At 43.1% G+C, this 288358-nt stretch overlaps 1 protein-coding gene across 5 annotated transcripts; it reads right to left on the bottom strand.

The window, feature by feature from the left end:
* Positions 1-11202: 11202 nt before the first annotated feature.
* On the bottom strand, positions 11203-241928 carry LOC126482285 (clavesin-1-like). Of its 5 annotated transcripts, none has more exons than XM_050106276.1 (7): positions 241848-241923; positions 35869-36023; positions 33134-33293; positions 27419-27668; positions 19324-19434; positions 15591-15696; positions 11203-11462 (listed from the first exon to the last, which is right to left on the bottom strand). In XM_050106276.1, exons 2-7 carry the CDS (start codon positions 36017-36019, stop codon positions 11338-11340), a joined length of 903 nt encoding a protein of 300 aa, XP_049962233.1. In that variant the 5' UTR covers positions 36020-36023; positions 241848-241923; the 3' UTR covers positions 11203-11337. The 5 variants fall into 5 exon arrangements, with proteins under 5 accessions (XP_049962233.1, XP_049962234.1, XP_049962237.1 ...); XM_050106277.1 differs by lacking the exon at positions 241848-241923 and adding an exon at positions 68291-68356; XM_050106275.1 differs by lacking the exons at positions 11203-11462; positions 15591-15696; positions 19324-19434; ... (1 more) ...; positions 33134-33293; positions 35869-36023 and adding exons at positions 197241-197461; positions 200940-201045; positions 204351-204461; ... (1 more) ...; positions 225743-225902; positions 226862-227016 and having other exon boundaries at positions 241848-241928.
* Between the last annotated feature and the right edge of the window lie 46430 nt (positions 241929-288358).

Below are 288358 nucleotides of genomic sequence, written 5' to 3' on the forward strand. Positions count from 1 at the left end.
GCATGTGGCAACAAACGGTGTATTTCTATCGCTGCTCGTTTAGTTTTTATTGCCGTTTCAAATACACCGGTCATTTTTGAAACACCCTGTACATATTATATAGAGAGATGTTAAGTGTATCATATCGAAATGAAAACATCGAAGTCCTTTGTTAACTGTTGCGTTTTTTTGCAGCTTTTCCACTGTGTGACACTGATATTTACCTACTTTTGACCACTATTTTTATACAATGTCTACGAATGTTCTTACATGAGGTTGGTGACGAATATCATTGCTTGAAGCTGAAGGACTTGCTCGAGATGCCTGTCGGCAACCTTTGGGTGGGAAATGTTGTTCTTTGTCGAATTTAGCAACAGGATGTTGCCATAGTTTGGTGTGACCCTCAGCATAATATAGAACTTTTAGTGCGGAGTTTCGTGAAGTATTGTCTTAGAAAGGTGTATTTTTCTTCTCAAGACATTGCTAAAGGTATTTACATTTTTGTAGCTCTTCGCGGGCCTAGTTTACAATAGGTAAGGTATTTGGATAGGTATATCTTAAAATATTTTCGCCCATCTTCTTTCTTCAACATCAGTCTTGTACAGAAACCAGATGGCAGATATAAGAGTCAAGGGGCATGAAGGGGAAGCAGTGGTTGGGAAGGGAGTCAGACAGGATTGTAGCCTATCCCTGATGTTATTCAGTATGTATATTGAGCAAGCAGTGAAGGGAACAAAAGAAAAATTCGGAGTAGGAATTAAAATCCATAGAGAAGTAATAAAAAGTCTGAGGTTCGCTGATGACATTGTAATTCTGTCAGAGACAGCAAAGGACTTGGAAAAGCTGTTGAACGGTATAGACAGTGCCTTGAAAGGTGGATATAAGATGAACACCAACAAAAGCAAAACGAGGATAATGGAATGTAATCGAATTAAATCAGATGATGATGAGGGAATTAGATTAGGAAATGAGGCACTTAAAAAAGTAGATGAGTTTTGATATTTGGGGAGCAAAATAACTGATGGTGGTCGAAGTAGAGGGGATATAAAATGTAGACTGGCAATGGCAAGGAAAACGTTTCTGAGGAAGAGAAATTTGTTAACATCGAGTATAGATTTAAGCTTCAGAAAGTCGTGTCTGAAAGTTTTTGTATGGAGTATAGCCACGTATACGTGAAACGTGGACGATAAACAGTTTAAACAAGAAAAGAATAGAAGCTTTCGAAATGTCATGCTACAGAAGAAAGCTGAAGACTTTAATTCGATTTTTAACACACGTGGCTACGATAAGTACCACGGTTTTGCGTTGGGTCTCTAGTGACGTTTTATCTGGGATCTTCCGCCATGTTACTGTAGAAAGGTTTCCCTAAAGGTCATCGTTAGAAGTAGGGTCAAGGGCTGCTTTTGCTGGTGGCCTACACAGTGGTGGCAGCATCTCGTTGTGTTCGCTAGGTACGCCGTGGCGAGAGTTTTTAGACGTGTGGGATTGCGTGCCGTCGTAAAATTCTCCTTTCACTCAGAACTGCATCTCATATCTCGGGTCGGGAAAAGAAGTAGCATGCAATTACTAGTGTGAATAATAGTGGTTTATATTCGCGAAGTGCTGGCATACATATTACATCTACACAATAATAAGATTCGTTGAGTTTCACACAACTATGTCGTGTGACATATCGAGTTAACTAGAGTTGTGTCAGGAATTCAGTGAAAGGTGTGTTATTTGTTTGAAATCTTACACTGCTTACCAAGAAGTTTCCTATCGCTCACAATAATCGGCAACTGCAGCACGAGAATGAAAATAGACTTCGGTCAGTATGCTTCTTACACTTCTGTCTACTTGTTACCTGAGTAAAATATGTTTGTGTCTTTCTTACTTGACAGTTCTCCCGTAACCATAAAGAGGTAAAATTTAACAGCCACGTTGTCTTTAAAATCATATACCACGAATTCACACACTGAAATCCTCTTACCAAAAACTGTTGTGATCACGGCTAGCAACAGTAGTTTTAACGGGGACAGCAGCTCTGATGGTTGCGCATGGAAACAGGAACTCGATGCAGAACGATTACAAAGAAAGCTAAGGTACTTTGTAACTGTTGTAATCAGTATTGCTACTAACAGGTCCCCATTACAGACATCATAATCTCTAGGCATAAGTCATCTCTCCATGATATAATTCGGCCAATCAGGTATATGGGAGACCACAAAACCTATTAGTACGACAGTTAACCGACGATGATGACAAAAGAGGAAGGCATAGAAGGCTTGAATTTACAAACACCTCAGACACGTTGTAAGTAAACTGAGAATCAAATATTCGAGAATGTCGCAGTGAAAAACTTCGTTATCCTTCTTTGATACATTCTCTTGCTTCACATAGTACGGTGAACAAATATCGCAAGAACGCATCAGTAGTATGAAATCTCTAACGAACACGATGCAAGGTTTGACAACCAATATACACATATCTCCAATGAGGAAACTACTGAGATGATCCAAAAATCTAGTGACATAATTAACGTAAAATCTGTGGACACCATAATAGAGGAAGTGAAGGACTTCAACCATACCTGAAGCACAATTACACTTGGCAGATAGAGCAAGGATTATATGAGAAACAGACTAAAAGAGGTGAAATCAATATTGTTAGTCAACAGAGATTATCAAACATAGGCCATGGTTTGAAAAAGTGGTTTCTGAGCATGTGTGGCTAGATCTAAGAATGATATGTAATTGGAAATCCCAAACAGAAGAAAATTTAAGCTATGACGTGTTTTACAGAAGAAATGCAATGATAAAACAAATGGAGAGTTTCTTGAAAGAACAAGCGATGAGAACAATACGTGAAAGACATTTGCCTGCAGAGGATGTAGTACTACAGGGAGGCAAGAGAGTAACACAGTTATTGGAAAAGAGACAGATTCAGATTATGCAGAAGTTGGATGCAAATGTTAATCTGAGATGAAGAGATCTATTGGGTACAGCGTAGAGCTGGTGCAAACCATATTCCAAAACAGACTGCACTTTGTGTGAGCTCGGAGCAGCCGGCAAATTTGTCCTTGATGCTAAAAAGTGATCCCCGAGACCTTAATATGTATAAATAGAATGTCGAACTGCTGCTGTCTGAGCGTGCCGGCCCAAGATACTTGTACTTCATTTCTTACATAACTTGAGCACTGCAGTCAATAACTGTGGTTAGGACCGAAAACAAAGTTATTACCCAATATTCAATCACGTGAGGAACGGAAACGTTTCAAGCCAGTATAAGAACCAGTGAAATTTCTCCTTTTCATTTCAGAACTCTATTCTGGACGCTGTAAGACAACATTATCTGCTGTGTCCTCCAGAGGATACGGGATGCAGCCTACATAGACGAGCACAGAGTAGTCGACAGCCGACTACTCAGGCGCTGCGTAGTTGGACTCCAGGGAGGGCACACACGACACTGATTACGTTACATATCCGTCATATCACACAAATGGTTCTCAAGTAGACATATATATGTTAAACGTAAATACAGACAAATAAGCCAAAATATTATGATCACAGCCCATGGCTACGCCTAGTGGCGTTGCAAGCAAGTTTGGCACTAACAAAAGTACGTAAGTGTAACAGACAGGGATGGGAATCACTCTAGCGAAGATATGGGCTGCAAATGGGGAAAAAAATTGAGGTAAGGACTTTGATAATGGACAGATCACTTTTTACGCAGATACTGTGAACGAGTACCTCTAAAATGGCGAAACTGATCGAATGTTCAAGTGCTACTGTCGTGAGCATCTACGGAAACAGGTAGAAGGACAATGAAACTACCACTAGGCGCGAAATGGTTGGACGTTCACGACTCTTCGGAGAACAAGAGATTCGGAGGCTTGTCCGCTCTGTAAAGTAGGATAGATGGTGATGTGTGGCGTCTCTACCGAAATAGCACAACGCTGGTGCACGCACAAGTGTTTCTGTGATCGTACATGGTTGAAAATGGAGCTCCTCAGCAGACCACCCCTATGTGTTCACTTGTTGACCCGACGACATCATCAGTTACGATTGCACTGGCCATGTGGATTCCGCCGTTGAACAGTGAGAAGCTGTCGGTTCTTCGGGTGAATCACATTTTTGCTACACTAGGTCTGTGGTCGTCTCCACAAACGACGCCATCGTGGTGAACAGCGGCTAGAAACGTGCAGCGCGCCACGGACGCAGGCTGGCGGGAGCAGTATCACGCTGTGAGGGTCATTCTGCTGCACTGGCATGTGACCAGCAGTAGTAGTCGAAGACACTCTAACAGCTGCGAAACACCTGCCTCCCTCCATACATAATATGTTCCCCGAAGGCGATGTCATCTTTCAGCAGTATAATTTTCCGTGTCTCGGAGCTAGAACTGTGCTACAATGATTTCAGGAGCATTATAGTGAACTCACGCTGATGTCTTGCGGACCAAATTTGCCTCATGTAAATCCCAGGGCATTCATCTGGGTCCTAACTGGTGCCACCACTGAGTATGTAAATCAGCGGCCCGCTATTTCCGCGAATTACATGACCTGTGCGTAGGTATCTAATGCCACATTCCTTCACAAATTTACCAACAGAATGTGGGATCCCTGATACACATCAGTGGCCTATTTCATTAAAAGGACGAAAAAAACATAATGTTATAGCTCATCATTGTAACCAGACACATGGTTCCATCTATCTGTTAGTGTACCTAGACCGTCGTCAAAAAGTATCAGAATAGTTCTCAGTGAGCGTCTCAGCACTCATCTACAGCCGCCACCAAAGAAGGCGAAGCTAGGGATAACACAAGTGATGTGATTCATCGTTCACTATACCAGTGGTTAATGACAAACCAATACAGTAAACATCACAGTCCTAAGACAGCAGTTAAGTATTACAAAACTTCTGTCAATAAATCATTGTAAGTTGTTGCAAATCTTTTGGTGCCAAATGATTTTGCCGTAGGTATTGGTGCTTTAACTATCAGCATAGTTGCTGCGTGCAACTAACAGTAATTATAGCAGCAGTGCGAGGAAGTTCCCTTAGTGCCATATTTATACGTGTTACGCCATGTGCATTTCGTGAATATACCACTATCAAAAAATTTAATTGTTTGATATTCCAGAGCCATAAATAATGCGGATTCGTCTTGAATTAAGTTGACGTTGTTTGAACGAGACGCCACAACTGATGACAAAAATCACGTTTGAACCAAGCAATTACTCTTTTTTTTATTTATGACTTTGGCCAGCTATTCATCCCTGTACTTTATTTTCTTTCCAACTGCTCGTCTCTGCTCAACTGCCCACACTCTCCTGGGTCGAGGTTTTGGCTCATCTTCTTCATAGTTTGCGTTTTCTGTTAGTAGCCTGAAGATATTCCTGTCACTCACTATTTCTTCTGTAGTACCTATTTTGTTGGCATCTTTCTTTACTGCTTCTATCGATCCTACAGTTTTCTTCAGTTTATTAACGTAATAAAAAATTTTCTTTGTAATCCATGTTTCTTCCATTCTTTCTTAGATGTCGATAAAGTTTTAGCCGTCTCTTCCTCATTGTATCTCTGACCTTTTCTGTATTTTTGTATAAATCTTCATTTCTCCTTTGATCCACCTACTTTTCACTGTTTTTCTCAGGACCTAGAGTTTTTCTTAGTACTTCTCTCTCTCTTTTTTCTAGTTCTCTTAATGCACCTTTCTTATTCAATGTTAGGCACTCTGATCCATATGTTGCTTGTGTCCTAATAACAGAATTACAATGTCTAATGTCCGGTTGTATGGATATTGATTTCTTATTGTAGTAGTTTTGTGTTAATTTATGTGCAAATTCTAACTTTTTTATTCTTTCTTTATTTGTTGTGTAATCCAGTCTATTGACTTGGATCCACTCCCCAAGGTATTTGAATTCATCAACTCCTTTAATTTTTCCATACTTTGTTTTCATAAAGTTTTCTGTATTATATTTGTGTTCTACATACTCGGTTTCCAGTTATCATTGCCATATCATCTGCAAAGGCTAAAAATTTCACTTCAAATATGTTCTTTCCTTGGCCCATGCTTACAGCCTTTGTGCCACTGTTTTCAATGTGCTTTCTCATGTTTTTACTACTTTATATAAAATCAAGTTTAAGAGAATTGGGGACAGTCCTTCTCCTAGTCGAACTCCTGTTTTGATTTTGAGTGGTTCAGAAATTTCGCCTTGAAACTTAGTACTTAATGTTGTATCTGCGAGCTTTTGTTGAACAAGTCTCCTGGTGTTTTCGTCTATCCCTGATTCATGAAGTATCTAAAGTAGTGTTTGCCTGTCAATTGAATCGTAGGCCTTCTTGAAATCTAGGAAAATAACAACTGTATTCTTATTTTGTCATTTTAAATTAAAAATCTGTTCTGCACATGACCTACCTTTTCTAAATAGTGCTTGATAATCTCCCATATTAGATCCTGCAATGTCCTCTATTCGATTTGAAAGAGCTTTAGATAGTATTTTGTATCTTACTGGCAACAAGGATATACCTCTGTAGTTGTTGGTGTCTGTTGCACCTCCTTTTTTATGGAGAGGATGGATAAATGCTTGTTTCCAGTCACTGGGTTCCATTCCTTTTGTCCAAATGTCTTTAATTACTTTGTGAATTTTCTGGCATGTGGATAAGCCCCCTAGGTACCACATTTCAGCTAATATCCCAACCTCGCCTTGTGCTTTGTTTTTCTTCAATGCTTTGATAATCTTCTTTGATTCTTCTACTGTAGGTGGTTCCTATAGTGGATTTTCATGTTGTGGTTTTGGAAATTGTAATCTGTCATTAGTCTCTTCAAAATGTAATAGATTTTCAAAGTATTCAGTTAAAATTAGGCAGTTCTCTTTATTGCTTAAAATCATTTTTCCTTTTTTATCTTTAAAATGTAAACTTGGTGACTGGAATCCTGTTAAAAAGTCTTTGAAATCTTATAGAAGTTTCTAGTATTGTTCGTTTTAATTTCTGAATACATTTCTTTTAATCTGTCATTGTCATATTTTCATTTCACTAATCTGATGATTTTTGAGGTCTTTTTCCTTTCTTCTTTAAACTCTTCCCAGTATTACTGTTTCTTACTACTGTTCCATTTTGTCCATGACTTTAGTCGATTGTCAATTCCTTCATCACACAGCTCGTTCCACCATCTGTGTCTTGGTTTTCTCCATGGCTGTCCCATTTCTTTAACTGACTCTAGCACTGTTTCTTTAATTTCTTACCAATCATCCATTTTTCTCGTGTTGCATATATCACAGAATTTGTCTTGATTTTGCGTGATAAATTTAGTGTTTACTCTTGGAAATATTTTTGGTTTTAGTTTAGGTTTGTTCCGTTGAAACTTGGTCTGTATTTCAGTCAGATAATGTTCTGAGTCTATTTTTAGAGCCTTCCTCACTTTGACATCCAAGATTTCCTTATAGTTACGACTCGTTATCGCCACATGGTCTAGGTGATATTCATCTTGATTTTGAATAGATGGTACCCCCTTTTTCTTTCTATCTTGCAAGTATCCTGAAAAGTGTCGACATTAGTTTTAGGTTAAGTTGTTTACAAAAGTCTATGAGTCTTCCCCATTTCTGTTGGTTCTTTCCTTTGCTGGATAATATCCAACTACTGATATAAATTTTATTTCTTGGCCAACTTTTGCATTAAAGTCATCCACTAAATTTTGAAACGTTCTCTTGGTAGGTTGGATGTTTCGTATTCTAGCATTTCCCAAAAATCTTCCACTTTTTCAACATATTTTATGTTGATTGATATATGGATGTGCATTTATAATAGTGTGTCGTTTGTCGCCTTACTTGAACGCCAGATATGAAATTCTTTCTGATGGGAAGCTAAAATTAGTTATTGATTCCATAAGTTGCTGCTTGGCCATAAATTCTGTCCCTAATATAGTCCCATTATGGGAGTTTTAATAGCTGGTTTTCCTGTATCCACCTGACTCAAATGCATTTTCATCCAGATACCTTGTTTCTTGAAGTGCTAATATAAGTACCTTGCGTTGATTGAGTGTGTCAGTTATGTGTTTTAGTTTTCCAACTTTCATAAGTGTGTTGATGTTCAGAGACCCCATTAGGTGTTTTCTCTTGGGTCTTATCTTTGAAGAGGTTCTAGGAAACTCCGACTATTCCTTGCATGATGTTCTAGGCTCTCCAGAATCCAAAGGCCCAGTTGCGCCGCCCTGAATAGTGATGGAAGATTGGTTACTTCCTGGAATAGCTTTCCTTTTGAAATTTGCCACCATGCCTTAGGTAAAAGTTTAGTTTGGAAAAAGGTAGGTGAACCTTTCCGTGATAAAAATGCAAGCGTTTACCTTAGAATAATGAGAGGCCGCTACTAACACGTGGGACAGACGCCTTTTATAGCCGCCCACAGTGTGAGTAGACGCTACCGTCTTGTGCTTTCATACAAAGGCCTGCCTCTTCCCCCAGTTCCGCCGCTCTGATAATCTTCATCGCCGGCTTCACTGCCGTTGAGGAATTACTCAGTGAAATTAAAAATATACTTAAATGTGCAACGCAGTCTACTTCTCAAGCAACAGTGAGATACATTTTTGATACTTGTAGCTAAAATGAAGCACTACCTACATGAACTAATGTTATCATTCAATGTCATGGAGACACCTGCTGCAAATGTGAAAATGTATTTCTCGCAACAGGACGTAAGCTGTCGAGTTTCCACACAGACTATTTCACACATTCTATTTTCACACAGATTATCTGCATACTAACGGTGCTCCGTTTTTAGAACAGAGGTACATGTTCAAGGTGACAGCATTGCATTTGGGGAATACCTATGCAACTGCTTCTTAATTTCCTGCAGGATATGTTCAATGAGGATACAGATAAAAGGAAATATTTCGTCAGCATTAAGTTCTCGCAAGAAATTATTCTAGCCATGAGGGTGCCTCCTAATTAAATATTGCAATATTGTGCTGCACCGATAGTCACCTTCTTTAACCACTATAGGGTTTACTGAAGCATGATCCGTTAATGTTGTTTGGACCCAATACATTCGTCACTGCTCATTCTCCAGCACGCTTCGAAGTACATGTCTGTAATAAGGTTGTTTATCGCCAGAAAATTAGTCTTGTTTTAGTGGACGTTCCTTGTGCACTATTTTTGCACCACATCTCAAATGCTTCAGTAATTTTCTGTTCCCATTTTTCCACAGTTCGTATTTTTCTACCCCACAATGCTCCCGACGTTCCTTTGCAGTTGGCCTACAAGTGCTGTATTGTCTCTGAAAACTGTTGCCGAATCAACAGTTGCATTTTAATACAAGATTGTCTGCCACGTCGGACTCCACATAGTTCATTATCCCGATCATTTAGTTTCACGATGCTTGCAGACCTTTCTTAATAAACATTCGGAATTTTGGTTGCGGTTCGGCAAGACTACTTCTCTAAATAATTAGATTTAATGAACATCCCTATACAGAGGGATCGTAAGTATTAATGTCTATGATCATTCTCTTAGATTTCAGGCTGATATTAAATCTCTCTTGCCCGATGGAGTTCTGTGTTCATCTGAGTGTGATTTGGCTGAAGGAGTGGGAGCAGAGTCCATGAAAGCAAGCTTGTTTTTTTACAGCTTCAGAGTTAAAGCGTTTTTATTTTTTTATAGCTTAAGATCCGCGAGTGTTACCTTGTAAACAACCAACGTACAGTACTACACTTGAAGTGCACAGATTTTCACAAGCGTTAAAATGCTGTTACTTTTTAATTATCAACTACTATTATACTGAATGACCTGATGACGTCGTAAAGGCAATCCGCATACTGTGTGCATGTTTTATTTGATTCTTCCACAATACTATGATATGCCGCATGTCTAATACATACATACATTAAGAGGATTTAATCTCATTTTGATGATCAAATGAATATCGTTATAACGACTGAGGCAGTGTCAACATTGCCTTTCAAAGAGCAGGGATCGATTAGCAGTTGTCAACAACTACAAGGTATCATGAATGTCTTTATGATGTCTCCTTGGAAGTTTGTGTGTGTGTGTGTGTGTGTGTGTGTGTGTGTGTGTGTGTGTGTGTGTGTGTGTGTTTGTGTGTTTAAGGCCAGTTCCACGTCTGTGTGTTTGGAAGTGCAACATAAAACTTCGAATATGGAGCAATGGAAGAAAGTCATTTGTTGGGATGGTTCTTATTTCACATGTTTCCAAATTCTCCCCAAGTTTACGCGCTAACAATGAAACATAGTGCAGGTTCGGTGATGACGTGGCCGGCCAAATAGCGGTATTCCATGAGCCACGTAGGTTACTCAACAAGAGCGCACAATTTCCAAGGATTATTTGGACAGTTTTGCTGATCACTCCCATCCAATGGCACAGTGTTGGCTCCTCAATGGCGATGCTGCATTCCAAGACGACAGTGCACCTGTGCACACAGCTTACAGTGTCCAGGACTGGGTTAGTGAATATAAGGATGAGTTATTGCTTCTCCCCGGGCTACACCGCCACACACCGCCAGGGGCTTGCAGAGCAGATGTAGATGTAGATGTACCACAGCCACCAGTTCTCACCATTATTATGCGTTGGTGTTCGGCTGTGAGAAGTGTGCGTGGTCAATCTCCGCCTCTCTCATAGTTACCCGAATTGGTCAACAATTTACAGGAAGAATGGTACAGGATTGTCTTGAAAACTATAGAGAAGCTGATTATATCCTTTCAAAGACGACTGGAAGCTGTTTTGAAGGCCATTGGGTTTCCCACACCGTACTGGCCGCGGTAAGGCGGTGCGTGTTCGGTGTTTCCAAAGTTTTGTGCACCCCTACAGCAGTTTATACAGAAAACTGTGATACTGGAAAAGAGAGAAGCAAGAAATTCTTGACAGCCTCAAAATAAAAGTGAAAATACTGTTGCTTCGTATCTGGTAAATCAGACACTATTTCACACTGTTTTATTGTACCGTTGTACATGAAAAAATAAGAATGATACAAGCATATGTATACACAAGTCTATACACACAGTCCTTGAGGTAATATCGAACATTAGCATTATGCCAAAACACAATGTGAAGCTCTACAGAAACTAAAACTGTATCCTTCGAACTGTCGGGAACTCTAGAAAGGCAGTTGTGCTCAACACCTGTAGAAGAGTTCGTCGTAGTCTCGAAGAAGATGATTAACTTAGTGATAAGCCGTTGTATTGATACAAACAATATGTTAAAAAAAGAGTAAACTAAAAAATAGTAAAATGAAACTAGTATTAAGAGATTTAGTAGAGAACGGTTTATTTCAGATTATTGGCTACAGGTAATCCCGTACGGTATATACACGTGTACATAAATGTAGTCTCTCTATCTTGAAAAGAAGAGTTGTGTTTCAGTCTAAGGACAATTTTTTAAACGAGCCTGCGATTCCGTAGGTGTCGCCATAGCGGTTCTCCGGGGGGGCGTTTGCTCTCGTCTGACATGTACTTGTCCTTTTCCAGAAGCCACTCACGGTTGACCATATCCAAAAGTTTGTCTGAAACAGAAAGAACAATTCAGCTTTCAAATTTACACAAGCACTCTGGCATTCATGGCAACGGCCTTGCCGCAGAGGATACACCGGTTCCCTTGAGGTCACCGAAGTTAAGCGCTGTCGGGCGTGGCCGGCACTTGGATGGGTGACCATCCAGCCGCCATGTGCTGTTGCCATTTTTCGGGGTGCACTCAGCCTCGTGATGCCAACTGAGGAGCTACTCTACCGAATAGTAGCGGCTCCGGTCAAAGAAAACCGTCATAACGACCGGGAGAGCGGTGTGCTGACCACACGCCCCTACTATCCGCATCCTCACCTGAGGATGACATGGCCGTCAGATGGTCCCGATGGGCCACTTGTGGCCTGAAGACGGAGTGCTGCTAACTCTGGTATTCAGTAGCTTTCCTGTATGTACGTACGAAGTAATTTGAGACATCGTTATTATCAAAGTCGTTACGTAGCACTGTTTGTATTTTCTTGAGGAGACAAGTGTTAATTTTCTTCCGTAACTGTTAGTAATGCTGGGTAAACCGTGCAAAGCAGTTTTTGCTCTGGATATCAGTTCGAAATGAGTTTTGTAAGTCTAACAAGCATCGTTATCTATTTCTTAGAAGTGTCTGACCTAACAATTCAGAACACACTGATTCACAAAATTGTTGTGCTGAAACGTGTCATAAGGGCTACATTTTCACGAGAGTTACCATGAAGATAACCTTTACAACTGTTTGAAGCAGTGCTTGTCAGTTCTCATTCAGTTATTATGTCTCTGTTGCCAGTAAAGTGGCTCAATAATTCTGGACCTTCTCTGTGATATCGGAAGAATGACAAATACCGAAGAATACAATTTTAGAAGAAAAGGCTCTCTAACAGTGAGTCACAGTAATTGTACTTAAGTAGTTAATTCATTTTGCATTTTGCAGTCTTCGAGTAAATTGTGAACTCAACTGCAACAGATATGTGTTACATCGTTTTGGAAGTGTTCCCACAGACCGTTTTAATGGTCTAGCTACGTAAGCTTTTATATTACCCATTAAAATATTAATTTCAAATTAAAAAACACTACTTCCAAATTAAAACTAGAATGATGAATATTAAAGAGTTGTGAGGGATGGGATTATGGAGACAAGTGGGAAAAATTCATTTTAATAATAATTTAAAAAAAATCATTTTGTGCCAGTGATATTATCGCATTGGAGAAGCACTTCGTGTATGCCCGCCGTTGTGAAAAAAAGTGAAGGAAAAATGGACATCCCACCGGTTAGTCCTTGAATTGTATTCATTCTGGATTGACTGATCCCTAATAGAGTCAGGGCGGTTGCAGTTATCATTAATAAGTTTTAAGGATAGTTAAACAACTATTTTTAAGAGATGCAGCGCCGGTAATATTATTTTAAGAAAATATTTGGCTTTTAATTCAGTGATGAAATACGCTTGAGAGTGTCAGTATTTAACTTTGGTATCTATGTGTAGGGTGTGGTTATTAATTCACCATGTGAAGTTGAGTCATAATGTTTTCTTTTTTTTTTTTTTTTTTTTTTTGTTTTTGTTAATGCACAGCTAAGATTATGATCCTCATTATGAGGGGATGCATTTAAAAGGAAAATCAAAGGACAAATTGAGAGTAACAAAGACCACTTCCCTAGGTTTACTAACTTGAGGATTGAAGAATGTATTACGGCCTTGTAATAATTACCAGTGCAGTTTCCAAAACGTTTTTGGACACTGCTAACCTCACATCTGTTTTCGAGACCGTTTGACATTTCAGTCGAAAGTGCCCCTGTGCATCTGCTGATGTAGATCATTAATATCCAAACCGATTCCCGATTTGAAGACAAATCGGTTTAAGTTAAAACTGCCCAGGGTGCCTACATTCTTTTCCTTAGGCATGGTTCCACGTTTCCACAATGAGTTTGCAAAAATGCTATAATACACAAATCAAGAAATGTTTTTCATCATCTCGGTTCCGAGAGTTCTGGAACCTGTACAGAAAACTGGAATAAAGATCAACATAAACATCATTTCCGCCCTTTTTACTGCTCACGGAAACCACACATTGCTTGTTGTACCATCATACAGCAAGACCTTCAGAGGTGGTGGTCCAGATTGCTATACACACCGGTACCTCTAATACCCAGTAGCACGTCATCTAGCATTGATGCATGCCTGTATTAGTCGTGGCATGCTGTCCTCAAGTTCATCAAGGCACTGTTGATTCACATTGTCCACTTCCTCAACGGCTATTCGCCATAGATCCCTCAGAGTGGTTGGTGGGTCACGTCGTCCATACTGACAGCCCTATTCAATCTATCCCAGGCATGATCGATAGGGTTCACGTTTGGAGAACATGCTGGTCACTCAAGTCGAGCGATGTCGTTATCCTGAAGGGAGTCATTCACAAGATGTGCACGATGGGAGTGCAAATTTTCGTCCATGAAGACGAATGCCTCGCCAATATGCTGCCGATATGGTTGCACTATCGGTCGGAGGATGGCATTCACCTATCTTACAGCCCTTACCGCGCCATCCATGACCACCAGCCGCATACGTCGGTCCCTCATAATGCCACCACAAAATAGCAGGAACCTCCACCCTGCTGCACCCGCCGGACAGTGTGTCAAGGCGTTCAGCCTGACCGGGTTGCCTCCAAACACGTCTCCGACGATTGTCTGGTTGAAGTCATATGCAACACTCATCGGTGAAGAGAACGTGATACCAATCCTGAGCTGTCCATTCGGCATGTTGTTGGGCCCACCTGTACCGCGATGCATGGTGAGGTGGTTGCAAAGATGGACCTCGCCATGGACGTCGGGAGTGAAGTAGCGCATCACGCAGCCTATTGCACACAGTTTGAGTCGTGACAAGAAGTTCTGTGGGTGCACGAAAAGCGTTATTCAACACGGTGACGTTGCTGTGGAGGTTGCTCCGAGCAATAATCTGTAGGTAGCGGACATCCACTGCAGTAGTAGCCCTTGGCGGCCTGAGCGAGGCACGTCATCGTCAGTTCCTGTATCTCTGAATCTCCTCAATGTCCAAACAACATCGCATTGGTTCACCACGAGACGCCTGGACACTTCCCTTGTTGAGAGCCCATTCTGGCTCAAAGTAACATGGGGACGCTATCGAACCGCGGTACTGACCGTCTAGGTATGGTTGAACTACAGATAACACAAGCCGTGTACTCCCTTTCTGGTGGAATGACTGGAACTGATCGGCCTTCGGACCCCCGCCTACTAATAGGAGCTGCTCATGCAAAGTTGTTTACATCTTTGGACTGGTTCAGTGGCATCTCTGAACAGTGAAAGGGACTGTATCTGTGATACAATATCCACAGTCAACGTATATCTTCAGGAGTTCTGGGAATCGGGGTGATGCAAAACTGTTTTTGATGTGTGTATTTCGATCAGCATATGTGTGTGTGGAACACATTTCTACGATTACGATGTTAAATAGTTCACGATTACGTGGAAACCTGAGTGCGAAAATCAGTAAAATTGTCCTCATCTGTTTGTATGCCTGCAGTTTGTATAAGAAAAATATTGTATCACATCTTCATTGCGTCGAAAGTAATTAAATAATACTGGATATCTGTTTCCTTTTTGATCTTTGTTGTTGAGAAGTATATAATTTGAATCCAAGCCATATGCAGTGCGACTGCATTGTTATCTAAATACGGAACGTTCTTTGTTTACCCCTCCTCCCCTTCGTCACACTCAGACATGGTGTCGTGGATCTGTGGAAAGTGTTGATTCACGCTGAGATCTATGGGTTGCGCGCCAAGGCGTGGCTTGCGAGGTGAATTCCTCGCTGCCCTGATGTAGACATTCCATGAGATGAACAACCGTGAAAACATGTTTATACAATGCGAGGAAATAAAAATGATGCCCTCTGTATATTTAAACACATTGTTTCGTGTATTGCAAAGTAATACTTTCTCCTAAAAATATGAAAGCAGTGGTGGCAATGATTTTGTTCCATAAGGAATTAGAAACCTGTGCGTAATCTGTTTGGCGATCTGAAACGACTTCAGGCCAACTGGAATAATTTGGGTAAGCAGCGGGATGGTCTATAAAATACAGGTGCTAGGCAGTCGATGATGAATTTGTTTGGTGAACTTTTAGAGGAGCTGCTTACAGGAAAAGTTATCAACAGGTCCGGCAGTGCCTCCCAGCTCGTCTGGCACGCAGTCAGGCTGCACGTAGTCGAACAGAGTCGTCGATCCTGGAAGGTGCGCGAACACCTGCAACAGATAGGCGGTATGACAACAAACAGTCCGAACACAGCAGAAAAGTGCCTGACATTAACCTCGAAACATCTGGAGAACCTGATGTTATATGTCGAGATCAGTTAACAAGTCCAGTTGTTCGTTAGAAAAACAGAGTTTCCCTATTCGCTGCACTCGTAACATGCCCAAATAATTCGACATGATTGTGCCCTGTTATTTGACACGATGTAATTAGCAGTCACGAATGCGCAAGTTTATTCAAGTGCATGTGTTATCGAAAACGCAATACGCTAAGAATCCGGAAAAAGTATTGGTCATCCCAGGAAACATCACACTAACACAGTCTACCACAACAAGTGGTCTCTGTCATGGTTCCAGTTCGATGAGTAACAGAGTCCACAAGTGTCTTCCTGTATGCTTACCCAGCTGCAACTGCTCATTGATGATCACATCCCACTGAGCAGCCAAATTGTGGGTATGATGTTTGCTTCATTTCATGCTCTCTTCCAAATAATCCTGAAACTGTTATGTGAATGAGGTCGGATGATACAGTTCCGCAGCCAGTGAGTGATACGGTGCTTGAGTGTTGGTCAAACCTACAACGTGTGCGTGCACTCTGCGAACAGGAAGATGGGGAAGTAAAGAGCAATAATTACAGTGACACGGAATAAAGGGTACTACTTGGTTAAGGACAAAGTTCAAGTGACCATCCTGGCCATATTCACGATAAACTGAATGAGTGGCCCCAAGCACTGACATCACCCTGAAAACATCAAAAAACACCTTCCACGCTGAAATACAGCCTCCACACACAGTGGGCTGAAAGTGCGCTCTACGCAGTGCATCAACTGAGAAGAGGAAACACATCAGCTCATTAGACTATAACATAGGCGTCTTGAAAACTACTGGCCAAAATGAAATTACCGCTCTGTAGCGGAGTGTGCGCTTGTATGAAACTTCCTGGCAGATTAGAACTGTGTGCTGTATGCAGGACCTTTGCATAGTTGTGAAACGTTATATGTAAACCGAAGCTGACTGCAGTCCCCTTCGATTTACAAATTTAACTGACAGACCTAACGCTTGTCTCTGGTCCCTATCGGTTAGAATCTTTTTACAGCCACTTACCCTGCGCTGTTATACGTTGCGGCGAGCGAACAACATTATTTGTGGACACACTGGCCTGCCTGGGCTACTAGACCAAAATTTACTTCTAGTGTGGTCACGTGGACGTCCAAGCTCGATTGCGTCAGTCCGTCACGCTGCCGATTTTGTACAACCGCTGGCACACAAAGCACTCAACTGCCATGTCATACAATGGCATTGGAGGTTTCGACGACCGCCACGTATCAGTTCTTCGGCATTAACAGTGATACGAAGCGATCAGAGTGCTAATGGAGAGACTAATATTTGCCCCAATGTTCTTACTTTCCCTGAAGTGTGTTGTATGCTTTCTCACTACCGCATCTACCACCATCCTAGAATGTCACAGCACTCTCCAACCGAGCTCGCTCTTCTACATACAAAATATGTATACTGTATATAGTTCGGGCAATCACAGCCACAACAAATCATTTTAAGAAATAAAACTTCTTCAGCAATAAAATCTTTTTATTTTTAGGCACTAAGAGTTTCACAGCACTCACGGCTGCATCTTCAGGTGAAAATTGGAGTTAAGTCACGATATAAGAACATAAAAACCACGGATGATAGTCACTACCATGGAATAGATTAGCCGCAAAAAATGGCGTATGTCCTAAATGTAATGAGATATGACTGAGAAGCGTTCCGTAAAACCGAACGCCATCTATGTAGAGTGAACGGTCACTTTCACAACCTACCTATGTGACAGCCCACAGGGCAAATGTTTTTGGGCAACGATATGTCGCCGGCCGGTGTGGCCGAGCGCTTCTAGGCGCTTCAGTCTGGAACTGCCCGACCGCTACGGTCGTAGGTTCGAATCCTGCCTCGGCATAGGTTAGATAGGTTTAAGTAGTTTTAAGTTCTAGGGGACTGATGACCTCAGATGTTGAGTCCCATAGTGCTCACAGCCGTTTTTCTCTTGAATAAATAATCCATTTTGTTAAAACTATAATCATGTGCTTCCCTGTATATGTACATCACAACTCCGATCCAAGATACACTATGTGATCAAAAGTATCCGGACACCTGAGTGAAAATGACTTACACGATCGTGGCCCCCACCATCGGTAATGCTGGAATTCAGTATGTGTTGGCCCACCCTTAGCCTTGATGACAGCTTCCACTCTCGCAGGCATACGTCCAATCAGGTGCTGGAAGGTTTCTTGGGAATCACAGACCATTCTTCACGGAGTGCTGCACTGGGGACATGTATCGATGTCGGTCGGTGAGGCCTGGCACGAAGTCGGCGTTCCAAAACACCCCGAAGTTGTTGTATAGGATTCAGGTCAGCCCTCTGTGCAGGCCAGTCCATTGGAGGGATATTATTGTCATGTAACCACTCCGCCACAGGCCTTGCGTTATGAACAGCTGCTCGATCGTGTTGAAAGATACAATCGCCATCCCCGAATTGCTCTTCAACAGCGCGAAGCAAGAAGGTCCTTAAAACATCAATGTAAGCCTGTGCTGTGACAGTACCACGTAAAACAACAAGGGGTGCAAGCCCCTTCATGAAAAACACGACCACGCCATCACACCTCTGCCTCCGAATTTTAATGTTTGCGCTACACACGCTGGCAGATGACGTTCACCGGGCATTCGTCACTCCACACCACGACTTTCCAGTGTTCAATGGACCAATGTTCACGCTCCTTACAACATGCGAGCCGTCATTTGAAATTTGCTGTGTGGCTTATGAGCAGCCGCTCGAACATGAAATCCAAGTTTTCTCACCTCCCACCAAACTGTCATAGTACTTGCAGTGGATCCTGATGCAGCTTGGAATTCCTATGTGATGGTCTCAATAGATGTCTTCCTGTTACATATTACGACCCTCTTCAACCGTTGGTGGTTTATGTCAGCCAACAGACGCGGTCGGCCTGTACGCTTTTCTGCTGCACTTGTCCCATGACGTTTCCACTTCACTATCACATCGGAAACAGTGGACCTAATAGATAAGAGCATCATAATGAAGGCAGGCACTTACAGGAGTCTACCCGACAATAATGATGTATGGAACAGTTCTCATGAACACTGGGGAAGCATGTCTGTTACGATCACAACACATACAAATAAGACAGTGTCCTGGCTGGTCAGGTGAAGACGCCCAGAGGGCCAAACGGCTCTAACACGATGTCAAAGTTGTTTGATGGCGACGTTTATGTCAGAAATGTTGTTGGATAAGAAAAACCTTTTAGAGTCCCACACCGTTTGCCAAACCGGTACTCTTAACCGACACTATTTGGAAAGTATACGTAAACACAAGTAAATCGTGACAGGCGGTAATACGAAGTAGCTTTTACGCGGTCATAAGTTGTAGCTATTTATGCTCTTTACGTGGAGTTTGTACCGTGCAGTGCAGCATATGAGTGAGGAGACTAAACATACCGAGAGGCTATACATTGTCCGATCGTAAAACGTATACTGCGTATGGGTTTACATCAAGCAGATTTCATTTGACAGATATGAAGGAGACGAAAACAGTGAAAGATATGCATAACTTACCCTCTTTTGCAACTTTTCAGATAGCGCCAGCTTCACTATTTTCATGGCTGAATTTATAATCTTCGATGCATTCACCAAGTGAAGTCCTTTCAACCTCCGGCGGTAAGCAGTCTATACATATAAAATTTATTAATTAGATGAGCGATAAGTTCTTTTGAAGGCTGAGCACTTAAGTGTAATACGATATGAAAGAATTTGCTTCAATTGTAAACAACTAAACTGGGTTTAAACGTTAGCGTAAGTGGAACAAAAATTGAAATTTCTCATTCGTTTAATGTCTTAATAAGCAAACTACTAACGAAAATCCAAATAACATGATGGAGACTTCTTCAGAATTCATGACAGTATTCAATGACAAACTGTATGCACTATACTGCATGAAACGAAGCTAGCACCAAATCGGTGTGGAAATGTAGTGATATCACACTCATTAAAGGTAATACGAGAACCAGGCAACGTATGTATGCATATATAATTTTAAGCTAGTTTTGAAAGAAATTATTACGGCTGCTGATAAGCAAAAGTAATGTCGGGGATTGCTATTAAATGAAAACAATGAATGGCTTACATAGATGATATTACCGACAGCTGCACACAAAGGCAATGTAGAAGAAATGGTGAGGGAGTTGACGCGGAATGCAATATTGGCTGGTCTGAATATTAGTATTAAATATTAGTATTATATTTTGAAGAAAGGCAGGTAATAGTCGAAGAATTGAGAATGTGTTGGTGAAACTGCACAAGACCCATAAATTCATTTATTTAAGCGCATTGCTTGAGAAGAAGAAAAAAAAGCTGAATTACGTAAAGGGATGGATCGAGGATGGATCACGATGCTACTACAGTTTCAAGGTACATTTACGTCAGGAAAAAGCTCTACTGATACAAAGTTAAGAGCTTGTAACACTATATAAATGGGTAACAGAGTTCATCTACTAGAGAGGTGGACAAGTGAGAATATGAAGGTAGGTGAAAAAGCTAGTGCCACACAACAAGATGGTTAGTGGCTTACAACAAGAATGAGGGAGAAGAGAGGACAGGAGTAATAATGGGAATCAATTGAGATTCTCAAAATTACGAAAATCTCCAAAACAAGAGAATCGATAAAGTAATGAAAGATTGGAGAGGAATGGGAACGGATAGCTCAACATGGATACCAGCAGTACAAGACAAGTATAGACTAAGCAATGATTTGCGCAGCTGTAGCGAGTTAGTAGTTCGAAGAAGATTAACTGTCACCTGCGCTAGGCATGTATATGATGAGGATTGGTAAAGGAAAGAACCTTGAAGAGGGAGCATACTTAAAACGAATATTTTTTTGAGAAATAAATTCGGAAACATGTAGTAAATAAACACAGTACTTTGAATTTAAGAAGTCACTAACTTCTTCTGCTGTGATATTAAATATAAACTCGCAATAAAAGAGAGACAAATGGACAGTTTACGTTATAGATTTTCCTTGAGGAACGAGCGGTAGCCACACTGTTGTGTTTGTCACCTAGAAAAAATAAAGTTATGTAATTTAATTTTTTGTTTATTGCAGGCACATGACGTGGTTCACAGTGAAAACCCACTCCACACCTCTGCAGCACACCCATGGAGCAGCCAACTTTGGCCATTCTCTTTGTCGCCTCTGTCGGAGTGCAGCGGTACTATGAACAGGGAATTGCACTGTTTACTCGAACGGCAGACATGTAACTGTATACAAACACAAAATCAGTTACGTAACTTTAATTTTACGAAGTGATAGTTAAAACTTTATGATTAACCCTCTTATGTACCCCACTTTATCTACGGCCCAAGCTGCTTCGTGGTCATAAGAGACCTCTTTAGGAGTGGTTCAAAGTGGTCTAAGGTTAGGGTGACTGTAAGTGTGGTGGCACTGTTGGGATCTTACACTGTGCTCGTTGCACAGGTGCCACTGTGATCTCATATCTTATCTCACCTTCCATTGCGGGTAGAAGTTACATTCGTCAAATATTTAATAAAATATAAAATAATAATTCGGCCATTAACCACGGCTTGATATGATGTTAGCCAGAGATAAGATAGTGTGCACGTCATGGCCTACCTTCTTATGTTCTCGTTTCTGATGAGTAAGACGAAAATTATGACTGATATGCCTGATAAGTCTTGAGTTATTTGTCTCGATTAACAGTGATCTATTGTGGCTAAAAAGAGTACCGATCCGGCATTAGCAAAAGCAGACACAAATAAACGGAAGATGCTACTGTAATAATTTATTTTGAAGAGCGTTTCCAATTACTGATTATATACCATGAGAAATGAGAAATTTTACATACCACTTACTCGATCATATTGTGCGAGCAAAGATGAACGAAAAACAACATGAAAAAGGTATCGCGGCTGAAGATGTAATTTTTTTTTTATCTGCTGCCGGGCAGAGATCTTGCGGTGACCTTCTTTGATATTCGGATGATCAATGTTTACGCTCCCTTTGGCTCTGGAAAGGGGCAGAACGGTTGGGGTTTTATTCGGAAGAAGTCGCGCCTTTGGTTGCGGACCGCTACGAAGATTTTAATCTTAATGGGTGCTTCAACTGTATGAAATCCCAAAAGAATCATTTCCCTCATCATACCACATGCCAGGAGCTACAACTGCTGATGCAGCAGTAGAATCTCGCTGAAACGTGGAAAGGTGTGCATGGTGATCTAAGTTGATTTTACGTACATTACTAGCCATTCGTCGTGTCGGCTTGATAGCGTCTACATCTCCTCCGGTCTCACAGCAGCGCCAATTGACAACTGTGGTCAACGGCTTTCTTTGACAATGCCACATTCAGAAGATCTGTCTCTCCGACGACAGAGATTGCGGCACAGTCGAGGCACACAGAAATTAAATGTCGATCATATCCAAGATCCGTAGGGCAGGAAGTTACAGATGTGACACGGGCCACCTCGACAATGTGTGGTGCTTTGAACATTGGCAGGCGTCTTTGGGAAGAGAGTGCGGCTCCACTGCAGTGGACGAACACTCGGAAACACTTGGGAATTAACTTCGCACATGACATACACAGAACTGCTGGAGCTGACTATAAACCCCTCCTTCAAATGATCCACACAAGTATTCGCAATAATCTGGTCGGCCGCGCTGAGTTGCCGTGAAGTTTGAGGTGGTACGTCACGGATTGCGCCGGAGGTTCGAGTCCTCCCTCGGGTATGGGTGTGTGTGTTGCCCTTAGCTTAAGTTTGTTTAAGTAGTGTGTAAGCCTAGTGGCCGATGACCTCAGCAGTTTGGTCCCTTAGGAATTCACACAGAAAAATAATCTGATGAGAGCTTTGGACGTGGTGCATCTCGCTTCTAGGATACAGCATTTGGCCCACAGCTTACCAGCGCCGAAGGCAATGCGAACACGTTGCAAGCATCGTTTGGCTATTTCGTGAACGTGGGCCTTATCTTCAAGGTTCGTTATAACACGCTTACTCCTCCCCTCTGGCAGGAGGTCCTGGTTTTGTTAGAAGGGCTGACCTTTATGTCAGCATGATGGTTAAGTTGCAGAATTGTTTGTCGGGCACTCCGAGACAAAAACTTGTTCCTCTTTCCCGAGTGTTGTCCACTGCAATAGCGCCTATTTCTCCTGGACTCTAGCGCCTCAAGAACTTCATGGAATAAAGTTATGTCCCTGTAGACTTGCCTTGCACCATGACATGTGACGTTTATTGCCACTTGATTAGGGGTCACTCCCGGAACTTCACGTAGAACCGCCATTCTGAAATCACACGGCCTGTGGAAAACAGTCTTCTGCATCATGTTCTCCTCGCCATGGAAGCTAGTGTGACCTGATTCCTGGTTGTCAATGAGAGACACATGATGCGGCTCCAATTTCATGCCATTAATATAGCAGATTTTCTTCTTTTCCCTCAGTGTCAAACTCTTGACATGGATGAACATCAACGGATGTGTGGACCTTCTGCAGAGGTGTGGCTGTTGATAAGGAAAATACTTGCTTCCCTTCTCGATGTTCCTCCACACGCTGTTACGCCACTGCCGATTCTGTTCCAGGACGAGACTTTTCTCGCATGCACGAACAGAAACGCACTGAATTGTATCTGTTAAGTTGCCAGCAAGAGGATCCTTGATTTTTTGGGCGTTTTTGAAGATCGTCATACCTCTTCAATTCACCATTCGAGGCATCGTCAATATTGTGCCAACTTTTTGGAAATACTTTTCATGGATCCTCCTTTTGGGTGTGAGAAGGAGAATATTTGTTTGGTGTTTGTTCCACAACTATTTGAGCCATGTGATAAGACTATGAAATGGTTTTAGAGAAGAAATGCCCGTGTCACCCCTGCTGGGAGATCAATGTGAATCTACTGTCTCCATCTGGTGTGTGGTCGCCGTTCTGTTTCGTTCCGCCAGGAAGCCGATCTATATTAATTTTTGTTGTCTGTTATTTTGATCATGTCCCCAGATCTTAAATTAATCTAGTGCATTTTCGTACGCTGATTAATGAAATCTGATTAAGGCAACTGCCCACGAAATCGGGTTTCGAGTCCCGTATAGTTTTTCGTACGCCGCCAATGAATTGCAGAATGGGCGTCACACGGAACAGCTTCTATCAGCTTAAACTGTTGCTGTAAGGTACAAGTATTTTACCAATAAAAGCCGTCATATACGGTTCTGACCATTAGTTCCCTATGTCAAAGTACTCAGTTCAGGTATCTTTATCACTATCACCTGCACGATTTTTACTTTATAATTTTTGAGAATGTAGTGAAAATAATGAGATTTATTATGAACCAATGAAATTAGTTTCTATTAGAAAATAAATAGATAGCACGTGGCAAACACGTAAACGCGTAATATTTTTTCCTTATTTTTGTGAAAGTGAAACTAGGAAACTAGTTTGGAACTAGCCTCAGTCGTTGGGCAGTTAAGCTGCTATGATACTCTCCACATCGGGAGTCGAACTGGGCCTTCTGTGGCCACCGTTAAATATCGTACAGAGAGGGCGTCACACGGCAGGCGGTCACCAGCATGGCATCACATGGGATCGCTCGTCACACAGATGGTGCACACAACAGGAAACACATTATGTTTCCACCACAAGGCATTAAAATAGTCCGACTCATCTACCAAAAGCTGTGCAGAATGCGGTGAAAGCAAGACATTCGTGCTGCTTTCGAATGATGTCATACAAATGGTTCTCTTATCCGCAGTTCTAAGTGGCCGCTCGGTTTCACTCGGGCAGTTATTTTTCCGGTTGCCAGCAATTCCAGTTCCAGTTATAATCAAGCCACCCCAAGTCGCCGCAGTCATCCCCGAGTGCCGCAAAATTTTTGCAGTAATTGGGTGTGCTGCCACCAGCAGTAATCTGGATTGAACTACAATTATACTGGCTAGTCATTGTTCACTGAGTTAGATACAGTCTAGATTTCAGAAATTTTAAGTCATCTCCATAACCTCTCGTTAAACTGCAGGTGAATATTTGTATGCATATTAACCATAGTGGTATTCCGCCGCCCACTGAAGATACACAATATCCTCATCCAGCCCTACACAACTCCTGCTTCCAACCTCTTGCCACATATCTCATATCTTTGTAACGGACTTGTCTCACACATCCTCCCCAACCAACTAATCCAGTCTGGTCACAAGCACCATTTATCCCACCAAAGGCAGGGGTACCTTTCAAACCAGTCATGTGATCTGGAAGCTAGGCTGCATCTACGGTGCTGCATTCTACGTGAGCATGATAACCAACGAACCGTCTGTCCACGTGATTCGCCTCTGGAGAACTGTGGTCAAGAAGCAGCTTGACGACCCCATTGCTGAGCACGCTGCCCAACGCGACGATCTTCATTTCAATAACTGCTTCACAGCCTGTGTGATCTGGATCATTTCCCCCCAACACCTGCTTTCCTGAATTGCACAGACAGCAACTCTCCATGCAATATCCTACGTTCCTCTATCCCTCCTGGCATCAATCTTCGTTGCTCATTGTTGTTTTCCATCTAGCTCTTTTCCTATCCCCATTCCTGCACTACATAGTCCTCTATTCCAACAATGCACTGTCTTTTTACCTCTCTCCTTTTCCACTAACCCCTACCCCTCCCACACACACCCTTCATCTAACCACTAAACTGCATCTAGCTTCCCTACCCTCTCTCTATCTCGTCCCTGTATGCTCAGACAAGCAGCACTTTACCGCCCCCCACCCCTGCACTATTATGCCCCCACCTCCCTGCCCCAGCCTTCTCCTTTCCCCCATCATCCAGCTGCCACTCTCATCATGGGCTGTTGCCCACAGTGTGGCTTCAGCTGCCAGAGACCGTGGTGATGTGTCCGAAAGTTGCGTTTTTGTGAGTGTGTGTCTGTATGTTGGCCGAAATATCACTTTTTGACAGTGTTTTTGTTGTTCCTATCTGCGACTTAGTATCTACCCTATATGACGAGTTGCAACTATGTTTTTCATAATACTGTTAATGATTGTACAGGATGGAGCACGAGCTGTATTAACAATTGTTTCTTTCACAATTTACGGCGCACATTAGATATCCCGCTGGGATCTCTACAGCAGTACCAGCAGAGCTTGGAAAAACAAGTGAGTTACGAAATGACGTGTAATTCACGATACTGCCGCTAGGAGACTAGTAAGCAGCAACGGCTGACAATGGAAGACTGACGACACAGCAACGATCGGCAATTGTGTTATTTTTTCACGAAACGAAAAGCCTTGTTGTGACTCAGAGGCGTTTTCGACAACAGTTTAACACACGATGGGTCCCTTGCAAGAAGACCAACCACAGGTTGTACGATAAATTTGTACAGGAAGGAACAGTATTGGAAGCGAAGCGACCTCCGCCTAAGCCTGTTTGTTCGCTGGAGAATACTGAAGCGGTACGGGTGCTGTACAGAGAAGTCCTGGGAAATCGTGTAGAAAGGCAGCAGTGCAACTAGGATTATCCAGATGCTCCGTTCAACGCACTCTTAAAGGTGACCTCCATATGTACCCATACAAGATGACCTGTGCACAGAATCTCACTGAAGAACACAAGCAGCAGAGACTACTGTTTGCTCAGTGGGCGGAAGAAAGGGAAGAAACTCTCAACAACGTTTGGTTTTCAGACGAAGGGCATTTTCATTTAGACGGTGTGGTTAACAAACAAAATTTATGCTTTTGGGCCACTGAAAACCCACAAGTGCTTCATGAATGACAACATTATGCTCCAAGGATTACTGCGTGGGCAGTAATTTCCAGTCACGGACTTATAGGTCCCCCTTTTTCTTTGAAGAAACTGTGGACAGCAAGCGTTATTTGAGCATGCTTCGCAATAGCTTCATTCCACAGCTTCTTGCTACTGCGTTGCCATTCAACACGCAGTGGTTCATGCAAGATGGAGCAAGGCCACATTCTGCAAACACTATGTAGGAGTTTTTACACGAGCATTTCGACTGCGGATCATTTCACTCAGGTTTCCAGGTCGCTTCAATGACAGACAAAATTGTCCCCCCCCCCCCCCCCCCCCAATAGTCCAGACCTCAATCCATGTGACGTTTTTCTTTGGGGGTACCTAAAGGGAAAGTTTTCCCGAAAAGTCCACGTGACAATGGAGCTCAGAAGACTTATTCTTCAAGCTTGCAGTGAAATTACGGAAGACATGTGCCGTAGGGTAATCACTAACTTCAGTGTTCGTTTGAAGGAAGTTAGGAAACGAAATGGTGGACATATTGAGCATGTGCTGAGTTACAACAAATCTCCATGGACGGCCCTTCATTGTAGTATATGTTCCTTTCAGATTCTATTGAAAATAAAGTTTATATTCGACAACAAAATGGTAACACATTTCGTGCGCCACCCTGTTATATGTTGTTCATCATGTCGCTCACATTTTTTTTTTTAATTTAGTAATATATTGCCTTGTGATCAAACAGTTACAGGCTCCAAGCACGCCAACCACCTCAATACAGCAACTAATATCTGTGGCAGGGGGTAGCTTCCTGTCACTTTTGGAGAAAACATCAGGCCACTTTCTACCCATGTTTGATTCCCACTCTGGTAAATAGTTTTCATGGCCATACATGTTATAATTTTAATCGATTGGACCAGAATGGAATATTTTTGCTAAATTACCTTGTAGCAGAGTTCAAGATTGCGGAAGAGGTTGATATCTGCACGCACGATGTGTCCGGCATTCACGTTGGCCAAGTCGAGGATGATGACATCTCCTAGAGAGTAGTCTTCGGCCAACATAACTTCCAGTGCACCGGTCATCATCTTACCATACAAGGGCCAAATTATATTGGTCGCGTCTTCGTCCACTGCAGTCCAGACGTGCACGCGATATGCATCCTTTGTGAGTCGTGGCATAATCATCAGTTTACTGTAGGAGACATTGCACTCTTGTTAATACATGCTTATGAGACAGAGGATAATATATGCAGTCGGTCAACATGAAGTTACAATTTACGAAATACAAGAAGAAACAATAATGTATGCATCCACAATGAATCCTTCAATCCAATGCGGTGTGTGCACTCTTTGGAAAAATCCTGGTAGGTTAAATCTTTGAGTCGGATCGTGATACAAACTCCGAAATTTGCTGGCGGCTCTCTCCTAAGGTATATAGGTACCAATCATTACCCGCCCTCACATCTTCTCCTTCCTCTGTACGCGAGTCTAGGAATTACTTCTGGAGTAGCAGACCCGAAAAGTATGCAGGAGAGCTTCTGTGAATCAACAACTGTTAAATACCAGTGATTTGAACTCATTGTTGTATCATGTAACAATTTAACCAGCCCTGGAACAGAGGTTAAATAAATTTTCTGATTCCACTTGAAAAGATGGCATACACTTTATGTGGGTTGCACTCGGCAGTGGTTTTCCAAATTGCAAATATTACTCCGCAGCAGTTGGGTTCATTCCAAATGTGAAAAACTGTTCCAGGGAATCAACTCTTCGAATTTGAGGGAACCTTGCCAATACTGTATTTACTAGTCCACGTGCTACAACATTACTCTACTACACGGCCATAATTAGTAACTTAAATCAAAGTAAGCAGAACTATTATCGAATACCAGTCGCAGTTTAAAAAATTTTCAAATAGACTCCGTTGGAATCTAATACAAATTTCCATTTTCTAGACATGGAATGTTCTTGGCACATTACAGGAACTCAGTTAATTTGCAAATATCACGTATTTCACTGTAAAATGACCTTTAGTCTCTACGTACAAGATGGTGCGCGTCTGATGACCTATGACTTAACAGCTCACACGTTATGTAATTATCATTAAAATTATTAAGGGTCTTACTCACTGCAAAAATCATTAACTGAGGAATTTACACTTCCTTCAAAATAACATTCACATATTACACAACGTGTACATATATAGAACTCTTAATATTTACAAAAGTTGGGCAAAACACAAACTAAAGTCTCAGAACAACACAAAACATTAGAAAATGACCAAAACTCCTTACGGCACGTTCTTTCACGTGATTCCAAAATCTGTCACTAAAATGAAGCACTGACCAAGAAACATCATGTGTTCCTCCTAGATACACTATCCTCCAGGTACAATACTTTACCTCATGCGTCCTTTCCAATGTAACGTGGAAAAACTACATGAATGTTGCTGCAGGAAAAGGGGGCACCAAGCAGATCTAATTGGAAGAACCATAAGTAACTGTAATTCCTCCACTAAAGATGCTTATCAGTCACTCCTCTGGCCAATTCCTGAGTACCATTCGTCGGTTTGGGACCGTCACCATTTCGAAAAAATAGAAGTGACTGAAAAGATCAAGCTCATAGCGGCACATTTTCTCACAGATTAAATAAGACAGTGCCAGAGTGTTACGGTGATGCTCGTCACAAACCATTGCCAGACGCTACAAGGGATGCGTTCTACTTCAAATGCGAGAGCGTACGTTCCACCAGGAGTCAAGTAACACACTACTTCCTCCCGAAAACGCCTCTTGAAGTGACACGACAAGAAAATCTGATGAATTAGAGGTCACATGGAGATTTCAGTTAAATTATATCGTGGTCAGGCAGAGATTCCGAAATCAGATACAGGGATGTAAGGTGTACCCTCACATCAAGGTTTAGTAGTGGTGAAGTGTGGTCTTAAGTTTAAAGAAAATTGAAATCGTTTTAGAAGACCGTCAGTTTGGTTTCAGGAAACGTAAAGACACCAGAGAGGCGGTTCTGACATTGTAGTTGATAACGGAAGGAATACCAAAGGAAGACACGTTCATCGGATTTGTCGGCCCAGAAAAAAGTTCGATAATGTAAAATGGAGCAAGATGTTTGAAATTCCGAGAAGAGTAGATGTAATCGATAGGGAGAAAGTGGTATTATACAGGATGTAAGAGAACCAAGGGGGAAAAATAAGACTGGATAAATAATGGTGTAAGACAGGGTCGTAGTCTTTCACCCCAACTGTTCAGTCCATACATGGAAGAAGCATTGGAAAAATAAGGGGTTCAAAAATGAGGTCAGAATTAAGGTTGAAAGGATATCAGTCATAAGATTCGCTGTTGACACTGCTTTCGTCAGTAAAAGAGAAGAAGAATTACAGGATCTGTTGAATGGAATGTACGCTCTAATGAGTACAGAATATGGACTGAGAGTAAATCCAAGAAAGATGAAAGTAATGAGAAGTACCAAAAATGATAACAGTGAGAGACTTAATATCAGAACTGGTGATCAACAAGTAGAGGAAGTTAAGGAAAGCTGCTATGTAGGCAGCAAAATAACACGTGGCGAACGAAGCAATGACGGCCTAACAAAGAGTCTAGCACTGGCAAAAATGGCGCTCCTGGCAAAGAATAGTCTACCAGTGTCAAAAACGGGCCTTAAGTTGAGGAAAAATTTCTAAGGATATACGTTTGGACCAAAAAATCGTGTGGTAGTGAAACATGGACTGTGGTAAAACCAGAACAGAAGAGAATCGAAGCATTTGAAGAGTGGTGCTACAGAAGAATGTTGAAAATTAGGTGGACTGATAAAGTAATGAATGTGGAGATTCTCTGCAAAATCAACGAGGAAATGAATATATGGGAAACACTGACAAGAAGAATGGACAGTATAGTAGCACATACTAGAGGGCGTTGTAAGGGAAAAACTGAGAAAGAAGACAGAAATTGGCATACATCCAGCAAATAATTGAGGATATTGGTAGCAAGTGCCATTCTCAGATGAGTTCCGCATAGGAGAGAAATTTGTGGTGGGACGCCTTTATGTGGTGGTAAATTTTGTATATGTTACATTGTTTCAAATGCACCTTAGCCTTCTTAATATCTTGCAACATCCCATAAGGCTTAACGTTAATCGTATAGAGGGCAATATGGGCTACTGCAGTGTTTCAAGTAAGTGAAGATCCATCATAAGAAATGCGAGGAAGCTGACGGTGTAGGATATCTTTGAATTCTCTGAAAAAGATGAGAATCTGCGGAGTCAAACAGGACAGTATTGCCACGAGTTTGTTTTGTAGGAGACATTTTGAAGATGATCGATGAATACTATGAGAAATGCGCCCCGCATCACTTTGATGTTTGATTTTAGAGTTCCAAGAACCTGACTTAGAATGCATTGGATTAGATTTTCTGCCACTCTTTCGTCTCACTAGATTAGCAGGTATTTTGCAGGGTATATTACATTCGATTTTTTGAGTCATAGGCTAGTACATGATTTATGGAAGAGAAACTGGAAACTTCGAAAGATAGATCGCATTGCGTTCTTGCAACCACGTGGCTTAAAGCGACAATAACGTTAACAACAGGAAAGTTTGTTTGTCTGCTTAAATGCTTAACCGGTACTTCCTTTCACGTAGGAAACAAAACAGGGGCGTAGAGAAAAAAAAAGGGTTGTCTAGCTCTCTCCAAGCAATGTATTATCTTGTGCTGTGCGAGTACGAACACAGTGTAAAAACTTGCATTTGGAGACAGCGGTATCCATATAGTACTGTTAGCGTCTCAATACACTTAACATGGAGTGAACAGTGCGGCGTTTTCCTGATACTGGTCTAACGCCAAAGTGTTTCTTCAGTACTCAAGCCTACGATAACAATTCGATGGTAACGCCGAGGATCATATACGAAAGCGCGGTGAGAAAATTAAGAGTGGTGAAACATCTTCCGGAAAAATAACGGACATTTGAGGTACCAAAAATTTAAAAACGTAACCTCTAATCTGAACACTATTATAAAAAAATATTTACACAGAACGACATTTTTAACGTAATACATTCTATAAATTGTGAGTATAATGCAACACATGCATCTGAGACTGAAACTGAGGGAGATATTTTAGTGTACATTAGAGTTGACTAATGAGTGATCCCTCCTTTTAAGTTTTATAGCAGAGAATGCACTATCTGTTTTTCACCACACGCAACACATTTGGTTTACAGAGAAAAATTGTATCTGAGGATGCAGTGGGCATATATATCTTTTGGGATTGCGAGTTGATGCTGACAGATCCACAGTTGTCAGACCGTTTTACACAACAATGACGAGGTAGACACTGAAATGAGCTAAAAACTGGGGGCTGTGTCACTTTGCGGGTTGTCACCAATGTTGAACAATAAATATACAAACAACGGAGATGCTGGACATGTTATTAAGATATTTTGTGCTGGCAGAACTGTTGAAAATCTAGAGCACAGGAATAAAGTTTTCTGCGTTGAAATAATGTCATGACTGCACGTTTATAAAGGTGCATTTCAGTCAACGAGTTTTTAAAGAGGCATACCATTTCAAGCAGCCTAACGAAACAGTCTAACGCTGTGATATCGAAACCCTCATTAAAACAACTGTCGAATTGTAAGGCAGACTGACAAAACACAAAAATGATTTTTCAAGGACATAATGAATCTGCTTAACCAGTTACGCTGCTATGAGTCGTATTTTTTTTATTTTATTTTAACTACATGCCTATTCCAGCCATACAGCCATCATCATATCTGAAACATTAAATTTTATAAATTTTGATAAATTTGTTGAATAACATGTGAGTGACGAATAATAAGATCTTACATGCGTTTTCAAGTCGTGACTTCCATGGAACGTCGTTTCTGTTGTTGTCTATTTGTTACTGATTATATTTTACGTTAGTGTATCAGTAGTAATCATTTTCGTAGTTTGGTCTGTCTCTGCATTTATTAGTGGCCAGAAGAAAATCTCAGTCTGTAGTTCACATTTTGTGACAGTTTTCAACAACAGACTGCAATTTATTTCTGAGCACTACTAAACGAAAAGTCAGAACAAACTGCAAAACTAATTATTGCTGCTACGTTAACCCAGAATATAATAAGTTTCTTATAGATAGCAACATTAACAACGATACTGCATGGAAGTCAGGACTTCAAACGTATGTGAAATCATGTTATTCATAATTCTCATGTAAAACAAGAAATGTACACAAATTTATAAAATGTTCAATTACAGCTAACGTGATGATCTCTGTGTAGCTGAAATAGGTCCATAGTTCAAATAAAAAGTAATACTCATAGCAGTGTAAATGGTTATACGTAGTCATTATGTCCTTGAAAGACATTCATTAGGCAACATTCTCAGAGGATTCTAAAATGATTTTTCATTTGATAGTAAATGCAAATACTTAAATACTGTTTTAGTAACACAAAAGACTCCGCTGTTTTCCCAAAAGAACTAATATTATCATTTCACTAAGAAGTGACAAGGTAACGTACGCCTATACTTGGAGTCCAAACATTGGAACCAGAGCACTGCAGAGTTATAGATACATTACAATAGAGCATGAAAAGCTATTCGAAAAATAACAACTCTTTATGAGTTTAAAAAGCTTAAGACAGGTCGGAACTCACAAATGCTCCATTGCAAACTGGAAGTCGCTTCCTTCTACATCTCTGTTCGTAAGTAACTCGGAAAATTTGTGTTTGAGGGAGAAGTATGCGTCTAATCCCAGTTTCACCTTCTCCGTGCTGCACTTGCAGTTGATGTACATTCGCTCAATGACTGAGTCGTCTGGAACACAAATTTCAAGTAGTGATTATGGAGGTAGATTTTTATAAGGATATTAAGGACACACAAAACAGAAAGGGTTCTCAAATGGATAGCAGTTTTGTTGTATAAAATATCGTATCATAGGATTGTTATAAGATAAACTTTATCAGTTTTTTAATATATATGTTCCTTTAAAAAAGTCGAATGATCCCACAATCATATTATACTGCACACACGCATCTGCGTTCACATTACTGCTAAATGTAGTATGCATAATATTAAAGAGTAGTAGCATATCGAGTCCGCCCCTCGTGGTCTCGCGGTAGCGTTCTCGCTTCCCGAGCACGGGGTCCCGGGTTCGATTCCCGGCGGGGTCAGGAATTTTTCCTGCCTCGAGATGACTGGGTGTTATTGTGTCGTCTTCATCATTATCATTCATCCCCATTACGGTCGGAGGAAGGCAAAGGCAAACCACCTCCACTAGGACCTTGCCTAGTAGGGCGGCGCGGTTCTCCCGCGTCGGACCCCTACGCTCTGTAAAGAAGTATGGGACTCATCATCATCAGTAGCATATCGAAGCATTCCCCATCACTGAACAGATAACCAAGATAACCAGCTGGAATAGGTACATAAAATTCAAACATAAGATGCCAAGTTGATCTAGTGATTAAGTGTTTTCCGTAAGCTAAGATGCAGGCAGTGAAGTTGTAATAAGGAGGTAGATTTAAAACGAAAATTGGTAATGATTACTTCCTCCTTAAGTTGCAATCACGATTTAGTAAACAAAACTATATGTTTCCCAGTGATCAACAAGAAAAAAACTGATCATCAGTAACGAGATATAGTTGAGTTATTTCTGACTTGTTATATGTGTACTACAAGGTGTTTCAAAAATGACCGGTATATTTGAAACGGCAATAAAAACTAAACGAGCAGCGATAGAAATACACCGTTTGTTGCAATATGCTTGGGACAACAGTACATTTTCAGGCGGACAGACTTTCGAAATTACAGTAGTTACAATTTTCAACAACAGATGGCGCTGCAAGTGATGTGAAAGATATAGAAGACAACGCAGTCTGTGGGTGCGCCGTTCTGTACGTCGTCTTTCTGCTGTAAGCGTGTGCTGTTCACTACGTGCAAGTGTGCTGTAGACAACATGGTTTATTCCTTAGAACAGAGGATTTTTCTGGTGTGGGAATTCCACCGCCTAGAACACAGTGTTGTTGCAACAAGACGAAGTTTTCAACGGAGTTTTAACGTAACCAAAGGACCGAAAAGCGATACAATAAAGGATCTGTTTGAAAAATTTCAATGACGGATGAACGTGCTGGAAAGGTAGGGCGACCGCGTACGGCAACCACAGAGGGCAAAGCGCAGCTAGTGCAGCAGGTGATCCAACAGCGGCCTCGGGTTTCCGTTCGCCGTGTTGCAGCTGTGGTCCAAATGACGCCAACGTCCACGTATCGTCTCATGCGCCAGAGTTTACACCTCTATCCATACAAAATTCAAACGCGGCAACCCCTCAGCGCCGCTACCATTGCTGCACGAGAGACATTCGCTAACGATATAGTGCACAGGATTGATGACGGCGATATGCATGTGGGCAGCATTTGGTTTACTGACGAAGCTTATTTTTACCTGGACAGCTTAGTCAATAAACAGAACTGGCGCATATGGGGAACCGAAAAGCCCCATGTTGCAGTCCCATCGTCCGTGCATCCTCAAAAAGTATTGGTCTGGGCCGCCATTTCTTCCAAAGGAATCATTGGCCCATTTTTCAGATCCGAAACGATTACTGCATCACGCTATCTGGACATTCTTCGTGAATTTGTGGCGGTACAAACTGCCTTAGACGACACTGCGAACACCTCGTGGTTTATGCAAGATGGTGCCCGGCCACATCGCACGGCCGACGTCTTTAATTTCCTGAATGAATATTTCGATGATCGTGTGATTGCTTTGGGCTATCCGAAACATACAGGAGGCGGCGTGGATTGGCCTCCCTATTCGCCAGACATGAACCCCTGTGACTTCTTTCTGTGGGGACACTTGAAAGACCAGGTGTACCGCCAGATCCAGAAACAATTGAACAGCTGAAGCAGTACATCTCATCTGCATGTGAAGCCATTCCGCCAGACACGTTGTCAAAGGTTTCGGGTAATTTCATTCAGAGACTACGCCATATTATTGCTACGCATGGTGGATATGTGGAAAATATCGTACTATAGAGTTTCCCAGACCGCAGCGCCATCTGTTGTTGAAAATTGTAACTACTGTAATTTCGAAAGTTTGTCTGCCTGAAAATGTACTGTTGTCCCAAGCATATTGCAACAAACGGTGTATTTCTATCGCTGCTCGTTTAGTTTTTATTGCCGTTTCAAATATACCGGTCATTTTTTAAACACCCTGTAAATTGGAGTGAGTTTCAGATACAACAATGGTAAGACAATGCTGCTCTAATTCTGCTTATGAAAGAGATAAATAATATTTAGATGTACAAGGCATTACCTCTAATTAGTTACACCGTTCATGAATAAAATGTGTGCATTTCCTTGGTGTAATATATGGCCTCTAGTGTGACAAATGTACAGACCTACGGCATCGGGTAAGTGTGGCTGCATCCTGAGCCATTCTCGGAGTGACGTCACAGACGTCTTGATATCCTCCTCGCTGGTGCCCAGCTGCTCTCTGACATACGCCACCTCCTCAGCAGTGACCACCAAGTATTTCCCGTTGTCTGTCATTGCTCTGAATCAGAAAGTAGACACAGTCGCTTATGGTAAAGCATGAAGGCGTTTTTGACATACAACCACTACTGCGTAAAAGAAATCGAAGAAGGAAGATTATATGTAAGCGTCGGCTTCCGCGGCCGTTGTCTTCTTCAATAAAATTCTTCAGAGTATCAGACCGCATCGTCATAATTTAAAATTACTGCTGTGTTACCATATGTACAAGGGGTCACCGAACGTATTGGTAAAATTCTACGAAAAGCCGACATCAAACCAATTTTCCGAAGCAGAAAAAAAATATCAGACATGCTCGGTTCTACCAAGGATGCAGTTGACAAACTACACACAGCTGGCGTGTATGAAATTGGTTGTGCGTGTGGATTAGTCTACATAGGTGAGACGGGACGTCCGATTAGCACAAGGCTCTCGGAACATGAAAGATATATCCGCCTGAAACAACACACTAAGTCAGCAGTGGCGGAACACCGAGACGAGTGCGGGAAACCAATATTTTTTCAAGAAGCCCGCGTCCTGGCGAAACAGCCTCTCACTTTCAAAAGAAAGATTAGAGAGGCGATAGAAATAGCCAAAAGACCCGCCAACATGAATAGAGAGGACGGGTACAAGCTTCCGAGGTCTTGGCTGCCTGCAATAGCAGGGCTACGGAGCGGCGGCAGAGCCGTGACGGCCCATGCAGACACGCGGAGAGCCGCAGTAGTGGTCGCGAGCACACAAAGCAATGGCACGCCGCAGCCGGCTTCTGGACAGCATGGAAACAGTGTGACGTCACAGCTATCACCTGTTCACTTTTCGTCCGTCTCCTCCAATGGGGTGAATTAATATAAAGACCAATAGAAAACAGCTATTTCAGCCAATGACAGATAATAAAGGAAACACCAATAAAGCATACCTTTCACCCCTCCTCCTCCTCCTTTTACAGCCAATCAAGTAACGACACGGTTTTCTCGTGCAGCTGTTTAAGGAATCAAGTGTGTTCATTTAGCAGTTAACGTAAGGCCCTGATGAAGGCTAGCTGCAACGCTGGCCGAAACCTTGGCGCATTTTAAATTATGACGATGCGGTCTGATACCCTGAAGAATTTTATTGAAGGAAGAGTATAGTTTGTAAAGTCGCGTCAACAAGGTTGGATTGTTTGAAGGATCTGAGAGTAAATCGGTCGATCCCTTTCAACGGCATTTGTCTGAAGTGGTTTAGGAAAATCACAGTAAACTTAAATATGAATGGCCGGACTGCTTTACGTACTTCTTGAATGGATCTACTTTACTGTATTATTATCTATATATCATATTGTTGAGTACGCGTCTTGAGATGCAGGCGCTGCATTCCTAATGAACTTTACAAATGAACATGGCTGTAGTTCCGGTAGACCTTTTCTTGGATAAAGATTGCATTCAGGAAACGTAACAGGTTGAAAATAACCAAGCACTCCTACTTCTCAGCCAGAGACGATATACAATGTTCTGGACGGGACGAGAGCAGCAATCAGTTTCTGCATATTGTCCTGAAGATGGAAATTAAAAGAAATCTAGCCTGAGAATATTAGGTAATATCCACAGCAGCAGAAAATAGTGTAACGGGAGTAACTTGGTTGGCTAATTTTGGGGGAAGAGACCAAACAGCGACGTCATCGGTCACATCGGATTAGAGAATGACGGGGAAGGAAGTCGGCAGTGCTCTTTTAAAGGAACCATCAAGGAATTTGTCCGAAGCGAATTAGGAAAATCACGGAAATCCTAAATCCGGATGGCCGAACGCGGGCTTCAACCTTCGTCCTACAGAATACGAGTTCATTGAGCTAACCACTCCCCTCCCTCGCCCGGTACGGGTGTAGGGTTCCTCATGAATAGGAAGGTAGGGCAGAGATGTTGCCCTGAATGGTTAGTGATAGGACTTCCCTGTCAGAACCCACATCAAACTAAAGCCAATAATGGATAGAAAAGTGAAGATAATTATCCAAAAGAATCAATGAGAAAAGAAGCAGGCTACTGAACTACTGAGAAATGACGAAATAATTTCTCTAAGTGTGTAATACAGCGATAATGAATACCACAGCAGGCTGTTTAGCTAAAGAGGAATTTACACATCTCAAAAATGCAGTCACAGTAACCGATCATCCAAATGTAAGTAAACGGAACTTAACTGTGCCTTGGGTAACAACAAATGTATTTTAGGTGAATGACCATGGGAGGAGGTACAAAAATCTCAGATTATGACAGAAATACAGCAATCAAAGTCGCTAAGGCGTAAGATAAGTAAAAAGTGCAGAAAAGTGAAAACGAAATGGTTACAGGAAAAATGCGAATAAATCAAGAGAGCAATGGTCATCATAAGGACAGATTAAGCGTACAGAAAAGGCAAACAACCTTCGGGGAAATTGAAAGCAAGTGCCCCAACATTGAGAATGCAACGGGAATCTCATTGTTAAGCACAGGGAAGAGAGCGGGTAGGCTGAATTAGTGCATTGAAGGCCTCTACGAGGGCGGAGCTGTATGGAGTCACGGTAGAAGAAGAAATGGGAAACATCATGGAAGACAGGGGAGTCAATATCAAAGTTAAACAGAACTTTCGATGAAGAGTCTGGAGACATACCATCAGATATTGAGAGTAAACAGAAAAAAGAATAGTTGAACAAATGAGATTAACGTTAAACTTAACACCAAAACTTACGGGACCAAGAAGCACACAAAGCCAACGGATTCTGCTGGCATAGAAGAAAAATAATACATGACGATGAAGACAGGAAGACCTAAAAAAGCACTGTAGCAGAGGGAAGGAGGACATCCCTGCTTGAAGAAGTCCACTTGTATCAAATGTCGGACTTAATTTAAGGAAGAAAATTTTGAGAACATAGATTTGCAGCATAGAACTGTACAGAAGTTGATCATAGATTGTTTCAAAGTCAGAAAAGAAGAGAATCGAAGTGTTTGAGTTGTGGTGCTACAGAATCATGTAGAAAATTAGGTGGACTGATAGTGAATGAGAAGTTTTCTCCCAGAACGGATAAGGAGAGATATATACGGAAAACATTAACAAGAAGAAGGGACTTCAAGAAATAACTCCCATAGTAGCTGCAGGAGATGTGGAGGGTATAAACAACAAGGGAATATATCGACAGTAATAATCTCTAACACAAAAGAAGAAATCGGAGATGTGATGTACATATACAGGGAAGCAAATGATTATAGTTTTTAAAAAATGTATTATTTATTTAAGAGAAAGAGCTTCACAAATTGGGTAAACCAAAGGCGATCCGGTCCACCTCTTTGCTTGCCTGTACATGTACATCACATCTACCGATTTCTGTCCCGCTCGGATGATTCCTTCGTCGTGCGAGGCATTTTTCTTTTTGTCTTAGAGTGTATTTCGAAGAAATATTTGCGGATGTCGATTCTGTTACTCTGTACTGAAGAGTTTGCCGCAGGAGAGGAATTCATGACGGGCTGCGTCAGACCATTCAGAGGACTGATGGCAGAGAAAAAAGCCTAAGGAAATTGAATTTGCCTCTACCTATATGTTTTGTATATATTTCTTCGACAACTTCAGAGAAGGTACGCCAATTCTACGGAAGGTGAACTGGGATAAATAACGTGTAATAAAAAAAGTACTGTAACTTTTTCGTAAACCGCCTCCCAATGGCGCAAAAATTAAAAGATTTCGTCTAACTAATTGAACAAAATGTGAAGAATAATCTATAATACACAGATAAGTTCTTCTTTTAAGAGGCATACTCTGTCATATAGTTTATGAAAAATCTTAAATTAGTACCATCAGGGGATCAGCATTCGTTTGCTGGGTACGGGCTTGGTGGCTCCGGAGTTCCTGAGCAGGTTGGCTGGTTTAAAAGAGGGGCGAGGGGAGGGGACAAACTGCGACATCATCAGTCCCTTGTTCCTGGTAAAATAATTACACAAGGGAAAGAAGAAAATGAAGGAGATGTACAGCACAATAACAGGAGAAAGGAAGAACCACAAGAACAGCAGGAGGACAACCAATATTACTAAGGACAAAACAGGAAAAGAAAACTACCGAGATAAGCAAGAAACATGTACAAACGGTAGAAATAAGGGATCAGATGACCGTGACTGACCGACCAAGAGAATAAAAAGGAAACGCTAGCCACTCTGGGACACATGAAAACATTCACCCTAAAAGCATTAGAGCGGAGAACACAAAGGGACAAAGGACATGGGCTAAAACTTATATAGAATGATAAAATACACCGTCAAGTATAAAACGTAAAACTAAATTAGCTGATGAGGCGTTGTCAGCTAAAATTAATTGCAACGAGTCCGGTAACCGAAGAGTCCGTCGCAGGGCAGCCAAAGAAGGACCGCTCATCAAGATATGGGCCACTGTCAGCCGGGCGCCGCACCGACACTGAGGTGGGTCATCACGGCGCAGGAGGTAGCCGTGTGTCACCCAAGGGTGGCCAAAGCGGAGCAGGCAGAAAACCACAGAGTCCCTGCGAGGGGCCGCATGGAGGACTGCCACACATTCGTAGTCTCCTTAATGGCACACAGTATGTCGTGGGTGCTGAGGTGATGCCATTTCGTCTGTAAGTAGGCTGTTTAGGTTTTTTTTATTGGTAACGCCACCTCTGTATGAAAATCACTGGCTGTGCTGTGTGCAGTCTGTGGCTGCTTTGCATTGTTGTAATACTCGCCATTGCAGTGTTAGGCAGCTGGCTGTGAACAGCACGTAGCGTTGCACAGTTGGAGGTGAGCCGCCAGCAGTGGTGGATGTGGGGAGAGAGATGGCGGAGTTTTGAAATTTGTCATGAACTGCTACATTTATATATGATGATATCAAGGTAAATACAGTGTTTGTTCTCTATTAATATCTTTCATTTGCTAACTATCCCTATCAGTAGTTAGTGCCTTCCATAGTTTGAATCTTTTATTTAGCTGGCAGTAGTGGCGCTCGCTGTATTGCAGTAGCTTGAGCAGCGAAGATTTTTGTGAGGTAAGTGATTTGTGAAAGGTATAGTTTAATGTTAGTCAGGGCCATTCTTTTGTAGGGAATTTTGAAAGTCAGATTCCGTTGTTCTAACAAAATATTGTGTGTCAGTTTAAGCACAGTCATGTAGAATTGTTCAAAGGGGACGTTTCATATGACGACCCTTAGCCGAGAATACCTCACTGGAATCTTCTGATTTTTTCTTGTAGTTTGTGTAATTAGTGTAGCTATTGTTTATTGCTAGCGCGTAATTGTAGAGAAAAATCTCCTTTGTAGTTGCAGTCTTTCATTGTTGTACAGTAAAACAGTTGTGGCATGCATGTAGATTTGCACCAAGTATTTCGCAGCTGCAATTAACTAGATATTATTTTCAGTGCTATGTTAATGTGTTCTCTTATTTTTGATCTTCAAATTGTGTTTTTCTGTGTTGTCGTGTGAAATACTGTGACAATAATGGCGTGTGAAAAACGTAACACTAGGCTCCAAAGTAAACTGAGAAATAATAGTGACGACGAGCGTGGCTTATCAGCACCACTGTGTAGTGAATTAACAGACGTTCCAAGTAGTAATTTGGTAACTGTGCATAGGGAAATGGAGCGGGCGGTAAATAATGGTGTAGACAGTGAAACAGGTAGTGAACAGGGAAGCATTATCGATCGATCGGTCGGCAACAGCTCGCCTCAGGAATCCGAAATGACAGGACACAATTTTACAAATACTGTAGATTCAGGTTTTGCGTCCTCACCGTTTTCTCAAATAAGTCAAGACACATTTTCTGCTTGTCAAAATGTGAATGTTGCCGGTGGAAATGCACTGCCGAAAAGTGTAGAGAAACAGATTCCAGACACTAATACATTATTATTGCAATTAATTCAACAACTGGAACAAAATCAGAGACAAATGGTACAAAATCTTAAAAAGTTAGACACAGTGGAACAAAATCTTAAAAAGTTAGACTCATTGGAACAAACACTTGAACAAACACGTGAAGATTTAACTACTGAGTTACATAACATTGAATCGAAATGTCAAAAAGTCTGTAATGACGTAAAAACACAAATTTGTGAACATTTTCAACCTATTTTTTCGCGGCATGAAAATGCATTACAGAATCACGAAGCAGCCATAAAAGAACTGCAAACCATTGTTCATGAAAATCATGAGACCTTGTGGGATAAAATTGACTCAGTTGCATCTACCGATTTGGTTATGCAACTTGCAAAAACTCAGGAAAACTTAAAGGACACAGTAGATTCGATTTCAACACAAATGGACACTCTGACACTTGGTTCAGAAAAACACACTGAGGAAATGTGTTCACTATCGGAGAAAGTAGCCGAACTTTCGGATCAGGTCACTAACTTATCTACAAAGGTAGATGATGATCTGAATGACACAAGACCTGTAGCCTTCACTGACACAGAAGAGTATGAACAAATTAGAAAATTCAAACAGAATCAAAATCAAATCAATACACAGTACAAAAGAGAAATCCGGGAAGTACAAGATCAGCTGACACAGGTAATACAAGAATTACGTATTTCAGAGGATACTCGCGCCCCAATACGGGAAGAGGGACACAGAAATACGGAACAGCCACAAAATAATAACACAGGGCATTTCGGAAGTTATGAAAGAAATTGGCAATGTGCACCGAATTTTGAGATGGAACGGCCGACATGACCTAACAATGACCGATATGCGACATGATGATTTTGACTATAAGCTGTTCATTACTACACGTAAATTCAAAACATTTAAGAATTCTGGCAACGACATTCATCCACAAGCATGGCTCCATCAATTCTCCCATTGTTTTCCTCCCACCTGGTCGTTAGAACACAGATTAGAATTTATGTGTGGCTACTTGGAGAATGAACCAGCTGTAAGAATGCGATCGGTAATTCACGATTGCCACAGTGAAGGAGAGTTTCACCATGCCTTCCTCTCAGCATATTGGTCTCAAGCCACACAAGACCGAGTAAAACATAGCATCATGATGATGAAACACTTTGAACAATCTGAATTTTCCAGTCTTGTCAAATATTTTGAACACATGTTGCACAAGAATCAGTACCTGACAAACCCATACAGCCCCTCAGAACCCATCCGCATTTGCTTAATCAAACTGCCTGAACATTTACGACATATTATTTTGGTAGGACGTTGCAAAGACGACATTGAAGCTTTTCAGGGACTGTTACAAGAATTAGAAACTGACACTGACAATCGCGGAAAGCGGAAACAGGAACATAACAATTGCAGGTCATATCCGTCGCAATTCCACGATGAAAGAAATAATAACTGGACGCGACAAGACTATTCTCACAACACAAATCGTGACGAAAACAGACACCACCCATATGACAACCACTGGCAGAGTAATAATAGTTACAGAGAAAGATCGCATTTCCGTAGTAATGACTATCACAGAGACAATCAGAGAAACAGACAATATGGGAACCAAAACAATTATTACCAGGGGAGACAGAATAACTTCAGACGCATCAGTTCAGCGCGGAGTTACAATTCAGGGAGAAATTTTCCACCACGTGACCGACAAGGAAGAAACTACGGAATCTACCGACATGACGACAGACGATATAATCATAACGACAGACGTCAATTTCATCAGAACTGGCGGGATTCTAACAGAGCTGGGCCCTCTCGGCAAGGCGAATTTGTAGAAGTTAGGTCTCCTAATCCCAATAACAACGCGCGCCAACAAAGAGACAGACAATGACTCGCACCGCAGGCACCAACGTTCGCCGGCTCGCTCAGAGAAAAATAACATAGACGCTAACATTAAGAAAAATTCCAGTATTCTTTAACAACGTATACTGCATGATAATTGCGTTGAAGTTGAAACGCTGCGCACTAGAAAGGGTAAAAGATTGCAATACATTTCACATATAAAACCATTTGTTGAAAGATAATCTGCTTTTTAACTTTGTTTTTCCCATAAAACGTTTCACTTCACATTTCTAGTATGCTTTGTCAGACTTAAGAAACTGTTAACATGCAACAATGTTTGAAGTTCACTATCCAGTCTAGAACCTAGGGACCATATTTAGACAGTAATTACCACTGCATTGTTATTGTGAACAGACGACACAGTGTTATTGTGTGTGTGCATTCTTGCTTGTTAGTTGCACGATTACGTAACGACTATCAGGCTTACATACACAGAACATGTACTGGTACTGCTAATGAGATTTTAATGCAACATTTTGGTTTACTTGAAATTTGGTGTATCATGAGGTAAGTACATTGACTTCTGCAGAACTTAGCTTTCGGAGGACAATAACTACGACACTTCCACAGAGATTATCTTACAGCAAGACGCACATTTAGCGCTACAGGACACGTTTTTGAGTGATTAATTTTGCACTTAAATCATTTATTTTTAAAGATATTTGAAGTTCAATGATACAAAGGTTTTCCGTGACACATTTCATTCCATTGCTGTGATCTGTAACACCTGAGGGTATAATTACATTAATCCTCAGGGGGGTACACGCTTACTTTGTGTACCATGTGTGTGGCAACCACAAGGAACCCTAGCTAATATGGTATTTGCTTATACAACTTTACACATCGGTACCATATTTCTCTAACACAAATTACACAGCTATCTGATCATTTAACTGAGAGAGACAAACTTTTTTATTACGTCAGTGGCAGATGTTTACGTAATTACACCATTGTATAACTTCACACTTACGAAATTGTATTTTGTCTGTACTTTGTGAACTGTTCATATTTTTTCGGACCCATTGTGATATTATGAGAGCTTTGAATGATGTATTTGGTATGAGATCATGATTTTTAAAGTACGTTTGAGGCAGATGACACTTTTGACATGAGCAGAGAATTTTTTTTAGGTTTTGAAATTATTGGAGGAAGCTACGACTATTTTGAGATTTGACTGAGGTGTAATGATGTTATTTTTACGACGACGATGTGTATTATGCTGTTGAGGTATGTTTATGATCAATAAGCTGATGTTATATGAGGAATCTGATTATGCTATGTAGTTATTATGTGTTGATGAATACGAATATGTATATGTGTAATAAGGTAAGGAATAATGAATAGTGGGTAGGGACTCTTGATTTGTGAAAAAGGATGTTGGAAACCAAGAATCGTACTTTAAGAGTTATGAAATGTGTGTAAATGCGTGAATGTATCACAATGCCGGCGAAAATTTTTTGGACACTGTTATATCAATAGCATTTTGTTTCTACACATTTGCAATGCAAATGCTTGACCTGTGAAATATTTTATATGAGACTGTCACTGTAGCGGAAACTGCTGTCGTAAATATTTCCGTAAGAAAGTTAAGTGACCACCTGCACGTGCGTCGTCGGCACACAGCAGTGTCAGACACCTGGAGAACAAGCCATTAGGGTGTGCCTTTCCGGAAGCACAGGTAGAAAAAAAAAGGGGAGGCCATTATCCTCGCTATTGACATTTCCTTGTCGAAAGCATACTGTGGAGCTCGTAATTTATGATATTTACTGAAATGCCTAATGAAATGACGAGAAATATTTTTACATCTGCACACCTGATTACGACAAGCGTCTTTCTACGAGAGTTGATGTGGTGTCACCGCCAGACACCACACTTGGTAGGTGGTAGATTAAATCGACCGCGGCCCATTTAGTACATGTCGGACCCGCGTGTCGCCACTGTGTGATCGCAGACCTAGCGCCACCACAAGGCAGGTCTCGTGATACGAACGAGCACTCGCCCCAGTTGTACGGACGACCTAGCTAGCGACTAGATGTACGAAGCCTTTCTCTCTCATTAGCCGAGAGACAGAATAGCCTTCAGCTAAGTTAATGGCTACGAACTAGCAAGGCGCCATTAGCCTTACAGTGATTGTAATTAAAGTCTCCTGTGTATCGTCAAGAGTGATGTACCACAATGATTGATTAAAGATAAGTATTAATCCAGCTACGTACTTTTCTTCATACCATTAATTACGTAGCCTGTTCCAGTACTTCACGCCCGTCTGCGTTAGTCTAGCGTGCATTTTCAGCCATCTCGATCTACAAGGTGTTGGCCCAGCTGCCGACACATCACATGGCGACGAGGCTTAAAGGCTCGTGTGCTTTCTCCTTGCTTTGCTCTGATTTATTTGTGTCATGGCTTCGCCACATTCTCCAGATGTACTGTCCGAATTTTATCGCTTGCAGAATCAGCAGACGCAGGCGTTATTGGATGCCCTTGGACAGCTCGTCCAGGGTCAACGTGCCATTCACACCGATGCGGCCGCCGCCGCTTCACCGGTACCGCAGCCACAACCTGCTGTTGCACCACCATTTCGAAGTTTTAATGAAACACACGAGACTTGGCGGGAATGGTCCCGCCAGTTTGCCTTCCACCTCGCCGCCTACAGAATTCAAGGTAATGAGCGGCAGCCGTTTTTGCTTTCTTGTGTCGGTGTGTCCACCTACCGTGTGATAGTGAAATTGTTTCCCCGACGCGACGTCGCAACTCTGTCCTACGAGGAAATTTTGTCTGCTTTAGATGCCTATTTCAAAGAAACAGTTAATGTGGTTGCAAAACGGTATCCGTTTTTTCGAACAAAACGTACGGCCGGTCAAACTAATAGGGAGTGGGTAGCAACATTGCAAGGACTTACTAGGGACTGTGCCTTTGACTGTGACTGTGGTCTTTCTTATTCAGATACAATGGTACGTGATGCTATTGCACAGAACGTTTCTGATGTTCGCATACGGGAGCAAATTTTGAAACTAGTTAATCCCTCCCTTCAACAAGTGATAGACATCTTGGATAGACAAGACACACTTGACTGTGCTCAGGAATCTTTTGACACTTCGCCAGCAGTGTGTAACATTAACCGGCCCGCCGGTCGAGCTGTGCGGCCCGGTCAACTGCCCTCGCGCAAACAAACGCAGCTGCCGCCGCGCTATAAACCAGGTGTGCCGCGCCAGCCCACAAATGCAGTGAAATCATGCCCGCGGTGTGTTACTAGACATTCGCGTGAACATTGCCCGTCACGCCAAGCTATTTGGTTTTTCTGTAATAGGAAAGGACATGTTCAAAGTGTTTGCCAGAAAAAGCTCCGATCAGACAATCACAATCATTCCAGGCCCTTTGCTTCGCGCCAGAATCGAACCAAGGACACTCAGGATCGTGGACCTTCGCCCATGGACATTCATGTAGTTAATTCCGATTCGTCCAGTACCACTTTCTCTAACAGTGACTGTGTTCGTCCCACAAAAACTGTGCGTCGACGTCGCCGAAAATCACGTCAATTAGCAAGTGATTCTGTACCAGTGTCTGTTCAAATTGCACAAAACAGTCGCTCTTGTCGTCAGCAGGACAATAAACTTTTTGTGGACTTAGACTTTGAAGGCCAAGTGATACCATTCCAGCTCGATACCGGAGCTGCAGTTTCATTGCTCAATCATGACACGTACAAACAACTGGGCGCACCTCCGTTGCGTGCCGCAAATGTTCAGTTAAAAAGTTGTTCCGGACAGACAATTCCTGTGTTAGGACAGTGCACTCTTTTTGCAACATATAAAGGACGAACAAAACTTGAGTCATTTTATGATCTTCGTTCTTCTTCTGCAGTGAACTTGTTTGGCTTAGATTTATTTCAGTTGTTTCACATGTCTATTGTAAATCAGGTGCTATCAGTGAATCAAACTGTGCCTACGGACAGTGTTTCTCGCTTATGTGACGAATTTGCAGACATTTTTGCCACGGGCTTAGGTTGCGCTAAAAACTGTGAAGCACAATTGGAACTGAAGGTCAACGCGCAACCGAAATTTTTCAGAGCGCGCAATGTTCCTCACGCATTGCGTCAGGAGGTCGCAAGAACATTGAACAATGTAGAATCACAAGGTGTGAGTGAATGTGCGCAATGCCTCTTCTCTTTCAGCTCTGCTTCATCGCGTACGCCGTACAGGTGTTCCGTTTCTCTGGACGACGGAATGCGAACGCGCTGTTCGCCAGTTGAAATCGGCGTTGCTTTCTCATACTTGCCTCACGCCTTTCGATCCCCAGAAGCCCCTTTTGTTGATAGTAGATGCATCGGATTTCGGGATCGGTGCTGTGCTTGCGCACAAGCTTGACTCGCATGATCGCCCTATTGCCTTTGCGTCCAAATTGCTCTCATCTGCGCAAAGAAATTATTCCCAGATAGAGAAAGAAGCTTTGGCTCTCGTGTTTGGTGTTACTAAGTTCCATGATTTCTTGTATGGTCGTCACTTCACCATCATCACAGACCACAAACCTTTGACATCGCTTTTTCATCCGACCAAGCCTGTACCTCCGCGTACAGCGCAGAAATTCATTCGCTGGTCTATTTTCCTCTCGCAGTACCGCTACGATATCTTGTATCGGTCCACTGCTAAGCACGGCAACGCTGATGCGTTGTCCCGTTTGCCTGTTGCTGAGGATAAAGCATTCGATTCTTCCGAACTTGCTTGCCTGTTCATTGATTCGGAAACCGATGACGTGGTCGAATCGTTTCCGATTGATTTTCGTCGTGTCGCTACCGCCACAGCTGCTGACCCTGTCCTTGCTACTGTTTTGCGTTTTGTTGCTACGCAATGGCCTTTGTCAAAGTCTCGGATCGAGGATCCGTTGGTTCGCCGATTTTTTGCTCACAAGGAGAGACTTTTTGTTCGACGTGGTGTTTTATTGTTGCGTTCTGATAATGATCAGTCCAGAGTCATGGTCCCACGTTCGTTACAGTCCTCTGTTTTACGGCTTCTTCACCAAGGACATTGGGGTGTAGTGAGAACGAAACAACTTGCTCGTCAGCACTGTACTTGGTTCGGAATCGATGCTGCGATTACGAATATGTGTTCTTCTTGCATGGCGTGTGCCGAACAACAATCCGCACCGCCGCGGAGAGTCTTTGCATGGCCGAAAGCCACTTCCCCTTGGCAACGCTTGCACGTTGATTTTGCTGGTCCATTCTGGAATGCTCGATGGTTGGTTCTGGTCGACGCCTTCAGTAATTTTCCTTTTGTTGTCCGGATGTCTTCCACGAGGTCCTCCGCCACCATCCAAGCGTTGTCTGCTATCTTTTGCATTGAAGGTCTTCCGCAGACTATTGTTTCCGACAATGGCCCACAATTCATGTCCGCAGAATTTCAGTCATTCTGCCAGGCCAATGGTATTCAACATCTGACATCCGCGCCGTTTTCGCCTCAGTCAAACGGTGCCGCTGAACGATTGGTCCGGACTTTCCAGATGTTGAAATTGAAAGAGTCGCATTCTCGGGAGGACGCATTGTTGCTCTTTTTGTCCTCGTATCGCTCTCAGCCCCGCGATGGTCGCTCGCCGGCTGAGTTGCTCCATGGTCGTCCTCATCGCACCTTGATGTCTTTGCTGCATCCGCCGCATCAGGTTCCTGTGCAGCGGCAGACTCCTGCTTTTGCTCCAGGCGACGTTGTATTCTATCGCAACTATCGAGGTTCACGGCGTTGGCTCGCAGGGCGCATTCTTCGCTGCCTCGGCCGCGCGATGTATTTGGTTTTGGGGGCCTCTGGTGAGGTGCGTCGGCATCTCAATCAGCTGCGCCTCTGTCGTCGCACGGGTTCTGCCGCTCCCCGTCTGCTTTCAGCGACGGTGCCGTCCGGTCAGCGCCCTGGGGACCCATCTACTGGCTCGCCTCATCCCCAGGTGTTACCGACGATGCCTTCCATTTTGCCCCATGGCGACACGCCGCCGCCGCCGCCGCCGCCGCAGCCGCCGGTCCTCCCGCCGGCGCCACCCGCATTCGACGCTTCGCTGCAGCCGCCAAGCGCCTCCCAGGGTCACGCGCCGCCGATCGCTTCCCGTGACCAGCTGTCCTCCGCCATGGAACTCCCGCCCGCTCCGGACCACATGATGTCATCGCGCGTCGGCTACCCCGACGCAATGGAGGTCGACCCTTCGGCCCCTCCTGTCTCTTTACGGGCGCATACACCGCTTGTTGACGTGCACCCTGGACTAGGTTTTCAGGCGTTTCCTAGCTCCCCTCGGACCGAATGGCCGGGTGCGGGGGGCACAGCCTCGCCTGTTGTTAGGCTCCCCACCTCATCGCATACGTCAACATGGGGTCCTCCCCACGGCGGGCGGAAGCCTTATCTCACAACCGTTCGCCGATTTGCGGGGGAGGAATGTGGTGTCACCGCCAGACACCACACTTGCTGGGTGGTAGATTAAATCGGCCGCGGTCCATTTAGTACATGTCGGACCCGCGTGTCGCCACTGTGTGATCGCAGACCTAGCGCCACCACAAGGCAGGTCTCGTGATACGAACGAGCACTCGCCCCAGTTGTACGGACGACCTAGCTAGCGACTAGATGTACGAAGCCTTTCGCTCTCGTTAGCCGAGAGACAATAGCCTTCAGCTAAGTTAATGGCTACGAACTAGCAAGGTGCCATTAGCCTTACAGTGATTGTAATTAAAGTCTCCTGTGTATCGTCAAGAGCGATGTACCACAATGATTGATTAAAGATAAGTATTAATCCAGCTACGTACTTTTCTTCATAGCATTAATTACGTAGCCTGTTCCAGTACTTCACGCCCGTCTGCGTTAGTCTAGCGTGCATTTTCAGCCATCTCGATCTACAAGGTGTTGGCCCAGCTGCCGACACATCAGTTGAGAGAATTTCTACTAATTTATGAAATGTCACATGACTATTGAATGATATTTTTATGCTTTGCTTTTCGTAGTTGCTTATTTCATTTGACATCTGTTTTCCAGCTGTGTTGCAGCATTGGTTTCATAAAATAAAATTAAATGCATTTGCTAATGTGAACACTTTCTGTCAACAGATCTATTAAATAATAATTTTGTGATCCACATTCTTAAAAAAAGGAGCACTTGGAAAGGAAAGAACAATAAGAAGGGACTAGTAACAGTAACTGCATACATAATATTCTTTTCAAGTACATGGTAATATTTCTTTTACAATAAGTTGTTGTGGTGCACCACTTTAACTACTTAGACATTAAGATATGATTATACATTTCCCTTATCTGCATTGTTGTCTTTAGTGTACTATTTTTTCTGCTTGAGCTATGTCATGTTTAGATATAAACTGCTGTTTGCCAGGCATAGTGTTACTGAATTTGACTTTGTGTTACTCTGCTAAGCCAGTTTTACCACTCATTTATTTTTCTTGTTGCTGCACATTGGCTCATATTAGTTGTAATGTTGCATTGCTTGGTAATTTAGATTTACTGTAGCTTGCTTTGCAATTTTCCATTTTTTTGGTCATTGCTGTTTGTGTTACTTATTTTGTGCTGCTGCATTGCCTCGTCCCTTAGTTTAGCATCTGAGCTCAGTAGATTTAAGTTAGCTTAAGAGGGGGTAGCCTCTAAGAGAATGAGTTGCGATGAATTGGAAGAAATGCATTGAGAAGTTATACGAAAAAAAGTACAGAAAACAGGTTTAGGTAGGATTTTCTTGGAAATAAATGTTGAGGTAAGAAATGTGTGAACATATAAATACAGAAAGCATGCTTAGATAGAATTTTTTTGGTGGAAACAAAGGATGAAATAGGAGGAAAGATATATGAAGTTTTGGGTTGGACTGCAGTACCACATGTTACACTGAAAACGAACCCTGTCCTTTCCTATTGGTGATATCCCACTATATGTTTGTGTACCCTTGTGTATTTGTTTTCTTCCTGTCTCTGTGTAGTTTCATAGAATTTTTTCTTCTTTTAATATTAAGCTACATTCACTATGATGAGGAATACTGTTATCCTCAAATATAATTGGCATTAATAATATGTTATTTACTTTATAAATATGCTTACACATTATTTATTCTGTTTTGTTTTAATGCTCATGTGTGAAGTTGATGTTTCGAAAGTGATTCTGATCTTTTATTCTTGTACTCATGTCATAATTCCTGTAACACTGATGTATATGTTTATTTCTGTTCTTTTGTAAAGCCTGTACTACAAATGTTATCTGTATTATTATGTTTTTAATGATGTATTTTGTACCTTTGTAATTGTATTCTTATGTTATAAAATTGTAATTGTCACCAGTTCATCATATTATTAACTTGTAAGTTACATTTCACTGCACACGTTTCTGTTGGTCATAGTATATGGACAATATGTGAGAAGTAGGGACTGTTAGTGTTTGCACATGTGTTAAAAATTCAGCAAGGGACTGGATAACAGCATTGCTGGTTCTAAGGACAATTCCAAAAACTTTGTGAGTGCACAAGTGGTGGTTTATGGACTTGCTACATTATCCGCAAGACTCTTCAGTGGTGATTGTGCACCTGCACAGTCACAACAGATGGCTGCTGGCCATCTCTACAAGGACTACAGTGGGTCTGCATCTATGATGACCCACCAACGCCATTATTTCTACAAGGACTGCAGTGGGTCTGCACCTCTGGTGGCCCACCAATACCACAATCTCTACCAGGACTACAGTGGGTCTGCTCTGTGATGACCTACCTACCAATATTCTTCAAAATTTCGACTGACTCTGCTGTGGGTTTGCTCTGTTGTGGCCCATTACCTGTATGCATGTCAAGAGTCAGCACTGTCTTTCCGTTGGAAGGACAACACTACTTCTTCAAGACTGCATGGAAAACCACTACTTCTGTGTGCATTTTCTTTTACTGCTCAGACTTTGAGAAAAACTCTGCATTTTTACTGTGATGAACAATCTGGACTGTCTTTATGGACTGTGAGATATTTTTAGCTTTTGACCAACATTGTATCAATAAATGTGTGCATTTGATTTCTTTGTTATTGTAACTATGAAAAATTTTTTCAAATCTGTATTGGCCACTGCCCAATCCAATTTGTAAAATTTTTTGTGGGGAGCATGGGGGCTATGTAAGTAGGCTGTTTAGGTTTTTTTATTGGTAACGCCACCTCTGTATGAAAATCACTGGCTGTGCTGTGTGCAGTCTGTGGCTGCTTTGCATTGTTGTAATACTCGCCATTGTAGTGTTAGGCAGCTGGCTGTGAACAGCACGTAGCGTTGCACAGTTGGAGGTGAGCCGCCAGCAGTGGTGGATGTGGGGAGAGAGATGGCGGAGTTTTGAAATTTGTCATGAACTGCTATATTTATATATGATGATATCAAGGTAAATACATTGTTTGTTCTCTATTAATATCTTTCATTTGCCAACTATCCCTATCAGTAGTTAGTGCCTTCCATAGTTTGAATCTTTTATTTAGCTGGCAGTAGTGGCGCTCGCTGTATTGCAGTAGCTTGAGCAGCGAAAATTTTTGTGAGGTAAGTGATTTGTGAAAGGTATAGTTTAATGTTAGTCAGGGCCATTCTTTTGTAGGGAATTTTGAAAGTCAGCTTCCGTTGCGCTAACAAAATATTGTGTGTCAGTTTAAGCACAGTCATGTAGAATTGTTCAAAGGGGACGTTTCACGTCTTCCAAAGCCGCAAAACCTTGCGGAGTAGTACTGAACGCAGATCAGTTGCAGAGAAGCAGATCTCCATAAGCGATTTCCGTATAGTCTGTTCGGCCAGCCTGTCGGCAAGTTCGTTGCCTGGGATTCCCACGTGACCGGGTGTCCAAACAAACACCACTGAACGACTGGACCGTTCAAGGGCATAGATGGACTCCTAGATGGTCGTTACGAAAGGATAACGAGTGTAGCACTGGTCGATAGCTTGTAGGCTGCTGAAGGAGTCAGTACACAGGAGAAACGATTCCCCACGGCATGAACGGATGTCCTCAAGATCAAGAGATATAGCGACCAGCTCGGCAGTAAAAACACTGCAGTCATCGGGCAAGGAATGCTGTATATGTCCTCCACGGACATATGTAAAGCCGACGTGAGCATCAGCCATCGAACCGTCGGTGTAAACCACTTCGTGGCCTTGGTACATGTCAAGAATCGAGAGGAAGTGGCTTAATTGAGCCATGTGACATGTCCACTCGAAGCCGCGGCCTAGGTGTACACCATGGAGACGTACGTGAATGGACCTCAAGTATAGGTGCTAAAGGGAAGGACTCCAGTCTGGAAAGAAGGGTTCGGACACGAACTGCAATTTGAAGCCCTTACCTGGGCCATCGATGGGGGGATGAACTGCCGTGGGTGGGAAAAGGAACGGTGATTCGGATGCGCAGGAGAACTATAAACGTGTGCAACGTAACTGGCCAGCAGTTATGCACGCCTAACCTGCAATGGTGGGATTCCGGCCACCAGACTCGTCCTGAATGCTCCTGTCGCTAGGCGAACGCCACAGTGGTGCACTGGGTCAAGTAAACGCAACGCTGAGGGTGCCGCCGAACCATAAATCAGACTCCTATTGTCAAGGAGGGATTGAACAAGGGATCTGTAGTGTTGCAGCAGCGTAGAGCGATCTACATCCCATTTTGTGTTGCTCTGCCATCGGAAGCCATTGATGTGCTGCCAGCACTTCCGCTTAAGCCGACGAAGGCGTGGAAGCCACGTCAATCAGGTGTCGAAAACCAGTCCTAAGAATCGATGTGTCTCCATTACAGTGAGTGCATCGTCATTAAAGTAGAGTTCTGGGTCTGTATGAATGGTACGACGCCGACAGAAGTGCATAACACACGACTTTGCGGCCGAAAGCTAGAAATTGTGTGGGCTAGAGCCCATTACTGTCCCTTGTGGATAGCTCCCTGTAGGCGCCGCTCAGCAAAACCTGTACTGGTGGAGCAGTACGAAACGCAGAAGTCATCTGCCTACAGAAAAGGTGAGACGGACAGCCCTGCAGCTGTTGCTAGACCATTAATGACCACTAAAAATAGAGAGACACTCAATACAGAGCCCTGCAGGACAGCAGTCTCCAGAATGTAGGGGGGGGGGGGGGGGTGGAACTATGGGAGGCACAAACTTGGACACGGAAAGTACGAAGTGACAGGGAATTTTGGAAAAAAATCGGGAGCGGGCCTCAGACACCCCACTCGTATAATGTGGCAAGGATATGATGTCGCCAGTTGGTGTCATACGCTTTTCGTAAATCAAAATAGACTGCAAACATGTGTTGGGGTCTGGAAAAGGCTGTTCGGATGGTAGTCTCGAGGCACACAAGATTGTCAGTGGTAGAGGGGCTCTGGTGGAAGCCGCCCTGGCACAGAGCCAGTACGCTAGGCCAAGTGACTCTAGGACCCAAGCCAACTGTCAACACACCATACATTCAAGCAACCCAGAAAGAACGGTGGTGAGGCTGATAGTTATCCACATCAAGAACTTTTTACAGGGTTTGAACTTCGGAATGATGGTGCTCTCCCACCATTGCGATGGAAAGACGCCCTCGCATCAGATCCGGTTGAAGATGACGAGGAGATGTCTCTTGTAGTCAGATGAGAGATGTTTAATCATCTGACTGGATCCGATCCGGCCCAGGAGCTGTGTCGGGGCAATGTGCAAGGGCACTGAATATCTCCCAGTCTGTGTAAATGGGGCGTTAAAGAATACATTGTAGCGTACAGGGAACGAGAGACTTTCCTTCCAGCCACCGTTTGAGAGTGTGAAAATCTGGGGGTAATTCTCTGGCACAAAGGCTCGAGCATAGTGCTCAGCAAAGTGCTCGACAATTGCGTTTGCGTCGGTAGATGACACGCCATTTATGTTAACACTGGGAACACCTGTTGGGGTCTGGTACCCGAAAACACGTTTGATCTTTGCGCAGACTTGGGAAGGTGACGTATTGCACCCAAAAGTCGAGACATATCTCTCCCAACACTACTTCTTCCATCGTTTGATAATTTGGTGAACAGGGGCACGGAGCCGTTTAAAGGCTATAAGGTTCTCCAAGAAAGGGCGCCGCTTATGCCATTGTAGAGTTCACCGACGCTCTTTAATTGTTTCAGCGACTTCTGGGAACCACTATGGGACTGCCTTTCGCTGGTGGCACCCTAAAGAGCGAGGGACTGTGTTTTCTGCCTCAGAAACGATTGTTGTAGTCACCTGCTCAACCATCACATCGATGTTGCCGTGTTGGGGAGATTCAATGGTGACAGCAGAGGTGAAAGTTTCCCAGTTCATCTTGTTTGGAGCCCATCTGGGCAAGAGACCATGGGCCTGACGCCAGCGCAGTGACAGGAAGATGGGGAAGTGGTCACTACCACACAGGTCGTCATGTGCTCTTTAGTGGATAGATGGGAGAAGTCCTGGGCTCCAAATTGATAAGTCAGTGGTCAAGTAACTACTATGAGCCACACTGAAATGTGAGGTGGCCCCAGTATTTAAGAAGCAAAGGTCGAACTCACACAGTAAAAGTTTCGACATCTCTACCTTGGCCAGTAAGCACGGTGCCACACCACAAGGGGTTATGGGCATTAAAATCTCCCAAAAGTAGGAAAGGTTTAGGGAGTTGATCAATCAGTGCAGTCAATACATTCAGGGATACTGCACCATCTGGAGGAAGATATACATTGCAGACAGTTATTTCCTGCGTCGTCCTTATTCTGACAGCTACAGCTTCAAGAGGAGTTTGAAGGGGCAAAGTTTCACTACAGACTGAGTTTAGAGCATAAAAGCAAACTCCACCTGACACTCGATTGTAGTCGCTACGGTCCCTGAGTATACCTTGCAGCCACAGGGTGCAGGGGTCCACATTGCTGGAACCAGCTTTCCTTGAGGGCAATGCAGAAAGCAGGTGTAAAGCTCAACAGCTGCTGTAGCTCAGCCAGGCAGTGGTAAAACCGCCACAATTCCACTGGAGGATGATGTCATCGTGAGACTGGGAAGGCATGGAACATTCAATGAGGCAGTTATACCTCAGGGTCACCTGCTGCCACTGACATTTTGCCTGAGAAGTCTACATCCATTGTGTCTGAGGATCCAACGAGACTTAGGTCTTCAGCAGATACCAGAATGTCCACCTCATCCGCAGATGCAGAGCTTGTAGGTGGCGGTGCTGTGGGTGCCACCGCAATTTTGTTGGTCTTGGGGATCTACTTTTGGATTTCTCTCGCTCCTCCTTGGGTTTCCCTGGCTGGGAGGATTTCACTGATTCAGTCTCTGAGACTGAGGCTTAGCGCGAAGCCCCATGACTAGCTGCTTTTGGTCTCTTCAGCCACTGGTTGGTGTCATCTTTCCCACTAGCAGAAACCTGGGAAGGGAGCGACCCAAGGAATCTCTTCCTAGCAAGAGGAGCGGAAGAAGACACACTACTCTGGCTCAGAAGTGAAGCCTGATATCTCCTATGGTTGGGGAGGGTATTGCTCCTGAAGTAGGTCGCATGGGAGCAACAGGAAAGGAAATGACCTCCACCATCAAGGGGGCAGGTGTAGTCTTTTGGTTCTGAGAGGTGACAGGAATGCGAGGAACTGATGGGGAAACAACTGTTCTCGTAGTGGCAGCGTAAGAGGACGTCATAGCCACAGGACGTAGGCGCTCAAATTTCTTCTTAGCCTCAGTGTAGGTTAGTTGGTCAGGGGTCTTATATTCAATGTTTTTCCTCTCTTTCTGTAAAATCCTGCAGTCTACTGAGCAAAGTGAATGATGCTCTCTGCAGTTGACACAGGTAGGAGGTGGTGCACATGGAGTATTGGGATGTGATGGATGTCCACAATTTCGGCATGTGATGCTGGAAGAACAGCGGGAAGCAATATGGCTTAACATCCATCACCTTGACTCTCTCGGGCAATGTGTCACCCTCAAAGGCCAAGATGAAGGCACCGGTGGTAACCTGATTATCCGTCCGACTCCACTAGATGCGCCAGACTAAACGAACACTTCGCAGCTCTAAACTGGCGCTCAGCCCGTTGTCAGACTGCAGAAGGACGTCCCTTTGCAATATAATACACTGTATCATATTTAAACTGGCTATGGGGCGTGATGGTAACAGAAACATCCCCCAACCAGTTACAAGCGAGTAATGCCTCTGACTGGGCAGAGAATGCTGTTTTTATCAAGACTGACCCAGAGCACATTTTGGACAAGCCCTCCACCTCCCCAAACTTGTCTTTCAAATGCTCCAAAAAAAAAACTGAGGTTTCTTCGATATGAAAGATTCCCCATCAACTCTTGTACATACAAGGTACCGGGGCGAATAGGCTTCACTGCCATCCTTAGCCTGGCGTTCGTCCCATGGTGTGGCCAGGGAGGAGAACGATTTGGGGCCACATTTTTAGCGTTGAAGTTAGACTTTGCCCGCTTAGAGACTGCTGGCAGCTGACCACCAGTAAGAGATGAAATACTATGCTTCACGACGTGTCATCCGCCCTGATGCTACCCACTTTGACCAGGGCCCTCCCCATGGGCGCCACACAGCCTCAGCAAGGGCCGCCTGGCAGGCATCAGCAGAGCGATCCCTGTGTTGTCAGGGGGCTACAACCAACAGGGTACATGGCAGCCGCACCACAATGTACTGGCTACCACGCTGTATATGAGGTGCTAATAAGTCTATAGTCATCGTCGGCGCAGAAAGCGACACTGCATAGTGCAAGGTGGAAAACGCACCCAGGAAGGTGTCCTCACCCAAGAGATGGAGAATGAGCGGGACTGAAATGCGACGATCAGAGAGTGGGCTAAAGATCTCAATGCACGACGGATGCGATGCACCATGTAAGGCGCCCTTCAACAAATGACTCGATCTTTGGGAAAATTGAGAAAGATGGAGATCAAACTAGACAAGGGTCCAAGACATAAAGGCTGGAACGTGTGGACTCCTTTTAGTCGCCTCTTACGACAGGCAGGAGTACGTCGCGCCTATCCTAACTCCCGAACCCACAGGGGGGGCCTGAGCAGGAAACTGACTAGTATCGCTAGACTTCTGTCACCATAAACTCTGGGAATGCTTCAATGACCACTGTATGACGCGACAATAGAACATCGTGTGCCATTGGGAGCTAGAATCTTTGCTTGACCACGCGGATCGCGAGGATGGTAAAAACATCTTTAAGAAACCCTCCAGTTTGCTGCACACTGATGAGATGCGTTGTTGTTGAGGTGGAACTGTCGCTAACTGGGAAACTGAGGAAACTGCCCACCTCAATTATATAGCTTACTCAGGCAAGCGGAGCTCTGAGTGTACCGCTGGTGGGTTTCAACAATCAATCTAATGAGTGGGCTAAGCCATGTCTCCGCTATATCCTTTCTTTCAGGAGTGCTAGTTCTGCAAGGTTCGCAGGAGAGCTTCTGTAAAGTTTGGAAGGTAGGAGACGAGATACTGGCAGAAGTAAAGCTGTGAGCACCGGGCGTGAGTCGTGCTTCGGTAGCTCAGTTGCTAGAGCACTTGCCCGCGAAAGGCAAAGGTCCCGAGTTCGAGTCTCGGTCGGGCACACAGTTTTAATCTGCCAGGAAGTTTCATACCAGCGCACACTCCGCTGCAGAGTGAAAATCTCATTCTGGAAACATCCCCCAGGCTGTGGCTAAGCCATGTCTCCGCTATATCCTTTCTTTCAGGAGTGCTAGTTCTGCAAGGTTCGCAGGAGAGCTTCTGTAAAGTTTGGAAGGTAGGAGACGAGATACTGGCAGAAGTAAAGCTGTGAGTACCGGGCGTGAGTCGTGCTTCGGTAGCTCAGTTGGTAGAGCACTTGCCCGCGAAAGGCAAAGGTCCCGAGTTCGAGTCTCGGTCGGGCACACAGTTTTAATCTGCCAGGAAGTTTCATGCCAGCGCACACTCCGCTGCAGAGTGAAAATCTCATTCTCTTCAGCTCTTAAAAAGCCTCTTCCGATAACTGACACTTCTATACAAACGGAGGTCTCTAGTTTCTGCACTAATAACTGCGTTTAAAAGTGAACTTGTTCAACTGCAGTTATTTCAGAGTCCATAGCCCACCTCCAGCGCCAAAGTCTGGTAAACAGTCTGCCACTGCCAACACCACTGCTAAACTTTCCCACACCAAATATTAGACAAGATGCTTCCACCACAGGTGAAAACAGATCGTTTTACCGACGTCCTATTTCGATGTCATTCGTGCTAACGGTTCTACTGCGTCTGCTAATGGTATGTGATGCTTGCCCTGGGCCACCATCTCACCCCAAGACTGAACCTACACCTGTTTCCGGCTCCCCACCACAGTGGAGAGACAGATTGTAAGTGCAACCCCATGATAGACAGCTCTCATGCTACACTGGGACATCGGTATGATCAGGATGCATTTCGAGCAATCAAAATTTCCAGCACAGGAACATCCCCTGAGCTTTTGTTTACAAGAAACGCGTTTTAAAGCATGTGAGTCCGTGTGTTCTAAGCCAAGCCCTGTTTTGCAAGTATGGAGCACTCACTGGAAAGACGCCAGTGAGATGGACCAAGTGCAGCCAGATGGCTACGTTTGAACACCGAGGTAGGTTCCAGAATGGATGAACCACATCGCACAACCGATCCACCATACCTCTGCTTTCCCCATACGAAGTCTTCAGGTCATCTTAGAAGGCTTGGTGAGCCGATGAGCGCCGCTCAGTAGTTCGAGTCAGACACACGTGTCTGTGGCGGTTTAACAGACACCCAACGACGGAAAACATCGCAGCTTTTTGACTGGCGAGAGCCGAAGCTCGACACATGACCGAGGAATGCAAGAAAACATTATGGCAAGCGTTCATGGACTCTTTGAATGGCTCCATATTTCTAACAGAGGTTTGGAGTGCCATCAGGATGATTTCTGGTAATTGCAGTCGGTTCTCTACACACAGTTGTCTGCAAACAACACCCAAAGACATCATCCAGACAATAGCAGAGCATTTTGCACTGATACTGCCACTGCCAGCCTGTATCCAGTGCTCTGTCACCATGTAGAGGGTTGAATTTCAGGACCAACAATTCTGTGTCCTATAACTGCCCGTTTTCCACATGAGAGATAGATTCAATACTGGCTGAGGCTGGAGAGCTCCCAATCACAATTCAAGACTTCAATATAGCTGACAGGACACTTTCCCATCTACTGAAGCGAGGAATTTTGACAGTTCTCTTGAAGCCAGCAAAGGACCGAAAATGTCACAATAGGAGGGAAGACCTTGGCACGAACAGTTAACCGATGTCTTCTCTGCATTATAGAGACCAGGCAGCTCCTCAGCTGCTTTCAGTCTCGGTTCAGGAGATGGCGATCCGTTGTCGATAACCCTATCCTACTTGAGACGATTATAAATAAGGCTTTCCTATGTAAACAACACTGTCTAGGTATGTCCTTTGACATCAAGAGGCGTAAGACAGTAGCAGGCAACATTGTATTCTAGGACCACCAATGGGGTTTCAGTGGCTACCTCCCATCATCATTCGGTGCTTGTAATCACATCACTTTTTTAGATACCAAGTTGGTGCTGTGCTGTCAGATAAATTTGAGCAGAGGAACGGTATCCCCGAGGGGAATATTTTAAGGATTTCCTTCTTTGCTAGAGCCTTCAACTGCATCATGTCTGCAGGGAGGCGTAATGTACAATGCTTATTTGTGGACGATTTTGCAATTTGTTTCCTCCTCCAACATTTGAACAGTGACTCGCCAGTTTTGACATACAGTGAAGAAGATAGAAGAGTAGGCAGCGGACAATTGTGTGTGTCTGTTCATTGTAATCGTTCATGTCGGCATATTAGTTTACCCGTCTTGCATAGGAAGAACACTATTCTACCTCGTACAGAGTGTGACATTTCTGGTACTTATTTTCGATTTGCTACTGTCGTGGTTACAACGCCCAAAGGGCCTAAATGCAACGGACCAAAATTCACTGAAAAACATAAAGCACCTTAGTAGGGACAGGGAGCGTCTGCTCCAGTTTTATAGAGATTTCATGAGATAGTTGTTGGGCTGTGGGTGTACGGTATAAGGCTCAGCAAGACCTTTTTACCCGAAAGTCCTTGATGTTATCCACCACGAGGCAATCAGACGGGCTCAAGTGCTTACATTAGAGGCCAAACATCCAGGTTGGTCCTCCGTACTGAGGCTGGAGAATCAACACTTTCCATGCAGCGGAAAATGCTAATGGTGCATCAATCATTGAAGTTCCTCGCTGCTCCGAACGCACCAGCGTGTAGTACTGTGGCTCGTCCAGTTATGAAACACATTTTCTCCAGTCTTCCACGAGCAACGAGGCCTCTTGAAACCAGCGAGAAGGTTTTAGTCCCTTTGTGTGGGGCACGTACAGGCTCAAATCCAGCGTTTTAACCGACAGACACCCCAGTGATTGCAGAGGCCCAAAGGGAATTTAGATTTAGTGAAGTACAGCGGTTTTAATATGATTTTCTCTGTCATCTTAAATAATCAATACAACTATGTAGCCACTTTCATGTATGGGTCAAAACAGGGGCATTTCGTTGGCTGGTCTGTTGTTCTCCCTGATCGTGTCCTCAAGATTTAGCTGCCACCATATCTCATTGTCTTCGATGCCGAATTATTCACGATCTGGAAGAGATGAGATGTGTTGTACCTGCTAAATTCCTCGTTTGTTCCAACTCCCTGAGTTCCCACCATTCGCTGCGACATTTTTATCCACCCATGGCAGTAGAACCTCCAGGACGCTCTTCCTTATTTGCAAAGGCTGGGGGAGGAGATCTCTTTCTGCTGGGTGATAAGGCACAGGGGTCAAAAGGGCAGATGTAACAGCCACGTATTATTATTATTATTATTATTATTACTTTTTATGCTAGTATTAAGTGTTCAGCTTGAAGAAAGACAACTTCTCAGCCAATACCTCGTTTTTAAATGTTGATTTATGGTGACCTGTTCCTGTGCAAAAAGTTACCGTCATCTGATCTTTGAATCGTGTACATAAAGTGTAAAATATATTACACTTTGATAACCAGCACACATGTCATAAATATAATACTAAGTTTCATTACTGGTACACATATCTGGGTAATGTTGTTTGTGCCCAATTTGAGCTATGCATGTACTCCAAATTTTTATTAGATGAACAATTGACACTGGCATGTCCAAGCTAAAATCAGTATTTAGGAAATGTTCCACCAGATGTATCCATCCCGTACTACAGATCTCAGGGTAAATCACTGATGCAAGAGCGCAGCTGAACTGACACGCAGTGGACGTTACTACACAGCATGTTGACATTTAGTGCTGCTAGAGATTTCTTGTGTATTCATATCATTGCCAACTTAGAATATAATTACGTAATTTAAAAAAAGTTGTAACCGTTATACAGTCATAAAACTAAAATGTTTTCTAAAGAACAATGAAGTCAACGGTGAGTCACAAAAGACAACATCTCGTTACGACTACAACCCAAGCCGTATTCCACTATTATATCTTTGTGCAATGTCGGATACAAGAAAAGTAATAACACAGCAACATTTGTTGACAATATGCTTGCACAGCGGAAAACTATCCGACGACGAGATTGCACAGTATAGAGCCCCATAACCTTATTCGGTAGGTGACGATGAGGCAACCCTTCATTAAACAGTGTTGTACCATAACCGTCCTCGAATCACACACGCAGTCAAATATCACAGGAGGTCATCTGGTAATTAGCCCGAGGTTTACGTAAGATTTTGGTCTCTGCAACATTTAGGGGTCAAATAGTTCAAATGGCTCTGAGCACTATGGGACTTAACATCTGCGGTCATCAGTCCCCTAGAACTGAGAACTACTTAAACCTAACTAACCTAAGGATATCACGCACGTCCATTCCCAGGGCAGGATTCGAACCCGCGACCGTAGCGGTAGCGCCGTTCCAGACTGAAGCGCCTAGAACCACTCGGAAACACTGGCCAGCAACATTTAGGGAAAACATTAAAATCTCGAAACTAAAATAGTAATATAACAACGCTGACAAGGAAAATTCATTAAGACGATAAGAAGTTTAGACGAAATAGGCGTATAGCCATATCTAAGAGGTGTAATTACGCGGTATATTGCCAATGGATACAAGCAAGGACAAATCTACGACGTAATTACATAGAGGTCACGGCCAAAAAATGACCCATGCATGATCGAGCTTAAGACATGTGAAACAAGATGACGTTCAGCCCTGTGGTAACGTGAAATGTCGAGTATAAATCTCGATCCATAACTCATGGTTAAGTGTGACATGTAAACCAGAAAAACCCGCAAGTGGACTACAACATTTAATGGTACATTTTAACAATATTATCTGTGAAGGCTAATAATAGAAGCTGAAGTAAAAAAGTGACACTACACTACATCATGAAATATTTGAAAGATACTGACAACTGTAAAATTTAACTGGTCGTCAAGGTTATTATTGCTATGTCGCTATTTATGACGACATAACTGTTAGTTCTCAAGACTATCTAGCTTTTTGCCTTTAGAGGCACTGTGAAGAATTTTCGTCTTGTGGTTGATGCTGGTAATGTTGAGCTTTGAGTGTCCTACGGGATCACCATATGGTGTGTTACACTTACCAGCCCGTACATTACGACCGCGTACCTAATAGATTTCGCAAGAATAACGGAGGCGACACGTCGTGGCTTGAAAGCAATGAGACCATGGAAGGTCGCTGGAGGGAGTTCGGACCGTACCTGCACACCCGAGGCGCTCGATTCCCGAAAATTCCGGGAAGGGTGGCGATGACCTCTGAATCTACGTTTTATCATATCCTTGACGCGTTCGATCGGGTTCAGATCTGGTGAGATGGGAGGTCAGGATATCAATTTGAACTCGCCACTGTGTTCCTCGAACCACTCCATCATACTCCAGGACTTCGTGGTATGGTGCTTTATCTTGTTAAAAATGCATTTGCCGTCTGGAAACATGATCATAATGATGGGGTGTACAGGATCTGCAACCAGTGTAGCACACACCTCGGCCGTCATGGTGTCTTACACGAGTTCGACTCGACCCATGGATGCCCAGGTGTATATTCCCCAAAGCAAAATGGAGCAGCCGCAAGCTTGCCTCAGCCTTGTAGTACAAGTGGCAAGGAGCTGTTCCCCTGGAAAACGGAGGATTCGCGACCTCCTACAAATTCAGCCTGGCTCAATTTCTGGTGCGATAGTAAGTTTTCTTTCATTATTTCTAGGCATTTCTTAACAAGGATGTTAGTATGTATGTTATTAATGCCGAATGATACGCAAGTGGCGTCATTAGAAACCACTGTGTTTTGTAAAATTAATGCAAGTTCCAAAGCGTTTTTTAAGTTGAGTGAATTTTCAAAGCCATGACTTTCTTTTAATTTCTTAATTAAAAATTTGTTCAGTTTGTAGGTCGGGGCGAATCTCCTATCTACATTCTGTCTAACACGTTTGGTATGTTTATTCACACTGACATAGGAGCGTCAGGCAGAAACAGCAATGCTTACCATCTTCAAATCACCTTTTCCCCAACGTCCAGTACAAAGTTGTGGTCATCTGTTTTCTTTGTAAGAACTGAATTGAATTTATTGATTGGATCCTTGGCAACGGTAGTAATATTATTTTCAGTAAAGATCAAAGTCAAGTACTGACAAGGGAACCTCCCCATCGCATCCCCCTCAGATTTAGTTATAAGTTGGCACAGTGGATAGGCCTTGAAAAACTGAACACAGATCAATCGAGAAAACAGGAAGAAGTTTTGTGGAACTATGAAAAAAATAAGAAAAATATACAAACTGAGTAGTCCATGCGCAAGATAGGCAACATCAAGGAGAATCTCAGCTCAGGAGCTTCGTGGTCGCGTGGTTAGCGTGAGCAACTGCGGAACGAGAGGACCTTGGTTCAAATCTTCCCTCGAGTGAAAGGTTTACTTTCTTTATTTTCGTAAAGTTATGATCTGTTCGTTCATTGACGTCTCTGTTCACTGTAATATGTTTAGTGTCTGTGTTTTGCGATCGCACCGCAAAACCGTGCGATTAGTACACGAAAGGACGTGCCTCTCCAATAGGAACCGAAACATTTGATGGCAAGGTCATAGGTCAACCGATTCCTCCACAGGAAAATACGTCTGATATATTCTATACGACACTGGTGACGGCATGTGCGTCACATGACAGGAATATGTTGTCGACCCACCTTACTTGTACACTTGACGAATGGGTAAAAAGATTCTTCTACCTTGCCCGATTTAGGTTTTCTTGTGGATGTGATAATCACTCCCAAAAAAGTGATGAAAACATAAGAGATTGTCACATAAACTGCAACAAATGAATGCAACAGTTTCACAGTCGCACAGTTTTCTCTGTGCCCTGTCAAAACATACGTTTTTAACGTTTTCAAATTTTTCCGTTTTGGTGTAGCGTCCCCATACTACGGCGCAGTTACCTCGCATCGGATGAAAGGACAGATAATAATTGTCTGAAAATAAAAAAATTAAACTTCTCACCCGAGGCGTGAACTGAACCAAGGACCTCTCGCTCCGCAGCCGCTCACGCTAACCACGAGACCACAGAGCGCCTGAGCGCAGAGTCTCGGTCATGTTGCCTATATTGCGCATGGACTACTCAGTTTGTATATTTTGCTTATTTTTTTCGTAGTTCCACACCACTTCTTCCTGTTTTCTCGATTGACCTGTGTTCAGTTTTTCAAGGCCTATGCAGTGTGACAACTTATAACTAAATGTGAGGGGGATGCAATTGGGAAGTTCCCTTGTGAGGAGAAAACATGTCAGTCTGGCATCTACTTTTCCTACTGTTCGTGTTTTGTGGTCATTCTACGTAAGTTCGCTCTGCATAGTTGTATTTCATTCTATTGCAACCGGGGACCTAGAAACGACGGAGAGGCTCCGTCCCCGCCGCAGCCGCAGTGCTCCACAACCCCACGACGACTACCATTGTCCCCTCTATCCCTCCGCCGCCCCACACCGAACCCAGGATTATTGTGCGGTTCGGCCCCCGGTGGACCCCCCAGGGAACGTCTCACACCAGACGAGTGTGACCCCTGTGTTCGCGTGGTAGAGTAATAGTGGTATACGCGTACGTGGAGAACTTGTTTGCGCAGCAGTCGGTGATACAGTGTAACTGAGGCGGAATAAGGGGAACCAGCCCGCATTCGCCGAGGCTGATGGTACACCGCTTAAAAACCATCCACAGACTGGCCGGTCCACCGGATCTCAGCACAAATCCACCGGGCGGATTCGTGCCGGGGACCAGGCGCTCCTTCACGCCGGAAAGCCGAGCGTTTGTCCGCATGGCCATCTGCATAGTTACTCTAAGATGTTTTATGGTAGATACTGTTTACAGCAACTTGTCATCGATTTGATGTACAGAAGTGGATTTCTTTTGTTATTAGCAATCTCTGACATTTATTGATGTGGGATCTGAAAATTGGGTTCCTGGCGTCGTTGACGGGGCCCTCCTGCACGGCCCTCTTGCCCACGGCGATGGACGTCAAACGACTGAGCGGACCGCGGCACAACACCGAAATGGCGGGTACCACGGAAGCAGACCGTAGAGTAAAACTAGTCTACACCAGCGCCATAGGTACAGAAATCGCCCTATGTTTTTTAGATCGTAAATAAACGATAATTTTACTGCGTTTTTTGATTTTGATAAGTACCTTCACATCCACAGATTTTAATTAAGTATTTTTGGAGATCAAAGTTAATCAAAAAAATCTACTGAATACAATATGTGCAAATGGAATGTAACACATGTACCAGACGCCACCTGTCGGTAATAGTGTTATAATAAATATAAATGACGTGCATTCTGCCTACAAATTTTATGTGACACAGCATGTGAAAGTTGCTGAATTTGGACGGGTTACTCCTGTAACCGAAATATCAGATACGTTCTGGTATATTTGATGTTGATTAGATAGGATGAAAAAGATTTGTAATCGTGATATAGTAAATTAGTACCATTACGTTACAGATCTGAAGATGGTTCTGGATGAACCGAAACCGGTCATATGAATAAAAATTTTTCAATCAAGACGGATTATAAGTAACATTAATGCATACCCAGCCACAATTTATTAATAACTACCTGCTTAAAAATGCATGAAGTACACTTTAGATTACGTAACGGCAAATCGCGTTGGTTCGTAACATCAGCAGGCAGTAATTTTAGAAGTTGTAACCAACTGCACGTTCGTGTTTCTCGGACATGAGGCGGTTATCTCTTGTGATCCCTTACATGTCCCAACATTTTATACGTTTCCTCAAACAGCAATACATCCGCAACAGGAATGCCTTTTACTACTGCAACTTATTTTTACCGTTAAATAAATTTGAGACTACTGAACCACAAATAACTGAGAGTGATCTGATATTTAGATAATCCTTATGACATCATATGATTGACTATCGCGTGGAGGGCTCGATTTACTTAGTGACTACTTTGAATACAGCCTCGCTAAACGTAGAATCACAGTCAATCAACGGACTGTAACTGTACGATTCAGTCGCGTCTAGCCTAAATATCATATAATACCAAGTTATGCGAGCTTATTATCACTGCATTTCTAACAGCGGTAGTAATAAGTCGAGGTTGAAAACAAAACACTGCTCAAGGCGTGAGACTCACCGCACAAATCGTATTCTGTAGCAGAGCCAGACCTTCTATCTCCAGGACCGTCGGAAAGAGACTGCCGGCTCAGTCCTTGCAAAAACTAGTACGCTACATGGCGCCAGAGGTCGTTGGTAACAGCACCGGTTGAACAAGTTTTACTGACGTAACACGCGGCTGTGGCCATTGCAGTGTGAGTGGCCATCAAGGCAGGCCGAAATTCGCAACACATGAGTTTACCGATTTTCTTACTATTAAAAATGCGGTAAGTGAAGCAAAATTCTATCAACTCGTGTATTTAGTTATGCAGTGGAGGTTCTCTTGCCCCTTAAAAGAAATTAGAAGGAAGCGCCTATCCGATCCGTGCGTTTCTTTTCGACGTAATACTTTTCGTTCGATTTCTAAGACACTAAATGGCACATGAAATTGATTTTTCTTCAATTTCATATGACTGCCTGATGTTGAAGTTAATACTGCAGGGGTTAAGAGGACGTGTTATTTCAGTGATTACCGAATGTAATTTACGATGAAGTTGGCAATATGACATTGCACCGGCTCTCGTCTGCGTGCATGCAATGATTGGGTTAGGTGTCACAAAGTGTTTGTAGCCTCTCCTGAGGCAAACTGGCAGACAAGTCTTGTGACGGCTGCCTGTATCCTGGATAATAGCGGAGTTGAGGTCCGAGGTACTGCACACATGTTCTGTTGCGGACAGGGAGGGAATCCTCCTGTCCCCAAGAGTACCTCAGCTCTTCATGGTCGTCCACAGAGACACAGGCTGTCTGTGGGCGAGCGTTGTGGAACTGGAAAACGGTACCACGCCACTGTTGCATGAGAGTTAACACAGAAGGGTGTAGAATGTCAGTGACATTGTGCTGTGACGTCACAGTTCCCTCCACCACTACCAGCCGTGAACTGAAGCCATACCAGATGGCTCCCCATACCATAACGCGAAGAGTAACATCGCTGTGCCTCTGCAAGTCTTTCAATGAATGAGACTTATCCCCAGGTCGCCTACACACTCGCCGACGGTGGTCACCCGGAGTAGAGGAATTCGCGACTCGTCGCTGAACACTTCGTGAAGCAATCCGCCAGGAGTCCGTCTCTCCCAGTCACGACACCGCTCCAAAAGGCACCATTTGTGCAGACTGTGTTGTTCAAGTCAGCCTACGCGTGGGTCGTTAATTCTCTAGTCCTGCTGCCGCCAGCCTCCACCCTGTACGACAGGACACAGAATTTTTCTGGAAGATAGTTACTCGTTCTCGGATTGCAGACGCAAATGTGAAGGAGTTACTGTGTGCTTGACGAGCAATACGGCGATCCTCACGTCATGGACAGGTGCGGTCTACCGAAACCATGACGAGTATTGTGCCTGCCCTGACGTTCGCACGCAGTCAACGCCAGCCCACTGTCCCAGCCAAATGACCCACAGATCTTAATGTCGCATGATTCAACCAGCCAACAAAATCGAGACCTACGAGAGGACCCTTTCAAACTCCGTCCGATTCTCATAATGCTGTCTCAGTCGATCACGTGACGCGTCCTTGACAGTGATCACTCATTATGTGGCGCTGTTCACGTCCATTATTACTAGTCTGGTAACTACATGAAATAAAAATAACGCTTAACTGCTCTGATGGTTATTCTGTTTGTCACAGAGAACTGCGAATATGACTGTTAGATGAACATTTGTCAAAGTGAGTGGCGGCGTTTTATTGTTGTCCCAATAAGAAGACATCCGACTCCTACAGTTACATAATGGAAAAGCAGAATGACGTTACATATTCAGGAAAAGGTGTGACGAAGGTTTCTTTGTCACTTACCAATCGTTATTTACTGAAATAAGGTAAACATCCCGTGTCTGATTCAGGTTAAATATCTCCAGTTTAACTATTTCGTAGATTTGGTAAAAAAGGATCTCAGGAATGGCTCGTTTAAGAGTCATATGTACCTAGCGACACCTGAAAAAATTAACCGTGATATTTAATGTGAGAAAACCCATAATTTTTTGATAATTGCAGCAGCTTTTTGACATTTTGTTTCCCAGTGTTACTTTAAAAACTTTTTCCAGAGAACTGAAAATTAATTTCTTATAATTTGTGTGTGATTAGTTACATACAGATGCATGGTATTGAGCATCATTCGTACGTGGTGACGATGAAGTTGTGACAGTATCAACAGTTGTGTATTCTGAACACGCTGGTTGGAAACCCTGAAGAAGTTCGTAGCGAGTTTCCAAACTGAAGAATAATTGCAATGACATTACTTCCGTTTCTTTGGTCACTTGGTCTTTTAATACGATGTATACAGCGTTATTCGTACTTGATCTCTAGACAGTTTCTCCAGTTTCATCCATGTTTTTATCTTCATATGGACGTCTGGCCACTTCCAAAATACGTAGAAACTTCAAGACCACTGGGTACTTCCAGATCTCGATGACCGGTGCCCAGTGGCCAGCGACTGGAACAGCCTATTTCCATTCACCCATTTCTTCACGGTACGTGAAAGTTGAGTCGAATCGCATTTGTTGCGTTTACGTGACTGTACTGGATCTGTATACAGTTGGTGCAACGTTTCCCTGTTGTGCAATGCCGAAAGAAGGCAGAAGACGAAACCTGGTGCTGGCATGTAGCCTACTGATATGGAATAGCGATAAGTGCCCGCGATATTAACGTCTCCATCCGAAGGACGGATCATTATAAACTGTGCCACATGCTGTCGTTTCACGACTGTGGAGAGGTTCGGAATAAATTCGTGGCACAGGCACAAAAACTTGCGATCAGGATCCTTGTGACAGTGCCTGTCCTCGCTTTGCCAGCCAGACAATGGCAGTGGAAATTTCATCCAGCACCAGGATTCTATGTGGTCCGCTTGAGAGCCACAGCTCTAGAGGGCGTTAACAGCTTCCGCTACAGAGGCGGGTATTGATCAAGAAGAAATGGTGACTGGGACAACACTTGATCATCCATCATGTTGTGGTTTACATTCGTGGCAGTCTGAATAAGTGGGCCAAAGTCGAAGCATACAAACCACTGCCGCGAAAAAACACCAACTTCCGGCCTGAGCATTATCCTCCACGCATCTGGGCCGCCAGTGCACTCAACGCCTTGCGTGATTTGAGAAGAGACAAAACAACTGACTGTCGGATCACGTCACATACCTCCACCCTGTTCAGTTTCTGTATATCTTGGTCTCCTGAAGCCACAGATTCATATTGCCTTGTGAGCAGTGGCTCTTTGCGAGGTACCTGACTGCAGATGTCAAGATCGCTACTTAATTCCTGTCTTGTTTTTAAGTGATTGTCATTAACGAAGAGTGACGGTAGTCGTTGCTACTTGTCGGTTAGGCAGCGAGTGTTCCAGCATTCCTTACATGCACGTTGGACAGTCTGCCTTTGTACGCGAACATATACAACAGGTTAGTTCACATTGTGGTTATGGGAAAACATTGCAGTTCTCTTCTTCGATTTTGCCACGTAGTGTCCAAACCAACTTACTGCACTGATTCAACATGGCACATACACACAGTTCACTGCCACGGATTCAGAGATTGAGGATCACAAAAATGCCTGACACCAGTTCTGCATAATCCACAGCTCTCTTTTAGGTGAAAGACTAATGTTGTGTCCTGCGAGGTAAAAACAACGAACAAATAGATCTGAGGAGAACTACCTGATCATATTGTATTATGGGTACAGGTATTACAACGTTAAGCAGTGAACAGGGTCTTTTTAATTGGTAATTTTTTGTCACAGTGCTAATACCGGATATGATGACGCTACATTTAGGACAAAGGAACCTACAGACAATGAGTAAACTGTGAATCCGTTAGGCCTTAGGTGTTGGTTTTGGGTGGTATGTTTCTCCTGTCACAGCCGACTTCATCCACCTTCTTGATTCAACATAGCTGGTGATATCTCTGCAGTGACCTGGATACTGATTACGCGTTATGCTCTAACTACCAGATTCTCACAACTTTAAGGTGACAGTGCGTCAGTGTCTACTGTTGTCTGCAGTTGGACATGTCTCACTGTATAAATTTGAAGCCATGGTTGCTTATTGTTTTACGATTCACATGAGAAAAAGCCGGTCTCATGTCACTAGCTCTCCGTATAACATAATGCTACAAAGCATACCTCATGCCCCTCTCCCCCACGTGCCCCTTCTCGGCTGCAAAGCCAGTATCTAAACGGTCGAAAATTATGTCAACCGTGCTTACGTTACTAGCTTCCACAAGTTCGTTTAAGGACTGGCTCACCAGCCACAGTAGTAAACTTCAAGTGAGGATTTAAAAATCATTTGCCATGGAACAGTGATCCAAATAGATAGCATACTTCTTTGTAGATAATTAAAAACCAACATTTGCTCATAAAACTTAAATAAAGAACTAGGAATTCATATCTATTGGAAATGGTTTTTATCTTAAATACTGCTCCACAAAATCTGAGGATGCGAAATAAAATCAAGACCTGTTTCACATCCTAGTTGCTCCTGTAACTAGCAGATGCCTGCACTGTAGAAAACGGGTGCTCGTGTGACCACTAAATTCATGCATTGTAAGAAATGAGCACAGTTCGATCTTTGTACCACGATTTGTGTGTGGCTATTATTACCGCCAACGGATGGTTGCTCTGTAAAAACTTCGGCAGCTCGTACTTTGACCTATGAGTAGTTCTCCCTGTTGTCAACAGATGGTTATAATGTTAGAAAAAGCAGTATTGTAGTAAATCTCTTGTTTTCAACACATAACTTGTTGGAAAATTGTAAAATGTACGCAAGGTACAGAGGAAGCAAAAAAAAAATTCGTTAATTACACTAATTATCCACAGCGTAGTTCAGGTTGAGAGCGTGAAAGAACAGTGTAAGAACCTCAAGTAATGTAATGTCTCAAAATTTCAGAAATGCAACCCTAATGTAAAAGAAAGTGAAAGTTAATTCGCACTTAAACACATACTCACCAGATGGGCCCAGAAGTCTAAAGTATATACTCCAGTGCCACATTTCCATGCCTAAGTATAGCTGACACTTCAGATGGAATGCTTAAGGATTCTACGTCTGAAAGTAATAAGAGCCGAGTGGCATGAAAGGGAAGCACTGGATTAGAAGAGCATTTTGCTGTAGGCATCTTATTGTTGACGCTTGCAGATAATGCAACAGGTATAATCTTGTGAAGATAGGCACTTACTCCCCGGAATCGGTAAGGAAGTTAAATTTCTTTCATACATCTGGTTGCTTACTATTTCGTCATAGAAAGGAGCGAGCCGAGGTTGTAACGTATTTCCGATATTATTCGGTCTGTATATTGAGCGACCAGAAGAGGAAACAAAAGAAAAATTTGGAGCAGGAATTAAAGTTCAGGCAGAAGAAATAAAAACTTTGGCCGGCCCACGGTGGTCTAGTGGTTCTAGGCAATCAGTCCGGAACCACGGGACCGCTACGGTCGCAGGTTCGAATCCTGCCTCGGGCATGGATGTGTGTGATGTCCTTAGGTTAGTTAGGTTTAAATAGTTCTAAGTTCTAGGGGACTGATGACCTCAGATGTTAAGTCCCATAGTGCTCAGAGCCATTTGAACCATTTGAGCCAAATAAAAACTTTGAGTTTTGCTGAGGACATTGTAATTCGGTCAGAGACAGCAAAGGACTTGTAAGACCAGTTGAACGGAATGGTCAGTGTCTTGAAAGTAGAATATAAAATGAATATGAACAAAAACAAAGCGAAAAAAATAGACTCTAGTAGAACTAAATCAGTCGATACTGAGGGAATTAGGTTAGGAAATAATACACTTTAAGTATCAGTTGAGTTTTGTTATTTGGCGAGAAAATAAGTGATTACTACCAAAGTAGAGAGGATGTGAAATATAGACTGGCAATGGCAAGGAAAATGTTTCTGAAGAAATTTCAACATCGAATATGAACTTAAGCGGCACGAAGTCTTTTCTGAAAGTGTGTGTATGGAGTGTAGCGACGTATGGAAGTCAATCATGGACAATAAACAATTAAAACAAGAAGAGAATGGAAACGTGAAATATGGTGCTGTAGATAAATGCTGAAGATAAAGTGGGTAGAACACCTAACAAATGAGAAGGTACTGACCAGAATTGGGGAGAAAAAATGATGGGATCGGTTTATAGGATACATTCTGAGCCATCAAAGGATCACCAATTTATTGTTGGAGGGAAGTAGAGGGAAGAGGGAAGGCCACAAATTGTAGAGAGAGACCAATAGAAGATTATACTAACCAGATTCAGAAGATGTAAGTTTCAGTAGTTATTCGACAACGAAGAGGTTTGTGCTGGGTAGAGTAGCATGGAGAGCTCCATTAAACCAGTCTGAACTGAAGACCACAACAAACATTTCTTACCCAATTTGGCCTGTGGTTTCATTAATATACCATAACTAAGTGATAGAGCGACCTCTATGAACTCATGCTGATGGTGCATATAGTGATAACTACGCACGACATTCTCGCTCTCTGGAAATGAGCTAAGCTTCGACACTGGGTTCAGGCCAAGAGCTTGCCGCAGCTGGACACAGGCAGACAGTCTTCGGCGCCGCATGTCTTTTACTGTAACGCCTACATAGAGCCTCAAATCGTTCAAATGGCTCTAAGCACTATGGGACTGATCATCTGAGGTCATCAGTCCCCTAGACTTAGAACTACTTAAACCTAACTAACCTGAGGACATCACACATTCATGCCCGAGGCAGAATTCGAACCTGCGGCCGTAGCAGCGACACGGTTCCGGACTGAAGCGCCTAGAACCGCTCGGCCACAGCAGATGGCTACCTAGCGCCTCATCACGAGCGTCATGGTACCGTTTGTCCTACCGCATGCACGACCAATGTTATAACACTGTGCCCCAAACTTATAAAACTTGCGCCTTGAAACACGTCCTAGAGAGAAACTGTTTTCTCATCTGGCAAAAGCGGTCATGACCGCCCACCATCTGCTGAATCAGAAAGTCTTTTTAGGATGCCTAATAAACGCCCGGCCTAAGAGTGCCATTGTGGGTGAAAAGGTACAAACCACCATACCCATACTGCCTGCATCTGGTTCTCGAAATGCTTCGAAGACAACAACTTTTGCATTCAGCTGCCTGTAACCATTACTACGCAAGTAATTCTGTTATATATTTAAGAGCAATGTCACCTCAATCACTACATTTCCTCTAATATACTACACCGTAGACAAAAGACTGGTACACCTGGAAGCACGACGTCGATTTTGATCTGATTATGGCATATGCCACCTGGAGCAAAATTGATGTACTAATAATGGTTCCAATGTCACCCGGAAACGGATACCATAGTGGCATAGTCAGCTACGTCTGCCCTATATTGGGGAATCCTCAGCGTCAAATGGCTCGGTGTGAAGCAAGAGTTACCATACCACGTAGACACACTCTTGCTTCCTACATCAAAACTAGCGAGTCTGGAAGGAGCCAAATTGTGGCCTTTCTGATAGCGGGATGGTCTTTTCGTGGAATTGTCACACAAGTTCGACGAGTTGTGTTAGTTGTGCAACGATGCCGTTATCAGTAGCCATGTCAGAATTCACACACCCGTAGATGAGTCTCTGGAAGTCTATGGAGCAGACGCCCCCCAGGATGGTCGTATTGTAAGGGCAGCAGCAGCCGATCGTAAAGCTACCACAGCACAGATACGGGACTTGTGAGACCGGTGACGTCTACACTAACTGCTGTACACGAGTCATTAGCAGTGAGTCTACGCGCACACACACCACTAGCGCGTCAGCAACTCACGCTACAGCATCGACGTGCTCGGCCTAAGCCGTTAGAGGATCACTTTGACGATGGAATAGCGACCCGTGGTCTTTAGCTAAGAAACCAGATCGTGCTTGCACGCAAGTTCGGACGAAGTAGTGCTGGTGTATGCTGTCTCGTAGAGTTTATTCGTCCAAGACACACTGGCCCCACCCAAACCTTACGGCATGAGGTGTAATAGGTTACAACCCTCGATCTCCTTAGATGTTTCTGGAGGGGACTAACCAGCGCTCGATACGTACAGAACGTTGTTAGATCCGTTCTTTTGCCGTTATTTCAACGGGAATGTGATATGTTGTTCCAACAGGATAACGCTCGTCCACACGTTGTCCATGAAAGTCAACGTGCTCTGGAAGACTCGTTATCGAACAACTCCTACACAACTACGTGAACAGGTCAAGTAGGGGTGGCATAATGTATCACAATACTGGAATGAGATTTTTCACTCTGCAGCGGAGTGTGTGCTGATATGAAACTTCCTGGCAGATCAAAGCTGTGTGCCGGACCGAGACTCGAACTCGGGACCTTTGCCTTTCGCGGGCAAGTGCTCTACCAACTGAGCTACCCAAGCTCTCCTGCCTCTGTAACGTTTGGAAGGTAGGAGACGAAATAATGGCATAAGTGAAGCTGTGAGGAGGGGGCATGAGTCGTGCTTGGGTAGCTCAGTTGCTAGAGCACTTGCCGCGAAAGGAAAAGGTCCCGAGTTCGAGTCTCGGTCCGGCAAATGGTTTTAATCTGCCAAGAAGTTTCATATCACAGGACTGTATTAGCCATCTGTACGATCGACTGGGTATCAGAGTCAGCGCGTGCACATGGAGGCTGCACCTGATACTAATATCGGTGTTTCAGTACGGGTCGATGCCTGGTACCTAAGAACCACTTCAGCTATTAATCTGTAAATGTAATCATTTCATATACTTCTTATGCACTGCTGCAGCAATCATTCTTGAGGTAATTGGAGAAATCTAAAACGAGTACTTTTTTTTTCTGGTAGTGTATTTCAGAAACTGCAGGAACCTAATAACAGTGGCAGTTTCAGATACGATGACTTAAGTTTGGGTTTACTCTACCTAGTCTTGTGAGATGTTGCCTTCCTGGATCAACTCTCGCTTACTTTTAACAATTTCGTCACCCTGCGCGCTTAAAAGAACACCTTGTGCAATACTCTGGCCTAAAACAAGTGTAAGACATGTATATCTATTGTCTATTGTCAAACCATTCTTTACGAAAGATGTTTATATTTTATGAATAGGATTAAGTATGAATAATTAATATTTGTCATTTTAGAAATAATTGTAGTAGCAGGGAATGTCTGCACCAAAGTATTGTTAGCGGGAGAGACCGCACATTGATATAATTTCAAAAAGGGCGGGAGAGACCGCGTATGGATACATTTTAAAAAAAGAGCGGGAAAGACCGCGCATTTGTACATTTTGTAAAGGTAGCAGGGATTGTCTGCACCAGAAAGCATTGTTGGCGGGATAGACCGCACTTTAGCGTTCGCAGGAAGTCAGTAGAAAGCGACATGTGAAGCGAGTCGGTATCAGGTCTGAAGCGAGAGATTGAGAGGAGCGGTGTGCCTGCCAGCCACCAGCTACGATTTACAAGAGATTATAAACGGATGTACAGATACATCAGCTAGCTAATATCATAAGAGGAACTAATATTATTGAATTATTTATTATTATCATTATTATTTTAAGTAACTCAAGACTACTGAAGGTATGTTTGCGCAATGCTAGTTGCAAGATTATTGTCAAAAGTAAGTCCCATTTGGACGTTTGTAAAATCATTTCATTACCATCAGTAAATTTTTGAAGAATTCTTTTCAGAATATAATTAATTTTTGCCAGCACTATTGCATTACTGACTATAGTCCATCCCAAAAACCATCAACGTAAAACTTTGCAAAATTTTATTGTTGTCAACAAAAAGTTTAACTATGAATTACGTAACTTCAGTCAAATTAATTAAAGAATAACGCCAGCTTTGGTAATAAATACAGCCACTTATTATGACAGCCCACCAGCAGCTAATAGAGTATAGTAAAACAGAGTAAGTATATTCATGTCGCAGTTCGATGAAGAAGTCAGATGGCGATCCAGTAACAGTAAAAAATGTAAAAAACAGTTTTGGGTTATTTCAGGTAATGACTGAGGGCCACGACGACGACACGTTCTATGTTTCGTCGAAATAATCAGCAAATCAGTTTTAATAAGCAACATTTAAATTTGTATGCGAAGACTGCACTTGTTATTATTGAGAAAGAGAATTAATTTCAAAGGGAAGATTTCATTTGTTATTATTAAGCAAGAGACAGAAATCCTAATGGAAGGTTTCATAGGTTATTATAGAAGTGAAGGTTGAGTAACAAAAGAGATATAGAGGGGACGGGAAGGTTTCACAAGCATAGCGTCATTTTGATCCTGTGTGTGTAGATATATTTAGCACCTTAATATGTGAGACACGTCATTGGTTTCTCGTATCCTCAGCTTGCTGAACATTGTAGATAAGTTTGAGTGATTACGTTCAGACCGCACAAAAACTCGAAGTCACGCAACACACGCGTATGCTGTCTACCACTTAGCAAACACTTGGCATCATTGCAGTGAACTTTGCTCGTCCAAGTCAGCAAAAAGCTGTCACGTATCAGCAGAAGCCGTGGTAGTTCCAGCGCCCGTAACAATACGATGGATTTTCAGTTGAATTACTCATTAATCACATACGTACCTGAGTACGAACAAGTAACCACTGCACCTCCTGCAGATACCGCTTCATGATCAGTTGTACACTAGCGCTGGAACATATTAAGTGCTTAAAGGATCGCCTGTATTTAGCTACCTTGTGAGTAAGGTAGTCCCTTCTAAAAGTTGCTGTATGTATTAGGATTTATGAACATAAGATAAAAAAGACAACACACACAAAGCAATTTACGACGTCATATGAATATTTTACTCAATTTTTGGGAAGGTCCTAAGTACGAAAACCATGCAGGTACCTCTAGTCATACATGACCGTCGCTGCACGGCAAAATCCTCAGTTCACTTCAATGAGAGCCAGTGCTCTATTAGAGGTACGTCCAGAAAACAATTCTGATGACAGCGTTGCTAGGCTATACAGAAAAGTCGTCTCAACACTACTTTCACTCCACTATGAAGTAAGACGAGTTTAGGAAAAGGAAAGAGCACGAAAAAAAGTTTTGTGGCAAAGTCTTATGGGACCAAACTGCTTTGGTCATCGGTCCCTAAGCTTACGCATTACTTAATCTAACATAAACTAACTTACGCTATGGACAACACACACCCACGCCCGAGAGAGGACTCGAACTTCCGAAGGTGTGAGCCGCGCATACCTTGACAAGACGCCTGAGACCGCGCGACGGAAAGAGCAACACATCTCAAGAAAAACAACAAATTAATACTGTCTGATGGGTGCCCCGAGGTATAATTACACCATTCAGTCTGAAATGAAAATAACGTATGCCAGTTGAAGGTCGACCTCAGTGAACAGGTAATTGAGGAGGTTTTTTTTTTTTCAAAAATTCATAGATGTTCATTTGTTCCAGTTTTAGATTGTTGCCACACCTGGCCTTTGCAAATGTTATTCGCAGTTACAGGGACTTGGAAACTACGAGTTTTAGCAAAAATCGGTTTTAGCTCTCAGCCAGTTAAAACAAAAGTCAATAAATGAAAACTATGCTTTTCTTTTGAGAGGCCCTAAGTGAGAATAACAATGCAGAATATCTTTGTCAGGAAGTATTTTCTGAAGTATTTTTATGGAGTGCATCCATTTATGGAAATGAAGCTTTCGAAATGCGGTGCTACAGAACAATGTTGAAGATTAGATGGGTAGATCATATAAATAACGAGGAGCAACTGGATAGACATGGGGAGAGGAGCAATTTGTGGCACAACTTGACTAGAAGAAGGGATCGGTTGGTAGGACACATTCTGAGGTATCAACGGATCACCAATCTAGTATTGGAGGAAAGCGTGGAAGGTAAAAATCGTAGTGGGAGACTAAGAGATGAACACACCAAAATGATTCAGGATGGATGTAGGTGGCAATAGTAACTCGGAGATGAAGAAACTTGCACAGGATAGAGTAGCATGGAGAGCTGCAGCAAACAAGTCTCTGGACTGAAGACCACAACACAATGTCATTGTCAGTGATCGTGCGAGAGCGTTCTCTGCAAAAAAGAAATTAAATGCGCTCGAGCACCAACCATAGAAACAAATTAGTGGTTTATACGTCAACACTAACTCCTGATTATTTCTCCCTTCATACCAGGAACACCAAGAAGCATTTCGGAAGAATACAGTTCCGAAAAAATGTAGCGTAAGGAAAACAGATGGTCGCACAGTGTTTATATGTGTCACAAAATTTCAAGCATATCAGGGATGTCCAAAAACCAAATCTCAAGACGCACAAGAGCTGGATAAAAATTATCAATTAATGAAAAACCACAAGTTGATTAAAATTCATCCAAAAACAGTTCTCTGCAATAATGAAGGAGGAAAATCCAAGTGTGGTTAAAGCACGTCTGGACATACAACAGAATCAGCGAATACTAAACTCTTCGTAGGTGAAGTATTCTATTGAATACAGTTTAGGCTATACAGTTTGTGCATTATGATTTATTCTAGAGCACAGACAATAGAAGAGATTGCTTTTTATGCTAGGCTTGAAACAGAAAGACCAAAGGGATGCAATCAAGTAGCCTCTCCTCTATCGAATTTTCTCAGAAACCTTGACGAGTCCCAACCAGAAGACGGTCCAGATGCAGTTCATTTATTTTCTGACTCATTTGCCAGTCAACATAAAAATACTGTCGTGAAGTTCACGCTAATGGCCATCATGGAAGGGAGCAGAAAAATTTAATAAGTTGGTACATACGACCAAGAATAACCAACGAAAGGAGAGCGGATAGATGGAAAGTGTACACTGAAGGCCTCTAAGACGAGGAAGATTTGTCTGATGTGATAGAAGAAAAACGAGTCGATTTAGAACAGATTGGGGATCCAGTACTAGAATCAAAATTTAAGATAGCCTTGGAGGACTTAAGATCAAATAAGGCAGAAGGGAAAGATAACATTCCATCAGAATTTTTAAAATCATTGGGGAAGTGGCAACAAAATGACTCTTCACGTAGATGTGTAGAATGCATAAATCTGGCGACATACGATCTATGCCGGCCGGTGTGGCCGTGCGATTCTAGGCACTACAGTCTGGAACCGTGCGACCACTACGGTCGCAGGTTCGAATTCTGCCTCGGGCATGGATGTGTGTGATGTCCTTAGGTTAGTTAGGTTTAATTAGTTCTAAGTTCTAGGCGACTGATGACCTCAGAAGTTAAGTCGCATAGTGCTCAGAGCCATTTGAGCCATTTGAGCCACACGATCTAACTTTCGAAAAAAATATCATCCACGGAATTCCGAAGACTGCAAGAACTGACAACTGCGAGAACTGTCGCACTATCAGCTTCACAGCTTATGTATCCAAGTTACTGACAAGAATAATATACAGTAGATGGAAAAGAAAATGGAGTAAGTGTTAGATGACGATCAGTTTGGCTTCAGTAAAGTTGAAGGCACCAGAGAAACGGTTCTGACGTTGCAGTTGATAATGGAACCAAGACTAAAGAAAACAAGTCACGTTCCTAGGATCTGTCGTCCGACAAAAAGCGTTCGACAGCTTAAAATGGTGCAAGATGATGATCGGAATTCTGAGAAAATTAGTTGTAAGCTATAGGGAGATACGAGTATAATACAGCATGTACAAAATCCAACAGGGAGTAATAAGACTGAACGATCAAGAACGAAGTGTTCGGATTAAAAAAGGTGTAAGACAGGTGTTAGTCTTTCGCCCCTACTGCTTAATCTGTACATCGAAGATGCAATGATAGAAATAAAAGATAGGTTCAGGAGGGTTATTAAAATTCAAGGTGAAAGGATATCAATGATACGATTCGCTGATGACATTGCTATCCTGAGTGTAAGTGAAGAAGAATTACAGGATCTGCTAAATGGAATGAATATTCTAATGATTAAAGAATATATATTGAGATAAAACCGAAGAAAAACGCTAGTAATGAGAACTACCGGAAAAGAGAAGAGCGGAAACTTATCAGTATTGATGGTTACGAAGTGCATGAAGTTAAGGAATTCTGCTGGCTAAGCAACAAAATCACCAATGACGGACGGAGCAAGGAGGATATCAAAAATAGGTTAGCACTGGCAAGAACGGCATTTCTCTCCAAGAGAAGTCTACTGGTATCAAACATACGACTGAGTTTCATGAAGAAATTTCTGAGAAAGTACGTCGGAGTAGAGCATTGTACGAACTATGGAAAAACGTGGCAGAAGAGAATCGAAGCATTTGGGATCTGGTGCTACAAGCGAATGTTGAAAATTAGGTGGACTGATTAGGTGAGGAATGAGGGAGTTCTGTGCAGAATCTGAGAGGAAAGGAAAATGTGGAAAACACCGACAAAGAGAAGGGATAGGATTGTTCCATAAAATTTCGGGCGAACTGCCGGATGTTTGCAACTTACTGCCACAGTATTTCGGCGCATAGTGTTCTGGCGATCTTCAGGTGATACTGGCGAACACTCCCTGAGCTCAGGGACTGCATTCGACGAGTTGTCATCCATCATATGAATGGAGTGGCGTTCTTAGGACTCTGGTACACAGTGCATATGTTATTTCCGACACGGACAGTTTAACCCAAGAACTTGCGCATTTGATGGATTTTTTTTAAGGACGTTGGATATTCTGAGAAGCAGATTCGTCAGACTGTAGAGTGTGGACCATCAGCGCAGATGCATGAAGAGGAGCATAGGTACGTGGCCTTTCTTACTTATTCTGTGGGCATGTAATTTGAGACTGGATCATTTCTGAGCAGCTTAAACATTAAGAGCGGGTTCCGTCCAGCTTACAATGATAGGGCACTACTCAGCTCTGTGAAAGATGACTTGGGGCTTGGGAAGCCTTGTGTGTACAATATTCCGTGTCGATATGGGAAGGCTTACATCAGCCTTTCGATTCGCACAGTTCATGACCGATGCCTCTAACATTGCGATCATACGAGGCTAAAATAGCCGGAAGAAATCGGCCGTAGCAAAAGATCGCTTAAACGAGGGTACGATATGATATCTGTCGAAATTGTGATAGTTACCAACACTCCCGGTTTTTGGAACAGTGTCTATAAAGAAGTAATTGAAATTAGGTTGGTGGATAATTTAATTAATAAATACAATGGGTTTCTTCTTGGCAGGGCGTAGAATCCTGTACTATCCCGCATCAAATCAGAACGTTCTTCGCTGCGGCACGTCCGAGCGTTCGAAAATCTCCCTGAGTGCGATATATCGTTGCCGCCGGTGTTCTACTAAGGGCGGCGACGCCTGACCAGTTTTGGAGGGCATCAGCTGTGATGGGCGGCGCATGCGCTGTATACAATACGGAGGCCTATAGAGGACGTCGATCTGCAGTCTGGATCAGTTCTAAACGGGACTCATCAGCAGAATCAGCGTCCTCCTGAGGATGGCGGAAAGTTAGATCGCCGTAATATTGAATCCAATAGATTTTACGATCCGGCAGCAAACGTGAAGAGATTTTCAAGAATTATTACGGCGGGAAGGCGTACGACGTCTCAACAAGTATTAAACTTGGAAGTAGTAATAAGTAAACTGAGAAGTAGTTATAAGATTGCCAGCTTTAGATAGATAGTTACAGGGTGTTATGAGGAATAACCTCAGGCTTGGCAAACAGGACTTAACTACTTGAGGTAACCAAACAAATCTAACAACTAGTTACCGCATAAACGACAACACTCCGCCGTGGTATGCATGAAACGATAAGCTTAACTTGAGCCAACATTATGCGACTGGTAGGGGAGCCAGACTGGCGGTCAACCGGCGAATTGCGACGACGGAAGTGTACCACGCAAACAAACACGCCTCTCTCCAGACATAGTGATCAGGAACGCCACGTTTGCCGCCAAAGCTGTCCTGCCAACCACACGAAAAGGGAACAGCAATCTGCACAAATAAAGCCTCGCACTAGAACGGTCAGGATATATATGGTTTGTGTCATAATTAATGGCGTAACGCCTAAAGTTGAAAGTACACGACACTGGAAGCAAAAAAGTCTCCCTAAACATAGGGTGGAAAATGCACACCTTAAGAGTTATGAGTACTTGTTTACTGGACGTTTTTTTCTTGATTTGGTCCATCGCTTCCCGAAGTATAGAAACCGAAGAGCTTGCAGTAGAAGAGATTTGCTTCATAGTATCGAAGATGAAAAACTGTTCGTAGCTCTTACGGTATACCTTTTCGACGTTATATTTACTAAGATTTTTTTCCTTCTAGTATCGTGTACTTTCAACTGTATACGTCTACGCCATTAATTATGGCACACCCTATTTATATACAGGGTGGTCATTTGATCGTGACCTGGCCAAATATATCACGAAATAAGCGTCAAACGAAAAAAACTACAAAGACGAAACTTGTCTACCTTGAACGGGGAAACCAGATGGCGCTATGGTTGGCCCGCTAGATGGCGCTGTCATAGTTCAAACGGATATCAACTGAGTTTTTCTAAACAGGAACCCCCATTTTTATTACATATTCGTGTAGTACGTAAAGAAATATGAATGTTTTAGGTGGACCAACTCTTTCGCTTTGTGATAGATGGCGCTGTAATAGTCACAAACATATGGCTCACAATTTTAGACGAACAGTTGTAACAGGTAGGTTCTTAAATCAAAATACAGAACGTAGGTACATTTCAACATTTCATTTCGGATGTTCCAATGTGATACATGTACCTTTGTGAACTTATTATTTCTGAGAACGCATACTGTTACAGCGCGATCACCCGTAAATACCAAATTAATGCAATAAATGCGCAAAACGATGTCTCTCAACCTCAATGCATTTGGCAATACGTTTAACGACATTCCTCTCAACAGCGAGTAGTTCACCTTCCGTATTGTACGCACATGCATTGACAATGCGCTGACGCATGTTGTCAAGCGTTGTCGGTGGATCACGATAGCAAATATCCTTCAACTTTCCCCACAGAAAGAAATCCGGGGACGTCAGATCCGGTGAACTTGCGGGTCATGGTATGGTGCTTCGACGACCAATCCACCTCTCATGAAATATGCTATTCAACACCGCTTCAACCGAACGGGAGCTATGTGTCGGACATCCATCATGTTGGAAGAAAAATCGCCGTTCTGTCATGCAGTGAAACATCTTGTAGTAACATCGGTAGAACATTACGTAGGAAATCAGCATACATTGCACCATTTAGATTGCCATCAATAAAATGGGGGCCAATTATCTTTTCTCACATAATGCCGCACCATACATTAACCGCCAAGGCCGGTGATGTTCCACTTGTGGCAGCCATCGTAGGTTTTCCGTTGCCCAATAGTGCATATTATGTCGGGTTACCTTACCGCTCTTGGTGAATGACGCTTCGTCGCTAAATAGAACGCGTGCAAAAAATCTGTCATCCTCCGGTAATTTCTGTTGTGCCCAGTGGCAGAACTGTACACGACGTTCAGAGTCGTCTCCATACAATTCCTGGTGTATAGAAATATGGTACGGGAGCAACCGATGTTGATGTAGCATTCTGAACACCGAAGTTCTTGAGATTCCCGATTCTCGCGGAGTTTGTCTGCTACTGTTTTGCGGATTAGCCGCGACAGCAGCTAAAACACCTACTTGGGCATCATCGTTTGTTGCAGGTCGTCGTTGACGTTTCACAAGTGGCTGAACACTTACTGTTTACTGAAACAACGTAACTACCCGGCGAAGGGTCCGGACACTTGGATGATGTCGTCCAGGATGCCGAACAGCATACATAGCACACGCCCGTTGGGCATTTTGATCACAATAGCCATACATCGACACGATATCGACCTTCTCCGCTATTGGTAAAAGGTCTGTTTTAACACGGGTAATGTATCAAGAAGCAACGCAAATACCGTCCGCACTGGCGGAATGTTACGTGATGCCACGTACTTTAAAACGTTTGTGACTATTACAGCGCCATCTACCACAAAGCGTAAAAATGTTCTAACTAAACCATTCATATTTCTTTACGTACTACACGAATATATATAATAAAAACTATGGGTTCCTATTTAAAAAATCGCAGTTCATGTCCGTTTTACGTATGGCAGCGCCATTTAGAGGGTCAACCATAGCGCCATCTGGTTTCACCCTTCAAATTAGACAAGTTTCGTTCTTTGTAGTTTTTTCGTTTGATGCTTATTTCGTGAGGTATTTGGCTCGGTCACTATCAATGGACCACCCTGTATGGTAAAACTTGTTGTTGTTGTTGTGGTCTTCAGCTTGGAGACTGGTTTAATGCATCTCTCCATGGTACTCTATCCTGTGCAAGCTTCTTCATCTCCCAGTATCTACTGCAACCTATATCCTTCTGAATCTGCTTAGTGTATTCATCTCTTGGCCTCCCTCTACGATTTTTACCCTTCCCGCTGCCCTCCAATACTAAATTGGTGATCCCTTGATGCCTCAGAACATGTCATACCAACCGATCACTTCTTCTAGTCAAGTTGTGCCACAAACTCCCTTCTCCCCAATTCTATTCAATACCTCCTCATTAGTTATGTGATCTACCCATCTAATCATCAGCATTCTTCTTTTGCACCACATTTCGAAAGCTTCTAATCTTTTCATGTCCAAACTATTTATCGTCCATGTTTCACTTCCATACATGGCTACACTGCATACAAATATTTTCAGAAACGACGTTCTGACACTTGAATCTATACTCGATGTTAACAAATTTCTCTTCTTCAGAAACGCATTCCTTGCCATTGCCAGTCTACATTTTACATCCTATTTATGGTTACACTTTACACTCATTATAAGTTATTAATATTCACGAGTGGTTATATCAGCGCCTGCTCGTACTACAACACAAATATACTCATGTACCACCTTGCCTGACACACAGATCTAGGTACAATTTATTCCTTCACGAAACCGATCACAGGGAATACTCTTACATTTGGGGTAGAAAACTAACTGCAATTAGTAACACTGACCGATAGTCAGGCGCTCAAACACTGGTAGGTGCGTTAATATAACCGGTCCAGTTCCATGTGACACAGGCATGGTCTTACAAGAACAAAACATTTAACTCCACTTATATGAGACGGTGAACGACTTGCAGGATTGCAGCCAGGGCGTTTTTTTTTATAATTCTTTTGTAAGTAGCGTGAATAAAAGGACGCTATGTGCAAGAAGCATGAAGCGCCCTTTGAATGTATCCTGATAGCTAAAAAACCCACGCGCACTTTGAATAAGAAAATGCTATTTGACACTGAAATCAAGATAAGAGATAGGGTCGCCACCAACTCTAGCCACACGACAAAGAAGAGGTAGCACTGAGTCGGAAAATTACTTAATTTATTAATAAGAAAAACTCACAAAAGAACATTCACTGTAAAGTCATTGATAAAGAATGGGATGTAGTTATTAATATGATCCAGGCATTCTTCCCGTGAATCAAATATTGAGTAAAGTAAATAGGTCGTGAACACCATGCGTAAGTGCAGCCTGCAGCAAGATTCGTGAAAACACGATCTATTCCAGAGCATTTGTTTCAGATTAAAAAAGGGACACTAATCACTACACCTGTGCACATGGAAACGCTATAGGTGGGCCAACAAGGAAAACTACAAGGTAAATGGCGAAGGTAACGGCGACGTAACATCGGTACACAAGATAGGATTGAAGGCAAAATTATTTATTCCTTAAAACATTGATGTAGTGCATCTATAGACTGCTGTTGCATGCTATCTATGTACAGTTGCTTGTGAAATACTATACGTTTCATAACAGACTCGCGTGCCCACTCGGTCCGCGGAGACAACTTCTATTGACCGTGGCCAAATTTTAATCACGTGAGACAAAGAAAATCCACAAATACACAAAAATTACCAAGATCCGGAAAGATTAGAAGCATACACACACAGTTGTAGGCACATAAACATTCACACTGAACCGAGGACACTTCAACATATGCAACTCCTTTGTGCTGCGTTCCTCTCACGGATCAAAGTGAAGACTGCATTGGGAATCAAACTGAAAGTCTACAAAATCCTTGCATTCCCTGCTGCAACCCAGCAAGTAAATCTTTATAAGACGAAATTCGAGACCAAAAGCTAAAAGCTCCCCTCTCTATGTGACAACGCGCCACGCGGTCAGTCCAACTCACCCTTCTTCGACTGGAGCACAGCTGTGTACGCTTCCCGTACCGGCGGCAGACTGCCTCCCGCTTCTCCAGCCTCTTCCACGCTCCGCGTGGACCGGGAAACCCCAGGATGCCATTTCCGCCACCAACCTAACGCAGGTGGATTTCTCACAAGTAGCGGAAACCTCTTTGCCGACTTGACCACTACGAGAGTTGGCAATGAAAGGTGGCTACAGGACCCTTTCGTCACCCCAAACGTCCCGGAGAAGACTGTGCCGCGAATTTTCTCGCCACGCTGGGAGATTCGCCAACAGTCTTCGAAACAAACATACCCTAACGAGTAACAATTGCAACAGTAAACAGCAGCACAAAGGAGTTGATTAATCACTTATATCCATGTGAGCTTTATCTGACCTTAGTCAATAATTGTGACCTCATGCGGTCCGCAAAGCAAACAGAACAAATTAAATTAAGCGTGATATACTACGCTAACATCATGTCATCTGACCTACTACGACCACAAACATGAGATATGATTTTAAAATTGCTTTAACCAACTATCAAAAGTTAACATAGAGACATAGGTGAACAGGTACATAATATATATAAATATATAAACAAATACAATGATGCAAAATCATTATCACGAACCAAAGCAGTATCATCTGGTGCTGACATATATAAAAACATGCAAGTGAAAGTGCAAAATACAATATTCACAACAAATACAGTGATACAAAATCATTAATGAACCCAATGGTATGACAGCTGGTAAATAATCACCTATGGAAAATAAGACATGAGTACAAAAACACATCCAGAAATCAACTCGTTGACACGCTGTAATTTTTCAGTTTCGCCACATGGTTGTTTCACTGGGTATTCTCTTTAGGTGCTGGGGTGGGCGTCTCTTCTAAAGGCGACTTGGAGGATAAGCTACTAGGGGACCACAACACTGAACTGGGGAGTTCGCAGCGGCGTTGATTGTAACGTCCGTTGTAACCCAGGTTATTCATCCTAGACAGCACCCCGCGACGTTGCCTCGGGCCCGTTTCCACCCTCTGCGTCCATACTGTGGGATGGTTCGGCGTTGCAGATTTGCAGAGACATCGCCACTTGTGGGTCCTGCCTCATCATCGAGAAGGCGGCTTGGCGGTCGTCGTCCGTGTGTTGTGGAGGAATGTGTTTTACCGACACACGCCCCCGTCTCCTGTCGTGTCAGTGGGGAGACACGCGCTCTTCTGCGTTGCATCGAGGTCGACGTAAACTCGTGCGGGTGTCGGGCTTGAGACCCGCTTATCACCTCTTTGCACCGTCTCAGCTGATGCGTCAGTGGTGGGACCCGCGTCCCTCCGGGCAGTGGGCGTTACCTCACCGCAGCAGCCGTCTGGACAAGCGGCGCTCAGGGATCGGCGGCATCGCCTGGTGTGCGTCATACTTTCCCTTTCGCTTGTCAGATGACTAGCGCATGGGGTGGAACGCCGGCCATCAGCTGGCGCTGCCGTGGTGACACGCCTGCGGGCTCCGGTGTGAGCCTGCGCCTGGGGGAAGACCGGCATCCCCTCCCCTCTGACGGGGAAACAGCTGTGACCGCTCGCTGGATCACTGCTTCGCCGTTGATACCAGGGTTCGGCAACGCCTGCCGGTGGACCAAGCCCTGTGCTTTCTGATGCGGCGGCTCCCTAGGCGGCCTTGCACCCACTTAAGAACTGCGCTCACAGGGATCGTTACAAAATATCATGTGTACAGATTACCACAAAATCTTCGGAGTTTCTCACTCCAGATCAATACATGGAATAGTGCCCAAAATTAACTTGACAAAAAGGGCCTTCTTAACATTACTAATAAAAAAAACAATGAAGAAAATTAAATAACCAATATTCAAACAAACAAAAAAATCCTTTTTATAAAATATAGTTCCAGCATTCCTCCCCATGAAACATGGACCTTGCCGTTGGTGGGGAGGCTTGCGTGCCTCAGCGATACAGATAGCCGTACCGTAGGTACAACCACAACGGAGGGGTATCTGTTGAGAGGCCAGACAAACGTGTGGTTCCTGAAGAGGGGCAGCAGCCTTTTCAGTAGTTGCAAGGGCAACAGTCTGGATGATTGACTGATCTGGCCTTGTAACAATAACCAAAACGGCCTTGCTGTGCTGGTACTGCGAACGGCTGAAAGCAAGGGGAAACTACGGCCGTAATTTTTCCCGAGGGCATGCAGCTTTACTGTATGATTAAATGATGATGGCGTCCTCTTGGGTAAAATATTCCGGAGGTAAAATAGTCCCCCATTCAGATCTCCGGGCGGGGACTGCTCAAGAGGATGTCGTTATCAGGAGAAAGAAAACTGGCGTTCTACGGATCGGAGCGTGGAACGTCAGGTCCCTTAATCGGGCAGGTAGGTTAGAAAATTTGAAAAGGGAAATGGATAGGTTAAAGTTAGATATAGTGGGAATTAGTGAAGTTCGGTGGCAGGAGGAACAAGACTTCTGGTCAGGTGACTACAGGGTTATAAACACAAAGTCAAATAGGGGTAATGCAGGAGTAGGTTTAATAATGAATAGGAAAATAGGAACGCGGGTAAGCTACTACAAACAGCTTAGTGAACGCATTATTGTGGCCAAGGTAGATACGAAGCCCATACCTACTACAGTAGTACAAGTTTATATGCCAACTAGCTCTGCAGATGACGAAGAAATTCAAGAAATGTATGATGAAATAAAAGAAATTATTCAGATAGTGAAGGGAGACGAAAATTTAATAGTCATGGGTGACTGGAATTCGAGTGTAGGAAAAGGGAGAGAAGGAAATGTAGTAGGTGAATATGGATTGGGGCTAAGAAATGAAAGAGGAAGCCGCCTGGTAGAATTTTGCACAGAGCACAACTTAATCATAGCTAACACTTGGTTTAAGAATCATGATAGAAGGTTGTATACATGGAAGTACCCTGGAGATACTAAAAGGTATCAGATAGATTATATAATGGTAAGACAGAGATTTAGGAACCAGGTTTTAAATTGTAAGACATTTCCAGGGGCAGATGCGGACTCTGACCACAATCTATTGGTTATGACCTGTAGATTAAAACTGAAGAAACTGCAAAAAGGTGGGAATTTTAGGAGATGGGACCTGGATAAACTGAAAGAACCAGAGGTTGTACAGAGTTTCAGGGAGAGCATAAGGGAACAATTGACAGAAATGGGGGAATGAAATACAGTAGAAGAAGAATGGGTAGCTTTGAGGGATGAAGTAGTGAAGGCAGAAGAGGATCAAGTAGGTAAAAAGACGAGGGCTAGTAGAAATCCTTGGGTAACAGAAGAAATATTGAATTTAATTGATGAAAGGAGAAAATATAAAAATGCAGTAAATGAAGCAGGCAAAAAGGAATACAAACGTCTCTAAAATGAGATCGACAGGAAGTGCAAAATGGCTAAGCAGGAATGGCTAGAGGACAAATGTAAGGATGTAGAGGCTTATCTCACTAGGGGTAAGATAGATACTGCCTACAGGAAAATTAAAGAGACCTTTGGAGATAAGAGAACCACTTGTATGAACATCAAGAGCTCAGATGGAAACCCAGTTCTAAGCAAAGAAGGGAAAGCAGAAAGGTGGAAGGAGTATATAGAGGGTCTATACAAGGGCGATGTACTTGAGGACAATATTATGGAAATGGAAGAGGATGTAGATGAAGATGAAATGGGAGATACGATACTGCGTGAAGAGTTTGACAGAGCACTGAAAGACCTGAGTCGAAACAAGGCCCCCGGAGTAGACAACATTCCATTGGAACTACTGACGGCCTTGGGAGAGCCAGTCCTGACAAAACTCTACCATCTGGTGAGCAAGATGTATGAAACAGGCGAAATACCCTCAGACTTCAAGAAGAATATAATAATTCCAATCCCAAAGAAAGCAGGTGTTGATAGATGTGAGAATTACCGAACAATCAGTTTAATAAGCCACAGCTGCAAAATACTAACACGAATTCTTTACAGACGAATGGAAAAACTAGTAGAAGCCGACCTTGGGGAAGATCAGTTTGGATTCCGTAGAAATGCTGGAACACGTGAGGCAATACTGACCTTACGACTTATCTTAGAAGAAAGATTAAGGAAAGGCAAACCTACGTTTCTAGCATTTGTAGACTTAGAGAAAGCTTTTGGCAAAATGACTGGAATACTCTCTTTCAAATTCTAAAGGTGGCAGGGGTAAAATACAGGGAGCGAAAGGCTATTTACAATTTGTACAGAAACCAGATGGCAGTTATAAGAGTCGAGGGACATGAAAGGGAAGCAGTGGTTGGGAAGGGAGTAAGACAGGGTTGTAGCCTCTCCCCGATGTTATTCAATCTGTATATTGAGCAAGCAGTCAAGGAAACAAAAGAAAAATTCGGAGTAGGTACTAAAATCCATGGAGAAGAAATAAAAACTTTGAGGTTCGCCGATGACATTGTAATTCTGTCAGAGACAGCAAAGGACTTGGAAGAGCAGTTGAACGGAATGGATGGTGTCTTGAAGGGAGGATATAAGATGAACATCAACAAAGGCAAAACGAGGATAATGGAATGTAGTCGAATTAAGTCGCGTGATGTTGAGGGTATTAGATTAGGAAATGAGACACTTAAAGTAGTAAAGGAGTTTTGCTATTTGGGGAGCAAAGTAACTGATGATGGTCGAAGTAGAGAGGATGTAAAATGTAGACTGGCAATGGCAAGGAAAGCGTTTCTGAAGAAGAGAAATTTGTTAACATCGAGTATAGATTTAAGTGTGAGGAAGTCATTTCTGAAAGTATTTGTATGGAGTGTAGCCATGTATGGAAGTGAAACATGGACGGTAAATAGTTTGGACAAGAAGAGAATAGAAGCTTTCGAAATGTGGTGCTACAGAAGAATGCTGAAGATTAGATGGGTAGATCACATAATTAATGAGGAGGTACTGAATAGGATTGGGGAGAAGAGGAGTTTGTGGCACAACTTGACCAGAAGAAGGGATCGGTTGGTAGGACATGTTCTGAGGCATCAAGGTATCACCAATTTAGTATTGGAGGGCAGCGTGGAGGGTAAAAATCGTAGGGGGAGACCAAGAGATGAATACACTAAGCAGATTCAGAAGGATGTAGGTTGCAGTAGGTACTGGGAGATGAAGAAGCTTGCACAGGATAGAACAGCATGGAGAGCTGCATCAAACCAATCTCAGGACTGAAGACCACAACAACAACAGTTCCAGCATTACATCTGCTGTCAATCATTCAGGGTAGATCTTGTACAAGGTTTGGTCAGGATTTGGATAGGATTTGGCGCCGCTGCTAGCTACAGAAACAAAACTCTACCTGCTCCTAACTACGCTCTCACACACAATCTACACAGCTCGTACTAGTCACCATCACCATATAGCCCGACTACAATTCCCATATATAAACAAAATATTCCTTTCAACACCAATACCCATATCGTTGTTCATTGACTGCTCCTCCAAGGTTTGCAGAACATGTTTGCTGATCGGTGAAAAATTTCCGAGACTTCTTTTCTTTGGACATTGCATAATAAAAGTTATGATTAATGAGACACAGAAGGTTCATTCAAGTCACATCTGGAATGGTAAATGTTTCAACATCTATTCATCAGACTAATGCAAAAGGTCAGTGGGCATAAAAATGAAAATAAAAATCTTCCTATCCTATTAGCAAACACATAAACACTTCGTCCTATAAGTACATGAAAAAATACTGTCAAAAGAAATTCATTGTCCAGGGCCATGAGTATCCAACTTACTGCTATCGTAAGATACTCATAATGATTACACACTTACTCACCACATGTCCCCAGGGGTCCTCACCTGCCGTCATGTTATTTTAGCTTGGAGATAGTCGCATTGATTCTCTATTAAATATCAGGCTGCTTGAGTTTATAAGCTGTTTCCATATACATCTTCTGGGGTTTCACACCCTGGTGTCCTCAACCGTACCTAGTAGTATGTGACGGCAAGTTACACTTTCCAAATATCTTATAAGATGGCAACTCTGAAAATCAAACACTATTAATCTCCCGTCATACACAAGTCCTTCACCTACAAGTCACCAAGTTGCTTCATTAACATCGAAGTACATTTGAAAAATCTCACTGAATCATGCTCACCTAAAGGGAATAAGAACACTAAAACTGTAATTTATCATCAAGAATTACCTTACGACTATTGACTCGCCACGCCAACACACCCGATACCTTTTTAGTCATCAAAGAACGAAAGCCATCTTACTGTAATAGGAAACGCTTCATATGAGCCTCATAATCATTCACATTCAGATGTTTTGAAACTGCACAACACTACTCCTTTCTGCTGACAAGAAGAAATAACTACACACATATTGGGGGACCCTTTACAATACACAGAAAGTATACACTTTAATTTTAATCACACCAGTGTGAATCAAAACATTGGAAAATATGCACTGTAATTTTACTCACAAAAGAATGAGTGCGAAAAAGCATATGGGCAATACGTCATTCCGACCTCCGAGGGGCAAGATCTTCTGCTTCTTATTCAATGTAAGGTTTTACGTTGGAGATGTGGTGCAGGCCCTTCGACTTTCGAGAGCGGAGTGTTTCTACTTCAAGCGCATTCGGATGTGGAATCCGCTTGATTCTGTACGGCCCGTTGAATAAGAAGAAGAACTTCTTTGACAACCCAGCCCGTTTATTAGAGAGCTTGTGCGAGCGTACAAGTACTTTCTGGCCCACGTGAAAAGTTATATTCCGCACCTTCTTTTTGTAGGTTCTTATCCGAGCCTCGGCGGCACTCTTTATATTTTTCAGGGCAAGCCCCACAATTGCAGATCCTCGTAACCTGGGTTCTACTGGCCAGGGAACCACCTCTTTTATTTTACTCGGAGGCTCCTTGCTTTTCAGGACCAGAATCGGTGGCAACGCCGTCGAGGAATTTTGGAACTCATTTAGTATGTTCTGGAAACCGGCTAGTTTCGTGTCCCACGTCCGGTGGTCACGGTGGCAGTATAACCAACACAATTTTCCAATCTCCTTCATCCACCTTTCACAAGGATTTGCTGAAGGGCAGAAAAGGGAGATAAAGATCGGTTTCACTCGCTTTCTCCGAAGCATATGCTCCCAGTGACGTGGCCTGAATTGTGGCCCATTGTCCGAAATCACACGCTTCACAGTGTCAACCTCCCGTAAGAAGTGATTTGCGAACGCGGCAGCTACTGCCTTCCCGGTGGCCCTACGCAGCGGGGTGAGGCAGACGAATTTTGACGTCAGCTCTACTGCCACAAAAATGTACGCAAATCCGTTCCTAGAACGCACTAGCGGACCGAATAGATCTACTGCTGCGAGATCCCTGAGTTTATTGGGAACGATCGGGTGTATTGGTGCGGCAAACGACACAGTGGGTGGCTTGGCTTGCTGACAGGGCTTGCATACCCTAATTACTTTACGTATACGCCGAAGCATATTATTAAAGTAACAGGTTTCCCGCAGCTTCTCCAAGCATTTCCTCACACCAAAGTGATCGTAGCTCAAATGCACGTACCACACGAGCTTGTTCACCAGTTCCTCCGGAATGGCTAACAGCCACCTGGAGTCATCCAGAGCTCGCCTCTTAAATAGGATGCCATTCCGGATAATATAATACTGCCTGATGGCCGCGTGGGATTTATCATGCCATTTCTCTTTGATGTCACGCAAGACTTCGTCCTTGTCTTGTTCCGCCCTGATATTGCCTAGTGACGTAGTGACATAATTCTCGAATGCCACATTTTGAAGGTATAACACACTGAAATTGTTTTCATCAATAGCGTTATCCTCAGCATGGGTGAGCCCGATAGGCATCCGAGATAGAGCATCAGCAATGATGTTCTTGTGCCCCGGAATGTACTCTATCGTGAAGTGGTATTCCTGGAGGAACACCGTCCACCGTCCGAGTCTACCGTGATTGATTTTGGCGCTCATTAGGAATTGTAGTGCTCGGTGGTCACTGTACACCCTGGTCGTGCGCCCGAACAAATAGTAACGGAATTTCTTGAATGCCCAGACAATCGCCAGGGCTTCAAGCTCCGTGACAGAGTAGTTTCGTTCACTCCGCGAGAGCACACGGCTGGCGAACGAGATAGTTTTCCAGGTGGACGGGTCCTTTCCACCATCCGTCTGGAACAACACCGCTCCCAGCCCCGTCAGTGAACTATCTGTCATCAGGCAAAACTTCTGATTCAAATCCGGATGGGCGAGCAATGGAGCGTTAACGAGTGCATTCTTTAATTCGTCAAATTCGCTCTGTGCTTGTTCGTCCCACATCCAAACGGTGTTCTTACCCGTCAGTGCACATAAACGAGGGGTGGACAAAACATTGAGATTTATAAATCTCTAGTAGAAATTGCAAAGCCCCAAATAACCCCTGAGCTGACGCTTTGACGTGGGCGTTGCGCACTCCGCAATTGGTGAAATTTTTTCGGGATCAGGATGAATTCCATCCGCCGACACAATATGACCCAAAAACTTTATGCTTTCACGCCCGAACTGGGATTTGTCCAGATTCACGGTCATCCCCGCTTTCTCGAATACTTCGAGCAATCGATTTAGAACCCGGTTGTGTTCCTCCCATGACTTCTCTGCAATTAGAATGTCGTCCACATACACAGTTACGCGCGCTCTTAGGTCGTCAGGTAGTATGCTATTCAGGCCTCTTATGAAGGCGGCTGAAGATACATTCAACCCGAAAGGGAGACGTTTAAACTGGTAGCAGCTCCCATAGCGGAGGAAGGCAGTGTATTGCCTGCAAGACGAATCGAGCATAATTTGCCAATAGCTGTTTCGGAGGTCAACGGATGACAAAACTTTCACGCCATCAAACCTTTGCAGCAGTTCCTCCAATCCTTCTGGCCTATCTGTCTCAGACATGATTACCGTATTTATTTGCCGCGAGTCCAACACCAAACGCACGGACTTGTCCCGCTTTGGCACAACGAGTAATGGCGAGTTGTATGAACTCCTAGCTCGCTCTATTATACCCTGCTCCAGCATCCTACTTATTTCGGCTTCCACACTGCTCTTGTGCACCAGTGGGATGGGGTAGGGCTTAACAAAGAAAGGAAGATGCTCGCGCACCGTAAAGCGGTACAGAAATCCATCAATTGCCAACGGTGAATCCGAAAATACTCGGGAATGGCTTCTCAGAACGCGACACAGTTCCATACGATTCGCTTCCGAGGCTCCCGCACCAGCAATACACCTTTTCACCGCACTCGTGAAAACATCGTTCCTACCATACTCATCCGGTTGTGAATCTAGGTCACTAATCAGATTGACCAAAACCTGCTGCCCAGATCGCGACTCAGTCCTAACGTGAAATTTCAGACAGCTCACCTCAGACTCCTTGCGCAAAACACATTCCTCGAAAATTAGACTGACAGGGTTGCTCCCGGCAACGATAGTCATAACACCGCCAGCCACGTCGATTATGGCGCGGTGGGCATTCATGAAGTCAGTCCCCAATATCATCGCCACGCTCATCAGCGGCATCACAAAAAAATTGAATTCAAACTCATGTCCTTGACAGACGAAGTTTACTCGAGTCTGAACTTCAATTTTAACACTTTTTCCGTATATCGCGCCCCTGACTGTAGTTCCTCTCACCTGGAAAGTTGGCCAACTCCCCATTTCCTCAGACTTTCGAAACGCCGCCTCACTAATCAGCGAAAAGGGGCTGCCTGTATCGAGTACACATCTAAGACTGACTCCCCGAATGTAAACAGACACGACTGGGTTTACCGCGGGCACACCAATACTGTGGTCCTCCCTCAACAAATATTCCCTAATATCGTCTTCCTCTATCAAATGCACATCAATATCACTGGTCCTCATTAAGTTGTCGCCAACTGAGTCAGCCGCTAGCCATTGATCGCTTTAATTAGGGTCATGTGGCGGATTGTGACGCGGGTTTGCGGGACGAATTTCAACACCCAATGGCGGACCACCCGTACTGTTTACAGCACCCCTGTTGTTGTTTGCTCGATAATTATTCTGTGGTCGGTCACGACTACCGTTCCTAGGTCCGCTATAATTACTTCAATATCTCTGCTCATTACCATATCTTATAAACTCCCGGGGGTGTCTTTGATTTACTCTCGGCGAATGATGACGATTGGCATTTTTCGTTCTGTCCGCGTTCCGTGAGGAATCGCGACGCTGCCAACGCTCGCGCGCCCCGTAACTCTGAGGCGACCCGTTACGTCTGGAGTGCCACCTGTCTCTACAGCTGCGGCTTCGCTCGCCCGGCCGCTGCTCGTAGGCGCTCTGACCGTAATTCTGCGTGGTGCCATTCGCATCGCACTCAAGCTCTAAAAGGAAATTGCGAAACCCCTCTACGTCATCCTTACATCGTCCTGCAAAGATAACGTGCCGCAACTGCATTGGAAACTTTCCCAGGAAAATACGAATAATTTCTGCAGGTCCATAAGGATCGTCAAGATGTTCATTCGCCTGCAGCATGTGCTCGAACATCTGCACAGGGCTGGAGAATTTTGACCTGTTTAACTCTGGTAGCATAATGAGTCCGTGTTTTACACGACTTTGCGCTGCCACTGACCAATATATCGACAGGAAGTGTTGACGAAACTCCCCAACAGTGTAGCAATTGTGTGCAATTGACCTCATCCGCGCCGCTGGCTCACCTTCGAGGTAGCCGCACATATACTCTATTTTGTGCGCACTGGGCCACGTAGGAGGGAGGGAGAACTCGAACTGCTGTAACCAGGCCCGCGGGTGAATCCCCGTAGCCGAGTTACGGAAGACTTCAAACTTCCTCACGGTCAGAAAATGTTTAAAGTCATATTCGTGAGTTTCCCTTGGCGAACGTTTCTGAGGGGATCCGCGCTGTTCCCACCTGGTACGAGATCCGTGATCATGACGATGATCAAATTCGCCATCGTTCCCGGAATCATCGTCGGAATAATGGCCCTTTCGTTCATTTCTTTCAACTTCATGGGCCTTTAACCCTTTTAGGTGAAGTTCTAAACGAGCCATGCACTCACATATTCCCTCGGTAACCCCTCTTTGTTGTATTTTTATTTCACACTGTCCACGCGGACATTTCGTTATCGACCGTATTTCGTCTGCATCCGCTGATGACGAGGTAATCGTTTCCATATTATTGTCAGACTTACGCGCCACTGCATCTGAGATCCTGGCTATTTCTTCTCGCATCTCTCGGTGGGCCGTGTCTTGATTTGTTTGCGTAAGCCCTTGCTCTCGCTCGAGAGCTATTATCGCCTGGCTGAGGGTTTCTACCTGCGCGCCAAGGTGGACCGGGCACTTAGCCGCAGTGTCCTCTATTCGGGACACAAGAGCCGCGTGGTCACTCTGGCATTGTTCTGCTAACGCGCGGAGATCCCTGGCGGAATTTCGTCCTACTCGGGACTCAAGAGCCGCTTGTTCACTCTGGCATTGTTCTGCTAGTATACGTATATTCCCAGCGAACCTTTCTTCTTGCTCCATCACCTGCTTGCTAATGACTTGGTGCCCCTCTTCTAAGGCGGAGATGCGTTGGTCAATGATCGCCAGTTTCTCCCCAACACCCTGAACTATTTCACTAGTCAATCTTTTATTCGCTTCCTCGAGATGCCTCCTATTTTCTTCTGCTTGTTTTTTATTCACTTCCTCGATATGTCTCCTATTACTGTCTAGTAATTTGTCATAGCATAGCCTGAAATGAATTTGCATCTATCGAATGATTCGAAATTACTACGGCGGGCTCAGGATGGACAACACTTGTACCTGCGTTTTCCGCGTTTCGTTCCTGGTCGGACTCGACGTTTTGACCTCACCCTTGTTCAGGATTATTGCCTGGCAGGTTTTTCCGATCGTGGCTCCCTGAACAGCTACGCGTCTCCATCATAAGGATAGTTACTCCGTGCTCCAAAATACAACAAGAATAATGCCAAAGTCTCCTAATGCACTCACAGTCCCCACAAAGCACCCAAGATTTACTATATGACACCGATACATGCCACAGGACAAGAGTCAGCCAACACTTATAACACAATTGAATACTAAATCACAATATCTATACAGTAATACATATACAAGATAAAACACGTAAGAAAATGCACACCTATATCATAAATTCACGTAAATTCTGTATCACAGAAAGACAATATACCAATTAGCACATCCAACCGAAAATAACTAATCCTCACTGCGCATCAGAAGATCACTGGTTTACTGAAATCCGTGAGCAGGGTAAGCCATGTGTAAATAGCGTGAATAAAAGGACGCTATGTGCAAGAAGCATGAAGCGCCCTTTGAATGTATCCTGATAGCTAAAAAACCCACGCGCACTTTGAATAAGAAAATGCTATTTGACACTGATATCAATATAAAAGATAGTGTCGCCACCAACTCTAGCCACACGACAGAGAAGAGGTAGCACTGAGTCGGAAAATTACTTAATTTATTAATAAGAAAAACTCACAAAAGAACACTCATTGTAAAGTCATTGATAAAGAATGGGATGTAGTTATTAATATGATCCAGGCATTCTTCCCGTGAATCAAATATTGAGTAAAGTAAATAGGTCGTGAACACCAAGCGTAAGTGCAGTCTGCAGCAAGATTCGTGAAAACACGATCTATTCCAGAGCATTTGTTTCAGATAAAAAAGGGACACTAATCACCACACCTGTGCACATGGAAACGCTGTAGGTGGGCCAACAAGGAAAACTACAAGGTAAATGGCGAAGGTAACGGCGACGTAACATCGGTACACAAGATAAGATTGAAGGCAAAATTATTTATTCCTTAAAACATTGATGTAGTGCATCTATAGACTGCTGTTGCATGCTATCTATGTACAATTGCTTGTGAAATACTATACGTTTCATAACAGACTCGCGTGCCCACTCGGTCCGCAGAGACACCTTCTATGGACCGTGGCCAAATTTTAATCACATGAGACAAGGAAAATCCACAATACACAAAAATTACCAAGATCCGGAAAAGATTAGAAGCATACACACACAGTTGTAGGCACATAAACATTCACACTGAACCGAGGACACTTCAACATATGCAACTCCTTTGTGCTGCGTTCCTCTCACGGATCAAAGTGAAGACTGCATTGGGAATCAAACTGAAAGTCTACAAAATCCTTGCATTCCCTGCTGCAACCCAGCAAGTAAATCTTTATAAGACGAAATTCGAGACCAAAAGCTAAAAGCTCCCCTATCTATGTGACAACGCGCCACGCGGTCAGTCCAACTCACCCTTCTTCGACTGGAGCACAGCTGTGTACGCTTCCCGTACCGGCGGCAGACTGCCTCCCGCTTCTCCAGCCTCTTCCACGCTCCGCGTGGACCAGAAAACCCCAGGATGCCATTTCCGCCACCAACCTAACGCAGGTGGATTTCTCACAAGTAGCGGAAACCTCTTTGCCGACTTGACCACTACGAGAGTTGGCAATGAAAGGTGGCTACAGGACCCTTTCACTTGATTCTTCATCTTTATATTATACATATGCAAAACACCAACTGACATGATTATTGGGTCCTAAAGTGTTACAATATCATTATTGTTAGCAGGTAATTACAGCAGCCGGCCGAAGTGGCCGAGCGGTTCTAGGCACTACAATCCGGAACCGCTCTACCGCTACGGTCACAGGTTCGAATCCTGCCTCGGGCATGGATGTGTTTGATGTCCTTAGGTTAGTTAGGTTTAAGTAGTCCTCAGTTCTAGGGAACTGATGACCCCAGCAGTTAAGTCCCATAGTGCTTAGAGCCATTTGAACCATTTGAATTACAGTAATTGGTTCAAAATAGTTCAAATGGCTCTGAGCGTTATGGGACTTAACGTCTATGGTCATTGGTCCCCTAGAACTTAGAACTAATTAAACCTAACTAACCTAAGGACATCACACAACACCCAGCCATCACAAGGCAGAGAAAATCCCTGACAGTATTATCATCAAATTGAATGAAAACTTTACGAACAAAAAGTCAGAAGTTGAAAATATTTTTAATAATCATCTTGTAAATGTTGTGGATATAGTGGGATCCAGGTGTTCATTAGAAGGTGCTAGGCTGTTAATGGAAGAGGCCATACCTATGCAATTTGATGCAATTGAAATCTCACCCACTTCTCCCTCTGAAATTAGGAAAATAATAAACTTGCTTAAAAGCAAAAATTCACATGGAATTGATGGCATTTCTAGCAAACTACTAAAAGCTTGTTCTCAACATATAAGTAAGATTCTCAGTCACCTGTGTAATAGCTCTCTGGAACAGGGCACTTTCCCTGATAGACTGAAATATGCTATTGTTATACCTTTACATAAAAAGGGGAATAGATCTGATGTCAACAATTACCGTCCAATCTCCCTTCTAACAGCTTTATCCAAACTTTTCGAGAAAGAAATGTATTCAAGAGTAGCTTCACACATCTGTAAAAATGAAGTACTAACAAAATGTCAGTTTGGTTTCCAGAATGGTTTTTCAACAGAAAATGCCATATATGCTTTCACCAATCAAATTTTGAATGATCTGAATAACTGAACACCACTCATTGGGATTTTTTGTGATCTCTCAAAGGCTTTTGATTGTGTAAATCATGAAATTCTGCTAGACAAGCTCAAGTATTGTGGCATGAGTGGGACAGTGCACAAATGGTTTAATTCGTAACTAACTGGAAGAGTGGAGAAAGTTGAAATAAGCAGTTCTCATAAAATGCAAAGATCAGTACATTCCTCAAACTGGGGAACTATCAAGAATGGGGTTCCACAAGGGTCAGTCTTGGGTCCTTTGTTGTTCTTAATATATATTAATGACTGGCCATTCTATATTCATGAAAAGGCAAAGTTAGTTCTCGTTGCTGATGATACAAGTATAGTAATCACACCTGACAACCGAGAATTAACTGACGAAATTGTCAATACTGTCTTTCAGAAAATTACTAAGTGGTTCCTTGTAAACGGACTCTCACTGAATTTTGATAAGACACAGTACATACAGTTCCATACAGTGAATGGTTTGACGCCATTAATAAATATAGACCTTAATCACAAGCATATAGCTAAGGTAGAATATTCCAAATTTTTTGGTGTGTCCATTGATGAGAGATTAAATTGGAACAAACACATTGATCATCTGCTGAAACGTTTGAGTTCAGCTACTTATGCAATACGGGTAATTGCAAATTTTGGTGGTGAATATCTTAGTAAATTAGCTTACTACGCCTATTTTCACTCATTGCTTTCATATGGCATCATATTTTGGGGTAACTCATCACTGAGGAATAAAGTATTTATTGCACAAAAGCGTGTAATCAGAATAATAGCTGGAGTCCACCCAAGATCATCCTGCAGACATTTATTTAAGGATCTAGGGATATTCACAGTAGCTTCTCAGTATATACACTCTCTTATGAAATTTGTTATTAACAACCAAACCCAATTCAAAAGTAATAGCAGTGTGCATAACTACAATACTAGGAGAAAGGATGATCTTCACTATTCAAGATTACAGCTAACTTTGGCACAGAAAGGGGTGAATTATACTGCCACTAAAGTCTTTGGTCACTTACCAAATAGTATCAAAAGTCTGACAGATAACCAACAAGTATTTAAGAAGAAATTAAAAGAATTTCTGAATGACAACTCCTTCTACTCCATAGAGGAATTTTTAGATTTAAATTAAGAAAAAAATTATAAAAAAATAAAAAAAATAAAAAAACACAAAAAGTTGTTATATTAACTTAAGTATGTTGTTAAATTATCTTAATTATGTCATGTATTGGAAAATTTGACTCTTTCCACATCATTACGAAATATCGTATTCATGATCCATGAAACTAGTAGTAATCTAATCTAATCTAATCTAATCCCACCGGGAATCGAACCCGGGAACCCGGGCGCGGGAAGCGAGAACGCTACCGCACGACCACGAGGAATTACAGTAATTAAAGTTAGCTACAGTACAGTTTTACAATGGGTAATTTCTATCCTGTTAGTATTCTACTTAGTTCTAATGGCTGCTTATTACAAAACCTCTACTGCCTGCAGCGTCACAGGTGTGTCAGTGGTATGTATAAACCTACTGCACAGCTTTGCCCACCGAGCATGTCTGGTGCATGTCTCAGTTTGGTTGGTTGTACCCAATCCTCCTAGTCCTGCACGTGGCAGATTCCAACTGTACTGTAAGGTCACCTGTCCACGCACAGGCGGTACTAGATCAGGGTACTGGGACACATTTATTTATTTTCTGATATTCACTACTGTCCCTCAGATATTCTGATAGAACTTCCCGTGATACCTCGTTTGCTAGGTTGTTCAGTGTTTGAAATGTCTCCTCACGTCTCAGTAGGAAGTACGTGTTATTGTTTGGTAGTTGACATCGTAACGCTGCTGCTGCATCATTGAAAAGAGGACACTCATAAACCACATGGCTAGGAGTACCCTACGGTGTGCCACAGTCACACGCAGGCGAAGACCTCCTCAGACCGACATAGATATGTCGGATAGAGCCCATGACCAGTGAGAAAGTGGGACAGTCTCCGGATTGGCTCAAAGGACTTCATTCCTAGCCTTTCTTTCAAGTCCGCAGAAGTAGAAATGTTTTACAGCCAGTATCTTGTCTCCAACGATTCCTGCCACAGCTCCTCACGTCCTAATCGCATCCTTGTTCCCAACCCGAACACCCAGAATGTCCTCTGTTTTCTCAATGTTCCCTTCCTTGGCCCAGAACCATACTGCCTGTGATCTAATCTCCATGTCCAGAGGGCAGAGCCCATTATCACTAACAGGGCCCCACCTGGGGATCTCCTGTAGGGCCCCTTAATATTATATTCTTCTGCATTCATCTCACTGACATGGCGGGCACCACTCTCATGAGCCTATGTGCCCAGACTCCCGAGCAGTAACAAACTATTGACAATAATATGCTGTTATGATATATTTTTATCAGATGAGAGGGAAGATGAAATCTTTTATGACCAATGGGGATTAGGTTATTAATTACTTTTAGGTCTCTTTGGGTTACGGTTTCGATATGCCTTCCAATGTTCCACCATTCATCAATGATGAGTTCCAAGTAGCGTGCCTCGCATCGCCAAAGTACTGGAGATACCTCAATTCTCACTGTGGGGTTCCTTATGAGTTAACCTTTTAGCAGAAGATATGTAAAGTTATTCGGTGAAATTCTCATTTTTGTATTCCAGCACCATAGCTGTACTTTTTCCATTGCCATTTCTATCTTTGGTTCTATATCTTCGCGGCTATCGCCGTCAACCAACAGAAGGAGGACATCTGCATAGGCTATCACATCTAGTACCTCTTCACTCTGCTCTATATTATGCAGTAGTGGTTCCATATGGATGTTCCAGAACAGGCCGCCTAGCAGGGAACCCTGGGGGCATCCCTTTGGTTTTTTTTTTTTTCAATTTTCCCGCTAGAGGATGATAGCCAGACCTCCCGACCCTCGCAATAGCTCCTCAGGCAGCCGTGTAAGTGGCCCTGGACACTCTTTCTCCCGTAGACGGGAGAAGAAAGAAAGCCACCACAGGTTGTCAAAGGCGCCACTGATGTCCACCATGATGCCAACCACGTACTTGTATAGGGCTGAGTCACAGACCCTAGCCGCCAGGACGATCGCATCAGATGCTGACCGCCCAGGCCTAAAGCCGAACTGTCTACTACTCATCCCGCAAAGCACACGATGTGCAGCGAGTCTGTCAGCCAAGAATTTCTCTAGTAATTTTCCACACAGGTCCAACAAACAGCTTGCTCTGTACAATTTAGTTTCAACCAGATCTTCATCGAGTCCTTTCTTGATGATTAAGTTTGCAACTTTCTAGATCTTCAGGAATTTTTGCTGTCTAAGGCATTCATTGAATAATTGGGTTAGAGGTGTTACCAACTGAGGGCCTAAAAATTGCACCACATCTACTACAATTCCGTCTGGCCCAGGGGTTTTTCCTCTCTTTAGCGATTGAATGTGTTCGTCCACCTCCTCTTCAGAAACGGAGTACACTGTCCTATCATTAATATATCTGTGAAGATCATCATTTCTCAATACGCACTGGCTTTCGGTTTCCCCATCTGCACTGTCGTCAGGCAGTAAGGACCAGAGGAGGACCTCAGCAGTTTCTTGCCAGGTTTCCATCATCCTGTCCCCATGCCTGACTGTTGATATCGCCATTGGAGAGCTGATCTCATATCTGATTAACTTGTAGGGAAGTCCCCTTGGGTCTGTAACTAATAGATTTAGTACCTAGCTTTCCCAGCTCCGTACCCTTATTGCACGAAGTTCATTTTGGAAACTTTCCTTTGCCTCCCAGATTGCTGCAGGCATCTTTGCCTTTCCCACTGGACGACACATCACTGGTAGTGCCGCCTCAGCCTTCTGACAGACTGGCGCATATCGTCTAATTCAGCTAACCATGAGACGGCCTTGCCGCAGTGGATACACCGGTTCACGTGAGATCACCGAAATTAAGGGCTCTCAGACGTGGTCCGCACTTTGGTGGGTAACCCTCCGGGCTGCCATGCGCTGTTGCCATTTTTCAGTGTTTCGGAGTTCAGCCTCGTGATGCCAAGTGAGGAGCTACTCGGACGAACAGCAGCGGCTTTGGTCAAGAATACTATCATAACGACCAGAAGAGTGGTGTGCTGACCCCACACTACTCCTTTCCGCATCCTCCACTGAGGATGACACGGCAGTCGGATGGTCCCAGTAGGCCACTCGTGGTCTGAAGACGGAGTGCTTTAAGGTGGCGGAGAGACCGCTATGTTCTTCCTCCTAGTTGGTACAGCTGCCTTCACAGCTCTGATTATCGCACTCACTAGCTCTTCGGCATAATTGTTCACGTCTATGCCATGGTGTAGGTCACCTTCTGGTAACGCAGGGATGTCGCACTCCATATCTAAGGGCTCGCCATCTGCTTTGTTGTAGTTAAATTGAACCTTCCACACCATGGTCCAGTGGCACTCTCTTTCCACTAAAGTGAAGCTGATGATGAGATTATGACTACTTGTGGTGGCGGTATATTCGGCCTTCCAATTTTTTATGACATTAACGGCGTTTGGTGTAATTAACGTTACGTCAGTATTTGTGCCTTGTCCCCCTCCTGCTGTGTAGGTGGGAGGGTCACTAGGCTTGTTGACCACCACAAGTTGCAAGGTCATGATCGATTCTTCCGCTTTTCCTCCATTTGCGTCCCTTTTGTCGCTGTACCATAGGGAGGACTTCTCATTTATATCTGCAGTTACAATTACTTTTCGTCCCCACAACGCTATGATTGTTCTTGTAAGATCGTCTAAGTGTAGCTCGATATTGTCTCCGTACTGAAAGTACATATTTACGAAAGTTAATACTCCTGCTGGAGATTGCATGTCCACTACTTTGCAGTGACTGTTAGTGTACTGCGAGAGAGTCGTTACCTGAAATGATTTGTTCATGATTGTTATTGCCGCTTTCAGGTCATCCCCACTGCTAACAACTTGCCATGCTGTAAAAGCTATTCTCCCAGCTTGGGAGCAGGCAGAGTACGTCTAGTCTCTTCTCCTGCATCACCTTTCATTGCTCCTGCATCACCAGTCTGCTGTAGTTAGTGTTTAGTTGGCCAATGGCTATTTTAGGCATTATGTGAAATATGAGTGTACTCGATCATCTGGACAGTTCTTCCTCCAGTCGAAGGCGATGCGACCAGTTACCAAGACTGATTGTGTGTAAAAGTCATCAATATCGAGTTTTTCGCATCTTTAAAAACTTTCTTAGGGAGATCCCTCAGGGCTCCGAAGACGGTGGGGAGATTCATCGACTGGAGTTGTGTTCTGTCTACAGCCTCCATCACCGATAAGGTGACCTTTCTACTATATTTATACCCCACCCCGACCACATGTCACAAAGCAGTGGTCAGGGTAGCCGGCTGCTGCAACCATGTCAACTGCATGGCGTTTTCTATATCTGGATACACTCTAACAGGGTCAGCAGGGAGCATCCTGCACAGAGTGGTGTCTTGTGTAGATGGAAGCACACGTGTGCTTGTTACTATATTTTCTTGGACTGGATGTTGTTCAACTCTGCACAGTTAATTTTCCTTCAAGGCAACTGGTGTAGCCAACGGGATGCCCTTGCTGCTCCAGGTCTTTTGTCGGCCTAATTCCCTGACTTTTGGAGGAAGGAACTGCAATCATTATGGGAAGCTCCTTTTGTATCCCGATGTCAATCTTTTCAGTTTTGTGGATGCCCGAGAGTGGCCTCAAGAATTCGCTAAATTTACTTGCCCTCATAGCGTCCCTCTTCCTTTTATTCAGGGATTTTTGCTTTAGCATCCTCTTCCAGTTACCATTTTCAACCATAAACTCTTCTTGAAATAAGCCTTTGCCCAAGCATCCAGTACGCAGGGCAATTCTGACCAGTGGCTCTGCATGATCTTTTGCTACTTTTCTTACATGGGGTACATACCCCTGCTGCCTTGCGATCTTTGTATGTATGATCTTCCTCACCCCACTTAGAGCATGCCAGACCCCTGGTGCACTGCTTGAGAATGTGGTCCAGGTCGCCACAGTTGTGGCAATGAGGTACCACGAGATAATCCCAATTATTGACTATGTGAAATCCTATATAAAGATAGCCCATTGTCATGACTTTCTTCCACATTGCTTTGGTGACCTGAGCAATTTGATGGGCGACATCATGCTCCCGAGGCCCTGTTTTGAATCTCAACTTAAAAGTATTTTTGAACTTTTCACCTTCCATGTGTTCAAAATTTCGTCTTTTTATTCTTTCATACAGTTCTTCGTCTTTCATTACAGTAAATACATCGTACAATGTAAGTAAGTGATCTATTTTCTTAGGTGAATCACATTTCAATACTTTGCTTAGCGTTTGATTATATAGAAGTTTTTTTTGTCTTCCTCAGTGGCTACGTCTACAATTACATGTTTGCCAGGTTCCACCTTATTAATCTTAAATTTATCTTTAAAAAGGTTGACAATAGCTGTAAAAAGTTCTTGAACTTTTTTGTTGTCTTGGCCAGGCAGGGGCCTAAGGAACACGGCCATTTCTGGCCGCTTGGTAACGTTCGCTGTTGTATCTTTAGTGGTCTGCTGCTTGGGTGGCACTTGTACGACAACTCCCGCCCAGGTCTTAGTCGGTTGTTTTCTGAGTCTCTCGTTTTCTTTCTGTAGTTCTTCAATGCAGTCTTCGAGTTTGGCATTGGTAATAGCCCATGCCGCCATGCTCGTTTTTAATAGTTAACAAAGCCGCTTGACTGATTTTACCACTTTTAATATTCTGCTCCAAGAGCAGTATAATCCTAGCATGCCCCAGCGTAACATTTTCATCAGCCGCCTGTCCCATCTCGTCCTGTGGAGAAGGATCATTGATGCCCGTGAAGCCGCACTCACATCACTCGTTTCGATTTCCGATATCATTAATTAACGAATGGCAAACGGTGGGAGCCCGTCTCTTACCCCAGACCGGCTCCTCTGGCATGGGTGGGGGGAGGGGGGCGGGGGACCGATGCAGCTCTTCCACCAACCTCGCCCCTAGGCAAAGGGCACTCCCAAGCTGCCAGGTTGAGCACGTCACGCCAACGCATTGGTCCCTCTCGGTGGGCCCATCATCGATTATTTCACCCAGCACTCCTCGACAAGGACACCATGCACTTCGGAGAAGTGGATGCACTCCTCGTCCTTCGCAGCCTAATAGCCCGAGCTTCCACCTCTGGGCCAGGGACCCACTCCTACTCAGATGGTGGGCCAGTCACCCAGTCGTTGAGCGATCTGGACCCAGTTAAGCTGGCCTAGGCGATGTCACCTATCCTAGGTTTGGCAGAACATGCCCCGTTTACCCACGGGCGCGGCGAAGGGTCCTTGCCAACTCGCGCTGAGATCCCACGCCGATAACGCCGATAAACGAGGTCGCCGGTGCTCTGTGCTCTGTGCAGAGAGGGAGAGGAGCAGCAGCCGCCCACCGGAGGAGGGTTGCACAGAGAGTGAGCAGCACCCCCCGCAGCCTAGCAGCCCCAATCAACCCTCCCTGCCCAAAGGACTGATCTTTGGTCCATGGACACTGCTCCCCCTGTGTCACGCACCCTTCGCTTTCGCATCGGGTTGGGTCGCAGCTCTCCCTTTTGACGCAAGGCAACATCCGGGCGGACCAGTGAAATGGTGAGCTTAACGTCTGGCACCACGGGAAGGCAGGAAGATCCTTATGGGGAGCATAACAAAATGGACTTTAAGGGACAGATTTCTGCAGCTGATGCAGCCCTGGTTATTAAGAGCCACCCGCCGCTACGAATTCTTGAGCGAGGCGGCCAGGCTTGCCGCCGACCGATTTGACCTCACACAGTTCCTCGAGACTCGCGCGGGGCAGCCAGAAACCCCTAATGCCACAACGTGCCAGCCATGTACACCTCAGTCAAATGTCCTATCCAGGCCCCGCCAAACCAACAACACACACACACACACACACCTTGACCAAAGATCTTAGCTCACAACACGTGATCGAATCGATGTTGGCAATCTCAATTGTTAGTCGCGCCAGTGGGATGCCGTATCGCCAATATTAGAGCCGCCACGCCTCACGATCAAGTCGCCAGTAAAATGAGTGCAGCGGACAAATGCAGTATCCCGAGAAACACATGCGTCATGAAGATGCAGGGAGCGTACCATGTCATCGATTCATTTGTTAAAACTATAATTAGGAGACTGATCCACTGGTTGGAAACACGATTAAAATCACCAGCCAGTAGAATCTTTGTAGGGGATTTGCGACGTAGATAAATGATTTTCTCTTTGTAGAAACGCAACGTTCTATAGTGTTCCGGCGTAACGACAAGAGCCGGCACGAAGATCAAGAATGCAAGAGCAGAGAAGGCAGTGAGACGACGTCAGCCTATAGTACGCTGACCAGGACTGCACCACGACAGGAGTGACCTCTACAAGACGCGCCGCTCCTGCCAGACTTGGCAGACAGTAGAAGACGGGTACTACTAGACCCGGATTAGAAACAACCACTGGAAGAGAAGCACTAGAAGGGCCGTGATCCGTATGATCTTGTGCGATAACTGGCATGGACATTGTGTAAGTAGGCTGTTAAGGTTTTTATGTTGGTAACGCCACATAGCGCTCTGTATGAAAATCACTGAGTGTGCTGTGTGCAGTCTGTGGCTTGTTGGACTCTTTGTTGGAATATTCGCTCGTGTAGTGTTGAGCAGTTGGCTGTGAACTGTGCATAGCGTTGGTCAGTTGGAGGTGAGCAGCCACCAGTGGTGGACGTGGGGAGAGAGATGCCAGAGTTTTGAGAGCGGGCGATCTGGACGCGTGTGCGTCAGAAAAAAGAATATATATATAGGGTGGGTCATCTAACGTTACCACTGTATATATTTCGTAAACCACATCAAATACTGACAAACCGATTCCACAGACCGAACGTGAGGAGAGGGGCGTGTTGTAACAAACACAGGCCACGGCCGGCGAGCAGCATCTGCAGGGACATGTTTACGATGACGACCGTGTTTACGAGTGTGGCTGTAGTGCACTGTTGTGGTTTGGTCTAGCTGTCGCAGTGTCCGCATGTAGTGCTTGCTGCTATTGTTATTCTGCTTTCGTCTCCGCACGCAGACCAACTGTAGTACACCGTGTTACCAGACGTCTGTGATAGTGTAGTGTTGTAGGAACTGTGACCACGGTGTATTCGAACTCTGAAACGGCGGAGATGATACTCACCTATGGCGAGTGTCGACGAAATACAGCTGAAGCCTGCAGGGTGTATGCAGAACGGTACCCGGACAGAGAGCATCCAACGTGCCGCACATTGCAAAACATCTACCGCCAACTGTATGCAACAGGTATGGTCGTAGCACGCAAACGGGTACGTAACAGGCCCGTCACAGGAGAAGCGGGTGCAGTTGGTGTGTTAGCTGCTGTTGCCATGAACCCACACATGAGTACACGGGACATTGCGAGAGCCGGTGGACTGAGTCAAAGTAGTGTCATGCGCATACTGCATCGTCACTGCTTTCACCCGTTTCATGTGTCGCTACATCAGAAATTACATGGTGATGACTTTAATCATCGAGTGCAATTCTGTCAATGGGCATTAACAGAGAATGCGTTGCAGTTCTACCTGTTTACCGATGAAGCGGGTTTCACAAACCAAGGGGCAGTGAATCTACGGAACATGCATTACTGATCCGTGGACAATTCTCGCTGGCTCAGACAGGTAGAGCGACAGCGACCGTGGACTGTAAATGTATGGTGCGGAATCATTGGCGACCATCTCATTGGTACTCACTACACTGCAGGAGCCCAAAAAGCTGAAACATGCATCGCGTCTCAACAGAATGATCTGCCAACGTTGCTCGAAAATGTCCCACTGGAAACGCGTCGACGGATGTGGTATCAGCATGATGGTGCACCTGCACATTCCGCAATTAACACTAGGCTGACCCTTTACAAGATGTTCGACGGGCGTTTCATAGGACGTGGAGGACGCATAAATTGGCCAGCCCATTCTCCTGATTTTACACCTTTGGACTTCTTTCTGTGTGGTACGTTGAAGGAGAATGTGTACCGTGATGTGCCTACAACCGCATAGGATATGAAACAACGTATTGTGGCAGCCTGCGGCGGCGTTACACCAGATGTACTGCGGCGTGTACGACATTCATTACGCCAAAGATTGCAATTGTGTGCAGCAAATGATGGACACCAAATTGAACATCTATTGGCCTGACATGTCGGGACACACTCTATTCCACTCCATAATTGAAAATGGAAACAACGTGTGTACGTGTACCTCACCCCTCATGGTAATGTACATGTACGTCAGTGAAAAAGACCAATAAAAAGGTGTTAACAAGTGGAGGTAATGTGCTGTCCCAGTCTCTTCTGTACCTAAGGTCCATCACCGTTCCCTCTGGTTCCCTACGTAATTCGGTGCTCTCCGATACACACAATCGAACAACGGAGGAGTGGTACTGAAGCGTAAACTTCAGGTTACAATGTCTCCGGATGTATTTAACATTTTACAGTGCAACAAACGGCACTGATTACGTATTTGTTTATATGTTCAGATGTGCTAACAAAACTAACGGCGTTCCACTTAAAAAACGTAGGTTTCTGTTAAAAAACATACTTCCGAGCATTTTTGTATGGTTTGTATTAACCAATTACACCAGCCCCTCTCCTCACGTTCGGTCTGTGGAATCGATTCGTCAGTATTTCATGTGGTTTACGAAATATATCCAGCGGTAACGTTAGGTGACTCACCCTGTATATATATATATATATATATATATATATATATATATATATATATATATATATATATACAGGGTATTACAAAAAGGTGCGGCCAAACTTTCAGGAAACATTCCTCACACACAAAGAAAGAAAATATGTTATGTGGACATGTGTCCAGAAACGCTTACCTTCCATGTTAGAGCTCATTTTATTACTTCTTTTCCAATCTCATTAATCATGGAATGGAAACACACAGCAACAGAACGTACCAGCGTGACTTCAAACACTTTGTTATAGGAAATGTTCAAAATGTCCTCCGTTACCGAGGATACATGCATCCACCCTCCGTCGCGAGCACAAAGAGCCTCTACACTTGGTACCAGGGTTGCGTAGACAAGAGCTTTCAAATGCCCCCATAAATGAAAGTCAAGAGGGTTGAGGTCAGGAGAGCGTGGAGGCCATGGGATTGGTCCGCCTCTACCAGTCCATCGGTCACCGAATCTGTTGTTGAGAAGCGTACGAACACTGCGACTCAAATGTGCAGGAGCTCCATCGTGCATGAACCACATATTGTGTCGTACTTGTAAAGGCACATGTTCTAGCAAAACAGGAAGAGTATCACGTATGAAATCATGATAACGTGCTTCATTGAGCGTAGGTGGAAGAACATGGGGTCCAGTCAAGACATCACCAACAATGCCTGCCCAAACGTTCACAGAGAATCTGTGTTGATGACGTTATTTCACAATTGCGTGCGGATTCTCGTCAGCCCACACATGTTGAATGTGAAAATTTACAATTTGATCACGTTGGAATGAAGCCTCATCTGCAAAGAAAACATTTGCACTGAAATGAGGATTGACACATTGTTGGATGAATCATTCGCAAAGTGTACCCGTGGAGGCCAATCAGCTGCTGATGGTGGCTGCACACGGTACGGAAACAACTGGTTCTCCCGTAGCACTCTCCATACAGTGACGTGGACAACGTTACTTTGTACAGCAGCAACTTCTCTGACGCTGACATTTGGGTTATTGCAGGTGTCCTCGTCGTTCTAGGTCTTCCCCAGATGCGAGTCATAGGCTGGAATGTTCCGCGCTCCCAGAGACGCCGATCAATTGCTTCGAATGTCTTCCTGTCGGGACACCTTCGTTCTGGAAATCTGTCTCGATACAAACTTACCACGCCACGGCTATTGCCCCGTGCTAATCCATGCATCAAATGGGCATCTGTCAACTCTGCATTTGTAAACATTGCACTGACTGCAAAACCACGTTCGTGATGAACGCTAACCTGTTGATGCTACGTACTGATGTGCTTGATGCTAGTAATCTAGAGCAATGACCCGCAAGTCAACATTACCTTCCTTTAATTGGGCCAACTGGCTGTGAATCAAGGACGTACCGTACATACCGACGATACTAAAATGAGCTCTAACATGGAAATTAAGCGTTTCCGGACACATGTCCACATAACATCTATTCTTTATTTGTGTGTGAGGAATGTTTCCTGAAAGTTTGGCCGCACCTTTTTGTAACACACTATATATATATATATATATATATATATATATATATATATATATATATATATATATATATAATGAATTTTGAACACTATTAAGGTAAATGCATTGTTTGTTCTCTATGAAAATCTTTCATTTGCTAACTATACCTATCAGCAGTTACTGTCTTCATGAGTTGAAATCATTTGTTTAGCTGGCAGTATTGGTGCCTGCTGTATTGCTTCGAGTAACGAAGATTTTTGTTAGGTAAGTGATTCATGAAAGGTATAGGTTAGTGTTAGTCAGGGCCATTTTTTTGTAGGGATTATTGAAAGTCAGATTGCATTGTGATAGAAAATATTGTGTCAGTTTAGTGATGATCAGAATAAGTAAAGAGAGAACTGTCTGAGTACGTCCAGTTTTGCTGAGCTGTTTGAAAATCAAATAACGTATAAGTTTACCAGCACAGACATTCATAATTTTCCAGAGGCGAAGTTTCAATTGTACATAGCGTAGGACATTGCTTATTTGCCTGTGGCCAGCTGCTTACGTCCCTAAGTTAAGTATTATCAATCTACATTATTGTAATAGAAACCATTAATGCGATTTACTTGAACTGTTGTTTGGCAGTCCGAGAACACATCATCCAAGGCACCCTCTAAGAGAAGAGTGGGCAAGACTCCACATATAGAACGACCAGAGACAAACAGAGCATAGAGAGAAAGTAAAAGGAGATACCTCTACCATCATCGATAACTTCGAAACTTCGTAATCGAACGCCTACGCTACAAAACAAGGCAGTGAACGTAGAAAGATCAGAATCCACATTAAAAAACTTCAGGAACTTAAGAATTTAAAATCGATAAAATAATACTTCGTCTAATAAAATGACGACTGTACCAGAGCCAGAGAGCCGGAGTTCAGAACCAGTCCCAATGCTTGCATACACAATTGAACTATAACAACAGAGACAAAATTACAAAGTGAACGTATCTACATACCAGTATACATGGCAGAATTGACGGACGAAATGGAGGGAGAGGACGTGTGAACATCTCCCCCATATTCCAACTTCTTTTTTCTTCTTTCGTGATGCGACTCTCTTAGGCTGCAAACTTTGTTTACTGCGACCGCTCGGAGCTACTGCTACCTAACGCAGTTGTGTGTGTGTATGCGTGTGGGAGGGGGGGGGGGGGGTCAGTCAGAATATCCATTTCAGATTGAGAGGCAGAGATCTCCGCACCCCAGTCGTCAACGAACAGGGGCTCGTGTGTGGAGATTTATTTAGTAATGACAGTGTCCTCCTGCCCTTGGGAATAAACTAAGTTATGCTCATCAAGAGGTTCTGAGTGGAGGCAGCGACAGAAGGGGTAGGAGTACTTCGGAGAACTGAGACAAACGAAGAGGTATACGATATAACAGGTGGAGAGAAGAGGGGTCCCGAAACAGATTGGTTAACAGGTGGCGCCGACGAGGTGGCCTGGACGACAGGAGAATCGCCGATGACTTGATAGTAACTACATGATCAAGTGTAGGAGCACCCATGGGTCCCTCATCCACGAACGCGTGGGGGGGGGGGGGGGGAGGGCAGGGGGAGTGAGAAGAGTGTCCGAAGGGCGAGCGAAAGGGAAAAGGTTCCTCAAGTAGTACATCATCGTCCAGTGGTCTGCGAGGGGAGTGATGGTATTAATGTCCCTATGCGTATGCCGCAGGAAAAATTTCGGCCCATATCTCTCAAAGATATTCTTTGATCCTTAATAACCAGGGCTGACTCAGCTGCAGAATTCTGCCCATTAAAGTCCATTTTTTTACGCTCTGCGTAAGGGAGTTTTAATACCACCACATGACGCGGACAGTTGGTACGGAGGTGGCCGTTCCGATTACAAACAAGGCCAGTATCAGTAATATGAGTGTGATAATCACTAATCCGCAAGTGGGAGAGAACCCTTTTTTAACCACAGTTTCTACCGACCGAAAACTACTATAGAGCTGTTAAGTGGTGCTGATCGGACCGGCATTGCCTTCGAATATGTTATAGATACCCACAAGGGAGTACGATGGACCTCAAAAAACTTTCCTCTGCCAATGGTGGAAAATTAAAAACCCGAACATTTAGACAGACCACTTCCGCATTAGCCAAAAGAACTGTGCTAGCGGAACCATCACGATGTGTAAATAGAACCTGAATACTGTCACGTAAGAACATCCTAGCAACCTGAAGCGGGTCTAGAAATTTAACAATAAACACACATATTTCAGATTAAAACTACGCATTGTAACCTCCAGATGCAGGTTGGGGTAGGAAAAGAATCACATGGAAAGGTTGGCCCACAATTCTTGCATCATTAGTCCTTTGAATGATCATATTTATTTACAACGCATATTATAGCACAAAATGTGATACAATAATCACGAAGTATCTCTGAACACAAGAGGTTGTTAAATTGTTGTTTTAACCACAGATTGACATGATTTAACTTTAAATTCTTGCTGTCGAGAGGAATCAGTGCTAGCAACAGATGAAAATCAAATAATAACAAAACCTCTTAATCAATAAGTAAGTAAAACATAACTCTTGGACAGTCTTCTTAAATAGTCACGGTTATTAAGTCCTGCATCCATAGAAATGATATAATGACAAGTTAAGCTCATGCAAAGAATAATGAGTCATAATACAAAATAGACATCTAAGGGGGAGGCAATCAGAACGAAAGTAACGTTAAAATTCTCTTCTGCACACCAAGTATATAGGCAAATATTAGAACAGTGAAAAGAACTCAAATTTCATTTACAATATCGCTCACATATAGGTCTACAGGTAGAACGTTTAGAAGTTAAAGAAAATACATCACAGCCTCGAGAAGCAAAAGACGAAACTTAAAGAACGCAGCGGCAGAAATGTGGGGCACGCGCTTCACAAGGCTAAGAGGAGCTGCTAACAAACGCCACATAGCCAAGATACAGGCTACAGAAACAGAAATTACGTGAACAACAATCACCCTCTTCTTAAGAGCTCACGGCTATAAGCCCCAAAAAAATCCTTCATAAAGGAAGGTAGCAAAGTAGCAAATATTACTTAAAAAAAAAAGGGAAAACTTCCTAAAGGAAGCAGATCTTAAGTGAGTGGTAAGATAGTATAAAAATATAACAATCAACGACTACCCAAACAATTTAGGTAAACCTTACACCAGAATTACACGGCCCGGTGCCTATTTGAATCAAACAGATAGAACAAATAAATGTCTAAGCTTACCTCTCCATGGAAATACTTAGTGAATGGCCATTACTAAAACTATTCCCTTGAATCAGTTCTCAGGCTCGACAACTATTTATAACCTGGTATCAAAACATGCCTATTAATGGAGAGAATTCCCCTTAAAATACTTAAAAGGTAAAATTACAATAATTACAAAACTTAAATAATCTTAAACTCAGTGAACGTTAACTATGCAACACAGCTCATGACGAAGTTATTAAAACTGATTGCTGAACTTCATTAAACACTAAAGCTCAAACAGCAAAGTGCCATACACATGAGGTGAAAGTTAAGTTTCACTAGTAAATGACTGAATTTGAAAGTGCTGCGCAGCTTATGGCATTAGTAATCCATAGCAAGTAAAGGTCTCAGTGGTACACTTAGTCACCAACGCAGGGACCTTCGCTAATTTACACCCAAACTTTCCAGCAATGAAATAAATGCAAAGGTACAACACGATTGCGGCCAAAATTAATCACAACAAATTCACATGTTCCTGTTATCCATAGGGCTCAGACAGAAGAGGCACAGATATTGGAGTGACAGCAATACTGACGACAAAATTTTCCAGTAATGGTCCCTGCATACGCGGAAACGACGAGGGCAAAACTGCAAGCGTCCAGGTCCATACAGCACGAATAAACAGAAAAGTGAGGATCCACTGAAGGCCCTGGGAGGACACGGCCGATACAGAAATGTGACTGCCGCTACTGAAAGGAGTGACAAGTTGATCTCGGCACAAACAGAAGTAACAGCCGAAGAAACCGTTGACGCGAAAACCCACGCATGATACCCCAAAGTTGCGCCCCTCCTGCCCATTTTCACCTCACAACAGATCGCCGGCCTATTTTAAACTCTGTGAGCCAGCGATAACGTGCGAAAACTGAAAGTTAAATTCACGCCGCCTATCGCGGCACCAGTGAAACAAGGCACCTGGAGGACAGAGATAAAATGAACTTGGACCGCCACGGCTCAGCAGTATACACTTGATCTGTAGTAACCTCGACCTAGCCGGTGTATGTACACTACTGGCCATTAAAATTTCTACACCACGAAGGTGACGTGCTACAGACGCGAAATGTAACTGGCAGGAAGAAGATGCTGTGATACGCAAATGATTAGCTTTTCAGAGCATTCACACAACGTTGGCGCAGTTGGCGACACCTACAACGTGCTGACATGAGGAAAGTTTCCAATCGATTTCCCATACACAAACAGCAGGTGACCGGCGTTGCCTGGGGAAACGTTGTTGTGATGCCTCGTGTAAGGAGGAGAAATGCGTACCATCACGTTTCTGACTTTGATAAATGTCGGATTGCGGTTTATCGTATCGCGACATTGCTGCTCGCGTTGGTCGAGATCCAATGACTGTTAGCGGAATATGGAATCGGTGAATTCAGGAAGGTAATACGCAACGCCGTGCTGGATCCCACTAGCAGTCGAGATGACAGGCATCTTATCCGCATGGCTGTAACGGATCGTGCAGCCACGTCTCGATCCCTCAGTCAACAGATGAGAACGTTTGCAAGACAACAACCATCTGCGCGAACAGTTCGACGATGTTTGCAGCAGCATGGACTATCAGCTCGGAGACCATGGCTGCGGTTACCCTTGACGCTGCATCACAGGCAGGAGAGCCTACGTTGGTGTACTCAACGACGAACCTGGGTGCTAGAATGGCAAAACGTCACTTTTTCGGATGAATCCAGGTTCTGTTCACACCATCATGATGGTCGCATCCGCATTTGGAGACATCGCGGTGAACGCACATTGGATGCGTATGTTCGTCATCGCCATACTGGCGTATCACCCGGCGTGATCGTTTGGGGTGCCATTGGTTACACGTCTAGATCACCTCTTGTTCGCATTGATGGCACTTTGAACAGTGTGTAAGTAGGCTGTTTAGGTTCTTTTATTGGTAACGCCACCTCTGTATGAAAATCACTGGCTGTGCTGTGTGCAGTCTGTGGCTGCTTTGCATTGTTGTAATACTCGCCATTGTAGTGTTGGGCAGCGGCAGCTGGATGTGAACAGCGCGTAGCGTTGCGCAGTTGGAAGTGAGCCGCCAGCAGTGGTGGATGTGGGGAGAGAGATGGCGGAGTTTTGTAATTTGTGATGAACTGCTATATATATTATGACTTTTGATGATATTAAGGTAAATACATTGTTTGTTCTCTATTAATATCTTTCATTTGCTAACTATCCCTATCAGTAGTTAGTGCCTTCAGTAGTTTGAATCTTTTATTTAGCTGGCAGTAGTAGCGCTCGCTGTATTGCAGTAGCTTGAGTAGCGAAGATTTTTGTGAGGTAAGTGATTTGTGAAAGGTATAGGTTAATGTTAGTCAGGGCCATTCTTTTGCAGGGATCTTTGATAGTCAGATTGCGTTGCGCTAAAAATATTTTATGTCAGTTTAAGCACAGTCATGTATAATTGGTTCAAAGGGGATGTTTCATATGGCGACCCTTAGCCTAGGATACCTCACTGGAATCTTCTGATTTTTCTTGTAGTTTGTGTAATTAGTGTAGATTTTGTTTATTGCTAGCGCGTAACTGTAGAGAGAATCTCCTTTGTAGTTGCAGTCTTTCATTGTTGTACAGTAAAACAGGTGTGGCATGCATGTAGATTTGCACCAAGTATTTCGCAGCTGCAATTAACTAGATATTATTTTCAGTGCTATGTTAATGTGTTCCCCTATTTTTGCTCTTCAAATTGTGTTCTTCTGTGTTGTCGTGTGAAATACTGTGACAATAATGGCGTGTGAAAAACGTAATACTAGGCTCCAATGTAAACTGAGAAATGACAGTGAAAACGAAAGCAGTGTGTTAGCGCCACCGAGTAATGAATTAACTGATGTTCAAAGTAGTAATTTGGTAATTGTGCATAGGGAAATGGAGCGGACGGCAAACAATGGTGTAGACAGTGAAACAGGTAGTGAACAGGGAAGCGTTATCGATCGATTGGTCGGCAACAGCTCGCCTCAGGAATCGGGAATGACAGAACACAATATTGCAAATACTGCAGACTCAGGTTTTGGGTTCTCACCGATTTCTCAAATGAGTCAAGACACATTTACCGCTTGTCAAAATGTGAATGTTGCCGGTGCAACTTCACTGCCGAAAAGCACTGAGGAACATGTTTCAGACACCAGTGCATTGTTATTACAATTAATGCAACAAATGGGACAAAAGATTGAAAAGTTAGACACAATCGAACAACACCAGAGACAAACACAGCAACAGTTAGACACAGTGGAACAAAATCTCAAAAAGTTAGACACACTGGAACAAAATCAGAGACAAACACAGCAACAGCTTCAAAAGTTAGACTCATTGGAACAAACTGTTGAACAAACGCGTGAAGTTTTAACTACTGAGTTACATAACATTGAATCGAAATGTCAAAAAGTCTGTAATGACGTAAAAACACAAGTTTGTGAGCATTTTCAACCTATTTTTTCGCGGCATGAAAATGCATTACAGAATCACGAAGCAGCCATAAAAGAACTGCAAATTATTGTTCATGAAAATCATGAGACCTTGCAAGCTAAATTTGACTCAGTTGCATCTACCGATTCGGTTACGCAACTTGCAAAAACTCAGGAAAACTTTAAGGACACAGTAAATACTCTGAAACTTGGTTCAGAAAAACACACTGAGGAAATGTGTTCACTATTGGAGAAAGCAGCCGAACTTTCGGATCAGGTCACTAACTTATCTACAAAGTTAGATGATGATCTGAATGACACAAGACCTGTAGCCTTCACTGACACAGAAGAGTACGAACAAATTAGGAAATTCAAACAAAATCAGAATCAAATTAATACACAACACCAAAGAGAAATCCGGGAAGTACAAGATCAGCTGACACAGGTAATACAAGAATTACGTATTTCAGAGGACACTCGCGCTCCAACATGGGAAGAGGGACTTAGAAACACGGAAAAGCCGCAAAATAATAACACAGGGCATTTCGGAAGTTATGAAAGAAATTGGCAATGTGCACCAAATTTTGAAATGGAACCGCCGAAACGACGTAACAATGACCGATATGCGACTCGCCGACATGATGATTTTGACTATAAGCTGTTCATTACTACACGTAAATTCAAAACATTGCCTTCCTCTCAGCATATTGGTCTCAAGCCACACAAGACCGAGTAAAACATGGTATCATAATGATGAAACATTTCGAACAATCTGAATTTTCCAGTCTTGTCAAATATTTTGAAGACATGTTGCATAAGAATCAATATCTTTCAAACCCATACAGCCCTTCAGAACTCATCCGCATTTGCTTAATCAAACTGCCTGAACATTTACGACATATTATTTTGGCAGGACGTTCCAAAGACGACATTGAAGCATTTCAGGGACTGTTACAAGAACTAGAAATTGACACTTATAATCGCGGAACGCGAAAACAAGAACACAACAATTACAGGTCACATCCGTCACAATTCCGTGACGACAGAAACAATAACCGGACACGACTGGTCTATTCTTACAACGCAAATCGTGACCAAAATAGACACCACCCGTACGACAACCGTTGGCAGAGTAGTAATAATTACAGGGAAAGATCACCTCTCCGCGGTAGTGACTATCACAGAGACAATCAGAGAAACAGACAATATGGGAACCAGAACAATTATTATCAAGGGAGGCAGAATAACTTCAGACGCAACAGTTCGGCGCAGAGTTACGATTCAGGGAGAAATTCTCCACCACATGACCGACAAACAAGAAACTATGTAAAGTACCGACAAAACGACAGACGTGAATTTCATCAGAACTGGCGGGATTCTAACAGAGCTGGGCCCTCTCGGCAAGGTGAATTTGTAGAAGTTAGGTCTCCTAATCCCAATAACGACGTGCGCCAACAAAGGAACAGACAATGACTCGCACCGCAGGCATCCGCGTGCGCCGGCTGGCTCGGAGAAAAATAACATAGACGCTAACCTTGAGAAAAATTCCAGTATTCTTTACCGACGTATACCACATGATAATTGCGTTGAAGTTGAAACTCTGCGTACTAGGAAGAGTAAAGGTTTACACCACATTTCACATGTAAAACCGTTTATTGAAAGATAATCTACTTTTTAACTTTGTCATTGCCATAAAACTTTTCACTTTACATTACTAGTATGCTTGTCAGACTTAGAATCTGTTAACATGCAACAATGTTTGAAGTTAATTATCCAGTCAAGAACCAAGAGAACTTATTGAAACAGAAATTACGAATGCATTGTTATTGTGAACAGACAACATAGTGTTATTGTGTGTGTACATTCTTGCTTGTTAGTTGCACGATTACATAACGACTATAAGGCTCACATACTTAGAACATATACTGGCACTGCTAATGAGATTTTAATGCAACATTTTGGTTTACTTGCAAATACATTACGGATTCAAGGTGCTTTCTGAGAGATTCCAGGTGACACAGTGGTTAGTTTATTTGACAGCTACACGACTATATCACGACGCTACTAATGTGTGACACAATTTACCTTGTTGCTTTTGCGGTGTATCTGTTTTATATCTGCACAGTTTTTCTGAATTCTTCTGGAAAGTAAAACATGTTTTAGTAATAACTTTTGTGGTATAGCTACAAGGAGACAGCCTTTTCCGTAGTACAACAATATGTTACAGCACAGTTCTTTCATCATCACGGCAATAAGCGTAATAACTAAGATATCCATACGCAAAGCATTTCACTTTTGTTTATCATGAGGTAAGTACATTGGCTTCTGCAGAACTTAGCTTTTGGAGGACGATAAGTACGACACTTCCACAGAATTATCTTACAGCAAGACGCACATTTAGCGCTACAGGACACGCATTTGAGTGATTAATTTTGTACTTAAAACATTTATTTTTAAAGATATTTGAAGTACAATGATACAAAGGTTTTTAGTGATACATTTCATTTCATTGCTGTAATCTGTAACACCTGAGGGTATAATTACATTAATCCTCAGGGGGGTACACGCTTACTTTGTGTACCATGTGTGTGGCAACCACAAGGAACCCTAGCTAATATGGTATTTGCTTATACAACTTTACACATCGGTACCATATTTCTCTCACACACAAATTACACAGCTATCTGATCATTTAACTGAGAGATAAACATTTTTTTACTACATCAGTGACACATGTTTACGCAATACACAGTTGGGTAACTTCACACTTATGAAACTGTATTTTGTCTGTACTTTGTAAACTGTTCATATTTTTGTGATACTATGAGAGCTTTGAATGATGTATTTGGTAAGGGAGTATGATTTTAAAGTACGTTTGAGGTAGATGACACTATTGAAATGAGCAGAGAATTTTTTTTAGGTTTTGAAATTATAGCAGAAAGCTACGACGTTTTTGAGATTTGACTGAGGTGTTATGATGTTATTATTACGACGGCGATGTGTACTATGCTGTTGAGATATGTTTATGATCAATAAGATGATGCTACCGTATATGAGGAATAAGAAGTATGTTGGAAACCAAGAATCGTACTTTAAGAGTTATGAAATGTGTGTGTATATGCGTGAATGTATCACAATGCTGGCGAAAATTTTTTGGACGCTGTTATATTCATAGGATTTTGTTTCTACAGATTTGCAACGCTAATTCTTGACCTGTGAAATATTTTTATGTGAGACTGTCACTGTAGCGGAAACTGTTGTCGTAAATATTTCCGTAAGAAAGTTAAGTGACCACCTGCACGTAATGCGTTGTGGGCATGCAGCTGTGTCAAACACCTGGAGAACAAGCCATTAGGGTGTGCCTTTCCGGAAGCACAGGTAGAAAAAAAAAAAAGAAAAAAGGCAGGCCTTTATCCTCGCCATTGACATTCCTTTAGAGAAAATATTGCAAATGCGACACCCTCATTACTTCCATTAACCTTGCTATTGACATTCCTCTGTAGGAAGCATCGCAAATATTACACGCTCATTACCTGAAAACATATGATTACTCGTACTTTGTGCTAATTACTGCAATGCTCATGAATTGATGGGAAATATTCGTACATCTGCACACCTGATTATGACAAGTGTCTTTCTATGAGAGTTGAGAGCTACTGACTTACGAAATGCCACATGACTATTGAATGATGTTTTTATGCTTTGGTTTGCGTAATTGCTTATTTCATTTGACATCTGTTTTTCAGCTGTGTTGCAGCATTGGTTTAATAAAATAAAATAAAATGCATTTGCTAATGTGAACACTTTCTGTCAACAGATCTATTAAATAATAATTTTGTGATCCACATTCTTCAAAAAAGGAGCACTTGGAAAGGAAAGAACAAGAAGAAGGGACTAGTAACCGTAACTGCATACATAATATTCTTTTCAAGTACATGGTAATATTTCTTTTACAATAAGTTGTTGTGGTGCACCACTTTAATTACATAGACATTAAGATGTGAATATACATTTCCCTTATCTGCATTGTTGTTTTTACTGTAATATTTTTTATGCTTGTGCTTTGTCATGCTTAGGTATACGTCATAGCAATTACTGCTGCTGTTTGCCAGGCATAGTGTTACTGAATTTGACTTTGTATTACTCTGTTAAGCTTTTCTTGTTGCTGCACATTGGCTCATATTAGTTGTAATTTTGCATTTTTTCTGTTAATTTAGATTTACTTTAGCTTGCTTTGCGATTTTCCATTTTTTTGGTCATTGCTGTTTGTGTTACTTGTTTTGTGCTGCTGCATTGCCTCGTCCCTTAGTTTAGCATCTGAGCTCAGTAGATTTAAGTTAGCTTAAGAGGAGGTAGACTATATAAGAGAATGAGTTGCGATGAATTGGAAGAAATGCATTGAGAAGTTAAACGAAAAAAGTACAGAAAGCAGGTATAGATAGTACTTTTGGGAATAATGATGAACAAAGGGAGATCTCCACGCAAAATACTGCAGTAAAACAAACCCTGTCCTTTCCTTTGGTGTCATCCCTCTATATGTTTGTGTACCCTTGTGTATTTGTGTTTTTCCTGTCTTTATGTGTTTATCTGATAAGAATTGTAGAATTTTTCTAGTACTAAGCTACATTCACTATGATGAGGAATACTGTTATCCTCAAATATAATTGGCATTAATAATATGTGATTTACCTTATAAATATTATACACATTATTTATTCTGTTTTGTTTTAATGCTCATGTGTGAAATTGATGTTTCAAAAGTTATTGTGATCTTTTATTTATGTATGTACTCATGTCATAATTCCACTGATGTATATGTTAGTTCGATTCTTTTGTAAAGCCTGTACTACAAATGTTATCTGTATTGTTATGTTCTTTAATGATGTATTTTGTACCTTTGTAATTGTATTCTCATGTTATAAAATTGTAACTGACACCAGTTCATCTTATTATTAACTTGTAAGTTACATTTCACTGCACACGTTTCTGTTGGTCATAGTATATGGACAATATGTGAGAAGTAGGGACTGTTAGTGTTTGCACGTGTGTTAATAATTCAGCAAGGGACTGGATAACAGCATTGTTGGTTCTAAGGACAGTTCCGAAAACTTTGTGAGTGCACAAGTGGTGGTTTATGGACTTGCTATATTATCCGCAAGACTCTTCAATGGTGATTGTGCACCTGCACAGTCGCAACAGATGGCTGCTGGCTATCTCTACAGGGACTACAGTGGGTCTACATCTTTGATGATCCATCAATACCATTATTTCTACAAGGACTGCAGTGGGTCTGCACCTCTGGTAGCCCACCAATACCATGCTCTCTACCAGGACTACAGTGGGTCTGCTCTTTGATGACCTACCTACCAATATTCTTCAAAACTTCGAATGACTCTGCTGTGGGTTTGCTCCATTGTGGCCCATTACCTGTCAGCATGTCAAGAGTCAGCACTGTCTTTCCGTTGGAAGGACAACACTACTTCTTCAAGACTGTATGGAAATCCACTACTTCTATGTGAAATTTCTTTTACTAATGAGAAACTGTAATTACTATTATGATGAATGATCAGGACTGTCTTTATAGACTGTGAGAAAATTTGAGCTTTTGACCAACATAATATCAATAAGTGTGTGCATTTAATTTCTTTGTTATTGTAATTATGAAAATTTTTTTCAAATCTGTATTGGCCACTGCCCAATCCTATTTGTAAAATTATTTGTGGGGAGCATGGGGGCTATGTAAGTAGGCTGTTTAGGTTCTTTTATTGGTAACGCCACCTCTGTATGAAAATCACTGGCTGTGCTGTGTGCAGTCTGTGGCTGCTTTGCATTGTTGTAATACTCGCCATTGTAGTGTTGGGCAGCGGCAGCTGGATGTGAACAGCGCGTAGCGTTGCGCAGTTGGAGGTGAGCCGCCAGCAGTGGTGGATGTGGGGAGAGAGATGGCGGAGTTTTGTAATTTGTGATGAACTGCTATATACATTATGACTTTTGATGATATTAAGGTAAATACATTGTTTGTTCTCTATTAATATCTTTCATTTGCTAACTATCCCTATCAGTAGTTAGTGCCTTCAGTAGTTTGAATCTTTTATTTAGCTGGCAGTAGTGGCGCTCGCTGTATTGCAGTAACTTGAGTAGCGAAGATTTTTGTGAGGTAAGTGATTTGTGAAAGGTATAGGGTAATGTTAGTCAGGGCCATTCTTTTGCAGGGATCTTTGATAGTCAGATTACGTTACGCTAAAAATATTTTATGTCAGTTTAAGCACAGTCATGTATAATTGGTTCAAAGGGGATGTTTCAAGTGGACGTTACATTTCATATGTGTTACCACCCGTAGCTCTACCCTTCATTCGATCTCTGCGAAACCCTACATTTGAGCAAGATAATGCACGACCGAATGTTGCAGGTCGTTTATTGGCCTTTCTGGATACAGAAAATGTTCGACTACGGCCCTGGCCAGCACATTCTCCAGATCTCTCACCAATTGTAAACATCTGGTCAATGGTGGTCGAGCAACGGGCTAGTCACAGTACGCCAGTCACAGCTACGTACTTTATTTGCTAGACTCAAATCCTAAAACTGTTCCAGACCTCACGCCAGCCTGCGTGAGCTTAAATGCGTGCCTTTCGGCTTCACCTCCTAGTGGCTTGGCTGTCTTGACAAGTCACAAAAATTGGCGACGAGGATATTGCGTTCGTCTTGCTGTTTCCCTAATTTATTTGTGTCATGGCTTCGCCACAATCTCCAGATGTACTCTCCGAATTTTATCGCTTACAGAACCAGCAGACGCAGGCCTTATTGGATGCCCTTGGACAGCTCATCCAGGGTCAACGTGCAATGCAAACCGATGCGGCGGCCGCCGCTCCACCGCTACCACAGCCACAACACGCAGTTGCACCACCTTTTCGTCCTTTTGATGCTGCACTGGAAAGCTGGACGGAGTGGTCACGCCAATTTGGATTCCATCTCGCCGCCTACAGAATTCAAGGTAATGAGCGGCAGCCTTTTCTCCTTTCCGCCGTAGGCGTCCAGACGTACCGTGTGATAGTGAAATTATTTCCCTGACACGACGTAGCACCTCTGTCCTAAGACAAAATTTTGTCTGCATTAGATGCATATTTCAAAGAATCAGTCAATGTAGTTGCAAAAAGCTATACCTTCTTTCGTACAAAACGTATGGCCGGTCAGACTAATAGGGAGTGGGTTGCAACCTTGCAAGGCCTTACTAGGGATTGTGCTTTTGAGTGTGAATGTGGACTCCCTTATTCAGATACTATGGTACGTGATGCTATTGCACGGAACGTTTTTGATATTTGTATACGGGAACAGATTTTGGAAGTGGTCAATCCCTCCCTTCAACAAGTGACAGACATATTGGATCGGCAGGACACACTTGACTTTGCTCAGGAATCATTCGAAACTTCACCAGCCATGTGTCACATTAAGCGGCCCTCCGGGCGAGCTGCACGGAACGGTAAACGGCCCGCGCGCCCGTCCGCACAGCTCCCGCCAAGCTCTCCGCCACGTGTGCCGCGCAAGCAAGCAAATGCGGTGAAATCATGCCCGCGGTGTGCTACTTGACATTCACGTGAGAATTGCCCGTCACACCAAGCTATTTGCTTTTTCTGTAATAAAAATGGACATGTTCAAAGTGTTTGCCAGAAAAAGCTCAGAACGGACACTCACAACCATTCCAGGCCCTTTGCTTCACGCCGGAATCGGAATCGAACCAAGAATACTCAGGCTCGTGAACCTTCGCCCATGGAAATTCATGTAGTTCAAACCACTCCGCCCAGTGCCACTCTCTCTCACAGTGACTGTGTTCGTTCCACAAATAGTGTAAGTCGACATCGCTGGAAATCCCGTCAAGTCGCAAGTGATTCTGTAAAAGTGTCAGTTCACGTTGCACGAGACAGTCGCTCTTGTCGTCAGCAGGACAATAAACTTTTTGTAGATTTGCACATTCATGGCAATGTGATACCATTCCAGCTCGATACCGGAGGTGCAGTTTCATTGATCAATCACGACACGTACCGACAGCTGGGCACACCTCCGTTGTGTGCCACATATGTTAAGCTAACTACATATTCAGGTCACGGGCTCCCTGTGTTACGACAGTGCAGCCTTCTTGCAACATACAAGGGACAAACAAAACTTGTGTCATTGTACGTCCGTCGTTCTTCTTCTGCAGTGAACTTGTTTGGTGTCAGTTTGTTTCAGTTGTTTAACTTGTCTATAGTCAATCAGGTCCTATCAGTGAACCAGACTGTGCCTTCAGCTAGTGTTTCTCGTCTATGTGAAGAATTTACAGACATTTTTGCACCGGGTATTGGTTGCGCTAGGAACTATGAAGCACAAAGATGGATCGCACGATCGCCCTATTGCCTTTGTGTACAAATTGCTCTCGTCTGCGCAAAGACATTATTCACAGATCGAGAAAGAAGCATTGGCTCTCGTATTTGGTGTTACTAAGTTTCATGATTTCTTGTATGGTCGTCACTTTACCATCATCACAGACCACAAACCTTTGACATCGCTTTTTCATCCGACCAAGTCTGTACCTCCACGTACAGTGCAGAAATTCATTCGCTGGTCTATTTTCCTCTCGCAGTACCGCTACGATATCTTGTATCGGTCCACTGCTAAGCACAGAAACGCCGATGCGTTGTCCCGTTTGCCTGTTGCTGAAGATAGAGCATTCGATTCTTCCGAACTTGCTTGCATGTTCCTTGGTGCGGAAACCGATGACGTGGTCGAATCGTTTCCGATTGATTTTCGTCGTGTAGCTACAGCCACAGCTGCTGACCCTGTCCTTGCCATAGTTTTGCGTTTTGTTGCTACGCAATGGCCCTTATCAAAGTCACGGATCGAGGATCCGTTGGTTCGCCGATTTTTTGCTCACAAGGAGAGACTTTTTGTATGGCGTGGTGTTTTGCTGTTGCGTTCTGATAATGATCAGTCCAGGGTCGTGGTCCCACGTTCATTATAGTCCTCTGTCTTACGGTTTCTCCACCTAGGACATTGGGGTATAGTGAGAACGAAACAACTTGCTCGTCAGCACTGTACTTGGTTCGGAATCGATGCTGCGATTACGAATATGTGCTCTTCTTGCATGGCGTGTGCTGAACAACAATCCCCACCATCGCGGAAATTCTTTGCATGGCCGAAAGCCACTTCTCCTTGGCAACGCTTACACATCGATTTTGCTGGTCCCATCTGGAATGCTCGATGGTTAGTTGTTGTCGATTCATTCAGTAATTTTCCTGTTGTTGTCCGGATGTCTTCCACGACGTCATCTGCCACTATCCAAGCATTATCTGCTATCTTTTGCATTCAAGGTCTGCCACGGACTATTGTTTCCGACAATGGCCGACAATTCATGTCCGCAGAATTTCAGTCATTCTGCAAGGCCAATGGTATTCAACATCTGACGTCCACGCCGTTTTCGCCTCAGTCGAACGGTGCCGCTGAACGACTGGTTCGGACTTTCAAGTCACAGATGTTGAAATTAAAAGAGTCGCATTCTCGGGAGGAAGCGTTATTGCTCTTTTTGTCCACGTATCGCTCTCAGCCTCGACATGGTCGCTCGCCGGCTGGGTTGCTTCACGGTCGCCCTCATCGCACCTTGATGTCTTTGCTACATCCGCCGCATCAGGTTCCTGTGCAGCGGCAGACACCTGCTTTTGCCCCAGGCGACGTTGTATACTATCGCAACTATCGAGGTTCACGGCGTTGGCTCGCAAGGCGCATTCTTCGCTGCCTCGGTCGCGCTATGTATCTGGTTTTGGGGGCCTCTAATGAGGTGCGTCGGCATCTCAATCAGCTGCGCCTCTGTCGTCGCACGGGTTCTGCCGCACCCCGTCTCCTTTCAGCGACGGTGCCGTCCGGTTAGCGCCCTGGGGATCCATCTACTGGCTCGCCTCATCCCCAGGTGTTACCGACGCTGCCTTCCATTTTGCCCCCTGGCGACGCGCCGCCGCCTCTGTCGCCGCCTGTCCTCCCGCCGGCGACGCCCGCAGTGGATGCGTCGCTGCACCCGCCGGGCGCCTCCATGGTTCACGCGCCGCCGATCGCTTCCTGTGACCAGTTGTCCTCCGTCATGGAACTCCTGCCCGCTCCGGACCATTGGTCGTCTTCGCCCGTCGGGTGCCCCTGCTCGATGGAGGTCGACCCTTCGGCCCCTCCTGTCTCTCTAAGGGCGCATACACCGCATGTTGGCGTGCACCCTGGACTAGGTTTTCAGGCGTTTCCTAGCTCCCCTCGGACCGAATGGCAGGATGCGGGTGGCACAGCCTCGCCTGTTGTTAGGCTCCCCACCACGTCGCATACGCCAACATGGGGTCCTCTCCACGGCGGGCGGAAGCCTTATACCACAACCTTCCGGCGATTTGCGGGGGAGGAATGTGGTGTCACCGCCAGACACCACACTTGCCACTGTCAGTGATTGCAGACCGAGCGCCGCCACACGGCAGGTCTAGAAGACTTCATAGCACTCGCCCCAGTTGTACAGCCGACTTTGCTAGCGATGGTTCACTGACAAATTGCGCTCTCATTTGCCGAGACGACAGTTAGCATAGCCTTCAGCTACGTCATTTGCTACGACCTAGCAAGGCGCCATTATCATTTGCTATTTATCTTGTGATGCATGTACCGTCAGACTGATGTTCACCAATTATGGATTAAAGTTAAGTATTCCAACAGCTACGTACTTTATTTGCTAGACTCAAATCCTTTAACTGTTCCAGACCTCACGTCAGCCTGCGTGAGCTTAAACGGGTGCCTTTCGGCTTCACCTCCTAGTGGCTTGGCTGTCTTGCCAAGTCAAAAAACTATCCTAAATGGAATATTTTGCTGCCGTATCCGGGCGCGCGACCGCTACGGTCGCAGGTTCGAATCCTGCCTCGGGCATGGGTGTGTGTGATGTTCTTACTTTAGTTAGGTTTAAGTAGTCTAAGTTCTATTAGACTGATGACCTCAGATGTTAAGTCCCATAGTGCTCAGAGCCATTTGAACCATTTATCCCGGCGAAATGTTTATGGGCCTCTTACTCGTTAAGAAACTGGTGTATTTCATGCGCTAAGACTATGGTTCTTTTCTCAACAGGAAGAAGCTCATGCACAGAACTTTATCTGCTAGCAAGAGGGTGTTCCTCTGCACTGGGGTAACTCAGTACCCGATTGGATAAACTATACTGTGCCCTACTGCTAGATTTGCCACAAGTGGCCAGAAGACAGAGCTTGTTTTTCATGACCTCCACATACACACACAATCCGGCGCCATGCGATTTCTACAGTTGGTGGTTCATAAAGAATCTTGTTTATGTGCCTCTGCTACCAGCTCATCTACCTGGCTTTAGCAACGGCGCTGTTGCAAGAATTACTCCAGACACACTGATCAAGGTATGGGAGGAACTCACCTGTAGATGTGTAAAGAATGGTGCTAAAATTGAGTAATTCTGAGAAAAACTGTTTGAGCTTCTCTTTCATTTCATATACTGTTTACAAATTTATGTTGAAGATAATAAACGTCACAAAGCCTTACAATCTGCATATTCTGTATGTTAAACATAAAAAAGAAACATAAAAAAACCAACATTGAACGTGGATAAAGAGAAAACACTTAGTTTCCATCTTTGCATTTATCAGCTTCTGTAAAAACTTCGAAACTCTGTCCCACTCTTCTGAAATAAACAATGGAAATTTTAGACAAGTTAAACACACAAATGGAATCTTGCCTACAAAAGTGGTGTAGATGTTAAACTATTTTGTTTATGTAATTTGTATTTTTGTCTGACATTTAAAAATTGTGTTTCCTCAAAAATTTACTTTTCTGCAGATATCGAGTTTTGAAAAAAGGCCCTCAATTGCAGTAATAACTATAATTACGCAACGGAGTGTATGCTGCTCAAGTCACTTTGCTCTGATAGTTCTTTGTGCTGTGTCCAAGCTACATTCTTCCTATTATCTTGATAGTAGTTTGTGCTGCAGTTACCATGTTTTCTGTCTGTTATTTTCTGTTTTTGCGCTGATTGTATACAACATGTGTACTAGTGTGTAAGGTAATGACAGTCCCTCGCTTTAAGTCAGATGCAATTAAGTTATGCAACTTGAGTGATGTAGAGGTAGAAGGCCACCATTTCTTAATACGTTTTCTTGTACGTTTTATCTGTGATATTGTGGAACTATATTTAGAAGTACTATTGCACCAGGTGAAGATAACGTCATTGAACAGACTACCACAACTTTTCCCCTGTTTGTAGCCAATTCAGCAACGGCATTGAACAGTCCGCTTGGGATCAGTTTCGATGTGGATACCACACTAGAAAATGTTACTGTTTTAAATGGCCTGCAAATTTTAAATGGACACGTCCCAAAACCCCCATGTTGTGTCTACCCTAGTGAAATACCGGGTCATCAAAAAGTCAGTATAAATTAGAAAACTGAGTAAATAATGTAGATAGAGAGGTACAAATTGACACACATGCTTGGACTGACATGGGGTTTATTAGAACAAAAAAAAAAAAAAAAACAAGTTCACAAAATGTCCGACAGATGGCGTTGGACAGCAAAACGTCAGTGACTGGGCATGACAATCGTGTATAAAAGGAACTGTAATGAGAGAGAGAATCAGATGCGCCAGCAGTCGCAGCGTGTTGACGTTACCTGAAAAGGCGCTTTTAGTGAAGCTGTATTATCAGAATGGGGAATGTGCTTGTTCAGCCATAGGAAGGGGATTCGAACGGGTAAAGGTCCGTTGACAAATGCAGCTGTGGCGAGAATGATTTCGAAGTTCGAAGCCACGGGTTGTTTAGACGATAGACCCCGTAGTGGCCGACCGAGCACAAGGCGTAATGCTGCTGAGACAGATCAGGAAGAAATGGAGACTGTAGCGGGTTCGTCTGTGCACGGGGAAGTCAGCGCTCGTGCAGTCGCACGTCGCACCGGCATTCCATACACTACTGTTTGGTTGGCACTTAGGCATACCCTCTGATGCTATCCATACTAAATCCGGGTCTGTCAACGCCCACAACTGCAGAATCTGGGCTACCAAAAATCCTAGAACTGTCGTGGAAACTCCATTGCACGACGAGAAAGTCACGGTATGGGTTGGATTTACCACATCTACCGTTATCGGGCCTTTTATCTTCGAGGAAATGCGTGATTCTGGTTTTGTAACTGTTACCGTGATGGGTGAGAGGTACGCCGATATGTTACAGAATCGCCAGGCTGATAAACACAACTGCTGGACCGTACGATGTTTGTGCAGGATGGCGCTCCACCCCATATTGTTAGACGCATGAAAGATCTCTTGCGCGCCTCGTTTGGTGATGATCGTGTGCTCAGCCGCCACTTTCGTCATGCTTGGCCTCCCAGGTCCCCAGACCTGAGTCCGTGCGATTATTGGCTTTGGGCTTACCTGAAGTCGCAAGTGTATCGTGATCGACCGACATCTCTAGGGATGCTGAAACACAACATCTTACGCCAATGCCTCACCATAAATCTGGACATGCTTTACAGTGCTGTTCACAACATTATTCCTCGACTACAGCTATTGTTGAGGAATGATGGTGGACATATTGAGTGTTTCCTGTAAAGAACATCATCTTTGCTTTGTCTTACTTTGTTATGCTAATCATTGCGATTCTGATCAGATGAAGCGCCATCCGTCGGACATATTTTGAACTTTTGTATTTTTTTGGTTGTAATAAAACCCCATGTCATTCCAAGCATGTGTGTCAATTTGTACCTCTCTATCTACGTTATTCCACGATTTATTCAGTTTTCATATTTATACTGACTTTTTGATCACCCGGTACATCAACGAAGTCTCCTTGACTGTCGTTGCACTATCCAGACACCCTTAAGTTCACTTGTGTAGACAAAGGTGTATTTTGTTCCCACAAGATGTGGCAGAGGCTACCTCGACCGCAAACATTTGTGCTTGAAGTGGCTACATCTTTAAAGGTATTTAGCAAATTTCGTTTGCGATATAACATTCTACTGATATGCCATTAGTCGATCTATTATAATGATTCCAAAGAATAGAAACTACGCAGGCTTCCGAAACTGGGGAGGCAAGTTGTTATACAGGTACTTACCATTATCCACAGAAAGAATGAGGACTAGGGAGACTCATCTGCAGTCCTTCGTTTTGTCGGTCGGCTGCCGCCGTGTGTACTTGTAGCTATTCTTTATACCGTCCCTTGCCATCTATTATTTTACTGACCTGTCACTTAATCTCTGCTGTTGTTATTATTTGGTTAAGGTGATCCTCGCGTACCAGAGTATGGACTACGTCCCTCTGGCAGTACCGGTTCTATATCACTTAGCAGCCATATTACTGAGCTATCACCCCTCCCTTGCAACAGTCTCCGTTTTATCTATTTTCTGAGTGTTTGCCATTGTGTGCGTACTATATCTCACGTAGCTTGCCAAGCAAGAAGTCAGTATCACTTTCTAGTGATTCGATGGATAATATAAACGACCAATCAGTAAACTTTTGAACAACAACTGTTACCGCCATTCTTAAAGTCATGCAGTTTGTACCGTGTGGGCATATGTCATCTGGTCAAGCTTAAATATTTCTGTTCGGGGTTAATTTAATCACTGAGTGAATGGGAAGAGTACAAAATAACAAGATTCTGCCGTTACTGTTCATCCCACCTTGCAATAATCGATGTCTTAGTTCTCGTATGAAAAGCTCTTAAGCAAGCAATCTACGAAATCACTTCGAATTCGTGGATGCATGAAAGTTCATGTTTCTGTTTTAAGTACAATTTCTCACAGTAATTTCAGTAAATGTGCCATCGTTTCTACTTGCACATCTATCTCTTTTCTGGATTAAATATAGTTATACTCGACAAGAAGTTCTTTCTCACATGATTTAGTTAGTGCGAAGTGGAATAATTAGGTCCATGGTTTAGTTACAAGACCAGATTCATTTCTGAGAGAACAATGACTGTTTCATCTGATTTAAATAACACAATACGTCTATGTTGTGAACACCTGTCCGAGCTTCGTCGCGCACTGAGCTACCCGGTGTGGTGTGCAACACGCTAGTTTACCAAGGACGTTACGGACTCTGACTATTTCATAAATGTAACTCCAGTTGCTCATAATAGCGATGTACAGAAATTATCAATTTGCTCTTCCTATTTACAAGTTCACATAGTAATTTTCTGAAGCTACCATGCTTTCTCTAGAAACCGTTGGAGAATCTTTACTTTTCAAACTTCGTGAACTGTAGTTAAACACAAGCTTTGTAAGCTAAGGTGGACGTCTTCCTTAGGTGTGGAATATCTGCATACTTCCGGAATACAATAAATTCTGTTGACACATTACTTTGGCCCGAGAACCGATCGGATCCCGGGTATCTTATTACAGCTAGTGTATTGCCCGTTGTAAGTGACGTGACAATGGGTCACCCATTACGGTGGCCTATTTCCTTCAACGACCTGTCAAATCCATGATCATTCAGTCAAGTGTTCGGTTAGGAAGGAACGCTTGATAGTTAGCAAACATCGTCAAAGTCATTCACTTGTGCAACACAATGAAATTCAGTTTTGTGTACACAGAGATTATGAGTACACACTCATCATGGTTGTAGTGGTGCATGTTCCTCTCGTTAGTACCCGCCTACAATAGGCTATTATAACGCATATATTCATTCCGTTGACGTGTTTAAGCCAAGTATTGCACACATTTATGCGATCAGCAATGCTCAGTAGCAGCCAGGCTACATGTACATTTAACAATTAAGCGTCAGCAAGAGCATTAGTGATGAAATCATAGGATTCAATGTTTTGTAACCTTAATAGGGGCAGGATCCGACTATTCGGGAGTAGGATCTTACAATCTGAGACAGTGTTCCAAGACAAACTTCCGTCACAATGTCCGCAAACGTGACGTCAGAACCGCCTAGCAACAGCTATCTGAACAGCCATTGGCTGAAGGTTTCGATATATATACATATACATATATATATATATACACTCCTGGAAATGGAAAAAAGAACACATTGACACCGGTGTGTCAGACCCACAATACTTGCTCCGGACACTGCGAGAGGGCTGTACAAGCAATGATCACACGCACGGCACAGCGGACACACCAGTAACCGCGGTGTTGGCCGTCGAATGGCGCTAGCTGCGCAGCATTTGTGCACCGCCGCCGTCAGTGTCAGCCAGTTTGCCGTGGCATACGGAGCTCCATCGCAGTCTTTAACACTGGTAGCATGCCGCGACAGCGTGGACGTGAACCGTATGTGCAGTTGACGGACTTTGAGCGAGGGCGTATAGTGGGCATGCGGGAGGCCGGGTGGACTTACTGCCGAATTGCTCGACACGTGGAGCGTGAGGTCTCCACAGTACATCGATGATGTCGCCAGTGGTCGGCGGAAGGTGCACGTGCCCGTCGACCTTGTACCGGACCGCAGCGACGCACTGATGCACGCCAAGACCGTAGGATCCTACGCAGTGCCGTAGGGGACCGCACCGCCACTTCCCAGCAAATTAGGGACACTGTTGCTCCTGGGGTATCGGCGAGGACCATTCGCAACCGTCTCCATGAAGCTGGGCTACGGTCCCGCACACCGTTAGGCCGTCTTCCGCTCACGCCCCAACATCGTGCAGCCCGCCTCCAGTGGTGTCGCGACAGGCGTGAATGGAGGGACGAATGGAGACGTGTCGTCTTCAGCGATGAGAGTCGCTTCTGCCTTGGTGCCAATGATGGTCGTATGCGTGTTTGGCGCCGTGCAGGTGAGCGCCACAATCAGGACTGCATACGACCGAGGCACACAGGGCCAACACCCGGCATCATGGTGTGGGGAGCGATCTCCTACACTGGCCGTACACCACTGGTGGTCGTCGAGGGGACACTGAATAGTGCACGGTACATCCAAACCGTCATCGAACCCATCGTTCTACCATTCCTAGACCGGCAAGGGAACTTCCTGTTCCAACAGGACAATGCACGTCCGCATGTATCCCGTGCCACCCAACGTGCTCTAGAAGGTGTAAGTCAACTACCCTGGCCAGCAAGATCTCCGGATCTGTCCCCCATTGAGCATGTTTGGGACTGGATGAAGCGTCGTCTCACGCGGTCTGCACGTCCAGCACGAACGCTGGTCCAACTAAGGCGCCAGGTGGAAATGGCATGGCAAGCCGTTCCACAGGACTACATCCAGCATCTCTACGATCGTCTCCATGGGAGAATAGCAGCCTGCATTGCTGCGAAAGGTGGATATACACTGTACTAGTACCGACATTGTGCATGCTCTGTTGCCTGTGTCTATGTGCCTGTGGTTCTGTCAGTGTGATCATGTGATGTATCTGACCCCAGGAATGTGTCAATAAAGTTTCCCCTTCCTGGGACAATGAATTCACGGTGTTCTTACTTCAATTTCCAGGAGTGTGTATATATATATATATATATATATATATATATATATATATATATATATATATATATATATATGTGTGTGTGTGTGTGTGTGTGTGTGTGTGTGTAGGAAACGAGAGAAGGGTCTTCACTGGCTGAGAAAGAAAGGTGGGGTGGTCTCTCTTGCCCTTCGGGAAGACAGGGCAAGTGAGTCGCGAGGAGCCACTCAAAACGCACGGTCGAGTTACCGGGGCGGCTCTAAAAGAACGGTCACAAGTGCCTATTTCATATTTTAAATAAGATATAAAGTGAAGTTATTATTTATGAGAACGTCACGTGTCGTGGGCAGTGTCTATCATTATGAAAAGTCAGAAAACTGTGTTAATGTGCGAAAAGGGTCGAATATAACTGTGTAGTCCAGAGCCGCCTTGTTGCAAATACTGATTCCGTGACGTGTGTGACAAAGCAATTTCTGTGTTAAAACAAGTATAGTTCAAACGTTTTTGCCAATTAACAACTGGCATCCTGAACACCTCAATTCAGCAGGATCACCACCTATCTGGAACCTGGTGACTGAGCGCTACTTCTGTTCTACGAGGGACTTACCGAAGCAGCAAGACACCGGGTTAGTGATATCGCCCAGAGAAGCACGTCGTTCTCGCTACAATGCCAATGACGGTGTTGTACATGGCATCCCTGGAGGGGATGTAGCTGAAGATTATTCGCTAAGTGGAGTAACAGTGTCTGCACACAGCAGTCATTGTAACAGAATGTGCACTAAAATTTAGTGTATGGGAGAATACGAAGGTGATGAACAGTGACTTAAACAGTGAATGAAGAACTTGAACATGAACAGTGAGGTAGGAAAAAAAGAGTTATCTGAACAGTGACTTACACAGTGACTTTGGACAGTGTAAACAGTGACTCGACAGTAAACATTTAGTTAGTGTTACGAGAGCACAGAGTCGTGGAGAACGTGAGATGTAATACTCAGTGCGTGACGTTTATGTGTAACCAGCTGGGCGCAGCGGAGCGGCGCGAGAAGAAAAAATTTCGGGCAGTGGTGGCTCGTGATGCAGCAGAAAGCGAGCGGCTGCAGCAGCTGTTTGAAACCTGTTTCGGAAGTCAGTCAAGGCCACATGCACGAAGGCTGCCGGCCGCCGTAGGTCCAACTGACGACAACCAACGTGGAGCGGGGCTTGGACCGAAGAAAGGGGGCAGCTTCTGCAACTCTGGGAGAACGAGTCACCGAGCTTCGACGAGGACAGACGGCGCGACCCGAGCGAGGACATACCAGCGCGAGGAGGCTGAGAGGTAGGATGCGTGCTTCTGGCTGATATTAAGCCAGCGGAGCACACGTCAGCGGACAGCGGCTGGGGCGGCGCCCTCAGCAGAACAGTGAGCGCACCCCCACGGCAGCGTTCTTGCAGAGAGCATAAGGCAAGGATAAAGGAGGTCAAAAGCAGCAGAACTGACATAATATTAAGCATCCTAGGTCAACCTAGAATTAAAAGAGAGCTAAGAGTTATTGACGCCATGGCAGATAAGAAAATAATTCACTTGCGTCACAGAGACGTGATTTATTCTCCAGAGAGAAGTGAAATTAATAACAGTTACCCTTCTGAGGAGAACGAGACAAATCACGAGACTGTAGAACTAGAAGATCAGAATAGAGACATTAATGCAATTGAGCCGAATATGGCTGATGGTAGTCAGGAAGTGGGTCAGTATTTACAGCATGAACACACTAGTAATGTAGCGGAGGAGGAGTACTTGTCAAACGGCCAAATGCAAGGAACAGATCTTGAAAATGACATGGTAGAAACAAGGGCTCCTCATAGTGTAGCGTCAGCAGACACTGTTCCTGTGGGTAGCGAACAGGAACTGAATGAAAGCAACGAGGTGAAAGAACCTAGTATGAGTAAGAGAAGTCCTAGTATAAGTGACCTGTTATCTTTAATGGTTGATAAGTTTCAAGCTCTTGATCAGAAACTGGACGATAACATTAGTTCAAATAACAAAACGTTTGACGAAATCTCAAGGTAATTTAATAAGAAATTTGAAGATGTTGAAGTATATGTTGGCAAATCCCTGGGTAGTTTTAGGGAAGATGTCGATAGCAATACTGCAAATATGAAAACTGAATTCCAAGCTGAAATGACAGATAGACTAGGAGGGATAGTGGGGCAGGTGAGCGAGAATTCTGCCGAGATTAAAAAACATGAGTCAAAGCTAGGTCGATTTGAGGCAGATATCATGGAGGTAACAAAGCAAGTAGATGGTTTAGACGGTAAATGCGCTAAGGCGCATGTCTTACAGGTGGACAGCATTATGAGAAGTATAGAAAAAGAGTGTAAAAACAATGCAGGGGCGCTTCATTCAGAGCTGTGAATGATAAAGGAGCAGGTACAAGGAACTGACCTGAGAAAGGTATCTGAATATGCTAGTCAGTTAGAGGCGGAAATGAAAGGGAAACTGGAGATGTGGTTCGAAGAGGAAAAGTCTAAAGATAGAAATCAACAACAGGTAGCCTCAAATGACCAGCATCTAAGTGTGTACAAATTCAACAGCTTTTCGTCACGAGGACAGATACATCCTGCAGCTTTTAAGTGGCAATTTGAGGGAGTTTTTCCGGAAAATTGGGATGACAAAAAGAAAATAGGCTATGTTATCAGTAGGTTGGAAGGTGAAGCATTATCCTTTGGTATGAAAACTGGTTCGCAAAGCAAAACATATGAGGGGTTTATGCAAGCATTCATGAACCTGTATTGGTCCAGCAGCGCTCAGAACTGCATTCGTAGAGACCCAATTGAAGGTCGAAACTCTAGTAATAATGGTAGCAGAAGTTACAAAGAGTTCTTCGAGGCTTATGTCGAAAAGAATTTAAATTTACATGATCCCCTGAGAGAAATGGATTTAATATCAGTCACTGTGGTCGAGGTACCTGCGAGGGTACAAGAAAATTTAATAGGAATATCCACGTCAAATGTAAACACAGTTGTGCAAGCGCTGGATCATTTGGATTCATTGGCAGCGAACAAGCAGAATCTGGAAGGTTGAAGAAGAAACCCCTGGGGAGATAACAGACCTAAAGAAAATAGGATACAAGCAGATCTGACAGACAGATGCAACATACGCAACACACAGATAATCGAATAAATCATCAGGAGACAAGACACTATGATACACAGAACAACACAACTCGTCAAAGGATTAACTGACCACCTCAGAGGACGTTGGGTTCTGTACAATGCTAGGTGTTTAATGAGCAACAAACAGTTATTGTCAATATTATTTAAGTTTCTCTTCATATTCTCAATCTTCCTTTTCTTTCAGTCAGAACTATTTATTATCATCTTTAATTCTTCGCTATACAACTTCAGAGTATACTACTTCTTTGCAATTTAAAGTGCATGGTGACACTCACCAGATGCTAAGGCATTAACGATATTACTTACATGTTTCGTCATATTGGCAATATTCCCTTCTTTCTCTCAAAACGTTATTCTATCATCAAAAAAGGAAAAGCTATTTATAAAAATGTGTTATTCTGTTGGAAAATGGGTAGCAAACTGAAATTATATGATTATAACCTGTAAGTAACGTAAGAGAGAGACAGTACGACAACGAAAAAGCTAGGATTAGTGTAATCAAGGTATACAGAGCCAAATATGTTATCCTGTTGGAAAAAATTTAACGAATTCTAAAAAGTCACTGTGGAGACAGCATACAAACATCGTAGCTACGACATGGAAAATAAACATAAGTGTGTATCATTCTGCAATAGTGCTTAGATAAGTGAACAGGAAAGAGATCGAAAAGTAACAAAGTGTGAAACATATGTTTAAGCCAATGGACAAGGTAAGTCGTGAACAAAGGAGAAAGAGGTAAGTGCAGCAGAATAAGGTGAAGAATTGAAGTTGTATAAGTGTGGGAAGTGGGTCTAAACCGTAAAGAATAAAAGTGAGAAAAGTTATAAGTTAATGAGCGGCAGAGGACGGTACCACTATGAGTTATGAGTATAATTATGATGGTATAAGTTAATGAGCGCCCGAGGACGGTATGGCTATAATTTATGAAGTATAGAGGTGATGAGGGTCATACACAGGTGTCCCCACAGTAATTAATGGGTAATGGTAAACCGAGAGGTACTTTAAGCAAAAATAAGAAGTATTGAAGTAAGTTAGAGGGAATTAGTAGGCTGCAGAAGAGGTAAAGTGGAAATAACAGGCACACGTAAGTTAGAGGGAAGTAGTAGGCTGCAGAAGAGGTAAAGAAGAGATAATAGGCACACTTACACGATCGGTATGGTTATTAAACATAACGGAATAGCACAGGTGAGAAACAGTTGAAGAGAGATAGGCAATGCTTCACTTAACTACTCATGCACACGAAATAATGGTTTATATATGACAAGTAAAAGGCTTGGAGTATGCACAGATGAAGGATATAAAATTATGGTCTCTGATGTAAGAGTAAAAGTAAATAATTCATATTGAGTAAAAAAAATTCTTTATCCAAATCGAGATAATGAGATATTAAATGATTCACCAAAAGAAACTAAATAAGAAAACAAAAAGAGTAGGCAATAAAGGGAACTGATATCCTATGGAAATGTAAGAATAAAACTTGAGAGGTGGCATGAGCCCCCTCTCATATTTCTATGTTACGATTTTCGTCTCTAATTGCATGTGGTGAAAAGTTGCTATTCCTTCACACGCGGACTTCCCGCGCAGCGTCTCTCGTCACCCAGATGGTCCGGTGACAGGCGGGCTCTGCGGATCTCGAGAGGTGTGGGGGAGTCGAGTGAATGCTTTCCAGACGCCGACATTGTCAAGAGACACGCCAGCAGGTGCCTGAAGTAGCGGCTGGGCTAGAGGTTCCGTTACTTCGCAGAAACTTAGCGAAAACACTTTCTGGCGGGCTACCAGCGAGGCGTGGGAATGACTTGTGTACCCAGGCAGTTGTGGCGGGAACATTCCCGCGCTTTCTGAAAAATAGTGACTGTGATTGGCTTGCTCAGGGCATAGCTCCGTGACGTAGCAAAATCAGCGCAGAAATTGGCGCCAAGAATCTCCATTGGTGGAATGGTAGTGCTCCGGCAATAGAGTGGAATTTTCCGCAGGTTTTCGAGTTGCTGACTGGAACGTTTAACCACGGCCACTGTCGTGGGGGCGGGAATGTTGTGTGTTCGGCCTGTATCGGTGCTCTTGTGTGTAGTCGTCTCTCGCCTTTCGATGGAAGTAGGTTACAAGACTGAGCTCTCGCTGCTCGGGTCAGCCTGCCTTCCATGGGCTGCCTAATATACTTTTATTTAATTGTAACTGTTTGACGAAGTTGCCGATGTTTCGACTTCAACATAACTTTCCGTGTACAGTTGGCAATTGAGCGTTCTGTGTAGAAGAGGCCTATGTTGTCTGTCTTGAGCAGTTTTGGCTAATGTTGACTGTATCAGAGTTACTGGGTGACTTCAATTGTTAAAATCAATCACTGTACCATCAGTGATTGTGTGGCGAGCTTTCGTCGTCTCCCTCAGAGGTGCATTTGTATTGCTAGGAAGTCTTTAGTCTGGAACAACCAGGCCAGGATAATTTGTTTCGGGCTATACTCGCGACGTTATCATCACCACGACGGGCCGTCGAAGCAACCAGCCATCGCCTCCGGTACGCCAAATCGTGTTCTTGCAGTTAAGAAGACAGATTGGTAATGTATGTCCGCAGCACCGGCAGACAGGGATTTTCCTAGGTGATAATCAGAGCTCAGCAGAGCGTGCCTGTTCGTCTTTTTCTAACTTTGTTCTGTCTTTGGTAGCAGCAATTGATGTTGGGTTGGCTATGTGTTTTTTCTTAAGATTTGAGTTGCAAGGAATTGGCTCCACATACCACTTCGTCATAATCCTCACAATCTAGTTTAGGCACAACTTCACATTCACAGCGTTTGTTTGAGCATCCAATTTGAGCCAATTGGATGTATTGTAAATGTTTCATGTGTTTTTGTTTATGATTTTGTGTTTAGTCTTAATAAATGATATTGTTATTTTGGACAGAACTTTCATTCTGTTAATCGGTAGAGCAACCCTTTCATTCCTCACTATGTTAATGAAACCTTCGTTTATTTAACTTATTTATCAAATTAAATTATTGCAGGTGCCAAACTTTGTTCTACTCCACTGGCAGGGTTGATTAGAGTCAGTTCGCGTTTTTTTTTTAATCCTTGTGCAACAGCAAAAGTCGGAGTTAGAAGAGGGGGGGGGGGGGGGCTTAGAGCATCATTTACATATGTAGATTCTAGAAGAATTTAGTGTTAAATACACTGCTAGCCCCGGCACCTGGCATAAAATAGCGACCCTTAGCCTTGGATCTTTCCTGTGAATCGCTGATATGCAAGTATTATTATTAGTAGGGACATTCAGAATTTTTTTGCTTAATTTTTTTTATTGTTTAATACCCAAGTTTTTTTCTGGTAGTTCCGCGTTTAGTTTTAAGAAGCGGCGCATGATTACAGTTTTTGTTTTCAGTGTATATATTCTTTTGTTCATTGTTTTTGTGTTCCTGTGATGGTGTGTCCGTATCACATCCCACTTTGTCGGGTTTGTGTGCAGTTTCTGTACCACAACAAATCGTGCGTATAATTACAGCATTGGAGAGGCGTTGTCGAAATTTTATGTCTATGTGTAAAAAATATATGGAGTAGGTTAATTTTATTCTGCAGTTTAGATAAATTTGTTTTTCATGAATGAAAACGAGAAGTAAGGCACGACTATTATCGAGCGAAGCTAAAACAAAAGAGAATAGCATGACGGTACACAAAGTAGGCGTGTACCCCCCTGAGGATAAATGTAATTATACCCTCAGGTGTTACAGATTACAGCAATAGAATGAAATATATCACGGAAAACTTTCTTTGTAATTCAAAAATCTTGAAAAATAAATGGCTTAAGTACAAAATCTCTCAAATGCGTGTCCTGTAGCGCTAAATGTGCGTCTTGCTGTAAGATAATTCTGTGGAAGTGTCGTACTTATCGTCCTCCGAAAGCCAAGTTCTGCAGAAGTCAATGTACTTACCTCATGATAAACAAAAGTGAAATGCTTTGTGTATAGATATCTTAGTTATTACGCTTATTGCCGTGATGAAGAAAGTACTGTGCTGTAACGTATTGTTGTGCTACGGAAAAGACAATCTCATTGTTGCTGTACCACAAAAGTTACTACTAAAACCTCTTTTACTTTCCAGAATAAAACAGAAAACTGTGCAGATATAAAACAGAAACACTGCAAAAGCAACATTGTAAATTGTCACTCATTAGTAGCGTCGTGATAAAATCATGTAGCTGTCACATAAACTAACCACTGTGCCGTCTGGTATCTCACAGAAAGTACTTTAAACCCAGAATGTATTTTCAAGTAAACCAAAATGTTGCATTAAAATCTCATTAACAGTACTGGTAAATGTTCTAAGTATGTAAGCCTTATAGTCGTTTCATAATCGTGCAACTAACAAGCAAGAATGTACACACACAATAACACTGTGACGTCTGTTCACTATAACAATGCATTCGTCATTTCTGTTTAAGTAAGTTCTCTTGGTTCTTGATTGGATATTTAACTTCAAACATTGTTGTATGTTAACAGATTCTAAGTCTGACAATGCATATTAGTAATGTGAAGCGAAAAATTTTATGGCAAAGACTAAGTTGAAACGCAGACTACCTTTCAATAAATGGTTTTACATGTAAAATGTAGTGTAAACCTTTACTCTTCCTAGTACTCAGAATTTCAGCTTGAGCGCAATTATCATGCAGTGTACGTCGGTAAAGAATACTGGAATTTTTCACAAGGTTAGCGTCTATGTTATTTTTCTCTGAGCCAGCCGGCGCACGTGGGTGCCTGCGGCGCGAGTCATTGTCTGTCTCTTTGTTGCCGCGCGTCGTTACTGGGATTAGGAGGCCTAACTTCCACAAATTCGCCTTGCCGAGAGGGCCCAGCTCTGTTTAAAGCTCGCCAGTTCTGATGGAATTCAGGTCTGTCGTTTTGTCGGTAGTTTACACAGTTTCTTTCGTGTCGGTCACGTGGTGGAGAATTTCTCCCTGAATCGTAACTGCGCGCTGAACTGTTGCGTCTGAAATTATTCTGTCTCCCTTGATAATAATAGTTCTGATTACCATATTGTCTGTTTCTATGGTTATCTCTGTCATATTCATTACTACGGAAATGCGATCTTTCTCTGCAACTATTATTCTGCCAACGGTTGTCATAAGGGTGGTGTCTGTTTTGGTCACGATTTGTGTTGTGAGAGTAGACTTGTCGTGTCCAGTTATTGCTTCTGTCGTCACGGAATTGTGACGGATGTGACCTGTAGCGATTGTTTTCCTGTTTTCGCATCCCGCGACGGTCTGTGTCAATTTCCAGTTCTTGTAACAGTCCCTGAAACGCTTCAATGTCGTCTTTGCAACGTCCTGCTAAAATAATATGTCGTAAATGTTCAGGCAATTTGAGTAAGCAAATGCGGATGAGTTCTGAGGGGCTGTATGGGTTTGAAAGATATTGATTCTTATGCAACATGTCTTCAAAATATTTGAGAAGACTGGAAAATTCAGATTGTTCAAAGTGTTTCATCATCATGATGCTATGTTTTACACGGTCTTGTGTAGCTTGAGACCAATATGCTGAGAGGAAGTCATGGTAAAACTCTCCTTCACTGTGGCAATCGTGAATGACCGACCGCATTCTTACAGCTGGTTCATTCTCTAAGTAGCCACACATAAATTCTAATCTGTGTTCTAATGACCAGTTGGGAGGAAAACAATGAGAGAATTGATGGAGCCATGCTTGTGGATGAATGTCGTTGCCAGAATTCTTAAATGTTTTGAATTTACGTGTAGTAATGAACAGCTTATAGTCAAAATCATCATGTCGGCGAGTCGCATATCGGTCATTGTTAGGTCGTGTCGGCCGTTCCATCTCAAAATTCGGTGCACATTGCCAATTTCTTTCATAACTTCCCAAATGCCCTGTGTTATTATTTTGCGGCTTTTCCGTATTTCTAAGTCCCTCTTCCCGTGTTGGAGCGCGAGTGTCGTCTGAAATACGTAATTCTTGTATTACCTGTGTCAGCTGATTTTGTACTTCCCGGATTTCTCTTTGGTGTTGTGTATTAATTTGATTCTGATTTTGTTTGAATTTCCTAATTTGTTCATACTCTTCTGTGTCAGTGAAGGCTACAGGTTTTGTGTCGTTCAGATTGTCATCTACCTTCGTAGATAAGTTAGTGAACTGATCCGAAAGTTCGGCTACTTTCTCCGATAGTGAACACATTTCCTCAATGTGTTTTTCTGAACCAAGTTTCAGAGTGTCCATTTGTGTTGAAATCGAATCTACTGTGTTCTTTAAGTTTTCCTGAGTTTTTGCAAGTTGCGTAACCGAATCGGTAGATGCAACTGAGTCAAATTTAGCTTGCAAGGTCTCATGATTTTCATGAACAATAATTTGCAGTTCTTTTATGGCTGCTTCGTGATTCTGTAATGCCCTTTCATGCCGCGAAAAAATAGGTTGAAAATGCTCACAAATTTGAGTTTTTACGTCATTACAGACCTTTTGACATTTCGATTCAATGTTATGTAACTCAGTAGTTAAATCTTCACGCGTTTGTTCAAGAGTTTGTTCCAATGAGTCTAACTTTTGAAGCTGTTGCTGTGTTTGTCTCTGATTTTGTTCCAGTGTGTCTAACTGTTGCTGTGTTTGTCTCTTTTGTTGTTCCATTGTGTCTAACTTTTCAAGCTTTTGTCCCATTTGTTGCATTAATTGTAATAACAATGCACTGGTGTCTGAAACATGTTCCTCAGTGCTTTTCGGCAGTGAAGTTGCACCGGCAACATTCACATTTTGACAAGCGGAAAATGTGTCTTGACTCATTAGAGAAAACGGTGAGAACCCAAAACCTGAGTCTGCAGTATTTGCAATATTGTGTTCTGTCATTCCCGATTCCTGAGGCGAGCTGTTTCCGACCAATCGATCGATAACGCTTCCCTGTTCACTATCTGTTTCACTGTCTACACCATTGTTTGCCGCCCGCTCCATTTCCCTATGCGCAATTACCAAATTACTACTTTGAACATCAGTTAATTCATTACTCGGTGGCGCTAACACACTGCTTTCATTTTCACTGTCATTTCTCAGTTTACTTTGGAGCCTAGTATTACGTTTTTCACACGCCATTATTGTCACAATATTTCACACGACAACACAGAAAAGCACAATTTGAAGAGCAAAAATAAGAGAACACATTAACATAACACTGAAAATAATATCTAGTTAATTGCAGCTGCGAAATACTTGGTGCAAATCTACATGCATGCCACAACTGTTTTACTGTACAACAATGAAAGACTGCAACTACAAAGGAGATTTTCTCTACAATTACGAGCTAGCAATAAACAAAATCTACACTAATTACACAAACTACAAGAAAAAAATCAGAAGATTCCAGTGAGGTATCCTCGGCTAAGGGTCGACATATGAAACGTCCCCTTTGAACAATTATACAAGACTGTCCTTAACCTGACACACAATATTTTTTAGCGCAACGCAATCTGACTTTCAAAATTCCCTACAAAAGAATGGCCCTGACTAACATTAAACTATACCTTTCACAAATCACTTACCTCACAAAAATCTTCGCTGCTCAAGCTACTGCAATACAGCGAGTGCCACTACTGCCAGCTAAATAAAAGATTCAAACTACGGAAGGCACTAACTACTGATAGGGATAGTTAGCAGATGAAAGATATTAATAGAGAACAAACAATGTATTTACCTTGATATCATCATATATAAATATAGCAGTTCATGACAAATTTCAAAACTCCGCCATCTCTCTCTCCACATCCACCACTGCTGGCGGCTCACCTCCAACTGCGCAACGCTACGCGCTGTTCACATCCAGCTGCCGCTGCCCAACACTACAATGGCGAGTATTACAACAATGCAAAGCAGCCACAGACTGCACACAGCACAGCCAGTGATTTTCATACAGAGGTGGCGTTACCAATAAAAAAACCTAAACAGCCAACTTACAGTAGTCTTTGATAAACAAGACGCAAAGGACAGGAAGAAGGGGCAAAGTAACAAATACCACCGGCCAGGAAGGGAAGACGACAACAGATCGCATAATCGCACTGGTCAGTTAGGAAACCAGGGTTACGGAAGTCAAGGTTACGCTATTCAAGGTTATGGAAACCAAAGACACGGAAACCAGAACGTCAGGGAGCAGGGTCAATCTAGACAAGGAATCTGGGATAGGAGGAATAACGAACGGCAAAGCGACCGTAATTGGAGAGAGCGAAACCAAGGACAACAGTGGAACCAGAAGATTGAAAGTAGACCCGCAAATCCTAATGCACGTCAGAGGAGCGGGAGCTTAACAAGGGATTGACGCCAGACTAGTGCGAACACAGACCGCCGGAATTTCGCACGTAATCTCGGACCTGGCCAACTACGGATCATACATTACGAAGATGTATCAGAAATCCTGCTCGAGGAACATAAAGCAACTCCTCGACAAGATCGGCAGCCTCTTTTCACAGTAGCAATAGCTGAAAAGAGGATGAATGCGATAATAGATAGTGGAAGCTACATGACAGCAATATCTGAGGCAGCATACAAGAGGTGCTCTCAGGAGATGGACTGGCCTGTTCTATCGGCTAAGAAAACCAAAATAAAAGGGGCATTAGCGGGTAAATGTACGGAGGTCACCCAACAAACAAGACTGGAATTCTCCTGCCAAGGACACAAAATAGAGTCTAACTTCTGGATCGTGCCAAATCTGGCGATCGACATGATAGTAGGAACGAACTTCCTAAATGAACATGAAGCGATAGTCGATCTAGGACGAGGTGAAGTGGTTTTGAGGAAAGGGATCCCGTCCGCATTAAGTTCGACGACCAGCTGATCCCAGCTCAACTACCGTCTAACTGTGTACGGATAAACTAAGCGTGTCTGAAAGACTGAAAGGGAGAACAGGTCGACGTTGCGGGTAGGGGAGAGGACACGGATGAGAATGAAGTCGGAATAATGGGAGAAATAAAGGAGAAAATAGGAGAAAAAGTGGAAGCAATAAAGAATATTAGGTGCGACCACCGCAAAGAACTTCATAAATTACTACTAGACCATACGGAGGTCTTCCTTCCCAAGACAGGATCAATAAAGAACTTCCAATATGAATTTCGTGTACGTCCGCACAACTAGTTTCGTGTGCCACCCTATCCAATCCCCTTGGCATATCGACAGAAAGTAGCAGCTGAAATTACGCGAATGCTGAGTGAAGGCATAGTAGAACCTACGGCTTCAGCCTATAATAACCCGTTAAGAGTAGTCGAGATGGCAGATGGTAGTATTCGTTTAGTCTTGGACTCGCGACAAATTAATACCATAACAGAACCCGAAACTGACAGACCGGAACGATTAGAGGAACTCTTACAAAACTTCCATGGAATATCAATCTTCTCATCAGTTGATCTAAAATCGAGTTTCTGGCAGATCGAGCTCCATCCAAATTGCAGACAGTACACAGCCTTTTTAGCATTCGGAAGATGTTACCGGTTTCGTCGTCTCCCATTTGGTTTGAACAATTGGTCTTCCGCATTCATTCGGGGGCTGGACGGCATACTAAGCGATAATTTGAAACGTCATGTCACCAGCTATGTGGACGATTTGCTGATCGCGGAGAAATCTTGGGGAGAGCACAATGCGGTCCTCGGTGAACTCCTTGCGACATTCAAGGAATACGGAGTGACTATCAATATCGAAAAATCGAATTTTGGGACGTCCTCTGTCAAATTTCTAGGACATATCATCACGGGTGAGGGCATTGCGCCAAATCCCGAAAAGATCGAAGCGATTGAAAAGTTTCCCATTCCCACGACAAAGAAGCAGTTAAGGGGGTTCTTGGGGACCATAAATTGTTACAACCGCTTTATACATGTCAAAACTCAGAGCAGTCCTAGGTTGCATCAACTTACGGGAAAGAAGATTCCTTGGAAATGGGATGAGGCGGCCGAATCCGAATGGAAAGCATTAAAATTCGCATTATTACAAGCACCCATCCTATCACACCCTAATTTAGCTGAATAGCTTTGCATAGTAACGGACAGTTCATACTCAGGTCTGGGTGTCATGGTGTTCCAAGACTATGTACATGAGGGAAACAGGGTGTGGAAGGCAACTGCAGAGTACTAGCCAAGAGTGAGAGGAATTACTCAGTAACCGAGTTAGAGGCGCTGGCTATTGTATGGGCGTTTGAAAAATTCAGATACCTTCTGTTTGGTCACAAGACGAGGGTCTGCACAGACCACAAGGCACTCGAGTTCTTGATGACTGCAAAGCTTAATCACAGGCGGCTCATTAGGTGGGCATCATATCTGCAGCAGTACAACTTTTCGATAGAATATATCCACGGCAGTCAGAACATTATCGCAGACGCCTTATCACGGTCACCGATCGGATTTGAGCACAACATGGAAGAAGATCTGGAGGAAAATCACTACTGCCTTTTCTATATGCAGAAAGTAGCCTTTGAAAATTTTATTACCTGTAGTATGCAGGACATCAAGAAGGAGCAAGACAAGGACCCTGCCCTAGCGTTATTGAAACAGAAATGGATACACAGAAGACACGCCACCATCAGGCAGTTCTACCTCTTGCGGAAAGGCATAATTTTCCACCGAAATTATGCCAATGACACTGAATGGGGGGTATGCATCCCTGAACACCTAATAAACAAGGTTATATGGCATACTCACCTCAGCTATGGACACTTCGGACCACGCAAGTGCAATCTCAAGCTAAGGACCATGTGTTACTTTCGAAATATGGAGCGTCGAATACGGAGGGTACTGTCGGTGTGTAAAGACTGCCAAAAGGTTAAGCACACCACTGTGCGCATGCAGGCACCATTATACCCAATCGTACCGACCAAATTAAGACAATTAGCAGCAACAGATTTGATGGGACCTTTGCCAAGAACAAGAAGAGGATATACTTACGTATTAGTGTTTGTTGAACTAACGTCCAAATACGTTACCTTTACGCCACTGAAGAGGGCGACAGGACGGACTTTCTCACGAGCCCTAATCCGGGATTTCCTACAACAGGTTGGTCATGTGAGTAAAATTATTTCTGATAATGGGCCACAGTTTAAGTCAAAAACGTGGAAGGAGACGTTGCGTGGATGTAAAATTAATCCCATTTTTATATCTTCACTCCATCCGAGCTCGAATGCTGCAGAACGGGTTATTAAGGAACTCGGAAACTTGTGCCGGTTGTACTGTAACAAACAGCACACGACATGGGACGTTTTCCTTAAAGACTTCCAGGAGGTGATCAATGAGGCACCCCATGGGATAACAAAATTGGCACCCATTACAGTACTGAAAAACCGGATTCCTAAGGACTTGATAACCGAGGTCGTAAACTTCCCACCAAGGGCGCGAACGCAGCACCAAGCCATAGTGGATTTGGCTCTCAAGAGGATACGGGCTGCAGTAGAGGTCAGGAAGAGACGTGCCGACAGGGGAGCTCGTCTACGACACCTCCAAATTGGACAAAAGGTGCTCGTGAAGTCTTTCCGACTTTCGAACAACCAAAAAAAAAAAATGCCAAAAGTTCTATTCTGTTTACAACGGCCCGTACCGTATAAGGAGAGCAGCTCACCACAATGCTTATGAATTGGAAACGCTGAAAGGGAAGAAGTCCATAGGACTCCACCAGATCTCTCACATAAAGGAGTTCGTGGAATAGTAGTAGTGTAAGTGGTGTACATAGTAGAATGGGCAAATACATGAACCTTGCTATAGTAGTAGTGTAAGTGGTGTGCATAGTACAATAGGCAAATATATGAACCTTTCTTCGGGGAACGATAATCGTTATATTAACAGATTAAGATTGCTAAAGTATTAACACGCTGCGTTGTCTCGCATAAGAATTTACTGCTGCTATCCTTCTTTTTTTTTTTCTGTTCGCGACTTCCAATGTCGGTAGAGTAGGAGACACTATCTTTCCATGATGCAATGTTTTAGTCCTTTCCTGTCTGGTGTCCATGTTGAGGTATAATGATGAGTGAGGAGATGTCGCACAAACGGGCGCATACACGAACGTGCTCTTAGAAGCGTTCTGAGAAGTCGTGATTCGCTCCATAGCGGCCACAACCAGTTCGTGAGACGTTCATACCAATGCTTGCAGGCACGCGTCAGTGCACTGCAAGATTGTGGTATTTTGCGTGATTTCGAGGATGAACATGTGCAGTATAGTTTTTACAGTGATGCGCCAGCATCGTTGTCTTGCAAGTCGGGGTGAACCTGTGAGCGTTTGACTCCAATGGTGCCCTTGGGCCTACACGGTAGAAATGCGGGCATAAAGCCTACCATGGATTGGGGATTTAGCGTGCTGCTTGTGACTGTCACGGATGAATAACCAAGGAATTATACTTGGAAATTCGTGACATACTGTGTAGCTGGTGTGTGGTGGCCGACGGAATCCTCAACAGGAACCAGTCCTCGTTTGGTCATATTACATTGCCTCTGGAAAGGTGTGCTTTGATCGCGAATACTGCATAACATAGAAAAAGAAGTTGCAACTATAAATTTATTGTCGTGTATAGCCATGGCTAACCCAGTCGCTGGAGTTTCAGTGAGGCGTAATGAAAACTCGGAGTTCATGTCGTATGGCGCGCACATCACTGTCGTCAATAGCGGCGAGCAGCGAGACATCTCAACGTAACAGGAATTATGTAAGAGTATTGTATAAGGTAAACAAAAAAAAAAAAATAAATAAAAAAAAGGGTACGATATACTAGGATAAGTTAAACTGTAGGATTTAACAATAACTAGATTAATATTGTGGGGGTTTTCTACCACAGGTGTTTGGCGCGCGCCTGTTGGGATGTCATTTTTCAGGTCATCAAATCACAGACCCGAGATGGAGGCACGACCGGCGAGCGAACGTAGAATAGTTGCATGTTCTTTATAGCTCAGTAAAACTTGAGCCTGCATAATAACATAATTTATTCAGAAGACATAGAATGTAGGTCGTTGGCATATGGTAGTTAATTCTTGAGCATGTCTACTGTCGATCTATATAAGTAATAGTAATATTGGTGCGGACCCGCACATTTAGTTGTTCATCCATTACATAGCATCAGTTATCACACACCATGTACAATACTGAGATCGGTCTCTACATAAATATCAAAATAAATTATTTCCATGTCTAGATTAGATACACCAAGATTTTGTTATAATGATAGCTACAGATAAATAACTATAAAATTAAAATTAGAGTGTCTGAAATGACAGACCATCAATGTATCGTTATGTAAATTTATTATAACATAGAAGGTCATGGGGAAAAGTTAGGCATAAGATTTTTGTAAGAATTGTGCAGATGACGGGGATCGTGGCAGTGCAGAGGCCAGCCGGAGCAAAAACAAGAGGTCATCGGCTACTTGCAAGAAGAGAGCGTCAGCGCGCCACCTGACGTGAAGGGCGCGAGAGCATCCGGTCCTACAAGCTGACAGTCACCGGGCCGTATACCTGAGGGATTAGGCGGCAGACAGCCCTCGCCGGGCCACAAACGAAAGTGAGGCTGGCCGTTGACACTGACATGTGACCCACATGCAACAGCCTGCTAGCTCTCTGGACGCGGCAGCCGTTTGGAGGGATTCCCTGCGGCAGACCACGTTGTCGTGAGTACACGAAGAAGATCACATATCGTGTCAGAACCTGCGCCTCATGTGCCTCAGGACAGAAAGGGACGCACTTGTTTGGGTTTTTACAACTCACTAGCATTGGCCGATCTGCATACACAAAGCAGTATCGTGCCACACTAACAAATGAATGGTCTCATTTCTAACTTCTCCTCTCTATTAGAGAGCAGTTGTAGCAATCGTCGCTCCTAGTTCGATCCTGTATGGATGACCTCACACACGTGTGGAGTCACTCCACGTGCCATCATCCCTCATCAGACTGCAACATTGGGAAACATAAAGTACTGTCCAGCGAGAGAAGAGACCTAGACTAATGACGTAACCCAACAAGTAGACCTCAGAGACAATAAATCGACGTGAGGAGAGCCTATCACTGTGTCTTCCTACCGTACTGCCATGATCATATGCGTGGGTCTTGGTGCAACCTCAACAGAGTACTGCAGATGCTCCAGCACACCCTATTGCCGTTGCAACAACGTAGAAACAACACCCGACATTTAGCCCTATGTGATGTCAGTACTGTGGAATTTGTGAAGTGCTTCGAATATTTCTAACAATGTGATTTAGTGCCTCATTCTCAGCACGGTCGTGAACATTGTGCAATGTGCACGCACAACTTGATGCCCCATGAACCTTGTTTTTTTTCTTAAATTTCTTTCTCTAGTGTTGTTTTTGTAATGTATGTTATACATTGTATGTGTTTGTGTTTTACACTATAATTCTTATTACAAATTACTGTATTGTTCTCCACACCATGGTTTTTTTGTATTTTGTATTTATTGTTGTCTGTATGCAAACGGTGTGCTGAAGTCCACATAAACTGAAGCACATACCACCACTGTCATTGTGAATGGACCATCAGTTCATGGAACATTTTGTAAAGGTTATTCTTGCTGCAGGGAGGCAGAATGAATCAGAGGTTGTAACTAGATTCTGAAAGCTCACGAAGAGATTGTTAACTTAAATAGTATCATGTGTGAGTGAGTTCAGGTTAGTTTCATGATTCAAATTGTTGTAAATTCTTGGGCATTTAATTGCGGAGCACTCCAACTCTGATTGTAAAGAATAAACTGCTCAATATTTGGCTCACATGCCCGGGCCATATTTAGAGTGTGAATGTCTGTGTGAATCGGTGTTTGGAAGGAGCTCCCTGGGTATGGATGTGTGATGTGAGTGTTAGTGTTCCATATTAAGAAGGTGAAATTGGCTACATCATAAATATTCCTCCCTCTGGGAGCTGCATTTTTCAGTTGCAATAATTTTTTTATAGAGTGCGGCATGTGGAGTCAGTTTGTAAGATTGTTCTTGGGCGATTGACTCACTACCTTGCTCTTAAGTGAGCCAACCGCTCACCAATTACAATCTAAAATGGCGTAGCGGCTATGAGAGGGGCATGAGCCCCATCTCATATTTCTATGTTACGATTTTCGTCTCTAATTGCACGCGGTGAAAACTTGCTATTCCTTCACACGCGGATTTCCCACGCGGACTTCCCACACAGCGTCTCTCGTCACCCAGGTGGTCCGGTGACAGGCGGGCTCTCCAGATCTCGAGAGGGTGAAGCCAACGAGTGTGAGGGAGTCGAGTGAATGCTTTCCGGACGCCGACATTGTCAAGAGACATGCCCGCAGGGGTCTGAAGTAGCGGCTGGGCTAGAGGTTCCATTACTACGCAGAAACTTAGCGAAAACACTTTCTGGCGGGCTACCAGCGAGGCGTGGGAATGACTTGTGTACCCAGGCAGTCGTGGCGGGAAAATTCCCGCGCTTTCTGAAAAATAGTAACTGTGATTGGCATGCTCAGGGCATAGCTCCGTGACGTAGCAAAATCAGCGCAGAAATTGGCGCCAAGAATCTCCATTGGTGGAATGGTAGTGCTCCGGCAATAGAGTGGAATTTCCCGCCGGTTTTCGAGTTGCTGACTGGAACGTTAAACCACGGCCACTGTCGTGGGGGCGGGAATGTTGTGTGTTCAGCCTGTATGGGTGCTCTTGTGTGTAGTCGTCTCTAGCCTTTCAGTGGAAGTAGATTACAAGACTGAGCTCTCGCTGCTCGGGTCAGCCTGCCTTCCGTGGGCTGCCTAATATACTTTTATTTAATTGTAACTGTTTGACGAAGTTGCCGATGTTTCGACTTCAACATAACTTTCCGTGTACAGTTGGCAATTGAGCGTTCTGTGAAGAAGAGGCCTGTGTTGTCTGTCTTGAGCAATTTTGGCTAATATTGACTGTATCGGAGTTACTGGGTGACTTCAATTGTTAAAATCAATCACTGTACCATCAGTGATTGTGTGGCGAGCTTTCGTCGTCTCCCTCAGAGGCGCATTTGTATTGCTAGGAAGTCTTTAGTCTGGAACAACCAGGCCAGGATAATTTGTTTCGGGCTATACTCGCGACGTTATCATCACCACGACGGGCCGTCGAAGCAACCAGCCATCGCCTCCGGTACGCCAAATCGTGTTCTTGCAGTTAAGAAGACAGATTGGTAATGTATGTCCGCAGCACCGGCAGACAGGGATTTTCCTAGGTGATAATCAGAGCTCAGCAGAGCGCGCCTGTTCGTCTTTTTCTAACTTTGTTCTGTCTTGGGTAGCAGCAATTAATGTTGGGTTGGCTATGTGTTTTTTCTTAAGATTTGAGTTGCAAGGAATTGGCTCCACATACCACTTCGTCATAATCCTCACAATCTAGTTTAGGCACAACTTCACATTCACAGCGTTTGTTTGAGTATCCAATTTGAGCTAATTTGATGTATTGTAAATGTTTCATGTGTTTTTGTTTATTATTTTGTGTTTAGTCTTAATAAATCATATTGTTATTTTGGACAGAACTTTCATTCTGTTAATCGGTAGAGCAACCCTATCATTCCTCACTATGTTAATGAAACCTTCGTTTATTTAACTTATTTATCAAATTAAATTATTGCAGGTGCCAAACTCTCTTCTACTCCACTGGCAGGGTTGATTAGAGTCAGTTCGCGTATTTTTTTTTAATCCTTGTGCAACAGCAAAAGTCGGAGTTAGAGTAGGGGGGGGGGGGGGGTTAGAGCATCATTTACATATGTAGATTCTAGAAGAATTTAGTGTTAAATACACTGCTAGCCCCGGCACCTCGCAAACTGTCTTAGATATTTGTAAGACATACACAAAATAAATTAATAAAAGAGCAGTAGGCAGAATCTGAAAACCGCAGCTGCATTGCTTGATTGTACAGTACTGACTAACAAGCATAGAACAGAAATTGAAAAAAAAAATGTGTATCGAAAGTTACCTGGATTTGAAGCTATGTGAAAATAGCATTAATTATTGACTAAGTGTGTGGTTGAATTGTTACATGTAATCCTTGAATGTGGAGTGGAGAGACATAGAACACCATAGAGCGAGATAGCTTGTCTCCAAAGCCTCAGCATCGGCTACACACTACATCGTTCACTGTTGTTACAATCACATGGGCGTCAGCACCACACATTCTTCTCGTCTCCCAGCTCACCCTATCATGAACTGTAGGTTTCATAAACTATTTCTACTGTAGTGAATTGCAAATTGATTTATAACCAATAGAACATTCGTAATAAGGCCAATGATTGAAAGTTATAAAAGTGAGAAGGATGGCATTCGCTGATGACAACGAAAAAAGTAGTGAAACAGTGACTCATAGGATGGCAATTACCGAGCCGATGGTATAGTACATGGTATTTTACATAGTAGGAAATGGGCATCATAAATTAAGATAATCCTAATGGCACTTTTATAAATGTTGATTAGCTTGTTTTGAATTGTATTCAGAAATAATTAAAATGTGAATGATTAGATGAGCTAACACGAAGTGGTATATGAGTAGAGGTTGCATCTCAGATAAAACAAAAGTACATCTGAATAATTTTTTTAATTTTAAATAAGGTAAAGTACATGTGAATAAATGTTCAAATTTAAATAAGCTACATGTTGGATAAGGATAATGTTCATGGCGTATTCAGAAGAGGATTAAAGCTAGAAAGGTGACACTATGAAGGCGTCAAATAAAGTTTGCATCAGAAAAGGCCCCACCCATGAACCATAGAGCTTGACATTGGTGGGGTGGCTTGCATACCTCAGCGATACAGATAGCTGTATCGTAGGTGCAAACACAATGGAGGGGTATCTGTTGAGAGGCAAGACAAACGTATGGTTCTTGAAGAGGGCAGCAGCCTTTTCAGTAGTTGCAGGGGCAACAGTATGGATGATTGACTGATCTGGCCTTGTAACACTAACCAAAACGGCTTTGCTGTGCTGGTACTGCGAACGGCTGAAAGCAAGGGGAAACTATGGCCGTAATTTTTTTTAGGGCATACAGCTTTACTGTATGGATAAATGATGATGGTGTCCTCTTGGGGAAATTATTCTGGAGGTAAAATAGTCCCTATTTGGATCTCCGGGTGGGGACTACTCAGGAGGACGTCGTTATCAGGAGAAAGAAAACTAGTGTTCTACGGATCGGAGTGTGGAATGTGAGATCCCTTAATCGGGCAGGTAGGTTAGAAAAAGGGAAATGGATAGGTTAAAGTTAGATATAGTGGGAATTAGTGAAGTTCGGTGGCAGGAGGAACAAGACTTTTAGTCATGTGAATACAGGGGTATAAATACATAATCAAATAGGGTTAATGCAGGAGTAGGCTTAATAACGAACAAAAAAATAGGAGTGCGGGTAAGCTACTACAAACAGCATAGTGAACGCATTATTGTGGCCAAGATAGACACGAAGCCCACACCTACTACAGTAGTACAAGTTTACATGCCAACTAGCTCTGCAGATGATGAAGAAATTGATGAAATGTATGATGAGATAAAAGAAATTATTCAGGTAGTGAAGGGAGACGAAAATTTAATAGTCATGGGTGACGGTAATTCGTCAGTAGGAAAAGAGAGAGAAGGAAGCATAGTAGGTGAATATAGATTGGGGGGAAGAAATGAAAGAGGAAGTCGTCTGGTGGAATTTTGCACAGAGCACAACTTAATCATAGCTAACACTTGGTTCAAGAATCATAAAAGAAGGTTGTATACATGGAAGAAGCCTGGAGATACTGACGGGTTTCAGATAGATTACATAATGGTAAGACAGAGATGTAGTAACCAGGTTCTAAATTGTAAGACATTTCCAGGGGCAGATATGGACTCTGAGCACACTATGTTGGTTATGAACTGTAGATTAAAACTGAAGAAACTACAAAATGGTGGGAATTAAAGGGGATGCGACCTGGATAAACTGACTAAACCAGAGGTTGTACAGAGTTTCAGGGAGACCATAAGGGAAGAACTGACAAGAATCGGGGAAAGAAAGTCAGTAGAAGAAGAATGGGTAGCCCTGAGGGATGAAATAGTAAAGACAGCAGAGGATTAAGTAGGTAAAAAGTCGAGGGTTAGTAGAAATCCTTGGGTGACAGAAGAATTATTGAATTTAATTGATGAAAGGAGAAAATATAAAAATGTAGTAAATGAAGCAAGCAAAAAGGAATACAAATGTCTCAAAAATGAGATCGACAGTAAGGGCAAAATGGCTAAGTAGGAATAGGTAGAGGACACATGTAAGGATGTAGAGGCTTATATCACTAGGGGTAAGATAGATACTGCTTACAGGAAAATTAAAAATACTATTGGAGAAAAGAGAACGACTTGCATGAATATGAAGAGCTCAGATAGAAACCCAGTTCTAAGCAAAGAAGGGGAAGCAGAAATTTGGAAGGAGTATATAGAGGGTCTATACAAGGGAGATGTACTTGAGGACAACGTTATAGTAATGAAAGAGGATGTAGATGAAGGTGAAATGGGAGATACGATACTGCGTGAAGAGTTTCATAGAGCACTGAAAGACCTGAGTCGAAACAAGGCCCCAGGACTAGACAACATTCCATTAGAACTACTGACAGTCTTGGGAGAGCCAGTCCCGACAAAACTCTACCATCTGGTGAGCAAAATGTATGAGACAGGCGAAATACCCTCAGACTTTAAGAAGAATATAATGATTCCAATCCCAAAGAAAGCAGGAGTTGACAGATGTGGAAATTCCCGAACAATCAGTTTAATAAGTTACGGCTGCAAAATACTAACGCGAATTCTTTACAGAAGAATGGAAAAACTGGTAGAAGCCGACCTTGGGGAAGTTCAGTTTGGATTCCGTAGAAATATAACACGTGAGGCAATACTGACACTATGACTTATTTTAGAAGCTAGAGTAAGACAAGGCAAACCTATGTTTCTAGCATTTGTAGACATAGAAAAAGCCTTTGGCAATGTTGACTGGAATACTCTCTTTATAATTCTTGGGGTGGCAGGGATAAAATATAGGGAGCGAAAGGCTATTTACAATTTGTACAGAAGCCAGATGGCAGTTATAAGAGTCGAGTGACATGAAGGGGAAGCAGTGGTTGGGATGGGAGTGAGACAGGGTTGTAGTCTCTCCCCGATGTTATTCAATCTGTATATTGAGCAGGCAGTAAAGGAAACAAAAGAAAAATTCGGAGTAGGTATCAAAATCCATGGAGAAGAAACAAAAAATTTAATGTTCGCCGATGACATTGTAATTCTGTCAGAGACAGCAAAGGACTTCGAAGAGCAGTTGAACGGAATGGACAGTGTCTTGAAAGGATGATATAAGATGAACATCAACAAAAGCAAACCGAGGATAATGGAATGTAGTCGAATTTAGTCGGGTGATGCTGAGGAAATTAGATTAGGAAGTGAGACACTTAAAGTCGTAAAAGAGTTTTGCTATTTGGGGAGCAGAGTAACTGATGATGGTCGAAGTAGAGAGGATATAAAATGTAAACTGGCAATGGCAGGGAAAGCATTTCTGAAGAAGAGAAATTTGTTAACATCGAGTATAGATTTGAGCGTCAGGAATTCGTTTATGAAAGTATATGTATGGAGTGTAGACATGTATGCAAGTGAAACATGGACGGTAAATAGTTTGGACGAGTAGAGAATAGAAGCTTTCGAAATGTGGTGCTACAGAAGAATGCTGAAGATTAGATGGGTAGATCACATAAGTAATGAGGCGGTACTGAGTTGGATTGGAGAGAAGAGGAGTTTGTGGCACAACTTGACTAGAAGAAGGGATCGGTTGGTAGGACATGTTCTGAGGCATCAAGGGATAACCAATTTAGAATTGAAGGGCAGCGTGGAAGGTAAAAGTCGTAGAGGGAGACCAAGAGACGAATATACTAAGCAGATTCAGAGGGATGTAGGCTGCAGTAAGTGCTGGGAGATGAAGAAGCTTGCACAGGACAGAGTAGCGTGGAGAGCTGCATCAAACCAGTCTCACGACTGAAGACCACAACAACAACAGATAAAGGTGAGAATTAATTTTGAAAATAAATACATACTCAAATTTAACGGGGTATATATGTGTATAGCTATATTAGCTATATCACGTTAAAGATAGATTAAAAATGAGAACAGTAATCGTTTAGTAATGATATATATATATATATATATATATATATATATATATATATATATATATATATATCGAAACATTCACTCAATGGGCGTTCAGATCGCTGTTTCTAGGCGGACCTGACGACACGTTTTCGGACATTGTGACGGAAGTTTGTCTCAGAACACTGTCTTAGATTGTAACATCCTACTCACAAATTGTCGGATCTTGTCCCTACTAAGGTTGCACAACATTGCCCTGTATGATTTCATCACTAATGCTCTTGCTGACACTTAATTGTTAAATGTGCATGTAGCCTGGCTGCTACTGAGCATTCCCGATCGCATAAATGTGCGTAATACTTGGCTTAAACACGATAAAGGGAATGCATGTATGCGTTACACATACCCCAGCCCCCCACCCCGTTCTTTTATTTTCTAAATTCCCTATATATATATATATATATATATATATATATATATATATATATATATAGACAGGGTGTTTCAAAAATGACCGGTATATTTGAAACGGCAATAAAAACTAAACGAGCAGCGGTAGAAATACACCGTTTGTTGCAATATGCTTGGGACAACAGTACATTTTCAGGCAGACAAACTTTCGAAATTACAGTAGTTACAATTTTCAACAACAGATGGCGCTGCAAGTGATGTGAAAGATATACACTCCTGGAAATGGAAAAAAGAACACATTGACACCGGTGTGTCAGACCCACAATACTTGCTCCGGACACTACGAGAGGGCTGTACAAGCAATGATCACACGCACGGCACAGCGGACACACCAGGAACCGCGGTGTTGGCCGTCGAATGGCGCTAGCTGCGCAGCATTTGTGCACCGCCGTCGTCAGTGTCAGCCAGTTTGCCGTGGCATACGGAGCTCCATCGCAGTCTTTAACACTGGTAGCATGCCGCGACAGCGTGGACGTGAACCGTATGTGCAGTTGACGGACTTTGAGCGAGGGCGTATAGTGGGCATGCGGGAGGCCGGGTGGACGTACCGCCGAATTGCTCAACACGTGGGGCGTGAGGTCTCCACAGTACATCGGTGTTGTTGCCAGTGGTCGGCGGAAGGTGCACGTGCCCGTCGACCTGGGACCGGACCGCAGCGACGCACGGATGCACGCCAAGACCGTAGGATCCTACGCAGTGCCGTAGGGGACCGCACCGCCACTTCCCAGCAAATTAGGGACACTGTTGCTCCTGGGGTATCGGCGAGGACCATTCGCAACCGTCTCCATGAAGCTGGGCTACGGTCCCGCACACCGTTAGCCCGTCTTCCGCTCACGCCCCAACATCGTGCAGCCCGCCTCCAGTGGTGTCGCGAAAGGCGTGAATGGAGGGACTAATGGAGACGTGTCGTCTTCAGCGATGAGAGTCGCTTCTGCCTTGGTGCCAATGATGGTCGTATGCGTGTTTGGCGCCGTGCATGTGAGCGCCACAATCAGGACTGCATACGACCGAGGCATACAGGGCCAACACCCGGCATCATGGTGTGGGGAGCGATCTTCTACACTGGCCGTACACCACTGGTGATCGTCGAGGGGACACTGAATAGTGCACGGTACATCCAAACCGTCATCGAACCCATCGTTCTACCATTCCTAGACCGGCAAGGGAACTTGCTGTTCCAACAGGACAATGCACGTCCGCATGCATCCCGTGCCACCCGACGTGCTCTAGAAGGTGGCCAGCAAGATCTCCGGATCTGTCCCCCATTGAGCATGTTTGGGACTGGATGAAGCGTCGTCTCACGCGGTCTGCACGTCCAGCACGAACGCTGGTCCAACTGAGGCGCCAGGTGGAAATGGCATGGCAAGCCGTTCCATAGGACTACATCCAGCATCTCTACGATCGTCTCCATGGGAGAATAGCAGCCTGCATTGCTGCGAAAGGTGGATATACACTGTACTAGTGCCGACATTGTGCATGCTCTGTTGCCTGTGTCTATGTGCCTGTGGTTCTGACAGTGTGATCATGTGATGTATCTGACCCCAGGAATGTGTCAATAAAGTTTCCCCTTCCTGGGACAATGAATTCACGGTGTTCTTATTTCAATTTCCAGGAGTGTAGAAGACAGCGCAGTCTGTGGGTGCGCCGTTCTGTACGTCGTCTTTCTGCTGTAAGTGTGTGCTGTTCACAACGTTCAAGTGTGCTGTAGACAACATGGTTTATTCCTTAGAACAGAGGATTTTTCTGGTGTTGTAATTCCCCCGCCTAGAACACAGTGTTGTTGCAACAAGACGAAGTTTTCAACGGAGGTTTAATGTAACCAAAGGACCGAAAAGCGATACAATAAAGGATCTGTTTGAAAAATTTCAACGGACTGGGAACGTGACGGATGAACGTGCTGGAAAGGTAGGGCGACCGCGTACGGCAACCACAGAGGGCAACGCGCAGCTAGTGCAGCAGGTGATCCAACAGCGGCCTCGGGTTTCCGTTCGCCGTGTTGCAGCTGCGGTCCAAATGACGCCAACGTCCACGTATCGTCTCATGCGCCAGAGTTTACACCTCTATCCATACAAAATTCAAACGCGGCAACCCCTCAGCGCCGCTACCATTGCTGCACGAGAGACATTCGCTAACGATATAGTGCACAGGATTGATGACGGCGATATGCATGTGGGCAGCATTTGGTTCACTGACGAAGCTTATTTTTACGTGGACGACTTCGTCAATAAACAGAACTGGCGCATATGGGGAACCGAGAAGCCCCATGTTGCAGTCCCATCGTCCCTGCAGCCTCAAGAAGTACTGGTCTGGGACGCCATTACTACCAAAGGAATCATTGGCCCATTTTTCAGATCCGAAACGATTACTGCATCACGCTATCTGGACATTCTTCATGAATTTGTGGCGGTACAAATTGCCTTAGACGACACTGCGAACACCTCGTGGTTTATGCAAGATGGTGCCCGGCCACATCGCACGGCCCACGTCTTTAATTTCCTGAATGAATATTTCGATGATCGTGTGATTGCTTTGGGCTATCCGAAACATACAGGAGGCGGCGTGGATTGGCCTCCCTATTCGCCAGACATGAACCCCTGTGACTTCTTTCTGTGGGGACACTTGAAAGACCATGTGTACCGCCAGAATCCAGAAACAATTGAATAGCTGAAGCAGTACATCTCATCTGCATGTGAAGCCATTCCGCCAGACACGTTGTCAAAGGTTTCGGGTAATTTCATTCAGAGACTACGCCATATTATTGCTACGCATGGTGGATATGTGGAAAATATCGTACTATAGAGTTTCCCAGACCGCAGCGCCATCTGTTGTTGAAAATTGTAACTACTGTAATTTCGAAAGTTTGTCTGCCTGAAAATGTACTGTTGTCCCAAGCATATTGCAACAAACGGTGTATTTCTATCGCTGCTCGTTTAGTTTTTATTACCGTTTCAAATATACCGGTCATTTTTGAAACACCCAGTATATATGTAGGGAACGAGAAATGTGTCCAAATAACTGAGAGTGAAAGGTGGGGTGGTCTCTCTCGGCCTTCGGGAAGACGGGATGAGTTAGCAGCGAAGCGCTACTCAAAACACACGGTTGAGTAACCGGGCGGCTCTAAAAGAACGGTCGCGAGTGCATATTTCAGATGTTAAATAAGATATAAAGTGGAGATATTAGTTTTAAGAACGCCACGTGTCGTGGGCAGTGTCTATCATTATGTCAAGTCAGAAAACTGTGTTAATGTGTGAAAAGGGTCGAATGTAACAGCATAGTCCAGAGCTGCAATATTGCAAATATTGATTCTCCGACGTGTGTGCAAAGCCATTTCTGTATTAAAACGAGTATAGTTCATACATTGTTGACAGTTAACAACTGGCATCCCATACTGCTTTTCAGCAGGATCACCACCTACATAGAACCTGGCGACTGAGCGCTACAACTGCAGGACGAGGGACTCTCGTAAGCAGCAAGACACCAGGTTAGTGATACCGCCCAGAGAAGCACTTCCTTTTCGCTACAGTGCCAATGAGGGTGTTGTACAACGATGCCAGTCGTCGGGATTCCGAGGAAATCCTTGGGTCATTTCGATGGCTGGCTAAATTGGCGATGGCGGCCTCCATCTCTCAAGGAATGGCAGGCAAGTTGACGATATGTAACATCGTACCCAGGGTGGACCAGGGTCCTCTAGTGCGGAGTCGAGTGGGGAATCTAAACCAAAGGCTACGTCGACTCTGTGACGAAAATAGTTGTAGATTCCTCGACCTACTCTATGGGGTGGAATGTTGTAGGACACTCCTCGATAGATCAGGGGAGCACTACACACAGGAAGCAACTACGTCGGTAGCACAGTACTTGTAGCGTGCACATGTAGGTATGTTAGATTAGGTTCGTCCCCAGAGGAAACAAACCGTTGGCCTGAAAAATCACCAGTTTGTGACACTGGTGTGGGTGTGCCAGCGGGAAAAAATTATTAGTTCGCCTAAGCGGGTCACTCCGAAGGATTTAAATATGCTACATCTCATGTTAGTGAATAGTCCAAGTGTCTATAGCAAGATATCCGGGGTATTCTCCGTAATAATATATTGTATTAGGTACAGAATGCTGGTTGAAACGAGACGTAAATAGGTGTGAAATTTTGAAATCGGATTGGATATTGTTAGGACATATAGCACTGATGCTGTAAGAGGTGATGTGTTCATTGCAGTTGAATGCTGTTTAAACGCATTTGAGACCAATACTGGGTCGGACTGTGAAAAGTTTTGGATAAAGCTGTCAATCATACAAGGAGTGACCATTGTATTAGGATGCGTTTATAGACCACCAGCAGCCACAGAAAACGTCGCAGAACGTTTGAGGGAAAGTCTTGAGTACACATGACATAAATATGTCGATTATCCGTTAGTTATAGATGGAGACTTTCATCTGGCGTCTACTGACTGGTAAAATTATACGTTTATCACAGGGGGCAGAAGCAATGGATCGTGTGAAGTTATTCTTGGAGTGCACTCTACACACAACCTCGAGAAATTGGTTAGAAAACCAACTCGAGATTGGAACATATTAGATATCTTGGCGTCAAACAGTCATGATTTTTTTGAGGAATTTAATCTAGAGGAAGTCGTAAAAAGAAACTGGGTAGAGTTATCTTGTTTGGGAAAGCAAATAAAAGTGTCATTAATGGCTATTTTCATAGTCAGCTCCCAGCATTCACCACGGGACACAAAGATAGTAAGCATGTTTGGTGGAATTTAAAAGTATTGTCCACTACGTTCTAGAGAAATATGTGCCTAGCAAAAGTAAAGGGGAGGGAAAGGATCGACCTTGGTTCAACAAACATATTGGGAAGTTACTGAGGAAGCAGGTAATTTTGAACAGTCGTTTTAAATGTAGTCAGTGCCCCGCTGACAAACAGAAATTATGTGAAATGAAAGCAGCTGTCAAAAGTTCAATGAGAGATTCTTTTAACGAATTTGAAAGCATTAATTCATTTGCAGATTCTAAAAATTACCCCAAAGAATTTTGGTAGTACGTAGGTTGTATGAACGCTACAAATAATTCAATACCTCCTCTTGCTGACAATACGGGTAATGTAATGGATGATGATAAACAGAAAGCTGAAATTCTAAACCTAGCTTTCAACAACTCGTTTACGGTGAAGGACTGCAGCACCATTCCCCCCTTCAATTATCGAACGAACGCAAGGATGACTGACATAGTGTTTAGTGTATCTGGTATTGTAAGACAATTAATATCCTTAGACGCGAGGAAGGGATGTGGCCCAGACGGTATCCCCGTAAGTTTTTATGTTGACTATGCTACAAATATAGCACCATTCTTATCCATCATCTATAAGAGATCATTGGAACAGCAGAAAGTTCGTCGGGACTGGAAGAAGGCCCAGGTCATAGGACTCTATAATGCACATAATTACTGGCCCATTTCTCTGACTTCTTTTGTTGTAGTATCATGGAACATAATTTGTGTTCAGAGCTAATGACCTTTCTTGAATCTGAGAAGCTCACTGCAGAAACCGGCACGATTATAGGAAACAGTAGTCATGCGAGACACAGCTGGACCTTACTGTGCATGAGAAACAACAGTCTCTAGATAAAGGCTCCCAGGTTGATGCCATACTTCTCGACCTTCGAAAGGCGTTCGACTCAGTCCCGCACTATCGCTTGCTTCCAAAAGTGCGCGCTTACGGTCTATCCGATGACATATGCGGTTGGATAGAAAGTTTTCTAACAAACAGAGAGCAGTATGTCATCCTGAATGGGGAGACTTCAACAGAACAAGCATACCATCAGGTTGCACCAGGTTTGCGTAATAGGTCCGCTGCTTCTTACAATTTACATAAACGATCTGGTTGATGGTATTGACAGGTTGCATTAGACTGTTTGCCGATGATGCCGTAGTCTACAGGAAAGTAGTGACACACGATAGTTGTGAAAAAATCTATGACGATTTGCAGACTAACTGACAGTTATATGACAATACTAGTAAGTGTAACCTACTGTGTACAACAAGGCGAAAATCCCCATTAATGTACTAGTACAAAATAAATGCCCAATGTTTGGATGCGGTAACATTCGTCAAGTATCTTGGTGTGACTATTCCAAATGATGTCAAATGGAATGATCAGATTACACAAGTAACGGGTAAGGGGAACACTAGATTGCGGTTTATTAGCATAATCCTGAAGCAATGCAGTCCTTCAACAAAGGACATTGCTTAGAATACTTTAGTTCGTCCAGTCTTAGAGTATTGTTCGTCTGTATGGGACCCTTACCAGTTGAGACTGATTTAAGAGACTGAGAAGGTCCAAAGAAGAGCGGCAAGATTCGTGACTGGCACATTTAGCCATCGCGAAAGCGTTACAACTCTCATAGATCGTTTGAAGTGGGACACACTTGTAGACAGACGACGCGCTAAACGGAAGGGGCTGCTCACTAAATTATTCTTCGCCCAGGATATAGACCATGTATTATTAACACCAACTTCCAGATCGCGTAATGATCACCATTCAAAGATAAGGGAAATTAGAGCTCGTACTGAGCCGTTCAGACAGTCGTTTATCCCTCGCGCGATCTGCGAGTGGAACAGAGCGGGGGAAATATGATTTTTGCGCGAATAGTGCCTTCCGCCAAACCACTTGATGGCTATATATATATATATATATATATATATATATATATATATATATATATATATATATATATATATATAAGGTTGTTTAATCGCGTGTAGCTCTGGAACCGGTTCTAGGCGCTCAGTCCGAAACCGCGCGACTGCTACGGTCGCAGGTTCGAATCCTGCCTCGGGCATGGATGTGTGTGATGTCCTTAGGTTGGTTAGCATTAAGCAGTTCTAAGTTCTAGGGGACTGATGACCACAGATGTTAAGTCCCATAGTGCTCAGAGCCATTTGAACCATTTTTTGAAGGCTTCCAGAAGTGTTTCCAGCAGTGGAAGAATCGATGGGCTGAGTGTGTGCAAGCTCAAGGGGCCTACTTTGATGGGGATTAGGGTCCAATCCCCATCAGGTATGCGAAATATTATTTTCTGGCCAAAGATCGGATCATTTTTAGACAGGCCTCGTATGTTGATCCTCAAAATACCTTCTAGTCATCTCTCTGTGGATAACTGCACGTCAGGGGAATCCGGTACCATTTTTCCTGCAGAGTAGTGGCAGCTTCACGTAAAAGTAATGAAGGTGGATAGCGATCACGTATCGTTTTATCTGTTCGATACTCTAGGATTTATGTCTCACACATCACATTTTTCTGATATGGGTATTTGCATCGCAGATGAATTGTTTTGAAATTCCAGCTCGTCCTCGCCTTGTTTTCTATAATATATATGGCAAGCTATTCATGCCATCAATTGCTAAACACAGAGTTTCCTTCTTGTTTTAGACCTTCACTGACCTCTCTAACGAGTGAGACGGAGTAAAAGAATGATTATTTTGCAGCAAAACATAATTCACTTTGCAATAAACTTATATATGTTTTGATAAAACCTGGATTAATAGTCTTCAACTATCCCCTGTTAATATGAGATGGAATGAATAATTAATCTAATCTAAACTAATCTAAGAAAGTTGTCGACCAGGTCAGGCGGGAAATAATAGCCAATACCAATTCGTCGTAAGTAGCTAACTTTTTTCCACTGGATTTCGTTCCGTCTCCCTGTCCCTGTAACTGGAATGTTTGGTAAGGGTACATGTTCTAAGGAAAGCCTGCCATTTTGGAAAAAACCGAGCACACAGTGTGTTTGCATGTGGAATTGTAAAGGGGAAACGCTGATATCATTTCACCAATCACTATCAATTTACTAATGAATTTTATAAGTACAGTTCTTCCTCACACTAATTTTGCAAGTATCATTATTGATTGCATTTTGAAAATCCAATTGCCACTCGTAAACCACAGACAATCTTACAGCAGAATTTTCGAATAAAATCTAAGAAGAACGTCAAGAATGGACTCATGATGCTTTAATGAACTTCATATTTTGGTCACTTATTCCCAATAATGTATCGATTCGTTCTTTCAGTCATTTATATTTCTTTCAATTAATCGTCCGACTTGTTTTTGAAAGGTTTATGTCTTACACAATAGTGAAAGATGTAAGAAAAAAAAACTCCCGAGAGTAGAAGACATCCCGTCAGAACTACTGATAGCTTTGGGAGAGCCATCCGTGACAAAACTCTTCCATCTAGTACGCGAGATGTATGAAATAGGCGAAATATCCTCAGACTTCAACAAAGATGTAATAATTTCGTTTCCAAAAAAAGGTGGTCTTCACAGCCGTGAATATTACGAACTATGAGTTTCATAAGCCATGGTCGCAAAATACTAACAAATTCTTTACAGAAGAGGGGAAAAACTGGTAGAAGCTGACCTCAGGGAAGATCGGTTTGGATTCCAGAGAAATGCAGGAACACACGAAGAAGTAGTGTTCCTATGACTTACCTTACAAGATAGCTTAAGGAAAGCCAAACCTAGGTTTATTGTATTTGCAGACTTAGAGAAAGCTTTTGGCAATGTTAACTAAAATATTGTCTTTGTAACTCTGAAAGTAGCAAGGGTGAAATTCGGGAAGCAAAAGGCTATTTACAACTTGTACAGAAACCAGGCGGGAGTTACGAGAGCCGAGGGTCATGAAACGGAAGCATTGGTTGAGAAGAGCATTTTGCTGAATGCATCTTATTGTTGACACTCGCAAATAATGCTACAGGTATAACATTTTGAAGAAAGGCACTAAGTGCCCGAAACCGGTAAAGAAATTAAATTTATTTTATGCAACTGCTTGCTTACTATTTAGTTATAGAAAAGAGCGAGCCAAGGTTGTAGCATATCGCTGATATTCAGTCTGTACACTGAGCGAGCAGTAAAGGAAGCAAAAGATACATTTGGAGCGGAAATTAATGTTCAGGGAGAAGAAAAAAAACTTGAAGTAGTAGTTGAGTTTTATTATTTGGGCTGCAAAATAAGTGATTATGACCAAAGTAGAGAGGATATAAAATACAGTCTGACAATGGCAAGGAAAACGTTTCTGAAGAAGAGATAGTTCTAACATCGTATATGGGCTTAAGTGGTACGAAGTCTTTTCCGTAAGTGAGTGTGTGGAATGGAGCCATGTATGGAAGTCAAACATGGACAATAAACAGTTAAAACAAGCAGGGAACAGAAACTTAAAACATGGTGCTGTAGATGAATGCTAAAGATTAGGTGGGTAGACAGCACAAGCTCTCTGGGGGAAGGACGGGGAAGGAAATCGGCTGTGACCTTTCAAAGACACCTTCCGAAATTTGTATGAATCGATGTAGGGAAATAGCGGAAAACCCAAATCACGATGTCCGGATGCAGATTGGAATCGTCGTACCCCGGAATCGGAGTCCAGTGTGCTGACCAATGTGCCATCTCGCTCGGTTGGTTTGACTGAACGCTATAAAAACAACAACAACGATAACAACAACAACAACAACAACGATTCCATTGCCAGCTGACAACAAACTCACCTCTGTGTTTGAGTATTTGTGCAGTTAAATTCCACGTCTCACTGTCGTACTTAAAACTGGTAACAAATGGCTCTGAGCACTATGGGACTCAACATTGGAGGTCATCAGTCCCCTAGAACTTAAACTACTTAAACCTAACTAACCTAAGGACATCACACACATACATGCCCGAGGCAGGATTCGAACCTGCGACCGTAGCGGTTGCGCGGTTCCAGACTAAAGCGCCTAGAACCGTTCGGCCACACCAGCCAAAACTGGTAACATTAACTCACTGTAAATGTGTTGAGTCACACACACTTTAAAAACTATTTTGTTTACTAAAGGCACCCTGGCCACATGTACCCTTCTGTTTATTTCTTTCGCTGCTCATCCACATATCGTAAACAACACTTGTAAAAAGTTACGAACTCCGTTCTTAATTTTTTTCCCTCATTGGAAAAACTTAAAAGTTAACTCGTGGGTCCTGCCGTCAAATTCAGTGGATGATGGAATATTATCGCCTTGTGACACATGAACCGAAGTGTAGTTTAATGACTTTCGCAGAGGTAACTAGGAACTGGAGACATTTTCACAAAAAACGGGCGCACTTGTCCTTTAGTATCACAAAAATCTTAAGAATACCAGTTCCACTTTCTGCAACTTGCTGGTGTGAAATAACAAAAATCTTAATAATGCCGGTTCCACTTTCTGCAAATTTCTGGTGTGAAATCAATCAGAAATTAAAAATTGTTGTTGGAAACAAGAAATAATCACCAGGTCACTGAGCTATTATGAACGGAGATCGAGACTGAAAAACAAAGGTTCTGCCTTCGCTGAATATTGTCTGAATGACCGCCATCGTTATGACATTAAATATGATGTTCCCTGCAGACCAAATAAAGGCTGAGAACTATAATTACATCAGATTCTAGCTATCCGTAAATACAGGTCATGGGATCCTGACTTCCCTCTAATGAATAAATGCGGTTCCATTGTTCGCCTTTGATAAAGTGGCAGCATCCAGTAACATTTATCTCATCACAAAATAATATAGTTGTTTCAACTAGTACAACTGTTTCTCAACAACATTCAACTACCTCATTCCTCCCTGCTGACCCCTGCCCCTTTTGCTTGCTTTTTACAGTCAACAATTTTATTTATTTATATCACAGTAGTCTGTGCTAATACTCACTTGTGTACTTTCTTAGCCTTGACGTTCATGTACTTTCTGTCTGTGCTTACAACGTAATATAAGGTCCGTAGTTTCTTTGCCTATTCTATTAGGCTTGTCTTTTTCACACAGATATGTCGTATAGTTGTAAAAGGTTACATAACGTTGAAGACAATTATCTTTGTGTAGCTCTAAACTATCGCTGTTGTTATGTGGACTACCTGTTCAGTACTGTGTGAAGACGGTCTAACAAGCCAAAAGCCAGTCCACAAAATGTTCAAATGTGTGTGAACTTTTATGGGACTTAACTCCTAAGGTATTCAGTCCCTAAGCTTACACACTACTTAACCTAAATTATTCTAAGGACAAACACACACACCCATGCCCGAGGGAGGACTCGAACCTCCGCCGGGACCAGCCGCACAGTCCATGACTGCAACGCCTTAGACCGCTCGGCTGATCCCGTGCTGCCAAAAGCCAGTTAAAGATGAGCTATAACATAAATATTACTGCAGAAAATTAACGTTAGTTATTTCACTCTTTAACTTCATTTATTGATTTAAATGAATAAAATGGTTTTGTGTTTGACTGTTACCTAAACATTATTTATCTTTGGCATTTTCCACGTGTGAGTGTTACTTTTTGTTCATTTTAAAACTAGTTAAGCGCTAAGCGTTGTGGAAGGTACTAGTTGACATATGAACTCATTCATGCCTAATGATAATAGGTATTTTGGTAATCATTGACGTAGCGGTAATTGCGATTTGCGAGATAGAGCAGGACGTCCGGAAAGTAAGATCAGCTGTTGAGTCCTGTCTCCTCTCATGTACGTCACACAAAGCTTTTTGTTTGGCTTTAGAATATGCGCCACTAACGTGACAGCTGTATTCGAGTCGTGGGGGAAAATGAAATGAAGTGATCGTATGGCATTGTTGGCCGGTAGGTCCCATTCGGTTCTGCCACCAAGTGCAAGTCTTCTTTCCATTAGCTTCACATTGAGCGGCTTGCGGGCCGATGATGAGGGCAACACAACACCAAGTCCACGAGCGGTGAAAATTTCCGACCCCACCGGGAATCGAACCCGGGCCCACTGCGTGGGAGGCTGGCACGTTGCCACCCTGCTACGAAGACGGACAGTTGAGGGGGGGGGGGGGGGGGAGGAGTCGGGGGAGTGGAGTGACACACAGATGAAAAACGACTGAACCGACAAGCGGATGTGGCAGGACTACAGTGTTACACAGTAACACGATGCAAGAACTGCCCTGGGAACACCGCAGTAAATAGCGTGTTGTGCTCGGACACGTGTGAGATTGGTTCTGATCTCTCTTCCTATTACAGGTGTGCAAGGACACTCTGTAAATATTTTAGGAATTTAGTGTCGAGCCTACGGCATGCAGCGTAGGAGGATTCCATCTCACACATGCAGAGTTCAGAAAAGTGCTGCAGTATGGACAATGATGTAGTCAGACAATGATCTCAGTGTTGGTTCCACCACACTCCCTGTAAAGGAATTTAGGGTACGGAATTGGGCGTAACTATATGTTAGCAAAAAAATGAAAATCTTAAATTTTCCTTATAAAGGATTATTATTACTCTAAGTATGATTCCATGACATGTTACAAAAAATAGGTACAGAATTGTAAAATATTGATACTGGGTTTTCACAACTGTCACACGAAATTTCTAACTATTGCAAGGTTCTTTAATGGTAAGATGGTTGATGACCATGTCTGGGAGTCGACAAAAACAAATTAAATACAATAGGGACCAGAGATATCAATTACGCTAAAATGCATGGAAATCCCCGAAATTGAATGGGGGTCAGTAAAGAGCACTCAAAAACAACTACACAGTTAAAACACTTCATAATTCTACAGTGGCTGACAGTCCGTTTTTCAGATCGGACATCTCGCGTTTCTGTTTCATTTAGGCCCGAAAATCGTGAATATGTGTAACTACAGTTCATGGCTGTATGTACAAACAAAGAAAAAATGGAAAATAGGAGATACGGAGACGACCGCAGATTGATTGTCAAAGGAATATCACTAGCTGCCGTGGCACGAACGAGCGTGTGTTTAACTTGTGTCAGTGGCGGCAGTGGCAGCTGTTGAATATTGGTCAGCTACTTGGTCTAGTTCTTATTCTTTTTAATTCAATTGATTTGTATACTTTAATTTTTCACATGGTTAACTTTGTTATTGATGTAATTGTCTCCCTTAAGTGAAATCTATAAATTTTTATGCTCATATCAACTTCTTTTTCTCGTCTATTTAAATGAGTTATGTCTATTTTAGAATTTTTTACATCTAAGATGAGGAGCCTCTCAAATCGATCTTTTAATACTGTTTTCCCAACCACTCACTATTTAAACCAACTTAAAAATTTACATGTTCTATATATAATCTTCAACTGCAGTGTTTACATTCTGCTGTTTGTTTTACAAAAATTATGATTCTTACAACTAAATGTAATAATTGTTTAGCGAACCCTAATGTTGTCAAAGATTTGGACATTTCTATTACTGATTGATGCAAATTCAAAAATATTATAGTCAAAAACAATATTCATACACACATATAATTCTAAACAATTATTACTCTAATAGAGAAATGCAATGATAATTATGTGAGGATAAAATTTTAAAATATTACACTAATAGACAGTAATTTAACATTACAAAAATGGTATATTTAAGACAAAATATTCATGAGCAGGTTTCCTTCTTAACATCTTATTCAGATTACGTTATAAGTACGCAAAACGTTTCTTTACAAAAAAATTTCTCCTGCATTCCTAATGGAACAAAGCTTGTGAAAAGATAGGTATACAGTTCTTATTCTGACATTTATACATATTGTATAGAGAGATGTTAACTGTATCATATCGATATGAAAACATCGAAGTCCTATCTTAGCTGTTGTGCTTTTTTGCTGCTTTTCCACTGTCTGACACCGAACTTTACCTAATTTTGACGACTATTTTCATACTAAGTCTACGAATGTTCTTGTGTGAGGTTGGTGACGAATGCCATTGCTCGAAGCTGAAGGACTTATGAGAGATGCCTGTCGGCAAACCTTTGCGTGGCGGCGTTATTCTTCGTCAAATTTAGCAACAGGATGTTGCTGTAGTTTGGTGTGACCCTCAGAATAATGTAGATTTTTAGTGCGGAGTCTCGTGGAGTATTGTCTTTAAAAACGTGTATTTTTCTTCTCAAGACATTGCTAAAGGTATTTACATTTTTGTAGCTCTTCGCAGGCAACTGGTTTACAATGGGACAGGTATTTGGAAAGGTAAATATTAAAATATTTTCACCCAACTTCTCTCTTCAACACCAGTCTTGTACAGCAAACAGATGTCAGATATAAGAGTCAAGGGCACGAAAGGGAAGCAGTGGTTGGGAAGGGAGTGACACAGAACTGTAGCCCATCCCTGATGTTATTCAATCTGTATGTTGAGTAAGCACTAACGGAAACAAAAGAAAAAATCGGAGTAGGAATTAAAATCCAGGGAGAAGGAATAAAAACTTTGAGGTTCGCCGATGACATTGTAATTGTGTCAGAGACAACAAAGGACCTGGAAGAGCTGTTCAATGGAATGGACAGTGCCTTTAAAGGAGGATATAACGTCAGCAAAAGCAAAACGATGATAATGGAATGTAGTCGAATTAAATCAGGTGATGCTGAGGGAATTAGATTAGAAAATGAGACACTGAAAGTAGTAAATGAGTTTCACTATTTGAGAGCAAAATAACTGATGGTGGTCGAACTGGAGAGCCACGCGGGATTAGCCGAGCAGTCTGAGGCGCTGCAGCCATGGACTGTGCGGCTGGTCCCGGCGGAGGTTCGAGTCCTCCCTCGGGCATGGGTGTTTGTGTTTGTCCTTAGGATAATTTAGGTTGAGTAGTGTGTAAGCTTATGGACTGATGACCTTAGCAGCTAAGTCCCGTAAGATGTTACACACATTTCACACTGAAAGTAGAGAGAATATAAAATGTAGACTGGCAATGGCAAGGAAAACGTTTCTGAATAAAAGAAATTTGTCATCATCGAGTATAGATTAAAATGTCTGGAAGTCGTTTCTGAAAGTATTTGTGTGGAGTCTAGCCATGTATGGAAGTGAAACATGTACGATGAATAGTTTACATAAGAAGAGAATAGAGGCTTTCGAAATGTGGTGCTACAGAAGAATGTCGAATATTAGATGAGCATACCACATAACTAATGAGAACGTGTTGAATAGAATTAGAGAGAAGAGAAATTTGTGGCACAACTTGACAAAAAGAAGGGATCGGTTGGTAGGACGTGTTCTGAGGCATCAAGGGATCACCAATCTAGTATTGGAGGGCAGAGTGGAGTGTAAAAATCGTAGAGGGAGACCAAGAGACGAATACACTAAGCAGATTCAGAAGGATTTAGGTTGCAGTGGGTACTGGGAGATGAAGAAGCTTGTGTAGGATAGAGTAGCATGAAGTTCTGCATCAAACCAGTCTCTGGACTGAGGACCACAACAACAACAAACAATGGCTTTACAACTGTACTATGGGGATACTGTATAAGTCTCTCAGTGCACTGAAGGTCTCAGTCTCCTTACTGACTTGTCAGTAGCCCCATATTCTTACCGTTGGTTGCTACAATACAAAAATTTTATATTAAAAAATTAAGAGGGTATTTATTTCCATTTGTCAATATAATAACATATGGTTGACTACATTAGCATGGTAATTTACCATCCTGGCAGGGTCACCATTATCTAAAACCTTTGAGACTGCTTCAAATCTATCTTAATATCACAGATGTGCAAGGACATTCTGTGAATAGTTAATTAATCTTGTGTTGAACCTACAGCCTGCAACGTAGGAGGATACCATCTCACACATGCAGAGTTCAGGAGAGTGCAGCAGCATGAACAGATATATAATCAGACAATGATCTCAATGTCGGTACCACTGCAGTCCCTGTAAAGATATTTGTGGTACGGGATCAGGCATAACTATATGTTAGGTAAAAATGAAAATATTTGAATTTCATTATTAAGATTTATTTTTACTCTAAGTATGACTTCATGACATAGCAATGTTAGCAAAATTACGTATAGGATGGTAAAATATAGATACTGGGTTTTTACAACTGTAAAGCGACATTACTAACTATTATAAAGTTCGTTAATGGTAAGGTGGTTGATGACCATGTCTAGGGTCGATAAAAATACAAAAACAAACTCATAAGCAATGCTCCACGATACACACGCATCGCGGACAATCACCGGGAATACCGACTTGAGACTGTCACGGAGGTAATCAACAAACTCACAACAAGACTAAACAGCACTCCAGACATTCGCAGTACGCGGTTATTCTGAACCTGGAGAACTACGACCAGAACCAGAGATGGAAACATAAAAGACCCAAAGACCTACTTGTAAGGACCTAACATCTACGGCCAAGCACACGCAAACACAACGGTACGGGTGAGCCCCTGTTAATCAGACCCCATTACTGGGTGCCCAGCTGGAATACAATGCCGAATAACTGGCACCACGCAGGGAAGCCTTACTGTACACTGCATGCAGACAAGCTCCACACATCCCCCACACAGTGAGATGATCTATGGTCGTTCTCCCACTACTATATAACGATGTTGAGTGTTCCAGGAATGTAGCGGCTGCAGCAACTGGGATACAGCGCCATCGCTTGCCACAATAATGATGCATGATACCCATACTAACAAATCCAGCCTCGCATGAACTATCGCAGCTAGTAAGCCACTACTGCTCTTACTACCCATCCTACTGTCGCAGAGGTTTTTTCCCACGACACGGGCTTTGGCACTTTTCTCTCTCTGCTCTTCAAATCGCTACCCTCACTCGCGGTTCGTCCACTATCTATCACCTGATGGACCGTGTTAATGCGTAGTCTTACCCAGACGCACGGATAACATCACAGCCCAGCATCCTGTGATCCACTTACTAGGTAACTAACATGTTGACGGAGGTGACAGTAGAACTTTTGGTTTGGTCACCACGTTGGTGCGGGCGTGGAGTGGCCCCATCCCTTATAAACAAATTAAATACAGTTGCGACCAGAGATATCAGTTACGCTAAAATGCACAATGGAAATACATAAAATTGAATGAGGGTCAGTAACAAGCTATCAAAGCGAAGTACATAATTAAAACAATTCATAGCTCTACAGTGGCTGATCAACCCTTTTCGTTAGATAGGACATCTCTCATTTCTGCTTCTATATTAATATGTTTAACTACACGCCGTGGTTGAATGCACAAAAAAAAAACGGGAGTCAGAGACGACCGCACTTCTGAGTGCCAAGTTAATATCACTTGCTGACGTGGCACGAGGTTGCCTGTGTTTACCTTTCGTCATCGGCGACAGTGGCGGCTGTCAGAACGAGCTGTGAACCTGAGAATCTATTCTAAATCTCTCGCGACTGTTAAACCCAGTCGGATATATTTTCTACGTCTTCGGTGAATCCAAAACACCTGGTTATTCCCTAGCTAAGTTAATCAACATGGTACACTCTCTTTGGCTGGAATAGCGCGTACGTCGTTGCCCTCAAATCGCTCACAAACGTTAACTGTTAGTGCTTGGTGCGATTATCCATACTAGCAGACTTTGCAGTTTAACTCCTTACAAGTGAAGATGATCCTGTCAACAAGTGTTCACTTAATGACTCTCGCAATCGTCTCAGCACAGCGTGAGTCGCCTTGCTGAAACACTTGACGATTTTCTACAAGAGAAGAGCCAGTTACTCTGTCTTTAATACGCCCATATCAAAGCTGGTGGCCACGCGTTTTCTTTCTGGCCAATCAGGGCGTTTGTACTTGTTATTACTTAAGTTTTTATAGCCTATCACAGGCTTCGTTTCTTTCATAGGGCAGAGGTTAATCTTCGTTATGTAATACGGAGATAAACAACGTTTTCTTTAATGCTAGTTTTAACAGAGGTGGTTACAATGAGTCACCATTGTTTTGAATTCGGTTTCTACTGACGTTCTATCTGGGATCTCCCACTATGTTCCTATAGGTAGGTTGCCCAAAAGGTCATCTTTAAAAGCAGGGTCAAGGGCTGCTTTTTCTGGTGGCCTGCACAGTGGTGGCAGCATCTCATTGGGTTCGCTACGTATCCCGTGGCGAGAATTTTTTAGCCATGTGACATTGCGTGCCGTCGTAATATTCTCCTTTCCCTCAGAAATGCATCTCATATCTCGGGGCGGAGAAATTAGTAGCATGCAATTACTAGTGTGAAGTTAGAGGTTTATATTCGCGAAATGCTTGCTTACTTATTACATCTACACAATAATAAGATTCGTTCAGTTTCACACAACTATGTCGTGTGACGTATCGAGTTAACCAGAGTTGTTTCAGGAATTTAGTGAATGGTGGTTATTTGTTTGACATCTTACACTGCTTAGCAAGAAGTTTCTTCTCCCTCTTAATAATCGCCAACTGCAGTTCGAGAATGAAAACAGACTTTGGTCAGAATGCCTCTTACACTTCTGTCTGCTTGTTACCAGAGTAACCTATGTTTCTGTCTTTCTTACTTGACAACTCTCCCGTAACGATGAATGAGTAAAATTTAACAGCCACAGTGCCTTTAAAATCATATCCCATGAGTGCACATACTGAAATCCTCTTACCGTAAAAAGCTGTTGTGATCACGGCTCGTAATAGTAGCTTTAACGGGGATAGCAGCAGTACTGATGGTTGCGCATGGAAACGGGAACTCGATACTAAACGATTACAAAGAAAGCTACGGTACTTGGTATCTGTTGTAATCAGTATCGCTACCAATAGGTCCCCATTAAAGACATAATAATCTCTAGGCATAAGTCGTCTCTCCATGACATAATTCGGCCAATCAGATATATGGGAGTACCACAAAACCTATTAGTACGACAGTTTACTGATGATGATGACAAAAGTGGATGGCATAGAAGGCTTCAATTTACAAACATAACTGACACGTTATAAGTAAACTGAGAATCAAACATTCGGGAATGTCGCCATGGAAAACTTCGTTATCCTTCTTTGATCCATTATCTTGCTTCGCCTTATATGGAGATGAAATATCACAAGAACGCATCAGTAGTATGAAATCTCTAACAAACACGATGCAAGGATTGACAACCAATATATACTTATGTCCAATGAGGAAACTACTGAGTTGATCCAAAAATTTAGTGACATAATTAACCTAAAAACTGTAGACACCATAACAGAGGAAGTGAAGGACTTCAACCATACCTGCAGCACAATTACACTTGGCGGATAAAGCAAGGAGTATAAGAGAAACAGACTAGAAGAGGTGAAATCAATATTGTTAATCAACAGAGATTATCAAACATAGGCCATGGTTTGAAAAAGTAGTTTCTGTGAATGTGTGGCTAGACCTAAGAATGATATGTAATTGGAAATCCCAAACAGAAGAAAATTTAAGATTAGGCGTGTTTTACAGAAGGAATGCAATGATAAAATAAATGGAAAGTTTCTTGAAAGAACAAGCGATGAGAACAATACGCGAAAGGCACTTACCTGCAGAGGATGGGCAGTACTTTACGAGGTACTACAGGGAGGCAAGAGAGTTACAGAGTTATTGAAAAAGACACAGAGTCAGATTATGCAGAAGTTGGATGCAGATGTTAATTTCAGATTAAGAGATCTATTGGGTACAGGGTAGAGCTGGTGCAAATCACATTCCAAAACAAACTGAACTTTGTGTGAGCTCGGAGCAGCCGGCAAATTTGTCGTTGATGCTAAAAAGTGATCCCCGAGACCTTAATATAAACAGAATGTCGAGCTGCTGCTGTCTGAGCGTGCCGGTCCAAGATGCTTGTACTTCATTTTTTACGTAACTTGAGCACTACAGTCAATAAGTGTGGTTAGGGCAGAAAAGAAAGTTAGTACTCAATATTCAACCTCCTGAGGAACGGCACTGTTTCAAGCCAGTATAAGAACCAGTGACTTTTCTCCTTTTCATTTCAGAACTCTATTCTGGACGCTGTAAGGCAACATTACCTGATGCGTCCTCCAGAGGATACGGGATGCAGCCTACATAGACGAGCACAGAGTACCCGATAGCAGACTACTCAGGCGCTGCGTGCTTGGACTCTAGGGAGGGCAGACATGACACTGATTGCGTTACATATCCGTCTTACTCACACAAATGGTTCTCATGTGGACATAAATATGTTAAACGTGAATATAAACTCCTGGAAATTGAAATGAGAACACTGTGAATTCATTGTCCCTGGAAGGGGAAACTTTATTGACACATTCCTGGGGTCAGATACATCACATGATCACACTGACAGAACCACAGGCACATAGACACAGACAACAGAGCATGCACAATGTCGGCACTAGTACAGTGTATATCCACCTTTCGCAGCAATGCAGGCTGCTATTCTCCCATGGAGACGATCGTAGAGATGCTGGATGTAGTCCTGTGGAACGGCTTGCCATGCCATTTCCACCTGGCGCCTCAGTTGGACCAGCGTTCGTGCTGGACGTGCAGACCGCGTCAGACGACGCTTCATCCAGTCCCAAACATGCTCAATGGTGGACAGATCCGGAGATCTTGCTGGCCAGGGTAGTTGACTTACACCTTCTAGAGCACGTTGGGTGGCACGGGATACATGCGGACGTGCATTGTCCTGTTGGAACAGCAAGTTCCCTTGCCGGTCTAGGAATGGTAGAACGATGGGTTCGATGACGGTTTGGATGTACCGTGCACTATTCAGTGTCCTCTCGACGATCACCAGTGGTGTACGGCCAGTGTAGGAGATCGCTCCCCACACCATGATGCCGGGTGTTGGCCCTGTGTGCTTCGGTCGTATGCAGTCCTGATTGTGGCGCTCACCTGCACGGAGCCAAACACGCATACGACCATCATTGGCACCAAGGCAGAAGCGACTCTCATCGCTGAAGACGACACGTCTCCATTCGTCCCTCCATTCGCGCCTGTCGCGACACCACTGGAGGCGGGCTGCACGATGTTGGGGCGTGAGCGGAAGACGGCCTAACGGTGTGCGGGACCGTAGCCCAACTTCATGGAGACGGTTGCGAATGGTCCTCGCCGATACCCCAGGAGCAACAGTGTCCCTAATTTGCTGGGAAGTGGCGGTGCGGTCCCCTACGGCACTGCGTAGGATCCTACGGTCTTGGCGTGCATCCGTGCGTCGCTGCGGTCCGGTCCCAGGTCGACGGGCACGTGCACCTTCCGCCGACCACTGGCGACAACATCGATGTACTGTGGAGACCTCACGCCCCACGTGTTGAGCAATTCGGCGGTACGTCCACCCGGCCTCCCGCATGCCCACTATACGCCCTCACTCAAAGTCCGTCAACTGCACATACGGTTCACTTCCACGCTGTCGCGGCATGCTACCAGTGTTAAAGACTGCGATGGAGCTCCGTATGCCACGGCAAACTGGCTGACACTGACGGCGGCGGTGCACAAATGTTGCGCAGCTAGCGCCATTCGACGGCCAACACCGCGGTTTCTGGTGTGTCCGCTGTGCCGTGCGTGTGATCATTGCTTGTACAGCCCTCTCGCAGTGTCCGGAGCAAGTATGGTGGGTCTGACACACCGGTGTCAATGTGTTCTTTTTTCCATTTGAAGGAGTGTAGATTAATAAGCCAAAATATTATGATCACTGCCCATGGCAACGGTGGACGCCGCCTAGTGGCGTTGCAATCAAGGGAGGCACTAGCAAAAGTATGTAAGTGGAACAGACAGTGATGGGTCACTCTTGCGAAGATACGGGCTGCAAGTGCGGAAAACATTTGAGATAAGCGACTTTGATAATGGGCAGATCACTATTTACGCAGATGCTGTGAAGTAGTGTCTCCAAAATGGCGAAACAGGTCGAATGTACAAGTAGTACTGTCGTGAGCATCTACAGAGACTGGTAGAAGGACAATGAAAATACCACTAGGTGCGAAATGGTTGGACGTTCACTACTCTTCGTAGAACACGAGGTTCGGAGGCTTGTCTGCTCTGTAAAGAACTACAGGTGGTTTCTATGGCAGCTCTACGGAAAGAGTTCAATGCTGGTGAGCGCACAAATGTTTCTGAGATATACATGGTTGAAAATGGAGCTCTGCAGCAGACCACTCCTACGTGTTCACTTGTTGACCCGACGACTCATCAGTTACGATTGCACTGGGCACGGAACCATCTGGATTCGACCGTTGACCAGTGAAAAGCTGTCGGCTCTTCGGGTGAATCACATTTTTGCTACACTAGATCTGTGGTCGTCTCCACAAACGCTGCCATCGAAGTGAACAGCGGCTAGAAACGTGAGGGACATTCTGCTGCACTGCCATGTGACCTGCAATAGTAGTCGAAAACACTCTGACAGCTGTGAAACACCTGCCTCCCTTCATACATAATGTCTTCGCCAACGGCGATGTCATCCTTCAGCAGTATAATTGTCCGTGCTGGGAGCCAGAACCGTGCTACAACGGTTTCAGGAGCTGATGTCTTGCGGACGAAATTCGCCTTATGTAAATCCCAAGGAACTCATCTGGGTCTCTAACTGGTGCCACCACTGAGTACGCATTTCAACGGCCTTCTACTTACGCGAATTACATGACCTGTGCGTAGGTATCTAATGCCACATTCCTTCACAAATATACCAACAAACTGTCAGATCCCTGATACACAACAGTGACCTATTTCATTCCAAGGACGGAAACAATCTATTAATCAAGTGATCATAATGTTTTGGCTCATCATTGTAAGCAGACACATGGTTTCATTTACCTGTTAGTCTATCTAGACCGTCGTGAAAAAGTGTCAGAATAGGTCTCAGCAAGCCTCTCAGGACTCATTCTACAGCCGCCACCAAAGAGGGCGAAACTAAGGATAACACAAGTGATGTGATTCGTCGTTCACTATAGCAGAGCTTAATGTCAAACCAATACAGTAAACTTCACAGTCCTAAGATTGCAGTTAAGTATTACAAAACTTCTATCAATAAATCATTGTAAACTGTTGCAAATCTTTTCGTGCCAATTTTTTTTCCCGTAGGTATTCGTGCTTTAACTGTCAGCATAGTTGGTTCGTGCAACTAACAGTAATTCTAGAAGCAGTGCGAGGAAGTTCTCTTCGTTCCATATTTATATTTTAACCTCAAGAGCATTTTGTGAACACACCATTACCCAAAACATTTAATTGTTTGATATTCCAGTGTCATAAATAATGCGGATTCAACTTTAGTTAAGCTGACGTTGTTTGAACGAGATGCCACAACTGACGACAAAATGTCACTTGAACCAAGGAATTACTCTTTTTTTTAATTATTTGTGAGTTTGGCCAGCTATGAACCGAATACAACTTAAGGCTTATGGTGTTTCTTTTTCTTCCTTTCTTCCCAACACTTCATTTTCCTTCCAACTTCACCGTCTCTGCTCACGTGCCCACACTCCCTTGGGGAGAGGCTCAACCTCTTCATAGTTTGCGATTTCTATCACTAGCCTGTAAGACATTTCCAGGGGCAGATGTGGACTCTGACACAATCTATTGGTTATGACCTGTAGATTAAAACTGAAGAAACTGCAAAAAGGTGGGAATTTAAGGAGATGGGACTTGGATAAACTGACTAAACCGGAGGTTGTACAGAGTTTCAGGGAGAGCATAAGGGGACAATTGACAGGAATGGGGGAAACAAGTACAGTAGAAGAAGAATGGGTAGCTTTGAGGGATGAAGTAGTGAAGGCAGCAGAGGATCAAGTAGGTAAATAGATGAGGGCTAGTAGAAATCCTTGGGTAACAGAAGAAATATTAAATTTAATTGATGAAAGGAGAAAATATAAAAATGCAGTAAATGGAATACAAACGTCCCAAAAAATGAGATCGACAGGAAGTGCAAAATGGCTAAGCAGGGATGGCTAGAGGACAAATGTAAGGATGTAGAGGCTTATCTCACTAGGGGTAAGATAGATACTGCTTACAGGAAAATTAAAGAGACCTTTCGAGATAAGACAATCACTTGTATGAACATCAAGAGCTCAGATGGAAACCCAGTTCTAAGCAAAGAAGGGAAAGCAGAAGGGTGGAGGGAGTATATAGGGGGTCTATACAAGGGCGATGTACTTGAGGACAATATTATGGAAATGGAAGAGGATGTAGATAAAGATGAAATGGGAGATACGATACTGCGTGAAGAGTTTGACAGAGCACTGAAAGACCAGAGCCGAAACAGCCCCCCCCCCCCCCCCCCGAGTAGACAACATTCCATTTGAACTACTGACGGCCTTGGGAGAGCCAGTCCTGACAAAACTCTACCATCTGGTGAGCAAGATGTATGAAACAGGCGAAATACCCCCGGACTTCAAGAAGAATATAGTAATTCCAATCCCAAAGAAAGCAGGTGTTGACAGATGTGAAAATTACCGAAATCAGTTTAATAAGCCACAGCTGCAAAATACTAACACGAATTATTTCCAGACGAATGAAAAACTGATAGAAGCCGACCTGGGGGAAGATCAGTTTGGATTCCGGAGAAATACTGCAACACGTGAGGCAATATTGTCCTTACCACTTATCTTAGAAGAAATATTAAGGAAAGGCAAACCTACGTTTCTAGCATTTGTAGACTTAGAGAAAGCTTTTGACAATGTTGACTGGAATACTCTCTTTCTAATTCTAAAGGTGGCAGGGGTAAAATACAGGGAGCGAAAGGCTATTTACAATTTGTACAGAAACCAAATGGCAGTTATAAGAGTCGAGGGACATGAAAGGGAAGCAGAGGTTGGGAAGGGGGTAAGGCAGGGTTGTAGCCTCTCCCCGATGTTATTCAATCTGTATATTGAGCAAGAAGTAAAGGAAACAAAATTCAGAGTAGGTATTAAAATCCATGGAGAAGAAATAAAAACTTCGAGGTTCGCCGATGACATTGTAATTCTGTCAGAGACAGCAAAAGACTTGGAAGAGCAGTTGAACGGAATGAATCACAAACGAGGATAATGGAATGTAGTCGAATTAAATCGGATGATGTTGAGGGTATTAGATTAGGAAACGAGACACTTAAAGTAGTAAGGGAATTTTGCTACTTGGGGAGCAAAATAACTGCTGATGGTCGAAGTAGAGAGGATATAAAATGTACACTGGCAATGGCAAGGAAATCGTTTCTGAAGAAGAGAAATTTGTTAACATCGAGTATAGATTTAAGTGTCAGGAAGTCATTTCTGAAAGTATTTGTATGGAGTGTAGCCATGTATGGAAGTGAAACATTGACGGTAAAAAGTTTGGACAAGAAGAGAACATAAGCTTTCGAAATGTGGTGCTACAGAAGAATGGTGAAGATTAGATGGGTAGATCACATGACTGATGAGGAATTATTGAATAGGATTGGGAAGAAGAGAAGTTTGTGGCACTACTTGACCAGAAGAAGGGATCGGTTGGTAGGACATGTTCTGACGCATCAAGGGATCACCAATTTAGTATTGGAGGGTAGCGTGGAGGGTAAAAATCGTTGGGGGAGACCAAGAGATGAGTACACTAAGCAGATTCAGAAGGATGTAGGTTCCAGTAGGCACTGGGAGATGAAGAAGCTTGCACAGGATAGAGTAGCATGGAGAGTTGCATCAAATCGGTCTCAGGACTGAAGACCACAACAACAACAGCATCAGTAGCCTGAAGCTATCCCTGTCACGTATTATTTCTTTTGTAGCACCTATTTTGAAGGCACCTTTCTTTACTGTTTCTACCCATCCCACAGTTTTCTTCAGTTTACCAACGTAATTAAAAATTTTCTTTGTAATCCGTGTTTCTTCCATTCTTTTTAAATGTCCATAAAATTTCAATTGTCTCTTCCTCATTGTATCTCTGATGTTTTCGGTATTTTTGTATAAATTTTCATTTCTCCTTTAATCCACCTATTTTTCCCGTTTTTCTCAATACCTAGAATTTTTCTTAGTATTTCCCTCTCTCTCTCTCTTTTTCCTAGTTCTCTTAATTCGGCTTTCTTATACAATGTTAGGCACTCTGAGCCACATGTTGCTTGTGCCCTAATAACTGAATCATAACGTCTAATCTTCGCTTGTATGAATATTGATTTCTTATTGTAGTAGTTTTGTGTTAATTTATAAGCAAATTCTAACTCTTTTATTCTTTCTTTATTTGTTGTGTTAACCAGTCTATTTTCTTGGATCAAATCCCCAAGGTATTTGAATTTATAAACTCCTTTAATTTTTCCATACTTTGTTTTCATAAACTTTTCTATATTATGTTAGTGTTCCCATATACTCGATTTTTCATAGGATATTTTTAGTCCAGTCTTTTCAGCAAACACATGTAACAGATCAAGCATAACTTTTGCGTCTGTTCGGTTTTCAGTTATCAATAGCAAATCATCCGCTATGGCTAAACATTTCACTTCAGATTTGTTCTTTCCGTGGCCCATGCTTATAGTCTTTGTGGCACTGTTTTAATGTGCTTTCCCATGTTTTACTACTTTATTTAAAACCAAGTTAAACAGAATTGGGGACAGTCCATCTCCTAGTCGAACTACTGTTTTGACTTTGAATGGTTCAGAAATTTCGACTTGAAACTTAATCCTTAATGCAGTATCTGTTAGCGTTTGCTCGGTAATGCTCCTGGTGCTTACGTCTATCCCTGATTCATAAAGTATCTAAAGTAGTGTTAGTCTGTTAATTGAGTGGTAGGCCTTCTAGAAATCTACGAAAGTAACAACTGTACTTTTATTTTGTATTTTGAATTTAAGAATCTGTTCAGCACATGATCTACCTTTTCTAAATAGTGCTTAATAATCTCCCACATTATATCCTGCTTGTTCCTCTATTCTATTTGAAAGTGCTTGATAGTATTTTGTATGTTACTGGTAACAAGAATGTACCTCTGTAGTTGTTGTGGTCGGTTTTATCTCCATTTTTATGGAGAGGATGAATCAATGTTTGTTTCCAGTCACTGGGTATGATTCCTGTTGTCCAAATGTCATTAATTACTTTGCGAATTTTCTGGCATGTGGATAAGCCCCCGAGGTTCCACATTTCTGCTAGTATCCCATCCTCTCCTTGTGCTTTGCTTTTCTTCCATACTTTGATAATCTTTTCTGTTTCTTCTACTGTAGGTGGTTCCTATAGTGGATTTTTATGTTGTGGTTTTTGAAATTGTAATCTGTCATCAGTCTCTTCAAAATGTAATAGATTTTCAAAGTATTCAGCTAAAATTTGGCAGTTCTCTTTATTGCTTAAAACAATTTTTGCTTTTTTATCTTTAAAATGTAAACTCAGTGGCTGTAATCCTGTTAAAAGGTCTTTAAAAGTCTTATAGAAGTATCTAGTGTTGTTCCTTTTAATGTCTGAGTCCATTTCTTCTAATCTGTCATTGTCATATTTTCTTTTCACTCATCAGACGATTTTTGCTGTCTTTTTCCCTTCTTCTTTAAACTCTTCCCAGTATTACTGTTTCTTACTACTGTTCCATTTTGTCCATGACTTTAGTCGATTGTCAATTGCTTCATCACACAGCTCGTTCCACCATATGTATCTTGGCATTTTCCATGGCTGTCCCATTGCTTTAACTGACTCAAGCACTGTTTCTTTAATTTCTTCCCAATCATCCATTTTTCTTGTGTTTAATATATCACAGAATTTGTCCTGATTTTGCGTGATAAATTTAGTGGTTTTAGTTTAGGTTTGTTCAGTTGAAACATGGTCTATATTTCAGTCAGATAATGTTCTGAGTCTATGTTTAGAGTCTTCCTCACTCTGACATTAAAGATTTCCTGATAGTTACGACTCGTTATTGCCGCATGGTCTAAGTGATATTCACCTTGATATGAATTAGGTGGTACCCACGTTTTTTTTTTTCCTTCTTGCAAGTTTCATGAAAAATGTCGACATTAGTTTAGGTTAAATAGTTTACAAAAGTCTATGAGTCTTCCCCATTTTTGTTGGTTCTTTCATGTGCTGGATAACCTCCAACTACTGATATAAATTTTATTTCTTTGCCATTTTGTGCATTAAAGTCGCCCACTAAAATTTTGATACGTTCTCTTGGTAAGTTGGATGTTCCGTATTCTAGCAATTCCCAAAAATCTTCCACTTTTTCAAAAACTTTTATGTTGGTTGATAGGTGCATGTGCATTTATTGTGGTGTCACCGCCAGACACCACACTTGCTAGGTGGTAGCCTTTAAATCGTTTAGTATACGTCGGACCCGCGTGTCGCCACTATCAGTGATTGCAGACCGAGCGCCGCCACACAGCAGGTCTAGTCTAGAGAGTTTCCCTAGCACTCGCCCAACAGCCGACTTTCCTAACAATGGTTCATTGTCTACATACGCTCTCATTTGCAGAGACGATAGTTTAGCATAGCCTTCAGTTACGTCATTCGCTACGACCTAGCAAGTACTTACTATAAGTACTATCTTCAAGAATGTATTCTGAGCAGATAATATTGTGACTCATGTACCGTCAAGAGCGACGTTCATCATAAATCGGTTAAAGTTAAGTATCATACTAATTACGTCTGCTTTCTGAATTCTCATTCCTTGTCATCTTCCAGACCTCACGTCAGTATAATTCTTCCCTCCTCACGCTAGCCTGCTTGTGCTAAAACGTGTGCATTTCGGCCTCCACTCGTAACACGGTGTTGGCTCCTCTCCTAACACTAAATTTATAATTGCATGTCATTTGTTGCCTGACTTGAACGTCAAGGCGCGGGATTAGCAGAGCCGTGTAAGGCGCTGCACTCATGGACTGTGTGGCTGGTCCCAGCTGAGGTTCGAGTCCTCCCTCGGGCATGGGTGTGTGTGTTTGTCCTTAGGATAATTTAGATTAAGCAGTGCGTAAGCTTAGGGACTGATGACCTTAGCAGTTAAGTCCCATGAGATTTCACATACATTTGAATATTCTTTGAACGTCAGGAATGAAATTCGTTATGATGGGGAGCTAAAATTAGTTATTGATTACGTAAGTTGCTGCTTGGCCATAAATTCTGTTCCTAATATAGTCCCATTATGGGAGTTTTTAATAGCTGGTTTTCCTGTATCCACCTGACTCAAATGCATTTTCATCCAGATACATTGTTTCTTGAAGTGCTAGTATAAGTGTGTTGCGTTGATTGAGTGTGTCAGTTATGTGTTTCAGTTTTCCCACTTTCATAAATGTGTTGATGTTTTTCCGTGGGTCTTATCTTTGAAGAAGTTATGGGAAACTCCGACTATTCCTTGCATGATGTTCTAGGCTCTCCAGAATCCAAAGGCCCAGTTGCGCCGCCCTGAATTGTGATGGAAGATTGGTTACTTCCTGGAGTGGCTTTCCTTTTGAAATTTGCCACCATGCCTTAGGTTAAAGTTTGGTTTAGGGAAAGGTAGTCGAACCTTTCTGTGATAAAAAATTGAAGCATTTAGCTTTGAATTATAAGTGAGAGGCCGCCACTAACATGTGGGACAGGCGCCTTTTGTAGCCTCCCACACAGGGATCAGACGCTACCGTCTTGTGCTTTCATACAAAGGCCTGCCTCTTCCCCCCTCCCCCCTCACCCCCCCCCCCTTTCCACCGTTCTGATAATCTTCGTCGCCGCCATCACTGCCGTTAAGGAATTACTCATGAAAATGAACAGGCACTAAAACATGCAACGCCGTCTACTTCTCAAGCGACAGTGAGATACCTTTTTGATACTTGTAGCTAAAATGAAGCACTACCTACATGAACCAATGTTATCATTCAATGTAATGGAGACACCTACTGCAAATGCGAAAACGTATTTCTCTCAACAGGAGGTCAACTGTCGAGATTCCAAGCAGACTATTTCACACAGACTACTTTCACGCAGATTATCTGCATACTAATGGTGCGCCGTTTTCACAACAGACATACATGTTCAAGGTGAGAGCATTGCGTTTGCGGAATACCTGTGCAATTGCTTCTTAATTTCCTGCAGAATATGCGCAATAAGGATACAGATAAAAAGAAATATTTCTGAAGTACTAAGTTCTCTCAAGAAATTATTCTGGTCATGTGGGTGTCTCCTAATTAAATATTACAATATTGTGCTGCAGCGATAGTCACCTTCTTTAACCACTATAAGGTTTACTGAAATATGATCCGTTAATGTTGTTTGGACCCAATATATACGTCACTGCTCAGTCTCCAGCACGCTTCGAAGTACATGTCTGTAATAAGGCTGTTTATCGCCAGTCTTGTTTTAGTTGACGTTCCTTGTGCACTATCTTTGCACCACATCTCAAATGCTTCAGTACCTTTCTGTTCCAGTTTTTCCACAGTCCATGTTTTTCTACCCTACAGAAGAGTAGGTAGACGAAGATAAAATGGGAGATATGATACTGCGTCAAGAGTCTGACAGAGCACTGAAAGACCAAAAGTCGAAACAAGGCCCCGGGAGTAGGCAACATTCCATTAGAACTACTGACACCCTTGGGAGAGCCAGTCCTGACAAAACTCTACTATCTGGTGAGCAAGATGTATGAAACAGGCGAAATACCCTCAGACTTCAAGAATAATATAATAATTCCAATCCCAAAGAAAGCAGGTGTTGAGAGATGTGAAAATTACCGAACTATCAGTTTAATAAGTCACAGCTACAAAATACTAACGCGAATTCTTTACAGACGAATGAAAAAACTGGTAGAAGACGACCTCGGGGATGATCAGTTTGGATTCCGTAGAAATGTTGGAACACGTGAGGCAATACTGACCTTACGACTTATCTTAGAAGAAAGATTAAGGAAAGGCAAACCTACGTTTTTAGCATTTGTAGACTTAGAGAAAGCTTTTGACAATGTTGACTGGAATACCCTCTTTCAAATTGTGAAGGTGGCAGGGGTAAAATACAGGGAGCGAAAGGCTATTAACAATCTGTACAGAAAGCAGATGGCAGTTATAACAGTCGAAGGACATGAAAGGGAAGAAGTGGTTGGGAAGGGAATGAGACAGGTTTGTAGCCTATCCCCGATGCTATTCGATCTGTATATTGAGCAAGCAGTAAAGGAAACAAAAGAAAAGTTCGGAGTAGGTATTAAAATCCATGGATAAGAAATAAAAACTTTGAGGTTCGCCGATGACATTGTAATTCTGTCAGAGACAGCAAAGGACTTGGAAGAGCAGTTGAACGGAATGGACAGTGTCTTCAAAGGAGGATATAAGATGAACATAAACAAAAGCAAAACGTGGATAATGGAATGTAGTCGAATTAAGTAGGGTGATGCTGAGGGAATTAGATTAGGAAATGAGACACTTAAAGTAGTAAAGGAGTTTTACTATTCGGGGAGCAAAATAACTAATGATGGTCGAAGTAGACATATAAAATGTAGACTGGCAATGGCAAGGAAAGCGCTTCTGAAGAAGAGAAGTCTGTTAAAATCGAGTATTGATTTAAGTGCCAGGAAGTCGTCTCTGAAAGTATTTGTATGGAGTGTAGCCATGTATGAAAGTGAAACATGGACGATAAATAGTTCAGACAAGAACAGAGTAGAAGCTTTCGAAATAAGGTGCTACAGAAGAATGCTTAAGATTAGATGGGTAGATCACATAACTAATGAGGAGGTTTTGAATAGAATCGGGGAGAAGAGGAGTTTGTAGCACAACTTGACTAGAAGAAGGGATCGGTTGGTAGGACATGTTCTGATGCATCAAGGGATCACGAATTTAGTATTGGAGCAAAGCGTGGAGGGTAAAAATCGCAGGGGGAGACCAAGAGATGAATACACTAAGCAGATTGAGAGGGATGTAGGCTGCTGTAGGTACTGGGAGATGAAGAGGCTTGCACAGGATAGAGTAGCATGGAGAGCTGCATCAAACCAGTCTCAGGACTGAAGACCACAGCAACAACAATAACAATGCTCATGACGTTCCTTTGCAGTTGGCCTACATGTGCTGTATTGTCTCTGAAAACTGTTGCCGTATCAACAGTTGCATTTTAATACCAGAGTGTCTGCTACGTCGGGCTTCATATAGTTCATTGTCCCGATCATTTAGTTTCACGATGCTTGCAGACCTTTCTCAATAAACATTCAGAATTTTTGTTGTGATTCGGCAAGAGTACTTCTCAAAATACTCAAATTTAATGTACATCCCTATACAGAGGGATCGTAAGTATTAATGTCTATGATCATTCTCTTGATTTCAGACTCATATTAAATTTCTCTTGCCCGGTGGAGTTCTGGCTTCATCTGAGTGTGATTTATCTGAAGGAGTGGGAGCAGAGTCCATGAAAGCAAGCGTGTTTTTTTACAGCTTCAGAGTTGAAGTGTTTTTATTTTTTCATAGCTTAAGATCCACGAGTGTTACCTTGTAAACCACCAACGTGCAATTGTACACTTTACGTGCACAGATTTTCACAAGCGTTACAGTGCTGTTAATTTTTGATTATTAACTAATATGATACTGAACGGCCACATGGCGTCGTAACGGCAGTCCGCATACTGTGTGCATGTTTTATATGATTCGTCCACTATATTACGATATGCCGCATGTCTAATATACACGTTAAGAGGATTTAATTTTATTTTGATGATCAAATGAATATCGTTATATCGACTGAAGTAGTGTTAACATCGCCTTCCAAAGAGCAGGGATCGATTAGCAGCTGTCAACAACTACAAGGCATCATGAATGTCTTTACCATGTCCCCTTGTAAGTTTGTTTATGTGTGTGTGTGTGTGTGTGTGTGTGTGTGTGTGTGTGTGTGTGTGCTTAAGGCCAGTTCCATGTCTGTGTGTTTGGAAGTGCAACATAGAACTTCGAATATGGTGCAATGGAAAAAAGTCATTTGTTGGGATGATTATTATTTCACATGTTTCCAAATTCTGACCAAGTTTACGTCCTAAGAATGAAACATAGCACAGGTTCGGTGATGATGCGACTGGCCATATAATGGTATTCCATGAGCCACATGGTTACTCAGCGAGGGTACACAATTCTCATGCATTATTTGACCAGTTTTGGTGATTACTCCAATCCCATGGCACAATGTTTGCTCATAAATGGCGAAGCTGCATTCCAAGACGACAGTACACCTGTGCACTCAGCTCATGTCGTCCAGGACTGGTTTAGTGAGCATAAGGATGAGTTATTGCTTCATTCCGTGCTGCCACAGCCACCAGTTCTCAACATTATTATGCGTTTATGTTCGGCTGTGAGGAGAAATCTGCGTGGTCGACCTCCACCTCCATCATAGTTACCCGAATTTGTCAATACTTTCCAGGAAGATTGGTACAGGATTGTCTTGAAAACCATAGCGGAGCTGATTCTATCCTTTCAAAGACGACTGGAAGCTGCTTTGAAGGCCAATGGGTTTCCCACATCGTACTAGCCGCGGTAAGGCGGTGTGTGTTCGGTGTTTCCAAAGTTTTGTCCACCCCTACAGTAGTTCATTCAGAACTGTGATACTGGAAAAGAGAGAAGCGCGAAATTCTTGACAATCTGAAAATAAAAGTGAAAATACTGTTGCCTCGCATTTGGTAAATCAGACAATTTCACACTGTTTTAATGTACCGTTGTACATGAAAAAGTAAGAATGATACAGCCATATGTATGCACAAGTCTATACACACCGTCCCGGAGGTAATATCGGACTTTAGCACTACGCCAAAACACAACGTGAAGGTCTACAGAAACTAAAACTGTATCCTTCGAACTGTTGGCAACTCCAGAAAGGCAGTTGTGCTGAACACCTGTAGAAAAGTTCGTTGTAGTTTCGAAGAAGATCATTAACTTAGTGATAAGCCGTTGTATTGACACAAACAATATGTTAATAATAGAGTCAACTAAAAAATAATAAAATGAAACTAGTATTAAGAGATTTAGTAGATAACGGTTTATTTCAGATTGTTGGCTGTACAATATGTACAGGTGTATAAAAATGTCGTTTCTCTATATCTTGAAAAGAAGAGTTGTGTTTCAGTCCACGGACAGTTTTTTAAACGATCCTGCGATGCCGTAGATGTCGCCATTGTGGTTTTCGGCGGGGCGTTTGCTCTCGTCTGACATGTACTTGTCTCTTTCCAGAAGCCACTCACGGTTGGTCGTCTTCGTAACAACGTCTGAAACACAGGGAACAGTTTAGCATTCAAACTTACGCAAGCGCTCTGGTTTCCAGTAGTTTTCCTGTATGTACGTAAGGAATAATTTGAGACATTGTTATTATCAAAGTCGTTACGCAGTACTGTTCGTATCTGCTCGAGGAAACAAGCAATTTCTTCCGTAACTGTGACTAATGCTGGATAAATTGCGCAAAGCAGTTTTTGCTCTGGATCTTAGTTCGAAATGAACAATGTGAATTTTGTAAGTATAACTAACATCGTAATCTATTTGTTAGAAGCATCTTCCCTAACAATCAAGAACATACTGAATATCAAAAATCGTAGTGTTTAAAAGTGGCATAAGGGCTGTATGTTCACGAGAATTACCATGAAGATTACCTTTACACCTGTTAGGAGCAGTTCTTGTAAGTTCTCATACAGTTACTAAGTCCTTGTTGCTAGTAAAGTGGATCAGTATTTCATCTTCTAGACCTTATCTGTGACGTCGGAAGAACGACAAATACTGAAGAATACAATTTTACAAGAAAAGGCTCTCTAACACTGAGTCACAGTAATTGTATTTGAATAGCTAATTCATTTAGCATTTTGCAGTCTTCGAGTAAATGGTGAACTCAAGTGCAACGGATATGTGTTACACCGCTTTGGAGGAGTTCCTACAGATCTAACACCATTCTAATGGTCTATCTACGTAAGAGTTTTTACTATACATTAAAATATTCATTTCAAATTAAAAAATACTACTTTCAAATTAAAACTAGAATAATGACTATTAAAGAGTTGTGAGTGGGACAAATTCTTTTTATTGATAATTTTTTTAAAATTATTTTTTGCCTGAGCAGCCAGTGATATGACGGCATTGGAGAAGCACTTCATGCACGCCCACGGTTTTGAAACAAAGGGAAGGAAATATGGACATCCCAACTGTTTGTCCTTAAATTGTATTCATTCTGGATTGACTGATCCCTAATAGAGCCAGGGCGGTTGCAGTTATCATAAATAAGATTTAATGGCAGTTAAACAATTATATCTAAGAGGTGCAGCGCCGGTAATATTAGTTTAACAAAATATTCGGCTTTTAATTCAGTGATCAAATAACCTTGACAGTGTCAGTATTTAACTTTCATATCTTTGTGTAGGTTGTGATTATTAATTCACCATGTGAAGCTGAGTCATAATGTCTTTTTAAAAAAAATACATAGCTACGATTTTTAGCCTCATTTGAAGAGGATGTATTTAAAAAGAAAATCTCGGTGCTCAAAGGACAAATTGAGAGTAACGAGGTCCACTTCCCCAAGTTTACTAACTTGAGGATTGAAGAATTTATTATGGCCTTGTTGTAATTACCAGTGCAGTTTCCTAAACGTTTTGAGGACACTGCCAACCTCACCTCTATTTTCGAGACCGTTTGCCATTTCAGTCGAAAGAGCCCCTGTGCATCTGCAGATGTAGTCCATTAATCTCCAAACAGATTCCCGATTTAAAGACAAATCCGTTTACGTAAAAACTGTCCAAGGCGCCTACATTCTTTTCCTCAGGCATGGTTCCACGTTTCCATAATGAGTTTGCAAAAGTGCTATAATATACACTTCAAAATATGCTTTTCATCATCTCGTACAGAAAATTGGAATAGAGATCAACATAAACATCATTTCCGCCCTTTTTATTCTTCACGGAAACCACACATTGCTTGTTAAACCATCATACAGCGAGACATTCAGAGGTGGTGGTCCAGATTGCTGTACACACCGGTACCTCTAATACCCAGTAGCACGTCATCTAGCATTGATGCATGCCTGTATTAGTCGTGGCATGCTGTCCACAAGTTCATCAAGGCACTGTTGATCCACATTGTCCCCTTCCTCACGGCGATGCGGCGTAGATCCCTCTGAGTGGTTGGTGGGTCACGTCGTCCGTACTGACAGCCCTATTCAATCTATCCCAGGCGTGTTCGATAGGGTTCATGTTTGGACAACATGCTGGTCACTCAAGTCGAGCGATGTCGTTATCCTGAAGGGAGTCATTCACAAGATGTGCACGATGGGAGAGCAAATTGTCGTCCATGAAGACGAATGCCTCGCCAATATGCTGCCGATATGGTTGCACTATCGGTCGGAGGATGGCATTCACTTATCTTACAGCCCTTACCGCGCCATCCATGACCACCAACGGCATACGTCGGCCCCTCATAATGCCACCACAAAATAGCAGGAACCTCCACCCTGCTGCACCCGCCGGACAGTGTGTATAAGGCATTCAGCCAGACCGGGTTGCCTCCAAACTCGTCTCCGACGGTTGTCATATGCAACACTCATCGGTGAAGAGAACGTGATGCCAATCCTGAGCTGTCCATTCGGCATGTTGTTGGGCCCACCTGTACCGCGATGCATGGTGAGGTGGTTGCAAAGATGGACCTCGCCATGGACGTCGGAAGTGAAGTAGCGCATCACGCAGCCTCTTGCACACAGTTTGAGTCGTGACAAGAAGTTCTGTGGCTGCACGAAAAGCATTGTTCAACATGGTGACGTTGCTGTGAAAGTTCCTCCGAGACATAATCCGTAGGTAGCGGTCACCTGCTGCAGTAGTAGCCCCTTGGGCTGCCTGAGCGAGGCTCGTCATCGTCAGTTCCTGTCTCTCTGTATCTCCTCAATGTCCGAACAACATCGCATTGGTTCACCCCGAGACGCTTGGACACTTTCCTTGTTGAGAGCCCATCCTGGCTCAAAGTAACATGGGGACGCAATCGAACCGCGGTAATGACCGTCTAGGTATGGACGAACTACAGATAAGACAAGCCGTGTACGTCCTTCCTGGTGGAATGAATGGAACTAATCGGCCTTCAGACCCCCGCCGTCTAATAGGTGCTACTCATGCAAGGTTGTTTACATCTTTGGGCGTATTCAGTGGCGTCTGTGAACATTGAAAGGGACTGTGTCTGTGAAACAATATACACAGTCAACGTCTATCTTCAGGAGTTCTGGGAACCGGGGTGTTGAAAAACTTCTTTTGATGTGTGTATTTCGATCAGCATATATGTGTGAAACACGTTTCTTCGATTACGATACTAAATAGTTGGCGATTACGTGGAAACCTGAGTGCGAAAATCAGTAAAATTGTCCTCATCTGTTTGTATGCCCGCAGTTTGTATAAGAAAAATATTGTATCTCGTCTTCATTGCGTCGAAAGCAATTAAATAATTCTGGATATCTGTTTCCTTTTTGATCCCTATTGTTGAGATGTATGTAATATGAATCCAAACCATATGCGGTGGTATGAAATATATATATAAATATATGAAAGCAGTGGTGGCAAAGCTTTTGTTGCATAAGGAATCAGAAAACTGTACGTAAATTCTTTCGCACCCTGAAACGACTTCAGTGAAACTGAAACAATTCGGACAAGCAGCGGGATGGTCTTTAAATACAGGTTCTAGGCAGTCGCTGATGAATTTGTTCGGTTAACCTTTAGAGTAGCTGCTTACAGGCAAAGTTGTCAACGGGTCCAGCAGTGCCTCCCAGCTCGTCTGGTATGCAGTCACGCTGCACGTAGTCGAACAGAGTTGTCGATCCTGGAAGGTGCGCGAACACCTGCAACAGATAGGCGCTATGACACGAAACAGTCCGAACACAGCAGAAAAGTGCCTGACATTTACCTCGAAACATTTGGAGAACCTGATATTATATGTCAAGATCAGTTAACATGTCCACTTGTTCGTTAGAAAAACAGTATTTTCCTATTCGCTGCACTCGTAACATGCCCAAATAATTCGACCTGAAAGTATCCTGTTATGTGAAAGGATGTTATTAGCACTCACGAATGCGCAGATTTATTCAAGTCCTAGGGTTATCGAAAACGCAATAAGCTAAGAGTGCGGACAAAGAATTAGTCATCCCACTAAACATCACACTAACACAGTCCGCCACAGCCGGTGGTCTCTGTCAAGGTTGCAATTCGATGGGTAACAGAGTCCACAAGTTTCTTCACGTATGCTTAACCAGCTCCAGCTGCTCATTGATGATCACATCCCGCTGAGCAGCCAAATTGGGGGTATGATGTTTGCTTCATTTCATCCACTCTTCCAAATAATCCTGAAATTGTTATGTGAGTGAGGTCGGATGATATAGTTCGGCAATCAGTGAGCGATAAGGTGCCTGAGTGTTCAAACGTACAACGTGTGCGTGCACTCTGCGAACAGGGCGATGGGGATGTAAAGAGCAATAATTACAGTGACATAAAATAAAGGGCCCTACTCGGTTAAGGAGAATGTTCAAGTGACCATCCTGGCCATATTCACGATAAACTGAATGAGTGGGCCCAAGCAAGGACAACACCCTGAAAACATCACAAAACACCTTCCACCCGGAAATACAACCTCCACACACAGTGGGCTGAAGGTGCGCCACACGCAGTGCATCAACTGAAAAGAGAAAAACATCAGGTCATTAAATTATAACATAAGCGTCTTGAGAACTACCGTCCAAAAATGAAATTACCACTCTGTAGCGGAGTGTGCGCTGGTATGAAACTTCCTGGGAGATTAGAACTGTGTGCTCTGTGCGGGACCTTCGCACAGTTGTGAAAAATTATATCTAAACTGAAGATGATTGCAGCTCCCCTTCGATTTACAAATTTAACTGACAGGTGTAACACATGTCCCTGGTCCCTATCGGTTAGAATCCTTATACAGCCACTGCTCTTGCGCTGCTTTACGTTGCGGCGAGTGAACAGTATTATTTATGGACACAGTGACCTGCCTGGGTTGCTAGACCAAACTTTACTCCTAGTGTGGTCACGTGGACACCCTAGCTCGATTGCGTCAGTCTGTCACACTTCCGATTTGATGCAACCACTGGCACACATAGCACTAAACTGCCATGTCATACAACGGCATCGGAGGTTCCGACGACCGCTACGTATCAGTTCTACGGCATTTAAAGTGCTACGAAGCGATCAGAGTGCTAATGGAGACACTAATATTAGGCCCAATGCTCTTACTTTCTTTGAAGTGTGTTGTATGCCTTCTCACTACTGCATCTACCACCATCCTAGAAAGTCACAGCATTCCGCCACGGCTCTCGCTTCTCTACACACATAAAAATATATAGTTCGGGCAATCACAGCCACAACAAATCATATTAAGAAATAAAACTGAATCAGACGTAAAATCATTTTATTCTTAGGCACTACCAGTTCCGCAGCACTCACGGCTGCATCTTCAGGTGCAAATTGGAGTCAAGTCATGATACAAGAACAGAATAACACATTATTACAAGAACCAAAGAACCACTGTTGACAGTCACTACCATGGAATATATTATCCGCAAAGAAATGGTCTGTGTCAAAGTAGTAAGATATGACGGAGAAGGGTTCCGTAAAACCGAAAGCCATCCATGTAGAGGTGAACGGCCACTATCACAAGCTATCGAGGTGACAGCCCACCTGGCAAATATGATCAAAAGTATCCGGACGCATGGCCAAAAATGACTTACAAGTTCGTGGCCCCCTTCATTGGTAATGCTAGAATTCAGCATGATATTGGCCCACCCGTAACCTTGATGACAGCTTCCACTTTCGCAGGCATACGTTCAATCAGGAGCTGGAAGGTTTCTTGGGGAATGACAGACCATTCTTCCGGAGTGCTGCACTGAGGACAGGTATCCATATCTGTAGGTAAGGTCTGGCACGAAGTCGGCGTTCCAAAACCTCCCAAAGGGGTTCTATAGGATTCCGGTCAGGACTTTGTGCAGGCCAATCCATTGCAGGGATGTTATTGTAGTGTAACCACTCCGCCACTGGCCGTGCCTTATGAACAGGAGCTCGATCGTGTTGAAAGATGCAATTGCCGTCCCCGAATGGCTCTTCAACAGCGGGAAGCAAGAAGGTTCTTAAAACATCAGTGTAGGCCTGTGCTGTGATAGTGCCACGCCAAACAACAAGGGGTGGAAGCTTCTCCATGAAAAACGCAACTACGCCATTACATCACCGCCTCCGAATTTTACTGTTGGCATTACACACGCTGACAGATGACGTTCACCGGGTATTCGCCATACCTTGACATCGGATCGCCACATTGTGTACCGTGATTCGTCACTCCACACCACGATTTTCCAGTGGTCAGTCGTCCAATGTTTGCGCTCCTTACACCATGGGAGCCGTCATTTGACGTTTACGGCGTGATGTGTGGCTTATGAGCAGACACTCGACCATGAAATCCAAGTTTTCTCACCTCCCGCCCAACTTAGTACTTGCAATGGATCCTGATGCAATTTGTGATTCCTTTGTGATGGTCTCAATAGATGTCTGGCTGTTACACATTATGACCCTCTTCAACCGTTGGTGGTCTCTGTCAGTCAACAGATGAGGTCGGCCTGTACGCTTTTCTGCTGTACGCGTGCCTTCACGTTTCCACTTCACTATCAAATCGGAAACAGTGGACCTAACACTCACAACACATACAAGTAAGACAGTGTCCTGGCTGGTCAGGTGAAGACGTCCAGAGGGCCGAACGGCTCTAACACGATGTCAAAGTTCTTTTATGGCGACGTTTATATTAGAAATGTTGTTCGATAAGAAAAACATTTTACAGTTCCAAACCGTGTGCCAAATCGGTACTCTTATCTGACACTATTTGGAAGGTATACGTTAACACAAGTAAATCGTGACAGGCGACTATACGAAGCCGCTTTTACGCAGCCATAATGAGTAGCTACTTATGCTGCTTACGTGGAGTTTGTACCGTGCCGTGCGGCATATGAGTGAGGAGGCTAAACATAGCGAGAGGCTGTACATTGTCCGAATTGTAAAACGTATATGCGTATGGGTTTACATACAAGCAGATTTGATTTGATAGATAAGGAGGAGAAAAAAACAGTGAATGATATGCATAACTTACCCTCTTTTGCAACTTTTCAGATAGCGCCAGCTTCACTATTTTCATGATTGAATGAAGAATCTTCGATGCATTCACCAAGTGAAGTCCTTTCAACCTCCGGCGGTAAGCAGTCTATACACATAAAATTAATTAATTAGATGAGCACTAAGTCCTTTTGAAGGCTTAACACTTAAGTGTAATATGACATGAAAGAATTTTCTTCGATTGTAAACAACTTAACTGGGTTTAAACGTTAACATAAGTGGAAGAAAAACAGAAATTTCTCATTCCTTTAATGTTTTAATAAGTAAACTACTAACGAAAATCCAAATACCATGATGGAGACTTCTTCAGAATTCATGACACCTTTCAACGACAAACTATATGCACTATACTGCATGAAACGAAGGTAGCTGCAAATCGATGTGGAAACATAGACGAAGAGTAGTAATATCACATTCATTAAAGGTAAAACGAGAACCAGGCACCTTGTATTTTATTGTATTGTATAATTGTCTTCAGTCCTGAGACTGGTTTGATGCAGCTTTCCATGCTGCTCTATCTTGTGCGAGCTTCTTCATCTCCCAGTACATACTGCAACCTACATCCTTCTGAATCTGCTTAGTGTATTCATCTCTTGGTCTCCCTCTACGATTTTTACCCTCCACGCTGCCCTCCAATGCTAAATTTATGGTCCCTTTATGCCTCAGAACGTGCCCTACCAACCGGTCCCTTCTTCTAGTCAAGTTGTGCCACGAACTCCTCGTCTCCCCAATTCTTTGCAATACCTCCTCATTAGTTATGTGATCTACCATTCTGATCTTCACCATTCTTCTGTAACACCACATTTCGAAAGCTCCTATTCTCTTCTTGTCCAAACTACTTATCGTCTATGTTTCACTTCCATAGATGGCTATACTCCATATAAATATTTTCAGAAACGACTTCCTGACACATAAATCTATACTCAATGTTAACAAGTTTCTCTTCTTCAGAAACGCTTTTCTTGCCATTGCCAGTCTACATTTTATATCTTGTCTACTTCGACCATCATTAGTTATTTTGCTCCCCGAATAGTAAAACTCCTTTACTACTTTAAGTGTCTCATTTCCTAATCTAATTCCCTCAGCATCACCCGACTTAATTCTACTACATACCATTATCCTCGTTTTGCTTTTGTTGATGTTCATCTAATATCCTCCTTTCAAGACACTGTCCATTCCGTTCAACTGCTCTTCCAAGTCCATTCCTCTCTCTGACACAATTACAATGTCATCGGCGAACCTCACTGTTTTTATTTCTTATACATGGATTTTAATACCTACTCCAAATTTTTCTTTTATTTCCTTTACTGCTTGCTCAATATACAGATTGAATAACATCAGGGACAGGCTACAACCATGTCTGACTCCCTTCCCAACCGTTGATACGCTTTCATGATCCTCGACTCTTATAACTGCCATCTGGTTTCTGTACAAATTGTAAATAGCCTTTCGCTCCCTGTATTTTACCCCTGTCACCTCCAGAATTTGAAAGAGAGTATTCCAGTCAACATTGTCGAAAGCTAGAATGCAGTTTTCACTCTACAGCGCAGTGTGCGGTGATATGAAACTTTCTGGCAGATTAAAACTGTGTGCCCGAGCGAGACTCGAACTTGGGACCTTTGCCGTTCGCGGGCAAGTGCTCTACCATCTGAGCTACCGAAGCACGACTCAGGCCCGGTCCTCACAGCTTTTCTTCTGCCAGTACCTCGTCTCCTACCTTCCAAACTTTACAGAAGCTCTCCTGCGAACCTTGCAGAACTAGCACTCCTAAAAGAAAGGATATTGCGGAGACATGGCTTAGCCACAGCCTGGTGGATGTTTCTAGAATGAAATTTTCACTCTACAGCGGAGTGTCCGCTGATATGAAACTTCCTGGCAGATTAAAACTGTGTGCCCGACCGAGATTCGAACTCGTGACCTTTGCCTTTTGCGGGCAAGTGCTCTACCATCTCATATACTGAAGCACGACTCACGCCCGTTCCTCACAGCTTTACTTCTGCCAGTACCTCGTCTCCTACCTTCCAAACTATACAGAAGCTCTCCTGCGAACCTTGCAGCTTCTGTACTTGATCATCTGCTGCCTTCACTACTTCATCCCTTGGAGCTACCCATTCTTCTTCTACTGTATTTCTTTCCCCCATTTCCGGCAATTGTTCCCTTATGCTCTCCCTGAAACTCTGTACAACCTCTGGTTCTTTCAGTTTATCCAGGTCCCATCTCCTTAAATTCTCACCTTTTTGCAGTTTCTTCAGTTTTAATCTACAGTTTATAACCAACAGATTGTGGTCACAGTCTACATCTGCCACTGTAAATGTCTTAGAATTTAAAACCTGAGTCCTAAATCTCTGTCTTACCATTATATAATCTATCTGATCCCTTCTAGTATATCCAGGATTCTTCCATGTGTACAATCTTCTTTTATGATTCTTGAACCAAGTGTTAGCTATGATTAAGTTATGCTCTGTGCAAAATTCTAACCAGACGTCTTCCTCTTTCATTTCTCTCCCCCAATCCATATTCACCCACTATGTCTCCTTTTCTCCCTCTTCCTACTCTCGAATTCCAGTCACCCATGACTATTACATTTTCGTCTTCCTTTACTACCTGAATAATTTTTTTTACCTCATCATACATTTCATCAATTTCTTCATCATCTGCAGCGCTAGTTCGCATATGAACTTGTACTACTGTAGTAGGCATGGGCTTCGTGTCTATCTTGGCCACAATAATGCGTTCACTATGCTGTTTGTAGTAGCTTACCCGCACTCCTATTTTTTTATTCGTTAATAAGCCTACTCCTGCATTAACCCTATTTGATTTTGTATTTATACCCCTGTATTCACGTGACTAAAAGTCTTGTTCCTCCTGCCACCGGACTTCACTGATTCCCACTATATCTAACTTTAACCTATCCATTTCCTTTTTCTAACCTACCTGCCCGATTAAGGGATCTGACTTTCCACACTCCGATCCGTAGAACGCCAGTTTTCTTTTTCCTGATAACGACGTCCTCTTGAGTAGTCCCCGCCAGGAGATCCGAATGGGGGACTATTTTACCTCCGCAATATTTTACCCAAGAGGACGCCATCACATCTGACCATACAGTAAAGCTGCATGCCCTCGGAAAAGTTATGGCTGTAGTTTCCCCTTGCTTCCTGTCGTCGCAGTTCCAGCACAGCAAGGCTGTTTTGGTTAGTGTTACAAGGCCAGATCAGTCAATCATCCATACTGTTGCCCCTGCAACTACTGAAAAGGCTGCTGCCCCTCTTCAGGAACCACATGTTTGTCTGGCCTCTCAACAGATACCCCTCCGTTGTGGTTGCACCTATGGTACGGTCATCTGTATCGCTGAGGCACGCAAGCCTCCCCACCAACGGCAAGATCCATGGTTCATGGGGGTAGGCAATTTATGTAACCGTATATAATTTTAAGCTAGTTTTGAGGGATATTATTGCGGTTGCTGATAAGCAAAAATAATTTCGGAGATTGCTATTAAATGAAAACAATGAATGGTTTACACACATGATATTACCGACAGCTGCACACAAAGGCGATGTAGAAAAAATGTTGAGGGAGTTGACGCGGAGTGCAATATTGACTGGTCTGAATATTAGTAGTAAATATTAGTATTACGTTTCGAAGAAAGGCAGTCGAACAATTGAAAATGTGTTGGCAAACTGCACATGACCCATAAATTCATTTACTTAAGAGCATTGCTTGAGAAGGAGAACAAGAGCTGTATTACATAAAAGGAGGGATAGAGGATGGATAACGATGCCACTACAGTTTCAAGGTATATTTACGCCGGGAAAAAGCTCTATGATATAAATTTAAGTGCTTGTAACACTATATACATGGGTAACAGATCACAACTACAAGAGAGGTGGACAAGTGAGAATATGAAGGTAGATGAGATAGCTAGTAGCACACAACAAGAAGGCTAGTGGCTTACAACAAGAATGAGAGAGAAGAGTGGACAGAAGTAATAATGGGATCAATTAAGATTCTCAAAATTACGAAAATCTCCAAAACAAGGCAATCGATAAACTAATGAAAGATTGGAGAGAAATGGGAACGGATAGCTCAACATGGATACGAGCAGTACAAGACGAGTATAGACAAAGCAATGATTTCCGCAGCTACAGCGAGTTAGTAGTCCTAAGAACATTAACTGTCATGTGCGCTAGGCGTGTATATGATGAGAATTGGTAAAGGAAAGAATCTTGAAGATGGAGCATACTTAAAATGAATATTTTTATGAGAAATAAATTCGGAAACATGTAGTAAGAAAACACAGTCCAGCACAGTACTTTGAACTTAAGAAGACCCTAACTTCTTCTGCTGTGATATTAAATATAAACTCGCAGTAAAAGAGAGACAAATACACAGTTTACGTTATAGTTTTTCCTTGAGGAACGAGCGTTAGCCACACTGTTTTGTTTGTTAGCCAGAATAAATAAATTTATGTAATTAATTTTGTGCTTATTGCAGGCACATGACGTGGTTCACATTGAAACCCAGTTCCACACCTCCGCAGCACACCCCTGGAGTAGGCAACTCCGGCCATTCTCTTTGTCACCTCTATTGGAGTGCAGCGGTACTGTCAACAGGAAATTGCACTGTTTACTCGAGCGCCAGACATGTAACTGTAAACAAACACAAAATTAATTACGTAACTTTATTTTTACGAAGTGATAATTAAAACTTTATAATTAACCATCGTATGTACCCCACTTTATCTACGCCCCAAGCTGCTTCGTGGTCATAAGAGACCTCTTTAGGAGTGGTGTAAAGTGGTCTAAGGTTAGGGTGACTGTAAGTGTGGTGGCACTGTTGGGATCTTACACTGGGCTCGTTGCATCGGTGCCACTGTGACATCTCATATTTTATCTCACCTTCCATGCGGTTAGGAGCTACATTCGTCAAATTTATAATAAAATGTCAAATAATAATTCGGCCATTAACCACGGCTTGAGATAATGTTAGCCAGAGGTAAGATAGAGTGCACGTCGTTGCTTACCTTCTTATGTTCTCGTTTCTGATGAGTAAGACGAAAATTATGACTGATATGCCTGATAAGTCTTGAGTTATATGTCTCGATTAACAGTGATCGAGTGGCTAAAAAGAGTACTGATCCGCTATTAGTAAAAGCAGACACAAATAAAGGGAAGATGCTATTGTAATAATTTATTTTGAAGATCGCTTCTAATTATCATAACTGATATTGCATGAGAAATGAGCAATTTTACAGACCACTTACTTGATCATATTGTGCCAGCCAAGATGAACGAACAATAACATGAAAAAGGTATCGCGGTTGAAGACGTTATTGCCTGCTGAAGTGGCCGTGCGGTTCTAGGCACTGCAGTCTGGAACCGCGAGACCGCTACGGTAGCAGGTTCGAATCCTGCCTCGGGCATGGATGTGTGTGATGTCCTTAGGTTAGTTAGGTTTAACTAGTTCTAAGTTCTAGGGGACTAATGACTTCAGAAGTTGAGTCTCATAGTGCTCAGAGCCATTTGAAGACGTTATTTTTTTCATCTGCTTTCGGGCAGAGATCTTGTGGTGACCTTCGATGGTGTTCGGATCATCAATGTTTACGCTCCCTCTGGCTCGGGAAAGCAGCAGAATGGTCGGGGTTTTATTCGGAAGAAATCGTGCCTTTGGTTGCGGACCGTTACCAACATTTTAATCTTAATGAGAGCTTTAGCAGTATGAAACCCCAGAAGAATAATTTCCCAGGAACTACAACTGCTGGTGCAGCAGTAGAATCTCGCTGACACGTGGGAAAGCGTGCGTGGTGACCGAAGTGAATTTTACCTACATTACGAGCCATTCGTCGTGTCTTCTTGATAGCATGTATATCTCCCCCGGTTTCACAGCTGCGCCAATTGACACTGAGCTGTGGTCCACGGCTTTCTTTGACAATATCGCATTTAGAAGCACTCTCTCCGACGGCAGAGATTGTGGCGCAGTCGAGGCACATAGAAATTAAATGTCGATCATCTCCCTCTGCAGTTCCTGGTTTGCATAAATGATCTAGGTGATAATCTGAGCAGCCTCATTAGATTGTTTGCAGATGGCGCTGTAATTTGCCGTCTAGTAAAATCATCCGACTATCAATTCCAATTACAAAATGATCAAGAGAGTATTTTTGTTTGGTGCGAAAAGTGGCAATTGGCACTAAGCAAAGAAAAGTGCGAGGTCATCCACATGGGTACTAACATTTTGGGTATACAATAAATCGCACATATCTAATGGCTGTCAATTCGACTAAATACCTAGGATTTAAAATTACGAGCAACTTAACTTGTAAAGACGACACAGATAATATTGTGAGGAAGGTGAAACAAAGACTGAGCTTTATTGGCAGTACACTTAGCAGATGCGACAATTCCACTAAAGAGACAGCCTACATTACAGTTGTCCGTCCTCTGCTGGAATATTGCTGTGCGGTACGGGAACCTTACCAGGTGGTATTGACAGAGGACATCGAAAAAGTGCAAAGAAGGGCAGCTCGTTTCGTGTTGTCGCGCAATAGGGGCGAAAGTGTCACTGATATGATACGCGAGTTGGGGTGGCAGTCACTTAAACAAAAGCGGTTTTCCTTGAGGCGAGATCTATTTACGAAATTTCAATCACCAACTTTCGCTTCCGAATGCGAAAATATTTTGTTGAGACTCATCAACGAAGGGAGGAATGATCATCGTAATAAAATAAGAGAAATCAGAGCTCGAACGGAAAGATTTAGGTGTTTCTTTTTCTCATGCGCGAATAGACGGTGTAATGGTAGAGAAGCAGTATGAAAATAGTTCGATGAACCCTCTGCTAGGCACTTAAGTGTGAATTGCAGAGTAATCATGCAGATGTAAATGTAGATGTAGACGAAGAAGACCCGGAGGGCAGGTAGTTACAGATGTGACACAGGCCACCTGGACGAAGTCTGGTGCTTTGAACACTGGCAGGCGACTTTGGGAAGGGAGTGCGGCTCCACTGCAGTCGACGGGCACTCTGAAGTCTTGGGAGTTAACTTCGCGTATCACTTGCACTGAACGGCTGGAGCTGACTAGAAACGCCCTCTTCAAGTGATCCACACAAGTATTCACAATAACCTGGTTCACTGCGCTGAGTGGCCTTGTAGTTTGAGGTGCCATGTCACGGATTGCGCTGCCCCTCCCGCGGAGGTTCGAGTTCTTCCTCCTGCATGGGTGTGTGTGTTGTTCTTAACATAAGTTTGTTTTAGTAGTGTGTAAGCGTAGTGGCCGATGACCTCAGCAGTTTGGTCACTTAGGAATTCACACACAAAAATAATCTGTTAAGAGCTCAGGACGTGGTGCATCTCGCTTCTAGGATACACCATTTGGCCAACAGCTTCCCAGCGCCGAAGGCAATGACGAACACGTTGCAAGCTTCGTTTGGCTATGTCGTGGGCGTGGGTCTTATCTTCAGAGTTCGTTATAACACACTTACTTTTCCCCTCTGGAAGGAGGCCCTGGTCTTGTTAGAGCGGCTGACCTTTATGTCAGCACGATGGTTGTAAACACATCACCAGAGTTGTTTGCCGGGAACTCCGAGTCAAAAACTTTTTCCTCTTTCCCGAGTGTTGCCCACTGCAATAGCGCCAATTGCTCCTGCACTCTAGCGCTTCAAGAACTTTTTCATGGAATAATGTTAAGTCCCTGAAGACTTGTCTTGTGAGCTGTGCGTGGCTCGTGTTCGTGCCATCTCTTATTTAACATCCGGTTTTGGCCATACTGCAACCTCTTTATGTTAGTTTTCAATTACTTGTGCCACTGAGTTGCTGTTTTGCCAGCCCGTGAGCGGCAGCAGCAGCGCTCATCGATATAAACCCTGCCGTATTATCTTTGCTGGACTGCTGTTACTTCCTGGTCGCCGTGTGTCGTCCAGTCAGTTGGAACGTGCCAGCGTTAGTTCGGGCCTGGCAGTGTTTCAATTGGCACGCGGCACGAGTTCAGCCGGGGTGTGGCAACAGTGAGGTCCGGACCGCCATGACTCGCCCGACGGTTGCCGACGCACATTATTGGAGTGGCGAGGACTTTGGTTGGTCCACGGTCGCTCGTCTTACCGGACGATGCGTATCTGGCCGGCGATCGCTTATGGGTTGGCTGCGTGTACCGACTCGTGATTCGTCCCTGTCATTGTACAGTCACTGCCGTTAGCATTGTCTGCTTCTTCGGGCAAGTATTCGTGAAACTGTGTATGGTTTGTGTGATTTTGACTGACAAGTTATTTTAAATGTTGTCGGCTTACCGGCTCCGAGGAGCCGGTTGGTTGGCGTGGAGCAAAGAGGAATTCTCGGCGAGGAGGTTTTCGGTCGGGACCCGCTGCCGGTCTCTACGCGGTGTCGGAGAATGTCGCGCCCTACCCATTGCTGCGAGGTCCGTGGCTCACCGCTCCTGGACACGAGAGTTGAGTTTTGATTTAACCTACCAGCAAGTCAAGACTGTTCACATTGTGCCGTTTGGAGTTCGTTGTCAGCTATTGGGATATTTCGGCGAGCGACAACGTGGTTTTCAAGTTAGAAAATTCTAGCCACCTTCCGGTGGAGTTTCACTGTATTTGGTTATTTCAATTGAAGTACACAAGCGGAATCTGCGGCCTTGCGCCTCATCGTGTTGTTGCTGTCCAGCACAGTGTGTAGTTTGCCAGCTCCATTCATGATTGGTTGTTGGTGCCAAAATCTTCTACGTTTTTCCGTTGAACTCCCTGTTGTGCCCTGGTCGGGTGAAGTGGAAGTTATTTTGTCGGTGGGTCCGCTGACTGTCGGTGGGTTGGGTTGTTGTCGGATCGTGAATGCTTGGGCCGACTGCCTGTCTCACCTAAACGAGCGTTAGTGTTTGAATTACAGACCGACCCTGGAAAATCTGAGCGCCCTTGGGGGTGTGTACTGCCTTATTTTTTTAATTTATACTTGTTGATGGTACTTGTATGGCTTCTAACCGGTTTTGTGTTTTAAATTAGAGTTGTTTTACTCTTAAGGCCTTCAGCCTAGTTTAAAGTACTGTTTCACGTAAGCCCTTAGGCTTAAAAAAAATTGGAATTTTTAAGTCTTCGGCCTCCAGCCAATTTGAATTATACTTGTTTGCTTCAGCCTAGCTAAAGCACTATTTTAAGATAAGACTTGCCTCTTAAATTTCTGGTTATGCATGCGTTTTAAGTTATTGGCCTTCAGCCGTTTTGACAGTTAAATGGCTTTCAGCCGGTAATTATGTGCTAAAGATTAAAGCTATGCGTTTCAAAATTTTTTGGGCTCTTGTGATGTTTGATCAAATAATAAAGTTGTATGTTCGAGTGTAACTGACCGTCTCTCATTTTGGCCCCTTTCCACTATTTATTTAATCTGTCCTGTCCTGCAGTGTACCAGGACTCCTATGACATGTGACGTTTATTGCCTTCGTGTAGAACCGCCATTATGAAATCACACAGCCTGTGGAATGCCGAGCCCTGCATCGTGTGCTCCTCGCCAAGGAGGCTCGTGTGACCTGGTACCTGGTTGTCCATGAGAGACACATGATGCGGTTTCAGTTATATGCCATTAAGGTATATTTTCTGCATTTCCCTCTTATTTAAGTTCTTATCATTCTAATTTTTTTTGTTTTTATGATTTTTTTTAGGCTAGTGTCAAACTCTTGACATGGATGAACATTTACGGATGTGTGGAACTTCTGCAGAGGTGTGGCTGTTGATAAGGAAACTACTTTCTTCTCTTCTTCATGTTTCTCCGCACCATGTTATGTCACTGCCGATTCTGTTTCAGGATGAGACTTTTCTCTCAAGGACGAACAGAAACGCATTTAATTGTATCTGTTCAAGATGGCAGCAAGAGCGTCCTTGATTTTTTGGGCGTTTTTCGAAGATCGTCATACCTCTTCAATTCACCATTCGAGGCATCGTCAATATTATGCCGATTTTTTGGGGAGACATTTCCTGGATGCAGTGTGCTGGGTGTGAGAAGGAGAATATTTACACTACTGGCCATTAAAATTGCTACACCACGAAGATGACGTGCTACAGACGCGAAATTTAACCGACAGAAAGAAGATGCTGTGATATGCCAATGATTAGCTTTTCAGAGCATTCACCCAATGTTGGCGCCGGTGACGACACCTACAACGTGCTGACATGAGGAAAGTTTCCAACCGATTTCTCCTACACAAACCGCAGTTGACCGGCGTTGCCTGGTGAAACGTTGTCGTGATGCCTCGTGTAACGAGGAGATATGCGTACTATCACGTTCCCAACTTTCATAAAGGTCGGATTGTAGCCTATAGCAATTGCGGTTTATCGTATCGCGACATTGCTGCTCGCGTTGGTCAAGATCCAATGAGTGTTAGCAGGAAGTGGAATCGGCGGGTTCAGGAGGGTAATGCGGAACGCCTTGCTGGAAGCCAACGGCCTCGTATCACTAGTAGTGAACATGACAGCCATCTTATCCGCATGGCTGTATCGGATCGTGCAGCCACGTCTCGATCCCTCAGTCAACAGATGGGGACCTTTGCAAGACAACAACCATCTGCACGAACAGTTTGAGGACGTTTGCAGCAGCAGCTCGGAGACCATGGCTGCGGTTACCCTTGACGCTGCTTCACAGACAGGAGCGCCTGCGATGAGGTACCCACCGACGAATCTGACTGCAAGAATGGCAAAACGGCATTTCTTCGGATGAATCTAGGTTCTGTTTACACCATCATGATGATTGCATCCGTGTTTGGCGACATCACGGTGAACGCACATTGGAAGAGTGTATTCGTCACCGCCATACTGGCGTTATCACCCGGCGTGATGGTATGGGGTGCCATTGGTTACAAGTCTCTGTCACCACTTGTTTGCGTTGACGGCACTTTGAACAGTGGACGTCACACTTCACATGGGTTACGACCCGTGGCTCTACCCTTCATTCGATCTCTGCGAAACCCTACATTTCAGCAGGATAATGCACGACTGCTTGTTGCTGGTCCTGTATGGGCGTTTCTGGATACTGTTCGACTTCTGCCCTGGCCAACAAATTCTCCAGATCTCTCACCAATTGAAAACGTCTGGTCAATGGTGGCCGAGCAACTGACTCGTCACAATACGCCAGTCACTGCTCTTGATGAACTGTGTGGTAGCCTGTTGATGCTGCATGGGCAGCTATACCTGCACACGACATCCAAGCTCTATTTCACTCAATGCCCAGGCGTATCAAGGCCGTTACTACCGCCAGAGGTGGTTGTAGTGAGTACTGATTTCCCAGGATCTATGCACCCAACTTGCTTGAAAATGTAGTCACATGTCACTTCTAGTATAATATATTTGTCCAATCAATACCCGTTTACCATCCGCATTTATTTTTCGTGTAGCAGTTTTATTGGCCAGTAGTGTATGTAAGTTCAAAAAATGGCTCTGAGCACTATGGGACTTGACTGCTGAGGTCACGAGTCACCTAGAACTTAGAAGTACTTAAACCAAACTAGCCTAAGGACATCACACACATCCATACGCGAGGCAGGATTCGAACCTTCATCCCGTATCGGTCGCGCGGTTCCAGACAGAAGCACCTAGAACAGCTCGGCCACTCCGGCCGGCTTTATTTAAATATTTGTTTGGTGTTTGTTCCGGAACTTGACATGTTTGAGCCATGTGAAGAGACTTTGGAACGTTTTTCGAGAGGAAATGCCCGTGTCCTCCCTGTTGTGGCTTGGGGATCAATGTGAATCTACTACCTCTCGCTGGCGTGTGGTTGCTGTTTTGTTTCGTTCCGCCAGGAAGTCGTCCTATATTAACTTTTGTTGTTGTTATGCTGATCATGTCCCCAGATCTTAAATGAAGCTCCTGCGTTTTCTTACCCTGATTAATAAAATGTGATTAAGGCAACTGCTAGCGATAAGCGGGAAATCCGGTTTCGAGTCCCGCACAGTTTTTCGTATGTCGCCAGTGAATTGCAGAACGGACATCACACTGAATAGCTTCCGTTAGCTTAAACTGTTGCTGTAAGGTACAAGTATTTTATAAAAAAAAAAGTCATATACAGTTCTGACTATTAGTTCCTTATGTCAAAGTACTGAGTTCAGGTATCATTATCACTATCACCTGCACGATTTTTACTTTATAATATTTTGGGAATGTAGTGAAAATAATGAGATTTATTATGAACCAATGAAATTAATTTCTATTAGAAAATCAGAAGATAGCATGTGGCAAACACGTAAACGCTTATTACTTTCTCCCTATGTTTGTGAAAGTGAACCTAGGAAACCAATGCAGCAATTTTTGGACTAGCCTTTGGCGTTGGGCAGTTAAGCTGCAACAACACTCTCCAAATCGGAAGTCGAACTGGGCCTTCTGCGCCCATCGTTAAATACCGTACACATCGATGCACACAGAGGGCGTCACACGGCAGTCGGTCTCCAGCATGGGATCACGTCGGATCGCTCATCAAGGAAATGGTGAACGTAACAGGAACCACATTATGTTTCTATCACAAGGCATTAAAATAGTCCGACTCATCTACCAAAAGCTGTGTATGCCGCTACAGAATGTGGTGAAAGCAGGCCATTTGTCCTGCTTTCGAATGATGTCATACAAATGGTTCTCTTATCCGCAGTTATAAGCGGCCGCATGGCTTCACTCAGCAGTTATTTTTCCGATTGCCAGCAATTCCAGTTCCAGGTATCAGCAAGCTACCACAAGTCGCCGACGTCATCCCCGAGTGTCGCAAAATTTTTGCAGTAATTGGGTGTGCTGCCACCAGCAGTAATCGGGATTGAACTACAATTATACTAGCTAGTATTTGTTAACTGAATTAGATACAGCCTAGATTTCAGAACTTTGAATTCATCCCAATTTTCTGCAGGTGAATATTTGTGTTCATATTGACCATAGTGGTATTCCGCCGCCCACTGAAGCTGCATAATATCCTCATCGATCCCTACACAACTCCTGCTTCCAACCTCTTGCCATATTGTTCACATTACTGTAACAGACCTATGTGCAAGACTTGTCTCATACTGGCCCCCCCACCATCTACTCCAGTCTGGTCACAAGCACCATTTATCCCGCCAAAGGCAGGGGTACCTTTGAAACCAGTCATGTGATCTGGAAGCTAGGCGGCAGCTACGGTGCTGCATTCTACGTGAGCATGATAACCAACGAACCGTCTGTCCACATGCATCGCCTCTGGAGAACTGTGGCCAAGAAGCAGCTTGACGACCCCATTGCTGAGCACCCTGCCCAACGCGACGATCTTCATTTCAATGACTGCTTCACGGCCTGTGTGATCTGGATCATTCCCCCCAACACCCGCTTCCCTGAATTGCACAGACAGCAACTCTCCTTGCATTATATCCTACGTTCCCGTATCCCTCCTGGCATCAATCTTCGTTGGTCACTGTTGTTATCCATCTAGCTCTTTTCCTGTCCCCATTCCAGCACTACACAGTCCTCTATTCCTACAATGCACTGTCTTTTTACCTCTCTCCTTTTCCCTAACCCCTCCCCCTCCCACACACACCTTTCATCTAACCACTATACTGCACCTACCTTCCCTACCCTTTTTCTATCTCGTCCTTGTATGCTGAAACAAGCAGCACTTTACCGCCCCCCCCCCCCTCCTCTATTGTGCCACCACCTCCATGCCCCAGCCTTCTCCTTACACCCAACACCCAGCTGCCACTCTCATCATGGGCTGTTGCTCGCAGTGTGGCTTCAGCTGCCAGAGACCGTGGTGATGTGTGCGAAATTTGCATTTGTGTGAGTGTGTGTCTGTATGTTGGCCAAAATCTCACTTCCTGACAGTGTTTTTTGTTGTGCCTATCAGCCACTCAGTATCTACCCTATATGACGAGTTGCAACTATGTTTTTCATAATACTGTTAATGATTGTAATTTGTTGTTCATCATGTTGCCCACGTTCTTTTTTATTTAGTAATATACAGCCTTGTGATCAGACAGTTACAGGCTCCAACCACGCCACCTCAATACAGCAACTGATGTCTGTGGCAGGGGGTTGCTTCCTGTCACTTTTATGTTGGGCGCCAGAACTATTTGGAGAAAACGTCAGGCCACTTTCTACCCCTGTTTGATTCCCACTCTGGTAAATAGTTTTCATGGCCATACATTTTATAATTTTAATCGATTGGACCAGAATGGAACAGTTTTGCTAACTTACCTTATAGCAGAGTTCAAGATTGCGGATAAGGTTGATATCTGCACGCACGATGTGTCCAGCATTCACGTTGGCCAAGTCAAAGATGATGACATCTCCAAGAGAGTAGTCTTCGGCCAACAAAACTTCCAGTGCACCGGTCACTATCTTACCATACTGGGGCCAAATTATATTGGTCGAGTCTTCGTCCACTGCGGTCCAGACGTGCACGCGATATGCATCCTTTGTGAGTCGTGGCATGATCATCATTTTACTGTAGGAGACATTATACTCTTGTCAATACATGCTTATGCGACAGAGGATAATACAGGGAGAGTCACCTAACATTACCGCTGGATATATTTCGTAAACCACATCAAATTGTGACGAACCGAATCCACAGACCGAACGTGAGGAGAGGGGCTAGTGTAATTGTTTAATACAAACGATACAAAAATGCACGGAAGTATGTTTTTTAACACAAACCTACGTTTTTTTTAATTGGAACCACGTTAGTTTTGTCAGCACATCTGAACATATAAACAAATACGTAATCAGTGCCGTTTGTTGCATTGTAAAATATTAATTACATCCGGAGATATTGTAACCTAAAGTTGACGCTTGAAACCTTCGACGATCACTTGCGTGTTGTAACAAACACGGGCCACGGTCGGCGAGCAGCATCTGCAGGGACATGTTTACGGTGACGACCGTGTTTCGGAGTGTGGCTGTAGTGCACTGTTGTGGTTTGGTCTAGCTGTCGCAGTGTCCGCATGTAACGCTTGCTGCTATTCTTATTCTGCATTCGTCTCCGCACGCAGATCAACTGTAGTACACCGTGTTACCGGACGTCTGTGATAGTGTAGTGTTGTAGGAACTGTGACCATGGTGTATTCGAACTCTGAAAAGGCGGAGATGATACTCATCTATGGTGAGTGTCGACGAAATGCAGCTGAAGCCTGCAGGGTGTATGCGGAACGGTACCCGGACAGAGAGCATCCAACGTGCCGCACATTGCAAAACATCTACCGCCAACTGAATACAACAGGTATGGTCGTAGCACGCGAAGGGTTCCGCAACAGGCCCGTCACAGGAGAATCGGGTGCAGTTGGTGTGTTAGCTGCTGTTGCCATGAACCCACACATGACTACAAGGGATATTGCGAGAGCCGGTGGACTGAGTTAAAGTAGTGTCATGTGCATACTGCATCGTCACCGTTTTCACCCGTTTCATGTGTCGCTACATCAGCAATTACATGGTGATGACGCTAATCATCGAGTGCAATTCTGTCAATGGGCGTTAACAGAGAATGCGTTGAAGTTCTACCTGTTTACCGACGAAGTGGGTTTCACAAACCACGGGGCAGTGAATCTACGGAACAAGGAATAATGGTCCGTGGACAATCCTCGCTGGCTCAGACAGGTAGAGCGACAGCGACCGTGGACTGTAAATGTATGGTGCTGAATCATTGGCGACCACCTCATTGGTCCTCACTTCATTGCAGGAGCCCAAACAGCTGCAACATACATCGCGATTCTACAGAATGATCTGCCAACGTTGCACGAAAATGTCCCACTGGAAATGCGTCGACGTATGTGGTATCAGCATGATTGTGCACCTGCACATTCCGCAATTAACACTAGGCTGACCTTGGACAGGATGTTCGACGGGCGTTTCATAGGACGTGGAGGACGCATAAATTGGCCAGCACGTTCTCCTGATCTTACACCTCTGGACTTCTTTCTGTGGGGTACGTTAAAGGAGAATGTGTACCGTGATGTGCCTACAACCCCAGAGGATATGAAACAACGTATTGTGGCAGCCTGCGGCGACATTACACCAGATATACTGCGGCGTGTACGACATTCATTACGCCAGAGATTGCAATTGTGTACAGCAAATGATGGCCACCACATTGAAGATTTATTGGCCTGACATGTCGGGACACTGTTCCATTCCGTGATTGAAAAAGGAAACCACGTGTGCACGTGTACCTCACCCCTCATGGTAATGTACACGTGCGTCAGTGAAAAAGGCCAATAAAAAGGTGTTAACAAGTGGACGTAATGTGCTGTTCCAGTCTCTTCTGTACATAAGGTCCATCACCGTTCCCTTTGGATCCCTACGTAATTCGGTGCTCTCTGATACACACGATCGAACAGCGGAGGAGTGGTACTGAAGCGTCAACTTTAGGCTACAATATCTCCGGATGTATTTAACATTTTACAATGCAACAAACGACACTGATTACGTATTTGTTTATATGTTCAGATGTGTTAACAAAACTAACGACGTTCCATTTAAAAAAACGTAGGTTTGTGTTACAAAACATACTTCCGTGCATTTTTGTATGGTTTGTATTAACCAATTACACTAGCCCCTCTCCTCACGTTCGGTCTGTGGAATCGGTTCGTCAGTATTTGATGTGGTTTACGGAATATATCCAGCGGAAATGTTAGGTGACTCACCCTGTATATGCGGTCGGTCAACATGAAGTTACAATTTACGAAATACAAGAACAAACAATAATATATGCATCCAGAATGAATCCTTCAACTTAATGCGGTGTGTGTACTCTTCGAAAAATCCTGGTAGGTTAAATCTTTGACTCGGATAGTGATATAAACTCCGAACTTTGATGGCGGCTCTCTCCTAAGGTATCTAGGTACCAATCACGACCCGCCCTCACAACTTCTCCTTCGTCTGTACGCGAATCTAGGAACTACTTCTGGAGTAGCAGTCCTGAAAAGTACGCAGGAGATCTTCTGTGAATCAACTACTGTAAAATACCCGTGAGTAGAAGTTAATGTTGTACCATGTAACAATTTAACCAGCCCTGGAATAGAAGTTAACTAAATTTTCTGATTTCACTATGAAATGATGGCATACACTTTATGTGGGTTGCACTCGGCAGTGGTTTTCTGAAATTGCAAATATTACTCCGCAGCAGTAGGGTTCATTCCAAATGTGAATAACTGTTCCATGGAATTTACATTCTAGTGTCATTAAAACGATCTTCAAATTCGAGAGAACCTTGCCAGTACTGTATTTAATAGTCCACGTGTTACAATATTTTTCTACTACATGGCCATAATTAGTAACTTAAATCAAAGTATGCAGAACTATCATCGAATACCACTTGCAGGTTAAAAAATTTTGCAATAGACGTCGGAAACTAATACAAATTTCCATTTTCGAGGCATGGAAAGTTCTTGACACTTTACAGAATCTCAGTTAATTTGCAAATATCATGTATTTCATTGTAAAATGAGTCTCAACGTACAAGATGGTGCACGTCTGTCGACCTATGGCTTAGCCGTTCACACGTTATGTAATCAATTTTAATAAATGTTAAGAGTCATCCATTGTAAAACTCATTAACTGAGGAATTTACACTACCTTCGAAGTAACATTCACATGTTATAGAACATTTACATATATAGAACTCTTAACACTTACAAAAGCTGGGCAAAACACAAGCTAAAGTCTCAGAACAACAAAAAACATTATAAAATGAGCGAAACTCCCTACGGCACGGTCCTTCACGTGTTTCCAAAATGTATCACTAAAATGAAACACTGACCAAGAAACGTCATGTGTTTCTCCTAGACATACTATCCTCCAGGTACAAAACTTTATCTCATGCGTCCACTCCAATGTAACGTGGAAAAACTACAAAAATGTTGTTGCAGGGAAAGGAGACACCAAGCAGAACTAATTGGAAAAACCATAAGTAATTGTAATTCCTCCACTAAAGAAGCTTATCAGTCAGTCCTCTGGCCAATTTCTGGGTACCACTCGTTCGTTTGGGACCATCGCCACTTCGAAACAATATAAGAGACAGAGGTTTAGTAGTGGTGAAAGGTGGTCGTAAGTTTAAAGAAAATTGAAAACGTTTTAGAAGACTATCAATTTGGTTTTAGGAGACACCAGAGAAGCGGTACTGACATTGTAGTTCCTAAGGGAAGGAAGACTAAATGAACTCACGTTCATCGGATTTGTCGACCTAGAAAAAGGGTTACACAACGTAAAATGGAGCAAGATGTTTGAAATTCAGAGAAAAGTAGGTGTAATCGAAAGGGAGAAAGTGGTGATATACAGGATGTAAAAGAAACAAGGGGGAAAAATAAGACTGGATAAAAAAGGGTGTAAGACAGGTACGTAGTCTTTCACTCTATACATGGAAGAAGTATTGGAAAAACAAGAGGTTTTAAAAATGAGGTCAGAATTAAGGTTGAAAGGATATCAGTCATAAGATTCGCTGTTGACACTGCTGTCGTCAGTAAAAGAGAAGAAGAATTACAGGATCTGTTGACTGGAATGTACGCTCTAATGAGTACAGAATATGGACTGAGAGTAAATCCAAGAAAGACGAAAGTAATGAGAAGTACCAAAAATGATAACAGCGAGAGACTTAATATCAGTATTGATAATCAACAAGTAGAGGAAGTTAAGGAAATCTGTTACGTAGGCAGCAAAATAACACATGGCGAACGGAGCATTGAGAGCCTAATAAAGAGTCTAGCACTGGCAAAAATGGTGTTCCTGGCAAAGAATAGTCTACTAGTGTCAAAAATGGGCCTTAAGTTGAGGAAAAATTTCTGAGGATGCACGTTTGGACCAAAAAATCGTGTGGTAGTGAAACATGGACTGAGATAAAACCAGAACAGAAGAGAATCGAAGCATTTGAAGAGTGGTACTGCAGAAGAATGTCGAAAATTATGTGGACTGATAAGGTACTGAATGTGGAGATTCTCTGCAAAATCGCCGAGGAAATGAGTATATCGAAAACACTGACAAGAAGAATGGACAGTATGCCAGCACATTCTAGAGGGCGTTGTAAGGGAAAAACTGAGGAATAAGAAATTGGGATATATCCAGCAAATAATTGAGGATATCGGTAGCAAGTGCCATTCTGAGATGAGTTCGGCAGAGGGGAAAAATTTGTGTTGGGACGCCTCCACGTGGTGGTAAATTTTGTATATGTTTCATAGTTTCAAATACACCTTAGCCTTATTATTATCATGCAACATAACATAAGGCATAACGTTAATCGTATAGAGGACAACATGGGCTACTGCAGTGTTTGAAGTAAGTGAAGATCTACCATGAAAGATGTGAAGAAGCTGACGGTGTAGGACATCTTTGAATTCTATGAAAAAGTTGAGAATGTGCAGAGTCAAACAGCACAGTATTGACACGAGGTTTTTTTTTTTTTTTTTTTTTTTTTTTGTAGCAGACATTTTGAAGACGTTCGATGAAAACTATGATAAATGCGAACTGCATCACTTTGAAGCTTGTTTTTAGAGTTCCAAGAAACTGACTTAGAATCCTCTGGATTAGATTTTTTGCCACTCTTTCGTCTCACTAGATGATCAGGTATTTTGCAGGGCATATTACATTCGATTTTTTGAGTCATAGGTTAGTAGATGATATATGGAAGGGAAACTGGAACTTCGAAAGAGAGATCGTATTGTGTTCTTCCAACCACGTGGCTTAAAGCTACAATAACGTTAACAACAAGAAAGTTTGTTTGTCTGGTTAAGTGCCTAACCGGTACTCCATTTCACGTAGGAAACAAAACAGGGACGTAGGGAAGAAAACAGGGGTGTCTAGTTCTCTTCAAACATTATATTATCTTGTGCTGTGCGAGTACGAACACAGTGCAAAAACTTGCACTTGGAGACAGCAGTATGCAGATAGTACTGTTAGCGTCTCAATACACTTAACGTGGAGTTTACAGTGCGGCGTTTTCCTGATACTGGTCTAATGCCAACGTGTTTATTCAGTACTCTAGCAGACGATAACAATTCGATGGTAACGCCGAGTATTGTACACGAAAGTACGGTGAGAAAACTAAGAGTGATGAAACATCTTCCGGAAAAATAACGGACACTTGAGGTACCAAACATTTAAAAACGTAACCTCTAATCTGAACACTATTATAAAAAAAATATTTACACAGAACGACATTTTTAACGTAACACATTCTATAAATTGTGAGTATAATGCAACACATGCATCTGAGACTGAAACTGAGGGAGATATTTCAGTGTACATTAGAGCTGACCAATGAGTGATCCCTCCTTTTAAGTTTGATAGCAAGAATGGATTATCTGTTTTTCACCACACACCACACATTTGGTTTACACAGAAAAATGTAGCTGAGGATGCAGTGGGCATATACGTCTTTTGGGTATGCGAGTTGATTCTGACAGATCCATAGTTGTCAGACAGTTTTACACAATAATGACGAGGTAAACACTGAAATGAGAGCGGGCTGTGTCACTTTGCGAGTTGTCTCCAATGTTGAAGAATAAATATACAAAGAACGGAGGTGCTGGACATGTTGTTAAGATATTTAGTGCCGGCAGAACTGTTGAAAATCTAGAGCACAGGAACAAAGTCTTCTGCGTTGAAACCTGCGTTTTCAAGTCGTGACTTCCATGCAACGTCGTTTCTGTTGTTACGTATTTGTTACTGATTACACTTTACGTTAGTGTAACAGTAATAATCATTTTAGTAGTTCGGTCTGACTTTTCTTTTATTAGTGGTCATAAATAAATCTCAGTCTGTAGCTGACATTTTGTAAGAGATTTCAACAACAGACTGCACTCTAGTTCTGAGCACTACTAAACGAAAAGTTAGAACAAACTACAAAAAAATAATCGTTGTTACGTTAACCCAGAATATAGTCAGCAACAAATAAATAGCAACACTAACAACAACTGCAGGGAAGTCAGGACTTCAAACTATGTGTAATCATATTATTCATAATTCTCATGTAAAACAAGAAATGCACAAAAATTCATAAAATGTTCAATTACAGCTTACCTGATGATTCCTGTGTAGCTATAATAGGCCCACAATTCAAATAAAAAGTAATAGTCACAACAGCGTAACTGGTTACACAAATTCATTATGTCCTTGAAAGACATTCATTACGCAGCAGTCCCAGAGGATTCAAAAATGATTTTTCATTTGATCGTAAATGCAGATACTTAAATTCTGTTTTAGTAACACAAAAGACTCCGCTGTTTTCCCGAAAAATCTAGTATTATCATTTCACGAAGAAGTAACAAGGTAACGTACGCCTATACTTGGAGTCCAAACATTGGAACCAGAGCTCTGCAGAGTTATACATCCATTACAGTAGAGCATGAAAAGCTACTGGAAAAATAACAACTCTGTATGAATTTAAAAAGCTTAAGACAGGTTGGAACTCACAAGTGCTCCATTGCAAACTGGAAGTCGCTTTCTTCTGCATCTCTGTTCATAAGTAACTCGGGAAATTTGTGTTTGAGGGAGAAGTATGCGTCTAATCCCAGTTTCACCTTTTCCATGCTGCACTTGCAGTTGATGTACATTCGCTCAATGACGGAGTCATCTGTAACACAGATTTCAAGTGGTGATTACGAAGATAAATTTTTATAAGGATATTAAGGACACACAAAACAGAAAGGGTTCTCATATTGATAGCAGTTTTGTTGTATAAAATCTGGTATGATAGAGTTGTTACAAGATAAACTTTTTCAGTTTTTTACTATATATGGTCCTTTAAAACGGTCGTATGATCCCACAATCATATTATACTGCACATACGCATCTGCGTTCACATTACTGCTAAATGTAGTATGCATAATATTAAAGAGTGTAGTAGCATATCGAAGCATTACTAATCACTGAACAGATAACCAAGATAACCAGCTGGGCCGGCCGAAGTGGCCGTGCGGTTAAAGGCGCTGCAGTCTGGAACCGCAAGACCGCTACGGTCGCAGGTTCGAATCCTGCCTCGGGCATGGATGTTTGTGATGTCCTTAAATTAGTTAGGTTTATCTAGTTCTAAGTTCTAGGGGACTTATGACCTCAGAAGTTGAGTCCCATAGGGCTCAGAGCCATTTTTAACCAGCTGGAAAAGGTAAATAAAATTCAAAAACAAGATGGAGGGCTGATCATAGTAATTCAGCTAAGATGTAGGCAGTGAAGTTGTAATAAGGAGGTAGATTTAACACGAAAATTTGTAATGATTACTTCCTCCTTAAGTTGCAATCACAATTTAGTATACAAAACTATAAGTATTTCTTTCCCAGTGATCAACAAAAAAAAACATGATCATCAGAAACGAGATATAGCTGAGTTATTTGTGACTTGTTATATGGGTAATAAATGAAGTGAGTTTCAGACACAACAATCATAAGACAATGCTTTCCTAAATCTGCTTATGAAACAGATAATTAATATTTAGATGTACAAGGCATTACCTCTAATTAGTTACACCATTCATGAATAAAGTGTGTGCATTTCCTTGGTGTAATATATGGCCTCTAGTGTGACAAATGTACAGACCTACGGCGTCGGGTAAGTGTGGCTGCATCCTGAGCCATTCTCGGAGTGACGTCACAGACGTCTTGATGTCCTCCTCGTTGGTGCCCAACTGCTCTCTGACATACGCCACCTCCTCAGCCGTGATCACCAAGTATTTGCCGTTGTGTGTCATTGCTCTGAAGCAGAAAGTAGACACAGTCGCTTATAGTAAAGCATGAAGGCGTTTTTGACATACAACCACTGACTGCGTAAAAGAAATCGAAGAAGGAAGAGTATAGTTTATAAAGTCGCGTCAACAAGGTTGGATTGTTTGAAGGATCTGAGAGTAAATCGGTCGATCCCTTTCAACGGCATTTGTCTGAAGTGGTTTAGGAAAATCACAGTAAACTTAAATATGAATGGCCGGACTGCTTTACGCACTTCTTGAATGGATCTACTTTACTGTATTATTATCTATATATCATATTGTTGAGTACGCGTCTTGAGATGCAGGCGCTGCATTCCTAATGAACTTTACAAATGAACATGGCTGTAGTTCCGGCATTCAGGAAACGTAACAGGTTGAAAATAACCAAGCACTCCTACTTCTCAGCCAGAGACGATATACAATGTTCTGGACGGGACGAGAGCAGCAATCAGTTTCTGCATATTGTCCTGAAGATGGAAATGAAAAGAAATCTAGCCTGCGAATTTTAGGTAATATCCATAGCAGCAGAAAGTAGTGCAACGGGAGTAACTTGGTTGGCTAATTTCGGGGGAAGAGACCAAACAGCGACGTCATCGGTCCCATCGGATTAGAGAATGACGGGGAAGGAAGTCGGCAGTGCTCTTTTAAAGGAACCATCAAGGAATTTGTCCGAAGCGAATTAGGAAAATCACGGAAAACCTAAATCCGGATGGCGTAAAGCGAGCTTCAACCCTCGTCCTACAGAATACGAGTCCAGTGAGCTAACCACTCCGCTTCCTCCCTCGGTACGGGAGTAGGGTTCCTCATGAATAGGAAGGTAGGACTGAGATGTTGCCCTGAATGGTTAGTATAGGACTTTCCCTGTCAGAATCCACATGATACTAAAGCCAATAATGGATAGAAAAATGAAGAGAATTATGCAAAAGAATCAATGAGAATAGAGGCAGGCTACTGAACTACTGAGGAGTGATGAGATAATTTCTCTAAGAGTGTAACATAGCGATAATGAATACCACAGCAGGCTGTTCGGCTGAAGAGGAATTTACACATCTCAAAAATGCAGTCACAGTAACCGATCATCCAAATGTAAGTAAACGGAACGTAACTGTGCCTTGGGTAACAACAGATGTATTTTAGGTGATCGACCAAGGGAGGAGGTACATAAATCTCAGATTATGACAGAAATACAGCAATCAAAGTCTCTAAGGCGTAAGATAAGTAAAAAGTGCAGAAAAGTGAAAACGAAATGGTTACAGGAAAAATGCAAATAAATCAAGAGAGAAATGGTCGTCATAAGGACATATTCAGCGTACAGAAAAGGCAAACAACCTTAAGGGAAATTGAAAGCAAGTGCCTCAACATTGAGAGTGCAACGGGAATCTCATTGTTAAGCACAGGGAAGAGAGCGGGTAGGCTGAATGGGTGCATTGAAGGCCTCTACGAGGGCGGAGCTGTATGGAGTCACGGTAGAAGAAGAAATGGGAAACATCATGGAAGACAGGGGAGTCAATATCAAAGTTAAACAGAACTTTCGATGAAGAGTCTGGAGACATACCATCAGATATTGGGAGTAAACAGAAAAAAAGAAGAGCTGAACAAATGTCATTAACGTTAAACTTAACACCAGAAGTTATGGGACCAAGAAGCACACAAAGCCAACGGATTCTGCTGGCATAGAAGAAAAATAATACATGACGATGAAGACAGTAAGACCTAAAAAAGCAGAGTAGCAGAGGGAAGGAGGACATTCCTGCTTGATAAAGTCCACTTGTATCAAATGTCAGACTTGAGGAAGAAAATTTTGAGAACATTGATTTGCAGCATATAACTGTACAGAAATAAATCATAGATTGTTTCAAAGTCAGAAAAGAAGAGAATCGAAGTGTTTGAGTTGTGATGCTATAGAATCATGTAGAAAATTAGGTGGACTGATAGGGAATGAGATGTTTTCTCCCAGAATGGATAAGGAAAGATATATGCGGAAAACGTTAACAAGAAGAAGGGACAGGGAGATAGGACACCAAGAAATAACACCCATAGTAGCTGTAGGAGATGTGGAGGGTATAAACAACAAGAGAATATATCGACAGTAATACTCTCTAACACAAAAGAAAGAATCGGAGAGGTGATGCACATATACAGGGAAGCAAATGATTATAGTTTTTAAAAAATGTATTATTTATTTAAGAGAAAGAGCTTCACAAATTGGGTAAACCAAAGACGGTTCGGTCCACCTCTTTGCTTGCCTGTACATTACATCACATCTACCGATTTCTGTCCTGCTCGGATGATTCCTTCGTCGTGCGAGGCATTTTTCTTTTTGTCTTATAGTGTATTTCGAAGAAATATTTGCGGATGTTGATTCTGTTACTCACAGATTCTGGATTAATGGTACGACGCCGACAGAAGTGCATAACACACGACTTTGCGGCCGAAAGCTAGAACGTGGGGGATAGAGCCCATTACTGCCCCTTGTGGATAGCTCCCTGTAGGCGCCGCTCGGCAACACCAGTACTGGTGGAGCAGTACGAAATGCAGAAGTCATCTGCCTACAGAAAAGGTGAGACCGACAGCCCTGCAGCTGTTGCTAGACCATTAATGACCGCTAAAAGTAGAGAGACACTCAATACAGAGCCCTACAGGACCGCATTCTCCTGGATGTACGGGGGGGGGGGGGGGGGGGGGGTGGAACTATGGGAGGCACCAACTTGGACACGGAATGTACGAAGTGACAGGAAATTTTGGAAAAAAATCGGGAGTGGGCCTCAGACAGCCCACTCGTATTATGTGGCAAGGATATGATGTCGCCAGGTGGTGTCATACGCTTTTCGTAAATCAAAAAAGACTGCAAACATGTGCTGGGGTCTGGAAAAGGCTGTTCGGATGGCAGACTCGAGGCACACAAGATTGTCAGTGGTAGAGGGACTCTGGTGGAAGCCGCCCTGGCGTAGAGCCTGTAGGTAGGCCATGTGACTCCAGGACTCGAGCCAACTGTCAACACACCAAACATTCCAGCAACCTAGAAAGAACGTTGGTGAGGCTGATAGTTATCCATATCAAGAGGTTTTTTACCGGGTTTGAGCTTCGGAATGATGGTGCTCTCCCACCATTGCGATGGAAAGACGACCTCGCACCAAATCCGGTTGAAGATGACGAGGAGATGTCTCTTGTAGTCAGATGAGAGATGTTTAATCATCTGACTGGATCCGATCCGGCCCAGGAGCTGTGTCGGGGCAATGTGCAAGGGCGCAGAATATCTCCCACTTTGTGTAAATTGTGCGTTAAAGAATTCATTGTAGCCCGTAGGGAACGAGAGACTTTCCTTCCAGCCACCTTTTGAGAGTGTGAAAGGCTGGGGGTAATTCTCTGGCACAGAGGCTCGAGCATAGTGCTCAGCAAAGTGCTCGACAATCGGGTTTGCGTCGGTAAATAACACGCCATTTATGTTAACACTGGGAACACCTGTTGGGGTCTGGTACCCGAAAACACGTTTGATCTTTGCCCAGACTTGGGAAGGTGACGTATTGCACCCAAAAGTCGAGACATATCTCTCCCAACACTACTGCTTCCATCGTTTGATAATTTGGTGAACAGGGGCACAAAGCCGTTTAAAGGCTATGAGATTCTCCAAGAAAGGGTGCCGCTTATGCCACTGTAGAGCTCACCGACGCTCTTTAATTGCTTCAGCAACTTCTGGCAACCACTATGGGACTGCCTTTCGCTGGTGGCACCCTAAAGAGCGAGGGATTGTGTTTTCTGCCTCAGAAACGATTGTTGTAGTCACCTGCTGAACCATCACATCGATGTTGCCGTGTTGAGGAGATTCAATGGTGACAGCAGAGGTGAAATTTTCCCAGTTCATGTTGTTTAAAACCCATCTGGGCAAAAGACCATGGGCCTGACACCAGGGCAGTGACAAGAAGATGGGGAAGTGGTCACTACCACACAGGTCGTCATGTGCTCTCCAGTGGATAGATGGGAGAAGTCCTGGGCTGCAAATTGATAAATCAGTGGCCAAGTAACTACCATGAGCCACACTGAAACGTGTGTTGGGCCCAGTATTTAAGAAGCAGAGGTCGAACTCATACAGTAAAGTTTCGACATCTCTACCTTGGCCAGTATGCATGGTGCCACCCCACAAGGGGTTATGGGCATTAAAATCTCCCAATAGTAGGAAAGGTTTAGGGAGTTGACCAATCAGTGCAGTCAATACACGCAGGGATACTGCACCATCTGGAGGAGGATATACATTGCTGACAGTTATTTCCTCCGTCGTCCTTATTCTGACTTCAAGAGGAGTTTGAAGGGGCAAAGTTTCACTACAGACTGAGTTTGGAGCATAAAATCAAACTCCACCTGACACTCGATTGTAGTCGCTACGGTCCCTGAGTATACCTTACAGCCACAGGGTGCAGGGGTACTCATTGGCGGAACCAGCTTTCCTCGAGGGCAATGCAGAAAGCAGGTGTAAAGCTCAACAGCTGCTGTAGCTCAGACGGGCAGTGGAAAAAACCGCCACAATTCCACTGGAAGATAATGTCATCGTGAGACTGGGAAGGCATGGAACATTCAATGAGGCAGTTATAGCTCAGGGTCTCCTGCTGCCACTGACATTTTGCCTGAGCAGTCTATATCCATTGTGTCTTAGGATCCAACGAGATCTAGGTCTTCAGCAGAGGCCAGAATCTCCACCTCGTCCGCAGATGCAGAGCTTGTAGCTAGTGGTGCTGTGGGTGCCACCGCAATTCCCTTGGTCTTGAGGAACTCCTATTGGATTTCACTCACTCCTCCTTGGATTTCCCTGGCTGGGAAGATTTCACTGATTCAGTCCCTGAGACTGAGGCTTAGCGTGAAGCCCTATGACCAGCTGCTTTTGGGCTCTTCAGCCACTGGTTGCTGTCCTGTCATCTTTCCCACTAGCAGAAACCTGGGAAGGGGGCGACCCAAGCGATCCCTTCCTAGCGAGAGGAACGGAAGAAGACACACTACTCTGGCTCAGAAGTGAAGTCTGATATCCCCAATGGTTGGGGAGGGTGCTGCTCCTGAAGTAGGTGGTGTGGGAGCATCAGGAAAGGAAATGACCCCCACCATCAAGGGGGCACGTGTAGTCTTTTGGTTCTGAGAGGAGACAGGAATGCGAGGAACTGATGGGGAAACAACTGTTCTCGTAGCGGTTGCATAAGAGGACGTCGTAGCCACAGGACGTAGGCGCTCAAATTCCTTCTTAGCCTCAGTGTAGGTCAGTTGGTCTGGGGTCTTATATTCAATGTTTTTCCTCTCTTTCTGTAAAATGCTGCAGTCTGGTGAGCAAGGTGAATGATGATCTCTGCAGTTGACACGGGTAGGAGGTGGGGCACATGGTGTATTGGGATGTGATTGATGTCCACAATTACGGCATGTGATGCTGGAAGAACAGCTGGAAGACATATGGCTTAACATCCATCACCCTGACTTTCTCAGGTAATGTGTCATAATCAAAGGCCAAGATGAAAGCACCGGTGGTAACCTGATTATCTGTCAGACTCCACTAGATGTGCAAGACTAAACGAACACTTCACAGCTCTAAAGTGGCGCTCAGCTCGTCGTCAGACTGCAGAAGGACGTCCCTTTGCAATATAATAACCTGTATCATATTTAAGCTGCAGAAAAGGTCTTGTGTCATGCAGAGATCTAATTTTCCCAAGGAGTAAATGAAAGCTGAGTGGGCCTAGAAGACATTGTTGTCGTGCAAAATATAATGAAATGGATGGCGACCTGATCAAAATCAGACAAGTTTACTCTTTCTTTCAACAGTTGAAACGTGCGGTCGTACCTCCCTAACATAGTGCGCTTTTTCAAATGCTGGCGCTTTACGCGCACTACTCTCGGTCTTAAGGGAGAAGCCACTTGCGGCAAATGTGGTAAGGCCATTCACGAAGGAGTCGGTTGCTCATCTACTCTGGGCATCACTGTCTGGATTAGGGCATGCAGCAATATTTTCCTTGAAGAACATAAGATACAGGGGGTGACAATAACGAGGCGTATTCCGTATAGAGAGGCCGAGAAAAGCCATGAATCCTTACACTTTCACTACAGATTTCTCTTCAGCTCTTAAAAAGCCTCTTCGGATAATTGACACTTATATACAAACGGAGGTTGCTAGTTTCTGCACTAATAACTGCATTTAAAAGTGAACTTGTTCAATTGCAGTTATTTCAGAGTCCATAGCCCACCTCCAGCGCCAAAGACTGGTAAACAGTCTGCCACTGCCAACACCACTGCTCAACCTTCCCGCACCAAATATTAGACAAGATGCTTCCACCACAGGTGAAAACAGATCGTTTTACCGACGTCCTATTTCGATGTCATTCGTGCTAACGGTTCTACTGCGTCTGCTCTTGGTATGTGATGCCTGCCCTGGACAACCATCTCACCCCAAGACTGAACCTACACCTGCTTCCGGCTCCCAACCACAGTGGACAGACAGATTGTAAGTGCAGCCCCATGATAGACAGCTCTAGTGCTATAGTGGGACATCGGTATGATCAGGATGCATTTGGAGCGATTAAAATTTGCAGCACAGGAACATCCCCTGAGCTTTTGTTTACAAGAAACGCGTTTTAAAGCATGTGAGTCCGTGTGTTCTAAGCCAAGCCCTTTTTTGCAAGGATGGAGCACTCCCTGGAAAGACGCCAGTGAGATGGACCAAGTGCAGCCAGATGGCTACGTTTGAACACCGAGGTAGGTTCCAGAATGGATGAACCACATCGCACAACCGATCCACCATACCTCTGCTTTCCCCATACGAAGTCTTCAGGTCATCTTAGAAGGCTTGGTGAACCGATGAGCGCCGCTCAGTAGTTCGAGTCAGACACACGTGTCTGTGGCGGTTTAACAGACACCCAACGACGGAAAATATCGCAGCTTTTTGCCTGGCGAGAGCCGAAGCTCGACACATGACCGGGGAATGCAAGAAAACATTATGGCAAGCGTTCATGGACTCTTTGAATGGCTCCATATTTCTAACAGAGGTTTGGAGTGCCATCAGGATGATTTCTGGTAATTGCAGTCGGTTCTCTACACACAGTTGTCTGCCAACAACACCCAGAGACATCATCCAGACAATAGCAGAGCATTTTGCACTGATACTGCCACTGCCAGCCTGTATCCAGTGCTCTGTCACCACTTAGAGGGTTGAATTTCAGGACCAACAATTCTCTGTCCTATAGCTGCCCGTTTTCCACATGAGAGATAGATGCAATACCGACTGAGGCTGGAGATACTGCTTCCAAACACAATTCAAGACTTCGATATGGCTGACAGGCCACTTTCCCATCTACTGAAGCGAGGAATTTTGAGAGCTCTCCTGAAGCCAGCAAAGGACCGAAAATGTCACAATAGGAGGGAAGACCTTGGCACGAATTGTTAACCGATGTCTTCTCTGGATTATAGAGACCAGGCAGTTCCTCAGCTGCTCTCAGTCTCGGTTCAGGAGATGGCGATCCGTTATCGATAAGCCTATCCTACTCTAGACGATTATAAATAAGGCTTTCCTATGTAAACAACACTGTCTAGGTATGTCCTTTGACATCAAAAGGAGTAAGACAGTAGCAGGCAACATTGTATTCTAGGACCACCAATGGGGTTTCAGTGGCTACCTCCCATCATCATTCGGTGCTTGTAATCACATCACTTTTTTAGATACCAAGTTGGTGCTGTGCTGTCAGATAAATTTCAGTAGAGGAACGGTATCCCCGAGGGGAATATTTTAAGGATTACCTTCTTTGCTAGAGCCTTCAACTGCATCATGTCTGCAGGGAGGCGTAATGTACAATGCTTATTTGTGGACGATTTTGCAATTTGTTTCCTCCTCCAACATTGCAACAGTGACTCGCCAGTTTTGACATACAGTGAAGAAAATAGAAGAGTAGGCAGCGGACAATTGTGTGTGTCTGTTCATTGTAATCGTTCATGTCGGCATATTAGTTTACCCGTCTTGCATAGGAAGAACACTATTCTACCTCGTACAGAGTGTGACATTTCTGGTACTTATTTTCGATTTGCTACTGTCGTGGTTACAACGCCCAAAGGGCCTAAATGCAACGGAACAAAATTCACTGAACAGCTTAAAGTACCTTAGTAGGGACAGGGAGCGTCTGCTCCAGTTTTATGGAGAATTCATCAGATAGTTGTTGGGCTGTGGGTGTACGGTATAAGGCTCAGCAAGACCTTTTTACCCGAAAGTCCTTGATGTTATCTGCCATGAGGCAATCAGACGGGCTCGAGTGCTTACATTACGAGCCAAACACCCAGGTTGGTCCTCCGTACTGAGGCTGGAGAATCAACACTTTCCATGCAGCGGAAAATGCTAATGGTGCGTCAATCATTTAAGTTCCTCGCTGCTCCGAACACACCAGCGTATAGTACTGTGCCTCGTCCAGTTACGGAACATGTTTTCTCCAGTCTTCCACTAGCAAAGAGGCCTCTTGAAACCAGCGAGCAAGTTTTAGTCATTTGTGTGGGGCACGTACAGGCTCAAATCCAGAGTTTTAACAGACAGACACCCCAGTGACTGCAGAGGCCCAGAGTGATTGTAGATTTAGTGCAGTACAGCGGTTTTAATGTGATTTTCTCTGTCATCTTAAATGATCAATACAACTATGTAGCCACTTTCATGTATGGGTCAAAACAGGGGCATTTCGTTTGCTGGTCTGTTGTTCACCCTGATCGTGTCCTCAAGATTTAGCTGCCACCATATCTCATTGCCTTCGACGCCGAATTATTCACGATCTGGAAGAGATGAGATGTGTTGTGCCTGCTAAAGTCCTCGTTTATTCCAATTCCCTGAGTTCCCACCATTCGCTGCGACATTTTTATCCACCCATGGCAGTAGAACCTCCAGGACGCTCTTCTTTATTTGCAAAGGCTGGGGGAGGAGATCTCTTTCTGCTGGGTGATAAGGCACAGGGGTCAAAAGGGCATATGTAACAGCCACGTATTATTATTATAATTATTATTATTATTATTATTATTATTATTACTTTTTATGCTAGTATTAAGTATTCAGCTTGAAGAAAGACAACTTCTCAGCCAATATCTCGTTTTTAAATGTTGATTTATGGTGACCTGTTCCTGTGAAAAAAGTTACCGTCATCTGATCTGTGAATCGTGTACATAAAGTGTAAAATATATTACACTCTGAAAACCAGCACACATGTCATAAATATAATACTAAGTTTCATTACTGGTACACATATCTGGGTAATGTTGTTATAAATGTGCCCAATTTGAGCTATGCATGTACTCCACATTTTTATTAGATGAACAATTGGCACTGGCATGTCCAAGCTAAAATCAGTATTTAGAAAATGTTCCACCAGATGTATCCATCCCATACTACAGATCTCAGGGTAAATCAGTGATGCAAGAGCGCAGCTGAACTGACACGCAGTGGACGTTACTACATGGCATGTTGACATTTAGTGCTGCTAGAGGTTTGTTGTGTATTCATATCATTGCCAACTGGGAATATAATTACGTAATTTAAAAAAAGTTGTAACCGTTATACAGTCATAAAACTAAAATGTTTTCTAAAGAACAGTGAAGTCAACGGTGAGTCGCAAAAGACAACATCTCGTTACGGCTACAACCCAAGTCGTATTCCACTATTATATCTTTGTGCAACGTCGGATACAAGAAAAGTAATCACACAGCAACATTTGTTGACAATATGCTCACACAGCGGAAAACTGTCTGACGACGAGATTGCACAGTATAGAGCCCCATAACCTTATTCTGTAGGTGACGATGAGGCAACCCTTCATTAAACAGTTTTTTACCCTAACCGTCCCCGAATCACACACGCAGTCAAATACCACAGGAGGTCATCTGGTAATTAGCCCGAGGTTTACGTACGATTTTGGTCTCTGCAACATTTAGGGGTCAAATAGTTCAAATGGCTCTGAGCACTATGGGACTTAACATCTGCGGTCATCAGTCCCCTAGAACTGAGAACTACTTAAACCTAACTAACCTAAGGATATCACGCACGTCCATTCCCAGGGCAGGATTCGAACCCGCGACCGTAACGGTAGCGCCGTTCCAGACTGAAGCGCCTAGAACCACTCGGAAACACTGGCCAGCAACATTTAGGGAAAACATTAAAATCTCGAAACTAAAATAGTAATATAACAACGCTGACAAGGAAAATTCATTAAGACGCTAAGATGTTTAGCTGAAATAGGCGTATAGCCATATCTAAGAGGTGTAATTACGCGGTATATTGCCAATGGATACAAGCAAGGATAAATCTACGACGTAATTACATAGAGGTCACTGCCAAAAAATGACCCATGCATGATCGAGCTTAAGACATGTGAAACAAGATGACGTTCAGCTCTGTGGTAACGTGAAATGTCGAGTATAAATCTCGATCCATAGCTCATGGTTAAGTGTGACGAGACTTGTAAACCAGAAAAACCCGTAAGTGGACTACAACATTTAATGGTACATTTTTAACAATATTATCTGTGAAGACTAATAATAGAAGCTGAAGTAAAAAAGTGACACTACACTACATCATGAAATATTGAAAGATACTTATAGCTGTAAAATTTAACTGGTCGTCAAGGTTATTATTGCTATGTCGCTACTTATGACGACATAACTGTTAGTTCTCAAGACTATGTAGCTTTTTGCCTTTAGAGGCACTGTGAAGAATTTTCGTCTTGTGGTTGATGCTGGTAATGTTGAGCTTTGAGTGTCCTACGGGATCACCATATGGTGTGTTACACTTACCAGCCCGTACATTACGACCGCGTACCTAATAGATTTCGCAAGAATAACGGAGGCGACACGTCGTGGCTTGAAAGCAATGAGACCATGGAAGGTCGCTGGAGGGAGTTCGGACCATACCTGCACACCCGAGGCGCGCGATTCCCGAAAATTCCGGGAAGGGTGGCGATGACCTCTGAATCCTCGTTTTATCATATCCTTGATGCGTTCGATCGGGTTCAGATCTGGTGAGATGGAAGGTCAGGATATCAATTTGAACTCGCCACTGTGTTCCTCGAACCACTCCATCATACTCCAGGACTTCGTGGTATGGTGCTTTATCTTGTTAAAAATGCCTTTGCCGTCTGGAAACATAATCATAATGATGGGGTGTACAGGATCTGCAACCAGTGTAGCACACACCTCGGCCGTCATGGTGTCTTACACGAGTTCGACTCGACCCATGGATGCCCAGGTGTATATTCCCCAAAGCAAAATGGAGCAGCCGAAGCTTGCCTCAGCCTTGCAGTACAAGTGGCAAGGAGCTGTTCCCCTGGAAAACGGAGGATTCGCGACCTTCCACAAATTCAGCCTGCCTCAATTTCTGGTGCGATAATAAGTTTTCTTTCATTATTTCTAGGCATTTCTTAACAAGGATGTTAGTATGTATGTTCTTAATGCCGAATGATACGCAAGTGGCGTCATTAGAAACGACTGTGTTTTGTAAAATTAATGCGAGTTCCAAAGCGTTTTTTAAGTTGAGTGAATTTTCAAAGCCATGACTTTCTTTTAATTTCTTAATTAAAAATTTGTTCAGTTTGTAGGTCGGGGCGAATCTCCTATCTACATTCTGTCTAACACATTTGGTATGTTTATTCACACTGACATAGGAGCGTCAGGCAGAAACAGCAATGTTTATCATCTTCAAATCACCTTTTCCCCAACGTCCAGTACAAAGGTGTGGTCATCTGTTTTCTTTGTAAGAATTGAATTGAATTTATTGATTGGATCCTTGGCAACGGTAGTAATATTATTTTCAGTAAAGATCAAAGTCAAGTACTGACAAGGGAACCTCACCATCGCATCCCCCTCAGATTTAGTTACAAGTTGGCACAGTGGATAGGCCTTGAAAAACTGAACACAGATCAATCGAGAAAACAGGAAGAAGTTGTGTGGAACTATGAAAAAAATAAGAAAAATATACAAACTGAGTAGTCCATGCGCAAGATAGGCAACATCAAGGAGAATCTCAGCTCAGGAGCTCCGTGGTCGCGTGGTTAGCGTGAGCAACTGCGGAACGAGAGGACCTTGGTTCAAATCTCCCTCGAATGAAAGGTTTACTTTCTTTATTTTCGTAAAGTTATGATCTGTTCGTTCATTGACGTCTCTGTTCATTGTAATAAGTTTAGTGTCTGTGTTTTGCGATCGCACCGCAAAACCGTGCGATTAGTACACGAAAGGACGTGCCTCTCCAATAGGAACCGAAAACATTTGATGGCAAGGTCATAGGTCAACCGATTCCTCCACAGGAAAATACGTCTGATATATTCTATACGACACTGGTGACGGCATGTGCGTCACATGACAGGAATATGTTGTCGACCCACCTAACTTGTACACTTGACGAATGGGTAAAAAGATTCTTCTACCTTGCCCGATTTAGGCTTTCTTGTGGATGTGATAATCACTCCCAAAAAGTGATGAAAACATAAGAGATTGTCACATAAACTGCAACAAATGAATGCAACAGTTTCACAGTCGCACAGTTTTCCCTGTGCCCTGTCAAAACAAAAGTTTTTAACGTTTTCAAATTTTTCCGTTTTGGTGTAGCGTCCCCATACTACGGCGCAGTTACCTCGCATCCGACGGACGGACGGACAGATAATAATTGTCTGAAAATAAAAAAATTAAACTTCTCACTCGAGGCGTGAACTGAACCAAGGACCTCTCGCTCCGCAGCCGCTCACGCTAACCACGAGACCACAGAGCGCCTGAGCGCAGAGTCTCGGTCATGTTGTCTATATTGCGCATGGACTACTCAGTTTGTATATTTTGCTTATTTTTTTCGTAGTTCCACACCACTTCTTCCTGTTTTCTCGATTGACCTGTGTTCAGTTTTTCAAGGCCTATGCAGTGTGACAACTTATAACTAAATGTGAGGGGGATGCGATTGGGAGGTTCCCTTGTGAGAAGAAAACATGTCAGTCTGGCATCTACTTTTCCTACTGTTCGTGTTTTGTGGTCATTCTACTTAAGTTCGCTCTGCATAGTTGTATTTCATTCTATTGCAACCGGGGACCTAGAAACGACGGAGAGGCTCCGTCCCCGCCGCAGCCGCAGTGCTCCACAACCCCACGACGACTACCGTTGTCCCCCCTACCCCTCCGCCGCCCCACACCGAACTCAGGATTATTGTGCGGTTCAGCCCCCGGTGGACCCCCCAGGGAACGTCTCACACCAGACGAGTGTGACCCCTATGTTCGCGTGGTAGAGTAATAGTGGTGTACGCGTACGTGGAGAACTTATTTGCGCAGCAGTCGGTGATACAGTGTAACTGATGCGGAATAAGGGGAACCAGCCCGCATTCGCCGAGGCAGATGGTACACCGCTTAAAAACCATCCACAGACTGGCCGGTTCACCGGATCTCAGCACAAATCCACCGGGCGGATTCGTGCCGGGGACCAGGCGCTCCTTCACGCCGGAAAGCCGAGCGTTTGTCCGCATGGCCATCTGCATAGTTACTCTAAGATGTTTTATGGTAGATACTGTTTACAGCAACTTGTCATCGATTTGATGTACAGAAGTGGATTTCTTTTGTTATTAGCAATCTCTGACATTTATTGATGTGGGGTCTGACGTTAAAATTGGGTTCCTGGCGTCGTTGACGGGGCCCTCCTGCACGGCCCTCTTGCCCACGGCGATGGACGTCAGACGACTGAGCGGACCGCGGCACAACACCGAAATGGCGGGTACCACGGAAGCAGACCGTAGAGTAAAACTAGTCTACACCAGCGCCATAGATACAGAAATCGCCCTATGTTTTTTAGATCGTAAATAAACGATAATTTTACTGCGTTTTTTGATTTTGATAAGTACCTTCACATCCACAGATTTTAATTAAGTATTTTTGGAGATCAAAGTTAATCAAAAAAATCTACTGAATACAATATGTGCAAATGGAATGTAACACATGTACCAGACGCCACCTGTCGGTAATAGTGTTATAATAAATATAAATGACGTGCATTCTGCCTACAAATTTTATGTGACACAGCATGTGAAAGTTGCTGAATTTGGACGGGTTACTCCTGTAACCGAAATATCAGATACGTTCTGGTATATTTGATGCTGATTAGATAGGATGAAAAAGATTTGTAATCGTGATGTAGTAAATTAGTACCATTATGTTACAGATCTGAAGATCGTTCTGGATGAACCGAAACCGGTCATATGAATAAAAATTTTCCAATCAAGACGGATTATAGGTAACATTAATGCATACTCAGCCACAATTTATTAATAACTACCTGCTTAAAAATGCATGAAGTACACTTTTGATTACGTAACGGCAAATCGTGTTGGTTCGTAACATCAGCAGGCAGTAATTTTAGAAGTTGTAACCAACTGCGCGTTCGTGTTTCTCGGATATGAGGCGGTTATCTCTTGTGATCCCTTACATGTCCCAATATTTTATACGTTTCCTCAAACAGCAATACATCCGCAACAGGAATGCCTTTTACTACTGCAACTTATTTTTGCCGTTAAAAAAATTTTAGACTACTGAACCACAAATAACTGAGAGTGATCTGATATTTAGATAATCCTTATGACATCATATGATTGACCATCGCGTGGAGGGCTTGATTTACTTAGTGACTACTTTGAATACAGCCTCGCTAAACGTAGAATCACAGTCAATCAACGGACTGTAACTGTACGATTCAGTAGCGTCTAGCCTAAATATCATATAATACCAAGTTATGCGAGCTTATTATCACTGCATGTCTAACAGCGGTAGTAATAAGTCGAGGTTGAAAACAAAACACTGCTCAAGGCGTGAGACTCACCGCACAAATCGTATTCTGTAGCAGAGCCAGACCTTCTATCTCCAGGACCGTCGGAAAGAGACTGCCGGCTCTGTCCTTGCCAAAACTAGTACGCTACATAGCGCCAGAGGTCGTTAGTAACAGCACCGGTTGAACAAGTTTTACTGAAGCAACACGCGGCTGTGACCTTTACTGTGTGAGTGGCCATCAAGGCCGGCCGAAATTCGCAACACATGAGTTTTCCGATTTTCTTGCTATTAAAAATGCGACAAGTCAAGCAAAATTCTATCAACTCGTGTATTTAGTTATGCAGTGGAGGTTCTCTTGCCCCTTAAAAGAAATTAGAAAGAAGCGCCTATCCGATCCGTGCGTTTCTTTTCCACGTAATACTTTTCGTTCGATTTCTAAGACACTAAATGGCACATGAAATTGATTTTTCTTCAATTTCATATGACTGCCTGATGTTGAAGTTAATACTGCAGGGGTTAAGAGGACGTGTTATTTCAGTGATTACCGAATGTAATTTACGATGAAGTTGGCAATATGACATTGCACCGGCTCTCGTCTGCGTGCATGCAATGATTGGGTTAGGTGTCATAAAGTGTTTGCAGCCTCTCCTGAGGCAAACTGGCAGACAAGTCTTGTGACGGCGGCCTGTATCCTGGATAATAGCGGAGTTGAGGTCCGAGGTACTTGCACACATGTTCTGTTGCGGACAGGGAGAGAATCCTCCTGTCCCCATGAGTACCTCAGCACTTCATGGTCGTCGACAGAGACACAGGCTGTCTGTGGGCGAGCGTTGTGGAACTGGAAAACGGTACCACGCCACTGTTGCATGAGAGTTAACACAGAAGGGTGTAGAATGTCCGTGACATTGTGCTGTGACGTCACAGTTCCCTCAACCACTACCAGCCGTGAACTGAAGCCATACCAGATGGCTCCCCATACCATAACGCGAAGAGTAACATCGCTGTGCCTCTGCAAGTCTTTCAATGAATGAGATCTATCCCCAGGTCGCCTACACACTCGCCGACGGTGGTCACCCGGAGTAGAGGAATTCGCGACTCGTCGCTGAACACTTCGTGAAGCAATCCGTCAGGAGTCCGTCTCTCCCAGTCACGACACCGCTCCAAAAGGCACCATTTGTGCAGACTGTGTTGTTCAAGTCAGCTTACGCGTGGGTCGTTAATTCTCTAGTCCTGCTGCCGCCAGCCTCCACCCTGTACGACAGGACACAGAATTTTTCTGGAAGATAGTCACTCGTTCTCGGATTGCAGACGCAAATGTGAAGGAGTTACTGTGTGCTTGACGAGCAATACGGCGATCCTCACTTCATGGACAGGTGCGGTCTACCGAAACCATGACGAGTATTGTGCCTGCCCTCATGTTCGCACGCACTCAACGCCAGCCCACTGTCCCAGCCAAATGATCCACAGATCTTAATGTTGCATGATTCAACCAGCCAACAAAATCGAGACCTACGAGAGGTCCCTTTCAAACCCCGTCCGATTCTCATAATGCTGTCTCAGTCGATCACGTGACGCGTCCTTGACAGTGATCACTCATTATGTGGCGCCGTTCACGTCCATTATTACTAGTCTGGTAACTACATGAAATAAAAATAACGCTTAACTGCTCTGATGGTTGTTCTGTTTGTCACAGAGAACTGCGAATATGACTGTTAGATGAACATTTGTCAAAGTGAGTGACGGCGTTTTATTGTTGTCCCAATAAGAAGGCATCCTACTCCTACAGTTACATAATGGAAAAGCAGAATGACGTTACATATTCAGGAAAAGGTGTGACGAAGGTTTCTTTGTCACTTACCAATCGTTATTTACTGAAAATAGGTAAACATTCCGTGTCTGATTCAGGTTAAATATCTCCAGTTTATCTATTTCGTAGATTTGGTGAAAAAGGATCTCAGGAATGGTTCCTTTAAGAGTCATATGTACCTAGTAACACCTGAAAAAATTAACCGTGATATTTAATGTGAGAAAACCCATAATTTTTTGATAATTGCAGCAGCTTTTTGACATTTTGTTTCCCAGTGTTACTTTAAAAACTTTTTCCAGAGAACTGAAAATTAATTTCTTATAATTTGTGTGTGATTAGTTACATACAGATGCATGGTTTTGAGCATCATTCGTACGTGGTGACGATGAAGTTGTGACAGTATCAACAGTTGTGTATTCTGAACACGCTGGTTGGAAACCCTGAAGAAGTTCGTAGCGAGTTTCCAAACTGAAGAATAATTGCAATGACATTATTTCCGTTTCTTTGGTCATTTGGTCTTTTAATACGATGTATACAGCGTTATTCGTACTTGATTTCTAGACAGTTTCTCCAGTTTCATCCATGTTTTTATCTTCATATGGACGACTGGCCACTTCCAAAATACGTAGAAACTTCAAGACCACTGGATACTTCCAGATCTCGATGACCGGTGCCCAGTGGCCAGCGACTGGAACAGCCTATTTCCATTCACCCATTTCTTCACGGTACGTGAAGGTTGAGTCGAATCGCATTTGTTGCGTTTACGTGACTGTACTGGATCTGTACACAGTTGGTGCTACGTTTCCCTGTTGTCCAATGCCGAAAGAAGGCAGAAGACGAAACCTGGTGCTGGCATGTAGCCTACTGATATGGAATAGCGATAAGTGCCCGCGATATTAACGTCTCTATCCGAAGGACGGATCATTATAAACTGTGTCACATGCTGTCGTTTCACGACTGTGAAGAGGTTCGGAATAAATTCGTGGCACAGGCACAAAAACTAGCGATCAGGATCCTTGTGACAGTGCCTGTCCTCGCTTTGCCAGCCAGACAATGGCGGTGGAAATTTCATCGAGCACCAGGATTCTATGTGGTCCGCTTGAGAGCCACAGCTCTAGAGGGCGTTAACAGCTTCCGCTACAGAGGCGGGTATTGATCAAGAAGAAATGGTGACTGGGACAACACTTGATCATCCATAATGTTGTGGTTTACATTCGTGGCAGTCTGAATAAGTGGGCCAAAGTCGAAGCATACAAACCACTGCCGCGAAAAAACACCAACTTCCGGCCTGAGCATTATCCTCCACGCATCTGGGCCGCCAGTGCACTCAACGCCTTGCGTGATTTGAGAAGAGACAAAACAACTGACTGTCGGATCACGTCACATACCTCCACCCTGTTCAGTTTCTGTATATCTTGGTCTCCTGAAGCCACAGATTCATATTGCGTTGTGAGCAGTGGCTCTTTGCGAGGTACCTGAGTGTAGATGTCAAGATCGCTACTTAATTCCTGTCTTGTTTTAAAGTGATTGTCATTAACGAAGAGTGACGGTAGTCGTTGCTACTTGTCGGTTAGGCAGCGAGTGTTCCAGCATTCCTTACACGCACGTTGGACAGTCTGCATTTGTACGCGAACATATACAACAGGTTAGTTCACATTGTGGTTATGGGAAAACATTGCAGTTCACTTCTTCGATTTTGCCACGTAGTGTCCAAACCAACTTACTGCACTGATTCAACATGGCACATACACACAGTTCACTGCCACGGATTCAGAGATTGAGGATCACATAAATGCCTGACACCAGTTCTGCATAATCCACAGCTCTCTTTTAGGTGAAAGACTAATGTTGTGTCCTTCGAGGTAAAAACAACGAACAAATAGATCTGAGGAGAACTACCTGATCATATTGTATTATGGGTACAGGTATTACAAAGTTAAGCAGTGAACAGGGACTTTTTAATTGCTAATTTTTTGTCACAGTGCTAATACCAGATATGATGCTACATTTAGGACAAAGGAAACTACAGACAATGAGTACACTGTGAATTTGTTGGGCCTTAGGAGATAGTTTTGTGTGGTATGTTTCTCCTGTCACAGCTGATTTCATCCACCTTCTTGGTTCAACATAGCTGGTGATATCTCTAACCTCGATACTGATTTCACGTTATGCTCAAACCACCAGTTTCTCACAACTTGAAGGTGACTGTTTGTCAGTTTCTACTGATGTCTGCAGTTGAACCCGTCTCATTGTCTCAATTTGAAGTCATGGTTGCTTACTGCTTTACGATACATATGAGGAAAAGCGGGACCCATGTCATTAAAAGCCTCCGAATAACATAACGCTACAAAGCATACCATATGCCCCTCTCCCCCATGTGCCCCTACTAGGCAGCCAAGCCTATATCTGAATGGCCTAAAATTGTGTCAACCGTTTTTGCATGACTGACTTCCCCAACTTAGTTTAAAGACTGGCTCACCAGCCACAGTGATAAACTTCATGCGAGGATGTGAAAATCATTTGCCATGGAACAGTGGACCGAATAGATAGCACTCTTCTCTGTAAATAATTAAAAAACAACATTTGTTCGTAAAACTTAAATAATGAACTAGGAATTCATATCCATTGAAATTGAGTTCTACCTTAAATACTGTCCCACAAAATCTGGTGATGCAAAATAAAATCAAGACCTGTTTCACATCCTGCTTACTCCTGTAACCTGCAGATGCCTGCACTGTAGAAGACGGTTGCTGGTGTCACCAGTAAATTCCTGCATTGCAGGAAATGAGCACAGTTCGATCTTTGTACCAAGATTTGTCTGAGGCTATTATTACCGCCCACGGATGGTTGCTCTGTAGAAACTTGGGCAGCTCGTTCTTAGAACTATGAGTAGTTCTCCCCGTTATCAATAGATGGTTATAATGTTACAAAAAGCAGTAGTGTAGTAAATCTTTTGTTTTCAACACCTAACTTGTTGGAAAATTGTAAAATGTACGCAAGATACAGAGACAGCAAAAAAATTCGTTTATTACACCGATTATCCACAGTCTAGTTGAGGTTAAGTGTGTGAATGAACAGTGTAAGACTCATCAAGTAACGTAATGTCTCAAAATTTCAGAAATGCATCAATAATGTAAAACAAACCGCAAGTCAATTCACACTTATACATATACTCACCAGATGTGCCCAGAATTCTAAAGTATATACTGCAGTGTCAGAGTTCCATGCCTAAGTATAACTGACACTTCAGATGGCATGCTTAAGGATTCTACGTCTAAAAGTAATAACAGCCGAGGGGCATGAAAGGGATGCATTAGATAAGAAGAGCATTTTGCTGTTTGTATCTTATTGTTGACACTCGCAAATAATGCAACAGGTATAACCTTGTGAAGATAAGCACTAACTGCCGGAATCAGTAAGGAAATTAAATTTCTTTCATTCATCTGGTTGCTTACTATTTCGCCATAGAAAGGAGCGAGCCACGGTTGTAGCATATTGCCGATATTATGCAGTCTGTACATTGAGCGAGCAGAAAAGGAAACAAAAGAAAAATTTGTATCAGGAATTAAAGTTTAGGGAGAAGAAAAAAGCTTTGAGGTTTGGTGATGACATTGTAATTGTGGTGTCACCGCCAGACACCACACTTGCTAGGTGGTAGCCTTTAAATCGGCTGCGGTCCGCTAGTATACGTCGGACCCGCGTGTCGCCACTGTTAGTGATTGCAGACCGAGCGCCGCCACACGGCAGGTCTAGAGAGACGTCCTAGCACTCTCCCCAGTTGTACAGCCGACGTTGCTAGGAATGGTTCACTGACAAATTCGCTCTCATTTGCCGAGACGATAGTTAGCATAGCCTTCAGCTACGTCATTTGCTACGACCTAGCAAGGCGCCATTACCAGTTTATATTGAGATTATAAAACATGTATAAACAAGAGCGATGTACACCAATTATGGATTAAAGTTAAGTATTGCATCAACTACGTACTTTATTTGCTACTATTAATTCCCTTAACTGTTCCAGACCTCACTCCAGTTTACGTGAGCTTAAACGCATGCCTTTCGGCTACCCGTCACTGTGGATTGGCTGTCTTGCCAGTCCACAACAGTAATTCTGTCAGAGACAGCAAACGACTTGTAAGAGCAGTTTATCGGAATGGTCAGTGTCTTGAAAGTACAATATAAGATGAATATGAACAAAAGGATAACGAAAAAAATGGAGTCTAGTAGAACTAAATCAGCCAATACTGAGGGATTTAGATTACGAAATGATCCACTTTAAGTAGCATTTGAGTTTTGTTATTTGGGCAGAAAATAAGTGATTTCTAGCAAAGTAGAGGGGATGTAAAATACACACTGGCAATGGCAAGGAAAATGTTTCTGAAGAAATTTCATCATGTAGACTTAAGCGGCACGAAATCTTTCCTGAAAGTGTGTGTATGGAGTATACTCATGTATGGAAGTCAAGCATGGACAATAAACAATTAAAACAAGGAGAGGATAGAAACGTGAAATATGGTGCAGTAGAAAAGTACTGAAGACTATTGGGTACAAAAAGTAACAAATGGGAAGGCACTGACCAGAATGGCGGAGGAAAGAAGATGGGATCGGTTTATAGGATACATTTTGAGACATCACAGGATCACCAATTTATTATTGGAGGAGAGTTGGGGGAAAGGGGAGGGCAGAAATTGTAGAGAGAGACCAACAGAAGAATATACTAACTAGATTCAGAAGGATGTAAGTTTCAGTAGTTAGTCGAAGATGAAGAGGCTTGTGCCGGGTAGAGTAGCATGGAGAGCTGCATTAAACCAGTCAGAAACGAAGAACACATCAAACATTTCTTACCCAATTTGGCCTGTGGTTTCTTTAATATACCACAAGTAAGTGATAGAGAGACCTCTATGGCAGGGCTTCCCAACGTGTGGTCCGCTGATCCCTTAGGGGTCCGCCGGTTCTTTCTAGGGGGTCCGCGGCCACCTTTCACCAAATCGTGTAAAATAATGAGTAAAATTATTGAATAAAAATGTGAAAATCAAATTCATCACTATTTTTTTTTCGTGTGAAAAACATATTAGTTTTACTTCAGGTCATATTCCCAAGCAGCATCTGCGGTTCCTAAGTAAGAACGCATACACAGTTTAGTGTCGGAGAATGCGGCTTCTCTGGTCGACTGTTTCGCAACAATACGGGGGTCCTTAGTGCGCCGGCTAACGGCGCTAGATGCACTGAAACCTTTATCGCATGCGGGGAGCGAGCTTTGTCGACCAATCACAGCACTCTGAGGTCATCAGTTCCCTAGACTTAGAACTACTTAAATCTAACTAACTTAAGGACATCACACATATCCGTTCCCGACTCAGGATTCGAACCAGCGGCCGTAGCAGCAGCGCGGTTCCGGACTGAAGCGCCTAGAACCGCTCAGCCACTCCGGCCGGTCCTAGCGCCTCATCACAGCGTCATGGTACGGTATGTCATACCGCATGCACGACCAATATTATAACACTGCGGCCCAAACTTATAAAACTTGCGTGTTGAAACATGTCCTAGAGAAAAACTGTTACCTACTACTTCGATACTGGAGCATTGCCGTTTGTACACTATTCCCTGCCCTCTTTCTGTGTCACGTGAAGACCGTATTTTCATCATTGCTTAATATTAGTGAAAGGAAAAACTCAACAGATTACCTCTCGACAACGTATCATATCCAGCCCCCTATATTTTCTACTCATCGGGCAATTGTGGTCATGACCGCCCACCATCTGCAGAAGTGTAGAGTGCCATTGTGGGTGATAAGGTACAGACCGCCATACCCCATACTGCCTGGATCTGGTTCTCGAAATGCTTCGAAGACAACACCAACTTCTGCATTCAGCTGCATGTAATCATTACTACGCGAGTAGTTGTGTTAAATATTTAAGAGCAATGTCACTTCAAAAACTACTTTTCTTCTAATACACTACACCGCCGGAAAAAAACTAGTACACGTGGAAGGACGACGTCGATTTTGATCTGATTATGGCATATGCCACCTGGAGCAAAGTAGATGTACAGATGATGGTTTCATTGTCAGCCGGAGGCAGATGCCGTAGTGGCATAGTTAGCCGCGGGTCAGCTGCGTCTGTCCTTTGTTATGGAGTTCTCGGAGTCAGAAGGCTCGGTGGGAGACAAGAGGCAACGATGCCATGCAGACACACACTCTTGCTTCTTACATCAAAACGAGCGAGTCTGGAACGAGCCAAATTGTGGCCTTTCTAATGGCGGAATGGTCTTTTCGTGGAAGTGTGACACCGCTTTGACGTGTTGCGTCAGTTGTGCAACGATGCCGTTATCAGTAGCCATGTCAGAATTCACACACCCGTAGATGAGGCTTTGGAAGTCCATGGAGCAGAGACGTCCCCCAGGATGGTCGTATTGTAAGGGCAGCAGTAGCAGATCGTAAAGCTACCACAGCACAGATACAGGACTTGTGAGACCAGTGAGGTCTACATAACTGCTGTACACGAGTCATTAGCGGTGAGTCTACGCGCACGCACACCTCTAGCCCGTCATCAACTCACGCTACAGCATCGACGTGCTCGGCCTAAGCCGTTAGAGGATCACTTTGACGATGGAATAGCGCGCCGTGGTCTTTAGCTATGAAACCAGATCGTGCTTGCACGCAAGTAACGGTCGTTTGTTCGGACGAAGTAGTGCTGGTGTGTGCTGTCTCGTAGAGTTTATTCGTCCAAGACACACCGGCCCCACCCAAACCTTACGGCATGAGGTGTAATAGGTTACAACCCTCGATCTCCTTAGATGTTTCTGGAGGGGACTAACCAGCGCTCGGTACGTACAGAACGTTGTTAGATCCGTTCTTTTGCCGTTATTTCAACGGGAATGTGATATGTTGTTCCAACAGGATAACGCTCGCCCACACGTTGTCCATGAAAGTCAACGTGCTCTGGAAGACTCGTTATCGAACAACTCCTACACAACTACGTGAACAGGGCAAGTAGGGGTGGCATAATGTATCACAATACTGGAAAGAGATTTTTCACTCTGCAGCGGAGGGGGCGCTGATATGAAACTTCCAGGCAGATCAAAACTGTGTGCCGGACAGAGACTCCAACTCAGGACCTTTGCCTTTCGCGGGCAAGTGCTCCACCAACTGATCTACCCAAGCTCTCCTGCTTCCGTAAAGTTTGGAAAGTAGGAGACGATGTACTGGCTGGCAGAAGTGAAGCTTTGAGGATAGGCCGTGAGTCGTGCTTGGGTAGCTGAGTTGCTAGAGCACTTACCCGCGAAAGGCGAAGGTCGAGAGTTCGAGTCACGGTTCGGCACACAGTTTTAATCTGCCAGGAAGTTTCATATCAGCGCACACTCCGCTGCAGAGTGAAAAACTCATTCAGGAAACATCCCCCAGGCTGTGGCTAAGTCATGTCTCCGCAATATCCTTTCTTTCAGGAGTGCTAGTTCTGCAAGGTTCGCAGGAGAGCTTCTGTAAAGCTTGTAAGGTAGGAGACGAGGTACTGCCAGAAGTAAAGCTGTGAGTACCGGCCGTGAGTCGTGCTTCGGTAGCTCAGTTGGCAGAGCACTTGCCCGCAATAGGCAAAGGTCCTGATTTCGAGTCTCGGTCGGGCACACAGTTTTAAACTGCCAGGGAGTTTCATATCAGCGCACACTCCGCTGCAGAGTGAAAATCTCATTCTGGAAACTTTTATTTAGTGACAGCCGGCCGATGTGGCCGAGTGGTTTTAGGTGCTTCAATCTGGAAACGCGCGACCACTATGGTCGCAGGTTCGAATCCTGTCTCGGGCATGGATGTGTGTAATGTCCTTAGGTTACTTGGGTTTAAGTAGTAACTGATACAATTTTAAAAAGGGCGGGAGAGACCGCGTATGGATACATTTTAAGAAAAGAGCGGGAGAGACCGCACATTGGTACATTTTGTGATGGTTGCAGCGATTGTCTGCACCTGAGAGCATTGTTGGCGGGATAGACCGCACTTTAGCGTTCGCAGGAAGTCAGTAGTAAGGGAAACGTGAAGCGAGTCGGTATCAGGTCTGAAGCGAGAGGTTGAGAGGAGCGGTGTGCCTGCCAGCCACCAGCTATGATTTACAAGAGATTATAAACGGATGTACTGAGACATCAGCTAACTATTATCATAAGAGGAACTAATATTATTGAAATTTTTAATTTCATCTTTGATTTTATTTTATTTTATTTATTTATTTATTTTTTGTTTGTTTGAGAAACTCAAGACTACTGAAGGTATGTTTGCGCAATGCTAGTTGTAAGATTATTGTAAAAAGTAAGTCCCATTTGAAACTTTGTAAAATCATTTCATTACCATCAGTAAATTTTTGAAGAATTGTTTTCTGAACATAATTAATTTTTGCCCGCAATATTGCATTACTGATTATAATCCATCCCAAAAACCATCAACGTTAAACGTCGCCAAATTCTATTGTTCTCAACAAAGTTTAACTATGAATTACATAACCTCAGTCAAATTAATTAATGAATAACGTCAGTTTTGGTAACAAATACAGCCACTTATTACGACAGCCCACGAGAAGCTAATAGAGTATAGTAAATCAGAGTAAGTATATTCATGTGGCAGTTGGATGTAGCAGTCAGATGGCGATCCAGTAACAGTAAAAAAGGTAAGGAACAGTTTTGGGTTATTGCAGGTAATGACTAAGGGCCACGACGACGACACGTTCTATGTTTCGTCGAAATAATCAGCAAATCAGTTTTAATAAACAGCATTTAAATATGCATGCGAAGACTGCACTTATTATTACTGAGAAAGAGAATTAATTTCAAAGGGAATATTTCATTTGTTATTATTAATCAAGAGATAGAAATCCTAAGGGAAGGTTTCATAGGTTATTGTAGAAGGGAAGGTCGAGTAACAAAAGAGATATAGAGGAGACGGGAAGGATTCACAAGCATAGCGTCATTTTGATCCTGTACGTGTAGATACATTTAGCACCTCAATATGTGAGACACGTCATGTTTTCTCATATCCTCAGCTTGCCGAACAATGTTGATAAGTTTGAGTGATTACGTTCAGACCGCACAAAAACTCAGGTCACGCAACAGACGCGTGTGCTGTCTACCACTTAGGGAACACTTGCCATCATTGCAGTGAACTTTGCTCGTCCAAGTCAGCAAAAACCCGTTACGAATCAGCAAAAGCCGTGATAGTTCCCGTGCCCGCAACAATACGATGTATTTTCAGTTGAATTACTCTTAAATCACATACGAACCTGAGTACAAACAAGTAACCACTGCACCTCTCGCAGATACCACTTCAGTGATCAGTTGTACACTAGCGCTGGTACATATTAAGTGCTTAAAGGATCGCCTGTATTTAGCTACCTTGTGAATAAGGTAGTCCCTTCTAAAAGTGATTTATAATCATAAGATAAAAAAGAAAACACACACAAAGCAATTTACGGCGTGATAAGAATATTTTACTCAATTTTTGGGAAGGTCCTATGCACGAAAATAATGCAGGTAACTCAGTCATCCATGACCGTCGCTGCACGGCGATATCCTCAATTCACTTCAATGAGAGCCAGTGCTCTGTTAGAGTTACGTCCAGAAAACAATTCTGATGACCGCGTTGCTAGGCGATACTGCAAAGTCGTCTCAACACTACTTTCACTCCACTATCAAGTAACACGTGTTTAGGAAAAGAAAAGAGCACCAAAACAGTTTTCTGGTGAGATCTTATGGGACCAAACTGCTTAGGTCATCGGTCCCTAAGCTTACACACTACTTAATCTACCTTAAAGTAACTTACGCTATGGAAAACACCAACACCCACGCCCCAGGGAGAACTCGAACCTCCGAAGGGTGGGAGCCGCGCGGACCGTGACAAGACGCCTGAGACCGCGCGGCGGAAAGAGCAACACATCTGAAGGAAGGTCACAACAAATCAATACTGTCTGACGGGTGCGCCGAGATATCGTTACACCATTCAGTCTGAATATAATGCCAGTTGAAGGTCGACCTCAGTGAACAGGTAATTCAGGAGGTCTTTTTCTTTTTTTCAAAAACTGATAGATGTTTAGTTGTTCCAATTTTAGATTGTTGCCACACCTGACCTTTGGAAACGTTACAGGGTGTTGGAAACTACGAGTTTTAGCAATAATCGGTTTTAGCTCTCAGCCAGCTAAAACAAAAGTAAAAGTCAATAAACGAAAACTATGCTTTGCTTTTGAGAGACCTTAAGTGAGAATAACAATGCAGAATGTCTTGTCTGAAAGTATTTTCTGAAGTATTTTTATGGAGTGCATCCATTTATGGTAGTGAAACGTGGACCATAATTAGCTTACTCAAGAGGAGAACGGAAGCTTTCGAAATGCGGTGCTACAGAAGTATGTTGAAGATCAGGTGGGTAGATCACATAAATAACGAGGACCTACTGGACAGACTTGGGGAGAGGAGCAATTTGTGGCACAACTTGACTAGAAGAAGGGATCGGCTGGTAGGACACATTCTGAGGTATCAAGGGATCACCAATCTAGTATTGAAGGAAAGCGTGGAAGGTAAAAATCGTAGTGGGAGACTAAGAGATGAATACACGAAAAAGATTCAGAAGGATGCAGGTTGCAGTAGTTACTCGAAGATGAAGAAACTTGCACAGGATAGAGTAGCATGGAGAGCTGCAGCAAACAAGTCTCTGGACTAAAGACCACAACAACACATTGTCATTGTCAGTGACCGTTTGAGAGCGTTCTCTGCAAAAAAGAGAAGAAATGCGCTCGAGCACCACACACAGAAACAAATTAGTTGTTTATGCGTCAATATTAACTCCTGATTATTACTCCCTTCATGCCAGGAACACCAAGAAGCAATTCGGAAGACTACTGTTTCGACAAAATGTAGCGTAAGGAAAAACAGATAGTCGCACAGTGTTTATATATGCCGCAACATTTCAAGCATATCAGGGATGTCCAAAGATAAAATCTCAAGACACACAAGAGCTGGAGAAAAAGTATCAATTAATGAAAACCAGAAGTTGAATAAATTCATCCAAAAACAGTTCTCTGCAATAATGAATGAGGAATATCCAAGCGTTGTTAAAGTACGTTATGACATACAACAGAATCAGCGAATACTAAAGCTATTCGTAGGTGAAGTATTCTATTGAAGACAGTTCAGGCTATACAGTTTGTGCATTATGATTTATTCTCGAGCTCAGACAATAGAATAGATTGCTTTTTATGCCAGGCTTGCAACAGAAAGACCGAAAGGATGCAATCAAGTAGCCTGTCCTCTATCGAATTTTCTCAGAAACCTTGACGCGTCCCAGCCAGAAGACGGTCCAAATGCAGTTCATTTCTTTTCTGACTCATCTGTCAGTCAACATAAAAATATAGTCATGAAGGTCCGCTAACGGCCAACATGGAAGGGAGCCGAAAGTTTAATAAGTTGGTATATATGACCAAGAATAACCAAAGAAAGGATAACGTTCTACGAGTGGCACAGTGTAATGTCGGAAGGTTGAACGTGGCAGGGAAGCTAGAAAATCTAAAAAGGGAAATGCAGAGGCTCAACCTAGATATAGAAGCGATCAGTGAAGTGAAATGGAAAGGAAACTAGAATTTCTGGTGAGGTGAGTATAGGGTAATATCAACAGCGGCAGTAAATGATATAACGGAAGTAGGATGTGTTATGAATAGGAAGCTAGGAAAGAGAGTGTGTTACCGTGAGCAGCTCGGTGATAGGGTTGTTCTTATCAGAATCTATAGTAAACCAACACCGACAACTATAGTTCAGGTACACACGCCGACGTCGCAAGCTTTGAATGAAGAGAGAGAGAAAATATAAGATGATATTGAAAGGGTAATACAGCACGTAAGGTGAGGTGATAATCTAATAGTCTTGGAGGACTAGAATGAGGTTCTAGCAGAAGGAGTACAAGAAGTGGTGACAGAATATGGGATAGGGACAAGAAATGAGAGAGGGGAAAGTCTAATTGAGTTCTGTAATACATTTGAGTAGGTATTAGAGAATACTCTGTTCAAGAATCACAACAGGAGGAAATATACTTGAGAAAGGCCGGACGATACGCGAAGATTCCAGTTACATTACATCTTGGCCAGACAATAATTCCGAAGTCAGATACTCGATTGTAAGGCGTACCCAGGAGCAGATATAGCTCAGATCACAACGTAGTAGTGATGAAGAGTAGGTTGAAATTTTGACGTATTAGGAAAAATCAACATGCAAAGAAGTGGAATACGGAAGTACCAAGAAATGACGAGATACGCCTGAAGTTCTCTAAAGCTATAGATAGAGCAATAAGGAATAGCTCAGTAGGCAGTAAAGTTGAAGAGGAATGGACATCTCTAAAAATGTATTATCACAGAAGCTGGAAAGAAAGACCTATAGAGAAATACAAATCGCTCAGGAAGGAAATAAGTAGGAAGTGCAGGGAAGCTAAGACAAATTGATACATGAAAAAGTGAAGAAATAGAAAAATCAATGATTCCTGGAAAGACTGACTCAACATATAGGAAAGTCAAAACAATCTTCGGTAAAATTAAAAGCAAGGGTGGTAAATTTAAGAGTGCAACGGGAGTCCCACTGCTGAATGCGGAGGAGAGAGCGGATAGATGGAAAGTGTACACTGAAGGCCTCTAAGACGAAGAAGATTTATATCATGTGATAGAAGTAGAAAGAGAAGTCGATTCAGAAGAGGGGATCCAGTACTAGAATCAGAATTTAAGAGAGCCTTGGAGAACTGAAGATCAAATAAGGCAGAAGGGAAATTTAGCATTCCATCATAATTTTTAAAATCATTGGGAGAATGATTCTTCTCGTAGGTGAGTAGAATGTATAAATCTGGCGACATACCTTCTGACTTTCGAAAAAAATGTCATCCGCGGAAATCCGAAGACAGCAAGGACTGACAACTGCGAGAATTGTCGCACTATCAGCTTCACAGCTTATGTATCCAAGTTACCGACAAGAATAATATACAGAAGATGGAAATGGAGTATGTGTTAGATGACGATCAGTTTAGCTTCAGGAAAGTTAAAGGCACGAGAGAGGCAATTCAGACGTTGCGGTTGATAATGGCAGCAAGACTAAAGAAAAATCAAGTCACGTTCTTAGGATCTGCCGACGGACAAAAAGCTTTCGACAGCGTAAAATTGTACAGTATAATTGAAATTCTGAGAAAATTAGTGGTAAACTATAGGAAGATACGGGTAATATACAGCATGTACAAAATCCAAGAGGGATTAATAAGACTGAACGATCGAAAACGAAGTGTTCGGATCAAAAAAGGTGTAAGACAGGTTTGTAGTCTTTCGCCCCTACTGTTCAATCTGCACATCGAAGAAGCAATGATAGAAATAAAAGAAAGGTTCAGGAGCGTGATTAAAGTTCAAGATGAAAGGACATCAATGATACGGTTCGCTGATGACATTGCTATCCTTAGTGCAAGTGAAGAAGAATTACAGGATCTTATGAATGGAATGAATATTCTAGTGATTACAGAATATATATTGAGATTAAATCGAAGAAAAACGCAAGTAATGAGAACTGCCAGAAATGAGAATTGCGGAAACTTACCAGTATTAATTTTCACGAAGTGCATGAAGTTAAGGAATTCTGCTGGCTAAGCAGCAAAGTAACCAATGATGGGCGCAGCAAGGAGGATATCAAAAATAGGTTAGCACTGGCAAGAACGGTATTTCTCTCGAAGAGAAGTCCAGTGGTGTAAAACATAGGTCTGAATTTCAGGAAGAAATTTCTGAGAAAGTACGTCGGAGTACAGCATTGTATGGACTTTGGAAATACGTGGCAGAAGAGAATCGAAGTATTTGAGATCTGGTGCTACAAGTGTATGTTGAAAATTAGGTGGACTGATTAGGTGAGGAATGAGGGAGTACTGCGCAGAAGCCGGCCGCGGTGGCCGTGCGGTTCTAGGCGCTCCAGTCCGGAGCCGCGCTGCTACTACGGTCGCAGGTTCGAATCCTGCCTGGGGCATGGATATGTGTGATGTCCTTAGGTTAGGTAGGTTTAAGTAGTTCTAAGTTCTAGGGGACTGATGACCATAGCAGTTGGGTCCCATAGTGCTCAGAGCCATTTGAACTGCGCAGAATCGGAGAGGAAAGGAAAATGAAAAAACACTGACAAAGAGAAGGGACAGGATGATAAAACATCTATTAGGACAGCAGAGAGTGAAATCAATGTTACTAGCTGGATCTGTAGAGTAAGACAGAGATTGAAATACATCTAGCAAATAATTGAGGATGTAGGTTGCAAGTGCTACTCTGAGACGAAGAGGTTAGCACAGGAGAGGAATTCGTGTCGGGCCACATCCAACCAGTCGGAAGACTGATGACTAAATATAAATTATTTTACGATTCGTGGCCATAGGTATCACAGTGACAAAGTGTTTGGTGAGTGGATAGAAACTAGAGTGAGAAGTTAGATATTTTTTCACCGACTGAATACTGAAAAGCGCTGGAACTAAAATACACTGTGAATATAGCACTTAAAGATTTGGATACAACGGATTTCAAACACAGTCCTCTAAAATGCTACGATCTAAGATAACTTTCAAAATAACTGCTCAGTGAATGATGGCTAATGAAGAGATTAAGAATGAATTGTTGTCAGTATCAGGCACTTGTAGTCCAAGTCCTGTAGAGGCTGAGGTGTGGAAATCCTAGAAACAGAGCCAGAAAGTGAGGAAAACAGTCACCTTGGAACAAAGGACATGAGCAACAAGGAAAAGAAAAGTGTCTTAAAACTTACGAAGTACTGTAATGTACCAGAAGAAGCGGAGAAGTTTCATAAGAACGTCGTTGAAAGTGCTCAGTAGATTTCTAGTTTAGTATTGTCGTAGCCAGTGTTTTACATTTTAGTAACATTTGTTGCTATTTTACATATCTGCTTATCAAAAATTTATTGAACAGAATGATGCTAAAGTTTTATATACGCTGAGTGACAGACCAAGACTCGAAGTCGGGACCTTTGTAGTTCGCGGGCATGTGCTCTACAGATCATTTTAATTTATTTGTTTCCTTTTCTGTTCTTTCAGACTGACTTGAAGTCATGTTATTCAGACGATTATAATGAAAATCATCACGTGATACTGCAAATTGAGAAAAAAATTATTAACAACAAAGCAGGAGAAAAGGTTTCTGAGTAACAATTTTAATTTTTTATTTTTTATGTATAAGGAAGAAAACTGAACAAAACTGGGTTTACGTAACTGGCTACCAGAAATTGGGAGGAATCAAAGAAGACTGGGGAGTTTAACTAATATCCTGTCGATTAAAAACAATAAAAAGAATATTTGCAAAAATCGCTTGATAGCGTGGGAACTGCAGCCATTTGCAAAGGACTGTCTCCAGATACCGATGAAAGACGCGGTGATCAATCTCGTTCCCCCTCCTTCAACAAACTGCTGAACATGGATCGTATTCGTTTTCATCTGAAGGAAAAACGATACATCCGAATGACTAACAAATTCATCTGAAAAAGCAGATTCAGACCGTCGGTAAAGAAAGCGAACTGTGGACGAATACAGAACCAATAATCCGTCCACAAAAATGCAGCCTGTGAAGAAAGGTATCAGTTTGATGAAAGTAGTCATATTAATCAGGCGGCGAAGGGCTATGCGAAAAAGATGGTCGCCAGTCGATATGAAACGATGAATGACCCTATACTACGACGAAGCAGTCTCCATTGGTAATATACGGAGACTAAGATAAAACCTAACAGTTTACAAGGATGTTGACGGGGAAGCTATTTCAACAGGGGAGAGGCAAGATGATTAACCCCAACGTGATAATAGATCTCCGGTAGTGAGGTACGCTGACAGTTATAAAATATTCTCCGCTTCGTCACAATGTGGGGCTAATCCGTCCAACGTTGTCGGGAGGAATCTGTCTGACCGGTTTGAGACATAAAAATAAACGATATATAATGAAATACGGTGCGTGTGTACACGTTAAGACCTTGCGTCGTACAAACAAGATGGACTCTTTCATTTTAACACAGGGAAGACCTAATCCTCTGAGCTTGAGGAGGCGTGGCTACCACTTCATACTGAAATCGAAAGATTTTTTTGGGCCATCATCACGGAAAGCGGGAATATATGTGCAGTCTAATACATTTTACTGAAAGTACAGGTTTCTAAGACAAGCATTTCGTGTAGGAGGATGAGTGAACGGCATTTGTGTTCAACAATCGCTCCCTAAATAAGAGTTGTAACTTCTCGCCATTTTTGTCGGGTGGCGATCTACTATGATCGCTAAAGTCATATGGCGATCGATCACAACCGCTCAAGAAATCGATGATTAATTTGGGCACCAGCAAGGCGACAAAAGGAATCCAATATGTGCTTGAATCAGGAAGTGTTACAGCAATTCGCACTAAAACCATGGCGTCATCAGCTCAAGAGCGGAACGAGAATCGTTCTCCCAGTATAATCCAGCCATCCACCCACGTAGTTGATGAATCAAGTACTCTAAGAACAAAACAGGAGTGACGGGGACCAGGACCTTCCTAGGGGTAGATTCAGTCGGATCGAAATCTGGGTCGGGGTAAAGTGACCATTCATAACCACTGAGGCACGGATGCCAGTGAAAAGATTGGCTACGAGCTGTCATGCATCACGAGTACAACCGAAAGTCGTAAACATACCCATTAAGAAACGTACACGGTCAGATAGCCCGTAGAAGTCGAGAAAAAGCAAGGCCCCCAAGAGCTTAGTGACCATTGAAACGATATCACGACATTCGATAACCAAAATCAGTATCATCGGTCAGGCACACAACTCTGGTGGACGGCAATAATTTTGTAGTGCAAATCAAAGAGACGTGTGTTTGTAGTTCGAACGACAATTTGATAGCATAAGTAGAGGATAAAAATGGACAAAGTGAGTCAAGATCACATCGACCCGTGGTTTTTGGGATGACGACCATTTTACCTTTCTTGAAAGGAGCAGGAAGCAAGACACCCTATGTTGTGTTAGTAGTCGCCATCTTGTTGCGCTAGGCAGGTGACCTTGAACGAGCTTCGCCTGGCTGCCGCTAGAGGTTGGAGGATTGCGCTCTAGTTTTAACAGAGCGCGATCTGCTGAGAAAGCCTCGCTTCCGGTGCAGCGACGCCCTTCTGCTGCGCTCTCATTGGCTGGCGCGTCCTTATCAGTAGCCACATCCGCTGGAGTGGGCCCAGTCTCGCTCGTGAGGCAACAGCATGCTCATTCGACTCGAGGCAGCCGCATAGTACACACAGCCATGCCTTGCTGTCGCAGAAGATATTCAAGGAGGAATCGACTACCAGTTTACAAGAATGTAGACACTTTTGATATGACTCCAAAGAATACTGTACAACAACAGCTACTTGGAGGGCCTACTACTTTTGTAGGTCGTAAGATTAATTTTTCTTGTACGACTACAGAGGTTGTTAGTGGAAATTCATGGTTGACTGTTGCCATACTACGAGGAGGAGAGACACCTATGGGAGGACTAGAGAGCTATAATGAGAGACCCGGTAACAACACCATATACAAGGGGGGAGGGGGGATTTAATTCAGGCGTGATGGCACAATCCAACCAAGGGGAAAATGAAAATGACATTCGACCATCGGCTTTAGCGAGGAATGCAAGACAAACAAGTTTCCTTCGTGCCTGCACACAAAGAAATCAGTTCATCTTGTAATATGGAATGTGGCTGAGATGTAATCCGGAGTCATTCCATCTGAAATTATTTTATGTGTAGCAATTTGACTTTAATTCGCTGTACTTCTATAATCAGTAGAGGAACTTGCCTAGCGCTATTGTAACGCTGACGTACTACGGAATAATAGACTTCTTGGGTCTGCCAAACATCTCCCACCTTTACGGCACCAAAACGTATGAGAGCTTTACGAATTGTGGCTTGGCATGCATTGTCCACCATTCCATAATAGACGAGTACCGTTCTATAGCACGAAAACTGCGAGCCGAACCTTCTTGAACTACAACTCCTAAGGAATAGTCTTGTACAGGGTGTTTCAAAAATGACCGGTATATTTGAAACGGCAATAAAAACTAAACGAGCAGCGATAGAAATACACCGTTTGTTGCAATATGCTTGGGACAACAGTACATTTTCAGGCAGACAAACTTTACAATTTTCAACAACAGATGGCGCTGCAAGTGATGTGAAAGATATAGAAGACAACGCAGTCTGTGGGTGCGCCATTCTGTACGTCGTCTTTCTGCTGTAAGCGTGTGCTGTTCACAACGTGCAAGTGTGTTGTAGACAACATGGTTTATTCCTTAGAACAGAGGATTTTTCTGGTGTTGGAATTCCACCGCCTAGAACACAGTGTTGTTGCAACAAGACAAAGTTTTCAACGGAGGTTTAATGTAACCAAAGGACCGAAAAGCGATACAATAAAGGATCTGTTTGAAAAATTTCAACGGACTGGGAACGTGACGGATGAACGTGCTGGAAAGGTAGGGCGACCGCGTACGGCAACCACAGAGTGCAACGCGCAGCTAGTGCAGCAGGTGATCCAACAGCAGCCTTGGGTTTCCGTTAGCCGTGTTGCAGCTGCGGTCCAAATGACGCCAACGTCCACGTATCGTCTCATGCGCCAGAGTTTACACCTCTATCCATACAAAATTCAAACGCGGCAACCCCTCAGCGCCGCTACCATTGCTGCACGAGAGACATTAGCTAACGATATAGTGCACAGGATTTATGACGGCGATATGCATGTGGGCAGCATTTGGTTTACTGACGAAGCTTATTTTTACCTGGACAGCTTCGTCAATAAAAAGAACTGGCGCATATGGGGAACCAAAAAGCCCCATGTTGCAGTCCCATCGTCCCTGCATCCTCAAAAAGCACTAGTCTGGGCCGCCATTTCTTCCAAAGGAATCATTGGCCCATTTTTCAGATCCGAAACGATTACTGCATCACGCTATCTGGACATTCTTCGTGAATTTGTGGCGGTACAAACTGCCTTAGATGACACTGCGAACACCTAGTGGTTTACGCAAGATGGTGCCCGGCCACATCGCACGGCCGACGTCTTTAATTTCCTGAATGAATATTTCGATGATCGTGTGATTGCTTTGGGCTATCCGAAACATACAGGAGGCGGCGTGGATTGGCCTCCCTATTCGCCAGACATGAACCCCTGTGACTTCTTTCTGTGGGGACACTTGAAAGACCAGGTGTACCGCCAGAATCCAGAAACAATTGAACAGCTGAAGCAGTACATCTCATCTGCATGTGAAGCCATTCCGCCAAATACGTTGTCAAAGGTTTCGGATAATTTCATTCAGAGACTACGCCATATTATTGCTACGCATGGTGGATATGTGGAAAATATCGTACTATAGAGTTTCCCAGACCGCAGCGCCATCTGTTGTTGAAAATTGTAACTACTGTAATTTCGAAAGTTTGTCTACCTGAAAATGTACTGTTGTCCCAAGCATATTGCAACAAACGGTGTATTTCTATCGCTGCTCGTTTAGTTTTTATTGCCGTTTCAAATATACCGGTCATTTTTGAAACACCCTGTATGTGTGTGTGTGTGTGTGTGTGTGTGTGTGTGTGTAGGAAACGAGAGAAGTGTCCTCATTGGCGGAGAGAGAAAGGTGGGGTGGTCTCTCCTGTCCTTCAGGAAGACAGGGCGAGTGAGTCGCGAGGAGCCACTCAAAACGCACGGTCGAGTAACCGGGGCGGATCAAAAAGAACGGTCACGAGTGGTTATTTCAGATGTTAAATAAGATATAAAGTGAAGTTATTAGTTATAAGAACGCCAAGTGTCTTGGGCAGTATCTATCATTATGTAAAGTCAGAAAACTGTGTTAATGTGTGAAAAGGGTCGAATATAACGGCGTAGTCCAGAGCCGCCATATTGCAAATACTGATTCTGTGACATGTGTAGCAAAACAATTTCTGTATTAAAACAAATATAGATCTAACGTTGTTGACAATTAATAACTGGCATCCCTAAACACCCCAATTCAGCATGATCATCACCTACCTGGAACCTGGCGCCCAGAGAATTACTTCAAGGACCTTATTTCCTTCAAGGACCTGTCCGATCTGTGATCCTTCAGTCAAGTGTTCTATTAGGAAGGAACGCTTGATTGTTAGCAAAGATCGTCAAAGTCATTCACTTATCCGACACAATGGAATTCAGTTTTGTGTACACGCAGATTATGAGGACACTCTCACCACGGTTGTAGTGGTGCATGGTCCTCTTTTAGTACCCCCCCTACAATAGCCTATTGTAAACTGTACAACGGCAAATTGTAGTAGCACTCGTCTGTTCCGAGAATGTCTTTATATCTCACAAAAAAATGGCTCTGAGCACTATGGGACTGAACATCGATGGTCATCAGTCCCCTAGAACTTAGAACTACTTAAACCTAACTAACCTAAGGACATCACACAACACCCAGTTTATATCTCACACCAACCGGATCATTGTAACAGGCAGTGGAATCTTGTATAACAGCTCTCCCGTTAGATCATCTGCTCATTTAACGTGCATGTAAAATTCAAGCACATGGTAATAACCCCCGCCACCTGTTTTACTGTCAGAACCTGATGCTACATAATCGTTCAAACGTCTGTCTGCTTCAGTCAATGGACAAAACTTATAGCCAATAAACAGTAGCAAGTTACTATCTACCATGCCACGACACACAATACTGAGTGGCACACGAAAGAATATGTACACCGAACACTTGTGTGTGTTCCTCTCATTCTGGTCGTTTTAGGAGCAGCCCTGTGGATCATGTATAAGATGCGATATTGCAAGCAACTAAGATAGCCAGCACTGGTCCCCTCCCCCCCCCCCCCCCCCCAAACAGCAACCGTCGAATGACTATCACTATTAAAATGAGTATCACTAAATAAAAAGAGTACACTGTTACTAAGACACGGCGCTCCGTTAGTTTAAAACTTAGGGTTTTTTTCCAATTTGTAAAACATTTTTGAAGTTCAGACCTAAGTGCGTAAAAATGCACATTCATAGGATCGTTTTCTTTCCCATCTGTCTGTTTGTCCAACTATTAAGACACTTTTTCTCAGGAACGAGAAGAGATATATATAAACTTCAAATTTAAGACAGATATGAAGGTCTATGAACACTAGGCGGTATAAAATTTTTCAAATTCTAAGTCAGTTTAATGAAACGATAGGCCTCTGATATCACATCGGAAGTTGTAGGGTTCTTTCCGTTGACCTATAATCATGAAATTCGACTAGACGCAAAGTTGATCAGTACAAGAAGGTAAAACAACCCGAAAATTGTTGACTTGTAGTTGTATAAAACGCAAAAATATTTTTTGTCATTTTTTATCCACCTGTCTTTTTGTCTGTTTATTTCCTTTTTCTTTGGAACACTTTGGCATATCAAGTTCAAATTCATGTCACACACAGTTCCATGGTCTCTTGGCAGAGTAAAAATTAGTTAACTGATTTAACACTTGCAATTAAAACATTCTAAAATCTTGGAGTCCCTCAGACCGATATGATAGCCGTGTCAATATCAACAACAGGAACAAATTGTCAGTGTCCTCGATTCTCCGAATGGCTAAACTGTCTATACTCATGATTAAGTTTGTACGGAATCTGAGTGCGCTAGGACCCCACGCATCTGGACAATTTTTCTTTTAAACAGCAATATGGACCTACTGTGTGAATGGTCAGAGAATAGTTAAATAATAAAATTATATACTGTCAACTGACAATGTCATACATAACTGAGATGAGACAGTAAATTGGGATTCATTACCGTAGTATCTCAGTGTGAACATGATACAGGGTTGTATCCACTGAAGACAAAATTATCATAACTTTTAAACCCCATGGATGATCAGTTAATCAGATTATTCCCAACGACATTAGCGGTTGAACCACTAACTTATCACGTTTCGCTAAATCTTATTAATATTTGCTATTACATGCACGGTCTACTGACACGTAAGTTTTTGTGAACTGGTCAGTAGTCCCCCTATCCCTTTTACTCTGCTGAACATTCCTGCTGAACGCCGACTGATGCGTCCCTCTGACTGAGCATTTGTTACAGCCCCACTATCTGTAATGTCCAAGAGCTCACCACCACATGTCCATCCCTCCTCGGCAGTGTTTTCATTGTTGGTGCCAGTACTTCATAACTGCCCTAAGCGCTGATGTCACGTCGCCCTTCCACCGCACCACCACAAGGCCTCGCTGACTTTGTGGCTATTATTGTAAAGTTCACTATCAAGCTGGAGCCACACCCAACAGCAAACTATAGGTTTACCACAGACACTTAAATCTGGCGTATCCCACCTTGCTGAGTGGAGCCCCAGATAACTGTCGCCTTCCCAAGGAACCAGATTCTCTGCTCCTGATAGAGGGAGGCTGTACAGGTGTGCCTTGTCACAAATACATGTTTTAAACAATTTTTTTCGTCACTGAAAGTTTTTAAGTTCGCTTATGAGCTGTGGCAAGGGCTGTGCTGGTATCAGTTAGCTGCCAGACGCCAGCACCATTGTACGCACCATTCATGTGAAGGTCGGGCAAACTCCTCTCTCACCGTCAGCAGTGCTGAAGAGATGACATTCTGGATAGGCGTCACTGGCGTAGTAATGCTTCCACAGCAAACATCAGTAGAAACAGCTTGCCAATCGAAACATCGCAATTTATCACGTGATAGTCACTAAAGGGCAGGAGAGCATGTTCGAGTGAAGCACTCTGCCCCTCCTATCAACCGCCTCTTGACCTCACACATATCTTTTAATCCACATTAAGCCGAATTTACGTACTTAATTCAGAAGCAGTCTCGAAATAAAGGGTGATTCAAAGATGCGTCGACATTTAAAAACACATTAAGTCAGCAGAGGACTGTTCAAGATGGTGGAGGCTCTGTAACGGTGTGGGCCGTGTGCACTTGGAGTGTTACTAGACCCCTTCTCCGTCTAGATACGGCTCTAATAGGTGACACGTAGATAAGCATCCTGTCTGATCACCTGCCTTCATTTAAATCCATTGTGCATTCCGACAGAGTTGGGCAAAACCAGGAGGACAATGGGACACCCCACATGTCCAAAATTGCTACAGAGTTGCTCCAGGAGTACACTTCTGAGTTTAAAAACTTTCACTGACCACCAAATTCCTTATACATAAACATTATTGAGCGTATAATTAAAGTTTCTCTATAACATTTAAGTCTCAACTCTATCTACGATAATTTTGGAAGCTGCGCATATGAATCAAAATTTACGCCACGGCCGGGACTCTAACCAGGGTCTTCTTGCATATGAGGGAGAAATACTGGCCATTACACCACTGCAGCACGAAGGTCAGCACTGCTGCAAGAACTGACCAAGTCGAAGTCCTCCACAACACTAAGTTCAATTGATATCTGCAGCTTATTTTCCCCTTGCACTATCACTGTTATCAGGGCTCTCCTGCATTCGACAATAATGACAATCGTGCTCAAGTGGTGTAATGATCCGCATTATTTGCCTAATAAGCAGGAAGATCCCGCTTCGAGTCCCAGCGGCAGCACAAATTTTGATTCATATCTGCAGCTTCCAACATTATCGTACATAAAGATGAGACTTAAATGTCTCGGGGAAACTTTAATTGTACGATCTATACGATCACATGTAGTACAGGACTTGCCCATTACGCCCAACACTGGGATGCTATTCCAATGCCGGAGAGCCGTGGTAATAATGATCATAATGATAATGTAACGGGAAAGTAAACTGGACACATTAATTAAGTTTGTGTTGAGGAAGGTATTCGACTTGGGTAGTTCGTGCTGCAACGCTGACCAACGGGCTGCGGTGATGTAATGGTCAGCATTTCTACCTTAGTAAACAACAAGTTCCTGGTTCGATTCCCAGCCGCGGCACAAATTGTGATTCATATCTCCAGCTTCCAACATTATCGTAGATTATTGATCGTATCTGGTATGCCATGTAACGTGCTGTTCAGAACAGATCCCCTCGTACTGTTACGGATTTACGGGCAGCCCTGCAGCATTCAGGGTGTCAGTTCCCTTCAGTACTACTTCAGACATTAGTCAAGTCCATGTAACGTCGTGTTGCAGCACTTGTTCCTGCCTGGTGGGCGCTGCACGATATTAGGTAAGTGTACGAGTTTCTTTGGCTCTTCAGTGTGTCTATGATTTTTGTACTTAATTAAAGTGAATAAACAGTTCTTCAAAAATGGTTCAAATGGCTCTGAGCACTATGGGACTTAACTTCTGAGGTCATCAGTCCCCTAGAACTTAGAACTACTTAAACCTAACCTAACGGCAACACACACATCAACGCCCGAGGCAGGATTCGAACTTGCGACCGCAGCGGTCACGCTGTTCCAGACTGTAGCGCCTAGAACCGCTCGGCGACTACGGCTAGCAACAGTTCTTCTCCTACACACTTCAGAACAGCTACCCACGAACAACTTAGTCTGCGCCGGCCGCGGTGGCCGTGCGGTTCTGGCGCTGCAGTCCGGAACCGCAGGACTGCTACGGTCGCAGGTTCGAATCCTGCCTCGGGCATGGGTGTGTGTGATGTCCTTAGGTTAGTTAGGTTTAAGTAGTTCTAAGTTCTAGGGGACTTATGACCTAAGATGTTGAGACCCATAGTGCTCAGAGCCATTTTTGAACCAACTTAGTCTGCAAGATTCCCTCACAACGATAATCAGTAATTCACTGGTACGCTTCGTGAAGAGTTTACACATTATAGCAACTATTGTTATCGGAGTGTTAAATAATTTTAGAGATGATTCTTATTGGCTTGTTGCATGTAAAATTTAAAATGATAACGCAACTTTAGGAATAGGAAAATTATTATACCAAAAAAGTAGTCCTAAAGGCTCTATCTTTAAAGTGATTCTGTAGAATTTCAGAACACAAGTCAAAATACACTGCGGGCTAAAAAATTAATACGCCCCTTTAGAGGTTTCTAGTTCACTCATGATTTGTTTCTGTAACAGTGCATATGGAGCACATAAAATGGTTACATTTGCCGATTAATAGCACAAGCGACTTTGAGGTATCGATCCATGCTGAAACCCTCATTTTAGTATGTGGTTTAGTCTCCACCGGCGGCAGTGCAGGCACTGACTGGCATCCAGTCGACCATACAGATAGCGGATACTGTCCTGAGAAACTTGGGACTGACAGAAATCTTCATGTAGCTCCGTACGGTTTTTGGTTGAGGAGCCACAAAAGACGTCTCTCGATTCATCATATCCCACGCACGGCTGACTGGAGACAAGTCCAGACATTGTGCTGACCAGGGAATTCCCTGCATGTCTTGCAGAGCACACTGAATTTCACAGCCAGTGAGTGGACAAGAAATACGTTGTTGGAACAATATCATCTTCCTATTACTGGAACGGCTAAATAGCAGGTCTAAAAACATTCATCATCTCCTCAGTGCCTGTTAGCGTACTCTCCAGAAACACCAAAAGTGAACGACAGCTGTCGCCTAATTTCACCCCAGACCATAAGGCTGGGAATGGGGTCTGTGTGTTGGACGAATGCACTCTAAGAGGGAGAGCTCAGCAGGTCTGTATAGTACGTACAAACGACCATCACTTGCGAGCAGGCAGACTCTACCTTCATAGCTGAAGACTTCAGCGCACCATTCCTAGTGATCCTCTGATGGCACTAGTCGACCCGTGCACGTCGATACTGTGGCGAGAGTAGAAGACGGGCTAGACGTGTGCTGATAACTGCTATCAGTTCGTTTTGACACGTTTGGGCTCACAAGTCGTCTTATCCGTGCTGCAGTAGCTGTACAATCTGACACTGTTGCCCTTACAATACGACGAGCGTGATGAGCCTCTATACTGTGTGGACGTCCAGACCCTCGTCTACGAGTGTGAGAATGTTCACGGCAACACTAACACCACCATCGTAGCACAACTGACGCAGCACGTCCAGCTTGTGTAGCAATTCACCAAAAAAACCATCCTGCCCCTCTGATGGCTATAATTTGAGCCCATTCAGATTCGTTCAGTTGGCTGTAGGAAGAACGAATGTGTCTATATGGCATGGTCGCCTCTTGCTTAAAATGTTTGCACTAGATTGAGCCTTCTGGCGGTGAGCAGTCCCTATAAAGTTTAGACACAGATGGCTCTCTGGTAGCTATGCCACTACGCCATCTCTCGGCAGACAACGCTGAAACCATAATTAGTACATTTACTATCCGCCAGGTGGCATACGCCGTCAGCAAATCAGAATCGACGATGTGTTTTCAGGTTATAGTTAAGATTGTTTCAGCCGCTGTTGAGATTTCCCGAATCGTTGGTGTAGCTTCGATAGTTACGATGCCACAACGTAGGTGCACGCTCTCGTAAATTGGCACTACGAGAGAAGACTAACTACGCCGACCACAGCGCCCTCTGGCCGCCCTTGTGGAGCTCAGCGAGCGACGTCTTGATTTCCGCCCATTTCATCAAGAGCAGACGGCCTGGAAATATCGCTTCTACTACCGAGTGGGCTAGCTTGCTATTGAGACTTTGTGCAAGTGACGTTCAGTTAAAGTTTGGACAGCAACGAGGATTTGTTAGCTTTGAGAATATACAGAACAGTCATTCTAACTTCACAGGGTTAGACATGGACTACGGCTTCATACTTACGTGCTCATCCTAGCCAAACTTATGTATGCATTTGATATTTACTTGTGTTTTTGACTCTTCTGCTCCTACCCGCGTCCTTCACTCTAGGCCTATATTACAGAAGCAGTTCACAGGAGCAGACCCACGCACCGCCTATCCGCGCGGCATACAAAAGTTGGTCTTTACAAGGTGTTCCAAAACTATTCGTTCAAATTAATACAGGGGGTAGACAACGTCAAACCAAATATATTTCTACAAGAAAAATAAGTTTATGAAATAACCTTGTTACGTTGTGGAATATTTTGTTAGTCCTACTGACGTAATCTGCTGTGTCGGTGTCGCTGACTGGAAATGTCTGCTGACATTCAAATATCCACAATACGCACGTTTGGCCACGTGTGAATCCAAGAGGTTCACGACCTCGCGTTAATCAACAGCGATTCTCGGTGACAGATTGACTCACAATCACGTCTTCAATTCCGCCGCAACGGATGCCGATATCACTAGAATTGACGTCTTTGCTGGTACCATTCCAAACATGCCTGGAACGTTCGAACGGACATGACAGTAAATCTTACGACTATGTACCGTGCGCATAGAGGCCAATGATTGCGCATTCGAGCAGTTCCTGTAAATGCCACTGATACAATCAGAATGTTAAACTACCATCTGTCTGAATCGTCGGAAACTGCCGTCAGGTAACTTATGTATCATACTAAAAAATATTTGTTTCACTGCTCTTTTCCTCTTGTATTAATTTGAACTAATAGTTTGTGAGCCATTTTTATAATAACTGACGACGTAGCTTTGCACTTGAAGAGGTCTTACTAAAGATGACAATGGTTGCGGAAATCAAGCTCTCAGTGAGTGTTTGTGCTTAATAAAACATATTATGAAAAATAAATTAGTTTGTAATTATACATTCTAGTCTTGAGACAAAGTAACAGTAAGTAAGGGAGCTGAAACTATTATAGATGTACACTCGACAGCAAAAAAAGTGGGTCACGCCTGAATTCCAATGTGTAGCCTGCAACTGAATGTATGCAACCAACATAGCATATGTGTGTTGCACATCGCCGCAACCCTCCACAGTACAGACGTTGTAAAATACACAATGGGTACCGCTAGAGACTACTAGAGAACACTGGTCCTTACGACAGTCCGTCCAGATGTAAAGTAACACCACGATAGTACAGAAGAGATCAGACAGTCCTTAAAGTTTTTAAACTAAACTTAGTTATAATAAGCGACATTTCAAATGCTATGGTACAACTAATTTTGTCACATTAATCTTTCAGTAATCCTTAGGCACAATTAAATATTTGAGACAGTATATGGATATATAAAGTTGTATGGCATTTGAAAACAAGTTCACTGCTGTCTAAAAGGTTTATCCAACACATGCTGAACGTCGTTAATCGTTCAACGAGGAGTGGTTTCTCATCAACTTTATGTAATACTAAGCAGTTAAAACAAAACGTGATTAACGGCGGCAAGCACTCTACGGAAATCCCAACATTAACAGCGAATCGCAAGTAATATCACTGTTCACCTTACTCATCGACAGTTACTTATACACAAAGTTGTACTTTAAATGACATGACCAACGTCTTCGTTCTGGACCCAGAACGTTAAGCCATTGTTAACCATACAAAGCTTTGTGCCTTTTCGAGATTCGATCACTATGCAGAAAGAGACATCAAACATTGACGTTTGTGCCAGTACCAGTTATCAATTCTCAACTTGAACGTAAATGACGATATTGTTTGTACCAAACCAGAAACTCTAACATGAAAATTATCTTCTTGGTAATTAACCTCGAAAGATGTTGTATATTGTTGCATTGTCAAGGAATAAAGGATGTGCATGTTTAAAATTGAAATGCCATCATGTAATGCTGATGACAAGGATGCGAACCCAGCACCTAATCGGATTGTTGAATAAGTACGTAAAATCAGAATGTAGATGTCACATTTTGTCACCAGTAGTGAAAATGGAACCTTAAATGACGACTGAAGTTGTACTGCCTGATCGGGATTCGAAACCGGCGCCTACCGCCGTCGTTTTTTAACCAGGAACAGACGAAAAATGTCCAATGTTGGTCAACCATTAGCGAGATGTGCGCAAGTTTAACTAGAAATAAGGCGACGAAAACATAAATGCTGACTGAGAGTCGAACGCCGCACACATGGTTATGAAGACATGTTAATAATCAAATTCTTATTCAGTAGTAGCTAGGAGTAGCATGTTAAGTTGCAAACCTTAAGGCCTTTCGCATCCCTAGTAACGTGTTGCCTAATATCTGCGATATCATGGTGTTAATTTACAAGTGAATTGACTGCCGTAAAGCCATTTTTTGTACTATTATTTGGAGAAGCTGCCCCCAAACCTGTTTACTTTTACATTCCGCTTGGATGTGGTTGAATACAGGTTTTCTTAAGGCTACATCTAATGCAGAGTGCTTACAAGAAAGAACAGCTTCCTGCGTCATGCTTTCACTAGCTAGGTGAAATATTTAAAATGAATGTATTTTTGAGCGTATTGTTCGTCAAATATTTGAATTAATCGTCAACTCTAGATGTGCTTGCACACGTTATAGCATAATAGATGTAGCGGTGTTTGTTTATACTACCGATATGGGTAGGTTAGGTGTAACTTTTGATCCTTCAAGGGGTGATCGTGGCCTTGCGGCCCTGGTCTGTACTAGCCGCGGCTCGCGAGCTACGGGCCATCCAGGCTGGCCGAGGCGGGACGGAAGTGAGCGAGCTGGGGGTAGCGTTGGTGGGCCAACAGGCCGGGACGAGCAAGCACGGCTGCGCCGCATACCTCTGCCTCTGCCGACCCGTTTGACGTACATATGTTTACCTCCTCTCCTGGCATCAGTATAAGAGCGGCAAGCAGAAATACACATCAGGTTGGTTCAAATGACTCTGAGCACTATGGGACTTAACATCTGTGGTCATCAGTCCCCTAGAACTTAGAACTACTTAAACCTAACTAACCTAAGGACATCACACACATCCATGCCCGAGGCAGGATTAGAACCTGCGACCGTAGCAGTCGCGCGGTTCCGGACTCAGCGCCTAGAATCGCTAGACCACCGCGGCCGGCAACACATCAGGCTTTCTGCCTTAATGGCTCACTGGGAGAGGTCTATTCGGGATAGAGTCGTCGCTCTCATTGAAGAAGGAGGATGCTCCATCAGAGAAGCTGGCAGACGGTATGGCGTACCACATACTACTGCAACGAGATGGTGGAGGATCTGCCTTGAAAGAGGCACCACCAACAGGGCTCCTGGCTCAGGCAGGAAGAGAGTGAGCCCACATCGGGAACACAGGGACCTAGTGTCTAGGAGCAGAGAAAATCCCTTTCTGGACGCGAAGCAGTTGCTACGGGAGACCAACTTTCCCGGCTCCAGTGACACCATTCGCTGAAGGCTGAGGGACGCTGGACTGAATGCATGACGATCCGCCGTGAAACAAGAGCTCAGCGAAGACAACATTTTATACTGGCTAGCATTTGCGGAGCTCCATCTGAGGGCGTCGTGGGACAACGTCATTTTCACTGATGAGAAGGTGTTTTACACCAGTAACGACGATCCAGGAATCGTTTACAGGCCGCTAGGGACGCCCTCTACGCGAATATGTAATCACGACGAGAAGAAGTGGCCGGCTATCTGTTACCTACTGGGGTTGGATACCTGCGAGAGGGGCGGGAATTCTCCACAGAATAGAAGGAACTCTGGACAGCATGCATTATGCCCACATATTGGAAAATGTGATGCTTTCGTCAGTGCGTATGCTGTACGCAGAAGGGGACGTCACATTGCAAGAGGTCCATTCTCCCATTCACAAGACTGCATTTGTTCAGCAACGGCTCTCCACGATTGGCGTCAACGTCATGGACCGACCGCCACGGGCGGCTGATATGAACCCCATGGAAAACATGTGGGCTGAGGTCGCCAGAACATTACCAGAGAACTGGCCACGAAACCAACCATCTACTGCGGACGCTCTTTGGGACTGCGTCCTGAGGAAGTTACTTCTTCAGGCTGTTACGTCCGACGGCTTATATATTTATGCCAAGACGCATGATAGAAGTACAAAATAATAAAGGATTCTGGATAAAATATTAGAGTCTTTAAAATGTTTTGTTATGTCTTCTTTTTCGTCATTTTTCCTCATTGGGAGCTAGTGGAAGATCGCGTGGCAACAGAAAAGATACAATACGGGTTAGTTTTCCTTTGAGTTGCCTCTTTAATTCAAGTGGGTTTGTTTTGAATATACAGTTTGTTAAATATTCTATTTTGATTTCATTTATACCCTGTCTAGATACTTACAAACTAATCAGCGTAGATGGACTCTGTCACAGAACTTTTTGTTATTTCAAATACATCTCTCTCTCTTCCCCTCCATCCATGAATACACCCTCCGTCCTCCGCACAATACGCAAACTATTTCATACTATGTTTGCTCGTTGTTAATTAACAAATCTAGTGGTTTCCATTGACGCTACATTTTCTCTTTTAATTGCTGCTGTCTTTACTCTCTATCATTCCTCTCAACACCTATGAAACGGTATTCTTTGATCTCCCCTCCCCTATAACCCATTCTTAGTTCTGAATACAGCCCTTCCCTATCTGTCGGTCCTAAGATAAAACGCATTGTGGCACACAACTAAGTAAGCAATACTTTGCAAGCATTTCACGCTTATATTTTGCACTTCTGCACTTCTATCCATTCCCAGATCCTGCCCTCCTTCCTGTTACCCGCCCCTTGATATCTGCATCTACATCTAAATGAATACTCAGCAGTTCATGGCTTGGCAGGGGTTTCTGTGGCCTGGTGGATTAATCCTTTATTGATGTGTAAAGCGTGTAGGTTCACACCTCACGTCAGGCGTAGATTTGTAACACACACAAGTAAGTTTCCTGCACCCCTAGTAACGCCAAGTGCTGAACACCAGTAAGCTCCGTAGTTGCCGGCCGCAGTGGCCGAGTGGTTGTAGACGATTGAGTCCGGAGCCGCGCGACCGCTACGGTCGCAGGCTCGAATCCTGCCTCAGGCATGGATGTGTGTGATGTCCTTAGGTTAGTTTGGTTTAAGTAGTTCTATGTTCTAGGGGACTGATGACCTCAGATGTTAAGTCCCATAGCGCTCAGAGCCATTTGAACCATTTTTTCTCTGTAGTTCAATATCCGCAGTAAAGATAACATCCCTTCGCTGCTGACTGGGCCAGAGCGGCATTCGCTTGAGCCGCGACAGATGGAGAAACCCCGGAAGGCACAGACCCTGGAACCAGCAAGCCGTCGTAAACTAGAAAACGTATTTCATTTAATGAACCAATGGCCATGTAAGTTCACAAGGCTCTTACTTTATTTGAAACTGAGACGTTGAAAATTGTGGTGCTGGACTGGGATTCGAATTCGATTTCACTGTGCTCCCCAAGATTGCAAACTCTTCTAGGCCTCCACGAAAGGCAACTATCTGGTTCCGAATCCTGATCATTACAAAATATTCGTTATTTCATTCAAAGCCCTAGCATGTGCACTACTAGTGAAAAATAGTTGCACTTTCAACGTCTGTTCGTGCGTTGTCAGCTGTAACGTGTTCGGTTCAACTCACAGTCACATGATGAGCTTTTTATCACAACGATACAAGCTCAAACGTTTCCTTACATCTTTTCAAGTTCAAATATTCCTCTCCATCCTACTGGCGAAAACGGATTTGGGTTTGACCTTGTGTTCGTTGTGATCACCAACGACGATATGTTGTGGATTCAATTTTTTTACCATCAATTTATTTACCATCACATCACTCAAAGTACAAACATGCCACTCCTAGCTATTATCAGAAAAGAATTTGATAGTTAAAGTGTCTTCATGACTACGTGTGGGGGGTTTCAATTCCATTCAGCACAGAACTTTTCGTCGCCTGATGTCTAGCCAAACATGCGCACAGCTCGCTACTGGTGAACCAACAATAGCTATTTATCGTCTGTTCCTGGGTAGATAACGACGGCGCTAGATGCTGGGTTCGAATCCCAGTCAGGCAAAAACAATTCTATCGTCATTTAAGGTTCCAACATCTCGCTGTTGGTGAAAACATTTGATATTTAACTTCTGATTTTACGTACTTCGTTAACAATGCGATTAGGTGATGGGTTCGCATCTCTGTCACAAGCTTTGCATGATGGTATTTCAATTTTGAACATGAGCATACTTTGTTCCTTGTGAATGACACCATATTAAACGTCTGTGGGGGTAGTTCCCGGGAAGGTGACTGTTATGACTGGATTCCCAGTTCAGTACATTTGAATTGATAACTGATACTGGTGCAAACGTCTATACTTCACGTCTCTTTGTGCCTAGTGATCGGGTCTCAATAGGGCACAAACAAAGCTTAGCTTAGCTAACAATGGCTATATGTGCTGGGTTTGAATCCAGGTCCAGAACGACGATGTTGGTCATGTCATTTAAAGCTCAAATTTGTGTACACGTACCTTTTGGTGTGTTACGAGAACAATGATATTACTGGTGATTCGCTGTTAATGTTGAGATTTCCGTAGAGTGCTTGTTGCCCTTAATCGCGTGTTTTTAGAGGTTCGTCCAATATCGAGTTTCCAGAGCCACTAGCCGTTGAGCGACTTTCAGCACGTGGATGGAAAACCTTTTCGAGAGCGAAAAACTTTTTTCCAATTGTCGTACAGCTTTGTAACACCATATATTGTCTCAAGTATTTAATTTTGACTAAAGATTACCGTACGATATATGTAAAATAATCCGTTTTCTCAAAACTATTGGAATGTCACTTGTTGTAACTAAGGTTAGTTTATGAGTGTTATGGGGTGTCTCATCGCTAAGAACGTGTTTCCTAATATGTTTTGTATGACGATATTAGTTGACGCTTAGACTGGCTGCCATAAAGACCTTTGGTCTCTAGTAGTCTCTTGCGGTACCCATTGTCTGTAGTCAAATGACAGTACCCCACGGGGTTTTTGTGTTTAGAGGTCCTGCAACACAGCTACGTTATGTTGGTTGCATTCGGCAGTGACCCACTTATTTTGCTGTCAAGTGTATATACGAGGCCTGTTCAGAAAGTAAGCTCCGATTGATTGACAAATTGAAACCACAGTGAACATCAGAAATGTTTTACTTGTAACAATTAGCTACACCTTTCAGCTACTTCTCTACGTAGTCGCCGTTCTGACTTAGACTTTTGTCATAGCGTTGTACCAACTTTTCAATAGCCTCATCATAGAAGGCAGCCGCCAGTGCTTTCCGCCAATTCTCCACGCTGGCCTACACCTCGTTGTCTGTGTCAAAATGTTGTCTTCAAAGACAGCGGTTCATGTGACCAGAGATGAAACTCAGGGGGAGACATTTGCGGACTGTATTGTGGGTAATCTCACATTTCCATTTGAAAACGATGCAGGAGCATCTTCATTGCCCCTGCAGAATGCGGCTGAGAATTGTCTTGAAGAAGAAACAGCACGACAGTTATGTAATGTTAGCTGCATAGCTTCAGGCGAAATTTCTCACCAGGCCCTCGTACTTGGCGGCAGACACTATTTTCTAGACATCTTTACGCACTCACTGCGAGCTCAGAAATGAGAAGAGCGACGTGATGCTAACTGGGGTTATACTATAGACACTACCCAACACATCTGTGCAAAGCTTTATCGGATTTTCATAGTCGTATCCATTTCGCGACCGATCGGAGCTTACTTTCTGAACGCCCCTCGTAGAATCATGTATAGATGTACGTGTCTTGTATCTTGTGTAGATGTACCTAGTATCTTGTATCAGACACAAATGCGACATTAATATTCACAAATATGAGGTATACCTTCCCTGAGAGAAAATCCCATCTTCTTCAATAACGTCTGAAAGCCTTATGTGAAAATCACGCTGTCATGAAGAATGTCATCTGATACAATGTAATGCTCTCCCAGAATTGCACAGGATTAACGCTGTTTTCTTCTGCAGCCATCATATCACAGCAGCGTCATTAACTACATGAATCAATTTGGATCTACAAGCAAATTTTCTAATCCCAAGACCCAGTGTTCGTGCAGTTCTAGCCAACCCATGGTTATTCGCCGTTACATGTGTGTGACCAAATACTTCAACATATCAACGTCATTTTTAAAAAACGATATACCTGTTTATGCGCCTCGCTGTTTTCTCTCGACAGTTTGACTGGTTACGATATTGTGTCATCACTGAATAGTCAGCAACGATTCATTTACAAATTTCACCCTGACAGAAAAGTTCTATGTCAGCAAACTGATAAAATTAAGCAAAATACGATCTGTATACAACACACGTCTTCCTTACTGGACAATTACATACCGCACACGATTACTGCAAAACTTATACATACGTGAGGCTCAACAGGGTGACTCAAAAGTTCGTGAGCATTTGAAAATGCGCAACTTCACAGAGTAATGTAGGTAGAGCGGTAACACTTGACACACATGTCTTAAATAACATGTGGTTTTATTGCAACCAAAGACAGGTGTTGTTCACGATTTATGGTCAATATGATGGGTACTTGTTACAAGGAACGTCATTTTCGATAAAAATCTCTTGTAATATAATTAAATTTTCCTTGCGACATTTGAGTCTCATCTTTACCTACGATAAAAAATTTGTGCCTTGACAATAGCGGAGAGCTTTGGTAGTAGTGATGATCTATGAAGGACAAAATCAGCTGTACATGTGAACTTAAGTTTGTGTTAGGGAGGGCTTTAGAATAGGGTGATCAGTGCAGTTGTATTTCCTATAACGCTGTGGTGGCGTAATGGCTAGTACAATGGCACAGTAAACAAGCAGCCACAAGATGAAATTCAGGACATCACACTAATTTCAATACGTTTCTTCATTTTCCATAATCAAAAAATGGTTCAAATGGCTCTAAGCACTATGGGACTTAACATCTGAGGTCATCAGTTCCCTAGACTTGGAACTACATAAACGGAACATAAGGACATCACACACATCCATGCCCGAGGCAGAATTCGAACCTGCGACCGTAACAGCAGCGCGGTTCCGGACTGAAGCGCCTAGAACCGATCGGCTACAGCGGCCGGCTTCTCATCATCTAGCGTTAATAGTTGCTTTTGTTTCATATAAAGTGCCATCTGTTGGTCATCTTGCGCAGTTTTGTGTTTTCAGTGAAACTATCTGTCATTTCACGCATGTACGTCAATTGATACCTCCCTATCTGCATCATACCGTTAAGTATTGACTATTCAAATTTTTACGGGATTTCGGTTCAAATGGTTCAAATGGCTCTGAGCACTATGGGACTTAACAGCTATGGTCATCAGTTCCCTAGAACTTAGAACTACTTAAACCTAACTAACCTAAGGATATCAGACAACACCCAGTCATCACGAGGCACAGAAAATCCCCGGGATTTTGGATCACCCTGTATGAGCTGGGGTAACACCGATTATATTAGGTGCGTCAAAGTCACGATGAGGTTTTAACTGTGAATAACCTCTTTATTTATTCTTTTCACTTTCCTTTTTTTCATGTTCTGACAGAGGAAGGGTGAGAGACAGAACATCCTTGTGAAGTATGTTAAAATAAAATGCAAATTAATGATGATGAAATGTAGTTCATGAGTCAGAGCTGTCAATTGATACCTCCCTACCTACATCATACCGTAAAGTATTGAATTTTCAAATGTTAACGAACTTATGGATCACCCCGTATGAGCTGGGGTTACACCGATTATTTTGGGTGTGTCAAAGTGACGATGGGGTTTTAACTGTGAATAATCTCTTTATTTATTCTTTTCACCTTTCCTTTTTTTTCATATCCTGACAGAGGAAGGGTGAGAGACAGACCTTCCTTGCTAAGTATGTGAAAAAAAATGAGAATTAATGACAAAGAAATGTAGTGATTGAGTCAGTGCTGTTCATATGTTGCGGTCGATTCTTATTTTGATGTCTGTGGTGTTATCCTATCTTCACGGTCTGGCCTCCTTTGCCGGTTTTGGGTTTGAAATCGGCGTGGGAACCAGTGAGGAGCGAGTCCTTGGACAGTGGGCAGTAAGAAGATTTGTGGCAGCGAGCGTGTAAAGAGAGTACCGAGTTGGCGGTCGTAGAGTGTCGCAACCGTTGATTACCGCACGTGGAAGCTTGCTGGCTCTCCGGAGTCGCGGTTGTGTGGCGAAAGTTGGCCGCCTCACGCTCGAAGACGGGCAGTTCTGCGCTGCTCGTTGGGGATCGCTGACTCATCCCCGAAACAGTCTTCCACTGTTATCAACCGCGAATGTAAAGCTGTAACTCAGGACACTGTTTCCAGCCACAACAGATCGCTGGTACTGTATAGAGGCCGTCTTAGGCCGTTCTGGCTGTTTGAAATCAATTAGCAGTTAAACTCGCTAGTTGTTTAATTGACTAATTAAGTTCGCTAGTTATCTGTTGTGCATTAGGCTTGTCGATTTTCTGACCTGGTACCGGCACAATCTCTCAGTGTTAATGCTAAGCAATTTTTGTAAAGTTGGGGTTGTTATCGGTTATCAAACCGTGGTCATTGCCTTGCCTTACTTAAGAGGAATATTTTATATTATGAGCTAGCCTGTTTTTAGTTCAGCTGTGTTCAAAAATTTGTTTTAATCACTGAGCCGTAAGGTTGTTGCCTCCGTTGTCTAAAATTTGCTTGTGCATATTTATTGTTTTTCTTACAGTTTGAAAATAACTTTTGTCTGGCTGTTTTTCCTCTCTCTCTTTAATACTTGACATTGTACTACACTCGAATGTTCAGTGTAGTTACATTAATTTATAATAATAGTGTTAATAAAATGTCATGGTAAATGATATTAAATTAAACGATCTTGGCCAGTACTTCCATGATTCATGCTTCTCAGGCACAACCATTGCTGGTTCCAGGTGAGGTATTAGTTACTACTGAAGTTTGTATGTTTTGGTTTGCAAGCCTCTCTAGGAAACCAGTACCATAGCTGTATCAGTGCACAGTTATGACCGCTTCATGACTTTTTGCACAACCTGTGTATACGTACAATGGTTCAAATGGCTCTGAGCACTATGCGACTTAACTTCTGAGGTCATCAGTCGCCTATAACTTAGAACTAATTAAACCTAACTAATCTAAGGACATCACACACATCCATGTCCGAGGCAGGATTCGAACCTGCGACCGTAGCGGTCGTTCGATTCCAGACTGTAGGGCCTAGAACCGCACGGCCAGTCCGGCCGGCTATACGTACAGTGACACGCCATCTCGCACCCCCTAGGAATGAACAGAAATGGGAAGATGGAACACAGAATTTTGTGTGGTAGCGTGAAGACAGGCACAGACATCTGGGAGAAAAATATCTGCCAACAAACTGCGCATGCTCCACTACTTACTGAACACGAACTGATCTACTGACATACCATGAATAAATTATTTCGCCAAGTTTTGACGTATACCCCTGCAAAAGCTTCGATACAGAAGGACAGATGCGTCTGTTGACTATAGAAGTAAATTAAACCCACTCAATAAGCTCCTGCAAGCCCTGGCCAGAGATGCAGGGCGTACCGGTGCTCGCCCCTTACCGACTTCCTCAGTGACTGAGAACGTGCCCGCGCGCTCACCGTTCCTGACAGGAATTTTGACCCACGATGCGGGCTTGCATAGTTCGGAGTTTGTGTTTGACACTTCATCGAAAACACATAGTCCACCTGAAATGTAGAAATTTCTGAATTAGAAATTACCGTTGTGACAGTTTTTTACCCATATGCTTTTTAGAACTTGAAATTAGGATTTTGAATAACAGAAAAGCAGCTCATATTTGAAGAAGTATAATTTGAGTCATAATCAAATGTAAATAAATACAGATCCTACATTTTGGAAAACTCGGAGATGCAATATTAAATTGTCACATATTTATAATACTGAAAGCAGCTTGTTATGCGTATCGGTGGCATAGCTGGCAGATAGGGCAGCAGGCAATAATAAGTTTTCGGCATTTCCTTACTGTCTAGACAAACTCGTCAACTTCTTGTAATTTTTCTGTTTGTTCCTTCAGCCTTCCCAAATTATGTGGGGAGATGATAAGAGAGTCCCCTGATCCATGTTCTTTTTAAAGGTCCACTCATTTTTGGCATCTGCGTACAGGGCGAAGTAGGGATTTTATTACTGAATTACGAAAGTCGTAGGGGGTTTTTGGCCTATATTTGTTATATATTCTGTGCACATTATATAGGCATAAATGGAGAAAACGTATTCCGGGTCTTTTACCCATTTAACACTCTTTCTTAGAATCAGGTAATGCGCCATCATTTCATCGAAATGCTCGACATCGCCCATTGATTCGTTGTACTTCAGAACCAACTCAGGTTTCTGAACTACAACGCCTCAACGATTCGATGTATCAAACGTGTTCCAAGAAAACTCTGAGGTGATCATCAGCACTTTTCTTTGCCTTTCCATTTGAGTACACAAATTCCGTCTTCGTTATAAGCAACCACTACTTCTCCTTTCCTGGTTTTGGAGCAACCACTTCTAATGAGTCACCCCTGCGGTTTTCCTGAGGGTTTCTGTAGCATTCGTGTTCCTCTGAAAAAGCTATTAGGCGAAGTTGACACTATTACAAAAATCATCAATAAATGAACATCTAACACCACCATTTTACGTCCATCGATTTACGAACTACTGAACTATCGTATCCTCTTACACCTACCTCTTGATCAAAGGAATATCTATGTACAATAACTCTCAGGCTTATCTCAAACGACCCAATCAACATATAACGTTTAATTCTATAAGGACGTGTCTTATTGTTCATATACTGTTTGAACATGGTTCTACCTCTCCACAGAACCATGGAATCATCTATTGTGAAAAGAATGACATTTTCACTCTGCAGCGGAGTGTGCGCTGATATGAAACTTCCTGGCAGATTAAAACTGTGTGTCGGACCGAGACTCGAACTCGGGACGTTTGCCTTTCGCGGGCAAGTGCTCTAGTAACTAGCCAGTAAGTTTCACATCAGCGCACACTCCGCTGCAGAGTGAAAATCTCATTCTGGAAACATCCCCCAGGCTGTGGGTAAGCCATGTCTCCGCAATATTCTTTCTTTGAGAAGTGCTAGTTCTGCAAGGTTCGCAGGAGAGCTTCTGTAAAGTTTGGAAGGTAGGACACGAGGTACTGGGAGAAGTAAAGCTGTGAGGACGGGCCGTGAGTCCTGCTTGGGTAGCTCAGTTGGTAGAGCATTTGTCCGCGGAAGGCATAGGTCCCGAGTTCGAGTCTCGGTCGGGCACACAGTTTTAATCTGCCAGTAAGTTTCATCCATTTTGAAGTTTTTGGCCGGTAGTATAAGTTTCTCCGTTGACGTATGGAAAACGTCTAACAAGGGACGAATTTTGTACAGCCTGTCAGCAGTTATAATTTCACTGGGTTCTGAAATTTTTGCAAAATGCAAAGCTTGAACGTTCCCAAAGCATTTATCTGACGAAATTACGATAACTAAAGAGTGCAGGGCCAAAGCTGCAATAATCGCTCATTCCGCACAATGGAATGGTTCCCATTTCGTAAAGTAAACCAAGAAACGTGTTGAATTCTGCTCTCTCCATTTTTTTAATAATGCTTTAAGGTGTGTGGCAATTCTGCCTAAATGTTGGGCATAAAGATATGTTTGTGTCACAACATGGTCAAGGAATTTACGAAGTCTAATGATGTGAATAGATGAGTCATGTCACCATTTAGTGAAGGATTTATTGCTAAAGGTACGTCAGTGGTGTTAGAAGCTTACCTCATCCGTTGTCTGTGTAGTCGGTTTGGGATGGCTGAAGGGATACTTACCTGGAGTGCCGGGTCAAGTACGTGGGAGCCGTCATCTTCATCGTAATTGTCGCTCCCTTCAGGAACAAAATTTTCCTACTCCAGGAAGCCCTCGAAGTCATCGTCACATATGTCTGTCTGGATATCCTCTTCATCACCTTCTGCCAGGATCGTCAGTAGTTCGTCGCCAGTGAGGATTTTCGTCACAGTGTGGCCCTCACTTTCCGCTCTGCTTTGCTTAGAACTGAACAAAAATACATGTTTCATTGAAACAAATCTTTTTACTAGAACCTACAAAAACAGATCACAAGCATGGTAGCCTAAAGAAGTGTTTCTTTTCCAGCCATATTTACAAAACAAACTAATATTACTCAAATAAAATCCCTACAGTAAAGGGCGTTAATAAGAATACAGAATATATAGGAAAAGAACACTCAGGAAGTGGTATTGTGACAATTGCATTACTATCTGTTTCTCGATCAGAGTATTTGGTTCACTTCCATCATAAGCCGTCAGTCATAAGTGAAAAAAAGTAAAGATGATCTTAGAAAATTGCACGTTCAGAACTATTGTTGTCGCGGCAAGCGTCCAAAGCGTAGAGGGATCACCGGAAGTCTGCGGCGTGGCTGATGACGTCGATGGCTTGATATCCGGGTAAGCTGATGCAATGGCTTCAGAATCGCCACACCATCATTTACTTCCTGTAGTGCGAAGCATTATGAGTGGAAAATAAGCTCATTTAGCAGGTTGGAAAAATATTTATGGAAAATATTATTGCCAAATGTTAAATCAATCACAATAACACGTACGGTTACTAAAACAGTTATTTTCCCTAATAACCTACTATAATATGTGACTGGTCATCGATTAGATACCAAAAGAATAATTTTTTGTTTAAGGGACTCCGGAAAGGCACAAAATCATGAAAAGTTCAATTTTTACTTTTTTGCGTTTTCTGAATCTGCAGACTATTACCTTTTAATACATATATAATTTATTCAATTCCGAAGACAACATCTATTTTTAAATTTTTTTTGAAATGTGTTCTACATGGGCGTGACCCACTGTGGCGCTGTTAAACTGCTGTCAAATGGTGTTATTATTAACGTCCGTGTTCATCAGGTACATTTTAGTCTGCCTCATGCTATAATGGAGGTGATAAAACCTATTTTCAGAGACTTAGCAGCACCTGAACTGTTGAAAAAGTGAATTCACGGAAAAACTCAAAACCCCAATGAAAGTGTAAATAGTGTTATATGGTCGAGAATCCCCAAGACTGTATTTGTTGGAATAGAAACACTTCACTTTGGTGTGTATGATGCTGTTGCGACTTTCAATGATGGCAACATTGTAAGGTGCAAGGTATTTAGAAATATGGGAATGAAGATAGGTTCTAACATGGTACGAGCGATGCTTGCTTTAGACAAGGAACGCCTTCGGGCTGCAGACAGGGCTGTAAAGAGTCTAGAAATACAAGCAAGAGTAAACAGGAGGAGGAACAAGAGGAAGCTGGAGGAGGAGTTTGCAAAGGATGAAGATAATCCATCCTACGGACCTGGAATGCACTAAAAAGTTAATCCAATCTTTGTCGCTCGATTCCCAAAACTTTTATTTTCTCATATTAATTACATGTTTTCTAAGGATCTTCCAAACATATTTGTTTCAAACTTTCAGTAAATGTTACACAGTACCTTCTGCATAATTTAACACAGCCTTTTTCCAAAAAACTGTATATTTTTGAATATATAAATAAAAAATTGCAAAAAAATGTTGTGAATTTTCTTTACAATTGAAAAAAAAATCATCTTTAATAACTGAACTAAAATTTTGTAAAATCCCTGTATTAAGTTGTAGCCCATATTCCAATAAATAATCTGTAAAAAGTTCAACTTCCTACCTCAAATACTTTGTGAGGAAAGATGTAATTTATAAGCGTTATTTTAACATTGCAAGTATAGGGCGTTCCGGAGCCCCTTAAGCATTCAACATAATAATACCATCGAAATGCGTAAAAAAAATGAGCTCTACTTACCTTCAGATTGCATAATTACTGCCAGGAAACTGCAAGGGATACTGAAAACGAAGACCTGCCCGTGGCTCTATAACCTAACACAATCTTTGGAAAATCACGTGGAATTTAGCCGGGGACTGGTTTGGAGCGAGGGAAACGTAAAAGTGAAGGGCAGCGAAAGGCAGGCACGCTCTCCAGTCTCGGGAAGGGTGTGGGGAGGCGCGTCGGTGGTCTCTCTTCGTCACTGGCTGGAGAATGGAGGGGCACCCTGGCGCTCTCCTTGTATAGAACTTGTTAAAACGTTTCGTGCAGACCGCTGCAATAGAGCGGCTTTGGAGAAACTAAGACAGAACTGGCCTGAAAGTTTCTCTCTGTCTTACGAAATAAAGGGCAGATGGTGTACATGTAGATCGGCTGAAGAAATTGGACAATCCTGACAGCATGCCCATTGCACCATAGTATAGGATGTTGCTCCAGTAATTTTCAAAGTATCTGCTGTTATAGCACATGTATTTTTTAATAACGTTGCAAGCTTTTGGATGAAAAGTTGTGAACACTAATGCCCATGCTTACGTCCCGGAGACCGAAATAACATTAGAAAAGGTTGCTCGCACACATTTTAGCTGTGTATCGTTTTCACTAGTATCGCAATGACAGTGTTTGCAGTCCTGGCTTACGAAAAGAATGGCGCCGGGTATAGAGTGGTGGCGTCAGAATGATCCCGTGACCTCTCCACGGAAGCGGCTGTCCTTGCTCCTAAAGTCCTGTCTGCCAGCGCATACACTCCTCATCTCATCCCAGATCATCCATGCTCCACGGTCGCACGTGGCGCCTTCCGTTTATCAACTCTCGCTCTCCTCTCTGTTTCTTTTTCCTAAAGACCAACGTATATCTTTGTGTCGATCAGTGAGTACTACTACGTTCAAAGTGTTCTTATTACGTAAAAGGCCTCCACCTCCACTTAAACCTTCCATCGTAGTGTACGGAAGGACTGCAGCCGTCTGGAATTGTTAACACGTGGCGTGCCTATAAGATAAGGGGACTGCTGCTGTAAAACAATTTACTTGAAAAAAAGACATAATTAGATATTATCACCCTAAATGCACACTCTTCCTCTATCACTGCAACGGTCCATTCGAGTTTTTCTTCCACTGCTTCAACTGACTGAAATTTTGATTGTTTTTTCTCACTCTGAGAAATTAGAACGAGTGATCTGTTTTACTTAGTAAAAACTTTCTAAACTCTTCTTCTTCTTAAGTTGCCAATCCTAAGATTGATTTGCAGCAGCTCTCCATTCAGTGCGATTGTCGGCCAGCCTCTTCAATTCCGTGAAACTTCCGCATCCTAGGTCCTGCATTATCTGGCTTATGTACTTTCTTCTAGGTCTGCCTCTTGCCCTTTTGCCCTCCACAAGGCCTTCCGTTATAGTGTGGAGAAGACTTTCATGTCTCAGAATGTGTCCTATCCATGTATCTCTCCTCTTCTTGACCGTCTTCCAAAGAACTGGAACTTCCTCCGCTCTCTGCAGGACTTCTTCATTTGTCATCCTGGCCGTCCATGGAATTTTTAACATCCTTCGCAGACACCACATTTCGAATCCTTCAATCCTTCTTCTTTCGTCCACTCCAAGTGTCCAGGTTTCGCTGCCGTAGAGAAGCACACTCCCAACAAAGGTCTTTATTAACCGCTTCCTTAACGACAGACTTATCATATTTGATGTGAGGAGTCCTTTCCTTTTATAGAATGCAATCTTTGCCTGATTTATTCTACTTATTACATCTTTCCTACTACGACCATCTGATGTTATTCTGCTTCCCAAGTCGACAAAGTCTTGTATTTCTTTCAGCTTCTCTCCATTCAGCCTTATATTCGTAATTGCTTGATTATTTTGTTTGCTTGCAACTAAGATTTTTGTTTTTGACTTATTAATTTTCATGTTGTACCGTGTAGCAAGAGTGTTTTCCATTTCCTCCAACACTACTTGTAATTCTTCCTCATTTTCCGCTAGGACAGCAATGTCATCCGCAAAACGCAGCATATCAACTATTTTTCCCTGGATCCTGATTCCATTAGCTTGTCCTAACTTTTCTCTGACCTCGTCCATTGCCTTCTGTATGTACATATTAAAGAGGACAGGGGAGAGTGCACATCCCTGTCTCACACCCTGTTTAATTTTTGCTTGTTGTTGATGTTCCCCACATTTCACTATTGCCACCTCTTCTTTGTATATGTTCCATATAGTTCTCCTGTCCTTGTACTTAGCTCCAGTTTCCCTCAATATCTGGAATAGTTTTTTCCATTCAACCTTATCAAAGGCTTTTTCGAGGTCAATAAATGCTA

This window comes from Schistocerca serialis, chromosome 5 (genome assembly GCF_023864345.2).
Source record: "Schistocerca serialis cubense isolate TAMUIC-IGC-003099 chromosome 5, iqSchSeri2.2, whole genome shotgun sequence".
Classification (NCBI taxonomy): Eukaryota; Metazoa; Arthropoda; class Insecta; order Orthoptera; family Acrididae; genus Schistocerca; species Schistocerca serialis.

Coding starts and splice junctions, on each gene's coding strand:
- LOC126482285 (XM_050106275.1), bottom strand. CDS start 227,012: ATGACACACAACGGCAAATACTTGGTGATCACGGCTGAGGAGGTGGCG. Junction 218,790..225,742: donor CAGTTTGCAATGGAGCACTT/GTGAGTTCCAAC, acceptor TGTCTCCTACAG/TAAAATGATGATCATGCCAC. Junction 204,462..218,539: donor ATCTTGAACTCTGCTATAAG/GTAAGTTAGCAA, acceptor TTATGTGTATAG/ACTGCTTACCGCCGGAGGTT.